The sequence below is a fragment of the Zeugodacus cucurbitae genome, chromosome 6 (genome assembly GCF_028554725.1).
Source record: "Zeugodacus cucurbitae isolate PBARC_wt_2022May chromosome 6, idZeuCucr1.2, whole genome shotgun sequence".
NCBI classification, from domain to species: domain Eukaryota; kingdom Metazoa; phylum Arthropoda; class Insecta; order Diptera; family Tephritidae; genus Zeugodacus; species Zeugodacus cucurbitae.
Window position 1 is genome coordinate 60042576 of NC_071671.1, and position 288358 is coordinate 60330933.

At 34.0% G+C, this 288358-nt stretch overlaps 22 protein-coding genes across 44 annotated transcripts in view; 8 read left to right on the top strand and 14 right to left on the bottom strand.

The window, feature by feature from the left end:
• Window positions 1–14119, top strand: part of LOC114804749 (uncharacterized) — a 16362-nt gene extending 2243 nt beyond the window's left edge. Inside the window, exons 1-4 of one of the 2 annotated variants that reach the window (XM_029044422.2) lie at window positions 795–1101; window positions 2637–3273; window positions 6945–7092; window positions 12382–14119. In XM_029044422.2, coding sequence (XP_028900255.2) covers window positions 2780–3273; window positions 6945–7092; window positions 12382–13962 — 2223 coding nt within the window. In that variant the 5' untranslated portion in view covers window positions 795–1101; window positions 2637–2779 and the 3' untranslated portion in view covers window positions 13963–14119. Of the gene's footprint in view, window positions 1–794; window positions 1102–2636; window positions 3274–6944; window positions 7093–12381 lie in introns of those variants that run through there. The other variant, XM_054234906.1, reaches the window with a different exon arrangement.
• LOC105218594 (probable beta-hexosaminidase fdl) overlaps window positions 1–24300 on the bottom strand; it is a 41042-nt gene extending 16742 nt beyond the window's left edge. Inside the window, exon 1 of one of the 4 annotated variants that reach the window (XM_011194291.3) lies at window positions 23706–24300. Coding sequence is in view for 3 of the 4 variants with exons in the window: in XM_054234905.1 (XP_054090880.1) it covers window positions 22687–22736 (50 nt within the window). In the remaining variant the exon portion in view is untranslated. Of the gene's footprint in view, window positions 1–3360; window positions 3583–19363; window positions 19749–22686; window positions 22892–23705 lie in introns of those variants that run through there. The other 3 variants (XM_054234905.1, XM_011194289.3, XM_011194290.3) reach the window with 3 other exon arrangements.
• Window positions 24301–25253: 953 nt separating this feature from the next.
• On the top strand, window positions 25254–37120 carry LOC105218595 (uncharacterized). The gene is made up of 20 exons (XM_011194294.3): window positions 25254–25621; window positions 25689–25889; window positions 26037–26118; window positions 26586–26686; window positions 26834–27098; window positions 27169–27392; window positions 27455–27933; window positions 29582–29813; window positions 30000–30197; window positions 30717–30793; window positions 30885–30979; window positions 31040–31208; window positions 34026–34332; window positions 34807–35004; window positions 35070–35151; window positions 35246–35346; window positions 35467–35731; window positions 35791–36008; window positions 36387–36701; window positions 36770–37120. The coding sequence occupies exons 1-20, from the start codon at window positions 25423–25425 to the stop codon at window positions 36928–36930; spliced, it is 3969 nt and encodes a 1322-aa protein (XP_011192596.2). The 5' UTR covers window positions 25254–25422; the 3' UTR covers window positions 36931–37120.
• LOC105218596 (cytochrome P450 4p1-like) lies at window positions 29495–34137 on the top strand. The gene is given in 12 exon segments (XM_054233448.1): window positions 29495–29813; window positions 30000–30197; window positions 30275–30356; window positions 30450–30550; window positions 30717–30900; window positions 30902–30979; window positions 31040–31194; window positions 31197–31241; window positions 31301–31399; window positions 31402–31605; window positions 31715–33905; window positions 34001–34137. Coding segments are annotated over 11 exon segments (1353 nt in total). The 5' UTR covers window positions 29495–29614; the 3' UTR covers window positions 31723–33905; window positions 34001–34137.
• Window positions 37121–37205: 85 nt separating the features above from the next.
• On the bottom strand, window positions 37206–38430 carry LOC105218592 (uncharacterized). Its single transcript, XM_011194288.3, has 4 exons — window positions 38183–38430; window positions 37809–38071; window positions 37543–37653; window positions 37206–37451 (listed from the first exon to the last, which is right to left on the bottom strand). Exons 1-4 carry the CDS (start codon window positions 38318–38320, stop codon window positions 37307–37309), a joined length of 657 nt encoding a protein of 218 aa, XP_011192590.1. The 5' UTR covers window positions 38321–38430; the 3' UTR covers window positions 37206–37306.
• A 191-nt stretch (window positions 38431–38621) lies between these two features.
• On the bottom strand, window positions 38622–39559 carry LOC105218590 (uncharacterized). The gene has a single exon (XM_011194286.3). The coding sequence runs from the start codon at window positions 39395–39397 to the stop codon at window positions 38969–38971; it is 429 nt and encodes a 142-aa protein (XP_011192588.2). The 5' UTR covers window positions 39398–39559; the 3' UTR covers window positions 38622–38968.
• Window positions 39560–40996: 1437 nt separating this feature from the next.
• LOC105218589 (zinc finger protein ubi-d4 B) lies at window positions 40997–43376 on the bottom strand. Of its 3 annotated transcripts, none has more exons than XM_011194284.2 (4): window positions 43295–43376; window positions 42633–43220; window positions 42146–42415; window positions 40997–42078 (listed from the first exon to the last, which is right to left on the bottom strand). In XM_011194284.2, the coding sequence occupies exons 2-4, from the start codon at window positions 43021–43023 to the stop codon at window positions 41234–41236; spliced, it is 1506 nt and encodes a 501-aa protein (XP_011192586.1). In that variant the 5' UTR covers window positions 43024–43220; window positions 43295–43376; the 3' UTR covers window positions 40997–41233. The 3 variants fall into 3 exon arrangements, with proteins under 3 accessions (XP_011192586.1, XP_011192587.1, XP_028900270.1); XM_011194285.3 differs by having other exon boundaries at window positions 42633–43216; window positions 43295–43361; XM_029044437.2 differs by having other exon boundaries at window positions 42633–43352.
• A 141-nt stretch (window positions 43377–43517) lies between these two features.
• LOC105218587 (uncharacterized) lies at window positions 43518–45204 on the top strand. The gene is made up of 2 exons (XM_011194282.3): window positions 43518–43671; window positions 43734–45204. Exon 2 carries the CDS (start codon window positions 43753–43755, stop codon window positions 44539–44541), a length of 789 nt encoding a protein of 262 aa, XP_011192584.1. The 5' UTR covers window positions 43518–43671; window positions 43734–43752; the 3' UTR covers window positions 44542–45204.
• On the bottom strand, window positions 44838–46286 carry LOC105218588 (josephin-like protein). The gene is made up of 3 exons (XM_011194283.3): window positions 45911–46286; window positions 45683–45854; window positions 44838–45609 (listed from the first exon to the last, which is right to left on the bottom strand). The coding sequence occupies exons 1-3, from the start codon at window positions 45984–45986 to the stop codon at window positions 45255–45257; spliced, it is 603 nt and encodes a 200-aa protein (XP_011192585.2). The 5' UTR covers window positions 45987–46286; the 3' UTR covers window positions 44838–45254.
• Window positions 46287–46503: 217 nt separating this feature from the next.
• Window positions 46504–48723, top strand: LOC105218586 (ribonuclease kappa-B). The gene is made up of 3 exons (XM_011194281.3): window positions 46504–46762; window positions 46972–47091; window positions 47287–48723. Exons 1-3 carry the CDS (start codon window positions 46694–46696, stop codon window positions 47383–47385), a joined length of 288 nt encoding a protein of 95 aa, XP_011192583.1. The 5' UTR covers window positions 46504–46693; the 3' UTR covers window positions 47386–48723.
• Window positions 48724–50641: 1918 nt separating this feature from the next.
• Mcf2l_1 (uncharacterized) lies at window positions 50642–84967 on the bottom strand. 5 transcript variants are annotated; one of them, XM_011194273.3, is made up of 9 exons: window positions 78433–84965; window positions 64985–65110; window positions 64011–64106; window positions 61049–61234; window positions 60600–60917; window positions 60313–60510; window positions 59682–60191; window positions 53755–53881; window positions 50642–52083 (listed from the first exon to the last, which is right to left on the bottom strand). In XM_011194273.3, exons 1-9 carry the CDS (start codon window positions 82279–82281, stop codon window positions 51968–51970), a joined length of 5526 nt encoding a protein of 1841 aa, XP_011192575.1. In that variant the 5' UTR covers window positions 82282–84965; the 3' UTR covers window positions 50642–51967. The 5 variants fall into 5 exon arrangements, 3 of the variants coding, with proteins under 3 accessions (XP_011192575.1, XP_011192576.1, XP_054091224.1); XR_008472072.1 differs by lacking the exon at window positions 53755–53881 and adding an exon at window positions 57779–57989 and having other exon boundaries at window positions 51947–52083; window positions 78433–84967; XR_008472071.1 differs by lacking the exon at window positions 50642–52083 and adding an exon at window positions 57779–57989 and having other exon boundaries at window positions 78433–84967.
• A 7069-nt stretch (window positions 84968–92036) lies between these two features.
• Window positions 92037–97287, top strand: LOC114804748 (uncharacterized). The gene is made up of 10 exons (XM_029044418.2): window positions 92037–92128; window positions 92185–92592; window positions 92653–92900; window positions 92979–93114; window positions 93245–93353; window positions 93415–93492; window positions 93552–93905; window positions 93967–94069; window positions 94122–94230; window positions 94287–97287. The coding sequence occupies exons 1-10, from the start codon at window positions 92071–92073 to the stop codon at window positions 94703–94705; spliced, it is 2022 nt and encodes a 673-aa protein (XP_028900251.2). The 5' UTR covers window positions 92037–92070; the 3' UTR covers window positions 94706–97287.
• Window positions 97288–112933: 15646 nt separating this feature from the next.
• LOC128919753 (guanine nucleotide exchange factor DBS-like) lies at window positions 112934–149176 on the bottom strand. Its single transcript, XM_054233497.1, has 12 exons — window positions 149146–149176; window positions 140952–141488; window positions 140771–140885; window positions 140620–140710; window positions 139607–139837; window positions 139390–139539; window positions 139216–139328; window positions 134821–135052; window positions 134457–134765; window positions 134147–134356; window positions 115155–115322; window positions 112934–112963 (listed from the first exon to the last, which is right to left on the bottom strand). The coding sequence occupies exons 1-12, from the start codon at window positions 149174–149176 to the stop codon at window positions 112934–112936; spliced, it is 2217 nt and encodes a 738-aa protein (XP_054089472.1).
• An 8308-nt stretch (window positions 149177–157484) lies between these two features.
• On the bottom strand, window positions 157485–158371 carry LOC105218585 (MICOS complex subunit MIC10). The gene has a single exon (XM_011194279.3). It carries the CDS (start codon window positions 157869–157871, stop codon window positions 157542–157544), a length of 330 nt encoding a protein of 109 aa, XP_011192581.2. The 5' UTR covers window positions 157872–158371; the 3' UTR covers window positions 157485–157541.
• A 22022-nt stretch (window positions 158372–180393) lies between these two features.
• On the top strand, window positions 180394–210729 carry LOC105218582 (glycogenin-1). 6 transcript variants are annotated; one of them, XM_011194270.3, is made up of 7 exons: window positions 180394–180595; window positions 194597–194907; window positions 194979–195268; window positions 195340–195520; window positions 195929–195976; window positions 205254–205467; window positions 209121–210729. In XM_011194270.3, the coding sequence occupies exons 1-7, from the start codon at window positions 180589–180591 to the stop codon at window positions 210218–210220; spliced, it is 2151 nt and encodes a 716-aa protein (XP_011192572.3). In that variant the 5' UTR covers window positions 180394–180588; the 3' UTR covers window positions 210221–210729. The 6 variants fall into 6 exon arrangements, with proteins under 6 accessions (XP_011192572.3, XP_011192571.3, XP_028900268.2 ...); XM_011194269.3 differs by lacking the exon at window positions 195929–195976 and adding an exon at window positions 201288–202178; XM_029044435.2 differs by lacking the exon at window positions 195929–195976 and adding an exon at window positions 201288–202178 and having other exon boundaries at window positions 209181–210729.
• LOC105218600 (uncharacterized) lies at window positions 180453–212772 on the top strand. The gene is made up of 3 exons (XM_011194297.3): window positions 180453–180595; window positions 210809–212029; window positions 212098–212772. The coding sequence occupies exons 1-3, from the start codon at window positions 180589–180591 to the stop codon at window positions 212163–212165; spliced, it is 1296 nt and encodes a 431-aa protein (XP_011192599.2). The 5' UTR covers window positions 180453–180588; the 3' UTR covers window positions 212166–212772.
• Window positions 212773–214719: 1947 nt separating this feature from the next.
• Window positions 214720–222342, bottom strand: LOC105218578 (UDP-glycosyltransferase UGT5). Its single transcript, XM_011194264.3, has 7 exons — window positions 222146–222342; window positions 217936–218097; window positions 217770–217866; window positions 215850–216311; window positions 215580–215783; window positions 215243–215517; window positions 214720–215173 (listed from the first exon to the last, which is right to left on the bottom strand). Exons 1-7 carry the CDS (start codon window positions 222146–222148, stop codon window positions 214778–214780), a joined length of 1599 nt encoding a protein of 532 aa, XP_011192566.2. The 5' UTR covers window positions 222149–222342; the 3' UTR covers window positions 214720–214777.
• Window positions 222343–223668: 1326 nt separating this feature from the next.
• LOC105218579 (UDP-glucosyltransferase 2) lies at window positions 223669–229455 on the bottom strand. The gene is made up of 6 exons (XM_011194265.3): window positions 229299–229455; window positions 225911–226075; window positions 225656–225752; window positions 225129–225590; window positions 224567–225045; window positions 223669–224508 (listed from the first exon to the last, which is right to left on the bottom strand). The coding sequence occupies exons 1-6, from the start codon at window positions 229299–229301 to the stop codon at window positions 224116–224118; spliced, it is 1599 nt and encodes a 532-aa protein (XP_011192567.1). The 5' UTR covers window positions 229302–229455; the 3' UTR covers window positions 223669–224115.
• Window positions 229456–232081: 2626 nt separating this feature from the next.
• On the bottom strand, window positions 232082–235797 carry LOC105218580 (UDP-glycosyltransferase UGT5). Of its 2 annotated transcripts, none has more exons than XM_029044427.2 (6): window positions 235656–235797; window positions 233878–234030; window positions 233719–233815; window positions 233199–233657; window positions 232658–233136; window positions 232082–232584 (listed from the first exon to the last, which is right to left on the bottom strand). In XM_029044427.2, the coding sequence occupies exons 2-6, from the start codon at window positions 234028–234030 to the stop codon at window positions 232192–232194; spliced, it is 1581 nt and encodes a 526-aa protein (XP_028900260.2). In that variant the 5' UTR covers window positions 235656–235797; the 3' UTR covers window positions 232082–232191. The 2 variants fall into 2 exon arrangements, with proteins under 2 accessions (XP_028900260.2, XP_011192568.2); XM_011194266.3 differs by having other exon boundaries at window positions 235566–235726.
• Window positions 235798–237129: 1332 nt separating this feature from the next.
• On the bottom strand, window positions 237130–240881 carry LOC105218581 (UDP-glucosyltransferase 2). Its single transcript, XM_011194268.3, has 6 exons — window positions 240711–240881; window positions 238920–239081; window positions 238742–238838; window positions 238227–238685; window positions 237689–238167; window positions 237130–237619 (listed from the first exon to the last, which is right to left on the bottom strand). The coding sequence occupies exons 1-6, from the start codon at window positions 240711–240713 to the stop codon at window positions 237227–237229; spliced, it is 1593 nt and encodes a 530-aa protein (XP_011192570.2). The 5' UTR covers window positions 240714–240881; the 3' UTR covers window positions 237130–237226.
• A 1114-nt stretch (window positions 240882–241995) lies between these two features.
• Window positions 241996–244140, bottom strand: LOC105218599 (UDP-glycosyltransferase UGT5). The gene is given in 9 exon segments (XM_054233500.1): window positions 241996–242504; window positions 242583–242643; window positions 242645–242969; window positions 242972–243055; window positions 243143–243241; window positions 243244–243432; window positions 243511–243607; window positions 243677–243801; window positions 244128–244140. Coding segments are annotated over 9 exon segments (1383 nt in total). The 3' UTR covers window positions 241996–242114.
• A 4469-nt stretch (window positions 244141–248609) lies between these two features.
• The window catches only part of LOC105218576 (apoptosis-stimulating of p53 protein 2), a 224699-nt gene continuing 184950 nt past the window's right edge, over window positions 248610–288358 (bottom strand). For 6 of the 7 annotated variants that reach the window (XM_054233753.1, XM_054233758.1, XM_054233752.1 and 3 more), the window contains 6 exons: window positions 257816–258083; window positions 252556–252776; window positions 250104–252487; window positions 249820–250037; window positions 249536–249738; window positions 248611–249328 (listed from right to left, as the gene is read on the bottom strand). In XM_054233753.1, coding sequence (XP_054089728.1) covers window positions 249284–249328; window positions 249536–249738; window positions 249820–250037; window positions 250104–252487; window positions 252556–252776; window positions 257816–258083 — 3339 coding nt within the window. In that variant the 3' untranslated portion in view covers window positions 248611–249283. Of the gene's footprint in view, window positions 249329–249535; window positions 249739–249819; window positions 250038–250103; window positions 252488–252555; window positions 252777–257815; window positions 258084–261631; window positions 262955–288358 lie in introns of those variants that run through there. The other variant, XM_054233751.1, reaches the window with a different exon arrangement.

A 288358-nucleotide genomic window follows, 5' to 3' on the forward strand; every position in this document is an offset into this window, starting at 1 on the left:
TTAAAATAGTAGCTTCTAAGGAATATCCAATAAGCATCAATTTAGCTTTTCATTTATCTATTTTGAAGCGCACTCAAAGTTAAAACGTTGCCTACATTTAGGCTGAATTTGAAAATAAAGAGGAACAGCTGTTCTTTTCCAATATTCTATATTATTATGTGTTTAAAGTAAATAATTTCCTCAAAAGTTATGTAATACGTTATATAACAGTAAAGTAATTTTAGAAGAATCATACAATTTACATACTTAATGGACTACGTGACGGGATAAAATAAAATTCAATTTAAAAAAAGTTAAATTTAGAACATTACACATATGACAAATTAAATTACGCTACGCTGACGTTGTGCACTTTATTAAATATTAAGCATTTTACATTTGTATGCTTCCCCAAATAGATTCCGTTAACACGAAATAATATGTCGAACATCGAAAAGTTTCCATACAAAATAGACACCAACTTCTGAAATTATGGTGCAATTAACTGATGCATAGTATTATTATTTGTAATATTGGACCGTTATTTAGTACAGCAAACGCTTCGGTCAAAGGGAAAGTAGGTGTATAAACGGAGCACGAACACACGGCAGGTGGCAGGAGCTATACGAGTATGTAAACACATCGATTCGCCATGCAATGTGTTGGTATTTGTTGTTCGTAACTACCAATCGTGCTAGACTAGACTAGACTCGCTAGCACGTACTCTTTATCCTGTCCAACTAGTTTGTTAGATGTGAGCGAGCTGCGTAGTCGTGATGGACGATAGAAGCAAAGCAAGAAAATCGTTATTTGAAAAGTGTTTAACACAATATAACTGTCAGTGAGCAAACCAAGTGATTTCTGATTAACAGTGAAGTAATCACAGTTGCAATCACAGTTAAAGTGCCTTCATTAAGTTAAAAGGTTTATAATTGTAGATAAAAGAAAAAATTACAAATATTACCTGCTCATTTGTGTCAAATTAAATTGAAACTAATCACCGTGAGTGTGTGTGCTCTTCTTTTGTAAATCTGTGAACTAATCGATGACTCTGACTTTTGTGTGCGTGATTTAATCACCTAAAAGGGTTTTGTAATAATTTACCGTAAGGATTTGTGCCATGTAAGGGATTTAGTTTGAATATGTTGAATGTTATTAATTATATTTATATGAACACAAAATTTATGGATATACTTGAATTAAATTTTATTTAAATAATTAAATAATTGTAGACATGAAGTGATAGACAAAATTTAAAATAAAAATTGTTACATAATTTTGAAGCAATACTAAGAGCTGAAGTGAAATTATTATAAAATTGATTTAAATATTAAGCTATTATAAATAATTAAACTATACTAAATAATACTAGAAATTTTAAACTATTATTTTCTCCTAAATATTTAGTTTTTTTACCACGACCTTTTATATACATATTTTTAATTTTCTTTGAAAATTACATTATCTGAAGTGTACATTATATACGCACAACATAACCTAATAATCTCGCTAATTGCCATTTATATGTTTAATTTAATTTATAACGATCGGGGTAGTAGGTTTACGACTTCAGGAATATTTATTCTTGTTATGAAAATGTGTGATAAAATGTAGGAAACAATATGTTGCCTACAATTAGGCGCATTGCAATTTTTTTTATATTGAATAGGTAGATTACTTAGAAATTCGGTATTTATAATAATAAGAAAGAAGTGTTACAAAAATTGCCTCCTACGTCTTTTAAGACTTGAATTGAATTGAAATTTAAAATAGACACAAAACCATGGTATCTAAAACTAAACTAAAACCAAAAGTAACACGGAATAATCTCCCTATTTAAACTGAGTTCTTCATAAAGCTACGAAAACTCAAAATAAATATACACACAAGAATGAAAAAGCACCCATGGAATTTACTGAAGTGGCACAACAGGTCGTATGAGTAACATTTATTAAGTTTTACTACGATCTCCAGCCCTTGAGATAAGTTTCAAACAATATCAGGCATTGTAGCAATGACGAGAAAATATCCTTGTTTTTGTAGCGACATAAAACATTATAAATATTACTTCCTTGGTCAGATTTAAGTCCAGATCCCTCCCTTATACTTTAAACTGACTACAGTAGGAACTTGATTTTGCTTAAATAATACAATGGGAGTATATTCTTGAATACAAAAAACAACAATTTAATAAATCACGTATAAATAATTCAGGATAAAAGAAGTGATTTTAAGTTAATATATCGGCATTTTGGAGGTTCTGAAAATATGTTCTCAAAACACTGCTAATCTAGTTGAAGTAATTAATTGGGCATTTTGGAGCTCTAAACTGATCACTGTACAATGTACTTCTATCTCAATTTGGGTGAATATAAGTTAGGTTAGGTTCAAAGTTTGATGGATCCCACTTAGACAGCTGAAGTTGGCAGTCCATCCATAACATCAAATAAAAAAAATCCAAGTTTTAGCAATCTACTTTTTAGGTTATGTTGTGGATATCTTTAAATTGTAATATTTAATTAAATGTTGAGAGATTTGACGTTCTTAATTATTGAATTTTATATAGTAGAAACAACAGTACATAAAATAATAATTTTATTTTTTGTCAATATTTTATATCTATGATTATAACCATCGTATACCACTCCCTCCCATAGGCATACTTAAGAAAGCAAATGTAAATAACAACGCGCAAATAATCCAGATTTACGTCAGAAAATTATAATCACTTCTTGGAACACAATCGTTTACTAACTCTCGCAACTAATACAGCGTTAAATCGTATAACAAAAGAGTCTCGATGATGTCCTTAAGACGTTTAGCTGTAATTGCACCGTTAACGTTAATGCACAATAAGCACAACAACAACACAGCAAATGTGGTTAATATGACCACCAGCACAACAACAACAGCAGCAACTGCAACAACAAATGTTGACGTAAAGCAAACACAAATAGTTGGAGCAGCAGCAAAAACAACAACCACAACAACAACTGATAATAACAAACACAACAATAATAAACATGCAATTATCGACGATGATAGTTACACCGATGATAGCGCCGCCACGGACAGTAGCAGCAATGATGACAGCAATGAGACATACACGAATCTAATGACAAACACATACGCGGACGGCGGCGGCAGCGGCATGCAAACGATACGCGCCAGTTTCGGCATAAGTGGTCTCATCGGTCACAGTCCAGGCGGCATTAGTAGCGGTGGCAATATCGGCGGCGGTCATCAGACATATCCACATACAATTAATGGAAATGCCAATTTACTGTTATGCGGGTGAGTACAGTTATTATTTATGCACTTATGTGCGTAATGCACAATAAATTTGATTAAAAACAGAAAATAATATTACATAAACCATACCCCGGTACGTTCATTTAACGTAGCTCCAAATATTCACCATCAATTTAAGCGATCGCTTGTTAATTTTTAGAAATATGCAATTAATTTGTTTTTAAATAATTATACGATTTCTGTACATTTGCTTTTGTGTTTTTGACAATATATATTTTGGTAACTGCTGATTTGTTTCTGCCATTTGAAATTTACGAAGACAATGTCAATGTAAAATATAAAACAGAGACATTCAAGTTTTCATAGAAATCTGTAGTATGTTCAGCTATTTGTCAAAAAAATCGATAAAATATTTTTAGTGCATATCGACTCTTTCTTGAATGTTTCTGTTTTAATTTATTGTCTGATAAGTTCTGTTTTTTTTATTTATTTTTAATTAAGTAATATCTCTTTTGTTATGGTTTGATAGTTTTTTTATTATTGATCTCATTCTGTTAATTAGAAAAACTTTGGATTATCAGATGTAATCGATATTTTCTTAATATATTAGTACGCATATTTTACCGTTATCAACCATTTATATTTTTTAATTTTTTTTAATATTTCAACTGGTTGGACATACTTATTTTGATGCAAACCGGGGATACAGCATTCCAAACTTCTTAAGTTCGGTCCCACAACTCATATACCCACTTAGAGAATTAATGTACTTCGCCGGCTTCATCTTGGCATGAACCCACAAATTTTGAATTGGATTCATATGCGGTGTTTGGTACTCATGTAAGGGTCGAAAACTTTGGACATTTTAACCCATTTTGTACAAGGCGAGCCATGTGCTTCGGGTCATTAAATGAAATTAAATTGTCTCGTTGAAAGATAACTTTTTCAGCAGCAAGAGCAGCAAATTTTGTTGTAAAATTTTCAAATAAAGTTCCTTACGTATGATTCCATCAATGCGTACCAGACGACATACCCTACACAATTTTTGGTGATACACCCCCAAACTATGATTGACCCGCTACCATGATTTTCTGTTTGGTGAAACATGGTTTGGTGTAATCGTGTTTGGGTCTCGTGTATAGTACTGGGAACGACGATCAGACTGATAACGATTTATTTTCGTCTCATCAGACCATTTTACTTTTAAAATAAAAAAAAAATTTTGTTTTAAACTTCCAGTATTCTTAAGTCCAATACTCATGTGTTGCAACAAAATGCGCCGCATCTGCACATGTATTTTTATCAACTTTGGTTTTTTTTCTTTTCAGATGATTTAGGAAGAAGCTTTTTTTAAATTGACGCGCTGTTCATTCCATTATTTTTATTGTTATTTTAAGCTTTACTTTATTTTATTTTTATTCTAATTCAACGTCTACATTTTTTCGATAAAATTATTATTTTTGTTTTTCTATTTCACATTATAATTTACCGCTGTCTTCAGTTAATTTTTGAATATGAAATTCATTGCTGTTTTAAGTTTTGTAATCAGGATGTTGTTGTGAATAATTAATCAACAACCCTTCGATAAATTTAATCGATTTATTATAATATATCGCATTAAAACACTATTATTATATAAATCGTCATATTTTATTTTTTTTATTTATGAAAAAGAAATTCTGACATTTCGCGGCTAGTAAAGTCGTTTTTTATTTGATTCTTGGTAAGACAAAAACTTTAATTACCAACTACTGCTTTTTATTATATATATATATATATATATATATATATATATATATATATATATGGCGTAGGAACCGCTTTAAGCGATTATAGCCGAATCCACCAGAACGCGCCACTTTTCACCAAGTGAAACCAGGTCACTTTGCACTTGATCTTTCCATCGGAGTGGAGGTCGTCCTCTTCCGCGGCTTCCTCCAGCGGGTACTGCATCAAATACTTTCAGAGCTGGAGTGTTTTCTTCTATCCGTACAACATGACCTAGCCAGCGTAGCCGCTGTCTTTTTATTCGCTGAACTATGTCAATGTCGTCGTATAAATCGTACAGCTCATCGTTCCATCGTCTGGGGTATTCGCCGTTGCCAATGTTTAGAGGACCATAAATCTTGCGCAAAACCTTTCTCTCGAAAACCCCAAGAGTCGTCTCATCGGATGTTGTCATCGTCCACGCTTCAGCGCCATACATCAGGACGGGAATAATGAGCGACTTATAGAGTTTGATTTTGGTTCGTCGAGAGAGGACTTTACTTTTCAATTGCCTACTCAGTCCAAAGTAGCACCTGTTGGCAAGAGTGATTCTGCGTTGGATTTCAAGGCTGACATTGTTGGTGTTGTTAATGCTGGTTCCCAGATAAACGAAATTATCTACAACTTCAAAGTTATGACTGTCAACAGTGACTGCTTTTTATTACAAAATAAATTATTTCATTTTGTTTGGTTTTGACTGTCTGATATAAATTCTAACCACCATTATAACAAAAATGTAAAGAAATAGTAGTTTTCGCTTAATTGATAATTATGAAGAGATTCGATAAGTGAAACATTTATAAATCGATAAGATTTAATTATCGAATTTTTCGATGAAAGGTCAAAAGCGTTATTATTGAAATAATGAAACCTGAGGGAGGTTGGACGGAGAAGCTCGAAAATAACTTGCATTTTCATATTATTTATAGTTTAATATTTAAGTAAAAAAAATTGATTAAAAAATATTAATTTTTCCAGTAAATAATTGATGTATTTGAGTATGCAATATTCAATTTTGTACGCTATTCGCTAAATTACACATTTTTACGACCACAATAATGGTCTGCTGAACAATCAACGTCAGTGTGACAAAAAAAGAACTGTTTCAATTACAACAAATTACACCAGTACACATACATACAAATAATGACGTGTCTACAAAGCAAACTCAACTGCCATTCCATTAACAGTAGCAAACGCTTTCATTTTCGGCATGTATTCCATTTAAATGAAAAATGTTTGCAATATCTTTCCACCAAATTACAATTAATCCACGTGCTATTGAAGTTGAGCACTTGCAACTGTTATACTGCAGGTATTAGCTCCACATTATGGCCATTGTCAAGAATATTGACCGATTAATGACTGTCCATTTGGATCATAAATATAAATGTAATTGTTTGCAGTATACAATGTCTTTATTTGTATTTACCGAATTAGAAATATAGAATATACACAAACATATGTACATACAGATATATATGTATATATTTGTATATAAAAAAGTAACTTGCATGTTAAATGCGATTGACCTAAAGTAAAACAAAAGTCACGCGAACACGCGCGCCACTTTTACGCCGGTCACTCTATTGATTTCATTTATATTTGTTAAAAACAATAAAAGCGCATAAGTGGGAAACAATGAGTTTCGGGAAATTTGAATTTGGGGCCCTTTTCAAATGACACCCACATTTTGGTTATTTATAGCGAACGAAAACCCTCATAAACGCCCCAAATTTCGTCTAGAGAAAATATACGTCACTGCACGTCATATCCAGTCAATGACGTCACTACTTGCACACTTATTACATTAACAGCTTTAACCCGAAATAAATAGAATTACCGTATTTCTTACTTTAATATTAATGTATTCTTCTAATTTTTTCCTTTTTCACCATTTTATATAAGTATAATATATTTATTTGTATTTGACCTTTTGCTTGCAGCGCCATGCTCTCCGTGGTTACCACCATTTTATGCGTTGTTTGTTATTGTTGCCATCGCAACATAAAGAAGCGCACCGAAGCCGCATATCGCCAACAACACCAATGGCTTGAAAGTGATCCCAATATGGAAATATATAGTGTGGAGCAGGTAAGTTGCCAGTTAATCACCTTAATGAGGGCGAGTGCCTTTTTCAATGCAGTTCACATTTTTCTTAATTGGGTATTAGGGGTATTTGCAGTGTGAAATAGATAGTTTAACAAGAGGTGCATATTTGAAATGCAAAAATAATTAAATCAACAAAAGCCCAGAGTAATATTGTGTAATCATTAGCAGCTGCTTTCATTTAGTGATTAGAGATGGGTGCAATAGAAGAAAGAAACGAGACAATATTGTCAGAGTATAATGCGCAGCACATATGGGAACAATATAACCTTAACTCGGATTCAGTCATAAATAAGTTAAGTGGATACTCTTTCCCAGCTAAATACAAGGTAACCATGAAATTCAGTGATCTGGAAGCTAACCAAAAAATCAAAAATGTTATTTATACCCGAAAGCACTATTTATAAAGCCAATAATATTAAATTTGGTGTAATTGAGGTTATCGCCGATTCCCCGAAGAGTCTTGTTTTGTTAGCTGCTCAGGTGGGTTTCAATATCACCATCCAGCCTCGTCTTGCTACCTCTCAGCGTCTATAAAATATTTCCAAATTTGAAAAAAAAAACCTTGAGTAGATAATTTTCCACCGTTGAAGAAGTAAACTGCTCAGACATAATAAATATAAATCGGTACAAAAGGTTCAGTAAGGTCAATATTTTTGGGAGAGATATAGAATGGGTTATGGCGGATCTCTGAGTTGTGAAACATACTTGTACAGCTTGTGGAGAAAAGTACAAAGATTGTATGTCCTGCACTGACAAAGGGTCTGGAATCCATTACAGATATGCTTAGGTGATTTATTCCGGCTAGTTTAAATGGATAGCTGAAGTTGTGACATCTCAGATGTTTCAGCTTCAATCTGCTTTGAGACCACAAATGGTGTCTGGTAAGATATTTAACATTACTGACGTCAATTTATAGTTTAAAGCAGGAAAAGGAAAGGCTTGCCGTGGACGAGAAGACCTCTTCCGCATAACAGAAGCAATTGCGACTTCGGAAGGGCTGTTAGTTAGCCAGCGCTAGTCAAATCCAGCTATTCAGTAGTAAATTGCATATTTTTTGCCAGCTCATCAGCTTTACACCTTCTTCCAATTGGCCATATGGCCAAGTCTCCATCTCAGTTTCAAAAGAAAGTAGCTTTTCAATTTCAATAGAGAGTAGCACGTTGTGAAATTTAGGTACACCCGAATAGTAATTATTTATTACGTGTAAACATACGCGTGAAACTATTATCGATCGTATACACATGTGCATATTTTCGGTTTTATGGATATATGTATATTTCATAAGAAGACAACTAAATAGTTTATTTTTATTACAAAGGTAAACTAATCAATATTAGAATTTGGGATATCAGACTAACCGTGAATATGAGTAAATGTAGATATGTAAATTCGACTAGTGTTCAGTAGAATGGAAAAGGAGATTACTTAAAATAGTACAAAATACAAGGAAAGTTGGATAAGTCACTGCATCTTCAACTATACCGAGTATTTTATGCATGATTTTTACCAAACAAAAATAATCAAGAATGTACTCTAAATTAATTCAAGTTCAAAGTTCAAAAACACAATTTGAATACCCAAATATTTAGTTGGTATCAAGGAATGGAAGATACGAGGCAGTAATAATAATTTTTGTTTAAGCGATTTACTGACTTATCAAACCTTCTTCATAGTTAGGCCTAAACTAGCCTGTAACCTCCAAAACAGATATACACACATTAGTTGCACCCATGTGTGTGGCCCATTTAATAATAGCCTTAATCATCAATATTAACCACATACATACGTGAAAAAATATAAGTATTAGGTACGTGCATTATGAGATAATGTGAAGTAATTAGGTGCAACTGATAGTAAAACAAAGCGATGATAGTAAAGTAAAGCGATGTCTGCGGCTAATTGATATTTTAAATAAATGAAAAATGGAAAAAAAACTATATAGTAGTTGCAATTAGTTGTAGTAAAATATGTTTGAACTGAACTAAATGTTCCGATTCAGAAGAAATAGACTCTTTCATACAATACATATATATATATATATATATATTGCAGTACTTTTCTTTCACCTTAATCTGATTTTACGACTATCCACTACAAGCGCGCGTGTGTCACCATTTTTCACTATTTCACTTTGCCCACCCAAAACAGTTGAAATAGTAGCGTTTCCTCCAGGCCACCACATTAAATCAAGCGCATTTCTTATAAGTTGACCTGTCTTTCTTCGACTTTATTGATACTACATTTCTACTAAAGTAAATATAATTAAGTTTTATGTGACACTTGTGTTTGTCTTTGCCTTTGCCCTTTAAAGACGGCGTCAACACCAGTTGCTGTGATAAGTTTTTGGGTTAAATCGGACATTTGCCATCATTAAATCAGTAAATTAATAGGACAAGCAAGTAAAGTGTATTATAGGACACTTGCTTTTTTTGTTTTGTTCTTTACTTAGCACATAGATACGTAACTGTAGTATATATAAGTATATGTGTACTTATAGTATATGTATATAGTATATTGTACGTAAACATAGTAAGTGTGATATGTTGGTAGTAGATTGTAATCGTTTGAAGTATGAGCCTCGTATCTTTATTGAATAAAACTAAAAAGTAAGTGGGGATTCTAAGTTGTGGGTTTGGAAAATTAATTGAACTGCTTACATTTTGTTTAGTGTAAGTTATAGTAAGAAAGCAACATGTTCGGTGCCACAAGGGCTTACAAACTGACTTCTTAAAAAAAAAAATACATATTTTAGCATAGATATTCTTGACAATTCATACGCATTAGTTAAATTAAGTTAGTTAGTTAAAATAAATTGAAAGAAATTGTTTGAAATAATCAAAACAATATTTCTAAACTAGTGCTGAACGGCTTCCAGGGCGTATGGGTAACGAAATTTATGTGAAAGTTCATACATCCATAGATATAACGGGTGTTTTTTAGATATTTCATTTTCATCAAAGCAATTCGTTTTTCGGAATTGGTTGTTTTAGCAGCTTGTTTTTACTCAGTTTGGTTTGTCATTTCATAATAAACAAAATGTATTGTTGCAAAAAGTGCTCGAAATCAGGCACTTCAGCTGGAATTTATAATATTTGAGTCAGCACCGGCATTTTTTCGATGTACGAGGGTGTTCAAAAAAGAATTAAATATAAATAAATACTTGAGGGGCATGTATGTAAAGGGATTCTCAATAAGAGCACCCAAAAGAAAAACGGTTTGGCATATCAATGAAATTCTTTATTCTCCTGTGGTCAGCTCAGGCACGCTTGCAGAAGTCCAGACGCTGAACCCAATTTTAGAGGGTTTTCAAGCATAAATCAGCCGATACTGCTGCAATTTCATGTTCGATATTCTTACGAAATTCGTCAATCGTCGCTGGCTTGTTGACATAGATCATAGTCATAATTTTGACGGGGCTAGGAAATAGTCTAACTGCGTCAAATCGGACGACTGCGGCGGGCCATTTCGTGCGATAACATCTTCACCAAATTTTGGTTATCAATAAATCGATTTTGACATTCGCTGTGTGGCTTGTGGAACCACATATTGTCCAAGTCCATATCATCCAATTCGAGCCAAAAATATTCGGTTATCATTGAGTCTTGATAACGTAACGTGTCGGTCTTGATAATCACGGAAGAAAACGTCGCCGGCCCATAAACCAAACCGTAACTTTTTCGGGATGCAATAGCGACTCTTGGAGTACGTGTGCATTGCTGCATGACCTATTTTGCTTATTGACGAAGCCATTCCGCCAGAAATGACTCCGAATTTCGGTAGTAAATTTTAATAATTTCGACCTAATAATTGGATCCTATATCTTTCCATTATGAAATGGCCTTACTGAAGAGAAATGTCAAAATAGCGGAGAAAATGTGGCGTCGTTTGTTGTCCTTATAAGGAAATTTGTATGAAATTTGATTGCTAAAAGCTATTGGCAATACAAAAGTTTGAGTTATGGAGATCTTCGAGTTATAGAAGTTCGAGTTATGAAATTTCCACTATATATATATATATATATAGTAACAATTATACAACAACAATATTCGGTTTAATAAAATTCATTTTTTAGTTGATGATATCCAAAGTTAAGCAAGCTTTCAATATTAAATGCCACGCATTTAACATTTATAACATATCAGTATATTTATACATATCAATAATACAAAGTTGTCTGTAAAATCAAGAAGTTATTAATATTTACATAATTGTAAGTCAAGCAATCAAGCATTGGAACCATAAATAAGTAAAAATTAGTGCAGAAAAATAGAAAAATAAACAATAACGTTAAACATCGCCTCAAATAAGTGTAAGCACCTTTTGAATATTTGCCAAACCAGCGCAACGCAAGTAATATTTACTCATTTACAAGCTATGAAGGTGTAGAGTTAGGTTTTTGTTTGCCAAATAATAACACACACTAACGTACAAAGACAATACTTGTCTAATTCTTAAACAATCAAAGACTTTACAGTGTGCTACAACACTGTGTGTTTGTTCAATGAGTGTGTTTGGATGAGTCAAAGCTAATGTTTGGAGAGTTATAACAAAATTTACGATATACATATTTTTTACACGAATAATATTTAAAAAAGAATTTAATAATATTAAAAAACAATGCGTTATATTATAACTAGTTACGAACTAGTCTTCAACAGACTGGTTACATTTGGTTCATAATAAAAGTATTAGGTTTACAACTTTGCTTCCGCCGTTTTTTTGTAAATTTAAGGCTTTTTTTAATTTAGGACAGCCTCACCATACGTATCCGAAAGCATTCGATGAGCCTCAGCCGCACTTTTCTTGGAATTAAAAAAGAAAAGCAAAATTTCCCGCAAATGTCGAGAATTCGGCTCAAAAATTGACATTTTCAGTTGAGAACAAGTTTGAGATGCAAACAGATCTCTACAAATATTTTGTTGGGTTAATGTTGACACAAATGTCCAAGATCGATATAAAACGATTTAAACGATTTAATCGACCAGTGCTTGATCCTAGAGACCATCTCGCAAATGTCGAGAATTCGGCTCAAAAATTGACATTTTCAGTTGAGAACAAGTTTGAGATGCAAACAGATCTCTATAAATATATTGCGCTTGACTCTAGAGACATGTATTGGAAAACGGCGGAAGTAAAGTTGTAGACCTAATAGTTGTAAAACCAGTTTCAGAAATATGTGCCTTCAACTTAGATAAATTAACGTCATTATTTTATTGATTAACAATTTGATGATGCTCTTCAAATTCAATCGCTTCATTTATCTCTCCACAGAGCTATGAAACGTCCGGCCTATTTTTGGGTGAGTCCAGCGATGGTTTCACCACCTTGGCGACACTGCATCACGAACCGCCACCTTCGTATGATGCCGTCGTGGCCATGCAAGAGCAACAATTGCTACAACATCAACTCTATCAACAGCAATGCCATCTACAACAACAGCAGCAACAACATCAACAGCAAATGCATTTACAACATAGCTCTCCGCCGCCCGGCTATCGTTCCACATTGACCGTCAACGACATGCCAACACCAACAATGTCCGCGTCGGCAGCCACGAGCAACATGGCAATGGATACGCTGACAAACGACAGCAACGGCAATTTGAGCGGCAGTTGCAACATCAGCATCAGCGGCAACAGCATTGGTGGCAATAGCTGTAGCAATTTCTTTGCCTGCGGCAAGCCGAATACGTCGAATAATAGATACAGCAACAACAACAGCAATACTGTGGCATTTTACAACATGAAGAAAGCGCTGAACGCACAGTCATGCTGCTCGCTGCAACGCGCCGAGGTCGAGAATATGTGGAACGCCGCCGCTGCCGCAGTGGCAGTGCGCGCTTCACACGCCACCTCCTCACCCTGCGGCGCCGCCAGTCTGGCAGTTGGCAATGCCGCCGCCGGCAGCAGCAACGGCACCAACAATAACAACAGCAGCCGTAGTCACATATCACCGATGTTGTTGGCGCGCAAATCATTGCCGCTGCCATTAACGTTGCCCGCGAAATTCACAGCGAAATCGGGCGCACGTCGTTACCTCTCGCATCACAGCACCTATTATCGTCGCGGTTGCCCACTTTGCGGTAAATTTCGTTACGACGTCGATGACGCACTCACACAGTCTGTGGAGAGTGGACTGGACGTGCCCGCAAGCACTTCAACATCAACAGGAGCAGCGGCAGTGACCGCAGGGCGTGCGGTGGCGCCAGTAGCTGCTGGTGCAAATGTAGGTGAAGTCAGCAGCAGCGCTGATTTGCGGGTCAGTGACAGCTGTCAACAACTGACTGCGTTAGACGATGTGGTTTCAGAAGGCAGAATGACCGCAGAAGCGCTCAGCCACAGGCAATTGGACAAATGTGCGTGTGTCGTCAATATTTTGGAGTCCCCAACCACTGTAATTATTGATAACGACAGTAATGGCAACAATAACAACAACAGTTTGGCAGCAATTAATGCCGCTAACAACCTGAATGCGCAGTCTAGCGAGCTGTGCAACGATACAGCTGTTGAAAGCACCGCCGAAATGATTGATCAGAATGCCAATGCAAATGGCAAGGCAGTAATAGAGCGCGAGAGCTTGGAGGAAGCTGAGAGCATCGAGTTAACCGAAAATGCGAATTTGGATGTTGTAGCTTCAACAAACGCAGCGAGCTCGTCGAATTTTGACACCGAGGCAGCAGCAAGCATGGTTTCAGTTGAAGCTCCTTCGCCGAATTCATCCGAGGATAATACTTTGGATGTTCTAAATGCGAATAGCGGCATTATAAGAGTCGACATGAGCAAAATCATCGATCAGACGGGCCTACCCACCTATGCGGCAGCCGCCAAGCTGGAATCAAGCGGGTATGTGTGAACTTAAGGAAGCTGCTTAATTACAAAACAGATGTGCTTTACTAGTTTTAATGGAAAAAAAAAGTCAAAACATATGTATATTTTATAGTCACTAAAAGTGCATGCGATTTATTAAATACACCGTACATATTTGACAAAAAATTAAAATAAAAATAAAGAAAAAAAATTACTGCAAAAAAAAACAAAAAAAAATTGTAGCGTTTAATTTTTTATCTATATCGATAACATAAACACGATACAAGTAATCGATATTTCGAAAATTATCGATAAAAAGTATCGATAAGTTTTAAAAACTATTACAATCGATACAAGGTAGATCAAATCTTGTTATCGATTATATGAAATCGATAAAAATATCGATAACTTATGAAATATAGAAACGAGTTATAGTTAAATATCAGAGATAGCGTCAACTAAATTATCGATGGACACAAATTAATCGATAGAAGAGGAATACATATGTATATAAATATAGAGTTCCCAAAATTAACTTTTTAAAAATATGGCAGTTAAAGAGCTTCGGACATTTTGGAAATCTCAATTTAACGTCAATCAGATTCTTTGAACAGAAACAGAACTTATTCGACACCTTGAATAGCCAACTCGGCAGTGTTCCACAAATTTGAGGAAAATTTTTTATCGCTACAACAACAAAAATAAATTGTAAATGTGTTATCAGCATTGCTGAAGCTTCATTATAGAAATAATGAAACACAACCCGCCTCTAAACTGTTGAACTAAAATTTATCTATGTATTTTGAAATAAATTTTTGCTTGTCTGTATGTTTGTAGACATGTACGCTGTCATATCGATTTTGCCTAATGACCAAGTTTGAATGGCAGACAATCGATAAAGGCCGCTATCCGCCACACTTTTAAAAATGGTAGAGTGCAACCCATAATTACCGTTCGCCTTTGATGTGCGAGTATTTGTTCACATGCAAATCAGTAAGAGTGCAGCGCACAAGCGTTTATTTGTCAAGTGTGGCGTGTGTTGAAGATTAGCGCCGGCGTATGAAGACTGTCAACTAATGATATTGAATAAACAAATGGGAATATATTTACTAGAATATATCTAGACATCTACATATATGAATCTGCATGTATTTGTGTGTGCAATTGTGTCACTTATAACACGTGTTTGTTGTTGTTGTTGGTCAGTTTGCGTGGCAGCTGTCACACTGTGCAGCACAGTGGGTGGCATCGCCTGAAAGTGGTGGGTACTCGAGTAGTTCGAAAAGTACACATGTGGTTATATACTGGGTGGTGCAACTGAACTTAAATTTCAGGAAAGCACGAGAAAGAAATTTATTTTTGTTAGTTTGCGGAAAAGAGATTGAAAAATATTATTAGATTACTACATTGCCTTCATAGATATTGCCTTCAAGAAATTAATAATATCTTTGTGGAGAGATTTGCTTGCTACATTCATACTGTAAATGATCATACTCTTTATACGCTTTTTAGTTCAAAATATTAAAAAAATCCCAATAAACTCACAACACCCTGTATTCACCATATACCATTTTAAGTTGGTCAAGGCGTGTGAAACAGCGCCTTGCGTGTTTATTGCTTTGCCGGACACAATGCGACCATGGCGTTTATATTTACATATGTACTACTGTAAAAGAGACCGCAAATCTAATTCGCTTCATTTGCATGTCATCTGCATATACATTTGCATATTTCTGCGAGAGGTTGGGCGGCGCTGTCTAGTGGTTAATGGCAGAAAATCTGAAAAAATAAAAAAAATTATAAACAGCAAACACAAGGGTCATATGAACACTTTGTGCCAACACACAACACACATTATCCAGTTACTAATGAAACTGTTTAGGCACCTCGCAAAGCAAATCAAGTAAGTGTGCCAAGTGCAGGCAACGAGCGGTCCAATAGGCTGCCAAGCCAAGTCAAGCGCCAAGCGAAGGGACGGACCTGGCTTAGCGGGTGATGGCGGGTTTGCAGACAATTAAATCGACGTTGCAGCGACGCTGACTGACACAGGTGTATGGTAACCTTGAAATGTAGGCCGTGTGCGCATGATTGCATGCCACCAAGTGCATTATACATATACATATACATATGGCTGTGATAAGCTGCAGCTGCAACTAAGCGCACAGCAAATGTGGCAAAAATGGAAAAAAGAATAATAAAACACAATGCACATGCCAGCAATTTTAGTAGCTATCCTTTCAAGGATAATAAGCCAATGTATAATGTGGCAAACAATGCCGTCAACACATGTAGTAGTACCGTTAGTATGATGGGGGTTTAATGCATGCAACATGCTTAAGCATTTTTTCATTGTATTCTTTGTTTCTGCTTATTATTTTATTACGGTTTTTTTGTTTGTGTTGTAGTGGCTATGGAAAGGTGCAACGTCGCGTATGCATAACCTGCAGCAGCACACTTCTGTGTAATATTTCAGTACAATGACACAGCCAATCACTCATACCACGCGTACACCGCACTGAGTGTGGACCAGCAGCAACAACAACAACAACAACAATATATACTATGCAGTATTGTATTGTGGCAGCAGACGCGTTGCATGCGATATCTTGCTGCAGTCTGCATAATGCGGCTTAATGAAATATGCATGTTGGGTCATTTGACTTACTTATAGTACATATAAAAATACATACATATGTATGTATGTGTGTGGAAACGTTAGATTGGTTCATGACATTTACTTTTTGAAGATAATTTCATTTAAATGTTGACCGCGGCTGCGTCTTAGGTGGTCCATTCGGAAAGTCCAATTTTGGGCAACTTTTTCGAGCATTTCGGCCGGAATAGCCCGAATTTCTTCGGAAATGTTGTCTTCCAAAGCTGGAATAGTTGCTGGCTTATTTCTGTAGACTTTAGACTTGACGTAGCCCCACAAAAAATAGTCTAAAGGCGTTAAATCGCATGATCTTGGTGGCCAACTTACGGGTCCATTTCTTGAGATGAATTGTTCTCCGAAGTTTTCCCTCAAAATGGCCATAGAATCGCGAGCTGTGTGGCATGTAGCGCCATCTTGTTGAAACCACATGTCAACCAAGTTCAGTTCTTCCATTTTTGGCAACAAAAAGTTTGTTAGCATCGAACGACAGCGATCGCCATTCACCGTAACGTTGCGTCCAACAGCATCTTTGAAAAAATACGGTCCAATGATTCCACCAGCGTACAAACCACACCAAACAGTGCATTTTTCGGGATGCATGGGCAGTTCTTGAACGGCTTCTGGTTGCTCTTCACCCCAAATGCGGCAATTTTGCTTATTTACGTAGCCATTCAACCAGAAATGAGCCTCATCGCTGAACAAAATTTGTCGATAAAAAAGCGGATTTTCTGCCACTGATTTTGGTAATAAAATTCAATGATTTGCAAGCGTTGCTCGTTAGTAAGTCTATTCATGATGAAATGTCAAAGCATACTGAGCATCTTTCTCTTTGACACCATGTCTGAAATCCCACGTGATCTGTCAAATACTAATGCATGAAAATCCTAACCTCAAAAAAATCACCCGTTATTTATAAATACTTTTGTAGCACATTCGGGAATGCAAGTTTAAATCTCAAAATTTTCAATGTAATTTCTTTATAATAAATTTGAACCAAATAAATTATTTAGTTGAAATGCCAATAAAATTGAGATTTATTTAACATAATTGTATGCTTCAATTATATTCAGTAAACAATATAAACATATTTTATTTATTATAAGTCATAAAAATTAAATTTTTGTAGCAGGGTTGCCAACCAACTGAACAGATATTATAACTAATATATATACACCACAGCTTTTTCGGTAAATTCTGCAAACTGATATATTACTTGAAAGATTTTTTGATACCCTTCAAATTGTCAAACATTTGAAAATACGAAAATACTAAAATATACGATATATGTATTCCCATTAATTAATAACACAAAAATTTAAAAATTAAAATTAAAAAAAAATTAATACACTTTATTATTAATTTATTGATTCATTAATTTATTTATTTTATATTATTCATTTTCCGTTGTGTTCAAAATTTTTACAGTTGTGTTCAAAATAATAATAGTGCTACGAAGTCAATATTTGAATTTCTTATAAAAAGTTTATTAATTTTTTTCCGTGTTGAAATTGCGTACGGACATAACAGAAACATTAATTTTACATATTATATGGCTTTTATTAATATAAAACCGAAAAATTTTTCATTAACAATAATAAAACTAAAACAACTCGAAAATTCGTGTTTCAACAAATAGTAGTATTTCACATCTTGGTTTAAAAAAGTATCTGAAACATAGGTAAATCTAAAAATTATGTATAGATTCAAAGAATGGGGGGAGATTGACTAGGCCTTCATAACAGATTTTAGGTATTTCTTCCCAAGAATCCTTCAATATTACCCAAAGTTCGCGATTATTACTTTTCAGAATATCACCCCATAGGTTATCTACGGAATTGAGGCCGTACTATTGCGGTATGACCTTAATCCGTTTGATACGAAACCACTCCTTGGCTAGCCGACTTGTATGTTTAGGGTCATTATCCTGCTGGAAGACCCATTTCAGAGGCATTTAGTTTTCAGTATAAGGTAACATTGTTCTATTCAAAATAGCAACGTAGACATGTTGATCTATGGAAGTGTAGATATCATTGTATTGGGTCTACAACTTTGCATCCGCCGTTTTCCAATAGTTTTCTCTAGGGGCAAGCACTGATCGATTAAATCGGTTTTTTTTATATCGATCTTGGACATTTGTGTCAACATTAAGCCAACAAAATATTTGTAGAGATCTGTTTGCATCCCACACTTATTCTCAACTGAAAATGTCACTTTTTGAATCGAATTCTCGACATTAGCGGAAAATTTTGCTTTTCTTTTTTAATTCCAAGAAAAGTGCGGCTGAGGCTCATCGACATTTGTAACCGTTTTTATATAAAAAAAAAACCGCGGCACCAAAGTTGTAGACCTAATACATATTCTCGTGAACCTGTGCCTCCAAAAAGAACGAATTTACTTTCATGTTTCCATAATATATTTCGTCTCTTTTTCCAATTTCAATGATACGACTCTAACACACGCACTATTATTATTTGGAACACAACTGTATATATTATATTTTTAATTGTATATATTTAGTAATAGTTCAGTTGGTTCATCACTAATTAGTCAATTAATTTAATCGTATTTCAATATTTTGATTTTTTAATATTATTTATATTTTAAATGAGTAGTTGTCACTTTTATTTATAATTTCAAATGTTTTTATTATTTCCTCTTTAATTTGTTTTCCAAAAAAATATATTTTCATTCATATTTCCACATTTCAATTTATTTCATTTAGATTATCCACCTTATGCATCGCACAGCAACACAACAAAAACAAACATTTGAAAATTGCATATTTTCCGCCTACCTGCGCGCCAACAGCATTTTTCTCATTACACTCGCTAGTAATACGCCCGAAAATTTCGGAAGAGCTCCGCTTCCAAAAAAACAGCGAACACACACAACAAATTAAGCAACTAGCAGCCGAACCCGATTTAGCTGCTATTTAGCGACGTCATCCAGCAGCGCAATAACAAAAACACAACGCAAGATGATGAATACGTGCGACCGGCTCAATAGTGAGCTAACAATACGCCAGCAAATCTTCGTCGAACTGCCATTGTTGGGGAAGTAGTTACAACGACAATCACTACCAATTGGATTCGCACGTTAATTACAACTGAAACGTTGGCAAAATGATGCGGCGCTAAAGCTACGGACTATATTAGTGCCACCAATGGCCGCAACACCCAACACCTCAGTGGTGCAAAGTGAATGGACACAGCCGGGGCGCTGCCACAGACACCAACATCGACGCGGCCGACGATGTTGCAGCAACCGCCACCGCCGCCACACATTGTCTGTGGGGAGGAGGTGGATGGGCGAATACACGCTCGAATAAGGTGAGCGGACGCGCACAATGTTGGTCACAACGGCAACAGCTGTTGTTAGCGTTAATAAATCCCCGAACGTACGGCTGCCGGCATGTTTTAACACATTGCCACATACATATATATACAAATATACATAAACATATGTATATACGTCAAATATCAAGTGCGGACAAGTGGGCTTAAATGTTGCAATCCATACACACCTCTACATATACATATATATAAGTGTGTACATTTGTATGGGCGACAAAGTGGCACAATTTAAAAATAGCTGAACTAGGAAAAAAATGGATTAATAAATTTGCAATTGAAAAGTAAAAGATATATTGTGTAGGAAAAATGAGAAAATCAACTGAAATGTGAAACAAAAGCACAAAGTATACGAAGCAAAAGATCAATTAGTACATAATTATGTATGTATGCCGGTATGTGTGTGTGTGTGTGGGGAGCGAAAGTGGGTAGGTGATGAAAATAGATTAGCATGAAAGCGTATAAATAAACTGTTGGCCATCTATACCATACACGCGGCAAAGTGAAAGGAAATATTGTGATGACATACTTTGAACCGCAATTAACTGTTTTTGGAAAATATGTAGTCAATTAATATTTACAATATTTTTTATTTATTTTTTTTATACAAAAATTATTTTTTTTTTTTAACAAAAATTATTATTTTTTAACTGTTAAAGTAATTATATTTTCAAAACTAAATTAGTACAAATTAGTTAACCTTAAGTGATCATTAACAAAACAACTGTGAGTGACCAAACTCAGCAAATAATGTATTGGCTTTACTGCCTTAAGCTTAAATGAGCTACATATAAAAAAATTTTAAATTCTATAGTATTTGTGAAACCTCATTTGCTGCTGCTGATAACTGTTTGCACTTGAATTGTGTACATTTTCAATTTTTAAACACATACAGCATTCAGATTGCAAGCAAATAGCAGCTTATCGGAAATAACGGAAATACTATACATGAATAAAATGTATTAATTTTTAATTTCTTGCTAATATTAATAATATTTCGTTTATAAATATTTATAACTTTAATAAAATAAGTAAAAAAAAACGGATGTTGCTTGCCATACTTTCTCTTGTCGTGTAGGATATAAATGCAAAAAAATTATCAATAACAAAGTATGCAGTTGTACATAAATATTTCAATTTTTCCTGTGCGAGCAATAATGGCACGTGTACATGCATTTTCTCAAAAACAACACAACTGAACCAATGACCTAGTAATCCACACACACACACAGACAATAGCCAATACAATACGCATTTACTGTTTTTGTTATTAAAATAACCAATTAAATTGTATACTGCATACCACTTTATATTAACAAAACAATAAACAAATTGAGCAAATCAAAAAATTCAACACTTCACCACACAAACAACAAATAGAACGTTTAAACAAATCATGTGTAATTAAATCAGAAGTAATGATTAATCAAATACAAACAATTGCGATAAATAAACAAAAGTGCCTACAAACGGTAGACCACCAAAAAATTTGTTGTTACCTGCGACTTTTTTTTATGTGCGATTAGATACTATAAAGGCGCAAAGTTATTATCCAAGCGGTCAACTTTATTAGCATTCCTTTGCGGTTGGGTTGAATGAACTAAACGTAAAAAGTAGAAGAAGTAAACAAAGGCAAAGACAAAACCAAAAACTCAGTAAATATTTGTTTTTGTTTTGCTGGTTTGTTGATACAGGGTTGTTCATATTAACCGCAGCGGTAAGAATGCTAATAAAATAAATATAATTGATAATGACGACGGAAAAAAATAATTATTTCAAGTTTAATCAGTATTCAACGGATTTCAATAAGTTTCTTTTTATGAATTGTGCACTTGTATAAATATATGTACATACATACATACATATATACTATAGATTTGCTTTTATTTAATTATTTTACTTATTCTCTCTTTCCTACTTTTTCGCTTATTAGCTGTTTGTGTGTGTTATATATTTACTCAAGTGTATTTTATATAAGGAATATATCCGAATTGCTGGTCAATGACGAAATTTCCAAACATGCGACATGAGTAAAATGCAAAATAAATGATAATTGTTAAGTTCACGCGTATGCAAAATATATTTGGGATCGAATTTTGAATATTTGTGTTTAATTTTATATAACATATGGATGCTTTAACATATTATAGCATTCAAAGCAGGAAAAGAATTTGTATAAAGAAATAGTAGAGGGAAGAGTTAATAGCCTATTGTAGGCTTTAAATAACTTAGCCACAAAAATTCTTTCGCAAAAACACTTAAATCAGATATGTACTTGCACCGAAATAATCTTAACCCTTAAAAGCCTGATAACTCCGATTGATTTCCTATAGCCACTGGACTGTCGTCATTGTCAGTACACATCTGTAAAATATTGTCAACACATTCCGGGTCTTCTTGATTATAATATTCACTATCTGATCCCAAATTACGTCGAATCGCGAAATAGTGACATATGGATCAGCGATGCTTTCGTCGTTAGAAAAATTAGTTTCACAGTCACTATACGATCAATCAAAATCATTAACGAACTTTTCGGGATCATCCCGATGAATAAAACGATGTACCCCTCTCTGACATTCAACATTATTAAATACAAATTATGCGATTTTTTACACTTTTATTAATCACTTTATTATAATTTTCCATATTGAAGTAAGAAAATCTACTTCTCTATTGAGCACCTGATGGTCCCTTGAGGAGGACTATTTAAGTTTTATTTCGTAAAATTTAAATTTAAATATTTAAAATTTTTATCAACACTTACATCAAATTAAATAGTAATAATGACAAAGATTCCAAATATTCGCTTCTCATTAATTACTATTACTTTCGCACTAGTCACTTGAAAGTACAAAATTTTTCTTGAAATTATTTTTTCGATGCACTCTTACTCAAGTCAAAACGTAAATGAGTACAAAGCTCACATATAAGTGACGATTGAACTAGAAGTTAACGAATATATCAAAGCAACACGTTACGCGATGTATTATTTCAAAATGCATATTTATACATGAAAATTTAAAAAAAAAAAAATTTCGTAGAACAGCCGGCGTTTAAGTGTTAAGAAATAACAAATGAACTGAATAATTTTGAGAAGTCCTTATTTTTATTTTTTTTATTTAGACAAAATATATTTTTGGTAGGTATCACTGAAAGCAAATAGTGTGTTAATATATTCTTAAGAGTAAGACATTTGGACTAATAGACAATTGAAGTAACAGCCTTTCAAATATTATCACAATTCAGTTGTTGAAAATATCTTTTTTTAAGAGAATTATACTAAAAATTGAGTTCGTTTATATGCATAAAAACATGCACAATGAGGTAAAAACTTACAAATTCAAAAGACATAATTCATATATTATTCAAAATTTTAAAAGTAATTTTAAATAACGTTTAAGTTCATTAAATATCTAATGAAGTGGGGAAGATGCTTGTAACAGCATATGTACATATGTATGTACTTATAGGATTTCCCAATTTTATACATATGTATGTTACTTATTTATTGTTATTTGTTGCTAAGTTGAACATCAAGCACTACAAATTTGAGTATGTATTTAACGCCATCTAGTGCTTCACTTATGTGAATCCCATTCGACTGTAAAATTAATAGTGACTTTTCTTTTGGTTCAACATTAAATTTTACATTTCTACTATCGCATACATCTTTTTAATGACATGGCTTCTTCACAAAATTTTCCATGCCCCACACTTCAGCAAATGGTTTTGGTTGCGCATATGATACATACATATGTACACATATACAATTTGAATATTTACCTTAGTGGAGTCAATTTGAGGCAGGCAATCAGAAGACGTTTCTCATATCCTAAAATCTCACACTTAAAGGCACTCTCCGCTGCTGATCCTCCCGTTTATATTGCAATTGTATCCTTTTGCTTTACTTTATATTATGCTGTCTGGGCAAAAACAAAAATGCAGTAATTGGCACGAGATGAAATCTTCGTCACAGCGTTAAACTGAACGTTTACATTCGTTTTACAAATAATTGATGGGAAATTTTTCTATTTCGATTTCGTGTTATGTTATGTTTAAATTATATACATTACAAATTCATAAATTGCTGAATATGCAATTATTTCACACTAATTACAAAAAACCGCATAGGAACGCCAACAATTAACAACTCGGAACACCGGAGTAGATACTCGCTACGCACGTAGAATACACACTACACAGCAGAAAAAAACACTTTCAAATTCAATACGAATTCACATATTTATGCAGCATACATTTTCTGGTTTATATAAATTAAACCATTTCTTTCACTTTTGTCACAATTTGCTTAAACTCTAAAGTATTACAAAATTCCAACAGACACCACAAATCAGTTTTGCATTAATGCAACTATTTATGAATCTACGGTCGGAAGGTAAATTGGGTGATTTTCGACACTTTGACAGTTTACTTTGTGTTCGCAATTCTTGTTATTGTTTTGCAGAGAACTGACAGCTGCATTGCCGCTGTGTGGAGTGATGCCACTTTTTTATAAAGCGAAACCGTACACATTCAATTGAGGGTGGTTGAAAAATAGTGGGAACGTAAAATATAGTGGTGAAATGTTTGCCAATTGGAAGGTACTGAAATAATTTGTAAAATATTATAATTATTAAATTAAATATTAAATTTAATATACATTATTTTATGTATATATTATATCGATTTTTGAAGATTTTGACTAATTTCAAAATTAAACAAAAGATTAATAGTTCGAATACTTTCAAATGGGTTTTAAAACTTAGACGTATGTTACGTATTAAATAAATAATAAAATAAATTAACCATAAAGCAACACAACTAGATAGGTGTTTGTTCGTGTGTATTTAAGTACTTAAAAATTAATTCATTGTTTTCGCGCTCAGCTTTGCATACCCAGTAGTGAACTGAACTAGTTATAAACTACTTCACAACTTGTATGAATTTCAACCAAACTGGCACAGGAAATTTCCTTTTTTCCATAGCAGCAACTGTACGTTTTCATTAAAAAAATAAAAAAAAAACAAGAAAATCTCTCACAAATAACAACAATTACATAAACCCGTGTATATGTACGTATATATGGGTATGTACTATATATTAATACTAGTAATATGTACATCCATGTCTTCATAGCCATCTGTCATTTATACCTCATCTAATATTCTAATAGCGCATTTGCACCCCAAACCGCCCTCAGTGGCTCATGGTATACACACGGCAGCTTTTGTACCTGTTATACACAAGTGCATGCACATACATACGGATGTATATACTGTTACGAATTATCTCAAAATCCATGCAATTCCAACAAGCTTCTAAAACTAAGCGCTCAGTAATGTTTTGATCGCTCTGACGAATAGTTAAACAAATTTGATACGCTCCTTAAAACAAAACGAGATTTAATTCAAACCAAACTTCGAAGTTGTTTTTGCAAAACGTTCCCACACACAAACAAACATACATATGTACAGTGTAAGATAATTGCGGAGTTTGTGCTATGTTGCTGTACGTTTTCATCAGCTCGTTGGCTTTTCTTGCCGCCTGGTTGTACAAGCTAAATCGGGATTATTGTGTAATGGCATTTTTTGCCAAACGCTTGAAGACCGTTGATGGCACACCGCTGGAGCTGATTGTGCCACAGGCGAAGCCAGAGACAATATTCGCGAATGTATTCGATTGTTTTGGCGCTGATAATGGTTGGCATACTATGTTATTGTATATGTAAATGTGTGTATTGATTAATAAATAATAATTAATTTGCAGTTGTACTCTTCGATAGCTGTCGCATCTCAGCGGCCATGCTGCGCAAAAGCTATGTGGAATATGGTTTATTTACGACATTTTATAATGTAATTACCGCCGAAGATGCCGAATTATTGCTGAATGATAAGAATCTAATTACGAAAGGAATTGCATACTATTTCCTAGAACCCTTTCTACACACGGGACTGCTGACGTCAACAGGTAGGTATTTGGAAGTGCATTACTTGAAAAAATAATGTTTGTAATTGAAAAGCTTTATAATTAATTTGTAAAGCTATTTAATTATCCATTACATGTAATCTAATTCATTAAATATTAAAATCTTTCTTATAAACCTCTCTACTTTAGATAAAAAATGGCATACGCGCAGAAAAATGTTAACGCCCGCCTTTCACTTCAATATACTCGGACAGTTCGAGGAGGTTTTCAAGTGAGTGTTTACTAATAGGTCTATAAAACAATAATGATTACCATTAATTACTTCTGAGATAAAGTAAATTAAAAAAAAGTTTTTTCTAATGCTAAACTTAGGCTGATTTATTATTTATGGACATCGAATACAGACAGAACTAATGAGTCATTACATATACCCATTGCAACAATTATGTGCGATGTGTGTACTAGAAATTTTAAAATTCCAACTTTTTCGATAATCCTAATGACGCTTGCTGTTATATATATTATTTTAGAATAGTTTTGCGGAATTCTATGTTTTATTTATTAATACAACACGTACAGCATATTAGATATTTATTCTTAGAACACCATAGTCGTGATTTTGTGTAAGTTATTCATCAATGGTGTTCGATTTTTTTCCTAAAAACTAACGCAGCATAATTTTTATACCTAATTAATAGTAGATTGTGTACATAATATGATAATATTTATATCTTCTAGAGAGGAAAGCCAAAAATTTGTGGAACAACTGGAAGCCATAGATACCGATACAGTTACTGTTAATGAAATTATACCGAAATTTACATTAAATAGCGTTTGTGGTTAGTGAGTATTTAATAATTTGTATAACCGATGTGAGATACAATTTAATTATTAAATATTTTACTATTCGACGATGTTCATATAACAAACCTTTTTTTTGATCCCATCACTTTTTTATGTTCCTGTTTTATGTTCTCAAAACACAGAGGCCGCACTGGGCGTCAAACTAGATGAACAACTCGATGATCAGGAATATCGTGCGAGTTTTAAAATGATCGAAGAAGCCTTTATAGCACGTATTAGTAATCCTTTCTACATGATCGATACCATATATAATATATTTATGGCGCCTAAAATGGAGAAACATCTAAGAACCGTGCATGGCTTCTCCAGCAATATCATACACAAGCGTCGACAGTTATTCGCCGCAAAGTTGGAGCAAAGTCCAGTTAAGGAGGCAAACGAAGAAGAGTAAGTTTAGACATACACACTCTTTTTTCAATTCTCTTATTATTCTTAATTCATTACTTGCACGCTACAGCTTCGTTTTTACAAAGAAGAAACGCTACGCCATGTTGGATACACTTTTACACGCCGAACGCGATGGCCTCATCGATCATGCGGGTATTTGTGAGGAAGTGGACACATTTATGTTCGAAGGTTTCGACACCACATCGATGGCGCTGATATTTACCCTGATGAACCTCTCATTGTTTCCGGAAATGCAGGAATTGTGCTATCAAGAGTTGCTCGAGCATATAGACGGTTTGTTAGAAGTTGCCTAGATTATATATCTTAATGTACTTTCTATTTACGCCCATTCACAGATGATTTGCATAAGCTGGATGTAAATGATCTTGGCAAACTGAAGTACCTGGAGTGTTTCATTAAAGAGACTCTGCGTCTGTATCCGTCAGTGCCGGGTATAATGCGCAAAGTAATACGCGATACCAGTCTTGCCAACAACGTCTTTTTGCCCGCCGACACACAAATTTCCATACATATTTTTGATATACAACGCGATCCCAAGTATTTCCCGGATCCGAATAAGTTCGATCCGACACGTTTTACACCGGAAAACTCTGAAGGCAGGCATCCTTACGCGTATATACCTTTTAGTGCTGGGCAGCGCAATTGCATTGGTCAAAAATTTGCCATGTTGGAGATAAAAACTTTGCTGGTCTACATGTTAAAGAAGTTCAAAATTTTACCTTTAATGGATCCGAAAGATTTGCGCTTTGAAACAGGCATTATTTTACGGACCCCTAACGCGATTAAAGTGAAACTACAGAAGAGACTTAGTACCTGAGAACTCGTGAAAGGAAAATGCATTGAAAGTCGAGAAAATTAAGCCATTTTGTATACTCAAATTTATGCCAAATATTGAAATTATTTAATAAAAAATCTATATTATATATTTAAAATGATGAAGTGATTATTTATGAAGAGAAAATTGTAGTTCACTTATATACTTATATAGACAAGAAAAGGAGTCGATAAAGGAGCCGTCAGGGATCGGGATCTAGATCAAAATACATGGTATCAATCTAGATAAAATAATTTGAAGTAATTTTTATATTCAAATCTATAGAACTACTGAAAACCGACCAGAGAGACAGAGAGAAAACAGATCATAGTGGATCAGTATCTTTCTAGTTTCAAAATGATTGAGGAAGCATTTTTGATACGACTCGCCAACCCCATTTACGTTTTCAGTCCCAAATATAATATGTATACTAAAAACCGAGCGCCATTAGATGTGGATTGAGATAACTAAATCGATGATAATCGATTTTCATACTCTTTCTAATACATACGACCAAGAAATCTCTGCTCGACAACATTCTCAAAGCCTTCCGGCAAATGTAGTTCTTCGTAATTTTCTTGCAAACATTTATATATCTTCGACCACCCAAGGGTTAAGGAAATGCATTCGAATTAAAAAGCTATTTAAATGAAACTCAACAGTAAAAATGTGATAATTGCCGGCATTCATAGACAAATAAATATGAACATGTAGTTTATATGCATAGAAAAGAAATTTTGCTCATTCTTATCACACACTTATATTGAGTACCCATCTCTTGTCAAACACTTGAACAACTATAAATAAATATTACAGCACTCTTATCAACCAATATTATGCATTTAAATCCATAAATATATGTATATGTATGAGTTAAGTATGACCCCGTCAACCAAATTAACGATTTTAGTATTTTCTTTAAAATACAGTTTTTAACAGCTATTGGAAAAATACATACCTTCAAATTTTATATGCTGAACATCTTAAAGAAAGAGCTGCTAAGGATTCTAGTTGTGGACCTAGCGAAGTTTGCTAGTTTCGAGTTTATGAAATTGAATATAAAGCAATAATTTATCTAATATCAGTGGGACAAATATATGGTCTAAAGGAACTAGTAAAACTCACATGAATCAACAGTGACCTATGTCCGTCAAATGCGGCGTAAGGAGGAAGGTAGGCATAGTCGATGTCGGACGACGAACCTAGGACTTTATGAGGTCCATAGTGATACCACCGGGTCTGGAATCACCTCACACTATACCGTGCTCTCTGAACCACTGATCACAACTTCCAAGACATCAAAGAACCCGTGACTGATACGACGGAATAAGTTGTAAAAAAGTTCTGAAATTAATAATTATAGCATGAAGATTGTGTTCCGCTAGCAGATATGCTATTATAATATTTTCCTGCCTTTGAAATCGCAATATTATATTCATTGGGTTAAACGAAGAAGTATCTAAATGTATTGAACAATTTAAAAAAGTGCATATTTCTCTCTTTTCAGTATATTGGCTGACCAAGAAGGCTTGATAATTATCTGTAAAATTACTATTCAATTCAATTTCAATTTTAGTTACTTACTTACACTGTGGCTAACAATTCATTTGTTAATATTTATTAAGTAATTTACTTTAATTTATTTTAGTTTTGCATTCATTCCAATTGTAACTCATACGTCATGGTGCTCTGGACACTGGTGATTGGTGCGATCATAACCGCTTGGCTGTACAAACTAAATAAGGATTACGTGGTGCTGACTTTATTTGCTAAGCGTGTACGAACAGCTGATGGCACACCGTTGCAGAATTCAGTGGCGCTCCCCAAGGGACGTACAATTTTCGGCAATGCTTTCGATTTTTTATTGTCCTCAGATAGTAGTGAGTTTTTTATATAAAGATTGTTTGTAACCCCTAGAACTAGTCAAAATAGATTTGAAATTATATACATATGCATATCGAAATGCTGTGAAACGATTTGATTTCCGTCTAACTCTCAGCTGATGATCGCCAGGTTGCTTAACAATAAACTCTTATAATATATACATATTTTTAATTTCCCTGCAGTATTCGATTTTTCACGCAAACTCGCCTCCGATATGAAACGCAGTTATCTCCAATATGGACTCTTTACACCATTTTATAATATAATCACCGCTGAGGATGCTAAGCTTGTGATGAGCGATCGAAAAAATCTAATCACTAAGGGTATTGTTTATAGTTTAATGGAGCCCTTCTTGAAAAAAGGACTTTTGACGTCAGCAGGTACAATATTTATTTGAGAATATATGTATTAATATGTGCACATGATTGATATTCGTTCAATGTTTCCAATGCTTTAGAGAAAAAATGGCACTCTCGTAGAAAAATGCTGACTCCCGCCTTTCATTTCAACATACTGGGACAATTCGAAGAGATTTTTAAGTGAGTTTTCATACAGAAGTACTTTCATAATTAATTTAAATATAATTAAAACTTAGCACATTTTTAATAAATATATATTAACATTTCTTTCAGAGAGGAGAGTAAACAATTTGTGGAGAGTTTAGATGCCAGTGATTTAAATTCTGTAAATTTAAATGAAGTTATTCCAAGATTTACAATCCACACTATATGCGGTAAACTATAAAAACCCCATTTGTTAGGAGTCTACCCAACTGCGCACAGATTCCCAGTCTCAAAGCTTTCAAGCATAACCATATGAAACATTGTTATCTCTAAAAAATGTCCTTTCTGATTTAAATTTTGCTTTTTATAGGAAAAACTATTTGTCTCTCTTTACAGAGACTGCTTTGGGTGTCAAATTGAATGACCCACAGAAAGTTGATCAATATCTTGCCAGTTTCAAAAAGATCGAAGAAGTATTTTTGATGCGACTCGCAAATCCATTTTACGTTTTCAATACTATATATAAAATATTCTTAGTGCCTAGAATTGTGAAACATCTTTCAGTTGTTGATAATTTCTCCTGAGATAATTGACAAACGTCGTCACCTATTCGCGGCAGAACTAGAGCAAAGTCAAGGGAGTGAAGAGGAAAATCAAGAGTAAGTGGCATGCATCTAAATCTAAAATTCTCAAATCAATTAATTGTATCGATAAATTAGTTCCAATACGAAGAAACGTTACGCCATGTTGGACACACTCTTACACGCCGAACGCGACGGCCTCATCGATCATGCGGGTATTTGTGAGGAAGTGAACACATTTATATTCGAGGGCTACGACACCACATCGATGGCACTCATATTTGCACTCATGCACACATGCAAGAACGTTGCTATCAAGAGATCGTTCAAAATTTAGGCGGTTTGTATCTTAACCTTTTGACTCATTAGTCTATATCTTTCTCACTCTTTTGCCAACAGATGATTTGAGCCGATTGGAAATCAAACATTTGAACAATCTGAAGTACCTGGAGTGTTTCATTAAGGAGACTCTTCGTCTGTACCCCTCCGTATCAGTTATTGGACGCGCGAGACGCCACTTGCCAACAACTTAATATTACCGAAAGGTACGCAGATTATTATACATATAATAGATATACATCGTAATCCAACTTACTATGAAAATCCAAACAAATTCGACCCGAAACGTTTCACGCCTGAAGCTTCAGCCGGGCGTCATCCATTCGCTTTTGTACCATTCAGAGCAGGGCAGAGAAATTGTATTGGTATGTACGCAATGCTTGACTCGAACTTTACCTAACTCAAACATATTTTTTGATAGGACAAAAATTCCTTATGCTGGAAATGAAAACTATTTTGGTACATATTTTAAAGAAGTTTAAAATATTACCTCTAATGAAGGACCGGGATATAAAGCTAAAATCTAGAATAATTTTAAGGTCATCAAATGATATCAAAGTTAAATTGGAAAGAAGAGTTTGAGGTTTAAAAAATGCTTTTTATGCTAAAGGGGGTATTTTAAATGGATTTCGAACAGCTGATGGAGGTTTGATCCAACTCCTGCATCGTTGAATTCACTTCTAACTACTGCTCTTGTATCCATTTGTTTTAAATTTAATCTATACTACTATTATAAAAAGGAAAGATTTGTATGTATGTTTATAATGAATAAACTCAAAAACTACTGTGCCGATTTCAAAAATTCTTTCACCATTTTAAAGCTACATTCACCCCGAGTAACATAGGCTATATTTATTGCTAAAATCTCAACTTTCTGGAAATAGTTCCCAGGTGAGCGTATCAAAAAGACTCGTTGATGGAGAATCTTAATCTGAAACTGAAAATCGTCTTGCAAGTCATTCTCTTCGCATCGTAATCGCGTGTCAGAGAGTCGAGTAAAGAGCCCTCGCAGCTGCTGGCTGAACAAAATTTCAAAACATCCCAAGTACGTGGTTGAAAGTCGAGTACGGGTCCTGAGCAGCGGCTTAAAAAACAAAATATTAGAAATATACAAGTTCGCACTAGCTATGATCTTCAGATCCGCAAGCATTTATGGTTTATCTTGAGATTAGAGTTCACTCCGTAAGTAAATTGCCAACTGTAATCCCTAAAGCTCTTATTTATTATCAATTCTCATTACAAATATTACTTTTTTAATAAATTCTTTGATAATTCAAGAGACTATCAAGTGGATTATAAATAAAATAACATTACATTCTGTCTGTAAAGCAAATAAGTGCTTAGTCATGTTTACTTATATAATACTTTTTTCGCTTGTGGTTATATTTTTATTACACATATTTCAAATTAACCCTTATATGGCGCAGACGTTTTTTCACTTTATTATTTTTATATAACTTGTGACTATTTTAGACGGACCTATTTTTAATTGGCTGACTTGATATCTACTATTTTAGTCCAGATTAATACATATCTCAATTTTATTTAGTTCTTGGTAAGATTTTTATACATTTTATTAGCATAACAAGGGTTAAATAAATTCAATTTATGAAACAAGCTACTTAAAAAACGATAAAAATGCAAAACCGGCATTCATACATATACTTACATATGTATATATAATTATAGATGTAATTGAAATGTGAACACTAGTAAATCGTTGCTCATGTTATCACAATTTCATATTGAGTTCGAAACTGTCGTCACGCTCTTCGGCACCCATTGATTAACTAAATTGCCAAGCGTTATTATCAACAAAACTACATACATACTCACATAGTAAAAAAACAATTGTTCACCCATTAATTCCGTTAGTATTCATAGGTATTAGTCACTGACTAATATGTATGAATGACATATAAACCCCACAAGAATCAAGTCAACAGATATGATAGGAATTTAAATTTCAAAATGATTCAAACTATTAAGAACTATTATGGTAATGACCACGCCCACATTTAACTTAACATTAATGTACATAAATTCAGAAAATTTTCAGATTTTTGTAAATTTTGTTTTAACATTTGTGGGTGATTTGTATATGTTAATTTATAGAAATATGTTTTTTTCTCATATTTATATATTTTTGGGTTATTTTTATAATAATAATGTGTTGGGAAAAATCCTTAGATATTTATAAATACCATGAATTTTATGATTTCGTCTCAATATTACTAATATTTTGATAATAATTTTGAAAATTTGTTTTCTGCACTACACCAAGATCGATACAGACAATTTTCCTCTAACCGAAATTTCATCACAAGCACCAAGCATTTCAATAAGCAAAACTTAAAAAAATATATATTATTTTTTATTTAATCTTTCATAGATTATAGTCGACTTTGAACAAACCGAATTAAATAGTTTTATTTACAATATATAAGTAATAAACACATAAGTTGAAGAACTTTATAAAATTGCATATCTTCGCTGTACACTCAGTATATTTGTCGGTTAGGGAAGGGTGAAGACATTATGAAATATAATACTAACGATCTACACTTATATATAAACATACATATCTTATCTAGAATGTTATTAGTTGCAGATTAGTTGCACACACGCCTCAAACTACATACATACATGTATATAGTATTTGTCTGTAAGTATCCATCGCAAAGTGTGTATGTTCAGATAGCTGATAAACAATTGCTCTTGATTTTATTATTAGCGTTCACTACACTTTATTAATTCTAGACAATTTCAGTTGTGAACTTGACTTTGTGGCGTACGCGTTATACCGTTGCTTTTCATTTACAAATTTGTGTTTATTTGCATTTTGCTTAGTCATTGTAAATTCGCAATCAATTTGAATTGTAACTCATACGTCATGGTGTTCTGGACGTTGGTGATTGGTGCGATCATAATCGCATGGCTGTACAAACTAAATAAGGATTATGTGGTGCTGACTTTGTTTGCGAAGCGTGTGCGTACAGCTGATGGCACACCGTTGGAGAATTCAGTGGCGCTGCCCAAGGGACGTACAATATTCGGCAATGCTTTCGATTTGGCATTATCTCCCGATAATAGTAAGTTTGTGTGTTTATGCAATGTCTCTGAAATTGTTGATTGATTGAAAAGATTGTGTGTGTTCTGATTAGAGATTGAATTGTTTATTGACTATCATTACCAGTACTGAACAATTACTTATTAATTACCATTACCATTACTAAACAATTACTTATTAATTACCATTACCATTACCATTACTAAACAATTACTTATTAATTACTAGTAGTGTGGTTAAAGAAAGTAATCATGCAACTTTTTGAGCTGCTAGTAGTAGTGAATGGTATTAATCAATCTTCAGCAATGGGTTCAAAGTTCAATTATCTATGTTATTTATATATTTTATAATTGACTCTTACAAGTACTTATATTGTAATTTAATTAAATATTGAAAAAATCAAGTGAAAACTATGATTTATGATAAAATTCTGTGATTGCGAAAAATTCTAATATTTTTCGAAAATTTATAAATACATATTTTTATTTTCGAATAGTGTTCGAATTTTCGCGCAAACTTGCCGCCGAAATGAAACGTAGTTATCTACAATATGGACTGTTTACATCTTTTTATAACATAATCACCGCCGAGGATGCTGAACTGGTGATGAGCGATCAGAAAAATCTAATCTCCAAGGGTATTGTCTATGATTTTATGGTGCCATTCTTGAATAGAGGACTGCTGACGGCATCAGGTAAAGTATTACTTTGAGAATATACTTTTGGAAATAGAAATATCAAATTTTTAATACTATTTTAGGCAAGAAGTGGCACTCTCGTAGAAAAATGCTGACTCCCGCCTTTCATTTCAACATATTGGGACAATTCGAAGAGATTTTTAAGTGAGTTTTCATATTTAATTACAAAATTATTTTCACACTTAATAAAAGTAATTATATTTTTACTAATATGCATATGTTTGTAAATTTCTTTCAGAGAGGAAAGTAAAAAATTTGTGGAGAATTTGGAAGCTAGTGATTTAAGTTCGGTGACTTTGAACGACATTATACCAAAATTTACACTCAACACCGTTTGTGGTAAGCTATTTCGTCAATGTTTCAGCGTTTTATATAGTTCATAGTAATTTGGTTTGATATTGGTCCTTATATATATCCTTTATGACTTCTCATTATTAATAAATAATAAACTATTTTCAGAGACCGCATTGGGTGTCAAACTGGATGAGCAAATGAATGCGGATCAATATCGTGCGAGTTTCAAAATGATCGAGGAAGTATTTTTGATGCGACTCGCCAATCCTTTTTACATGATCGATCCCATATATAAAGTATTTTTAGCGCCTAAGATCGAGAAACACATCACAGTTGTGCATAACTTCTCCAGTGAGATAATTGATAAACGGCGCCAACTTTTCGCGGCGGAGGTAGAACATAATGAAGGCAATGAAGAGGACAATCAGGAGTAAATGCTATGGAACTTGAAGTATATATTGATATAATTCCAATTATTTGTTAATATAGATTCAATACGAAGAAACGCTACGCCATGTTGGACACGCTCTTACGCGCCGAACGCGATGGACTCATCGATCATGCGGGTATATGTGAGGAAGTGGACACGTTTATGTTCGAAGGTTTCGACACCACATCGATGGCGCTGTTATTTTCCCTCATGAATCTCTCACTATATCCCGAAATGCAAGAACGTTGCTATCACGAGATACTTGAATATGTTGACGGTTTGTAGTCTACTCTCTTTTAAAGCAGCCACACAGGAAAAAATGTTTGTCATGACCTGGGGATCTTACTATGTGTATGAACCTCCATTTTGAATATTGAAAAACCGATATCGGATTCGTAACCTGTGACCACGAAAACCGCCAAATAGCGAGTGTCAAGCGAATCCGATGAATCGCTATCCGCCATATTGGATTTCTGCGGTTATGTCGACACCCTGATCTGATGTGGTTAAATGGACCTCGAATTCGGATTCAACGACCCCAAAAACATATACTGCACATAGTAAGATCCTCGGTCATATTTTTTTTTTTGTGTAACTGTGTAACTGTCTTTAAGTTCATTTCATATCTCTCTCTCCCTCCCCCTTATCCCAACAGATGATTTGAGCCAATTGGAGATTGCACAGCTAGCCAAACTTAAGTACCTGGAGTGTTTCATTAAAGAGACTTTCCGTCTATATCCCTCAGTGCCAGTCATAGCGCGTGAGGCTGCAAATGAGACACGTCTTGCCAACAATTTAATATTGCCGAAGGGTGCACAAATTACTATACACATAATAGATATACATCGTAGTGACAAATACTACGAAAATCCAAACAAATTCGATCCGGAACGTTTCACGCCCGAAGCTTCAGCCGGGCGACATCCTTTCGCTTTTGTACCATTCAGCGCAGGACAAAGAAATTGTATCGGTATGTATTCAATGCTTTACTCTTCTTCTAATAAGAACAATTACTATATGTATAAATATATTTTGAAGGACAAAAATTCGCTGTGCTGGAAATTAAGACGCTTTTGGTCAACATTTTAAAGAAATTTAAAATTTTACCGCTAATGAAGAATCAGGATCTAGAGCTCGAAGCTGGTATGATTATAAGAACACCAAGTGCCATTAAAGTTAAGTTGGAGAAAAGAATTTGAATTTTAAAAAAGATGTGTGTTTTATTTTATAAATTTTAAAAACAAATTTTGTATGGCCAAGTTACATATATAAGTGAGTGTAGTAAAATTCACGCTTCTTTTTTATAAATTAATGTGTATAGTTTTCAATAAAAGTGTCAGTATTTGACAGCTGTCAACTGTTCAGCTGATCAGATTTTTAATAAAGTAACCTTCCAACTCTACTTAGTTGCACTATAAGTCGAAATTAATAAAAAGGATACACATATAATGAATTTTAAATAAAATATTCTGCATTACTGATTTCCTCTTTATTTAAGTACGTTTTGATAAAGACCGTATAATAAAAATATTATTTTTAAATTATTTGTCAAATTAAATTTTAAAACTTTCATGATTAGATTTTGAGTACACTCGATATCCAATCCAGTATACTAATTCGACAATTGTAAAAACTACAATCTCCGGTTTTTCTACCGAATTTCTCTGCTTCTATGTATTGCACACTTTCCGGCGTCGCTTTGTCAACGGAGCTACTGGGGCTAGTTATAGATTAAAATCATTATTTCCATATGTTCCTTTGGGAAATGTGCGCAATATATATTGTAAATAAATAAAACTAATAATAAATACCTCAATAAAATATGCACGATCTGTTCAAAAACGCCATTATATCGTTGGAAATTCAGCGCGCTTGCTTCACATATTGCTTTCAGCACACATTCAATGCCGCTATAACCATAGCTTTAATAAAAAATTATAATTTTCGATAAAAAATAATTAAGATTAATTAAATAATAATAATTTTAAAATAGTATTACTAAAATGTGCTATAGTTAATAGTTATATTTAGTTTAATTTTAGTTATATTTTCTTTAAATACATTTTTTGTCAATTACCCATTAAGTCGTTCCGCAATATATGTATACAAATTCCAACGCAGCTTAGATGCTCTCGAATGCAAACCATAATTACGCTTATAATTATGATGCTGATCATGATGATCATATGTGACATTGTGTTCACTTTTATACTCTGGATAAAATGGATTTTCACGGAAAACCGTTTCGTTAACGGGTACATAGAATTGTGCCCTCAAAATATAACCAACGGTAAGAGATTCATACTCGAGATCCGCTGGTATACCAATGCCAGCAATAAACTAAATACAAAATTTTGTTAAAAATAGTAACAAATAGAATACTAAATTTGATAACATCTACAATATAACTAATAAATAGTTTTATATTTCTAAAATTTCATTGTTACTTACACTAAAACGCGAAGGCATTTGTCGTGGAAATATCAGAAATCGCTTGCTCCTTTGTAATTTCTTGCAATCAAGGAGTATATTACCGTTATTGAGAATGGCGAACACTAGAAACCAAAAGCAACGCGTACCACAAACCATTTTGAACAACTAACTGCAACTGCCGCTACAATTAAGTCATACACTAATGTAGAGATTCTCTGCAGATTTGCTTGCTGCACAATGTTTATGTGTAAACATGCAGAAAATTCACGCTTAAATGTGTTAGAACATGACACTGCCTAGGTGAGAATGCTAATTGCATGAAAATGACTTCACACTTGCGTACTAAGCGACGCTTTTACTTCACTACCAACTGTGCCAACACCTAAAGTCAGCACCTCCCAAGTGTGTGTTGACTTAAAACTTAATCGTGTTTTTTTTTTTTGTTTTTGTTACATTCATGCCACATTTTATTTTCGCGAGCATTCAAACTAGTCGATTTTTACATATTTACGCCTTGACGGGATTAAAACAGAAAATAAGCTAGCTAAGTGGTCGGTGCGTATGTGCTTAGGTACAATTACACACCAACATTACAGACATTACATAGAGAAAACGTAAGATATCTATTAATCTAATAAAAAATATAGTACACTTGGAATTTGTCACACCCTCGTATAAAGAAATAACATTGATCATCGATTCACATAAAAGTTGTTGTTGCACCAGCATTTGCAAGCCAAGACAAATGGTATGATGAAGCACTTATATGTATGTATGTATGCATGTGTGTGTGTTTACGTCGATCTAATAGTTGCGCTGCAGTATGCGTCGCTTGGCCTGATCCTCTTCCGTTTTCAAACTGCTCTTCTTCACATGCAATTGCCATGCATCGCTCAATTGAAAGATGTCGACCAATGTCTTGAAGGAGACACTCTTCTTGGGATTATATTGACGATGTACATGATGTGCGTATTGTTGTTCATCCTCTGCTTCACATTCCAATTGTTGCAAGGCTTCCGCTTCGCTAGCAATATTTGCTGACTCATAGTCTGCTTCTTGTACACACATGCAGGTGGAGGAGTCTTCGTTCGTTACACAAGCATCACTTAAAATCTCTTCTGTTACAATTCCCATATCCTCCGTTTGCTCTGCTTGTGCTTCAACTGGCGCTTGCTGCAATAACTGTGCTTCATGCCGTTCCAATTGTGGTTGTGTTTGTGTTTCATTTTCCATAATTAAGCAGCTTAATATTTGTATTTCCGAATTTTTTGTTGATTTTATTTAAAAAAAAGTGTAGAATTAAACAACACAAATAATAATTGAGTTCATGAAAAGCAATTTTTTCCAATTAAAAAAAAATTGTGCGAGTTCAATTGTGAAAAGTATAAATAATACAACAAAAGTACAGATAATTTCATGCTTCTTTGTTTGTGTGTGTATTCTCAATAGCACAATGTACTCAAGCAATTTTAGTGATTTACGAATTGAAATTGCTCGGCGCAAGTTTTTGTTGAGAAACATCAGACGAATATTTTAAAAATATTGTTATTAAATCTTAGCTTCATACCAAACACAATACCGTCGGTTCTACGTAACCGGAACGGACCCGCATTTTTATACGGCAAAGGACTGCCAAATCGGTAACATTCCTCAAAATTATTTAGTGAATGTTTTATGCCGCTGAAACAACAACAATAACCGTACACTAAAAATACAACAACTGTTTAAAAAATTGGTGAAAAGTAACCAAACTCATTGCATTGAAAGTCGTGTTTTATTCTTATTAAGCTCAATAAATAATAATGAGTTACATTATATTTTCCCATTTAGGCGTACTTTCAAGTGTTTATACTGGTATATGGTTGTACAGTTGATTATTATTTAACATAATTTAACTAATGTAATTATCAAATTATTGCCCAAAACTTGGAAGAGATTTTGAATATAAGCAAATTACATTGATGAACTTATAAAATTTATATTTATTTATAATTTCGCATATTTCACACACATTTCGCTTAAAAGTTTACGGAACTAAACAGAAATTGAGATTATTCAAAAATACCATTTTCTTAGCTACTATTACTGTTCATATAAAGATGTAGATTTTATCAGACAATTTCATTACAATGATTTTAACACATATGCACATAGAAACATATATAAAAGCAAAATACTTGTATCGCATCTGTGTGGTTTCCAGCTACAATACTATTATATACTTCACGGTTAAATGTTTGCTTACATTAGCGGCGGCATAGTGGGCTCGTATAAGACTAATTTTATAACTAAAACACAAAAAGTTGCTATTGTATGAATCTTTTCAACTTAAACTAAGATAAATTAAAACGAAATTACAACAAAATGTTCTTAAAAATGTTGTGAACTTAGTTAGCGGCGTTAAGTTATTACCTGATGCACATCAAAAATTAAAAAAAAAAATAAATAAATAAATAAAGTTAAAAAAAAAATAAATAAAAAAAAATAAATAAATAAAATAAAAAAATATATAAAAAAATATATAAAAAAATAAATAGAATAAAATAAAAAAAAATAAATAAAATAAAAAAAAAATAAATAAAATTAAAAAAATAAATAAAATTAAAAAAAAAATAAATAAAATTAAATAAAAATAAATAAAATAAAAAATAAAAAAAAAAATAAATAAAATTAAATAAAAATAAATAAAATAAAATAAAAATAAATAAATAAAATAAAAAATAAATAAATAAAATTTCAAAAAATAAATAGAATTAAAAAATAATAAATAAAAAAAAAATTAATTTACAAAAATATTTAAAAAATAAATTAAAAATTTAAACAATGCAATATGACGTTACTTTAAGTATTAATATGCGACAATACTGCACTGTAACTTAAATCAAAAACATAAATGAGGAAAGTGTAGGTGTATATATATATTTATATATTTATATAAGACCAAGTCGCAGTGCTTTGCTTTTTTATCAATTTCGTGCTCTTAATTCAACTCAGTCTATTCCCATTGTTGCTATGTACTGGAAGTGGTATTCAATATTATGTTTCGTTGGCCATATTACTTAAGATTTATTATTTTTCATCCTTATGAAACTCATCCATGCAAAGTTTGCAGCTCCACGAGCCCTCCGGTGGCGTTATTAGCGGTGGCGACAAACAATACATGTGATAGCCACGATCACAATCGTCACAGAACAACAATTGATCGTCATTGTCTGAAGTGCCACAGATGGAACAATACTTGCATTCGATGCATTGCCAGCGATAACGTTTCACCGATATAATCATATTCGGTGTAAATTGTAGGCAAGATGGATGACCGGAACGACCACAATCCGAACAGGAAACTAATTCTTCCGGTAAATTTGTCTTTTTATTTTCACGTTGATCACCCAAACAGAAATCGCAATAAGTTGATGGCGTTGCTACCTCACGATCGGCGCGCAATTTATTTTTAAGATCTTTCTTCACGGCACCAGCCGTTACAACGGGCGTAACAATGCTAGCAGCAGCTGTCACTGGCGGTGTGACAGTTGGCACTGCGGCGACACTTGTAACACCACTAACCGCACTTGTACTGGGTAGCACAGGTGCAGCGACATCATTAGTAACAGCAGCGGCAGCAGCCACTACATTAGTTTCGCTTAATGTCTTGTCGAAAGTTGTGCCTGCAACCGGTGCAACAGTTGGCATAACAATTGCCGATTGTGAAGTTTCATCATTCGTACCAATTGGTGAAGCTGAATTCGAATTGCTAATCTCCATACTGGAAGCTACAGCACTAGCTGCCGCCGCCACTGCAGCAGCCGCGGCAGCTGCTGCCGCTGCAGTATTGGCATTATTGTTGTTTGCATTGTTAGCGCCACCACGTCGACGACCGCCACCTTCACCATCTGCATTGTTACGACGGCGACTGCCTGTGGTAGAAAATAAATAAATATTAAATTTTAAAGTTTTCGTTCACTTGAAAGTAAGTTTACATACCGCCACCTTTACGTCCACGTTTTGGTGTGCCATCAGCAGTTGCTGTACTCTTGCGTGAAGAGCGCGAACCACGCTTACGTTTACCGCGGCTGCTGTACGACTCATCGTAGTCATTATCTGATTCAAATTCATCCTCAAAATCATCGACATGGTGATAGTGAGACATGTCAATGTCCTCATGGAACCAATCTTTTTCTGGATTGGCATGCGAATCTTTGCTGTCATTATCACCCGAAGCACTCATGGAATTGCCATCTGCTGCGACGATTGCTAGCAAGAATAAATGAGATAACATAAATAAAATGTAAAATACAAATAATTTAACTCAAATCAGTGAAAATTATAGCTCATATCTATAAAATAAATATTACAATCGCTTTATTGGCTGGTTTTATTGATTTTGCTTTTTATTACAATATCAACGTGTCATTGCAATCGCAATAATGTAAATAACACAGCATTTCAAAAGTTATATGTACATATTTACCTGCACTTTCAGTTTGATAATGATCGCGCACCGAGGCATTACCAGTGGATTGATGGTAATGAGGTTCACGATACTGGTAGGCTCGGTAGCTATGGTGATGATTAAGCAAATACTGGCGTTTCGGTTTGCGCCAACGTGCTGATGGATAGGTGTATATTTGGCCATCGCGAAAACCTGGCATACGTTGACGTTGTTTCATGAATAAAGCACAATGTGTCTGCGCAACACCAGTTTGTGGGTCCAAAAATGGCATACGTAGACGACGTTCGATACACAAACGTGTATTAAAGTTTTCACTATTTTCGAGTATTTCCTTGTACGCTGAGTCATTTAGAAAATTCTGTATTTTCTCAAAGTTGTTAAGATTTACAATTTCAATTTCGGAAGCCATTATCCCTTCAGCACTGCTTTTGAATTAATTTCTTGACAAAGTTGAATGGACTACTTTTACGTATATTTGTATGTGTGTGAATCTGTGTGTTTGCACAAAACAGTCTGGCAGATATCGAAGGTTGTTTTAGAGCACCTTCGAAATTATTAATCCATCCGTAACGATACCACTAATTTGGTTTCGTTCTTTAAAACTTCCTTAGTTACAATATAAAAAAAAGCACAATGTTTTGTTATTAAAAATACATTTTTCACTTCTAATAAAAGTATACCTTAAATGAAAGCAAAAAACTTCAGGTGCGTCTCTAACAAAGTGAGTACACAAAGAAAACACTGAGGCAAGCTGCCATATGTTTGACAGATTTATACATTGTTTTGCGGGATTATTGAGTTCACTCATTTGGTTTTTGGTAAGTGGGCAATACACACTTTCAGAACATATTTATTAATGGTATATATTTAATAAAACTTAATAATATTATCAAACTTATATCTTTGTAATATTGCTGTAATAGGGCGATATTCACATCAAATAAAGTTTTTTTTTTAACATAAAAATCATCATATAAATGTGGCAACTTCAACACCAGTGTGTCATTCAATTTGTGATTTGGGCGTGGAAAAGGAACGAAAACAATTTTGTTTTCTAGTGAGATTTATATTTTCGTTAGTAAATTTATTGAAATATTTTTAATTGGAATTTGTTTTAAGTTTGTGAAATATAACCATCATGGGGGCCAGTAATCGCACAACACGTATAGCGGTTGGAATTTCCGTTGTATCCTTCTTATTGTTTCTGATTGCGTTCGTCACACCCTACTGGCTAATCACAGACGGTCGTATTGACAATCCACGCTTTACAAATCTTGGACTATGGGAGGTGTGTTTCAATAATTTCCAGGATATACATCGGTTTTACGATACCGTCTTTGATGGATGCATGTGGGTATTCGAAGAAGAATATTACATTATACACGATTTTCTTCTACCAAGTTTCTATATCGCTGTGCAAGTATTTGCTACGCTCTGTTTCGTATTGTGCCTTATTGCATTGCCGTTGACATTATCATTTTTGCGTACCTCTCGTGACGACGACCGTTATGTGTTCCTATTGTTAACTATTGGATCCTGCCAAGTGCTGGCTTCTATATTTGGCTTTATGGCTGTTGTAATATTCGGTGCGAAAGGAGATTCCCGTGACTGGATGCCAGGATGGCAAAACAATGATATGGGTTGGTCATTTGCCTTAGCTGTGGTGGGTGGTGTTATGTTATTACCAGCGGGTATATTATATATAGTAGAAGCAAGACGTGAACGTTATCGTCATTTAAATGAAATTAGTAATCGTGATATAAGTGAATATGGTGGTCCTACAGATGACTTTTATCAACAACAAGCACAACAATATTTTGCACCAGAACCCACTAGACCAAGACGTCCCCCACCCGGCCAGAGTACGTCTGCCGCTGCTGCAGCAGCTGCTGCACTTCCCCAAGGAGGGCTACAAACTGACATCTAAGTGGTATTGCAGAAAATAATAAATACAAACTATTTAAAACTTCGAAAGGGAATCTCGAAAATCCGTCCATTTTTTGTGAAAGCGCCAAAAATAAGCAGCTTGAAATCATTCCATGTTATGTCTAGTTTTTAGTCAATTAGTATTTCTACTCCAGTACAAGTGTCTACAAAGTTTATATAACAGTATCTAAAAAGTGTTTATAATTTTTACAAACATAAGTCCGTCGAATAAATATGTAACTGAACATACATATCATTTAATGAAAAAATCTAAGAAAATATGCGAATCATTCGATATACACGATATACTTTTGTCTTTTATAGATTGTTATATTCGTAAATTATGTCTTTTATATATAATTTTTACAGAACTCGAATAAAGATTTTTACATACAAATTTATATATACAGTTAGAGTTTTACTTCAGTTGATTGAATGATACTTTACTCAATTCTATGTTACGAAATATTTGTATAGTTGACATTGCGCATTTGTTCCGTACTTGTACATTATTGGTTTCAGGGGTTCCGCAAAAGTTTGTTCGAGATTAATTATATTATCCTTAAGAATTACACGTAGAAAATAGTGTCCAAGCAGTAAGTGAAAACATTTAAATGGCACGAAAGCCAATTACATTTGAAGCTGTCGCATTTTTCTTAACCTTTTATAAGCGGAAAACGACTAGAGAACTCACTAAATTGTCTCGTTTTTCCTTTACGCTATATGGCTGGAGCCATTGCCGTCGCTTGGCGGTTTCGCTATTGTTCCAGTTTTCAACCAAATTGAATTTTGTTGTTCGCTTTCAGCTGACGACTTCTCAACTATGACGAACAATTCTCGCTTGTTGGTTTCCAGTTGTGCTCGCAGATACGTTATTAACTCAGTCTCGCCGCCAATGCATTCGGGTTCACGCAATTTCGAGTCTAAATTGTAGTATTTACCTTCGATACGACGTATGGCTATCCAATGTCGTTTCTGCAGTGGCAATGTGACGAATGCGAATTTGTAGTCCGAAGGCACGTTCAGAATGAAACCGACAATTGCATTCAAATCGATGCAGGACGGGTCTCTAAACAATTGTAAATAAAATTAAATAAGTATAATAAAATAACAAGTTTGTCAAACTATTGTTTTGCATTTACTTGCGTTTGTCAAACCAAACTGCTTCGCAGTTTCGCAATTGTAGTGCCGTCATAATAACATTAATGTCATAATTGCCTAAACCCAATGGAGATCGATGTGGATTGATCCAAACATTTGGACTTAGATCGTTGCATATTTGATCCAATTGTTCTTTCGTATAAGACTGTTCACCTTTAATAGATGTTTTTAGTATGTTTATAGAACGTTGCAATAACAGTATATATTACCTTGGAAAAGATTATTAAGTGTATGAAGTGCGCATAGCTGACGCGTCTGTCTTTCATGGTAAATATTTGTTGGCATTATTGGGCACTAACTCTCAGCTTAGTGATACTTATTTGTCAATATCTCATTGAATAATTTGCTTTTATTTACAGTGCGTCGATTTTAGATGGACTTTGTTGTCCTAAACTCTTTTATTTATATTTTTATTTATTTTCTTCGTTGTATTAGACCTAAAAAGTCATTCATGATTTGCTGTACCACTAATTGTGACTTCAATACAATTAAAAAGAAGAAGCTACTACAACTACTATTGTGAATGGCAGTTTACGGAAGTGATGGATAACGCGCTGTTCTGGAAATTTTAATAATTTCGTTTATACCAAATTGAGTTTCAAAATTTTTATATAAAATACGTATTGCAATTTGTTGTTAAATAATTTTTAGTTCTTTGATTTTTATACATTTCATATTCACATTTTATTGTTTCAATTTATTTGTGCTCACAATTTATTTTTTCAACGCAAAAAATCCTCAATTTCGCCAGAAAATCCATTAAAAATATTTAATGTCAATCGTTAAAGTCTGACAGCACTTCATCGTACTGGTCGAAGCTGTCATGTGATTATATTTTTCACCTGACTGACATTTTTCTTCGCGAATTTCTTCAACTTCAATTCGACGACGGCAGAAAATTTGTAAGTTTTCCTTGTGGAAAATTGTACGAGGTTCAAGAAGAAAAGTCACCGTTTACCTTTCAGTGCAACACAAATAAATAAAGCAACAAAATGAAAATTTGTGGTCCAAAATTGTCACTCTGCGGTTTGATCATCTCCGTTTGGGGAATCATACAATTGGTGAGTAACCAGTATTTTGTGTAATATTATATATTGGTGATTGGCGACTTCCTCTGGAATAGATAAGCCATACCAGATAAAAATGTGAAGATTAATGTAAAATATACGCTTACGTGATATTTACAAAGCGTATACGTTTAAGCATGTGCATTTAGCGTACTTTTATTCATCACCAAATATTTTCTAATACTTTTGCTTCTTTGTTTCAGGTGTTGATGGGAGTGTTCTTCTTTATACACAGCGTTGCGCTTATTGAAGATTTGCCTATCGGTGAGGAATTCCATACTGTAGATGATTTCTACAATGCAGCCAACGCCGCGTATAGCCAGGTATAATGAAATTATTAATTTAATATATACGTACATACAATATATACTCGTGATATGTGTTCATGACCTTGATCAAATTAATAATACAGTGAAACTAGCTTACATTCCTTGTTGCACATACATATGTATATTAAAATTACTACTTTCAAAAATTTCGATTATTTTTCACTAACTTTTAATGTTTTTTTTTTTCAGAATGCCTACAATTGCTGGATTGCTGCCTGCATCTACGTGATTACACTATTGTTCTCCGCCCAGCAATTCTATGTAAACAGCAGAGCAACTGCCAATTAATTTAAGCGACCGAGTAACATGAAACCACATGTCAAAATAAACAAACAAGTACATACCTAAACCATCTACAACCAACCAACCAACCACTTGTTATGTTCGTTGACGTATTATGTTCTAAATTCCGCCATCATCATCTTATATTGTTGAAGTTGTAGCTTGCAGCCATTTCTAAATTTAAAAAAGAACACCGCTCAGGATGTGTCGGGCATTACGAAGACTTTTAAGTGAGAGCAAATGAGGAAGCATGCAGCTGCCGCAACAACAGAGTAAAACATCAAGATCATCAGCGTCGTCGTTATTGTTGATTTTTTTCATTTAAGTAAGCGGTGTCTGCAGTTATCAATGCAAGAATATAGTTTTACCAAAAACATTGAATAACTCTTAACATTATTTGACTACTTACAGTTGAAGTAAAAGACGGTGCATATTTTTGTTTTTAGTGAAAACCACCTTGCAATTGGCTTAACAAAAATTTAACAAAAATAAGTGTACTTCCTACTTTCATTTCAAGTCTTCAATGCCTGTGTTTTTCAGCCAACATTAATTGAAATTTTGAAACTAAAACTATAAACACATTCCATGTTCGTCCGTATGCCTTATTATGTTTTTTTTTTTGTTAAATATATTGATTTCTGCTATAATTCGCTGTCTGGTATTGTTTCCACTTTGCTTTAGCACTGTGCGTAAAAGTATTTTTTTTATTTATTTGTATGCTGCGTTGAGTGTATAACGCTGCACGTCATGTATGTTGCACTTTACTTCAACACTTCAGCACAAGCTAGCGCCACTTGTATAATAAACAAACATAAATATGCAACAATTTGCAAATTTCGTTTGATTACTCTTTGAAAAAATGCACAAATTTTTGCATGGCAGGAAGCGTTTTAACTTTCACGTGTCTGCATTTATTTTATTTTTGGCAATATTGGAATGTGACTAACATAATTACGAGTCTTACTACTTTCCATTGCTGTCTAAAGTCTCCTCGATGTGTGTGTTTGTGTGTATATGCAGTCACGTGACGTTTTATATTGCGATTTCTGTGTAAAATTTTGTGCATTATTTACTCTTGGTATTTTTCTTTTTATTCGTTTTCTTGTAAATTTGAACAACAACGTGTAAATTAAGTAAAAAATATAAAACTATATAGCAAATACTTAAAAAAAACTTATTTATAAGCAGTTTTGAAAGATCCATACATACATATATAATCCGTTTGAGAAGCCCACCACAAATGCTGGTGAAAGTGTTGTATATCTTGAAAATTTAAACTTCTATAAATAAAGTGTATATTAAATAAATATTATTTACATAATAAACGAAACTTAGAAACAAAAACGGTGTGACAATCTGTGCTTTTATTGGTGGGAGTTGAGATTGGAATTTAAGCAGAGTAGTGCAATGGAGTGTCTCAAAAACAGAAATTAAATTTATTCAGTGCGTTTTGTTTATGGTTTTCAGTATTTGCTGCAACTGACTGAAGTTTTACTAATTTAATAAAATTAAAATAATAAAGAAAAATAATTTTTAAAAAATTAAGTTTTAATTTTACTAAATAAAGCTTTAATTGTAATAAAATTTCGTAATTTTTTTTTCAAAAACAAAATTTAAATTATATTTGCTAATTTTCATAAAAAAAATATTTTTTTAAAATTAAAATTTTATTTTTGCTCAATTTTTACAATAATAATATATTTTTTCAAATATAAAACTTTACTTTAATTTTAGTAATTTTTAGTGAAATAAAATATTTTTTTAAGAATTAAATTCTAATTCTTAGTAAAATAAAGAATTTTTTTCAGAAATAAAATTTTAATTTAATTTTGCTAATTTTTAATAAAAAAAATATTTTTTCCAAAATAAAAGTTTAATTTTACTAATTTTTATTAAAATTAATATTTCTTTCAAAAATAAAATTTTTGTTTTACTAATTTTTAGTAAAAAAAACAGTTTTTTAAAATAAAGTTTTAATTTACTTTTACTAATTTTCAGTAAAAAAAAATATTTCTTCAAAAATAAAATTTTATTAATTGAAAAACAAGTAATTTTTAGTAATTATCAAAATTTTTAATAAAAAAATATATTTTTTCAAAAAAAAACTTTTATTTTACGAATTTTTAGTAAAAAAAGAATTTTTTTAAAAAATAAAATTTTAAATTTATTAAATTTTAACAAAATAATTTTTCAAACAAATTTTAATTTTAATACATTTTAAGAATAATAATTTTTTTTTTCAAATCTAAAATTTACTAAAAAAACTAAACTAATATTTTTAAAAAAAATAAACTTTTAAATTTACTAACTAATCAAATAAAATAAAATATTTTTTCAAACAAAAAAATAATTTTTAAAAAAAATTTCAATTTTAATACATTTGAAGTATAATATTTTTTTTTTCAAATGTAAAATTTTAATTTACTTGTACTAATTTTATGTAAAATAAGATTAAAAAAATTTAAATTTTTTAACTTTTAATAAAATAAAATATTTTTTCAAGAAAAAAATAATAAATTTTCAAACAAATTTTAATTTTAATAGATTTTTAGTATAATAGTTTTTTTTCAAATATAAAATTTTAATTTATTTTTACTAATTTTAAGTAAAATAAGAATTAAAAAAATAATAATATTTTAAATTTACTAACTTTTAATAAAATAATTTTTTTTTTCAAAATAAATATAATTTTTCAAAAAAATTTTAATATATTTTTAGTATAATTTTTTTTCCAAATATACAATTTTAATTTACTTTTACTAATTTTTAATAAAAAAAATATATTTTCCAAAATAAAATAATATTTTTTAAAATAAAATTTTAATTTTACTAATTTTTAGTAAAAAAATATGTTTTCAAAAATAAAATTCTAATTTTATAAATTTGTTTTTGTAGTTTTTATTTTTAGTAAACCAAAAAATATTTTTTAGTGCTCTCTAATTCGAAATGAAACAGCAACCGTATTTGGATTTCGAACATATTTTATTTTAGACGCTCTTCGTTTTTGATATTTTATTTATAATATTATTTAATAGATAATATTAACTTTAGAAATATTTATATTTAAGCAGGTATTTTTGCATACTCATTGCGTTCAATTTTTCGCAATTTTTACAATAAGTTAATTATAGTTATTTATATATGCAGTTTAGCTACATACTGTATACATATATGTTTGCCTGTCGAGACGTTTACTAGCACTTATATACCTATTTATTGACTATAATTTATAATTTATTTGTTTTATTTTTTAATTCATCAATTTAATTTATTTAATTCATCAATTATTGTTTGTGTAATAAAACACCAACACTTTTTGCCATTTATTTACTACTTATAAAGAAGAAAATTATACTTTAAACCAAGCACACCGCTGTTAAGTTTATTTTTGAATACAGTAAGCCCTCCTATGCATGCTTACATATATACATGTAATTATTGATTTTTTTCGTGTATTAATTACAAGTAAGTACGTTAATAAAAATTATAAATATCCATATCAATATGTATGTACATACAACTAAAAATTCGAAAAAAAGATATGATTTCATATACAATATTTTTTTTTTGCTTTTCAACAATTGTACAAAAATACTTAGCAATTTGAACTAATCTGCATGAATATGTATATATTTTATTTAGATTATATTTGTTTTTATATTTTATTTTTATTTAAATTTTTTTAATTTTAATTAAATTAATTTTTTATATTTTCTTGGTGTTGTTTTCAGTTTTATTTGCGAGTAGCTATGTTTATATATATTATTTAAGATTATTTTTATTTTGTGAATAAATACTCCTATTATTTTGCATTTTTTATTTTTTATTTTTATAAATATTTTGATTAGTAATTTATTGGGCCTCCTAAGAAATTGTAGCGAATTGTATATACATTGGTTTAATTTTTTAATTTTTTATTAATGATTTTTATTTAATTTTTTACTTCACTTTCGTGTACATATTTGTTTTAAATTCATATATATTACTTAGTAAATAGTTTCCAATGATATGTTAATTAAAATGAATAAAATATTTTTTAAAACAAATTATAAATAAATTTTCAGTTTTTTAAAAACAAACAAAAATTAAATATAAATAAATAAAAGTTATTATTAAAAAATTAAAAATATTTTTTTAACATATTTTTGATTTCAAGTTCACCTTTTTAACATTTTCAAGCTAAATATTGTTAGAATGTAAGTTTTTGTTCATTCATATATGTAAATGTCCAGCTTTAATATTGTATATATGCTATATATTTTTGACTTCAAGACATTGGTATGCACTAGCTTGGTATTTATGTACATAAATTGAAAAGATTTTTATTTTTTTCAATAGTGAAATTTGGTTGTAAATTGTTTTGAATTGTTTCGTTAATTTCATTAATATCAATTGGATTCCTGTTTAGGTTTGCTTTGTTAAATGTTAAATGTTAAATACTTATTTATGTATGCTTGTATATGTATGTATAAATCTGTAAGTGACTTTAATTGTAAGATTCTGCAAAAATTTCCAAAAGGCCCACTTGTTTCCGCTTCGCACTTTCATTTCCTTCCGCTTAATATTAATTTTTTTGTTGTTTGTAAATTTATTCAGCGCGATTGCTTAAATTTATTCGCTCCTGATTGCGGCTCGAGCTTCGAGAAGATTTTCGATTGAGCGGTTCCAAATATGCCGCTGGTGTCCAACCCTCTGCATTGGCTTCTGTCGAATGTGAAAGGTGTTGAAGAGAAAAGAAAAGTGTTGAAAAATATGATTTATATAAAAAATATTTTATTTTTTTAATTGTTATTAGCAAATTAAATTTGATTTTAAATAAATTCGTACAATATAATATTAAATTTCAGCATGCAAAATAATATTTTTTTACTTTGTAGTATTTTTAGTAAAATATCCAAAAATTAAAAAAAAAAAATATTTCTATAAGAATTTTATCATTAATATCTGGCAACACTCCTGATACAGCAAGTCGCAAACTATCATTAAAAATCCTAATCTTTAGTTTTGCTATCAGTTCATAAGCCAATATATTTATATCAATAATTAAGTCATATCGATACTTCGGGTTTTTTTGATTACCAAACGCACATAAATACTTATTAGGGTGTGTCTAAATATAAATGATGATGTAGTAAATTAGTTGCTGGCAACAAAACTGTTGTGCGCTGAGATGAAATACATTTAGTTTTAATTAAATCACAGTTAAAATATTGCTGATTTTGAAATATGTTGCTAGGGACATTGTTGCGCAACATTTAAATTACAACGTGTTTGCCACAAATTTATAGTGATTAGTTCGAAAATTTATTTACAATAAAAAAATTTCAGCAACATTGCTTAGCAACATTTTCATTTGCTATGTTGCTAGAAAGCCATGTCGCTATTAGAGACCCTAAAACAAGCAATACTTCGGGATTTTTAAATTTATAACTGTGGAGTAGCTGATATGAATTTACATTTTCTGAAAAATCCTCCCTTTTAGGCACTTGTCCAATAGCTTGGATGACATGTGGTAGACTCTTGTATATATGATCCTTGGCAACATTGTTTAAAAACTTTGTTGCAAATTTATAAAAACCATTTATTTCGTATAAAAATTATGTTTATCAACATTTTGTAACGCATGTGGCATCTAGCAACATTTTTATAGTAACAATGTTGCAGTACATTTTATAAATGTATCTGGTTAAATTCTTTTGCAACATTTTTTAAGCAACATGTTTGTAGCAACAATGTTGCAGGACATTTTATAAATGTATCTGGTTAAATTCTTTTGCAACATTTTTTAAGCAACATGTTTGTAGCAGCAATGTTGCAGTACATTTTACAAATGTATCTGGTTAAATTCTTTTGCAACATTTTTTAAGCGAATGTACCGTTTAAAATGGCAATAGAAAGGTATGCTTTTATTTTATGGTTTACTAGCAACATTTTTGACTCAAATTTGATGGAGCAACATTACGGTGCAACAAATGCTAATACAACACAACTACTTTTTGATTTAAAAATTTTGCGGGGGAGTTATACGATTGTAGAACACAATAAAACATATTCTAACGGTAATTAAACCTGTTTGAAAAGTCACAACGCAACATTTGTTGCTAGAACGTAAGTCTCTCGTGCTATTTGCAGACATTCGATAAATATATTGCGAAATGAATTTAAAATCACTGACTACTAATAAAAAAGCGTCGAAGCAGTAACACCAACACCACAAAAAATATATAACCAGATACCTATAAAGCTAGTGCTTTGATATAGCGTATTTACATACATACATATATATTGAACATATTTCATATATTACATATAATAATAATCGATAACCATTTACATATATACATATGCAATTTAAATGTAATGTAATGCAATTACCTAAAACACGCACAAACCACCAGCCAGCACAGCCCACTTTCAACAATTCAATCGCATCACCTTCACGCATTGAGACCTCCGAGTGTCCCATAGCCGCATAATCGGCCAGGGCAACAAATTTACTGCCCTAAAATTATACGATTAGCTATTTTAAAAAATCGAACGCAACTTTTTAGGTGTAATTTTATCAATAACTGTACTTAAACGCTACTTAAACTAAGCAACGTTGCAGTTTTTCGAATTTAAAGTTCGAAAGTTCGAAATTTAGATTTTTTTTGTGTTTTCTGTGAAATTTAGCATACGATTGCTGATTAATGTTTTTAAAAGCGTTTCTGCAATAAGGCTGCTATATATATAAATATATATTACAAATATCGGTGAAACACTATGTAAATCAAAAACAAGAACCGAAAAATGGCGTAGTGTTCACAAGGCAAACGCGTTATGCAAAAACTATGAAGAACTAGATAAAATGCGCAACGAATGCCGACTGTGGCAAATACAGTTATATATGTAATTAATTATAGTTTATTGTTACAATAAGCATTATTTATAAGCGCACAAATTAAACTTCAACACAACTGATTCAACATTTTGAGCATTTTTATTTATTATTATTAAGTAAATTCTTATAATTTGCAATATTTTATATTTCAATGTTAACTAAATTAACTGAAAATCAATCAAACTCAATTGAAATGAAACAAAATCTATAAGCAAAAATTGATGCACTCGAGGATTTGCTGGTTCATGTGTGTATGTGTGTTTGTATGCGGCGGTGAAAGCTTGACTCTGGTGCATTTTGGCTGCGAGGGTTTGTGCTACTATATTTATATGTAGGTATGAGGGTGAGTGCGAATGTTCAAAATCAATTAATTGTTTGGGTTGGTGATTGGTAAATGATTTATGGTTAAGTATATTATATTTCATTTTGTTGTTGGTGCATTTATAGCAGTGCTTCTTTTCGCTAAAAAACTGTTCTAAATTGTGGATTTTTTAATAATTTATACATACATACATAAAATATGAATTATCATGTTCATGTATATCAAACATATTTATTTTTATTTTTAGATAATTGTTAAAAAATATTTCTTTTAAAAATTTTTTCTAAATAATAATAAACAAAAATAGTACAAACCACTGAAAAAATTAAAAAAAAACATTTAGTAAAATTCTTCAACAGCAGAGGTCAATTATAACGGTCTAAACTATTATATTTTTTAATATTAAATATGTTTTTCGAACAATTTTTTTTTAAATATTAACCTTTTTTCACCACTATTTTTAATTAGTATTTTTTTCGGACATTTTTATATTATTTTTATGTATAAATATGGTTATCAAAATTAAAATATTAATAAAAATTCGAAAATTATATTCATTATTATTCAAATGATAACTATTTAAATTCGAAACTTTTTATCAAAAATCATTTAAAATTTTTTTATCTAAAACCATCCAAAAAGATATTTATCAAAATTATATTAAAAAAATTAAAAAAAAAATTTAAAAAAAATGTTGATAATATGTATCTTATTTTCTTAAAACCATTTGTGTCAACTTATTTAAAAAAAAGTCTCTTGGCAACATTTTCAAAAATTATCAGCATTTAGCAACATTTGTGTAGCAACATTGTTGCTGGAAATTTAGTAGAGTGTCTGGCAAACTACTTGTGGAATATTTGTGTCAACTTATTGCAGATAATTTAGTAGGATGTCTGTAAAACTACTTGCGCAACATTTGTGTCAACTTATTTATAAAAAAAGTCTCTTGGCAACATTTTGAAAAGTTATTGGCATTTAGCAACATTTTTGTAGCAACATTGTTGCTGGAAATTTAGTAGAGTGCCTGGAAAACTACTTGTGCAATATTTGTGTAAACTTATTGACCAAAAAAAATCGCTCGGCAAATTTTGAAAAGTTATTGGTATCTAGCAACATTTTTGTAGCAACATTGTTGCAGAAAATTTGGTAAAATATCTGACAAACTACTTGTGCAACATTTTTGTATGAGATTTGATACATTAAAATGGCAATAAAAAGATTTTTGTTTATTATTTTTAGCAAGATTTTTGACTAAAATTTAGTCTGGCAACATTATTCTGCACATACGCATTTACATTGTTCCATTACAAATGCTTTTGAATACTAACGTGTTTATGAACTCATTCGATGGAATATCGAACAAATATTTCTTTTAACCGATTTAATTCTGATTTCTATTAATTTTGTAAAGGTTTACCAAAAGTTGATAAATGTTACTCATACGCCCTGTCTACTCATCTAAACAGAGTTACGCCAAATATATAGACAAGACTGAAGTTCTGTAGTTTCGAACAATATTTCTGTATATTATTGCTGCAGAGTTTGCTCGTATATATGTAAATCCTGCTTTATTTCTGAAGACGCGATTGACTGTTGGAAGGGTTACATATTATCTAACCTTATCATGACTCGCCACCTTTCAAAATGTAGTAGGAATTAAATTTTTCTAGATCAAGCATTTAGATAATTTATATTTTATGTATGTAGTTTGTATAAATACTCTCCAGTTATTTTGCATTATATATGTACATTAATATGTTTCTTGTTTAGATTCGTGCATTTATATGTAAATATATGTTTCAGTGAAGTTTAACCTTTGAACTTCGAAAACTCTACAAAAACGCCTAAAAACGCACAACTGCAGCCGATCTTAAAATCAAAAGAATTTAGGATGTGAAAAGCTTGTGGCATTCTCTCTAGAAATATTTCTCATTTGCGAAAGTTTTCATTACTTTTCATTAAGTGTTTGAGCAGTGTGAGAGTGCGCAATACTCTGCGAGCTAATTTTGTTTTTGCTGTAAGGTGATGAAAATGCCAAAATATGGCAACACTTGTTAGTGGCATTCCTTTAAGTACTATTTTATTTAGTTTGTGTAATATTAATTATTTTTTGAACATTTAATATTTTCTGCCAAATTGCAACAAGCAATAACTGTGTTGTTGTTTTTTATCAACAATATCGCTACTATTTAACTTAAACATACAAATTATTTAAATATTTGATTTAAAAAACCCCAAAAAACTTACGCAGAATTTAACTGACAGACTGCTTCCATTTTGATTTTAGATTTTTATTTTTGTAAACGTAGATTATAATATATTTGTTGATGATTTATAATGCATAATGAAATAACGGTTGATGACGACACGAAGCCATGATGAACGATTACAAATGCGAATACGAATACGGATTACGAGCACGATCATTGGGTTGTTGACGTGGAAGCAATAGAAAGAGAGCGATAGCGATATTGAGAGTGAGACAGAAGACGGGCAGGCATTCATTGGAGACGCTTGTACAACGAACAGTTCTATATGAAACAACACACATACATACATACACATGTACATATATGGTAGATATGAAACGAATACAGAGACAAGCGTGAAAGAGAGGAATTATGTAGACACGCATGAGTTTCGGGATTTGTACAAGCAGTGAGTATGAGTGAAAATGAAGAGCGCAAATAGTGAAAGAGAGTGAAAGATATTATGTGTGAGTGAGAGAGAGATGTTGTTGTATTGAATTGAATTTTCAATTTTTGTAAGCAGTGAAACTGTGTCTATGTGGAGCTCTCAGAAATGTGGAGAAATTTAAGTTCGAAGGCAATTTTAGTTAATTCTAACGGGATTTTGCGATTTATCTTTTTTTAATGCGTGCACGACTATATATTTTGCAGGTGATTTTTTGTAAATAAAGAAGTCACTTTTATTTAATGAATTTCTATTTTTTACACTATGCAACAACACTATGCTTTTTTTGGATAAAATGTTTGCATTAGGTTTACTTGAGCCACTAAATTATTTTGCTTTTGCGCTTGAATTCTCGACATTAATTTGTATGCCTTTTCTTATGGCGTTTACCTTATAGAACTAACTATTATTTTGTACTATAAATTGAGCGACTTTAATTTACAATTTTTACGTTATTTTTAGCAAATTATTTGTTTTACTTTAGCGTTTTTGGTATTTCATACTTTTTTTCGTTTTGGTTTTGGTAATTTGTTGTATCTCCATCCATTTTGTTGTTTTATGCTAATTTTTTTCTTCTTTTGACCTTGCTTGCTCAGCTGCTCAATGCTCAACGGAGACGTAGAATTTCGAATTTGACTTACTGTTACGCGGATAAGAGCCACCACCATTACCATCGGCATTGTAGGTCCACTGAGCCAGAAAATTCATAAAACGCTGTGAGGTTTACAGTTCGGAATTTTTATGATTTACAGGCACGGTTTTTTTCGTATTATATTTTTGATTAATTTTAAATTTATTAAATTTTGAATTGAATGGAATTTTGTAAAAATAATTATTATTTATTTTTAATTTTTAATTTTCAGTTTAAATTTAATTTTATATATTTGTTATATTTTTTTTTTAATTTAGTGAAATTTTGTTATAATTTTTTATGTTTATATTTATAGTATTAACAATATTTTTATTTCATATTTTATAATTTTTTCATAAATATAAAAATAAATATTTTTTTAATATTTAACAAATATGGATACCATATTTTGTGTATAAACATTTTAAAATAAAAATAAAAATTTAAATATTTTCAATATATTTTTATTATTTTGTGAATTTTATTTTTATATTTATTATAATTTTTTATTTAATTTTTGATTTGAATATAATTTTTTTTTAAATATTATAATATTGTTTGTTTTTTATATTATTTACAGGAAAGATCGCATTATAAGTTTATATTATTTAAAATATAGCAAACCAGATATTCATATTATAATAAAATAGATTTCAATAAGCAATATTAATTTTAATAAATAAAAATAATAATTTTAATAAATAAAAAAAATAATTTTAAATAATAAAATAAATAAAAATAAATAGAAATTAATAATATAAATTTTAATAGTTTAAGTTTTCATCAATAATTAAATTTATAAATATTAAAGTTTATTTAATTTAAGAAAAAATTCAATATTTATTATTAATATTTAATTGAAAAAATTATTTGTATTAAAATATATATATATTTTTAGATTTTATTTTTTTTAATTATATTTTTTTTTAATAAATATTTTTTATTAATTTTATTTTAATTAAATTAAATTGAAAATATGTATTTTTATATATTTATTTACACACAAAGTGTTTGATTTTTTAATTATTATTATTTTTTAATAATTGTATTATTTTATTATTAATTTTATTTCAACATAAATATTTTTTTCATATAAAGTGCATTAAATATTTCATTAATTAATTTTTTTTTTATTTTATTTTTTTATATACAAACATTTTGTATAGACATTTTTTACAAATTACACGACACCATTTTTTTTTTATATTCATTTGTACAGGGTTGCATTTTGCAATTGCAGTTGTGGGAATTATTGGAATATTTTAAGACAAAGTGTTTTGTGCATGAAAGTAAAAAAGAGAACCCAAAAAAATTAAATAAGACAAATAATATAAAACATATAGTAGAAGAAACTATGCGCACATGATGGATGAATATGCGAACAAAACAACAATAAAAACAAACAGAAAGCGAGAAGAAAAAATTAAAAAAAATAGAAACAAATTACAAACTACAAGATAATAAAGCAGATAAATAATACAAAAACAAAACAAAAAATTAAAATAATAAATTTGAATAAAAATAAATTAAATTACAAATTTTACAACGAAACCAAAACCAGAAATTTACCAATAAATAAATAAGATAATAAAAAGAGCTTAACAATATTTTTTTTTAAGTAGAATAAATAAAAAAAAAATTAATCAAAAAAATAACTTCGCTTCTTCCAAAAATGTATTTGCAAGTTTTCAAATAGTCTTCAATAGTATGTATTCAAATAGTAAAATGTAAAAATATTTTGACCTTCGACCCATTACGGAACTTCAATAACTTACCGGCGCGCTGTTATCTTCGATTATCGACATCTCATCCTCACTATTCGAGTAGTCCGAGCTCCAGCCGCATGCCTCCTGCTGCTCCTTATCCGCGCCGCTACAACCGTTGCCATGCACATGCGCGTGGCCATTGCCCGTTGTCGTCGACAGTTGTGGCATGCCGTGCGGGTAGGCATCATCACCGCTGCTGCTGCAGTTAGAATTGCGATTCGAAGATTCTGAAGAGGCATCACAGCTCACGGCGCGCTGTGGCATGCCTAGCAGTATGTTGGGCGTGTCCCATGATGTGGTCTGTCTGAGACCATGATGATTCATGCTGTACTGTTTGATTTTTTCACCCTTCAGCTCTTCCAGCTGATTGAGTAGCAGACGTTTGATTTCTGTGACCCATTTATTTTTCACTTCCTCGCTTGGCGCCTGTATCGTGTGCACTTCTTGGCGTCCCTGTAGCCAGACTTCGAAGCGAGTTGAGTCGCCGCGCACCGATTCGGTGAGACCAATTTGTGACATCTGTGGGTGATGGAAAGAGAGGAAATGAAGCAAATTTGAAAAGAGAAATAGCGAGAGAGCGAGGCAGTTGGAGTGACCCTCAAGCAAAGTTTTCAAACTAGTATTAGGACCTCTTGCTTACCTTTAATTGATGCTTGAACTGATAAGTGCTCTTATTGTGTCCAGGCTTTGAGGTCTTCTTGCAGAAAATCATCGATTTTTGGTAGAGGAATATGTGTCGTTGTTGTGGTTTCTTGCGTAATCGCAAATCCTTTTTCGACTCGGTCCACACTTGGAAGGGATCCTGTAGCAGCAGTTCGCCTTGTTGCGAAAGATTGCTCTGTAAGGTGGGGGGAAAAAATAACAGTTGTAGATCCATCTTTAAATTAGTTTAATGAACAGATAATTATTATTTTGGTATTTATTTACCGGAAATCCCGTTATAGCCACTTGATGCATTGAGTCGTTCACACAACGCAACACAATCAACATACAATCTAAAGCTTTTTGCAATTCTTTGGTACAGCTACCGCTATCGCTGGAGCTGAGCAAATTCTCGAGCAGTAATTTGTACTTGGTAATACGCTGTACGGGCTTCAGCAGATACGCGCCCAATGGTAGTTTGTGTCCCAAACGCTTTTGACATTCCTGCAGGAAGAGATGTGTATCGACTAGCGTTTCACGCAATCTATCGGAGCGCGGTATATTTTGGCAGTAGAAAGAGTACAAACGATAGAAGGTGTCGCGCTGAAAATATAGAGAAAATATGACAATAAGAAATATGTAGAAGAACCAAAGACTTTACAAAGTTGTGCAAAGAATAAATGATGATCCTCTAGGTGGCTCAGGTTGGAAGGTTTATAGTCCTATTAACTTACCCTCTGAACGAAACACAGCGCCACCAACTCCGTTGTAGATATACAATTTTCCAGATCCTTCAGGAAGATCTCATTATGAAACGTATACAATTCGTGTAAATTGCCGAACAATATATCCTCTTTGCCTTGCAGGCTGGCGGGTACAAGATGCATCATTTCTTCAGATAGCATTTGATCACGATAGCCCTGAAATAGCAGGATAATATATGTTATATATAACAGATGTTTCAAACATTTTATGAACCAAAATTATTTTCTAGATCTACTTAACTAAATCTCTAAGATTTATTTTTATTTTTAAATTTTTTCTTCCGAATTTTACCATATTTCTATTCGCTTCCGAATCGCAACCTATGTCCCCAACTATACGGTCGAATTCGGCGCTAAAGCAATGCCCGAATTTCGCCTCAACATATTCGTCAACATTCGTATATCCCTGCGCACTGACAAATTCACCCAACACACGCTCGTAATTCGCCTGATTGAACTTTGTGTTCAACTTGAATTTTGGCAATTTGAAGCCCGACTTTCCTTGCAAGCTGTCTGCGAAGAATTCTTGGCAAAACTTTAAAATCTCGCTGTAAGAATTGGCGAAAAAGTTCGGTTCGCCAAATTGCGCATCAACTTTCTTCGGACAATGCTGCTTGTCAGCATTTTCGGCCGTCAAATTATTCGAAGTGGTCGTGTTGTTGTTCGCAGCACGCGACGTTGACTTAAGCTTCTCATTGAAGTCCACACTTGTGCGACAGGACTGACAAAGTTGTCCCTTGAATTTCCATGTATCGCTGCCGGTAAAGTGCAAAGACTTGGGTGTGGCCAGCATTTTAGCGCGGCTCAATGTGTTTTTGCTCAACGCCGACTGTGCGCGTGCTACCGACGATGAGATCGACGTGAGACTCCGCGACTGTGCCTCATCCAGGTAATCCAGTATGTCGTTGTAGTTTTTACGCTGTAAATATTCCTTGAACTCCGTGTCGTTCTCGATTTCCGAGTATGTGTTGTACTCCAAATAGTCCTTGACCAAACGATATTCGAGCGATTCGTCGCAACTGGAAAGCTCGATGAGCTCTTTAAATATTGTCTTACGATCGTTCTTCAAGCGCTGCAAACTATTCGAGATGATTGCGCTATCGCTTAAGCTCTGCTGTGCTTCGAGTTCTTTGAAGGTGTTTATGATTTTTATTGTAGATTTACCGTTAAGCAGATTGTGTGTTGAGAAATTACATAAATTCGTGCCGAAAATATAATTCTGCGGCGATTTATTGCCAGCCAAATGACTCTCGTCTGTAGTTGAGGGTTCGTAACGATTCGTACGCGGCTCAGTGGGTTTATATCTATAACTAATGCTGTAGGTGCTAGTAGTGGGCGTGGCACGATAACTGCCCGCACTGCCGTGTTGTTCGAAGAGTGAACCGCGAAAGGATACAGGCGACTCGCAAAAATTCGAATGTGTGCGTTGGCGTTGTAAGGCCTTCAGGGAATCGCTGATTTTCAAATTGAAGCGGCCAACTATATTGCAGGCGGTGTTCTGCACTTTCTTCAGCCGCAACGAACCGTGCGATGAGGGCGATTTCGATTTGGATGCCTTACGTAGATCGTAACCGCCGTAACGCATATTTTTGCAAGGCGCAGTTGGTGTTATTAAAGGAATTATACAAATTTTGTTTGCTAAAGTTCTACACAGTAATTCTATAAATTATTAAACTCTCGTAGCTTCCGTATAGTTTGACTGTTTTGCGCGATAGTTCGATGCGAAATAAAATACTTATGTTCACCAGAAGTCTTAGATCTCAGTCTAAATTAATTCTACTTTTGCAAATTGCCTGCCGTTGGCAAGTGGAAAATTATGCTCATATTTAATGCACTAATTGCCGTCGAAGGCATTCAACTGTTGCAGAAACGGTTAACTGCAGGCGAAACCAAGAGGGGAAAACCCCCATATTGACTTAATTATTTTTTAAAGTGCTTTGGCTTGCGTTTTAAGTTGGTATTTACCGCTATATTTTTGTTCTTTTTTCCACACGTCTACTCGTAAACACTTACAGCCGCCTACAGTTATATTTGGCCGACCGGTTGCTGACCAACTTGCATTATGACTACAAATATTGGCTAATTTATTGCATGCAATATGGTCATGGTCATGATCATGGCTGCCTTTAGTTGGTTATGCCAATCGCCACATAATCGGTTATGAGCCTCGTCAAGTCCGTTTTCTTATATAAAAAATAGATACGAGGTGTAGCTTTTAAGTAATATTGCTGATGTTGCTACAGCATAACTAATGTTGAGTTCGACTTTATAGAATTCTTTGGTTTAGGATATGCTATCCATCATAACTGATTGTCAAGATCTAAATGATCTTCAATTTGCTTTAGAAGATCGAAAAGATCGATCGAAAGGGGGATCAAAAATACCTTGTACCTTCATCTAGTGCATAGATTTTACCGCACGATGGAGAGCTTCTAATATAATATTTTCCAATTGCTGGATTAAGCGAAGGATACACTTTTCTTCTTTGGCGCTTATCTTCAAGATTATTATTTCTGCAAGATTTGAGCATAGAACGACCCTGTTTTTATAAACAATATATGAAGGATACGAGGATTAATCTACTGTAAAATCGAGACCCTTATTTTAAATTTTCCATAATTGGTTATGCTTCTGATCAATGACCGAGTGATCTTTTCAAAATGTAATTTGATATGTTTAAAATCAGGCAAATAGGTTAGTTAGATGGTATAAGCGTATTTTCTCGCATACGGAACGAGCAGAGTGGAAACTTTCAGTATCTTTGCATGTTTTGTTGTCCATATAGATTAGATAATATAAAATAATTTTCCAACGCCGATCTCAGTATTTGATTACCATACCTCGTATTGCGAGTATTCTTTTCAACTACTACTTTGTAATAACGTAATAAAACCGTAATTATAATACCACTGAAAAATAACTAGGTACATACCTTTAGAATAGAGGCCATTTCATTTACATAAATCCGTTCTGTTTCTAATAGTTCGGTGAGTACATGGCCCCGATGTATGCGTCGCGCTTCGGCATCCTGTAAAATTAATAAACAAAAACAAATATTTAATAATGAGGCAAATAAAGATTATTTTTAATTAAATGCTAATTTAATAAGTTGAGTTTCTAATGCTGCCGCATCGAAAGAAAGGGGTGTTAAAACTAAAGAATCAGTGGAAACTGCGAGTGACTTTCTAGAAGGTATTCAAACTGACGAATATAGATACTTAGTTTTAGTTAACTTAGAAAACTCTCTGCAGAGCTAATTTTAGGAAAATCGGTTGAGAGAGAGTAGATCACAAACTTATCTATAGAGATTACCAAAATATTTGTTTGGATGGTGTTCTGAGATTTGAAAGAGGGCTGTTGATCAGTGTTGATATTGTAGTGTTAAGACAAGTTATGAGTCTTCAAATATTAAGGTTATCTTATATTAATTTGTTGGAACGAGATTTGAGGAACGAATGAGAAGTTAGAGTTCAAAATACGATTTTTATAGAAATTTCTCGTTGATTTTAGAGGTTATGATTTGTAGACATCAATACAACTAACTCTACGTGAAATTCATTGTATTTTATGTTCCATCTATTGATATTATTATATGTTATGAGTTTTAGAGTATAAATATATAAAATCATGGTTTTAGTTTTCCTAATAAATTTCTTCTAGCTTGATTTATGGCGCCATCTACTATATGTATTTCATCAGCATAATAAATCGATTTATAGTATAGATCTTGAGAATTATTTTTTTTATGAATATTAAAGATAAAATAAAATAAAGAAATATTTTAGGATTTTGAATAGTTTTAGGATTTTAGGATTTAGGATATATTTAGGATTTTGGCAATAACTTTACATTCTTCTTACAATATTTGTATTTCACATTTGGTGGCCTTATACTGTTTGTATTTACCTGCTGATTTTGTAAATGACTCGCGCTATCTGGACTTGAACCGTTGTTATCACCATTTAATGATCCCGAAGATGAGTCGATGACACCATCCATCGATCTTGGTCGAAATTCATGTATTAAATCAGCCTGGAAAAATAAGAAAAAATTCACAAAATTAGTGAATTAATTTTTAATTAGCAATATTAATAAAATTTGAATGGAGTTACGGAGAAAATATTATAAAACAAATCGAAATATCAATTTTCGTTAAAATAGTTTGGTTAATAAACCACTGCAACTGTCATGGATTATCAAAGATTACTATTAATATTTCGCATCAATAGAGTGAAATATTTACTGTTGGCAAATGAAAGCCTCCGCTTTCGAATCGCAATAGAATAAAGATTTTGGCACGCCGAAAGTCTTTCTAAAAATATTTTTTATAAAAACTACAAAAGCAAAGTATGCAACATAATATTTAAAAAAATCTAAAAGTTTAGTTTCTTTGCTTTGTAATAGCGACTAAATACTGCATTTATGAAAAGAAAAAAATCACAGCAGATCCCACAGAAATCTGAAACACAAAAAGAAATAACGGCTGACATAGATTCTTGGATTCTTCGCGCTGTACATTTGTAAAGAAGAAACCGACGGCTGCCATACTCTTGTTGAATGAGTAGCCAGTGAACTGTTGAGTTTATGGCTGACCGACGACTGCGCGTTTTGTTGCTATTAAGCTTTCAAACAACAACAAAAACAACATTTAGCAACTGATAGTGTTGACTAAGGGACGCGTTAGTTGTTTCTTGGATTTTCAGTTAATAAGAAATCACGTTTCCTACACACTGCTCTCGCGGCTTTAATGGCAAAATGTGAGTTAAGTCTAATGCACAAACATACCTACTAACACATGCTAGCATATTCTTTATAATGTTCAAGAAATCATATTTAAATTTTTATGTGAAAAACGGTTATAATGTTGTTGTTGTTGTTTTCTTGTTTGTTTTTTGTTATGCATATCGTACCATTATTATTATTGTTATTATTATGTTTATATCTGTATTTTAGTGTTTGTTGTTGTTTTTGTTATTTTCATTGGACTCGTATTTTATTATTATTGCGTATTGCTGCAGCTGTTTTACCAAAGCGAAGGAAAATAAAATACATTTTTTGTATTTATTTTTTGTTGTTGTTTGTTGGCAGTTTTGTTTATACACTTATATATTTATGTTTGTACAACAACAACAATTTACTTGTAGCTAACAGCCAAGTTGCGATGGCACCACTTTCGCTTAATGACAGCCGTATAGAAAAGTCAAAACAAGCGAGTTGCCGGCCTAAACGCACCTCTACAACAACATTGCTACACAGATTCACTCACACACAAAAACACAAAAAATTTTATTTCTTAGAAATATTAGCGAAGTTAGTTATGCTATTCGGTTGTTGTTGCTTAAGAAGCGCACATTTTTGTTTTTGTAAAATGCGTTTTTTACTTTTTTATTATTGTTGTTGAATTTTTTTTTTTTACTTTTTGTTGTTGCTGTTGAAGTTTTTTTACTTTGTTGTTGTTTTTGTTAATATGCGCATAAGCAAATCAGTAGGTGAGTAAGTCAGTCATTCACAAGCCATACACTTTTTTCCATACTACCCGGTACCACAGCGGGCAATACTAGAAATATTTTCGTTTGGATGGATGGATGTTTGTGTGGAGGCACAGCTGCTAACAGCGGCGTCATTAACTTCGTTGCCGATGGCGTTGATGACTACTGACACCTCATGCTGCTCATGGCTATGGATATCAGCAATGTGGTGGCCGGCATTATAGCAGTGAGATTATATGTGATTATATATACATATATTTTTTACTCATATACATATGTATGTATGTATATATTTACATATGCGAGTAAATATGTATGTATTTTTGTATGTTAACACTTTCCTCAGCGTGTTAATGTGTTGTTGTGTAGAGGTATAGCTTTAAAGTAGTATGTAACTGCTGTTGTTGTTATTTTTATTGTTGTATGTCTTAAAATCAGCTAAACAAAATAGCAATAACAACAACATTAACAAGGAAATGAAAACAAAAGCATCGTCAAATCATTAAACTAGTTGCTTACTGGCTCGTTGTGGTGAACGGCTTACAAAGCAATAAGAAATACTAAGAATGAAAGGAATATGTAGCAATTAAAGAGGAGTTGGGAACGGAAGGTAAATTGAAAAAAAAACAATATACAAATTCACAAGCCACAGAGTTCTAGATGCTCTACTATAAGTATACATATGTAAGAAACCACAACTTAGTTCTGTTATAAGACTGGAATGTATAAATATTTATAAAGTAAGAAAAAATTGATGAAATTCAGTTTTTTTCGGCACAAAAAATATAAAAAAAGTCTCTCCTAACCTAAAATATAATTTTTAGCTTTTGAAAAATAATTCAAAATTTTGGGGAAAAATTAATTAATTGAGTGATAAAATTGTAAATACAACACTTTTTTACCATTACTTTATTTTTTGTGCATTTCTTTCCTAAAAAGCAAGCTTCGTTCAATAATTATTGTTTTAATTTAATGGCTATTTTTGTGAAACTGAATTTTTAGTATGAAATTGAGTGCAAAGAAAGTGAAGTAAGCGAATAATGAACAGTTTTCTTAGTCTAAAGTGAAAAAGAAACTGAAATATACTTGGAAATTTTCATAAAGTCATTTCATACTGAATTTGCTGATTATTTTGAAAAATTCTTTTTTTAGTTACTCAATTGCTTAACTGATTATATTGAATATTGATAAAATTTTTGTTAAAATTCTTGAAAATTGGTATTGTTATTTTCTCGTTATTGCGGTTATACTGTAGTGGAATAAAAATAAAACACTTGGCTTATATATTCACACAAATAAAATAAAAAATAAAAGATATCGATTCCATAGCAGCCTTGCGAGAAATTTCGAGAGTTAAAAAATTTTTTTTAAAAAATAGTTTATATCAGATTTAATTGTTTTTGGTTGTATTCGGAAGGTGTATTAACATTTTTTATTTTTTATTTTTATATTTATACCCTGAACAGGGTATATTAAGTTTGTCACGAAGTTTGTAACACCCAGCAGGAAGTGTCGGAGGCCATATAAAGTATATATATAAATGATCAGTATGTTGAACTGAGTCGATTTAGCCATGTCTGTCTGTCTGTCTATCTGTCTGTATATATACGAACTAGTCCTTCAGTTTTTAAGATATCGTTTTGAAATTTTGCAGATGTTATTTTCTCTCCAAGAAGCTGCACATTTGTCGGAACTGCCGATATCGGACCACTATATCATATAGCTGCCATGCAAACTGAACGATCGGAATCAAGGGCTTGTATGGAAAACTTCCGCATTTTACTGCATTTCTTCACGAAATTTGGTGTGAGTTATTGTTCATTGAAATAATTTAATCTCCGAAAAAATTGTACAGATCGGTTCACTATATAACATATAGCTGCCATACAAACCAAACGATCGGAATCAAGGGCTTGTATGGAAAATTTTCGCATTTGACGTGATAACTTCACGAAATTTGACATGGATTACTGCTTAAGGTAATAATATATTCTCCGAAGAAATTGTTCAGATCGTTTAACAATATAACCTTAATGTTTCTAGCAAACAACCCGACCAAAAAGAATTAGTAAAAGGTTTTCTTTTTTTTACTTACTTTTTCTTACGTCTTTAGATTTGCTTAAACACATAGTTACTAAAAGAAATGCACCTTTGAAGGGTATATTAGCTTCGGTACCGCCGAAGTTAACGTTTTTTCTCGTTTTTAAATTTTTATATATATATGTACTATATTTTTTACTATATTTCCTTTAATTCTCAGTGGGTGGTGGGTAGAGGGGTATATTTATATACATATATGTACATGTGTATATTTAAATATTTTAATATATGCATATAACATATTTTTGTATTTTTTGCTTGTAAAATTCTTTATCAGAAAGTATTTTTTTTATTTTATGGTAAAACCCGCAAATAATAAATAAATATATATACATACATATATACTTACATATACTCACTATATTTGTATGAAGCTAAGCTTTCATTACTTTTATTTTTCATACCACCAAATAACAAATGTGAATCAACTTTTGAAAGAGCATATATGTATATATACATATGTATGTATGTCTCTTCATATATACACTGCTGAGCTAATTTAGTTGCGCTGCTAATGTTTTTGTTGACAGCCAATGCGTTAGTGAAAATTTTCAACTAGATGGGCGTACAATTAAAAGTAGATAAAGTGAAGAAGTGTTTATTGCTGCGCTAAGATCTTGAGTTGTAAGCTGAATGCCCAGCAGAGTGTAACATAATTGGCTTACAACTATAATCCAACATATGTATATACATATGTAGGTAGAAGGTATAAATAGAGGTAAGAATGTTTGTTTGTATTTATCTTTTTTTTTAACAATTAGTGTGACAATTGAATTAGCAACTTAGAATTAACACGCTTAGAGTGAACGGTAGGTGAAATGAAAAAACATATAAGTGATTAGAAAGTTGGAGTAGCAAAGATTCAACTGTGACTTCAAAGAAGATAAGGAATGTGGAGAATGTGTTAAGCATGTCGTAGAAAAGATATTTCGTTAAGATGAGAGTGCGTCAAATTTTATTAAATATTCTTTTGAATATGTATTTTTTTTTTTGGAACCATATTGTTATTAAAATTTTAAGAAATACGTTTTGGATAAAATGTCACGAAAGGGGATAAATATTAGTTTTCTTCGAATCAAATTTCGATATAATAAATCCATGTTTTGCCGAATCGAACAAACAACTCGCTTAAATTACATATTGCCAGTTTAATATTTAAATAAGAAATATAGTTAGAATAGCAAGTGTTTATACCACTTTAATGAGGTATTTCCATACTCTCTTATATTGTGTTTAACTAGATAATATAACCAATTGGCGCCAAACTGCCAGAAGGAGGGATACGTGGCGCGCTGTTTTGGACTCGGCTATAACCGCGTAAGCGGTGTCTACGCCAGTCAAGAAGAAGAAGATAATATTGTTGTTCTTATCACAAGTAAATATTTTAACAAGAGAGCAGAGCTCTTGCCAATCGTGGAAAGCTTTAGGGAGTATCATATATGAGTAGTTTGGGTTCCCTAAATTATAGGTATTTTAATGAAGAAAGGTTTGCTAGACTCCATTTTCTAAACCCGACTATTTTGAATCATCCTACAGTCCTGTTCTGTTCTCTTCTGTTCTGTTTCTCCCTATTTTCTCTTTATTTTTAGTTAAAAAATGCTATTTCCACACAATAAATATGTTCACACGATTAGTTAATTACCAAACAAAAAAAGAAATCAACACAAAACACCTGTACTTTTTGAAAGCAAAAGTCTTATACAAGTATATTCAAAATTATTACGAAATATCATTCATGCTCAGCAATTGCGTACAAACGAAAAAAAACGACACATTCACCATGGTGCACTATGCCGTCCAGTTGTCCAGTGAACAGTGAACAGCGCGATGTGTAGTGACTTGACACTTTTGAATTTCATTTTCTTTCCATACAATTGAGATGTCAAGTACGTCACCATGGCCAGGGGGCATACTGCACCACAGGGTTCACCACTGTAGTGTGTGTAATTAATTTCCATTACTTTGACATTTAAAGGCGGCGAATGACAAAAATAAAAAATAAAATAAGAAAACATAAAATAAAACAATAATAATAATTTTTGCCTTACGCCACTATGACAACAACAATAATAACAAAATAAATAATGAAAGTTAGCAATGTCACCCGCACCCGGTCACGCGCGCCTTCACACTCGCTTGTAATGGTCAGTAGAGCAGACGCACACGCACACAATGACAAAGACGGGTGAAAAGACGGACTTGAAGTCAGTCAAATCTCATTCAGTCGCTTATTTTACATACCAAAAACAAAAAAAAAAATATTTCACTTGCATTTTTTTGTGCGATTTCATTTTCGTTTGCGATTCGACAGTAATTGCGCAGGCGCCCAGTGTGCGCGACTCTAAATGTATGTATATCTTTATAGATTTAGGTAACAATAAATTATGCTAGTGTCACTCGGTGCATAATTGTGAGGGCAGGGCCCAACAGTGCCAGCACAGCATGGCGGTGTCAAGTACTCACACAGTGAGGTATGTAAATATACATAGATACCTGAAAGCTACTACTGTGCAATCACAATTTTAATGTAATTTTGCTGTGTTACTGTTTTGTCAATGGGTGGCAATATTTTTTTTTTCAATTTTCGCAATATATCTGTACATTTTTGGTATGACTTGCGACAGACAATATACTAAATGCATGAATGATATTTATATTTACATGCAACTTTAAACGTGTGTTTCTCGAAACGAAATTTCTCAAAATTGCTGAAACTGAGTATTCTTGAATATATTTACTAGGCAATGACCTACGATCTTTATATTGGTTGGCTTAAAAAATCGACCATTCTTTTACATAAAAACGACGCTCTTTTTCAGCACCATGCCATTCTGTCAATTTTTGATATTTTTTTTTTTTCAAGAATAGAAGGTCTTTATATTTCGAATTTATTATTTTTTGTTTCACCTTCTTATTTGGCCCGTCTCGTGTCAGTAGTTGGGGAACTTTTTTTTGGCATCACCGAAGACAGCACATAATGCCGTAATTTTCCAATATTTTTGTAAAAAAAAGATACTTAAAATATAGCCGAAAATATACCTTATTATGTCGAAAAAACTTCGAAAGATTCGCTAGAGTTTTTCTTTAAAAAAAAAATCACGAAAATCGACCAATTTTTCAAGGGTTACACTGGTATAGCCCCTTAACAAAAATGAGTACTATTCGTAGTTCTAGACGAAATTAAAGTCCTGACGATCGTTAAAGCTAACAATTTGGCGTGCATATTCACTTCGTCTTACATAAGACTCTATCAATGTTTTTCGGTCTTGTACCTCTGGATGACTATGAAGCATAACAACCGATTTGGAATGAAGCTGTTGCTAAAACAATTTCAAGCGCGGCTAACTATAGATATTGCTAGTAGAACCAGGAACCAACCTTAGCGGAATCCGTAATATTATATTCGAATGTAGAGCTATCAGCCAGTACATTTCATTTCAATTATGCTTTAGTCATCTTAAATACTAGTGTGATTTCCAAAGAATAGTAACAAAGCTATAGTTTTTATAGACGTAAGATATGAGCTTGCTGGACGAGATCGTATCTTAAAGTAAGCAACTTTTTGCGGCACGAATGCGCTGCTCTTAGACATATGGGGAAATTCAAACAAACACAAATTTATTGGTTTCATTCCTACGACATTTAAGTCTACATAACTGTAACGGATCCCTATTTTTAGACGATCTAATACAGCCAAGTCAACAGCATTACTAAAAATTAGTTGAGAAATTTTTTCTGCCGCCGACTTCAGTATATGGCCAGACTTATCGATTTGTCAATGTATTGACAGTATATATAGGCTGTTGAAAACATAGCTTTGATGAAAGTGTGGATAATTATTAATCAGTGCCTCAGTGGAATACTTTCTGTACAGCTTTTCGTTAGCCAACTTTAATATTTTAATGGAGGAGTGTACTGTTCTAGGAAAGTAGCAACATTTAACTCTTAGAAGCCTGAGTGCGCTACGCCTAGGACAGCAGTTTCAAAGTAGTCCTAACCTTACCCAACCTAACCACACTTAATCTTGTTTGCAGACGACAGATATTGATCTTGATACATTCAAATAATGATATTACTTCAATAGCTGTAAATTTCTACTAAAATTTTGACAAAAAAATGTTATCTCATCTAAGGAAAATAAAAAAGTCAGCATTATATTTTTGAAAGCATCACAAATATGTTTACCATTGTCAATCGGTAAATGCTTTTAACGAAAAAAACCGTAAAATTAGTAGATACACCTAATAGCAATATTACAAAAAAAAAACAACATTTTATGTAAACAGGTGTATGAGTATATGTGCATGTGTAAAGACCCATCCGAAGCTACAATATATAATTTGAGCAATCAACCATATGATAAACTATTGTCAACAGCGACAACAATTGATCAACTTTGTATTGCTTTTGGTTTACGTTTTTTCCAGTATAATTCATATTTTCATAGCGACAAATTGCAACACCGATAAAAAAATTACAAAAATAAAATAATATTTATACACACACACACATGTGAGTGAATTGGAATTCGAACGACGCCAATTGATGAGTGTGCTGATTTAGTTTTGTTGACCGTTCAATCAAATAAAAAAAAAGTATATATATGTATATAAATATACATATACACATATATACATACATATCGACATAAATGTTGTCCATGCTGCTTTTTTAGCTTAACACAACCAAAAACGCATGGAAAAAAAGAAACCAATTTGCTGACTCAATGGGCCAAGCACAAAGTGGGCTTTCTGTCGATGAACCGCTATTTATGTAAATATGTATGTTTGTTTGTTTGCTTGCTCGAGTAGTAGTGTGTACGATAAATGGCAGCGACGTTGGCTGATATTGCATATTTGTAAAGTGTAGTAATCGGCATATGCAACAAACGGTTTTTAATGCGGTCAGTTTTCTTCATGCTTGGATGTGCATATGGCTTTAGAAAAGGCGAAACGATTTTTCGTAATATGTGTGTGACAATTTTTACCGCTTTTCGCTAGAGTTTTTTGGTGGTTGATGTGCTAGAAATGAGTGTTGTAATAGATGGGACAATGAAAAAAATAAAAATAATAATAATAGTAGTAAATTATAGAGAGCGAAGAATAAATATTAAAAATATGCGTTCGATAAAATAAACACTTGAAATTTTCCATATAACAGAGCTAAACGAATAGCAATAGTTGCCTACATTGAGGCGCTGTGATAAAAATTGTAAACTCAATATCAACTCGTATCAGTTTAATCTTTCAGGGTAATTTTGAAATATAGAAGTTTCAATAAGCACTAGAAATATCAATATTAAACAATTCGTATTCTTTTTTCGTATTCGTATTCTATTTGGTATAAAAAGTGTTGAATAGCAAATGTTGCCTACATTTCAGCGCGATGATAAAAATTAAAAGTTCAATTTAATTTCACATAGGTCTAATTTTTGTCTTACATTTGAAAGTTAGAAGCAGAAACTTTTATAAACAATCAACCTCTTATATATGATAGAAAAAAGTGAATAAAAACTGTTGCCTACATTTCGGCGTTGCGATAAAAGAATTAGATTTAATTTCATTGTAAATAAAATGACCCATGAAAAATTAGGCTTTTTTAGTGAATTTTTTTTTAAAGAAAGTACTCGATCAAATTATTTGAACTTGCTTGGACATTATAAGGTATATTTTCAGCTATATTTAAGATTTTTTTCTACAAAAATATAGAAAAATAACGGAGTTATGTGCTTCATTCGAAAGTGCAAAAAAAGTTCCCCAACTGCTGACATGATTCCGGCCGAGAGAGTAGCTGAAGCAACCAAATTGAAAAGGATATTAAAGTTGAAGGTATTTCCTATACAAAGACCTACGATTTTTGAAGAATATTAGGTATATATTTATATATTTTTAGGTAATAAAAATTTTCGTTTTTTTTCCAATGTCACACTTTCAATTTTCAACCAATTCAAAAGATCGTAAGTAATTGTATAGTAAATATATTCAAGAGTACTCAGTTTCAATTTGAAGTCGATCGTTCAATGTATCGTTGAGTTATGATGTCAGGAGTTTTTAAAAATGAAGTTTCGAGAAAAACGCGTTTAAAATTTCAAATATAGAGATTTAAACCAGCGAGCGGTCGCTCTTGAGAACGCTGACATTCAAAAACTTTATATATTTTTTTTTTATTTTTGAAAGTATAAACTATCGAATCGACAAATTAAAAAAGAAATTGAATTTCTGAAAGTTTCACATTGGTATAGCCCCTTAATTAATTTCAAAACAACTTAGTTAGCTTTATTAAAGAATAATTGTGTAATTAACTTTAGTTGGAAAATAAAATTCTACATCTTCTGCTATAGAATCAATTAATTTACAAATTTTCTTTATGGATTATAAGCGTTTGCCGGCTTTAAGCTCTAATAATATAAACTGCTGTAAAAAATATGATAGAAAATCAATAATTAAGGGATTAAAACATAATTATATAAACATATTTTATATAATAAGTCAATATTTTTTTATTAATTCAAGCATCTAAGAAGTTAATTTACAGTTCAACAGTCTCTCTATGACTTCCCAACTAATCAGGCAGTTGTGTTTTGAACGCTCTTGCTGCGAAAAAGGTTTAGCAGTTGATGATTTATGATTATTTTTGATTTTTTTATTACTTTTTAATTTCTTTTTTTCTACCAAGTAAGTAAATATAATGAAATTATTTGAAAAAAATCTAATGTCCGCCTTTCCTTAGAGATTTCACAGACTTCATAAGACAAGCGCGTCATCCTCTTTTTCAAGCATGGCACAGCAACAACCCTGCGGCTTAACTTATTTGTCAGGCCAAGGGGCGACGTTGATGCGCTTGAAATTCGTGAAAGCAACATAGTCGTAAACTAGTTAAGCATAAAAATACACAAATAATTATAAAACACATAACCGACTAGTATGCACTGGCAATAATTTATTAGCACGCGATTAGCATTTTTGTTTTGGCAGACTTCCCCATAAGAGGAAGGTAGGAAGGTAGCGTAATGCGAGCGAATGTTTTTTTTTTCTTTATTTATATTTGGCATTTTTTTAAATTGTATTTTTAGCTGCGTTGTGTTGCTTATGCGTTATGTGTTCATATAAATACATATATTTGTTTGTTTTTGTTTGTGTAAGCGTTGTTAATTTTGCACACTCTTCACATTCGCTTTCGTTATACTTTAAATTTGGCAGTTTTTATTCAACGCATACTAAATTTAAATTTTGCTGATTTCCGGTTCAACTTTTTTCTTCTGCTGTTTACTTGAAAACACATCCGAAGCATTGTTGCTGTGCTTCATTTGCTTTATTGCAGTAATTGAACTGATGTACTTTTACTTCTTTACTTTGATGTTGTTTCATATTTTATAAGTACACTTTCCACTATTTCGAATTGAAAGTGTTGTTTATCTGCTGAATACAAATTTCTACTTTTCATCTTATATAATTATTCGCAAATATTTACTGTTTTTTATTATCTTCCTGTTCGAAAAATGTTTAAAATTGTAATCACTATCTGCACCAGATATTGTCGTTGATATGTATCATGTAATTGTTTATAACTGTTTTGCTTCATTTAATTTAATTTTAGTGCAATTATTTAAGTCACAGAGTGTACATTTTTGTGCCAGTGGAATTTGTTTAAAATTTATTACATGTGAAAGTATTTATTATATAAATATCTATAGATCCGGTAGATATGGTATTCTAAACACTTAATCTCATACTTTTGCATTACTTTTTTCGTGACAAGTGGCAACTCTATATATGTGAATTGAAAACTCATGAATATTTACTGTAAGTCTTTCTTAAAAAATTTTACTTCGACGAAAATGACATATTTTTTCAGGTGGCAACTCTATATTAAAACATATGTGTATAAATGTAAACTTCTAAAATATTTTGTCTAACAGCTCGCTATTCCATATCTAATTATGCCAATTTATCTAATTTATACCAGTTGTTTATTCTTTTCCCACTTTTAAATGCTCATTATATACGAATCTTGACACTGAATTAGGATATGAAGACAATAGAAGGATATGATTTAATAGAAGAGAATATGTAAGTTGGATGTGTCAAACTTATACCAGTTTTTTATTCTTATCCCACTCTCAAAGGCTCAGTATATACGAATCTTGACACTGAATTAGGATATGAAGACAAAAGCAATATTATTTAATAGAGGAGAATATGTAAGTTGGATATGTCAAATTTATACCAGTTGTTTGTTCGTTTCCCACTCTAACAATATTACATATAAAAGCAACAATAATACTATTCAATGGGAGATAGTAAATAGGCTGAATGAATTGGTATAACTACTATCTCTAGTTATACCAGTTGTTTGTTCGTTGCCTATTCTCAACAACTTGTTAAGCTAGATAAGAAATTTGACACTGAATTCGCGTATACAAATAAAAATAAAAATATTGAAAAGAAGAGAGCATCTTATTGCCTCATTAAATTATAATTAGGCCAATTTATTTAAATTTAGAAGTTATACCAGTTATTTGTTCGTTTTCCTCTTCAAAAAGTTTATTAGTTTAAAATGGTTAAAACTTTATAATGAAATTTGCATATCAAAACAACAACAATAATATTCTTCAATAGAAGAAAGTCTTTGATTATGCCTCTTTCTGCAACTTATACCATTTTTTTGTTTGTACTACTATCTCCCAGGTTCAATAAAGTAGCTTATGACGTTGAAATCAATTTATTGTACAAGTACTACACTTATGACGCCAGACGTCTAGATAAGAATTTTGACACAAAACTATATTATACAATATAAGAGAATACAATGTTTCATATCATATTGGTATAACTACTTGATAGTCTATCTCTGCTTATGTCAGTTTATCTAATTTAAACCACTTGTTTGTTCGTTTCCCACTCACCAAATGTTGCATATGAAAGCTAGAACAATATTTTACAATAGAGGATAGTACGTTGTTATCTGACTAAGTTGGTATAACTATTCGCTATTGTATCTCTGACTATACCAGTTTAGTTACTTTATACCAGTTAAGGTAGAAACGACTTTTTTTTTAAATATTTTTTTTTATATTTCAAAATAGAGTCATTTGAAGAATTATTTTTTAATAACAAAACATAAAAAAGATTTCTCATGACGCCATCAACTGCCTGCATACAACAATATGTATATCGCCAATTGACACACCCTGTGCGTAGGTAAGCATCCACAGTTGAAGACATTTCAATAAAGTTATGCATACCTGTTGGTGAATATTATCTAACCGACGCGTGGTGCAGCATCCAAAACTCATTCAAACATGAATTTTGTTGTACAAAAAACACGCACTATATACAATTGATTGAGTGAAAAAAAACAAGATTGACATTTAGTAAAAGTAGTAAAACTGGCTCAAATGTGCAGGTTGATTTGCATATTTGAAGGTGATAAACAGCTCTTTGAGTCTGCACGTTGTATACCCGTTGGCTTGAAGTTACGACTAATTATTAGTGGCTTTGCGGCAAGCAGCAGGTGTGCTAATGCAAATTGTTGTTGGTGTTAATTGCAATAAAGAATTTATGGTAATAACGGAGTGCCAAAGTGTAGGTAGACGTACAAATGAAGATATGTAAAATATGAAAAAAGTCAACTGGTTCGCAACTAGTGACCAAAAGGATTGATTGACTTCGAAGCAATAAATTCAAAATATATTTTTAGATATTTAACCAATCGAAAGTGCTCGCAAGCAAAGAATTATTAGGCATTTCCCCCCCAAACACTTACCTTTTTCAATAACTTTTTATTGCGTATTAAAATCTCCTCAGCGCTACTGTTTCGTATGAAGTGCATTTGGCGCTCGCGTTCGCGCATGCGTTGCCGCAGCCACTGCTGCTCCTGCTGTTGCTGTTGGCGGGCGGCACAGCGCTCACGCTCGCGCACCCGCTGTCGCTCCACCTCGAGCGCATATTTATCTTTAGCGCTTGTGTTTTCAACACAGCAATGCCGCGCGTCACAACTACACACAGCATTAGAGTCCACACTGATTTTACTTTTATTGCCCGCTGCCGCTTTATAGTCATCATTATTACTTTCACTGCCGCCGCCACTCGGCGTATGTACGCTGGCGTGCACTTCGATGCGCGATATGCAATGATCATCGTCTGTCTGCGCATCGCCACCGCACTCGTAGTAAGAACAATTGTCATCATCGCAGCTTGTTAGACTGCAATAGCAGTGCTCATTGTCATCGCTACTCGGTTCGCTGTGTTCAAGTGTTGTTGGCATGGCGGGCTTTTTATGTGCCGCTTTGCCAGCGCTTTCCAATGTTAAATCAGCGTCTTGCTGGAAGTATGAGTTATTCCAAAAGATGCCGTCAATCGGACCAGTGCTGCCAATGCTTTGACGACTCTGCGCTTGCTGCTCGCGCTCATCGCCACATGCCACGCAGCTAACCTCACTGAAGGTGCCCATCGAAGGTGTTGGTGAGGCGGCGCATGCGCGCAATGTATCGCTCTGCGTTGCAAGACTGCTTTTAGCATCGCCCGAAATGTGATTATAGAAGACACCCGCTTTGCTCATGTGTTCCAAACTGCAATAGTAGTCGGTGTCCTCGGATTCAACTGTGCTTTCATCTACCTCTTTCGGTGCGCCAGCGTTGTTGCTGCGGTTCACTCGTCGACAATTGCATTTTCCTTCAATACTCGAAGCGCTACTCGAAATCGTTGTGTAGGAGCTGCCCGAGGTCGACGCTTTGCTGGCGTTAGTGAGCGCTGACGCCTCGGAATTTGTCGAGCAGCCCGAGGTCTGCGAAGTGTATGAGCACATGGAGACAGATGAGGCGCGCGATGGATTGACGCCCACGCCACCACTGCTTGTTGAGCTGCGTACGAAAATCTTAACGCTATGTTTATCTTGGTCATTGCTGTGACTATGTTTGTTGTTGTTACTTGCGTAATGTTGACGCGCACTCGCCACTTTGGAGGAAACGCGCAGAGGTGGCGCTGGTGGCATCAACAACGAGCCCGCGTCAACGACATTTTGTTGATCTTGCAGCCAATTATCATCGACGATTTTTATTGTTGTGGCACATAACGGTTTGCGTTCACTACCGTTGATTTTGTTGCCAGCACAACTGTTGTTGTTATTGTGACTGTTGTTGCAACAACTGGTGTTATTGTAAATGCGCTGCTCGTTGTTTTTGAGGTCATTTTCGATGTTGCACTGTTTGGTGTGGTTGGTGGCATTGCTGCTGGCGCTTACGGCCACAGTCCGGTTAGACAACTTATCAACAGCGCCTACTTTGTTGCTCATGTTGTTTTTCGCCACTGCCGCAGTCAGCAGTTCATCCGTAGTGGCCTTCGTGAGATTCTTTTTTGCGAAATTCTGCAAATCATTCGGATCGCCCACGGGCGCCTTGCCGACACGTATCTTTATTTGCCCCTCCTTCTGCAATTCACCATCCAACTCCTTCAGCTTTGGCGCTGGCGCAGTGGTGGAGAGCTTCAGCTTGTGCTGCATTACGGCGCTCGTGTCAGTGCTTGTTTGGTGTAGCATTATCTTCACACAATCGGCACATTTCTCAATATTCTTCATGTTGTTCTCCTTAGTCTTGCGCTCCTTCATATCGGTGGAGGATGAAACCCCCGAGTCAGAGCAGCAGCTCTCGAGTGATAGACGCTTGTTCGTATTCAATTCCTCATCGGATTGATGTGGTGTGCTTGCGCTGCTACTGCTGCCACCGGTGTTACTCGTCGCCGACATTGGGCAGTTGGTGAAGGTGCAGTTCTTGTAGCCGCATGTGCGTCGACTGGCGTCGTGTGTAGACTTCGCTGGTGCCTCTTTCGATGGCTTGTGCAACGCGTTGCATATCGGCTCTTTCACTTCCGGAGCTCCCTCTTCCACTGTTCTAACATTATTATCGGGCTTTGACTCATTGAGTTGATTGATTATCAGCAACGGCTGGCGTTTTTTACGTATATGCACGCGCTCCATTTTGAGCTTTTGAAAATTGGTAACAGCATGCTGGCGTGTCTGCTTTGATAAATGCTTATCGAGCTCATCGCAGCTGTCTGACTTATCGGTGCTACCACGCTCAGGTTTATCTGCCGTTTCAAAAGCGGTCGATTTGGTGGCGCGTAGTTTCATTTTCTCACCCGCGCACTGCATGCGAAATTCATCGTTAACCTGTCGCTGCAGCTGGTGTGCACGCTCCTGCTCATGATCGAACATTTGTCTTATGCGCCGTTGTAATTGCTCATTAGCTTCATTGTAGAGCTGCGCGGAGCTGGTGGAGTGTCTTTGCGGTGGTTGTTGTTGCTGTTGCGCTTCACTTATGGGTTTCGGTATGCGCGACACTTGCTGCCGTTGTTCAGGTGACGTGCGCGGCAAGCAGCGCAGTACATCAGCGTTAACGCGCACATTTTGCTCTTCACACGCGTTGGCATTACTTTCCAAAACACAATCATAGCAGTCACCAGGCGCGCTTGAGTTACTCAAACGTTTCACACGCTCTTCAATGCTCGGTAACATTTCACGTGTGCGCATGCGCATATTCGGTTCTTTTTTGGGGGTTGGCGCGGCACGTAATGGTTGCGTTGTCACTGCGGTTTGTGCAGGCAAAACATTACTCGCTTGCGGCGGTGCTGGTGCGCGATGCAGTTTTGTTGAACGCCGTTGTTCCGGTCGTTTAGCTTGCTCGAAGAGGCGATTAATTTGTGTTACTGCTGCCGGAATTTGCTTGCTGCCACACTGTTGTGAGGCAGACGGTGCTGAAGCACGCTTATCAGCAACAACTGCATCAACCACTGCGCTTTGCTGTTGTTGCTGCTGATGATCGCAACAATCGGTTTGTTCAATACGCGCTATACGATCGGCGCGCGACTTAATGCCAGCGCGCGCAATATCGCGTCGTATATCACAAGTCGAGATGCGCGCACGATAATTCCAACTGTGTGATTTCTCGCAATCGGGATATATCGTGGAGGTGCCATCATCCACATCGTCATCCGAGGAAGCGGAAGAGTGTGTCGCAGATTCGCAGGAGGAGTTGCAACACGAGTGTACATCAACATAATCTTGATCATCGTCAGAGTGTGGCGCCGCGTTGTTGGCGCTTGTGGCATGTGTGGGCGCTTGCTGCGCCTGTAATTTGGGGGGTGTGGTAGTGCACGGCGACTTTTGTTGTTGCGTATGTTGAGTTTTAACTTGCGGCAATTGATGTTGCAAAAACTTCCACGACTCAATTGTGGGTGGCGGCAGCGGTTGCTTTGCGCGTTGTGGCATATTACACTTCGGTGCTGCGGGGCGTTGTTGTGCTGCGCCGACATTAACTTTACTTTGATTACTTATATTTGCTTTAGCGCCAGCAAACTGACTGTGACTACTGTTGACTGCGTCCTTGTAGGCCGAATATTTGCCGCCCACAGCCATAAGCGAGTGGCGTTTTTGTTGCGCCGCCGTTGTTGCAGTTGGCCGCGGCATGCGCACTTCCTTGCACTGTTGCACATAGTTCACCTGCAGCAATTCCATTTGTGGTATTTCAGCGCTAGACATGCGCGAGTCCAGCGTGCTGTCCAATGCCATGCTGGCGAGCGTCTCGCTGGACGGCTTGCGTTGCAATTTATTGTGTGGCATTGCGATTGCTTTGCACTAGTTTTTTTGCACTTTTATATTTCTCAAATACACAGAAATGAGATTTACATATTCACTTTTTCTTGTTGCACTACAATTTTGCAATTAAAAATTGATTTCATCGCATAGCAATTACACTTTGCACTTTGGTGTGCGCCTGCGCGGCGCCGCATATAAACACACTTGGCACACTATTTCGATTTTGTATTTTTTATTTTTGATTTTTATCGATTTCGTTTTCGTATTGGCTGGCTGATTTATTATCGTACACGTAAAATTTTTGTTTATCACTTTGCACACAATAAACAAATAATACGGTTATTTTATTATATTATTATTTGCACAATTATATAAAATTCAATGAGTCGGTTGGAAATTTGGTTCGACTTAAAGCGTATTAATAATAAAAACCAGACTTCATTAAACAACAATATCCACCACAAATAATTTATTTCACTTTTTTCGTTTTGTTTTGCTGTGATTGATTTATTTCCTTTTATTATTATTATTTCTCTTCGAACACTGAGTAGCCACTATTGCCCGTTGGCATTGTCGTTGGCGCAAGCGCATTCATCACTTATATAGTTTACAATTTATTTGCTTTCGTTTCTGCATATCATTGTTGTTGTTATTGTTGGTATACAACATTTTTTTAGTTTCAATATTAACGAACACTTTTTCAACCGCTCATCGTTGTTAACTCGTCAAAGTTTCGGCTTAAACTGTTCGCTGCTTTGAGCCGAGTTTGTGATTACCAGCAGCTTTGGGTCTAAAGCTGTGTTGCTAATGAACATTTTTTGTTGCAAGCTGTTTGTTGGAAACTGTTGTCAACATGTTCGCTCGAACATGTTTCAAGTATGATGGAGTTCAAGTTTGAATGGTTGTTGGGAGTAGATAATGTAGAGTTTGCGGGGGATGCTTTAATAAAAAATATATTACAGATATATTCTGAATATATGTATATATATTTCCGTTATTCATTTGATTTTCTTCTTTTGTGATTCATAGCAAAATATTATGCCTTACTCATTTCTGCTCAACATTGTCTGGAACAAATCTTAGCCGAGAACTATCTTCTGAGTCTCGTAAAATCGACTCAACAATTGCAGTCAAATTACTATCCTCTTCATAATCGTTTTAACATGGATAGCATGCTTCGGGAAACATGATATCCGTCATTGGTGACCTCATGTAGTCAGAGAAATATGAAAATGAACTTTAATAGAATCAGGGTTCGTTGCGTCACAACTGTTACAGGCCGTATAGATTAGGTTAAGTGACCTCGTGATTTAAATCTGTAAGATTGTTTCGATTCGCGAAGGGCCGATATTAATGATGATAACAGAATAAGAAAGAAAAAGACTGAAATTGTGGTAGAAGTCCACTAAGACATCATAAGAATGTTCCGAAGAATTCGGACTATAAAAAAGTTATCAGATGGTCTCAAAGTATATCGGAACTAAAGTCATCGTATGCATCTGTTTGTAGTAATATATACTATATACGAATACATATGTTTTTAAAAATACCAGACAAATGCCAAGCAAAAAAAAACGTAAAGTTTGAATTCTTTACACTCTGGAATTTCTGAACTGTCTAACCACCTCATATAAAGGTTTGTGTCACAGACAACTGTTTAACTGTTTTCCTCAGTTATTTCTTTGAATCATGCCACTTACCTACTCTGACTCTTTAAAATGCATATAAAAGAATTTGCCTGTTTTACTAAACAAAGAATTTATTGAGAGGAAAGTTAACAGCTGACACAAGTGTTATCTACTATTGACAAGTGACTATGGTGACGAGGTATTTTTAGAAACCATATTAAACTTTTGGACGGATGATATAACTAATATCTTTGTAGAACGGTTCCGATTTCACAAGCAACTTAAAACAGTTGGACTATATGGATTAAAATCTTAGTCGGATTAAGCTTTAATAAGAGTTCTCTTCGGAATATGGAAACATTGGCCAGCATATTCATAGTTTATGGACTTTGATAGAAATTATAACGCATCAGAGTTAGACCCATACATATGTTTACAATAAGCTCTAACACATAGTAACTAACTAACATCAAAACTGAAAAAATATAATAACGATTCGTTTATTAGTTTCACAATCAGGAAATTTTCCTAACCAACCAACACTGCAACTGCTTAATCTCATCAAGTCGCTTGACTGACACCTATTAAACAATAAGTAAGAAGAGAAATAAATGACAATTGCGTAGCTTCTTAGCGACTTTGTTGAAACTGCAAGCCATAAAAGTATTAAGAAATGACAAATGACTGCTTGTAACTAATGAAAATATATGTATGTTCATTCCGCTAACTACTAGTAAAAACAAAAGAAGGTGAAGAAAAACTTTCATTTTCGATTAGAAAACTTGTGTATTTACTGCAATTGCTACTTGCAGCACAATAACAACACATTTCCTACACTTCACCCTGCCTGTGACAGTGATTCACGTCACGCTTGACACCTCAACTGTCAACTGTGTTTAATTAAATAAACAATGACATGCGTGCGGTTACCCAATAGGACATTTTTTTTGCTATTACTGGGGCAATATGAAAAATTAGTAGTGGAAAACGGTTAAACAGAGATTTTGTAAGAGTTTTATGAAACTCGATTGAAATATCATGAGTTCTTTCATATTTTAAAGATAGATGGTGCTCTTTTCAAAGCAAATATATAATAATAATATAAGAAATATATATAATATGGAACTTGGGTAGCTAAAATCGAGTTTTTTCAGAAATTCTATTTCAATTCGTTGTAAAAAATATCCTTTTAATTGTTTGAAGGTGTTTCATTTTCATTTTGAAGTTTGGAGTCCTCGAACGACTTATAAATCTCCAAAAAAAAAATCTTTTTTGAACACTTATGAAGCGTTTTATAATGCTTACTAGGGATCCCCCCACAAAAACTTACTGTATGAAATATATGATATGACTATGATCTATTGAGTTCAATAATAATATTTTATGCTAACATTTCCCAAATGGTAGCTATGCTGGTACAAACAGCTTATAGTCTCACTAACTAAATTAAAATTGCTACTGCACATTGCGATTGTAGAATTATACAATTAATATTGTAGACAAGCAAATAAGTAGACTTGAGCATCGATCATAGATATACTATATATGAATATATATGTATAAGTTTTACGAACAGTCAAAGCACAAATGAAAGTAATTCGATGTGACTGCGGCTAACTAACCACGCCAAGATAAGTAAACTCAGCCACACAGATAGCAGTAGTAACCACTTTGGTTTGTGGCAACCAACAAACCAAACCAACTGTTGATCAACTATCGGCTAACTTTTATGAACTTGTGTGCGAGCATTTTGTGATTCACTGCGGCAGCATAATAATTTTGTAGCCAAAAATTAGATATATCATACATATATGTGGCCATTGAAGCGAGTATATACATATACTAATAAAAAAAATAAATATTATGTTACACTGTTCGGCTGTTGTTTTATATTTAATTTTATATATTTTCACGTAAAGATCCATCTGTCGATAGGCTGCGCTTTTGCATTGTGGGCCGCGCAAGTAATTGAAAACCGTAGCAGCCACGCAGCTACGCAGTTATGCTGTTATTACCTTTATATATTCCGTATTTACCTGCTGCAGTTGAGTGGCACTGCAGCTGTGGCTTTTGCTCCGACTTTTATAATTATAATTCCTTAGTTGATATGTGATGAAAATCTTTTAATTTTGCTATCTTGCTTTGATCGCGTTCATGCCTATCAGACAGACTTACATATATGAGTCTATTTGAAAATGTATGTAGGTGCATATGTATGTATATTTATATATGCATCTGAACAACTATATGTATATGTATATTTGAGAGAAAAAATCTGAAAATTTTTATTAATGATTTCATGGAAAAGCCCTCACTTCGGCGCCATCTATGTAACATACAAATTTTGTTTGGGCGTGATGTGTGATAATGTATAGGTGTGTAAGATAATGACTAGTTTTAATTAATAGACTGAGTGTATGCAGCTCTTTTGATATATTATTTTATATATATTGAAGAAAGAATGAGAGTTGAAGTAGCATTTTTATTCAAAATTATTTATTGCCATATTTCAAAGATATTTAGCAAGCTATATTTTGAGTGGAGGCTTTTGCTTTACTTTAGTAGACATTTCAATGACTTAGAGTGTTAAAAAGTAAAGTGTTAAGGAACGCATCTGCATTCCAAACTCTCTGTAACAGATTTTTTTGCTACTTAGAGAAACTTGGTTATGAATGACTTAGATATCATTGCTGTTCTCAAATTTGGTAAATTCTTCTTTGGCGTTAAATAATGACAAAAAAATTAAGCAAATATATTCATAATTTTCGAGTGTGTTAGCCTTATTCATAAAATTGACAATTTTTTGTGAGTGGCGAAACGAACAAACAACTGGTATAAATCATTAAACTGGTATAAACAAATGCCTAGAGTTATCACTTATGTTTGTAAAACCCCAATTAATGTTTTCGAATTCAAAATTTAGCCAAGAAATAATAATTTATATAAATAGTAGCGCACGGCGAAGTGGCGAATCGAAGATGACTACTATAGTTTATGAGATTTTTAGGGAATAAATAGAAGAATAATATTTTTCAAACTGGCATTGGAAGGAAAAACAAAAACAAATAAAAGAAGAATAAAATATATACAAAAATAAAATATAAGAGACAAAAATTCTTTTAAATTTTCTTTCCATGGAAAAATTATGCTCCAAAATTGGAAAAAAAAAATTAAATTGTTTTAAAAAATATACAATCCATAAAAGTGTGGATACAACAATTTTTTTTTGTAATGAATCAGTAAAAGCTAAACTATTATTTTGGTAATTACTCAAAGATATAGCCAATAAAAATACACAGTAAAATGCATTTTTCCCAAAAAAAAAAAATTTGTCAAGCGAAATTTCGCTCAGCTCCATAACACTAATAGGCTCGGTGAAATTGCGGCAAGTGTGCATAATTGTTGTAGTTTCAAATTATTTTTTCACTCCTAAATTCATATTTTCGATTTTTCTTAAGCGCAAATGTAGTTAATAATAAAAATAATTGTTCGAAAACCGAAAGCCGAAAACGGCAGTAAATCTCACAATTTTAGTGTTGTATTTACGGCTAAGCTGCTGTTAGCCAAGCATTGACCCTTTCCCTTTCTTTCGCTTTATACAAACAACAACTCTATAGCTTATTTTGGCAGTTTCTAGTATTTAAAAATTAATTATTATGTCGATTTCGAAGATATGCACGAAGATATGGAAGATATTAAAGAAAGAAATCAACAAAAAAGATAACAAGCAACAACAACAAGTAATTTTAAACAATTGCAATAAAATTGTATTGGTTTACTGTTGTTGTTGTTGCATTTTGTTACTCACAACTACCTTGGACTACACTTGGCCGTAACTCATTTTAATGCTACAATGAATGGCGCATACATTTGTTATAGCCGCGTGACGCACCAGCCGCCGCAGCGTGTAAGTAGCTGCTCATAAATACATATATTTTATATATTCATTTATGACTTAAGCAAACATTTGCGCTACAACGTGTTAAATGCATACAAATCGGAAGTCCACTACCACGTTGACTGCCAACCCTTTTTAAGTGGCCCGCAACTTGTGCGCATGCGCAGCTGCGTTGAGTACGCACACTGCGCGTTTTTTGCGTTCGAGCCAATTGAGCGAAAGTGCTCGTAAATTTGTAGTACGAAAACAAAGTAAGCTCTGAGCACATGTAAACAATTTGAAGCTGTGTAGCCAGAGATTTTTGCTTTTTTCGATTTCCTTCATCAACATTATGCGTTTTGAAAATCAATTAAAGCTGTTCGCCTAAAATGCAGACAAATTTGTACAAATCGGTGTCTGCGAAAAAAAAAAAATTCAACAAGCTTTAGCTGATTTTTTGCTGTTTTTGTTTAAAACACTTTTACTACGCGCTTGTTTGCGGCAATTGCTACTTAAGCCTGACAACTGTCTGTTTTAATGACGAATTTATAATTGCTGGCAATTAGGTATTTTAATGTTGGGTTTACTGATTGCAAATAGCTGATTTCTTTTGTAGTAAATATATTTATATTTATTTTTTAGTTGCCCGATTAGTTAATTACGGCTTTCATAAACAAATTTCAGTTGCAACTAAAATAAATAATATATAAATATTATTTGCTTGGAATTAACAATTGCATACAGTTTGGTTTGAAATATTTTTTGTTAGTTTAAAATATTTTAAAAATTTCTGAAAAAAGTGAGGAGATACATATACTAGTATTAACACCATTAGCATTAATGGAGAGAAGTTAAGACTTCTAAAAAGAGGAAACGAAAATTTTAAAATGCACAACTGTGGCTTGGTATAGAATAAAGACCCGATATTGACATTGTCATCACCAATTGTTCCTTGGGAATATATGTATATAGTACCATTAAGTATTGACCTTGAAGTAATATACTTTTTGTACTGGCTAACTGGACCGTTTGTCGTACGTACTGTAATTGTCTACAACAGTTTGATCCAAACACAAATCTCTTTTATAAAAGCCTAATCAGAAGAAAAAGTGATGAATGCTTCATTCTTAAAATCCAGTACCATGGTGATCCAAAATACCTCTCAAGTATTGTCGATGTTAGGACAATGCCGAATATTGATTAGCAATCCCGACGAAGTATCAGAAAAATTGGTTAAAAATATTTTCCATCATAACACTTATTCCCTAGAACCTCCAAGCATCAATATTTGGTTGAAGATATTCTCTGGGTAGAGTAAAATGCGGAAGATACAAGGAGAATGGTTTACGCTTAGAGAATTATCTCTGTAAGAGGTTTTTATTTCATCCGATGGAGGCAGATTAACTTTCTTCAATTCATATTAGATTCCAAATACACAGAAGATGGGAAATTAATCAATTGACCGAGTAATTGAACTACCCAAGGAGGCCGCCAATTCTTATAACATTATATTATAAATAATTTCCAGTAGATGTCTCTAGGGTCAAGCACTGATCGATTAAATCTTTGTATATCGATCTTGGACATTTGTGCCAACATTAACCCAACAAAATATTTTTAGAGATCTGTTTGATTCCCAAACTTATTCTCAACTGAAAAAATTTCACTATTTGAGCCGAATTCTCGACATTTGCACGAAATACGCATGCTGCCAGAAAGATGGTCAAAAGTAGTAGCGGTAATATTTTGAATAACATTTTTGTAATCGTTTTTATACAAAAAAGTCTTATATTTACATAAAAAAAAACGGCGGAAGAAAAGTTGTAGACCTATATATTTCAACTAACCAGAAAGCCATGACATATTGCTCATCCAAAGAAACTGAATTATTTTACACACTTGTTAAGGAGCTATTATTCCAATATTATATTTACTCTAATATTATATGAAATACAACTCAAATGTATAATACAGATCTCAAATAGTAAACCATCACTTAATATCCACATTTTCTTAGGAAAACTGTCAGAAATTAGCAAAGAATTTTGATTGTTTTTTAATTGAACGGTTGTTTTCGATAAAAAGCTCTCCAACCAACTCTTCAACCCAAGTATTATTCTTGTTATATGTACGTTTAATAGGTGTCCTATATATGTGCACATATGTATATGTATTTGTATGCCACTAGGTCTTCTAATTCTCTAGAAATTTTTGAAATATTTGTGAAATTCGACTAAATACCCAATTATAATATGAAAGCATAAGTAAATTACTTTTCCTCACCAAAAACTAATACATCACTTTAAATATCGAAATTACACCACTTAGCAGCTTGTGCTTTGGACACAAAAGTATAATGAATGAACACAGCAATTATTGATTTTCTAATTTGCGTAATTTCTGCCTATGACTATAGTCGACTAATTTTGCGGAAGAGACACCAAAGTAGTGAAAATATAATTAAAATTATGCTACAGCGCTCTGTTTAATTAGCCTTACATATAAATACTTATGTTTGTATAAATACCAGGGTAGTTTGAGAAGTTTGTGAATTTTTGAGTGAAAGAAATATTTTTATACAGTCAGGCTTAACTTATTAACTCATGGAGACGTCTTTTAATCAACGTATGTTTCAAACATTGATCTCTACTAAACAATGACTACTCTGAAGCTTAAAATAAAATAACAAATAGGTCAAAATGGAGCCTTTATCATTATAGAACTTTTTCCATGCAAATTTATAATGAGTCCGCGATGTGGACCCATAAACTTAAATCATCATGGTCTCCATATAAATTACTATCGTTACCATAATTTTGGGATTATTTTTAAGGAAAACCACTTTTTTATTAGTACATCTGAGAGCTTTCTAATTTCTGAATCCATATCCAAAAAATCGTTGACTTATCAAGCCACTCACGTAAGTGATATAAACATAAGATACATATGCAATTACGTATATTTTTCTTTGCTCGTGGTCAATTAGAAAATTAGCCAAAAATAACACTAATTTAAGCAACAACCGCAAGAAATTCTCGTAGAAAGGCTTTGAGATGCCGCAATCATGTAGATAACTTTCAACGCAGAGATAATAACGTTACGTGAGCTGCGGCGAATATTATCGGTTGTTTACCAATTTGGAAGATTTTAGCGCACACACAATTTTCTTACGGAATAGAAGTGTTCAGCTTAGAAAGCTCGTAAAACAACTGTTAATGTTCAAAGCCAGCTGACGGCGGAGGAGTTCAACATAAAAACCAAAACACGAATTTATTTTTTTTATAAATATTGTTGCTTTTTGCTCAATTTTGTAAATAATATTTTTCTTTTTGCTTTCAATAAAATATATTTTTCCAATTTTCACAAAAATTTCACTCACTTTTCCATGCGTTTTCTGTGTGTCGGTAATTGTTTTTACATAAACCATTAATATAGAAGCCTGATACATGACTAACTTATCAGCGAGAGAATGTTAGATAATCAGAGTAGTCCAAAAGTTTCTCCAACAATCTTCGTTTATCTAAGGCAAAATCTAAAGATCGTCTTATGCAAATACATACAGAAACAAACTAAAGTGTTTCATTGTTTTCATTGTTGTATGTGTGCTTTTTTAAGTAATTTTTATCTACCTAAACATATTGCGACTACTGATAAAAAATCCATGATTATGACGTCACAAAGTGGTGTTTTTGGCATAGTATACGAGGGTAGCTCAAAGGGTGGTGAAAATGAGTTGATTAATGCATGGATAGTTGTAGGTATATGATTCCACCATAGAAGGGATATGTATTACTAAAATATTATTTTCAAAATACATATCTTGGAAGAAAGATATTTTCAAGCAGTTCGTCTTTTTCAAAGACTTATGGTTCAATAGTGAGAAGTCTTCTAAATGGTTGCAAATTTTAGCTTTTATAATCAGTTGCTCTATTTTATACTATATATATTCATTTATTTGTTTTGTCTTTTGGTATTGAGAGCCTGAAACCCCAATACCGTTTCATTGTACTGCTTGGATTTCACATTCTAAAGAGAATATTATTAAATGCTAACAGTTTATTTGTCCAGCAATTTGGCTATCATCAAAATTGCAAATTACTTTATTAGCAATAAAAATTAAAGGACAGTCAACCAAATAGTAATTATTCAGCAAATAAAGGGTATTATTCTTGGCTCATATAAAATCATAAATTTGAGGAACTCAAGTCAAGTATAAGTTTATATAAAAAGAGGATATTGCCTTTCGTACATGAGTTCTTTTTGTATCAGTGAAGGAGTAGTGAGTTCTTGAACAATTTTACTTTAAAAATGTTACCAACTAATTTGTTGTACAGCTTTTATTGGTCACGAATGTTCAATGTGATAAGTAAAGACTTAATTTCCTCGGTATTTGATTCAAAATTAAATTTACTTTCTTGACAGTGCAAAACTATCTCCTGTCCACCACTACTTGCATCATTTGGCCAGAGAATGAGGATTTCTCCATCAGCTGGCAGCAGGACAAACCGCCAGATGCCGCAATCATAAGTATACGACTGCATGATTTGGCGCAATCTTTCTCCAAAGACGTTGTGGATTTTGCCGCCAAGCGTGAGGAGCTGCTTAATGATTATGTGGTTTTGAATCCTTTCGTGGAGAAGTTGACTTTATCAATAGAGAAATCACATTGTCAAAACTTTATAGCCTTTCAAATGGATATACCAATTTTCATTGATGCCGTCATAAATGCGAGTCGTTTCTCAATTTGGCGTTCGTCAAATAATAAATTTCTATTTGTCTACAATAAAGACGATTTGCAGCAGCAACTTTTCGAAAATCGTTTCTTCGAAGGTGAGTTCGAATGACTTTTTCACTCACTAATCAAGTGTTAATAAAACTATATATATGCAGACCAATCTGCCATACTTCTAATTGAAAGATCCATTACCAATCCGGCAGTTTTCGATTTGAAAACCAATAAGTTTGTCGGTCCACGTGCTGATAACCCGAAACAGTTGTATCTGCTCGACACTTTTAATGCTGAAACGAATACGTTTCTTCATGGCAATGATCTCTTTCCGGGTAAACTCTCCGATTTACAGGGACGTGAAGTGATTTTGGCAGCTTTCGACTATAGACCGGATGTGGTTTTGAAATATGTGAGTGAAAGTTTTTTAATGCGCAAAATCATATATTAAAGGTTCTTAAATATGTTTTAATCTATTCTTTGTCTTTAGTATCCTGGCGCTCCATCACGTGACAGAGCTTTTGCAGCCAATGATACTAGCGGCGATGTTGAACTTGACGGTACCGAAGAGCGGATTCTAAAAACATTTTGCGAAAAGCATAACTGTTCAGTAGATATTGATACTTGTAAGTAGAAAGATTAGAGGTTTAATTAGGGAAGATAGATCATATTATTAAGATCCATAACTGATGAAAGAAATAACACGACTTCGAAAATATCGCTATTAATATGACTATATTACTCTTTTAATGATAGCTGAGGCCGATGATTGGGGCATTGCTTACAGAAATATGACCGGAGAGGCCGCTTTGGGTATGATAGCCCGGGGCAAGGCAGAGGTGGGCATGAGTGCCATGTACACTTGGTTGGTACTATTAGAATAAAACTTATAAAAGTAATTAATAAAATCAAAAACAAATTCCTAGGTACGCGGATTACGTAGCACTGGATATGTCGATGTATATTGGTCGTTCGGGTATAACCTGTGTGGTGCCGGCACCAAAGTAAATCAATATTTTTGTTAGAAGTATTTCGAATAATACCTTCCATTAACTCTTCACAGACGCTTGGCCAGCTGGTTGCTACCAATTGAACCCTTTCAACCCGCACTTTGGGCTTTCGTATTCGTTTGCTTATGCGTGGAAATCATAGCCTTGCTCTTTATAGATCACGCTCGTCCGATAATTATAGCGCTGAGTGAGAGGATGCATGCTTCAGAGGAGCAGCAAAATAGCTGGGTTCGCAATTTTCAATATGCATTCACGACAACTATGTTGTTGTTCGTTTCACAATCGAATAAGGGCACAATGGTGAATTTCACGCCACTGAGGGTAATGCTTTTCGCCAGCTTCTTGAATGACATCGTTATCACGAGTATTTATGGCGGTGGACTGTCAAGCATACTCACTGTGCCGAGGTAAATTCCAGCGATATATTTCATGATTTCATATAAGAAATATATATTTTTATGTTTATAGCTTCGGACAAGCCGCCGATTCGGTGGAACGACTGTATGCTTTCCAACTCAAATGGGGCGCAGATTCCGAGGCTTGGGTGGCCGCCATACGTGATGATGAGAGTGTAAATTTTTAAACAGTTTATTTTGGATTTATTTCAATTTATATTTTTGTAGGAAATCATGAAGGGTTTGCTGCGCAATTTCGATATCTACAGCGCCGAACAGTTGATGGAGTTGGCGCAGACAGAAGAGATGGGTTTCACTATTGAACGTCTGCCATTCGGTGAATTTAAATAAGAGATCACAAATGTTCTAGGGACTATATAAGTACTCTTACAGGTCATTTTGCCGTGCAGGAACACTTGACGCGCAGCGTTCTAGGCAAAATGAAAATCATGGTAGAGGATATTTATTTCCAATACACTGTCGCATTTACAGCGCGCATGTGGCCCATGTTGGAGGGTTTCAATGAGATGGTCGTCATGTGGCATTCGTCGGGTTTGGACAAATTTTGGGAGTGGCGAATTGTGGCCGACAATTTGGATGGCGCTATACAGAAGGAGTTGATGGCTTCGCAGTATTCGAATTTGGATGATATCGGACCGGTTAAATTGGGCATGTCGAATTTTGTGGGCATGTTGTTGCTGTGGTTGTTGGGTATAACTTGCGCTTTTTTGGCTTTCTTGGCTGAATTGCTAATGGATCACATGAAGCGTTCCAAGAAAATGGAAGAATTTGAGGTGATCGAAATAGGCTAGGGAAGTGTTTGAGAAACTGTTTCTACATTTCAAGGAACAGAAAAAACTGTTAACTAGCCACATTTTCCCTCAGAAAAAGCTTAGAAAATCTTTTAATTTTCAACACACGCCTTCCTTCATATTTTCCTTCCTCTATTTTGTTTATAGTTTCATTCACAAATTTACACTGCGGTCATTTAGCGTGCACCAAATTAAGCAACGGTTCATTATACCATGACTATAATTAAATTAAGACCGAAGAGTAAAGCCAAATGGTTCACTAAGCTACAAGCCAGAAATGAACTACGTGTGCGGCTATAAATCATGTTGAAATTTTTGTCAACCGCTGTTTTGTAGGCTATGACGGACAGAGCGCAGTTTTGAGGCGTTTGTGGTACATTTGAAGACACTCTTGCTATTGTTTTTGTCTTGGGATGTTATAAGTATAAATGGAAAGAAAGTTCTTCATACTTTTAGTTGCAAATTGATTTATGAATTCACAAAGCGAAAGTTAAAAGAGATGATGGTTAAGTATTCAAGATATGATATTATGCGCCGACGGCCTAGAAGAAGTTAAAGTAATTAAATTTGGCGTTGTTGTTTTGTTTGGATCCAATCTTCACACTTTTGTTTTAATAATAAAAGTGGAATTAGTCCAAAGGGTTGTTAATATAATTTCGTGTACTGATTCTTCGTATATTTCGTTACTGATGACTTAAAATATCTGTAAGGTTCTGTCTTTGGGCTTCATATACCTGGTTTTCTAGATCATAATTCTAATACAGAGTTATGTAGAAACAACCGAATTCGGATGTTTTGTTTATAAATCTTTGGAGCATCTTTAGTAAGAACACAACTTGAGATTATTTATTGAACAAACCATGAAGCGAACCATGGTGTGTGTCCTCATTAGGCTTTTGGTTTGATTCTATGTTGGATCAAGAACGTCTCAGCCCTTTAAAGATACTGTGACTTCTGTTTGTACCCCATGAAAAAACAAGGATTATTCAAACTAATATGAAAATGATTTGTATACGACAATTTCGCTAATAAAGTCCTCATTAACTACAAACGATCCTTGTAGTATGTAGTCCAAGACAATTTATACTTTTCTTCAGACAATTAAGGCTGGTTACTAAGGTACCAAATGTGGAGTTTTCACAGAAGAAAGGTTTTGCATTGCGAATATTTTGAAATTTGAAACAAACTATAGTTGTATATATGGAAGTAGAGAGGGGAAATGTGGAAGTTCTTAGAGACTCGAAAAGTGAGATCGAAGAATTGACGAGAATTGACAAAAGAGAGACGCCGAAATTCAAGAAAAAAGTTTCTGGAACTGCTTGGCAAAGTTACAAGCTTTAAGACTCAGTTATTTTTGGCAGGACAATTCAGTTTATCGTGAAAAGGATGAAGAATGTTTTAAGATCGAACCTAGATGCTTTATATATTATCGTCAAGTAAGTTTTTTGCACTTTCTCTGCTATAAGTATCTTTAAGAGACGACAAGCGACACTCACCAAATATGAATCTTTATATTTATTGTTATTGTTGTAATACCTATACATATATCTACGATGTTGTAATATTTACAAAATATGTTCATACATGTAGTAATACCATGTTATGTACAAATCAGCGATTACGTACGAAAAGTATTTAATTAAAATTCATAATCACAAAAAAAAATAATTATAATAAGCAATGCAGAATTGAAAGTGAAATTCAAGTATTCAACTCTCGAAAACGTCAACAGCCACAAATGTTTTCGTAATACACATAAACAATTTGGCGCTTGTTGTTATTTTTGTTGTTATGTATGTACATATCAAATAAGAAGCGCATGAGTGGCGGCACTTGCTTTGCTATCAAAGCCATGTACGAGTACAATAACAACATCTCAAAGTTTTTTTTTTCTTTTGCTCACAAAATAATTTCATATTATTATTAGAAATAACGTCAGATGGCATTTGCTGTTGCCTTTTCATTACAAACTAAATTATTAAAATAATTTTAATTCGAATGTTAAACACACACAAACATACATACATACATATGCATGCTGATATGGAGTACATATGCGCTTGACGCAGTCAAAAGTCACTCAAGCGACTAACTAAGCAACCGACTAAGTGCTTGTGGCTAATTAAAAATTCAATGAGTAGTGGTGCATAATTGGCGCGCAAAAGCGACAGTTGTGACGGCGTGACGAAAGTGCCATTGCACAGGGGCAGGCATACATTCGTATATATGTAAGTACTTATGTGTAAATTTTTCTTTTAGAAAAAATATTTTTTTTTTGTAATAATATTATCCACATGTGTGTCTGTATGCATGTGTTTGTTTGTTTTCATTTTTGTGCGCAAACTTTGTATGGACGTGTGACGCTCGTTTTTGCAGAAGCTTTTAAAGAAAAGCATGCGACGTGCTGGGCATAATAACAACACTTACTTACACATGTACGAACATATTTTAGACAGTTATTATAAATATTATGCAAAAGTACATGCGTGTTTATAATAACTCATATGAAATGTGCATACAAACATAACTAGTACTCGTGGAGTTACTGATATGCATATACGAGGGCATTCGGATAAATCGGTAGTCAGGCATTTACCTTACCCGCGCGTCGATTTGAAATGAAACACTGTGGATGTCATGTGTGGATGGAAAAGATAACTGCCACATTTTGAGCAGGTTATGACAGTTTGACAGCCACTGACACTACCACCCCTCAATTTTTGGACAATTAAGGTAAACAACTTTGCGTTCGTATTTTCATCAAAGAGCTGTTTTATATATCATATACCTTATAAAAATTATTATTAGATTTCTATAAAGAATGACAAGCCCTGAGGTCCCCCAAAAATTAGTTTTCTACAGATGAGTCTTCAATAATTAAATTCTGGTCATTCAAAAGTAGTTATTAGACCCGGTATTCACACTAACATCCAAGATTTAGAAGAACTGATTGAGTATGCAAGAGACACTTGAGATTTAAGGCATTTTAACTGGATTGTAGATCAAATAGTAAGCAATTAGAACACGAAAAGCTTTACTTCCATAAATATAACCGTGTAGTAACTTCAAAAGACTTTGACTACAATCCGGATGTATAATCGTGAACGAAGCACATAGCTTTCAAAACACTCTAGAAGCCAAGAAGTGTGCTTTGAGAGAATTAGGACCGAATATGCTGTTACAAGAATGTAAGGTATGCACGAAAACGTATTCAATTTCTAGTGATGTTTTGAGAAGATCTAATACAATCGTCATTCTAATATTTCAAATGTTCAAATGTTTCATTGGTAAAAGATTTCGTTTATGTAAAAATATGAATACTCCAAAAAAAAAAAATCGAAAAAGTTCGAACACCCATTGTACGACTGACTGAAAAAAGGTCTCATCATGCCATTCCATTCACATTCACACATTCCATTAGAAAAAGAAATAATATACTTTTTGTCAAAAGCAATTCACTGGCATATCCGACCACTCTCGTACAAAGTAAATCGTGCGCATATGACTCCTAAGGAATTCCAAAGACCAAAGACACTAACAAACAGCGACACTTTTCAGCAACACTGTTTTGCTGTATTTCTTTGGGGCGTTGCAGAAAATTGCCACCGAAACGCAATGAAAGTGTTACCTTTTCTGTAGAAAACAGTAAAAAAAAGTTTGAGCACCACATAGACTAGACGACGTGCCGTCTATGCATGTGTATATATTTGTGGGTATGTGTGTACATTAACCTTTCAATCAAGTGCCAACTGTTGGTCATCAGCTCAACAGCCGGCGGCCTGCCTGTTGGACATGCGGCTAATCGTTAGGCACTTTCTTATGCAAAAATTTCACCATAATTACATTTTGAAGAGCGTTTAAGCTTCTTAATTTGTAGCTTACGCTCATATTGTTTTTGTCTCTAAATTTTCTCCTTACTAACTTACTTAATTTATTTGCGCCTTTTTGCGCTTTGTCGCAACACTCACAAATGGCCATGACCCACTAAAAGAAAGTTGTAGACACTTGGGTGATAATTACTATTTGTTGGCGAATTTTAATATTCCATAGCATACCGAAGAGTAACTTATTGTTTGGGGTTGATCACAAAATAAAACTGATGAGAAATTAAAAATTTATTATAGTATAAATAATATTATACCAGATTCATTATATATTTTTCGTTGATATCTCTCGTTATATTCTGATTTGTAAATATTAAGCTGCTAGTGGACTGATAGTGTGGCGAATCGGAAAAAGAACTGATCTAAACTAAAAGTACTAATATAATAAATTAGAGACAGAATAGAATGCAATTATACCACTTTAGTGATTTTTTTCAACTGTTATAAAACTGGTATAATGAATTTGGGATGGAGAAATAAAATAAAATAAAATAAATCTATACTAAATTAGAGATAGAATAGAAACTTTAGTGAGATTTTTCAACTGGTAAAAAACTGGTATAATGAATTTGAGATAGAAAATAAAGCAATTATACCACTTTAATAACTTTTCTTCAATATTCTTTACTATATACATATATGCTAAAGAGTATATAGCATTCAGTTTGACTGTTTAACTTTATTGCTGCTTTCTTATATGAATTGATTGATAAGAAATCAGAGTTCAGATCTAACAGATAGAGAAGTGACGAAAATCTATATATTCTCTCCAAAAAAGATAAAACATTGACATAAATATAGGCTTAACAACTCAACTTCCGACAACAAAGAATGTTCATTTTCACTTTCTTGTAAACCCACATTTGTCAGCGCATAAGTACTACGCTGATCTTTATTTTAAGTTTTATTCCCTGAAAAAATATCACTTTCTGTATAACAACAACAATGTTATTATACCCTTATCTGCTGTGTAAATGCAAATGCTTAGGTTAATTACCGCAGAACTGCTGCAAGCCCAATGCCCTCTTGCCCAACAGGGCGCATGGAGTGGGAACAAAAAGCATAAAAATATGCAGGGCTAGTTGTGGAGGGAAAATTAAAAACAAAAGCGAAAAATAAAAGCCTGAGGGGCCTAACAAACTTTTGTTTGCGAAAATTTCGCAATGCAAAGGGCATTGAATGTTGGCGAAACTCAACAAAATAGAAAAAAAATATTAAAATAAAGAAAAAAGAAATACATTAAAACAATTGTGAGTGCAATAAATTCAAAACAACAGCGATTGAAGGTAGCGATGAGCCGACCAACGATGAGCGACAACGGTGAACTCGTAAAGTGGATTATAAGTATGCATAACTGTATGTGGGTATCTGCATAGAAATACAGTGAATGAGCATAAATCTGAATTTATGAGCCGTTATTTTTTTTATAGCCGCACGCGGTGCACTGGACCAGCATGTCAAGAGTGCAACAAGTGCGAATTTCTGCGGTGCAAGTGCAATTGCGACTGCCAAAAACCGCCATCGCAAATGCATTATGAAAGTGTGAAATGCAAATAGAAACAAAAAGTGATGAAAAAAGTTATCAACAGCATTATTATGCCGGCATTCAATTACAAATTTACTCCGACTATTATGCTTGAGCGCTGAGAAAATTTTGCATTGTCACGCCGCTGTCGGTGAGACTGTGTGTGTGTTGGTTTGGAAAATCATGTCAACCCGCAGACGAGCAGACGAGCACTGCAAAACAAAACAAAATCAACAACAACAACAAAAAATTAAACAAGTAAGGAAGGGCTAAGTTCGGGTGCAACCGAACATTTTATACTCTCGCAATTTATATATTTAACTTTATTTATATTATATAATACACAATTTGACCCACATATTCGTATAAAATCCATTGAAAGTTGGAAACCATAATATTAGGTTAGAAGCACCGAGGTCCTCGTGTTCGATATATGGGGCCTTAAAAACCTATGGTCCGATTTCGGCGATTTTTAGAATGGGGCTGCCACACTATTAACATAGTATTTGTGCAAAGTTCTGCACCGATATCTTCACTAGTACTTACTTTATATATTGTAAAGTAAACGATTCAGATTATCTTCAAAGTTCTGGTATATAGGAAGTAGGCGTGGTTGCGTGCGATTTGGCCTATTTTCACAACATAGCATTGGGATGCAAGGAAACTATTACAAACCAAGTTTCATTGAAATCGGTTGAGTAGTTCCTGAGATATGGTTTTTGACCCATAAGTGGGCGACACCACGCCCATTTTCCATTTTGTAAAAAAAAATCTGAGTGCAGCTTTCATCTGCCATTTCTTATGTGAAATTTAGTGTTTCTGACGTTTTTCGTTAGTGAGTTAACCCACTTTTAGTAATTTTCAACCTAACTTTTGTATGGGAGGTGGGCGTGGTTATGATCTGATTTCTTTCGTTTTTGGACTGTATTAGGAAGTGGCTAAAAAAACGACTGCAGAAAGTTTGGTTTATATAGCTCTATTGGTTTGCGAGATATGTACAAAAATCTTAGTAGGGGGCGGGGCCACGCCCACTTCCCCAAAAAAATTACATCCAAATATGCCCCTTCATAGTGCGATCCTTCATACCAAATTTTATTTCCATAGCTTTATTTATGGCTTAGTTATGGCACTTTATGTGTTTTCGGTTTTCGCCATTTTGTGGGCGTGGCAGTGGTCCGATTTTGCTCATTTTCGAAAGCAACCTTCCTATGGTGCCAAGAAATAAGTGTGCCAAGTTTCATTAAGATATCTCAATTTTTACTCAAGTTACAGCTTGCACAGACGGACGGACGGACGGACAGACAGACATTCGGATTTGAACTCCACTCTTCACCCTGATCACTTTGGTATATATAACCCTATATCTAACTCGTTTAGTTTTGGGTGTTACAAACAACCGTTATGTGAACAAAACTATAATACTCTCTTTAGCAACATTTGTTGCGAGAGTATAACAAAAAGTAAGTGAACGCAATGCAGCGCTGCTCGCTCCTCCCTACCGCCAATGCAAACAATGTTGCATGCAATTTGAAAGTAGCCAACAACAAGAATTGTAGCAGGCTGACAGCAAACAACTGTAACAATCGACGCTGCAGCAACACGGTGACAATGTGTGAATTTGCTGTGCGCATGCGCGCGCACAATACGTCAAATGCCATACCTCTCTCTATTACTCATATATATACATACAAACAAATACTTTTTGTTTTGCTAAATTAGCTTTGATTGTTTGTTGATGTTGTTTCGAGTGTTGACTGCTGATTTTCTGCTGCACTATCCTCAGCGCATCAATTTGTCAATGGAGCATACTCGATTGCGTTGCGCATGCGTGGCTGCGCTTTCGCATACTCGTCGCCGTGCATTGGCTTCAGCGTTGCATTTCATTCGTGTGTCGATAAATTGAATTGTTTGTCATGTAAACAACGCAGGTGCTGCGACAACATAATGATTGCGACAAGAAAAACAGCAAACAAATGGCAACACTCATAACAACAATAATAGCAACAGTTATATTTCAGTATTAGTGACAGTAAATAGTGACAGCTAATGGCTATCGTAAACATTTTACACACCACAACAAAAGCAATAAATGATATTTACATTTTATTATGTCTTTGAATAGAATATAGAGCTGAGGGTTCATTGTATGACAATCTCGAAAATTCGGGATCTAAATTGCTCAATTCGAGATTTTAGAGTGAAATTTGTGGTTTTAATAAAAAAAATTATCATTACAGAGTATACCTTTGATTAAAAGTCGACTCATTTTTTCCAAAAAATATCTCTTCAAAAATATTCAACTTGCAGAAACCGTTTCTTGTTCGAAAAAAATGTTTAGATCATGTTCAGTATGATCCTGGACTAGATTTGATCTTACTTTATTAGATTAAGTTGAAATCTAATAATAACTGTCAATAACTGACCCTCTTTTATGATTTCAGTATTATTGAAGTATCACAAAATCGCCGGTTACATATTGATTCTCTCCGAGTTCATGCACTTCTCCGATGAGATTGAGATGATTTGAGATATAAAATATTGTAATATTTTTATTGAATGTAGGATAAAACAAACAGTGAACCAACAAAAGTCTTAATCACTTTGATTTGCTAGAAGGCTCCCTACTGTTTTAAGGTTTTCTGAATAAGTAATAGAACCCCAATCAAGTCTTATAGATTAACTTATTTATTTTATTTATCTGAACCAAGTCCATCCAAAAAACCTCGGGGAAGACGTTTTCTTTTAATTTTTCGAAAATTAGGGGCTGAGTATCTTTATATATCACATTTTCAATTCTAGGTGAGATGCAGGAGATTAGTCAGGGTCAGGGAGAGCTTGCGCACTGCACTGTTAGAGAATTTTCGGTTATGAGCATCATAGGATTCAATATCGAAAAAAATTTGAATAACGAAAGTCAAATTTCAAGGTCTCTAATTACACAAGGGATCAATACTTGCCATAAAGTTACCTTGTCATCATACTTTTTCTTCACAACTTTGATTTCTGGATCGTTTAGATGGCAGAGAGTGCTAATAAAATGGAACCACGGTTGTATGTAATCGGTTTTGCAAAGATCTCTATATAGGACTATATATAGAAGAGCAGAGCAACTATGTTTCCTTCCTAATTTCCTAAGATCTCATCTATGTGAAACCTGGACTAACTTTTGAAACATTTTGGACTTCAATATAAATTTTGTGGCTTAATTTTGTATTAACTAAAATATGAAGACGAGAGTTTAAGTTAGGTTATGATTTGAATTTTACCGACCAGAGTCAAAATGTATATATAATTCTGTAAAGTCATATCATCAATGATATAATAGTACATATATGTATATGTAAGTAAGTAAGCCCGTACCCACAATTCAAATTTAGGTCAGTAAATTTTGTGTTTGGCATTATGCACAATGTTTAAAACCGCCTCCTCTAACACTTCACACTTATTCACACTAAAATGCGCATTATTTTTACCGTTCAAATGCAAAATAATACAAATTGCACAAAACTTACAACAAATGACAATTATTTTGAGTTTTTTTTCGCTGCGAAATTACATGACATTAGGCTTAAGTGTCATCCGTTAGACAACAGCAGAAACAAACAGCGGTGATTAGTGACCAGAAACAACCAAGCAATCACAACAAACACAAGCACAGCAGTCCAGCAAATAACACCCCAACTAAGCAACGGCGTCTGCAGCAGCGACAATTTTGTTATCTTTACAGCTACCAGCAGCAAAAGCCCGATCAATGTAAACACAATACACAACGCACAACGGTGACAATAACAACAACAACGCAGGTAATAATGCCATAATTGTCATTATGTTGAGGGCTATAAAGCTGCTGGTGGTTATGGTGGTGATATGGTGTGGTCATGCGAATGCGAATGCCATTTCACACGCTTACCCACTAAACGAATTACACAATTTCCGTTGGCAATTACATGCATACATATGTACATACCGTTGGACATCCTCCAAAATGACAACAAAATGCTATTGTAAATATGTGTGTGTGTATGCCATGAAGGTGTTTTGTTTTGAGTCGCTGCCACTAAATTGTGGGGAGTCCGCGGTCAACAAATTGCTTTATTAACTTCAGTTGCAACCTATTGAATTTGTTGTTTTTTTTTTTGCTTTATCATATTTTTCGATTTTTGCGTAGTTGAGAAATGTTGCTGCGTATTAAAAATGACAAATTAAATTTTAATAGCTTCCCAACAAGAGCCGAGGGCGCTTTGTGGCATTGTCTTCAATGCAAAATCATAAAAATTGTTTGATAAATTTTGCCATATTTTTTACTCATAATTTAAAATGTATTTTAATATATGCTCCACAGGCTACTAATACAGTATAAAATATTAGAAGAAAATACGAGAAACTTCGAAACTCCCCTAAGCTCTAGACCCCTAGTAAAAGAAATACATTGTTTTTGCAATAGATATCTGTATCACGTGTTGTATAAGTCTAATCGAGGTGGGATGCGGTAATTTTTATTCCAAAGATCCCCAAGCTCTGGATGTCATTTATCAAAAATTTCTATAAAATAATGGAAATCGTCGAGTCCGACCGTCATGTTAATATTGTTTGGATTGCCCACGAGTTACACATTGAAAAAGAAAAAAAAAACGATTGGAACCATTTAAATAAGGCTGGCCACGAAAAGAAGCCCGATGTATGGGAGTCACAAGCGGTAAAGCAAATAAACCTCAAGGACTGAATTTCCATCTGCGAATTATTAAAGAATAGCTACAAAACCGATTCATTTCTGAAACGGATGGTTACTGGTGATGAGAAGTGTGTCACTTATGACAATATCAAGCAAAAACAGATGCGGTCGAATAGTGGTGAGCCGTCGCAACGGTGATCTAGACAGGATTGATGATCAGGAAGGTTTTCCTGTGTAATTATTTGGTGGAATTGGTTGCTCCCTACGGCCAAACTCTTAATTCAAATCTGTACTGTCAAAAATTGCAAAAATGGGATCATCTGAAGGAAACAGTTATAATGTATTTCATTTATGTAAGAGGGCCACTAAGGATAAAGACATTGAGATTTCAAATATATCTAAATCTCCAAATACGATGCGACTTCAGTTATTTTGAAGACCGTAAAAGTTGGATATATTTAAATCAAAGAAATATGTAAGATCCAAGCTTAGTTCATAAAAAACCACTCGATCATAAAATGGTATAAAAAGCGGGCAGAGCAACACTCTCAAACTCTACTCCTAAAAGGAACGTAATTGAGCAATCAAGACAGTAATGTCTCTACAGACTTATAGACTTTTTACACAGGAACTAATTGATCAATTATCTGGCCTCTGATCGATTAAAAAATTAAGATCGATTTACCATGCAAAATAAAAATCTACATTGATTTTTAATTGAACTTTAATCGACATGAAAATGAAATGCAATTATGCGACAAAGACGTCCGATATACGTACTTTATCTGCGATAGGCTGAATTATACTTCTGCTCGAATAAAAATATACCGTTAATAACGTTAATTGAAAACAATTTTCGATAGACGTAAATATTGCCACAAAAATTTAGTAAAAAATTTATTCCAATAAAAATAGTCGAATATTTATGCCCCACATTGTAGCCAAAACCGCTGATTGATTAATGAAAACCACACAAACAGTTAAATTGTGCGTACTTTAGTGGTAATATATCAATTAGCGTTATGTAAAGGTAAAAATATATCCGCTTGTTGCACATGCGCAACAGTTGTGCGCACTTTGCGGTAAAGAATTTTCTTCCTGCTTGCAACCACGAGCCACACTTGATTGGCCTTTGGGGGGCCGACACAGCAGTACTTAGTAGTTGCACTTCACTAGTGGTATGCACTGTATGAATGCCTTATGCCACTTATAATGGCATTTAAAACTGTACACCGCTGCACATGCAACACGTTCTGCTAATCGGTTCCGGTAGCTTGCAACAACAGCGCAATAACAGTACTGTTGCCGACCGTCAATAAGCCACCACACACAGTTAAGGGCGACCAATAGTGGAACCAATGCCAAGGCGGTGCAGTCAATAATAGTTGATGAACATTTGTTTGTATGCTAGAATAGTTGCGGTCCAAAGACCACTTCTACTGTGTTAGCGTAACGGCGTAGCAGGAAATGCAAGCAAAACTGTGTTATGTGTGTAAATTGCTGCATAAGTAATGTTAGGTGCTTGCCACAATTGGTTAGTGTGTAACTAAGTATTTACTAACTGTATATTCACCACTGCGGAAATTAATTTTTAATTTTTTTTTATTCGAAACCAATTGCCGCGGGCGCACAAAGCAAGGAAGAGGTGTGAAAATTGAACAAACTATATGCACTTACATACAAACATACATACATACATGTTGCACATGCAATAAAAGAGTCGAAGTTGTGTATTAATTAACAAACATATGTGGGGATGTGTGCCAACAGCACTTTCTTGTACATATATATTTTTTAATAATCACAGCCATACATACATATGTATATGTATATACAATGTTATTATTACCTTCTTGCAGCATTACATAACGGCTTGTTAGTGTTATGATTAACAACGGTGCCGCATCTGCCATTCAGCACATTTCCTAGACATGCAACACAACTAAAACTGCTAAGCAAACGCGAAATGTTGCCGCCATATGCATATCTACATATTTACATATCTACACCTTCACCTAACCATGTGCGCCCTAGTCAACGGTTTTCATAGTGCTTTGCCTCTTCCGGTTTCCCTTTTCGCTTGTTTTAATTGTGCCGCGCATTGTGTCATTATGATTTAAGGCGAACCTTTTTCCTTTCACTAACAAAGACTAACTCGATATATAAAGACCAAGCTCGATATATATTTGTATGTTTGTAGACCTCATAAATATGCATACAGTTCGTTGTGGGCGTAGAAGTAAGTCAGTGGTGTGTCTTTCTCTCTATTAGTGTGACTGTCAATCGCTGTTGCAATTAACTTAATCTTCATTTATCTTGCAACATTTATGCATTTTTAAAGCCTTAAGTAACCTTACATGGCATTGTCATACGTTGACGAGTGGAAGTCTCCCATATTTCATATTAATAAGGAAATGAAAGGCGTTATCAGCAACATTTTTGGACTATCCTTCCGTCAACGGGTGGAAAAGTCACAAATATTTCACTTTGCGTTGTTATTACGAAAGATCTTTGACAGGTTTTATGTGCGATTATGACAGCTGATAGGCTGAACATTTTTGTCTGAGTTGTGGATGGTGTCCACTTTAATTTTTACAATAGAGAGCTATCCTTTTGAGTGAGTTTTTTTGGAAAGCACAAGCTTTAGCGACTCTAAAAGTGAGGGTAGAGGACTGTACAAGCTGAGGGTCAGGACTACAAATTGAACGAACGAATTGTTTGATTTTGTTCAAAGAAATTGTAAAGCCTTTATATGTTCTTAAAATCACGGTAATCCAATCTCATTCCGTGGATCAATTATTGTAATTTGAACATACGAGACTATAAGAGATTATCCTAATAAACAAATATTAATACCTTGACCTAAGTTCTCTTTAAAGTTTGGATCATTTCATTATATGACTGGTCTTATTGAAAAACGCTTTCCCATATTGATTCTATTCTCAGGCAATTTACATCTGAAGTGGACATACATCGCATTTCTACAATCTCTAGCTCATCTGAAGAGTTTGAGCGAAATTGGCTGCGGTTGTTTCCATATGCATGAGATATCTTAAATATTGTTTAAGATCCCACTCACAAATCACAAATCTCAGTTGAAAATATTCAGTGTGTGGATATTTGTGGTGGGAAAAAATATGAAACTTTCTCTCGGTAGGCTATGTCGAACTTCCCTGTATGTCTCGATATGAGCAAGACTATAATTAAATTGATCAATGATTCCTCTCACTAATTTACATCGAACTTCCCTGTATGCCTCAACATGAGGAAGACTATCGTTAAATTGATCAGGACTTCGAAAAGATCGAAATCAAGCTGGAACTATTCAAAGAAGGTGGAATAAAAGATTGGAAACTCCCACCAACATTTAATTGATTTTTGTATTGACTGAGTTTCATTTTGACGCTAATGACTTAAGTATTTGTGGTCAAATATTGATTTTATAAATAAAGTTGGACACCCCGTGAAGTGTATGTAACCGGAAAGAGCTTGATGGATTAATAGTGTTAACATGGTTTTCTCACTAAACATGTTTATACTACATGTGTTTATATCCCAAGCTATGTTTGATTGAATTTGTCAGCGTGAAAGTGAGAGTGGTGCAGTGGGAAATTATGCAGCATTATGTGTGTCTTTCTGAAGACGTCTTCGCGTTCAAACAAGTAGGCATAAGATAACATGCGGGCTCGAATAAAAAAATGAAAACAACGTTTGTTAAAGATGGCCGTATATAATATTACCAACATACATAGATATATGTATGTATTTGTATAATACACACAACATAATATCCACTTCGAGAGCGAGGTAGTTAATCGTAAATTTTAAATTAAATAAATTAAATAAATGTTTGTTTAAATTTATATGCGAATGCGTATTTGCATGCAACAATAAAGGGCGAACGGCGACGTTGCAGTTGCGTGGTAACCCTACAGTTGAACTACGCTTACTTTATCTCAGACCGAAATCATTTTTTTATTATTTGTCACCTCCAGGTTTTCGCATCGCTTGTTGTTGTTTGTTGTTTAGCTAACATTGAGATATACTTTAGCACCGTAAAGGGCTTAAGGTGTACATACTTAACGGTGAAATGTTGCCGCAGTTAAAAGTGAAATTTATTTGTGAGAAGGTAAGGTTGGGTATAAAGCAATTTGTTATCTTGCTGAAGAAAGGCAATTTTGCTAATATTTTGCTAACTATTTGTATATATGTATGTATATTTATATAGCCTATTTACTACTGCCAGACAAATGGCTCATGCGAATTTTCATTAACACTTTTAAAAGCGTAAGTTTGACATTGTATTTGCAATTAGCACGAGACTGAGAAGGTACACATACATATTTACAAATAGTAGTCTATATAAAATCAACAGTAATTTGAGAAAAGATATGATGCAAAAGTCCATTGTTGACTATATTAAAACTATTTTTTTGTTAAAAAATGCCTCAATAGTTTTATGTAATGTAAAGAAGTACTAATCTCTAATTTTGAACTTGAAAGTTTAGATTAAGAAGCTTTCTCAAACCACAAATACAAATTCTCAATAGTTTCTCAACAGTATCTCAACAGTCAGAGAGAAGCAAAGCCACATAAATACCTTTTTTGTTACAAAAGTTTCACTGATAGAGATGAAGCTTAAAATATTATATTTTTTATACTTGTGAATTGAACCATAAAAGGTTTTACAAAAATTCTCAATAGTTTCTCAATAGTATCTCAACAATCGGAATATTTTTCTTTATTTCTTTAAGCCACCATTTTTTTTCATTCCATGAGTGAAATGTCATCTGAGTTGAGTGTTCGTTTGCCATTCGTTTACAACAAAATAGGTCTAGAATAAAATTGAGAATACTTTTCGAGAGCACTTGATTGAAACCGCTAGTTTTTATGGGTGTATTTTGTTGATTTTAATGACTTTATTTAGAACACATAATTGTGATTACTTTTGAAGAGATCTTCGTTATCAACGCTCTAGTTTTAGTTAGTATTTTCGATATAGGACAGCAAGAGTTATAAGCCGAAAAACTTCTCTCAAACAAAATGGTGCGCATAAGTACTACCATATGCATTCAAGTACTTATCATTGATCTACCGTAATTGCCAGATTTTCACACATGTCTTTGAGGCGAGAAATTTTCCAGCTCTGGTTAGAAAGCCGGAAAATACCCACGCACGACTGGTGACAACGCTTATTTTACAAATTGTCGTATATGTATGTATGCATGATACTTGAAAGTTCAAGTTAACAATTAACTGTTTCAATTGCAGTGACTGGCAAAATGCGAGTAAATAAAATGGAAAATAATAAAGCCACTAAAGTGGCAATGATGTTAATGTTGACATGATATACGAAATCAGCGGAGTCATAAACACACGCGTACAAAGAGATATATTAATGCAGTATGTGGGTAAATTATGAAAAATGAAAATCGTATACGCTATGTGTAACTAACGAGTAGTGAAATGGCAAATATATGTACACATATACAACAGAAGTAAGTTGATGTTGCAGAGGAGGCATGTTGAAAGCAGTAATAATTGGTCAGTTATGACTGAAAAATAATAAACCAACTAAGCGAAGTGATGGTTAATAATGTGGGTATGTGTTAGTAAGCTCAGCTTAGATAAAAACAGACATATATGTAAGCATGAAAATCAACTTCAAGCACTTTATTCATCAACAGCAAGCATTTATTGGTCAAATGACCGTCTTAGAGGAAAATATACAGTATGACAGACAGTCTCAGCATCTTCTAAGCTTAAGTGCGGAAGTGTGGAATGTGGTAGAATAGTTGCCGCATTACTCTTCACAGCTTTATATTAACTCTATGATATTTTTTTGTATTAAAACATCACTAAGTAAGAGCAAAAGCTGCTAACAAAGCGAAGAACATTGAAATTGGGCTGTCATATTGTGCACAAAATAAAAAAAACGCGAAAAAAGGTTTTTTGAAAGAAAAGTAAAAATAAAGCAGTAGAAATATACAATGTCACTGACCGCAACGTACGTACCAGCTAGCATTATTGGCCTGGTCATTTTGTTTAAGAGGCATGATTGTTGTAACTACTATAAATTTCTCAAATCATATATGAGACTACAAGCTACTATTATTATTAACTGGGTCAAAACAGCGCACACAGCATAAGTCACTCTAACCGTAAAAAATGCCTGAAATGACCGCTGCAATGCCATAAGTAAGAGTCTGTTTGACTTACAGTGACATATTGCAGAAAGAGGAAAGTAGATGTCTGTAACAAGTAAGCACTTTTATCGCTCGTTCACACGCATATTTACTTAAGTGAGTATGTAGAAGTATATAGAATGAACATCGAAATATAATTTGTAATTATAACAACAATTGTAGAATTTGTATTACTCATAAGCCCTGACAAGAAGCAGCAATAACATAATGAAATTTGAAAAAAAAATCTGAATTATTACTCTTATAAATACATTTGTATGTATACCCTTTATATAGATATTTTTACAATCTGCCTTATAAAATGTTTTTACGTTCTTTGCAAAAGAGGAAATAATATAAAAAAAATATGTCCTCCTACTTATTTCTATTGACTTCGTTGGAAATGTGTCTCACATGCCTTATTTTGCACAGAAATATCCAATTGAGAGCCTTTGAAATATAAATCAAGGTTAGGTGTCATAACCTAAATAAAACCCTGCAATTCAACCAGTTTGGTCTATGAAAAGGATTTATGGATTTAGCTCAGAGATTTACTTTCTTAGAGAGTGACGAATCGAACAAAAAAGAATAAATACAACTGAAACATAACGAGTGGAAAAGTGATGAATATTTTCATTTTGAAATAAACAACAAAATCTAATCATCTACATATATAATTTTATGATATTATTTCGAATTCTCTGAAGAATACGGGGATTCTGATTGTTATTAATCGGTTGTAAATCTATTGTACTTCTAACGGGTGATTTTTTTGAGGTTAGGATTTTCATGCATTAGTATTTGACAGATCACGTGGGATTTCAGACATGGTGTCAAAGAGAAAGATGCTCAGTATGCTTTGACATTTCATCATGAATAGACTTACTAACGAGCAACGCTTGCAAATCATTGAATTTTATTACCAAAATCAGTGTTCGGTTCGAAATGTGTTTCGCGCTTTTTTATCGACAAATTTTGTTCAGCGATGAGGCTCATTTCTGGTTGAATGGCTACGTAAATAAGCAAAATTGCCGCATTTGGGGTGAAGAGCAACCAGAAGCCGTTCAAGAACTGCCCATGCATCCCGAAAAATGCACTGTTTGGTGTGGTTTGTACGCTGGTGGAATCATTGGACCGTATTTTTTCAAAGATGCTGTTGGACGCAACGTTACGGTGAATGGCGATCGCTATCGTTCGATGCTAACAAACTTTTTGTTGCCAAAAATGGAAGAACTGAACTTGGTTGACATGTGGTTTCAACAAGATGGCGCTACATGCCACACAGCTCGCGATTCTATGGCCATTTTGAGGGAAAACTTCGGAGAACAATTCATCTCAAGAAATGGACCCGTAAGTTGGCCACCAAGATCATGCGATTTAACGCCTTTAGACTATTTTTTGTGGGGCTACGTCAAGTCTAAAGTCTACAGAAATAAGCCAGCAACTATTCCAGCTTTGGAAGACAACATTTCCGAAGAAATTCGGGCTATTCCGGCCGAAATGCTCGAAAAAGTTGCCCAAAATTGGACTTTCCGAATGGACCACCTAAGACGCAGCCGCGGTCAACATTTAAATGAAATTATCTTCAAAAAGTAAATGTCATGAACCAATCTAACGTTTCAAATAAAGAACCGATGAGAATTTTATGCGTTTTTTTTTTAAAAAAAGTTATCAAGCTCTTAAAAAATCGCCCTTTACATGACTAAAATAATATTTATACTCTTCAAATACTTAATTTGAGTAGCTGACATATAATGAAGATAGCTTTTCTCCAGAAAATCGACCCACATAGCTTGGGCAACATCAACAGAACAAACTTTCCCTATGATTAAAACCCTCTAGTATTAAAATTATGCGATCTTCTCTATATATTATATTGTATATGTATTAGGTTGGCAAATATCTCCTTTCCGCCTTTTTGTCTTTTGAATTTCGCGGCGCTACAGATCTTATCTGGCAATACTATAGATCTTTGAAAGGTCTTGACATAACCTGCAAAACGACGTTTAGTTTGAATATTGTGTTCAACAATTATAGATGTGTAAACATGGAGTTCACTAACGCCGAAATTCATGCTATTTTAAAGTTTTCCTTCGTTAAAGGCAAATCCGCAAGAGAAACGTTCCGTGAGAACGTTGGGGATGGTACTCTATCACTTCGAACTGCGGAGGAATGGTTTCGACGATTCGGAGCAGGTGAAAACGACATCATGGATAAGCCAGCCGGCGGAAGATCTGTGAAATCCTGACGAATACCGATGAAATCATGGAAAACATCGGGTTAGACCGGCATGTGGCATCTCGTGACATCGCTCAGGGGATGGGAGTTAGTCTCCAAATCATAAACCAGAAGGCAGAAGGCTGGATATACAAAAGAGCTTGATGTTTGGGTGCCGCATGATTTGACGCAAAAAACCTTCTGGACCGAATCAACGCCGACGATATGCTGCTGAAACGGAATAGGAACTCGACCCATTTTTGAAGCGGATGGTGTCTGGCGACGAAAGATGGATCACATACGACAATATCAAGCGAAAACGGTCGTGGTCGAAGGCTGGTGAATCGTCCCAAACATTGGCCAAGCCGGGATTGACGACCAGGAAGGTTTTGCTCCACCCCACTATGAGCTGCTTCCATATGGTCAGACGCTTAATTCTACCATATTCTGCGAACAACTGGACCACTTGAAGCAGGCGATCGACCAGAAGCGTCCAGAATTGGCCAACAGGAAGGGTGTAGTGTTCCACCAGGACAACGCCAGACCACCCACTTCGTTGATGACTCGTCAGAAGCTCCGGGTGCTCGGATGAGAGATTTTATCGCATCCACCACATAGCCCGGAAATAGCGCCAACTATTTGAACTTAATCCGATCACTGTAACACTTTTTATAAAACATTGAATAAAGAGCAAAAAAGCGGAAGGTGGAAATTTGCCGACCAAATTTATCAAATAGCTTTCGAGATAAACTGATCAAAGTTCAATAAAGGATATCTAAAGTTTTTCTCGGTATCTAGAAAAATAAGCTCATGAATAATCTGATGTGGAGACCGAGAATTTCCTAAGAACAATTAGTTTTTCTAAAATTTCAGGAAATTGAATTACAAGATGGTTGAATTTCTTTATTTTGGATTCGCTGAAAGTTTAAATACGCCAACTTTGCTAAAGGCGGTGGCCCCCTGATCTACTAGATACAGCAAAAAAACTGAAAGACAAATATATATATATATATATTTATATAGGACAGGTATGTGTAGGTAGTCAGGCGCACGTGGAACTGACTTGGTCTATGTTCGACTAAGAACTTCATAACAAAGCATATAGGGTATAGAAATCTTGAATAACAATTTACTTCCGTTATGTTTTATATATGAAAGTTTTTTTTTATCAAATGTGAGTACATAATTCTGTATACATACATATGTATGCGTTTGTGTAAATACAATTTTTTCTGTTCAAATGAAGCATACGCTCTAGTTTTCTTGCTTGCACTGGGTCAGAATCTTAAATGTTTTTTATTACACACAAAAATTTTCATAACCAAGTTATAGTAAATACATACATACATAGTAAATAAATACATATGTACATTACATTAGCTTGAAACGGAAATATAGAACAACAATTTTTATAGCCTATCAAGTACTAGTCACTGCAGAGCCATATCATCTTGTACGCATCTCAATTAAAAATGTACCGAGTGCTTACGATTTTACAAAATTTTAATTTGACCAGTGCATAAATTTTACTAAGCCACTTGAATGCACACAAAAAATATGTATTTTATAAGAGAAGAGGGGAAGAACGCTCTCTGGCCACCAGCGGCGAGCAGTGATCGCAACGAAGCGTGGAAAGAGCACTTTCGGGTACAAAGTATGTAAATGTATGTATGTGGTCTATATAGGGTCCATAATGAACATTAGAGTACGTAATTTCAACATGTAACACGTGCGTTTTATATGCTTTTTTGTCGTGATACACTTACACACTTACATATGTTTCTAAAACTGTACATACTAATTTATTATGTTCTTGACGTTGCTCTACATAATTTTTAAATCAAATAAACAACTGTTTTTTTTCACATTAGAAAGTCATATCTGGACAATACCATTACTCATTGTTTTTCTGTTGTTTTTTGTTGTTGTTTTCATATTTGTAAGAATTTCCATAATTTGTACTTACCTTATGTTTCCGCCGCAACAGATGCGGTGCGCCGCCTTGTGGTTGTAAGGGCACTGCCGGTTCTGGTGTAACGGTTTGTACCGGCCTTTGCGGTTTAACGGCCAACTTCTTGAGACTCGCAATGCGTTTGTCGCACATTAATGACACATCATCGATACGTTGGAGAACCTGGGTGGTGAAGGAAAGAGATGGAAATGAAAATTAATGAAAATTTTAAAAAGAATTACTTCAAAGTATGATATTTCTAAGAAAGTTATAGACGGATATCTTAAGAAGTTCCCAGATTTAAATAGAATGTTTCGACTATAATCGATATAAAGTATGGGATTAAGTTCTGATCTCGTTAAATATCGTATTTAGTCAAGTCAAGAGAGGTCTTAATCTAATATTGAGCATTATTTATGACTTAATTGCCTTGTCATCTCATCAATTAAGGCAGTTCCAATTTCATGTTTTTTTGGCATTTGTTTTCTCGACATTCTGACATACTCATTCAGAACATAGAGGTTCTCAAAATTCTCAGTTATTGTATTGCTAAAGCACTCTAATTTATATAAATTTATTTCCGTTTTTGAAAAAGAGAAAGTTCCTTTAAAGCAAGAAGAACAACAATATCTACTTCAGCACTCAAAATATGAGTACCGTTAGCACTTAGTTTTGTATACTACTATTATCTATAAATACCACTAAAAGAACACAATATCAAACATAATATTGACAGCTTGTAATAGCGAGTGATCGATATAGGAATAAAAGAATATAGAACTTACAGATAATAGTAAAGCACAAGACCAAGAAAGTGACCTCTATATTTGACAACAATTTAGACGAAGATTTATTTGGCATTTCTAAAGCGCTTTGCCACACTTTGTTTACATTTGAAGTCGCAGACAAAGGAGCTATAGAATTTCAGAGTTTTTTTATTTATAAAGACAGAATTTCTTCCTCTTCTCATTCATACTTTTCTACAAACAGTGATCAATTTAGAATTTTTCAACTTGATAGCTATTGTTTGTAGGGCTTATGAAAAAATTGAAAAGCTTTTCATTTTCATTATATATTCTTATGCTGCCGATAAAAATTCTTTATCACAACAATATAATAGAGACAAGTATAGCATTCTACTAAGAACAGCTTAAGTCGCACTGTGGCTGCGCGCGTTGCGGAGAAAGCGCGTGAAAAGTTCAGCGCTTCACCTCTCCACCTCGACGCTTAGAGTTGTGAGTGTTGTTTGGCGCATGCGCGGAGTGCAAAGAGTTCAAAGTGTGTTGGAATCAAAACAACAATAAAATGTTGCCTGAATATAAAAGTATGAAATAAAATGTTCTACTTTCATTGCTTTTGTAAAGCATTCAATGGGTTGGACATACATATGTGTAGCATTCTACGAGTAGTTGGTCAGTTTGTCTGTTAAGTGGAAAATGTGTAAATTATGCCATGAAAAGAGTAGCAATTTGGTAGAGAATAATGCTTGGCATTGACAAGAACAAATTTTCTTTTTTTTTAAATGATTGGAGTTGCAGACATGCAAGGTTAAATTATGGCAGTGGCTTTGGGGGGTTTAAATTGTAGAAGGGGTTGACTGGAAAATTTTAGAAATTATTTTTTTTAAGAAAAACATGTATCATAAAAATATTATTCTTGTATTGTTTTACTATTTATACAGAAGCTGTAGACTTTATGGGAAGCCAAGTCCAGTTCACGGTGTCGGTGACTGCCTACTACTTCTACTCAACTTGAAGTAGCTTCAGAACATTAAAAAATTATTATGATTGTTCACCGTAGTAATAAAATTTTCGCATTTCCGTTCATGTTAAACCCCAATCTAAATTAAAGACAAGCAAGCTGATGATCCCCACCAATATTTTAAATATCGAGGGTGCACTTATTGATTGAATTCTGGGTACTTGATAGGGAACTATTTTCGCGTCCCGTATAGTTGATGTCCGCGAGTTTATTCGTGTTGAATTTTTGTTAGAATAGAGTTCGCCGCCAGTAAAGCATTTCCGAATTATGATATCCCAGTACAATCATTTTATTGATAAGCTAAGGTATGATTTTTCTTCAACTATCTAATTTTAACTCCTTCTACGAAATAAGAGAGTGGCAAACTATTCATATCATCTGCCGCTTTTAAAAGCTTTTTAGACCATTCCTGATGTTTACGGTGATCACAAAAGGGGGTTATCAACCCCAAAGTCCCCTCTAACCAAAATTAACCCCACCACTGCCCACCATATTATAGTTTAGAAAAGCAAAAGTACGCATGCGTCGAAAGTGGATTGCAACTATTAACGATATCTTTATTGAAATCTCAATTGTATGCGCACATCCGTTAGAGTAAAAGTGACTGCCAATCAGGAGAGAATGAGAATGAAAACTTTGAATGGTTTTAAAATTTGAAAAGTCCTCCTCTCAACTTTGGTAATAAAAAAGAATTAGCTATCAATTTATTAAAAATGAACAAACGTGCTACCAACGACTGTTGCAGTGTTGCAAGTCATTCATGTGGCATGCAACATGCGTGCGTCGTAAACAAAACTATCAAAAGACACTTACCAAGATTAGAAAATAAGAAACTGCGAACAATGAAATCTGCGTGTTCATTTGATTTTGATTGAATACATGAAAAAGGTGACAAGAGAGAGAGAAAAAAGAAACTACAAATAAAGAAAAATACATAAAAAATGTTGCGGCAACAATTTGCTTGTCGAAGCGTGTTGCAAGCGTTGCAATGTGCGTTTGAAAGCAGAGATTTTTACGCCACATTTATTTTCACTTTTATTGGCAATTAGTTGCACGCGCACATGCATACATGTCGATAGATATAAGCTTTTGTTAGCCCCCTTCCCCTTGGCAGGCAATTAATCAAAACTTCATCCGACGTTTGACGGTTTTTTGACAATTCGCCGCAGTTGCAACTTAACATTTTTATTGCCACCGTTACGCCGCTGCAATCGGTTGCACATATTTCGCTGTTCGTCGCGCTGTAGCGCTGACAGCAGGCGTGCGATGTCAGCAATTAGCGATGCACACGAGTCTGCACGACTGACCACGGTTACTATATATTTAATATTGATGTGTTTACGAGTATGCATGTATCTAGACCTCGCGCATGCGTATTTGCGCCGCCTCGACAAGGTTGATTGTCACTTTCGTTGTTGCGATGTGGAGAAAAGGTGGCGGATGATGAAAAAATATTGCTGTGTTATAAAGGCATATATTGATTCATTGATGAGGCAGCTTCAGGTGAGCACTTTTCGAGAAATAATTGTGTAGCGCGCTGTCATCGATTCGGCTTTAACTGGCTAAACGGTTTCCACGCCAATCACATACATACATACATATTAGGGCCAGGAGTATTTTACTGAAAGAGTTCTGCTTAGTTTGTCGACAAGTCATTTTCCGGACCGACCTTAGTCACTTGACAAGTTTAGCTATACGATACCTGTTTGAGTTGAAAGAACATCAGAACAGATTCGTTTTCTGATCTATGGCCTTCACTTCTGCAAATATATGCCGAGCCGACATGGAATGATGTGCTGGCGAAGATATCTGTGATCTGGTATACTATTTTCATGGCTCGGTATTTTCAGAGAACGCAAAGTTAATGAAAAGTTGAATGATGTTTTGATATCATGTCGGCCAATATGACAACTTCACAAAGAAGCTTAGCAGGCCTCTAGTTGGACACAATTATTTCGACTTCCATTATGAAAGAATCACATGCATGAGTCGATTTTGTATTAGATGGAACAATTTCATGATATACGAACGGCTTTTATATACTTCGATACATGAAAGCTTCGTGGATAAGTGAAAGCTTCGTACTAGCTTAAAGTTAGTTAAACCAACAATGAATGAATGATATTTAACAGTGTGCCGAGCTCTTCGATCAGAATCACCATGAAACGTGGTTGAATAATTCCAATTCAAAGTACAATAGAGTTAAACGAGTGGTCTGATAGTGACGGTCCGAAACAGCTGCAATAGTTGTCTGGATAAATAGTGGCGTCTATGAATTTTGAGATTCGCATGGAATACATACTTTACATAAACTGTTTGTGAGGAGAATTTTAAAGAAAAAATCGAGAAAAACTAGTCCCATTGGAAGAATAAGAAAATGAATGAACTGAGGATTGCTTTCGTCAGAAACTGTCTTTCAACTCTTTTCGGTGCTTTCAGATCACAAGAAAATGCTCGTAGCAAAAAAAAAAATTAGAAAGTTGTTTTAACGAAAATGTAAAAATTTTGTATCGAGAAGATAATCTCAAAATATTGACTATATCATCAAACGACCTTCAGCCATAAAATATATTTAGTTACTGCCAACAAATTTCTTTAATTAAGCCTCCTCTTTAGCAAAAGCCTCCAAAATTTGATTGCCGCTAATGACACCGCATCACTTTAGTACCTCAACATTGAAAGCTCATAAAGAGTATGTAATTAAATTACAAATTCATCAACTGCGCGAAGTCATAAAGTCAAACATACAAACATACACCTCCGATACCGTAAATTGCAATAAAGTACTGGTAATTTATTTTGCTGTCAATGAGATGTGCTCGGAGATTAAACAAGCCAAAAATATGCGGAGGAAATGTTGAAGTGAGAGAAGAAAAATTTCACGTGGCGCTGACTATGGTTATGCAACATGTTGCTAACAAAGTGTTGATTAAGTACATATACGAAAAAACATTATTTACTTTCTTTATACATAGGTTACATAATCGTCGCTATTCCAATGCCAGCACATGCATATACTTATTTATTTAATTTCTCATTTTCTATTAAACATTTTGGGTATTTTTTTTTTTTTTGTGGAATTTCATGACACGTTTTGTTACTTTCTTTGCGCTGCAGTCCATCAGCTGTGATCACGAGTGTCCGTCCGCAATTGACATTACTTATGCAACATGTTGCCTTTGAACTTTCGCTGCTAGCCAGCCACCTAATGGTTGGCCGAAACAGCTGTGGTGGGTGCAGTGCAGCGTGCCAATGCCTGGTGTTTGCTTCGTGTCACGCAGCGCTTTCACTTTACCAATGCAGCGCACACACCAATTGCTGAGGATGTTATTTATTATGATTTCGCATTTGTTTATTATCTGTTTGCAGTTGTAACATTGTATTGTTATTGCTATTGTTGCATATTCATCCTTGCAATGTTGCTGCTGATTGCCAGTTATCATATGCTGCAAGCGTTTATTGTTGCTGCCTTTTGGCATATTATTCGGTTAATGACAGATTTTGTATCTAGTTTTTCTGCCAATGCGTCGTGTTGTTATGAAATTTCCAAGGTGCGCCTGCTGGTTCAGCGCCTGCTTAGATTTCCCAAACAAAAAACGCAATTTTCGTGATAACTGATTGCTTGTTGGTATTCGTTAGGATTGCCAACACTGATTTTGAATTAAAATTTATCAATACCGGTGACGAATCTATAGTTTCGTCCACCGAAGGATGAGTACATCTGAGAAAGATGGGGTCCTTGGACGGGAGTCTTGATGGTCGAGGTGCTCTTCATCAACTGAGAGCATTACGTATTTTGCAGCTCGGAAACTATTACCGTTATTTCTTTTGCCCTTAATTCCGCTCAACGTTTTTCAACCACCTTGAGAACTGAAATTGGCCATCCGGATTTTTAGTTGCTATTAAGTCATCATCATCATCATTTGGTTCCACGGTTCTTTGTGAGCTTTAGCGTGTTGTATTATACTCGTAAGCATCTATGATATTCTGCCTTTATCTCTCCAGTATTCCAGTTGAGTTTCTTCTGATCCTCACTTAATTCGTTAATCCATCTTGATATTGGTCTCCGTCTTACTTTGCTGTTGAAGTCTCTGGCTGCCATCCATTACTTTAAATTTTGTAACATCATCTAACGGTATTATGCTTTACTCGCATCACGCTTTCACAATAGCTGTAGTTGGTTTATTCTTAGGTTAGGTTGTAAGGCTGTTTCTCAAAGGGAAACACACGTAGTTTATTCTTAACTTTATGGAATTTCGTCGGATCATCAAATCAATCAACCATCGAAATTGTCAGATAATTGTTGTTTCATCTAAATATAGTCGATCAAACATGTTTGACTGACCTGAAAATTTAAGCATTAGGGCTTTTAAAAGTCGGACATGCCTGCTTAGGAACCTGTTATTTGTTCAGGAAGAGATTCTGGCCTACGATCCAAAGTGCTCTAGTATCTGACGTGGACGTTTTTATTGATAGGAATGCAGTTTTAGAAGTTCAGAATTTTATCCCGAGTCCTAATGGCCCTCTGATAGAAATATCATTTAAAAGGACACAACTGTCTATATAAGCAAAAAGGATTGTAATTTATATCTGAGCTTTCACTGAATAATAGCATTTTCTTCATTTGCTTTTTGTCAGTTAAGTAAAAACTTTAACCTTTATGTCCATGGGTCTAGAGTCCATGAAGTGTGCACCTTAGGGACAATATTTTGAGATAATAAAGTCAAAGATCGTTGAGATTCTATTAATATATGAAATATACAAAAATAAACGCATGGCAACTCTACCACACGAATTGTTTAACATTTCCCATGGCGAAAATAATTTTTCAATCGATCACCCAAGCACGATGTACATTGGTAATGTACAACATGCGACCGGAAATGCAACAGTGTCGCATGACCGGTTCGGCGCATCTTCAACTGCTGCAGCAACAAGTCGTTACATCGCCAACGACATTTTTTGCTAAGTGCAACAGCAGTTGAGTGGCGACAAAAAAACCTAAGCCTTACCAGTTGTAAGCGAAGAAAAATTTTCAATCATTAAAGTCATAAATTTCGGCGATGTCATTATTGTAGCCTTAGGTAGTATTTTGCGCCGTTGCGCCTCCGCCGTCCGTCCGCCATTCGTTGTTGACACATTGTCAATGTCAACAAGAGTTAAGTTTAAGCACTGGCAACAACAACAACAGCACAGCATTATTGACGCCGTAACGGTTCAACAAACGCAAACATTGTCGGCAGTGGCAGCTGATAGTGGGCGAGGCAAAGCACATGCGAGGGCGTGCAACAGCTGCTGGCAGTTGCCAAAAAGTGTTGTTGTTGCAGGCAGGAAATCAGCGATGAACTTTGTGGCATCACTTTGCCAGCGTCTGGCAACTGACGGCTCTACGCTGATGGCAGCTAACTGCTGGCGGACGTGTTGCATGCAAGTGGCCGCCACAGCTAACGTTGCAAGTTCGTAAGCGTTCGCATGCAATTGAAGATGCGCGCCACTTTGGCCTTTGCCACGACGTGTTGGCGTTTGAGTTAAGTGTTTTTCGTCTCTTTTCCATGGTGATTAATTTCGATTCAGACTGAGCTTTGGTTGCGCTTGGCGTGTGGTCGTTTTTTCACCGATTTTTCAATTGCTTAAAGCCTACTTGCTGGTTCTGTTGGTTTTATCGGTGGAATTAAGTGCCACACTCCGGCGCGAAGCGTGTGTAATATGTGGTTTCTGCAACAATTGAAGTTAGCGTCATTTGCATTTTACCTGTGGCAGGATGTGTGATGGGAAAATTGGCGTGTAATTCTTTTAGTGAAAACGAAAATGTGCCATTAGTGTCTGTGATTTTTGGACATGGAAAAGAGAAATTTACTTGCTTACAAAAAAAAAGTGTATTTTTTTAGACATGTCACACTTTCTGGTCGACATAGATGCCACATGAGTTCACATTCCTGCACTTAGGCAAGTTCTTTAAAAACTTGCGCCAACTACATATAAAGAATGGTCTATCGCACCTTAGTGGATTCGAGTTTATTTCTATTAAATACTAATTATTCAATTAGTTAATTTCCCTATTTAATATAGTTAATGGAGTTCAATTAAGGCATAAATTATCACACATGGTAGTGTTAAAAAAATTAAATTAGTTAATTGCACTATTAATTAATTGAGCTCAGAGCTTAGTGGATAAATCGTCATTAAAATTTGCGTAGGGAAATTAAGATTAATTTGTTGTTAATGTAATACTAATTGTTCAATTAGTTAATAGCTCAATTACATGATTAATTGAGTACAATTAGGCAATAAAATGTAAAAAATGTTTCGTAAGAAATTCTAGAAAATTTTAGAACTTGTCTATGAATTATATATAATTGTTCTATGGTTAATTGAGTTCAATTAAGGAGTTTATTGAAATTCTCTTCATTTGAAGTCTGTTTGAGCTACCTCAATTCGAGAAAGAACGATAGTCTTCACAAATCACTAATCATATCTGATTTAAGAACGTCGCTCTCCTTTCTACACTCTCCACAGTGGCATGAAAAACACTTACTCAGCTTCAAGGCAGTTAAATCAACATCAATTGCTGTTTAACGCGTTCACCGCGAGCAACCATTAAAATGCCGTAAATTTAGTTTGCACCTTTCGAGCAGACACTTCAGTGGCTGACAATGCATGATTTAGATTTTAGTAGCCCGCAATTTATTTATTTTCCGTTTAACGGTATTTGTTTTGTTGGTCAAAGGAAAAAAATCTCGCTGCTTGCCGAATGTAAGACAAGAAAGCTGCTGTAAAGCGCCGCCAGCGAACAGTTAAAAGTGAAACCGGCCATAAAACTACAATTGGCACGAGTGCCGACATTAGGTGTTGCAACAAAGCGGTAGTAAATTTTCATGGCTCTATTCGCACCAGCTGTAAGCTGTCGGTAATGTTGAGGTGCTGGTGATTTTGCGCACAGCTGCACGCAATGTGATTTACGGTGCATGTAAACGAGATGTCAGCGCGTGAATGTGTGTGGGTTGGTGCGTTTAAGTGGGATTTTTGGGAATTTAGTGGCAAGATTAACTTGATTGTGTTGGTATTAAGGAAGCGGCAGTGGCAATGATTTTTTGGAGATTAAAGAGATTATATTGAATAATGTGGTTACTGTGGCCATCATTTATATCTTTTTTTATAAATTATTGTGGAGTGAATTATTGAAGTGTAGATTTTCTAAGAGAATATACTGTAAATTGGTATCAAAGTCAGATTAAATTGAGTTAAAGACAGAGGGGGAGAAAATGTTAGACATCAATCATACCATAGAACCATCCTTCAACATTTCTTAGAATATATTCTTCTTCTAATCATTTCAAATAAAAAATAATTGGAATCGTCAAGTTAGTTGCGGTTTCTCAATATCCAAGTAAATGACATAGGACATAGTCCCCTTATGAAAAGAAATGTATACGTCTCAAGCTCTCAACATAACATTAGAAACTTTGAAGTATATACCACAGACTATATAGATTTTACCTAACCACCCCAAAAGGTTTATCCAAGAATTTCGAATAATACTACAACAAGTCGAAAGGTAATTAATACCGCGACCTACAGAGAAGGTAGGATTAGATATAGCATTCATTCGCTCATTAGATTCGGTTCATATTTTTTATATTTTCCAATCCTAGATTTCAACGACGATTTTCCTTCATATGGTGTTATATTCAATTTGAACTGAAGCCGATTTATTGATCGTAAGAATTTCTGGTGACAGTTACAAAAATGTTATGATTGCATAAGCGTTAAGAATTACATAAGCTTATTATTGTCTTCTGCTTATAATTTTTTTACGACTACTTCATCATAAAATGGCTAAAATTGAATAACTGGCTGCAACAAGTATACTTCTGACACAATGTAAACAATTGTTGACCTCACAAGCGATTGTTGACAGACCAGAAGAGTCATTTCGCAGAACAAACATTGACACTCATACATATGGTTGTGGTACATACATGCCATGCCAAATTGGACAAAATACATGTTTCATACATTAGCATATACCAGGTAAGAAACATAAATGCATGCATTCGGTCGATACGCTATAGAACCAGAAGCTTGTGCTCTCGCTCGAAGTGGGTCAACTGAGTTGTTTCATTAATCAAGTGGTTTGTATTGGCCAAATTATGACAAACAAATATTGCTTGCAACATCCAACAGGAGAATATATTACATATGTGCATGGAAGAGTCAGAGCATGCAGCACAATTGTTGGCGGTTTTAATAGTAGAGTCTTCTCTTTGCATTGGTAGAATGGCATGCACTATGGCAAATATATTTGCTGTTGTTGTTGTTGTTACAAGGAATTGCAACAAAATGTTTGCTTTATGAATAATTGTAGAAGTATATATATAAGCACATTTCGGTTAATGCAGCCGAGAGCAACAAACAATCCGTTTGGCGACCCACTTTAATCCAGTCAAATAGTTTAGCCAAATAAATGAGTGGTCAAAGAAGATGTGGAGGATTTTGAGGTGAAAAATTTTTACAAACGGTATATGAAGTGGAATGAGTCCAAAGAAAATCTAAAGCAACAAAATTTAGTTTAAGAAGACAACCATTACTTTTTGATTCAAAACTGAGGTCGAAACGTTTAGCACAATTTATTATCATTGAAAGACTAAATTTTCAATTAGTTAATTACACTATTAATTAATTGAGTTAAGTTAAAGTTAAGTTAATACAGTTCAATATATTGTTAATCAATTAGTCAATTAGTTTATTTATTAATCGAATTCAATTAGCGGATAAATCGTCATAAAAGCTTGCGCAGGGTAGTTAAGATCAATTTATTGTTAATTAAATACTAATTGGTCAATTAGATAATTGCTTTAGTATATGAATAATTGAGTTAAATTACATTGTACCATAACTTTGTCCTTTCGAACTTCGACCCCTTTTTTTTGCTACTTTCGGTAGTTCGACCAAAGCATCAGCAGTAGGGACGGATACATATATAAGAAAACCCAAAATAAGAAGCGTATCTGCTTATATTGAGGTTCGTCAAGTTCATTGGATCTGACAAGAATCAAAATTTAAATTCGAGAACTTTAAAATTGGCTAGTCTATTTAGGTTTCGAAAAGTGGATCATAGAAAATACATAGACTTCCGTTCAGATCACTTTGAGTGATGTTCCGGTATAGTAAACTCCGCGGAAGTGGAAGATTATAGAATGAAAAACTTTTCTTAATCTTAAAGTATTTATTATGTTTGGTACATAATTCTGTGAGACTATTAAAGATCTAGAAGTCATATTGAGCATATGGCTTATCTCAGTTTTCTGCTTCCAAATTTAGACGAAAGAAAACATTAAAACAAAACCCAATGAGTATATGAATGATCTTGAGAAAAAGAAACATAAATATTACCAGTATCTTTATCTGACTAAAGACAAAAAAAAAATCTAGCAAAATAAAAATGATCAAAAAATCATGATCAACCAATAGATAATGATCGCGAGATAATTACGATTCTTGCCATAATTCTATGTATACATGATATGCACCTAACTTCAAAGAATGTTCTCTTCAAAGTAAACAGTTTACAAATCGTAATTGTGTAATCCGACCGGTAATTTCAGGTTTTATGTATTTACTTAGAATTCTGCACGGCAACACGCCAGTCGCGCTGCAACTTCTTATGTTGCAATAAAATCCTGTTCTGCAACAAACTTTGCAACAGGCACGGTGCGCAGACGCAACAGGCAATGGAATGCAAGAGTCTTTCAAGTTTAACTTATAACTGATTTGCGCCGATACTGTCATGGTGCGAGGCCGGTTTCTTTGGTGGCTTGGCTTTGGTGCTTTGTGGTTTAGTGGTAATTGTAGTGTTGTTGGCTATTGATGGGTGGCTTAAATGCTGTGCGCAGACTGTTGGCGAGTTGGTGGCCGCCTGCGTGTTGTCCGTTGTCAGTGGCGAGGTCAGTTCAAGTGTGCTCGGCATGACAAAGTATTTAGAATTTATGCAATGAAATGTCACGTTCAAAAAGTTATGGCCACATATATTTAATGCTGTATGATAACGACTTGCAACATGTTCGGCATGCAACACTGTGTTATGCAACTGCAATGTTGCTGCAACATGTTGTTGTTGGAAGGAATGAATGTATTAGCAAAAGGAGTAGAGTTTTATATCATTTTTTTCGGATTGTTAGGGAGGCTTTGAAGTAAGTATAAGATTATGGGTGCTTCAGGAACTTTACTGAACTTGGTCCAAAACATTTTTTAAATTTTTTAAACGATAAATATTCAAGCAGACTTCTGGATTCAAATTGACTAAGAAAAAAATAATGGACTTCGTTTCTAAAGTATTTTTTATTTAATATATGAAAATGTGTGATCTCAAGATTGAGGTTATGGTCGAGTAAAGATGAGAATCTTTGTTTTACAGCTTTCTGAAGGTCTTCGAATATGTTTCTGCTATTTTTGTCTTATTTAACTCCTACTAAATCGTGAATAGTTGAGTCGAATTTCAGTGTTCTCAGAGAGCAAGGGTATTTTCGAAAATATGTGCCATCCCTAGCCCGCCTAAAATATTTATATTTATTATATTATCTTAATTTCAGTGGGGATTTCGGAACCGAAGTTGAGAGAATATTTAGAAAACTTGTGAAATATTTCCGAACACCCTCTACTCTTGAAGAATCTCGTATATTTATTATCTACAAACTATATTCATTCTAAATATGGCAATGACAACTAGTTTATTTTTCTCGAATTGTGGTCAACCAGGCGTCGCTTCAAGTGAACGTGATTACGTACAATCGTAGTTATTTGTTTTTTTGTTGTAAAATAATTGCGCTCACATATTTTCCTATGCCGATCAAGAGAACTTGTTTCTGTAATGCGATAGCAGTTATGTAACCGTTAGTCACACTGGCAACGCTTAATCAAAATGCAAAGAATTCCGTTACATATAGACATATGTATATACTTCTATATACAATAAACAATCGCTTAAAAAGGAAGTCGTTCATGGAATCAAGAAAATGTACTAGGAGCGTGGCGATTAATCAACAACACTTTTAGAATTATTGCTGGTATTCACGTATGCATTTTATACACAAGAGCCCATGGGTGACAAAGGGTAATGTAGATTTGTTGGTGATCTTGGACGAAACTTGGATCGATTATACAGCCACACAAAAAAATTTAACTATGACCTGGGGATCTTACTATGTGCATGCTATGTGTTTGGGGTCGCTGAATCCGAATGCGAGGTCCATCAGATCAGGGATTTGACATAACCCCAGAAAACCAATATGGCGGACAGCGTTTACAAAAATTCATAGGATTCGCTTGATACCCATTACTACGGGGTTTTCGCAGTCGCTGATTACGAATTCGGTGTCTATTTAACCATATCAGATCAGAAAACCAATATGGCGGACAGTTTTCTCAAAAATTCAAAGGATTCGCTTAATACTCATTACTACGGGGTTTCGGAGTCGCTGATTAGGAATCCGGTGTGGGTTTTTAAAAATTCACAATGGCGGATCCGATATGGCTAAAGCTATGATTCTCTGTATCAACTTATTCTACTTGATCATCATTTTAACGCAGTCCAAAAAAAAAAGATTGACATGGGGATCTTACTATATGAACCTGGATAATTTTTTGGAAATACATATGCGTCGTAGATTAACACAATTTTATATAATTTTCATATAATTTATAAATCTTCAATCCAAGTAACGTGCCCGATTTAGTATTCCATTCGAATTCAGTCTGTTCTTACTAGCTTCTTATAGCTCTTTTTGTTACTTTTTATAAAACTCAAGCAGACGCTGATACCGCTGAGCATATTAAATCAGTCAAGCTGTCAAGAAGTAGCAATTGAGGTATCTTATATACACACATATTTACAGACAGACATCTGTGGCAAGTTGAAATCCTTACAGGAAATCTCTGCATTATGAAAATGTGCAATCATAAGAAAATCACTGATTATGCGAAGTTCAGTAGCCGTTAAATGAAATGTACAAGTGTTGAAAGAAAACAAACAGCAACAAGTAGTTGCAACAACAACAAAAAACTAGTTGAAGCTCATGACGCTGCAACATGATGTGCAACATTTAACATTGCCATCGGAGACACGCGCCAATTATACGAACAACAACAATAATAACATTCAATAAAACAACACTAACAAACAATGCAACAACAATTCATAAAATAGCAACAACAATCAATCAAACTGCAATCATAAACAATGCAACAACAATAACAATCAATAAAAAACAGCAATAACAAGCAATACAACAACACCAACAACCAATATAACAACACCAACAACCACTATAACAACACTAACAATCACTACAACAACACCAACGACCACTACAACAACAGAAAACCAACTCCTTGAAATGATTTATGCTGAAGCTTCGCTATTTTGAGCTCTGCGATTGTGTTAATTGCAACTTGCGCGAATCGAGATTAACTGCCGCCACTTACACAAACAACAAGAACAACAAACATGAGCATTTTGTGGGCGCCAAACTGGACGAGCAAGTATTGCGCATGCGCACAATGCACAATTGACGGCCATTAAAGGCCAACCAAGGCAAGTGAATTGGCGTTGAAGGAAATAACCGTTTTTTCAGAGCAGCAAACACACAAACACACACACACACACCCTACATATAACAAATAAACTTGTATTTATGCAAACGCCTGCAATTACATGCAACACATGCTGCAACATGCCACATTTAGCGAGTAACGCCGCTGAGGCGTGCATTTTAGGCGCCAAATATGGGTTAACTGTTCGATTGCGACCGAATTTCGAACGCTCGTTGACTAAATGTAACGGCGCAAATGTTGTTGGCATGTTGTTGTTGTTGCAAGCACAGTTAACACTTTTGACAATTACGCGTAGCGTGTTTACTTGGAGCTAGTGAGAAATACTTGTTTCAGAGCGAAAAAATGCGTAATTTTTTGCAGCGTTCGAAAACACCTAAGGCAAAGATGACCAATTTCGTCCGATCAGCAACATGTTGCAGACAAAATGAGGAAAATAAATATGTAACATTAAATACAAATAAATTAAAACAAAAATGGCGCTGCTTTACTCACTGCCGGCGCGCTAACATAGCAGCTGTTGCTGTTGTTGTCGCCGCCTATGCTTTCCTGCATGCTTTCTTTGTGCGTCTCCTCCTCATTATTGCAATTGCTATTGCCAACACTATCACTGTCACATTTGTTAGTTTTGTTATTGCAATGCGCTATCACGGCAACATCATTGTTGGAATTATTTTTATCGAAACTCGTCGCACTGTTACACAATCGCGCTGTGCTGCAGGCCATTGCCATAGACGAACTGGACCAGTGCCGAAAAAAGCATATATCGCTCGCAATGACGGACATTGTGTGTTGTTGTTGTTATAGTCTTATGAATATTTTTGTTTTTTCTTTTTGTTATAATTTGACGTTTTAGTGTGACTTTTCGACGCGATTCTAACGAATTTTTTTTATGCAAATGAACTTCGGTTTGTTGGCATTTTGTTGTTGTAGCAATAATAATCAACGCTTCATTTCAGCGAAACGAAGAGCATTTAAAAACATAATACCAAAACCAAAAAAAAAAAAAAAAAACAAAAATATGCGAATCAAGAGCACAAGCTGAACCACTTCTACGCCCTTTGAATTGGCGTATGTGCGAAAACTAAGCATTTGCTTTGCTTTGTGTGCACGATGGAGCATTTGGAGCGCTTATAATCAGTCGAACATATTTACAAATGGATATACATATGTATGTTTGTATGTATTTAAAAGTATATCAGCAGCTTGTGTGACTGTGATTCACAATGCACAGCTAACGCACTGGGTAAATAGACGTTGTGCTACAGTGTTGTCACGATATACATATGTGGTGTCTGTAGTGAATAATGGTATGGGAGGATTCAAAACTGAGTGTAGCTTGATGCACAATACTATATTAACATGATTTAACTAACTGACATTTGAAATAAAGATATATCGAAGAATGAATGAGAAGAATACCAAAATGATAGCAGGAATTACCTTGAAGATCAAAGTTTTTAGATTTGTCAGATCCTTGTAGCCGTTGAATAGATTTTGTACCGATTTCTCAAATTTTCACTTATAACGGCATTTTCAAAAACATTAAAGACATGAAATTTGTGATAATTTGACCTTTCGAACTCATTGTAAACCATTAAAACACACATTACAAAGTAGAAGTATTTAATTTAATCTTCTTTCTCCTTTCTTTACTCCGCTCTACTATCGATTCATCCAAGTGATGTCATTACTTTCGAAAACATTTTGAAATCTCTTCAAACTAAGTTAAACCCTATTTATGTCAGAATTTTCAAAATATTGAAATTTCCTTATCATATTACAACAACCACATTTCCATAACAAATTTCGTCACCAACCGAACGTAGCGCTACCTTACTTGCCTCCAATTTATTTGTATTAGACAAAAGAAGCTTAGAAAAGGTAAATAAAAACGATTAAATTTTGTAAATATAAATGGAATACTTTAGTGAAATGCTAAAACAGCCTAAGGTAAATTAAAAAAAAAAATAAATTAATTAAAAAAAAATCAATAAGTTAAAAAAAAAATAAATAAATTAATTAATATTTTAATAATTTGTTAATTGAAAATTTATTAAGCGACATCGTCTGAATTTCAGTATTTTTTGCAATAAGAATACTTTAAACTCCTATGGTAAAGGGGCCTTTCGATTTGTACGACAGTTCGATATTATAATAATTTCAATTATATGTTGTATTTTTCTAATGAAATTAGAAGCCATTTTAAATAGATAAAAATACTAATTTTACTGAAAATACACGTACAAGTGGTTTACGCTTTTTAATTTTTCTAAATAAGTTGAGTTTATATCGGTGACAACGCTCAACTCTTGAATTTTCAACTCTATTAAATAAAATAAATATTGTATAATGATTTTTAACCCGCAGTTTCATTTAAGCAACCCACACTGTAGTTGCAGATTTATCATTGCATATTAGCTCTGATTATTTTTGAGCCCACAGCAAGTTTGAAAATAATAAATGCAAGTGCAAGGGAAACGCAATATATTAGCATTAGGGTGGGTGAAAAACATGAAAGATGTGTTATAGAACTAGAAGATACAATATATTTTTAGAATCTGACTGTTTACAGTTGAAAACTCTGATATTTTATAATTTCATATATGCAAATAAAGAACCATTTTTGTAATGCCTAATGTACAAAAATGAGTTGATCAGGAGTATTTATCCCGTTTTCATAAATGTATGTAAATATTCTCTTCAGTAAGGTTTGTCATTTCATCATGGAAAGATATACGATCCCACAAAGAATAGAAATTAATAAAATTTACTACCGAAATTCGGAGTCAGTGGCATTAACTTTAAGAGCGTTACGTCCAATTTATGGTCGTCATAATCGTTCGGTCAGATCAACAATTGAGCACCTAGTAGAAACATTTTAATCCGCAGGCACAGTACAAAATGTTTCCGTGCCAGTGAGATAAAGAAGTGCCCGTAGTATCGAGAATATTGCTTTCGCTAGCGCATCAATTGAGGAAGATCCAAATCAGTCTCACTCATGCCATTTTCAAGAGATGTGCATCTCTGTGACATCGCTATGGCGAACTTTGCGAAAAGATTTTGGCCTACATCCTTACAAGATCAAATTGACGCAAGAACTAAAGCCACGATCAACGATCAGACTCATTTCTGGGTGAATGGCTTAGTCAATAAGCAAAATATGCGTTATTGGTCAGGCAGCAATCTACGTGTATTCCATGACTCAGCATTCCATACCGAAAAAATTGCGATTTGGTGAGGTTTATGGGCCGGCGACTTTATTGGGCAGTACTTCTTGCATGATGATCAAGACGGGCACGTTACTGTGTATGGGATTCGCTACCGCTCAATGATAACCGGATATTTTTGGGCCGAATTGAATGATATGGACTTGGGCAATATGCTGTTCCAACAAGACGTCGCCACAGCCACACAACGAATGTCACAATCGATTTATTGAAAACCAAGTTTGGTGAACGTGTTATCTCCCGAAATGGCCCAGTCAATAGGCCGCCGTTAGACTATTTCATTGATGTCCCGTTTTTTTTTTTTAGCGCTCCCCCTTTATATTATCAAAAAAGTTATTGTGGTTTTTGCGAGTATTTCGCACGTAAATTCCACTTTGAACAGTATTTTGTTGTTGTTTCGAAAACTTTATAAGTCAATTGGAGTGTTTTAAATGCGACGTAGTTATTTTAGTTACCATTAAGGAGTTAGGTGTGTTTCAAAATTTGAAAGAATTTGTTTTTGTCTTATTAAATAGTACAATTTGTTTAAAATATTCTCCTTTTCAAATTCTAAGAGATATACCCTTTGGAACTTCGGAGATGATTTTAAATAAAAATTTCACAAAATAATATTTAAATACATCTTTCATATGCTGAATTATTTATTTGAAAAAGTTTCAAAAATTCCTTTGTTTCTAACCTCTGAAAACTACCTTACTTCTTAAGACATTTTATATGCCTCTTTGCCAATATAAAACATTATTTTACTAACGCAATTTATTATGGTGAACGAGTATGTATATTGAGTAATATGTCTACGTTAATAAATAACAGTTTTCGTTGACATACATATGTAAATACTAAAAGCATATATGTATATATACATATACATTTTGTGATTTGCGGTTGAACACCAGCTCAATTGCAAATTCTTCGATAAGGCTTATGTATATACTTGGTTAATATGTATTTACAGAAATATGTAAATAAGAACAACTTTTAAATGACGTATTATATTTTTTATCTAACGGCTCGCTTAATTTATTAGGTTGGTAAAAAATTTTTTCGAAATTTTAGTTTCCTAAAAAATTGTTTTAAATAATATAAAAAATATATAACAAATATTATGTTAGACATAAAATATTTAAAAGCTGTGCTGATGGATTCCTTGATTTTATTTGACCACCACAAGCTAATAGCTAAATCATGGATCGGCAAGAAATACTACCTTTGCACAGAAAACAAATTAGCGCCTAAATGTAGGCAAACATTTTTATAAACTTTTTAATTTAGGAATTATTCAACTCTTCATCGTTTAAACCAATATAACTGACCCTTGTTTGAGATGTAATAATTCTTTAGTTCTGATTCAAATCACCATATGATATACTTATATATTTTCGGTATAATTCTCTTATCACTAAAACTTACTTGTGATACGAGCGCTTTGGTTTCGGGTGTTGTACTCTCCAGGAAGATTTTCTTAAATTCACTTGGACTAGATAATTTAAATTCCGCCGCTGAGGCGATGAAAGCTTGTATTTCTTGTAAACTTTGTTCGGCAATTTCTGGCGATGCCGAACATTTCTCGATGCGTTGTGAAGCTAACAGCTCAACGCCATTGGCACACCATTGATTAGCCTGGAAAACAAATACAAAAATAATAAAAATTATAAAAAAAAAATATATTTTTATAATAATAAATTCCGGGACTTCGACATATTATTTTCAATCCGCCCACCTTTTCTACTCTCTCCATGAGTTCGCGATTCTTGCCGAGAATCTCCACACGCTTGCATAAACGCTCCGAGATTATATCGCACACACGCTGCAACTCGTCACACTTCGGCTGCACGATCTCCCACGGATAAACGCCGCGTACACCGAGCAACTGCTGCCCGGCGCTGATAACCTCACCGGCACGCTCGATATCCACACGACTGAGCTCTTGATAGTGCTGCGTGTCGGCCACTAGTGTGTCAACGCGCTCGACACTCTCACCGATCTCGGTCATCTCGGCGACACACTTCAGATGGGCGTCGAAAATTGTCTGCAAGGAAGAAGTGGTGAGACATTGTTGTTGTTTATGTGTAAGTAAAACTCACCTGCAGCTCACGGAAGTCTTGCTCGAAGCGCCGCAGCTCCAGGCACTGTTGCAGGCGATTTCGATGCGTGCGCCAGAATTCGTCGAACCGTCGCTCGGTCTCCTCCAGCTGCACCAGGAGTCTACGATAATCGCGACAATCATCAAAATGTTGTGGTTTTTTGAATTTATATTGTTGATGATAGATTATTTGATGAGGTGGTGGACGATTGCTAGCGTTCCCTGCACTGGCTCTGCATGTGAGACAAACAGCCAAACAGCCAAACAAGGCGTGGCATTGCAACGATTCGGCATGTAAACCGAATTTTTTTGTGTTTTTTAAAAGAAAATCATAATTTATTTTTTTTTGTTTTTGGTTTTTAAATGCAATGAAACACATTTGGTGTTATTGTCATAGCGGTAAGTTGTTCGTGAAGAATCGTTTGTTTTTGAGAAGACGCGTTAGAATGTGTTTTTGTGTGGCGAGTAAAGTGAAAAAGAGAGACAAGAGAATACAATATGCTCATGAGATCGATGACAGACTAATGAAGCGGTGCGTTGTGGCGCTGAAGTTGTTGTAGAATTCTTTAAATGTAAATTAACATGTTGTCTTTTGTGTTGGTTGGGTGCGGGTAAATGTCTTTTTTGCAGGGTATGCCGTGTGCGTGCTTGAAAATCTGATTGTGGGTGGTCAATTTTTGAAATTTTTGATTTAAAAAATATTTTTGAAACGAAAAAAGTAACGTTTTACTGTTGTTGGGTGTTGACGTGTATTTACAATGGTATTTGCTTCGAAGAAGGGTGTTCACAATGAAATTATGTAATTTAAATTGAATTATATAATTTTTTTTTTTATGTTTGAGGTGAATATAATTATTATTAATAAATGAAAAAAAAAAATAAAAAAATTAAAAAAAGAAATTTTGTATATAGAATTGTAGTGGGTGTTTCATGTACATATTCGTTTTCTTAATATTAATAAGCTGCCTTGCACCGTTTTACATGTATTCTATTACTTATCATTGTATTTCAAAATTAAAAAAAAATTAAAAAAAAATATATTAAACATTATTATTTTCCGAACAACAACTTTTAAGCGTACAATGTTATTGTAATATTTTCTTTTTCTTTTACTTTTGATTTAATTTTTACTTTTTTATAAACATGCAACATTTAAAATTACTAACGTACTTTGGAAAATAATTAAATTTAAGTTTAAATGTACTCAATAACCATAACGACAACAACAATATTAACAACTAAGCGTTTGATTTTTAACCGTTGGTAAATTCATAAAGCAGAAATAAATAATTTATTATTATTTTTATTTATTTAATGTTGGCAACCATAACCTGTAAATTTATAACTATAGACAATGTCTAAAGCTAAGCTCATGTGTTGGGACATGCGTTTATGAAAACTGAAAAATTAATTTAAAAAGGAAAGCAAATAAAAAATTGTGTATTTATGTATCTGAATTAACCAATTACACTGTCCAACAAATGAAGACTTTTTGAATGGAACAGAATAGCGACCCCATAATTCTGAAAGGGTATGTTGAGTAGATCATTTTTGTAGAACAAACTTATGGTCCAGCACGTCTGAGTTTTTTTTTACAGTGAGTAAAAGTTTTCATTTTTTGGTCGAAGGGAGCATTATACTATATGAAAAAAATGTTGTAAGTTAATGTCTGAGAGAATTCTTATGGTCAGAGTTGTATTGTGGAATTGTATGAGGATTATTTTTGTGGAAGATCTTACCCCTCTAACTGGTTTCTTTATGGGTCAATTTGACCCTTTTTTCGAGAAAATCAAAAAATATCCTTTAAAAAAGGACATTTAAGGATTAAAATATTCTACGAAAATGTTTGGCGGAAAATTTCAGTGGGGGTCCCCAAAGACACCATTGTTGTAAATAAATCTCTTTATAATTAATTGACAAAATTACACGCCAACATAACAAAGTAGGTGAAAACGTCGTCAAGTTCGTCCGGGCCAAACACTGAGTTCTCGCGTGTCAGCTTTGACTTACAAATCGGATGTGATAAAATTAAGCATAATTGACTTAGTAAACAGTACATATTGGGTGTGATTTTTACTAAAATTAATATAAAAAAAGAATAATAAGCAGGGCGGATTCTGTTTGCAAATTAAGAGATTGGTTTTGTTTTATTTGTGGACATTTTACGCACCTTCAAAGCAGAAGAAAGATATTCCCTACAATTGAAGAACCATATTTTCTTTTCTTTGGAACACGATTTTTATGTGAAGCTTGGATACCAAAAACTGTATGTACTACTTGCGAAAGTAGTCTTTTGACCTGGTACAAAGGCGGTACTAACCCACTGTAAAAAAAAACTCAGACGTGCTGGACCATAAGTTTGTTCTACAAAAATGATCTACTCAACATACCCTTTCAGAATTATAGGGTCGCTATTCTGTTCCAAAAATGCTGTTGGACAGTGTTATTAATGTGTTTCTAATTAACAAGTTTTTTGATACTAACAGCACTTGGAATTTCCAAATGGCTACAAATCGCAAAACGGAGAGATGAATGTCGCGGTCTTATGGCAAAATCGACTTTTTTCTGGGTATTGGGCCAAACTGAGTTGTCCCAGGAGAAGATAACCTTCAAAATCAAAATATTTGGATTCGAAGTTCGAAAAATGCGCTTAAAAAATATTATTAATTACAGGATATAGCTACTAAAAAATCTGAATTCAATGGTATTTAAAACTTTTTCGTTAAGCTTATAGGACAGATATTATAAGGGGTCAGTATTCGTCAGTATTTTTCGATATATAAAGTTGTATTTTTTTCGAAGACCTAAATTTAATCCTTCGTATCATTTGATATATAAGCTCGAGAAAAAAATTTTACATACCATTGAATTAAGAAGAAAATGTAGATCACATCTGTATTTTGGATTTTCATTAACTATATTTTGTAATTAATAATTATTATTTTACAAAATCCTTTTCTCGAACTTCGAAACATCGAGAATGAAATTTTTTTACTATGTATGTCTCAATCTCCCAGAAAAAACTAGTTTTGTGCAATACCCAGCTGAGTGTTGTGCAATGTGCGTTGTCTTTAGTAATTTCAAAATCTAAGATATCTCTTCTCTCGAAAAAATTTGATTTGCAGAAATAGGAATCTCGATCTATTTTAGAAAAGCTAGATCTTCTACCGAATTTAATTATATATATTTGTATTTCATTGCTAACCTGCTCTAAGTTCCTAAATAAATTAAAAAAATTAATGCAAAAGTGGTCCACAGTTATTCATATTACATCCCTAAAGCTGCAGGAAATAATATAGAGAATGGAGTATAATTTAGGCTACAGGAAAATTTAAAATTAAAAAGGCATTGACAATAGAGATCTTCCTCACAACAGTTGGGTCTATGCAACTGTATCGAACTCGGGTTTTTATCTGGCTAAGAACTGACAACTCGGCATAATTAATATATCGAAATATTTTATATAGACTCTTGCTGTTCCCACAAAAACAACAACCAAGGAATCTCACAAATGCCGTTTAAGCTCCTTGAAACCGTCACATACAATCTGAGTAAAATTTACATGGGGCCTATATATATTTTTTCTGAAGCGTAGATGTATACAGGAAAATCTTAGAGAAATTGATTTAATACACTTGAAATTCATTTAGATTGCTTTAAAAGAATAATTGAATTAATTAAAATTAAAAAGTATTTTTTTTCACAAATGTTGAAAAAAGTTTAAAAAGGTTATGATATTATTTTGCTAATTGAAATGGGTTCTTTCATTGTTAGAAATGGACAATCTTTGTGAATATTAAACATATTTTCAAACTTAAAAACATCAATATAATTTCTAACAGTGTATTCAAAGCCCAATGTTTTGTTTCATATTTAGAATACTATTTCAATAAATTTTCTTTAAGTTTTATAACGGTAAAAGTGTTTTAAAACTATATATTTTAATGAATTTCTACTCCGAACAAATAATTTATGATTTTCCTTTTAAACAAATTACCAACAACAATATAATCGCATAATCGTAGTCAATTTACAATTATTTATATATAAAATTGAAAATCACTTTACAAAACCAGTGCAGAGCTATAAATCTTACGCAAATTAATGAAGTACCATAGAAAAGAGTTAATAAAGTGAAGAAAAATATACAGTAACATATTTGAAATGTGACTACCAAAGTTTTTTTATGGAAGGAAGTACAGAGGAAACATTAAAGGAAAGGAAAGTTTTTGTGGAAGTAACTTTTTAGTAGAGAAAGAGATTTTAAAAACAAATTAAGGCGGCTGAAAAAATTGCTATGTACTGAATTGAAAGCAAATTAAAGCACGAAAGAGTTAATTAGAGAACAGACAGGCGTTAAGTGAGTAAAGAAAACGAGTGTGAGTAGAAAATTTACCGTTCGATTGCGCTAACATTGCCGGTGCGCTCGGAGAACTCTTTAATCTCTTCATTGCCTTTGATATTATTCAACAGAGTTTCGCCGTGTTTGGCAGCGGCCAAAATCTCCTCCTGCATGAGAAAATAAGGAAATTAATATTACTGAACTTCCAAAGATATTTATGAATGAAACCTTCAAACGCTCATAATCGCTGCCTTGCACATCAATCAACTTTTGTGTGGCCTCCACGGAGTTCGGAAATTCCGTATCGTGTATGGTTTGTATGAATATGTCCAATTCTGTTGAGACTTGATGTGTGAGACTAGAAAATTTCTCAAGTGACTGTGGAGAGAGTGTGGTAAATATTAAAAATAATGTTTTTGAAATAACAATTGAGGTTATGACTTACTATTCGCTGCTGTATCCACTCGTGATGCGAATATATTAATGTGCCACCCATATCCACTGTCAATTGGCTCTTATCTATGTACTCGTGCAGATCGGTGAGTGCCGAACATACTACGAGCCGAAAGCGATACTCATCTTTTGAGAATTTTGTACTCACTTCGGATATGGCCTTTTGAAACAGTCCCGATGGTCGTAGCACGTATACGACATGTATTATGCCGGGGAAGTAGATCTGTAGAGAATAATAAAATATCTATATAATCACAACTTTCTATATTATTTCAAAGCTTTTAATATTTTTAGTATCCCGAGCCAAAAAAGTGAGACCATATACAAAGGGTTTAATGAAGTCGTTGAGTCATGAAACTCTATATGTAAAATAGTTAGGCAATATTCGAGGCTTTTGGGTTCTGAGACTACTAGCTTTTATTGGGTATGGGGTTAAAAGAGTGTTGTTGACATAACTTCAAAACGATCCTTATTTATATGAGATCTACTATCATCAAAGCTATTGCCATGACAGTCGAGTCAACTTACCTAAATAAACTTAGGTTATATTCCTTAAGGACCTATATTCTTCCCTAACTCGGACAGGCGGCACTGCGTAACGGAAATAGTCTCAGGTTTATATCTGACCAAGATCTCACAACTAGTTGGGGGGGTTTTCTTTATCCCTACAAAAACAATTTCCCGACAGTATTGCTCAAAATGATTTGATGAATGTTCTATGATGTTCCAACAAACATAATGAGTTTCAAGAGGATCTTTCGATCATAAACGAATACGGTCAAGAATTTTCACCTCTCAATGGTTTCTTGACTAAAGAATTGAGCTTAAAAGCTTAACTCTATAAAACTAACCAATTTTTTGGGAATTTTAGGTGTCTTAATTCATCCTATATATGATTCAGAGAATACGTCTTGCTATACTTCTGATTTCAATACGTCAGAACCTTAAATTTGATTAATGTCTCATAAAAATTGTTTACTTATTTAGAAATCTCAAAATATTTACCGATATTCTCTGCAGCGCTGTCTTCACCGACGTCCATTTGTCTTTCCGTCGATCGATGATTAGCTGAAAGCCCAAATCGGTATCTTGCAGACTAGAAATTTCAAAAATCATTACTAAAAGTAATTAATAAATATTTCAAAGACTGGCTTACGATGGCACTGATGTGAGATATAAAATTAATTTCTGATAATCGGCCTCCTCCAATAAATTGAAATTATTATTATCTGGGAATATGATCAGCGGACAACCGCCCTGTGAGCGTCCACCTAAAAATTAGAAATACAAAACAATTAATTCACAGCGTACTGTTTACATTGTACACCGGAATATACCCGTTATGATCGCATGTTGCGGATGTAGCAGATCAGCAACATCGGCAATATTTAGCACACCTTCACCGCTCATAGCGGCTGCTGCCGCCGCTGGGCTAATGTGTTCCAACAACGAGTTGATGCACTCCGCCGCAGGCAGTTGTTGTTGTTGTGTTGGTGTTTGTTGCGTTTGTGGTCGCAATGTTACCAACGCCTCTGTGGCATATGAAACACTCTGTGCTGTTGCTTGATTGCTGTTAACGCCACCGTTAATTTGTTGTTGTTGTATTTTTGTTGGTGTACCAGCTCTATGTGCTGGTGTATTATTGCTTGATATGCTGCCGGTACGTTGTATTTGTTGTTGCTGTTGTTGTGTACTACTTGTACTCGTTGTGCTCGCAAGCATTGATTGATGCAACACCGTTTGTATGGAGGCGCCACTACTCACCGATGTTTGCGACTCCAACATATGCTGATTAATTAATTGTTGTTGGCGTTGTTGTGCGGCACTCAAAACAATTGCCTGCGATTCGGCGAGCACGCTCTCAACGTCATTATCTGTAAAGAGAGTGAGAGGGAGAGTGAGTGTTGAGACAAATAAATGCAAATGAGCATAATAAACAAATTTAAAGTTGTGATAAGAAAGCTTTCGGAGGTAAATAATTTAGCGGCGTGTTTAACAGAGCGTTGTTAGTTAAGTTCTATGAGCATTCTCAGTAACTTACATATGTATTTTGACTAAATGGAGAGTTACAAAGAATAATTAGTTCGAAAATATAACTTTCAAGTCTTGAGAATCACAAAACATATTAAAATCATTTTATTAATTATGTTTCAGTAAATAGTTGTGTTTATAATTATACCAGTTTTTATGATTTATACCAGCTTATATTAGTTTATAGGTTTTCATTAGTTATGTTTCAACAAGGCTAGGTGTATATCATTTTACCAGTTTCTACAATTTATACCAGTTTATACCAGTTTGTAAAATTTATACCAGTTGCTTGTTCGATTCGTTAATTTACAAGGTTATTTGCTGCGTATATAGTCAATCACATTACAGCGAATATGACTAGCAAACTGCGCAGTTAAGACATTTTTTGTTACGAAAAAAACGCATAAAAAAAATGCAAACAATTTCCAATTTCTCTTATAATTTTCGTCATTTGCTTTTACTGTATATCTACAATGGTTTGTTGGTTTTCATTGCCAATTTGGCAAATAAAAATAAAGCATTGTCGTCTGGCGAACTGCTGAAAGCTTAATGAAAATGCCAAAATAAATAAATATTGTAAACAAGTGGTTTTCTTTCTTTCGTTTTATTATTTTTTTTTTTGATTTTTTTTTTCGATGCACGCACTTTTATTGAGCTTAATTGACTGAAATTGCAAAGAATTATGGAGTGTCCCATATAACTTCATTTGTGGCTACAAAATTCTACAACTTTAAATGCTTACAATTGGCAAATGAACTGAAATTTATAAAAAAATATGCTTTATTTTACCAGAATTTTCAAGAAATTATAAAAAGAAAAAAAAAAGATTTTATAAGTGAGAACAAAGTGAGTATGAAGTCGAGAAGAAAGAAGCTGGCTCGCTCAGTTTATTTTGGTATTGAGAACGGTAATCAAGTAATGACAATTGTCTCACATTTAATTAAACTCTATTTAACAGCGTTTACAAATCACGGAAATATTACAGTTATACAACGACAGACGAGCAGAAGTAAAGCCCACTAAATTGCCTATGAGACTAAGTACAAGGTTGTAATTAAATTCATAAAATTATATGTAGCTAGCAGCTAGTTTTTAAATTTATTTTCTAACTCATCTAAAATCATTTCCAGCACTTTAATTAACAGCCCGTAACACACACATTTACATAAACAGTTTACACATATGTATTTATTAACCCACCACCGCCTACCACTGCCCTCAAGCGTCCTACACAAAGCGAATTTCGATCGAGAAAGGCAACAATTAACTGACCTTCGCTAGCTCTCACTATAATTTAGAATATTGTTGGGTTCACAATGGGGACCTCACATTTGTAACATTTGACAGTGACTTACACACACACAGATATACATATATAGACATATAGAGTAGTACCCACGATCATTTGTACTTTCAATTAGAAAGGTAATAACTAGCTAACATGATATAAAACATAGGCGAAAACAATAAAAGAAAAATAGAAAAACAACAAAAAAAAAGTAGGAAAATATAGGCGATATCATGAAACGTAGGTTAATTGCTTTTTTGCAAAAAAAAAAAAAAAAATAATGATAAAAGGTGAAATAAATAAAGAAATTTGCAAAGCAAAATTTAATGAAAAAGGAAAAGGCAAATTTGAATACTAAACTATTATACAAAAAGAAAAATATATAAAAATAGTATGAATAAAATTAGGAATAAAACAATTGAAATAAAAAAAAAAAATTGCAAATTTTCTAGTAAAGGTCGAAGTCGAATTGTAGCTTCACTACAATAATTCACTATGCAGCAAAAAACAATGAAGACCGTTGCGCTTGATGACACAACGATTTATATAGTGTGTATATATTTTTAGAATATTTGAAATTAATTTCTATTCATTTCCTTAATTTCCATTATTTTTCAATGCAATATTTGAAAATTCGAAAAAAGTGAGAGCACAGTGGTACAAAATTGCCATTTGTATACTCTCGCAACAAAAGTTGCTAAAGAGAGTATTATAGTTTTGTTCACATAACGGTTGTTTGTAACACCTAAAACTAAAAGAGTTAGATATAGGGTTATATATACCAAAGTGATCAGGGTGACGAGTAGATTTGAAATCCGGATGTCTGTCCGTCTGTCCGTCTGTGCAAGGTGTAACTTGAGTAAAAATTAAGATATCTTGTCGAAACTTGGCACAAATATTCCTTGGCACCATAAGGTTAAGTTCGAAAATGGGCGGAATCGGACCATTGCCACGCCCACAAAATGGCGAAAACCAAAAACACATAAAGTGTCATAACTAAGCCATAAATGAAGTTATAAAAGTAAAATTTGGAATAAGGGGCCATTCATAAATTACGTCACACGAATTTAAGGACTTTTTAACCCCTCCCCCCCTCCTTGTCACAAGTTGTCACATTTTGCACCCAGGAGCGCAGCAGAGCGGGAAATTGTCCTAAATTTTGAAATGTGATGTCACAAAGCTTTTGACCCCCCCTGCCCCTTGTCACACATTGTCACTTCTGAATGATACCCTCCCCCCCCCTTCAAGGTGTGACGTAATTTATGGATGGCCCCTAAAGGATCGTACTAGGAGGGGACATATTTGGATGTAATTTTTTTTGGGGAAGTGGGCGTGGCCCCGCCCACAAATCGGTTATTTCTATTTAACTCGCAAACCAATAAAGCTATATACTTTCAAACTTTCTGCAATCGGTTCTCTTACGTACCCCACCACACACCATGAAAATAGTTGAAATCGGATAATAACCACGTCCACCGCCCATACAAAGGTTAGGTCGAAAATTACTAAAATTGGGTTAACTAACTAAAGAAAAACGTCAGAAACACTAAATTTTGCAGAAGAAATAGCAGAAGGGAGCTGTACTCAGATTTTTTTACAAAATGGAAAATGGGCGTGGCATCGCCCACTTATGGGTCAAAAACCATATCTCAGGAACTACTCGACCGATTCGAATGAAATTCGGTATATAATATTTTCTTGACACCCTGATAACACGGACAAAAAATAGGCGAAATCGGTTCACAACCACGACTACTTTCCTTATAACTCAATTTTGAATTACATCTGATTCCTTCACTTTATAATGTAAACATAAGGAACCAATGAAGATAGCGGAATAAAACTTTACACAAATAGTGCATTCATCTCTGGCTTCACTTGTGAAAAAATTGTCGAAAACGGACTATAACTTTTCAAGGCCCCAGATATCGAACATGTTGAACTCAGCGCCTAAGGTTAAATTTTAACCGAAAATATGGGTAGATAATTTAATGTAATTCAGAGGAAATTGTTTTCTTCTAATAGTGTGTCTCTGTTCCAAAAATTATTAAAATCGGGTCATAACATCTCCATATATCTTCTCCTAGCTCCCATATACCTAATTATAGGTTTTTCAAAAATACGGTGAGCTTTATTCCGCATATATGTATTGGTTAATATGTGAGCTATCTTAGCAAAATTAAGTAAGCGTATAGTCTTGGATATAGTGTACCTTGCTGATGAAAATTAATGAAATCGGTTCAGGTATTACTTCAGCCCTTATATACTATATATGACGATTTTCGTTATTCTATTAAACTTTATGTCGAATTTATGGGTTAATTTGTATGTTATCTTAATAAAATTTCTTCAATAAATTGCGAGAGTATAAAATGTTCGGTTGCACCCGAACTTAGCCTTTCCTTACTTGTTTATTAATAAAAACAATATTCTTTTATTTCTTAATTATATAAGTATTTCTCAAAGAAATTAAAAAAATATAAATATATTTTAATCTAATGCCAGACCTTGCATTGTTAACGTCAATTTGACCAGTAGGGCGTTCTCTCAGCGTTTGTCACATAGAATATTTATGAATAGCTATTATTACCATAATCTCTATTGCAACTCACGCGATATCTATTTGCGTGTGTAAGTCTATATTTAAACAAGCAAAGAATACGTATTAATGAACAATGCTAATGACAATAAACTAATTTGTGCCCGGTAGGAAAAAATTTGGTTTAGTGGAATGAGTGGTGGAATTTTTATTATTAAATTCTCTGAAACTATGATAAAAAACTTATGATGGGTTATAGATTTTAATGGACAGTAGAATTTTGTAATTTTTCAAGAAATTCTAAAAGCTCTTTAGCTAAGTTCTAATGGTTATTTTAGTTAAAACTAAATAAGTTTTGTCAAAAACAAAATACAGATCAGAGATAATTTTAATACAAAAACTATTTGCTTTAATATCTTAAAAATCAGTGTTCTCATCCTCAAAATTAAAAAAAAAAATATTTCGTTATGAAAACTTTTAGTTTTTCCTACAGTGACACTAAGCACGCAATTCGTGTAAATCACTTATTGTGAGAAAATGAGTAAATACCAAATATTACGTGAAATAAGCCATACCAATTTAATAAAAAAAATGCTGTCACAAGCAAATATGATAATAAGGGTTTGGTGAATGTACATACATACTTATACATAAATAAATTCGTGTAAACAGAGAAATCTTTTAGTAGGGAAAAATGCTAAATATGCGCATGAGCTCATATATAATAAATGCCAGATATGTCGTGATTGTTTAATACATATTACTTACATAAAAATTTACCACAGGGAAGAAGAAGAGGGCTGCTAACAGAAAACAATAAATTTTGTTCATGAAGTGAAAATAGGATTGAAATTACAATTAATTTCTTTATGAAATTTGGAATATATGTAATGCATAGAATGCTGCATGAAACTTAGCAGCTGATCTTAGACTTCATATTATTTATTAAACAGTAAAAAAAAATTCTTAAAAAATACAGATTTAATTCTAGGTTAGAATTTCACGTTACCATTAAGAGTTTATAAAGAATTAATATGTATTATTTATGATTTTATAATATATTTGGATCAATACTCAGAAAATACCGCTAAAAAGTCAGTCAGTGCATTCTCACGTTGTCGCAAAACCCGGTCTGGTCTAAAAAAATTAAACTTGCCTACTGTTTTCTTTTCAAGTAAAAATCTTTAAAATTTACTTGACTCAAGAAATTTTGTTCTCTCTATCACTCGTTCAATGTGTTCTGAGCTTTATAAGCACTCGTGATTGAGGGAATACCGAGTACATTAAAAATGAGGAATGTTTAAATTATCGACTCGTGATATGTGTGTACTAATCGCTGCGCCTGTCAATTATTAAGTAAATAATCGGCTACTTACATCACTTTTCATTAAATTACATTTTTGTTTGCACTAAATTGATAGATTGATGAGTAAGTGACTAAATATTTGTAGAATATACTTTTATAACTACTTGTTAAGTGGTTCTAAGTAAAAACCCTCTCCAGATTCAGTAAAGAAATAAAATATCAAGAAAGAATAATTAAATATTTGTGTTAATCATTAAAATGTTGTTTCAGCACTTTTTACAGTAAATTTCTCATATTTAGAATGAAGGATCTCAGGATCGGAGAAGTTCCCAGATGATCTAAACGTAAACTATTGTGCAGTTTAGTTATAAAACTGGCGATATAGTAGAGATGTATGTTGTTTTTATATAGCATTGGAATAAATATTATATATACCCAATGTTTCCTAAAAATTTTTCCATACTTTGTCATCTTGAAACTTGTAGAAGTTTATAAATTCTTTGAAAGAAAAAAGTTCGTCTAAAGTAATTAGGATTTAGAAAAGGTCTTCATTTAAAGAAATTTTTAAAAGACTTCAAGCAATGTGGTCTACCAAATCTCATCTCATCTTTTATTTTTTTTTCAATTTTCTATAGTTTTCAATTTGAGATCTCCAATATTATAGAAATATCGATTGAAAGTCTATAGTATGGGTCTCTTAAACAATTTAGACTCTGGGAACCTATAGTTCGGAGACCGTTAAGATTTTTATACTCTCGCAACAAATGTTGCTAAAGAGAGTATTATAGTTTTGTTCACATAACGGTTGTTTGTAACACCCAAAACTAAACGAGTTAGATATAGGGTTATATATACCAAAGTGATCAGGGTGAAGAGTGGAGTTCAAATCCGAATGTCTGTCTGTCCGTCCGTCCGTCCGCCTGTGCAAGCTGTAACTTGAGTAAAAATTAAGATATCTTGATGAAACTTGGCACACTTATTTCTTGACACCATAGGAAGGTTGCTTTCGAAAATGTGCAAAATCGGACACTGCCACGCCACAAAATGGCGAAAACCGAAAACACATAAAGTGCCATAACTAAGCCGTAAATAAAGCTATGGAAATAAAATTTGGTATGGAGGATCGCACTATGAAGGGGCATATATGGATGTAATTTTTTTGGGAAAGTGGGCGTGGCCCCGCCCCCTACTAAGTTTTTTGTACATATCTCGCAAACCAATAAAGCTATATAAACCAAACTTTCTGCAGTCGTTTTTTTTAGCCACTTCCTAATACAGTCCAAAAATGAAAGAAATCGGATCATAACCCCGCCCACCTCCCATACAAAAGTTAGGTTGAAAATTACTAAAAGTTGGTTAACTCACTAAGGAAAAACGTCAGAAACACTAAATTTCACATAAGAAATGGCAGATGGAAGCTACACTCAGATTTTTTTACAAAATGGAAAATGGGCGTGGCGTCGCCCACTTATGGGTCAAAAACCATATCTCAGGAACTACTCGACCGATTTCAATGAAACTTGGTTTGTAATAGTTTCCTTATCTCCCAATAATATGTTGTGAAAATTGGCCAAATCGCTTCACAACCAGAACTTAGAAGATGATCTGAATCGTTTACTTTACGATATATATAGTAAGCACTAGTGAAGATAACGGTGCAAAACTTTGCACAAATACTGTATTTATAGTGTGGCAGCCCATTTCTAAAAATCGCCGAAATCGGACCATAGGTTTTCAAGGCCTCATGTATCGAACATGAGGACCTCCGTGCTTCTAAGCTAATATTATGGTTTCCAACTTTCAATGAACTTTATACAATATATATGACGAATATGTGGGTCAAATTGTGTATTATATAATATAAATAAAGTTAAATAAATAAATTGCGAGAGTATAAAATGTTCGGTTACACCCGAACTTAGCCCTTCCTTACTTGTTTTTTTTTAATTTTTCTCACAAATATTATAGATATACATATATATGTATACAAAATCAAAACCGAAATACAGCACGTAAGCTCAAATAATACATATCTATAACAGCAGACACCAAATTTAATAAAAAATAAATAAAAAAAGTATTCCGTCTTCAAAATGTGTCTGCGAAGTGTAATTTGTTCCTATTATTATTAAGCTTATAGACATTCAACACAACACAACACAAGTACTTACTACAGACTGTGTATTTCGAACAAAAAATCAAACAATTATACGAAAAACAAAACAACAACAAAAGCACTGCTACACAGAAACCAGACAAAAAGAAATGCAAAGTTAGCAAAAATATGATTTTATAAAGAATCGAAAAAAAAATTAAATATTTTTTGTTGTTGTTGTGGAAAAAAAGTAAAATTTTGGAATTTCATACCGCCAACGGGTGTGCTGGTGCCGATTCCCATGATGAATTAGTGTAGAATGCAATAAAATGGCTTTGTGGGAAGTTTATATTCATGTACTCGTAAGCCGGCCCGCGCGCACCTGGGCTGACAACAGCAATAATTCAACAATCTTTTCTTTTATAACTCTGCAATTTGTTGTTGTATATACATTGTTATTGGTGTAAGTAAATTTGTTTGTTGGTAAGCACGTTTTGTTTTTTGGTAACACTTTTATTTGGCTCTTTGCTGAGGGTCGCGCGCGTGTTTTATAGTTTCCAACATTATTCTGTTTCTGTTTTGGCACTTTCTGCTTTTTCGCTGAATTTTCGTTGATTTTTTGTTGATTTTGCAATTCTCACACAACAAAAAATATGCTTGGCACAGCACTGAAGATCACAAAACAGCTGTCGATTTGATAAATAATAAGAATTAACACACATACACACACACTCTCTTACACAGATCCACTAAATCAGCTGTTTTACCACTTAAACCAGAGTACAGCAACAAATTGCTGTTGATCACTTCAAATAGTACACCATAAATCACTAACAACCATACTAATGACAGTAGATAGTAGCAACAACCGCAAACAATAAATATTAATACAACAACAACAGTATGCAATGCGTCCACTGTAAACCAACAACCGACTCGCGCTGGGCGCAATTGAAACTGTTGAGCAAAATATAGACTTCGCCGGCTCTGACACTGCAAGTCTGGAATAAAATAAAATCAAACGCAGCTCGGAATCGTCAACGCCAAAGCAACTCCGTTGGTAAATGTGTCGCAACGAGTGGCGAGTGAAAAGGTAAACAAGCGCTACCTGGAAGAGTATCGGCAGCAAACAAGCGCCAAAATTGCATAAACTCGCTGGGCAACAATAACACACACACAATATACATATCAAAAATATACAACAACTGCATCGGTTGCAATGACTGCAGCGTCAACCCCGTCGCCGGCAACACCTTCAACTGTTGATCGTGGCGTTTTAGCATTGTCAACAGATCGTTGCAATAATGGCATATTAGCGAGCACACTACATACAACAATCGAGTACCGAGCACAACAATCAGCCGAGCTGATGACATTGCCGATTGTGTGGCCGTGGGGTTCGTGCTGTGCTCTGCGCTCTGGTGACGTTTGCTGCAGCAAAACGAGATTCTGACTCGTTGTGGCACAAAAAAATAATAATAAAAGCACAAAAAAGTGTTTAACAGAAATTAACAGTGCAATTAAATTTGCTGAGGGGAACGTTGCTGTTGCTTTGTTGTCTGTCTATATTAGCGCTTTAGTGGTTGGTTGACAAGATGTACTGAGATATAGCCGGCAATGATGTGAACTAGTTGCCAGCCGAACTAGTCAAACGACTGATTTCTTTCATATAAAGAACTGATCCTCTTTATATGAAGCTGTTCTAGGAGTTCTGTTACCAGATTTCGTCCAAAAATATAGCAGCTCATACCAGGCCAAATTTTTTTCTAAATTTTTATTGTTACAACTACTGACGCTCGATAGAAGGAAATACTCACTGGCTGATAGGTCGCGAAGACTGCAGGAAATGTCAAGAGCGAGGTACCAGAGAAACAATAGAGCATCTCTTGTGTGATTGTCCTGCATTATCATACCTAACCTAACATAACCTTTATTATTATATCAAAAACATATCAGATGGATTAGAACCTCAGTAGATACATTAAGATGCTGCAGGTCTACATTAAAGTTTCTTTTCCGAAGAAATTTTCATGTTATACCATTAGATCGCTTAATAGGCTACAGACTTATACATACATTGCTGTTGTCAAAACGTTGATCATATACATAAAAATCTCTCGAAGTACAACCTCGATTGTATTAACAACCTTCTTAAATAACCTAAATGATTTAGATTAACAAATTGTTTTTTCTTCTTCTTGTAGTTTTAAGATCCCGTTCTGTCAGAAAGTTTGGGTTCTCATTCGTGTTGGTTGAATTCTTAAGTCGGGACTCCTTGGTGAACAGACAACCATAACATCGTTGTGAGATGGAGGTTACAAAAAATTTCCTTGTTTTCTTTTCCTCAAAACTTGAGCTATATTTCAACTAAAAGAGTTAAAAGGTGGGACGAATTTCTTTGGATATTACCGTCTCATTTAAGAATTTATATCAATAAATGTACTGCTAACAAGAATTGTTTTAATAGAGCTTAGTAAAAGATGGTTGAAAAATATTTTTGAAAGATATATGTATATGTATGTATGCCAGGAAGACATTAGAGTAATAATTTGAAATACTCAATGATCTCACTTCGAATGCAATAAACTTTAAAGCTTCTATATTCTTCCTCTTAATTCATATGTGACTTCACTTCTTTATTTGTTTGAAAAGTGAAAGCGGAACTCCCAGTTATAATGGCCATAAAAATCTGCCGACTATTCTTTTCTCACCTTTGTCTTCTTAAGACAACAAGATACAATCTTCGACTTTTATTTGCTTTCTTTGTCTTTTTTATGAACTTCTTCTTCTTTTATATAATTTCACTTTGGTCCACACTTCATAACAAGACAAAGAAAAGACATACAAAAAGAATTGCTAAAGAATGCGCTAAAATATGCAAAAAATAACTATAAGAAGAGCAAATTAAAATAATGTAAAAGATGGTCATAACACAAACAACAAAAAGAGGCGCTAAAGTGTGAATGATTTGAAACAAAGAAAAACGAAATCTTGTAAAATTTGAAATAAAAAATAAATCTAAAGGAATAAAAATAAACAAAATTTTAAGAATGAGAAGACAAAGTGCTAAATGGAAAGCATGAAATTAAAAAAAGAAGTGTCTTCTTTGCGAACCCAACTCAGTTTGTAAGAACTCTTCATATAAACAAATTTCACACCGTTTCCTTTGTGGCCTCAAAGACAGTTAAGTTGTTAAACGATTGTAATATATACCGTTGCAAGCACAGACAAAGATCAATTAAATTAATGAACAACGGTCAGTACTCGCCAGAGCTGTCTCGCAGTGATGGATGATCGTAGCGTCGCTGGAGAAGCTTCTGCCAATGACTGACTGGTTTTAGTGCTTGCAGCGTGCTAGCGATCGCAGCTCCGAGTAACAAAGCGAAGCACAACGTTCAGCCTGCAGTTTTAATATCATTGCGTAGGGTTGTTGTTGTTGTTGTAAATTAGCGTTTTAAAAACTGCTTCGCTTTGCTCGTTAATAAATAAATATAATATTATTTTGCTTGTTGTTGTTTAGTATTTAATCCGTAGCTGCAACAATTCTTAACAGCAACTAACTGCATCGTTAATCGTTGGTGTGTTGGTTGTTTTTGTAAGTGGTTAACATATAGAAGCTGAAGCTAGTTGGTTCTCCACATTATTAAATGTGTATTGTTTATGGTTTTTCTGGTTTATGGCTGTCATTTAACATATCGTCAAAGTCACACACATGAATATATATTTTTATAGCGATTTCAAGTTCACTAACACTTTATCAGCTTTTTTTGTTTTAGTGTTTTTGACGATTTGCTTTGGCCTATCTTTATTGTGGGGGCGCATTTTTTCTGGTTATGAAAACATAAATACTAAATGCCTTATAAGTTAATGAAAGTTAAGCCTTATAAGAAAAGGTAATTTCAGGTCACATTTGAGATACAACCAAATTATTTGTGAGTACCGATATTGGCATACCAAGGAGTTAACTATGATTTAACTCTGCTGAAACATGGTCTCAGTTCTAGCAGCTATTCGAATGAGTACAGTGTATGATTGCAAACTGGCTGTTTCGACATTGAAATTAGAAACTGCAAAATCTTTCTTACTTAACATAAAAATATATATATAATATAATGCATAAGAGAACTCTTCATGTGATTCACTCTAATTTATGGTGACGAGATTTCATTACAAAAAACCACAATTAATAATGAAATGTGATATTTTGAAATAAAAGTAATTCATAATAAGAAACATCTGTGTTGAACGCACATTTAATCTTGGAAGCCGTCATCAAGTCGCCAGTTCTATACAAGTTCTCGTGGAAAGCGATTTAACTGTACAACAACTTAATACAAGTGAGTATTTAGAAACATAGTCAAAGTGATATGACCTATTTTTATAATACTTGTATTAGAATATGCCAAGATACCTGATTTTTGTCAGCTATTTTGTTCTATTGACCGCACTCAAAGCTCAATTTTGAATGGTAGCAGGGTCCCAAAGCTTGACATATTTTATATGATTGTAGCTTAAAGAAAAATGTAAGTAGCTTTCGGTTAGAAAAAAGTTTGAAATTATATAATTTATTTTCCGAAAGCCTAAGCTATAGCGGACTTATTGATAACGTTAAAGTAGTCTTAATCGTTTTAGTATTATACAAATGTAATTTTGCTAAATTTTTGCGATTTTTCACTTTAATAAACATTTCCAAACACAACAAAAAATATTGACGACTTTATATTTCTGTGAAATTGTCTGTCTTATCATCAACTTCATAAAATAACGATCAGCAAATTGTATTGCTCTTCAATTAGTGCAGGTCTCCTTCAGTAAACGCTAGCAATGAAGAAGACCAGCGCAAATTGAAATCAAATAACGTCAATTTGCATAATAAATTGAATTTAATTAGTCATAAAATTTGCAAGCTCAATTAGTTTGCTCAGCACCTGCAGGTTTTTGTTGATAAAAGTGAAATAGAAGAAGCGTTTTATAGAACCTTGCATTGGAACTCAGACATTTTTGAATTTTAATAAATAATAATTAAAATTGTTGTTGTAAAAAAAATATAAAAAAAATTTACTAGTCAAGGATAACTGCATTATCATTTATTAATATGTAAATTATGAAATTGCAAGTGAAATAATTTACGGTTACTTTTGGATGAAAAATTTTCGTTTCTTATATTTGTACGAGTACTCGTATAAACTAGTGTGAAAATCGAATACCAATAGTCAACCTCAGTAATTTCACTTTCAGTCGATTTGGCAGACATTTTATGTATGAAAATCATGTGGCAGAAAAATAGAGAAAGATGCAAGTATTAGAAGAATCTAACTTCTAAAAAATTATCGAAACCTAAAATTTGTGGTTTTGGTTTGGATTTAGTTTTAATACACTAACTATAATCAGAAATTTGAAAAAGTGAAATTACTAGAAAAAACTCTTTCATACATGAAAATAAAAATAAATATTAAGCCAAAAATGAAAAATCAGAAAGCTAACTTCTTTTCTTTTTAACACATCTTAAATCTTTTAAATCAATGAGTCTCACAATTTCTTTTTCATTCACTTGATTTTCACTATTTTCGTATTTTCACCACAAACGTAAGCGGCTTAACAACAATTGCCGCCAAAAAACAAAGCTATGAGGTAGAAATTTTCAATCTTTAAAAATTTGTTGTTGTTATTTTCGGATTTTTTCCTTATTTTTTATTTCTTGTTTTTTTATTTTTTTTTTAATTTTATTTCGAAGTTGCAATGCGTTGTCGTTGTCACTAGTTTATCTTTGTTGTTATTGTTTTTGTTGTTTGCTGTCAGTGTTTGTTATTTCCCATCGCTGTACGTCGCACTGTCAGTTTGTTGATTTATTTTTGGACACCAATACGCTCAACATGCACAGAAAGCAAAAATACAAAAACAAACACACGGAAAAATAACAAAACCAACAAAAGCACGGAAAAATAATAAAAACACAAAAAAGTAAAAAAGAGTTAAAGCAAAGAATAAAAGCCAAGTTAGCAGCGAGGAGGCAATGCAGAGCGATAAAAATAATAGAATTTCGCAAATACGTAGTATATTGACAAATTTCGCTCGGTACATCTGCAGATATGTTCATACATCGCATTGGGAAGCACATGGTGCATATTGTGGAAAAATAAAATTTTTGAAGATTAATATTTTTTTTTATTTTGTTATAAATTTTAATTTAATAATTTTGTAATTTTCATAATAATTTTTTAACCCTATTTTATAACAATTCCAAGTTTATTCCCATGCGATTAATTCAGTTTTTTGTGAAAAGTATTTTTCATGATTTTTTTTTTGTTTATTGATTGTATTTGATAAAATATGTTAAAAAATTTCAACAGACTTGTTTCCTATAATTTGTATAAAAGACATAGTAAAACTATCACTGAAGCTTAAAAGACTAATAAAATGACTTCTGTGAGATCTATAACCCAGTAAATACAGCCGACTGTCTCCTAAACCAAAGAGATAGATAGGCCTTCAGCTCTGTAGAATGTTCCATGGGGGTTCTAAAATACCTCATTCTACTCGAGATAATGTCTTGCATTCCATATGGGACATTAATAATGTGTGATTGTGTTCTATAGGTTAAAGCAAAACTACAACACATAGTGCTGATACTAAGGGAAGATTTTATTACGGCTGAATAAGACGAACCAATCAAATCAAAGAGAATGAGAAGAGATCATCAAAGCTCCAAAGAGCTGATAATATTATGTAAACTTTCTACAAAAAATATTCACTTTCCAAAAAACTTTCGGAAAATTAAAACCTGTCACTTAGTATGACACTAAGGTAAATTTATTACGAATGATATTTTCCGGTTCTAATCGAAACTTTCGTAATAAATATCCATAATAGGCACATTCCACTTAAAAATTGAGGTTTTAACTAAAATTATATTTTTTATTCAATGCGCCAAAATGTAGGCAACATTTTTTAGTTTATGTGACCGGTACATAGCACAGAACTCAGTGAAAATTGATCAATTGTTAACTTTAGTTAATTGTGATTTAATTATATGTATGTGAAACTTAAGCAATCAATCATAGCGAAATTTGATTAGTACTCAACTATTTAATTTGCACTTTAATGACACAGTCGGACATAAATATTTGTATATATTTACTATATCTACACTATGTTTTCACGCACTCTCACATGTTGAACTGTATTGGCACATATATATGTATGTGATTAAGACATAGCTAAATATAAGCGTAAAGCATGTCAGCTACACAACACCGCTAATGCAATTAGAAGTCAACGCTCGTGTACGTCATTAACCTGCGATAGATATTCTTAAAAACAAAAAAAGCGAAAAGCAAACGCATGACAAAAACACGCACAGAAATGTGACAGACTAACACCAAGCGCAGCAATACATACTAATGGCAGCAGCTAAGTAACTTTATTTGTAAGCATTTTCAAGCGATTTTGCTTAACAATTGACACATGCACTGTTACATACATTATTTACTAGCTGAATGAGACGCGCACTTTTTCCAATATTTTTTTTAGGTGATTTCGCTCGGGATGCTTTGGTTACACACACTTATAACAATTCGCGATCACTGTGAGATCGTACAGGTGGTAAGAAATATTAAAATCGACCTTTTCAATATGCACTTTCGTTCGAAAAAATTTCTTCCGCGAGAATCGGCGTTTTACAAAACTGCTTTCAGCCTTCGCATTTAGCACTGAACTCACACGCTCTGACTTTAGCCACAACTGACAAGCGCGAGCGCGTTGGATGCTTTCTAAGTGGCATTTCTCTCATTTAAGTTGGGAGCTGTGTGGCGCGTTCGGTGGAGATCGCACCAAAAATGGCTCACCAACTGTGTGGAGAGATGGGAGCCGCTTTCATTTGTTGTATTTGACTTTGGCGCTCGCGATTAGAATGCTCAATGAGAGATGTACTTGTTGGCAGGGTTGCTGAAAGAGTTTATATTATACCAAATTCTTATACGTTTTATATAAAGTTTTTAGTATAAAAAAGAGGTTTATTTATCTGACTTTAGTGAAAAATATATGTATTTTGTAAAAATAATGCAGAGAATATATAAAATACTACACGCAGTTAGAGGAAAGCTCAGCAAATAATGAAGAACAGATCAAAGCTACCTATTGCATTGAGAATTTTCCATAATATTACATCGAAAAAATAGAAACCGTGGAAAATCTAAAATTTTAAAGAAATCTAAAATCTCCCAAAAATCAGAAAAAATCTCCACAAATGCAGAGTTTCTCATAGGATGAGAACCCTGTTTGCTGCTAAAATTTTAATTGTGCACACTTCGACACTCAGAGAGAATGGGGCTCTCTCCAAAATCGTCCAATAATATGCTACGAGCGAGCGCAAATAAATTAAAGCTTTATCGCTGAGTTGCTTATCAAACGCATGCCTTTCTGGTTTGCTTACAACAATATTTAATGTTGCTGATATTGATAAGATACGTAAACAAAATAGGGAGTCCAATGTTAAAGAGATGAAGACGAATATGTTTACATACGTATATTTCAGGTAAATATTATACAAGGTTTAGGTATTCGAACTGGGAAGATCGATTTTAATAGGTAAATATGTTCAATTAAATTATTATATTTATTCGTATCTATTTTATTAACATTCTGAACAATAAGAACACAAATACCAACGCTACAGTTTATTTGCATTTACTTTATCAATCGGCTCGCACTTTGTCTGCTGTTGAAGATAATGCTCACAGTGCTTGTATGACACGCCCAAACCGAAGCTGCCGCCCAAAAGTGGTGGCCACATGCGTCGAATAAACAAAAGTGTCACCAGAAATCCGATGCCAAAGCCGGCGCCACCTTTCATTAAAGCGTCCGTCCAGCACTTACTCACGAGCCTGTCGAGCTTCTCTTCCGGGTAAGTGTCAAGTGATTCATTTGGGCTTAAAGTGGTAGAAGATTGCGACTTTGATGGAGCGCTGGGTTCCTGGCTGTTGCTTTTATTCTGCGACATTTTACAAAATTTCGTTGAATTTAATTAATGCTTGACAAATTATGCTTTCTGACAGTTTGATTTGTCAAATAATTTTTAAATTTTGAGTCAGGGTTTTGAGTTGATTAAAAAATCCAAGAGTCAGTTAAAGAAATGCCAAAATTATTATTTATTGTTTTATATTATCTAACACAGCATATGAAATGGAAACCCATTGTAGGTGTCTACTTCACATAGTACATATTTTGCAGAGATAACGCATGGTTGCATGTTGCGATTCAACGATGCTGTGACGCCGTAAGCCCTGTGGCGTGTTGAGCCGGCGTGACGGTTTCATGTTGGCATGCATTAATTGAATGAACACGCTGGCGTCTGGAAGTGGGGGGCGCCAAACCGGTGCGAATAAAAGTGAGAATCTATAATTAATGTATTTCTTTTCTTATAATATACCATTGTGTATACAGTCCGCAACACCTTTTTGCTGGTGCAATAACTTCAGAATGTTGTTATCTTCTATCTCCAAAATATGTGGAATTATGAATTAAATAGTTAAATGCCAACGTTTGTTTAACTTTTACCAAGAGATAGTCATTGGCGCCATAGGGGCATACACATTTGCCGAGCTGAATTTACATGTCTACTAAATCTCGATTGTTTAGCAAAATATTCTGTAATCAACAGGCTCACATATGCCGATCCGCCATAATAGCAAAGTATATACATTGATGGCACGCTGAATTTAAAAATATTTAGCAGAGAGCTTTGAATGTTTTGAAAATCATAAAATACTCTTAATTGGTCTCTTTAATGCTAAGCTTTCTGTGCTTGCTTTAAAGTTGACTAGATATGACAATCCCGGAATGTCTCAGTTACAGAACTCGATGGGTATGGAAAATCACGAGCCCTCTATCGGCCATATTTTACATTATTTTAAAACATTAATGAATAACATGGACAAAATCTTCTATTATATTCAAACCGGTGGACACTTTAGTCGAGTTCTTTAGTATATCGATGTTCGTGAGTCAAAGCTCCGAAAAAACGAAATTCTATGCGTAACACTGTGACCTAGAGATCCTAGCTTCCGATCTTTATAAAAAAATAATAATAATATGAAATCACCGACAAAATTTCTTAAAAAAAAATCTTTTCGGAATTTCCAACAGCCGAAATATTTCTGACTCGTGAGACCTTAATTTTGTGAATATTGCTTTTGATTATAATATGATGTCTTAAGGCAATCTCGATAGGGTTTCGAAAATCTAAAAACAGTACTAACAGTTGTGTTAAAACACATGTTATTACAAAAAAGCAAAGACTTGGCTTTACTTAAGACCGGGCACTGGTATCAACTTGAGATAAGAAAACATGAGGGTATGCGAAGTTGGACCCGGTTTTCATTACTAAAGCGACTATATACATATATTGTAGAATAAGAGTATTAAACAACACTGCAGAAGGCAGAAGCTACATATGTACGATTGTATGGAAATTTGCTGCTCAGCTTATAACTCTTCTATTACACATTATTCCATGATTATGTCAGTGGATTTATGATATGCACATTGTCTATTCTTCGTCTAATGACAGTGAGCAAACGGATTTGATTACAACTTTTCTACTACATTGTTTGCTGTAAAGCTTCTGCTTTTCATATCAAAACTATTAAGGTTTATGTGCGTCTGAACTCATAAACAGTATTATTTTATACAGAGAATAACGCCGCTTCAAATGACATTTACAAATACAACAAAAACTTACAAGTTTTATAGTCCAGCAAACAAACTGGCTCCACTGTGGCCACATCTTTTCATATTTACTACAGCTGCCAGTTACTGTTATCGACGCATAAAGCGTTGTACTAAGGTATTCACATTTTCGTTCATGTTGAGGGAAATTGCAACTTACACGTATTCTATATATATCAACACGGTGTATTGTAGCACTTGACAACAGTCAAGCTTGAAGTGCTCCAACAGCAGTGGATGCGACGATAGACAGCCTGGATAGGCTTTCATTCGGTTATTCATTCATTCATTGCTGTATTCATTCACTTGTGGGCAATCACTGCAACAATGCTGTCACCCACTTCCCGATTACATAGCTCCCTTACATATCGTGCCACCAGCCAACATGGCTCCCTTACCAAGTTACTGGCATGTCAACGCTGGTGTCATGTACCGTTATTCGTGGTAATCATAACTGACTTATGCCATATTCACTCGCACACACACAGTTGCAAAGGTGTATATTCAAAATTGAGTGTGTAACGTGACAGTTTCTGATGCATCTCGTTGACATTTCGAGGATTGGGTGAGTGGGTAACACGCAATGTGTATGGGAGACAGGAGTATGCATGTCTATAAGTATGTATTTTATGCTTCGAAGCGTGTAAAAATGTTTGAAAATATCTGTTCTGAATGCACATTAAAACGAAATGGCTTGTAAAAGCTATTAACATAAAGGCTCATAAAGACTTGCATTCAGTATACAAAAATAAAGTGAGTTTGTGTTGAAAAATGTGCGTAAATCTGCATTTTGATGACTTTATAGAACAATTCTATTTTTTGTGCAAAGATTTTACGCTGCAACGACCAAGTTTATGTTACATAAAATGCTAAAAATCAGACTAAAAATAAACGGGTTGGCTTCTTGAAGTTTATGCACAATAAATATGCTTCGATACTCTTTTAATATTGTTCGACTCTGAAAAGTAGACAAAATGTAAGGGAAGACCTACAAAAATTTAAATCAGAAAGATTTATAGTATACATTTGGGCGCATGTCTAATTGAAGATTTCGGTTTCTTTTGGATTGGTTCATAAGTTTCTTGTATATCCTATGGATACTTTTTTATTTAAAGAAAAACTGAATATCAATCAGATAACTATGAGGAAAATACTTTGGTTTTCAAGAAAAGTTTAGTACCACAAAAAATCAGTTTTTTGCAACAGAACATTCACTATATGATTCAGGATGAGTTTTTAATTAATTTGATTTTAATGAACACTTTTACACTCATTCTATATATCATGGCAACTGATTTCTGTTTAGGTTCTGAAATATATGAAATTTTCTGGACTTACTTTTGCCGTCATTCTTTCGTTTGCCGCTGAACGGGTTAAAGCATTTAATATTTTTCATTAACAAGCGTTTATTTCTGCCCATATTTGCTATATATTATATACGATTACACTCAAAAGCTCAAAACTATGCGCTTAGCACTTCAAATTTATAAGTTTCCAATATTTAAATTCCTTTAAATCACTGTTTTGAGGTCCCCAAGTACTAAAAAATAACTTTTTGCACCAAAAATGTATTCAATTGGAGAGATGCACTCAATTTCGTTAAGAATTATGCACTAAAATATTATATCAATCTCCGTTTATAACTGTAAACGTATTTGCTTGACACTTCTCGAACTCAACCTTGCAAGCCGTTTCAAATCGGAAATGCGACTGTTTGGGCTGCGTTGAAAAATTGCGGCAAATGTGCCAGTTAAATGTGCAATTGTTTTATAATCGTCAAATCGAAAGAAAAGGAAATTATAAAGAAATTGAAAAAAAAAAAATTATAAAACACCTGCAAAATATGGCAAAGCCAACGACTTCGTTGAAAAACAAAAATACAATTAAATAATATACCTTTGAGATAGTATAGGCTATAATAATAAGAAAAAAACTAAAAATTTACTATTTCACTGCATGCGTTGAAAGCCAGCGAAGAAAACATTTATATGCGCGTCACATAAATTGCACATTTGGCGTTCGAACACTTGAGTCATTTCGACGTCACTTAACGTAGGCGCGCACATACAAACACACTTTCGTGCGTAAGTACGTATGTATGTTTCTTAGGTGTTTAAATAAATTATTATGTTTATTTGTTATATCTTTCCAGATTAGAGAGTATGTATACATATTATTCACTGTTATTTGTAAAAACGTTTAGTTTAATTGTTTATAAAATTTTTTATGTTAACGAGATTTTTAATTTTCTTATCAAATTATATTCAGTTAAGGGGCCATATCAGTGTAATCAATGAAAAATTAGGCGATTTTCGTGAATTTTTTTTAACAGAAAGTACTCGATCGATAGTTTCGAAGTTCTTTGCACCTAATAAGGTATATTTTCATCAACATTTCAATTTTTTTTTTTTTTCAAAAATATTGAAAAAAATATTGGAGTTATATGTCGGAGGTGCCAAAAAAAAGTACCCCAACTGCTGACATGATTCCTGCCGAAAGAGTGGCTCAAACCAAAAAATTCAGAAAGGATATTAAAGTTAAATATATTTCCTATATAATGATCTACGATTTTTGAAAATATCAAAAATTGGTAAAGTGGCGAAGTTCTGAAAAACAAAAAATCGTTTTTTAGGTAAACAAATTGTCTTTTAAATGCCAAATTGACAATTTTCAAACAATCAAAAAATCGTAAGTAAATATACTCAGTTTAAATTTGAAGTCAATCGGTCAATGTATCGTTGAGTTATGATGCCAGCAATTTTGAAAAAATGTCGTTTCGAGAAAAACGCGTTTTAAGTTTCGACTATAGCTGCTTATACCTGCGGGCAGTCGCTCTTTAGAACGCTACCATTCAAAAACTATTCAAGATACGATCTTACCACTTTCACACGATGTTTTTGAAAGTATAGTATAAACTATCACAGGAGCAAAATGTATGTACCAGCTGTATGTACGATGTACAGATGTACATAGTTAGTCCTCTGGTGCTAGATATTGATTTAATCGGATCGGATATCATTCTTGTATTAAATATTATAGTTTGTTGCCAGCATGATTTGGTCTACACATTTTCAATACATTCAAAATCAATGAACTATTTTACTAACACCTAGGCTATACTGTACAATTGGTTGGTGATATGATTATAATTGATATATTGGTTCTAGGTTGGTTCTTTCACATTCGATAGATATTTGAGAGAATTTGACAGTTCGCGGGTGTTTAGTGCTATTTTTTTCGACACAAAAAAGACATCTAAGTATATAATTATATAGTATTCAGTGATGATGGTCAAGAGAACGGATGATGGTTGGGAGATTTTGCATTTGAGAGCATCGAAAACGCGAGATAAATTATTCATACAAAGCGTTAGCGTAAGTGTCACTTTTGTATGGCGTAAACTTGCTGAATCCAGTAGATTAGTGAGAAGATCTACCCAACAGCCTAAATCTTGTATTAGGGCCAGACAAGTGTCATGTATTTTAATAAAAAAGAATAAAAGAATTTTAATAAAAATGAAGAAAATAGAAAAAATTGAGTAAAGGACTCAAAAATAAAACTTTATCTCTTTTACTTACAATTGAAATCCTGAATCCCTTAGGTGAAGATAACTGTTCAGATCAGTGTACCTAAACCACAAGGAATCCTATCTTCAAGACAATAATCCATTTTTATTAGATATTTTTTCCGACCTTGGGACATATTTAACATAATAATTACTAGTAAATAGATACTATTTTGCATTATCCCAACAGGTTATGTTACATGTAACGGGTGATTTTTTTGAGGTTAGGATTTTCATGCATTAGTATTTGACAGATCACGTGGGATTTCAGACATGGTGTCAAAGAGAAAGATGCTCAGTATGCTTTGACATTTCATCATGAATAGACTTACTAACGAGCAACGCTTGCAAATCATTGAATTTTATTACCAAAAGTAAAAAAAAAAAAGTTGGCAGAAAATCCGCTTTTTTATCGACAAATTTTGTTCAGCGATGAGGCTCATTTCTGGTTGAATGGCTACGTAAATAAGCAAAATTGCCGCATTTGGGGTGAAGAGCAACCAGAAGCCGTTCAAGAACTGCCCATGCATCCCGAAAAATGCACTGTTTGGTGTGGTTTGTACGCTGGTGGAATCATTGGACCGTATTTTTTCAAAGATGCTGTTGGACGCAACGTTACGGTGAATGGCGATCGCTATCGTTCGATGCTAACAAACTTTTTGTTGCCAAAAATGGAAGAACTGAACTTGGTTGACATGTGGTTTCAACAAGATGGCGCTACATGCCACACAGCTCGCGATTCTATGGCCATTTTGAGGGAAAACTTCGGAGAACAATTCATCTCAAGAAATGGACCCGTAAGTTGGCCACCAAGATCATGCGATTTAACGCCTTTAGACTATTTTTTGTGGGGCTACGTCAAGTCTAAAGTCTACAGAAATAAGCCAGCAACTATTCCAGCTTTGGAAGACAACATTTCCGAAGAAATTCGGGCTATTCCGGCCGAAATGCTCGAAAAAGTTGCCCAAAATTGGACTTTCCGAATGGACCACCTAAGACGCAGCCGCGGTCAACATTTAAATGAAATTATCTTCAAAAAGTAAATGTCATGAACCAATCTAACGTTTCAAATAAAGAACCGATGAGATTTTGCAAATTTTATGCGTTTTTTTTTTTTTAAAAAGTTATCAAGCTCTTAAAAAATCACCCTTTACATAGATTCTTAAAACTCCACTCAGTACTTTAAACTCTGACTATTGCCAGTCTACCGTTTCATGCCTAAATTTGATCCCATTACATGCCATTGTGCTATAGTAGTTATAGGTGATAATACGACAGCACAAACCTAAATTCGATCTTCGTTTCCGAACAAAACCGAAGATATTTCCTCTAATTTCTATCCTTTGGCAGATCATGTCAAACATTCGAGTGTACCCCTTCTTCGAAAAATTTCCAAAACCCACCAATCATTCACAAATGGCTAACAAGTTGATAAATAATCCTGTTTGTAGACTTACAGCAAGGTACATGTCATTAATAGAAGGGGAGGCTGATCAGTTAAATTTTGAAAATATAAAGAATTGGGAAATTTCAATAAATATCTGTAATCTATTAAGCTGTTTCTTCACTTTTTAACTTTTGAAAATATTTTATGTAACAGACAGAGCAATTAATATGCAGTTGAACTTCCATATCTCGAACTGCTCTAACTCGAAGTTCTCCATAATTCGAACTATTGAATTGGCAATAGAAGTCAAAATTCATACAAATTACATTCTGTAACTCGGAAGTCTCTCTAACTCGATGTTTTTTTAGTGGATTATGGTGATTCGAGTTAGAGAAGTTCCACTGCATGATATTATAAATAGGAAAAGTTTCATTTTAAACCCACTTGTAACCGTTGTCAGTAATTACAAACATATTTAATCAGAAATTTTCATGAACTTGAACTTCAACACTCACTCAAATTGGACTTTCGTTAGTTTGAAAACTCCACACACAAAATGTTAGTTTAGTAATCAATATTATTTCTTTGTATGTAGGGAAGTACAACTTCTATTATTATTATTGCTTTCCATTATTGGCGATGAGGTTATTGCCTGCTGCTAAAGATAAACACAAGCAACTAAACAGCGGGGTTGCTGCCGCCCGGCTGATGCTGCACCCTGATGGATGGATGCCCACATATATTTATGCATGTATGTATGATTGTAAGAATGTTACAACGAGCAGCCAGACAAAATCAATAACGAGATAAACACTCGCAAGCGGAACTATTATAAATACAACACCAACAACAACCACTTTTATTACAAGTGATAGCTGCGAGTGTACAACTTATGGCCACCGAACCGGCAGTTGCCTTCTCAGCAGTGCTTCCATATGAACTGCACTAATGAGATTACAGTTCACACAATATATTTATGAAATGTCACAAAACAACCAAAAATCACTGATAAAACATACAGCAAATGCACAAATGAAGTTTCCATATAATTTTGGTTTAATAAAGGCAACTTACTCGTACCAAATCCAAAATTATATGTATTTGTTGGTATGTTTGTACTCGTATGTATGCAATTCGTTTCAATCACTGAAGCTGCGACTTGCTGAGGAAGAATCTTTGGTCTACACTTATTTATTATAGGAACTTCCGTTTTCAATTAAATTTTCATTTATTTACACAGGCACATTCACACCCACTTAATTGGCACAATAATTTCACTTGAATATAATGTTTAAATAGCAAATAAAGAATGAAATTTAATTCGGTGAAAATTTGGGAAAATTCTAGTTGTCACAGCCGCAAAATTCACTTCACTTATGGCGGTGAAGCGGTCAGCCGGAGCATCTCGCTTTTGACATTTAGCACACGCTCTCTCTCAGTTGCTGTCTATGTATGCTCTCGCTTTCAGTTGCTTGCGCTCTCTTCCGCTGCGGTAGAATGCAGTGTGCGCTCTCATCATGCTGGCATTGAAAAGGCAATTGCATGCAGCCCCTAGCTGTTGTTGTTGTGTGGATGAGTGTGTGTGAAGATAAATGTTTATATTTTTGATTTTTATAAGCAATTAATTCTGCTGCTGTTGATGGGGCTGTGTTAAGAGTTAGAGATTATGTTAATAGCATAGTGTTAAGGTTAACATATTGTAATAGATTTTATGGAAATGCTATGTTAACTGTTATTAAACTAGTGTTTCGTTAGAATTTATGTTGGAGTTTACATGGAAATATGTTGTATGCATTAAATAATTTATATATTCTTTACATTAGGGTCAACCTTAATTACAAAAATGTTTAATGGCATTACAAAAAGCAAATTTGATTGTTAAATATTAATATTAAATTTAAAAAATAAATATTTTTTTTAAATTTATTTTTTATTTAAAAACATATAGATGAGGTACATATATAGTAAAGAAATATAGTTGAGACAGTCGCTATACTTAAAAATTTTGGACAAAATTTGACTTCTATTGCCAATTCAAGAGTTCGAGCTATGGAGAACTTCGAGTTATATGAGTACGAGTTATATAATTTCAACTCTATGTGGTTATGTTTTTAAGTATTAGTCCTTTCTGAGAGAATTTCCCAGATACATATTTAAATTAATTTTTCTATAAAAAAAATAATTTTTTTCTAAAGACAGAAGCATATATTATATATCTAGTAGAATTGTCATTTCTTTTTTAAGTACTTTCTTTTTAGATTACTATATTTATAACTCCGTTTATATTGTTAATTGATAACATCGCAACAAAATATAACAATATAACATAACAATATACATATGTACATATGTAGGTGCCCAAAAAAATTGTAAAAGAGACTTACCACCTTTTTTTAGATACATCAAATGATTGATGATGAATGATTGATGAATGATTTCTTTTGTATACTCTTTTTAATTGTTTTCCGACATGCCTAGTTTTCCTTGAAGAGATATATTACACTATGAAGTACTTCGTCCAAATATTGTTGATATTGAGACTGAGTCATAAGAGAAGATTATATCCATATTTTAGATTTTTTATTAAATTTTTTAAGTCCTTTTTTCGAACTTCGAACCCAAATACATATTTCGAGCTCGGAGGCTAATTTCGAAAACAAAAAAAAGTTTGGTTCAATACCCAGAAAAAAGTTGTTTTTGCAGTATAGTTTTATGAATAATTCGTTTAAATACCTTGTCTGTTTTTAAAGTGGAAATTTTATGGGAAACGTGATAAGTTTAATATATCAGAAATCTAGAAATTCAGAATATAAACTAAGGGTGAATAATTCGATTTTAAAAAATTTTAATGTTAAGATACATAAACACAGAGAGGTAAAATTTTCCCGAAATTAGCCTTAATTTATTGTTGAATATTGAAACATTTTAATTTCGACAAAATTTTAAATGGCTCGTTCTATTATTTTTTGCTGATACCGAAATAACTGGATAGACCTAATGCTCTCTTTATCTTCAAACTCTTTAGGCATATTTTAGTATCGTGCTTTGTCGGCCTTAGACAATTTATTGACTGACGATGGCATGCAAAATTGTTGCCAAATTTGATAATAAAAAATTGGCATATATATATACATATATATACTAGTGTATACTATAATATTTTATACACAAGAAATACACATTTTATTAGTGGGTGCAGTTTTTATATATCATACAGTTAATTTGTCGATAAATTAATTATTTAAAAATCTTCTGAGCAGCTGACAAACTACATATATAAATAATTATCGCATATATACATATATTTAATGAACTAGATATGTATATATGTATGTACTTAAGTAAATAAAGATAAAATATCTTCACACACACTCTGTTCTATTCACATTCGTTTCTATATACAAAAAGGAGAACAAAAGGTCACTTATGACGATAAGGAACTTCAAAGTTGGAGCAAACAATATTCACATTATTTTCACAACAGTACTGACAATCGGGGAAAATGTGCGATTGCAGCCATTGTGGCACCACTTGTGGCGTAAAACAGTAAATACGGCATATGTGTAATTGTTGTTGTGGCCTAGTTAGCTAAAAATTTTTATCGGCATTGCATTTCGTTTGTTCGCCGTTAGAGCGATCCTAGAAAAAATAATAACAAAAATAGAGTAAATAAAAAAATAAAAGATATGAGTTGGAATCAAATGAAACGCGCATATTTACAATTGGCACACACACACATATATAGAGACTCTGAAGCTCCAGCTTATAAGCTTACATGTATAAGTTTGTTTGTACATGTATGAGTACACATTCCTTTTAGTTGCATTGAGTTGCAATGACACATTTCTTCTGTTAGATTTTCTACATTCTCCTTTTTCCTTCTCCTTCCTTTCTTTGTTGCCGCTTAGACTGAGTGGCGTCGCTGAAAAGGGCAAAGCACTATGTAGCACATCGTTTGTGGGAGAGCGGTGCGCGGGCGTATGCGTTGCATGTTTACCATTCACGAGTGGGTGGCGGCGTCGCTTAGCCGCCAAGGAGTAAACTTACTTTGCATATTTCTATGTTTGTTTTTGTTTGTTGCAAAAATGCAAATGATTCATGCTTTCTTCCTCTCCGGCTATGCGCTCGACCCACCTGTGCTCACTGACTTTGAAAGTCATTCATGAATGAGACCACTTATGTTTTTATGCTGCCACCCACATGAGTCGGAGGAGGGGCTAGACTCTACTTATGACTCATTCGGGGAAGCATCATTGCAACATAATTCTGTGTGTATAAATGTCTGCTTGTGTTTGTTTGCATGAGTAATTGCGTGCTAGATTACCATCGTCCATCTCATACACATCAGATTTGGCTCGCAAGACTTTATTAGGCATCTAAGTGGGCACCGCTAAGTGGGCTTCTGCTGATTATGCGGCATTCAAATTTGCTAAGCGCTAAATTCAAGTGTTGTTCATTCCCAAAGATTACAGCACATGAATAATGCTTTGATAGTACTTAGTCTAAGGACCGAAGAGGGAGACCGATATGAAGGAGCAATAATGGGAAGTTACTTTTCAAATGTAAGACGGTTTGACTATCCTAAAAATGAGAAGCCAAAGACTGGATTGGATTTTGAAAACAATATTTTTATATATTGTGCGAGACCGTTCAGTTCCTTCAAAGATTGCCAAATCAAAGTATGTTATAGGAACAGCTTTGGTCCTGGAACACCACTAGTACAGCGCGGACCAAAAAATTACTATGGAGTAGTGAGGACAGAAGGGAAGTCTTCCACTTTAATGATAGCGAAAGTTGGGTTAAGGGTCATCACAAGGCGTTTACCAATGAGATTAGAGGTTTGGCTAAGAGAAATCAAGAACCCAGATTAAATGTTAGAACATTACCTTTGCAAATATGCATCATACATTGTGTCGGGACATCTTCCACGGATAATAAAATTTTGACAAATTAGCCTACAATGAACTCAAGAAGGCATCTGTCCAAATCGTGCGATATATACAACTATTTGGTTCAGCTGATGTTCTATATCTGGTGCCAAAAGTAGGTATCACGCTTGTTCCACTAAAGATATAGTTCGATTCCGGGTAACAATAGAGTTAGTTAGTTAGATAGTCATAAAACTGCTATGGTATTTCGTATATATTACACTTGGACGTTAGTTTCTGCTGAGATAATGAAAGTCTAAGTTTATCCAAGATTAATAGATGCTTTGTTTCGGGACTCTACTTGCCGAAAATATTGTAATACTTTTCGAGGAAGAGAGAAAACTTACTGCTAACAATTAACAAAAGCTTTCCGCTTCGCTTATATCAACAGTGACATATTTATTTCTCGACACCTGAAAACCAAAAATAAAATTTCATTGAAGTGCCATTCCCAACGTCAACGAATGAATTTTCCGTTTGCAGGCACGAAAAGTTCAAGCAGAACACCTGCATTGCCCAAACTGCAGGCCAACTAAACTTTATGGAACTATTAATATTTGCGCAACGCTTCTAATTAAGTGTGTACATAATTTGCCAAGCGTTGCGTCAATGATGACTTCACTTCCAAGAATACTACGGCCAAACAAAACAAAAATTTACTTCGATAACTTAGGAGCTGCTCAAAGCAGGCTGGTGGGCTGAAAAAATACGCTGCTTCGAAGAACTTTTTACACCTGAGTAGCCTGAGAAATGGGCGTGCAGTAAACAGCGCGTGGCCAAAGAGAAGATACTTAGAATGAAGTTTCGGGAACAGACAATTCATAAAAATTGGGTAAACAACAACATGCGATTGCTGCTACTAAAAATATATGTATGCCGCTACACCAGCGCGCGGCGACTTGCGGCTATTTGCAGTTGCGGAAATGCGCATCGCGCACGCAATATTCTCGGGTAAACAAAGTCAGGGCGGCGCTGTGGCGCGTCTCGCTGTACTGCCGAGCAGCCGAAATGCAGGCAGGCGGAAAATATTTGGCAGCAACTGGCAACTTTATGAGCTCAAAGCGATGAGAAATGTGCTGCCTCGCAGTGTGTTTATAAGTGAGGCAAGTGAAAGATAGCGAGAGATATGGGGCGGAAGATTTTTAAGTAAGTAGTAAGGCAGCAGCGTAAGGGCGGCGGATTTATGCTTGCTTCATTTCGTAAATGTTTTTTGGCCCATAAATGTCAGAAAACACGAACTGGTTTTTGCCATATTGCTGCTGATAATTCCGAAACTACTACATAAATATTACGAAAAATGCATTAGAATATCACAAGTAGAGCGCAAAATAAAGACCAGAAAAGTACAATACAGAAATTAATTGGGGCTAATGTGCAATGACATGAAGTCATTTCAGTGAGTACTTAGAAGGTATTAAGCAAGAAGTGTCGAAATGACAAGATTATTATTCATAATTATTATTTTTTCAAATATATAAGAAAATAAAGGAGTTTGCAAAGAATTTGACACAATTTTCTATTTTCAGGACGGTTGATTAGTCCAATGATTTTATTAACTCAAGATACTGTCTAAAGAAAATTCTTAAAACTACGGTCACTTAACCAAACCCAGACGGGTGCTACAACGAACACAGAAATGAGATACTTACATATATTATCTATAACTAAGAGACCTCATACCGACCGATCCTTGGAACTGCGAGATCACTTGTGTTCACTTTGGTAACACAAACTACTACTATTTTGAGGGAAGTCTGGTAGTGTTATGACATCAAAGGTTCAATAAGATCCCAGGTCATTGTGGCCTGTTAAGTAAAGGCTTTACCTTTTACAACCTGAGATTTTTAAGATTATGATGAGAGACTTGTTGAGTTTCATAACTCAGGGAAAGCTATGTAAGTGGATGGCTAGATACATAAGATGAGAATAGGTTTGATTATGATTTATAGTTCATTTCCAATGGGGAGATTACACGAGATCTTGTTCTTTGAATGAAGTAAAGTGATTTAATGTAGAAAGACGATAAGTTATGACTCCATCACCTCCTCTAAGCCGATTAATTTTGATACCAGTTGGACTAGTTCCCTTGAATGGGTAAACTATTGCCAGTATAGGTCTTTATTTTTTGTGGTGCTGAAGCGAGACGGCTGAGCAGAGATGATTCTATCTCATCTTCTTCCAAATAACTTCAGTGTGGGATAGAATCATTACCTCAGAGCTAGATAGAGACGTATTATTAGAAATGTAAGGACAACTGACACTAGTGAGATAAGATTAGCATCAAATAGTAGGTGGGGATTTATTTGTGTGTGTGAGTGTGCTTTGCAGCGCTTTAAAGATTCCTCTTTAGCAAACGAGTTTTTGCTGGGAAAACTCAAGGTCGTTTTGTAAATTACTGTACAAACAAAAACTTTGAAAGCGCTGCACTTCAAAGACAGCAAAAATGTGAAAATTGCTGAACGAAGTAGAAAGGAAAGGAAAAATTATATGGGCGTAAAAGATAGAGGTTGTAAAAAAATAAAGAAAAGCCCGCTGGGCAGCAAACCGAAACGGAAACATTTGGTGAATTGTTGTAAAAAGCCAGCGCAGCATACCACAACCGCAACACAGAGAGCACAACAAGTGGTAGGTGGGGGAAGAGGGAGATAAACGCCAGCTATGTGCTACACTACTATGAAGGCACGTCAATTAAGGACAGCGGGGTGTGACGGCAAAAGAAAAATGCAAGACTAAGCCGAATGACGGGCAAAAGTAGATGGTGAGTGGAAAAGTGAAGAAAAAATGATGGAAACCTGCATGTGGACAGACAGAAAAAAAAATATCGGAGACACTAAAACCAAGTGCTTACATTGCTATATATGGCATGTTTGTATGTGTGTGTGTTTGTGACAGCCAGTGCGCCCATTGAAGTGCAACTGCGACGCTTCGACACACACAGAGACAAACACAGAAAGGCACAAACAAGCGCACACTTTAATTGCACATTTCCACAAGCGCATATAACGGTTTTGAAGACTATAAAAAGTATGCTTTGTTGCACTCGCACACATACACACATACACACACACCTATACGAACATAAGCAAAAAAGTAGCTCTCGAGAAATTATGCTGGCATTCTTGTTTTTTGTTGTCATATGATTTGCATTTAGTACCGAAAAGCGTGCGGCAGCAGCAATTGCAGTCATAAAACAAATACAAAAACAATAAAAAATGTGCATCTAACAAACTGAGAATGCAGTTAAAAGCACTAAAGCGCACAATGAATGAAAATGAGCAAAGTGTAGCACAAATGCGTGTGCCTGATTTTCTGAATTGCTTTTGCAACTGGCATACGCACTCATACGCCATGGCGTCCCAAATAATGTGGTATATGGATATATAAGTGTACGTATGCGAGTGGTTTGACAAGTCAGTCTTTTTGGATTTTTTTTTTGTTCGGCGGAAGTGAATTTTTACCGTGGTCTAAAAGCATATACACCCACTTTATCCTTCTTTGATGGAATTGCTCCTTGTTGTCTCTTGTACTGTTATTAGTCTCCAAAAAACTTGTAATCGAAATTATCAGACAATCTTGATTCTAGGTCCATACATCGATGCCTGGATGAATTATTAACATCTCGGAAGTTTTTATGTCTCAAAGCGCCATCTAACGTCTAACGCTGGGTCACTAGAGCAGTTGCGAGCTTGGTAAGCTCTGGTTTACAACTAAAATCTGCTCGGTTGAGAGATTCTTTAGGCCCCTAGTGGTCGGTGGAACTACATGCACTTCGCATGGTATTAGTACTCACCAGACACTGCGGAATAGGCGTACATGCCACGAGGCTAGGAAGCCAGCCGGATGCAAACTGCTATAGCTGTATTAGACGAGCCATGCGAATTTACCGGATGATACATTAACCGCCTCATAAAATTTGTGATACACTCAAAGCGCTTCGGCGATACGTAAAGATCTTGTTTTCGATCCCTATTTAGGAGCCTTCTGATACAAAAACGGACTGACACCTTTAGCTGTCCAAGTGGGATCGAACGAACCGATGTTTTCCTAAAGTATGTATGTATGTGATTGGCGTTGCAACCGTTTAGCCGGTTATAGCCGAATCGACGATAGTGCGCCACCTCTCTCTCTCCTTCGCAGTTCGGCGCCAGTTGGAGATCCCAAGTGTAACCAGGTGGCTCTCCACCTGGTCCCTCCAACGGAGTGGAGGCCTTCCCCTTCCTCGGCTTCCTCCGGCGGGTACTGCATCAAACACTTTCAGGGCTGGAGCGTTTTCGGCCATTCGGACAACATGACCTAGCCAGCGTAGCCGCTGTCTTTTTATTCGCTGAACTATGTCAATGTCGTCGTATAACTTGTACAGCTCATCGTTCGATCGTTCCAATGTTCTGAGGACCATAAATCTTGCGCAAAATTTTCCTCTCGAAAACTCCTAGTGTCGTCTCATCTGATGTTGACATCGTCCAAGCTTCTGCACCATAAAGCAGGACGGGAATGATAAGCGACTTATAGAGTTTGATTTTGGTTCGTCGAGAGAGGACTTTACTGTTCAATTGCCTACTCAGTCCAAAGTAGCACCTGTTGGCAAGAGTTATTCTGCGCTGGATTTCGAGGCTGACATTGTTCGTGTTGTTGATGCTGGTTCCCAGGTATACGAAATTAGCTACGACCTCGAAGTTATGACTGTCAACAGTGACGTGGGACGTGACCTGAAGAAGTTATATAATAATAACAAGGGGTGTATGTATACATGAATGTAAGAGACATTCGAATAATCGCACCCAACTTAAGGTTTAATCATTCTATTTGAGCTTACTTGTTCTTTACATTTGTTTTTGGAGTAAGAAAGCATTTTCAGATAGAATTTGTATAATATGATTTATGGGTTTGAAAATTATGTTCGTGATCTCCGTTCATATCTTAATTTTTTTAGTTGATCCGCCATATATGTATCTCAATCGCACCTCGAGAAAAGGATCCCTTTAAAGCGTTTTCTTTATTGTTTGCCATATTTTGAAGATGATTCGGAGCTTTAAACGCCCAAAAGACCAATAGTTATTCAGAAACAAGTAAGGCATATAGCTGAGTATTGACTATTAAGTGACCAAACGTTAAATACAACATCCCGCCTGATATACCAAACTCACCTCGTAGTCCACTACATATACAACCACCCACATTGTGAGCAAATAAAACCATGTCAACCAAAAAAACTGGAAAAGTAGCACATCTTTTTTATGACATTTTCTTCTTCTACTCGTAGAGCGTACACACACATATGTATCTCAACATATGTAATATGTATATGTATATTACATTTCACCCTTTCAGCAAAAGTCAAACACCTTTGAGTGTGTACAAGCAAACCACTGCTAAATGTGCTTAATTACAGCCACTAAAGGCCAATAACTCGTTGTCAATGCCTCAGCTCAGCACGCTGTCTTCAAGCGGCTGCACCCAACGGCACATTGATAATTATGCTCCTTAAGCATTTTGGCGCTCCTTCAGGGAGTTGCTTTCTTGCTCCGCACACGTATAAATTCCTTCGTTTGTATGACTTCAAGTCCTGCACGCTCCATGACAACTGTAGGGAAAATAAAATCAATACAAAAGGCCACCCACTAACTTGTAACGGTGGCAAATACGCCCTTTATGGCAGTCATTGTCGCTCGCTGAGCGTTTGGCGTCTTGCCGGCGGTCTCAAATGGCATATAAAAAGAAAGCGGAGTAAATATGTGACATGGAATACACAAATAAAAAAGGCAAAATGAAACAAAGAACCGCTGACAGTGCGACTTCAGCGTTTAAGCAGACAATCGTCTTCAACTTGTTTCCGGTATCCTTTAAGCTTATTATGCGTCCTTAACTGTGGTTATGCGGGTGCGACTTGATACCCAGCGGGGAAAAGCGATCACGAAATTTACTTTATTTAATGTAGAATCAATGATTTTGGTAATCAGATGTAAACCTAAACGATTTCGAGGTCATCTACAGTAATTTCTTGTGCACTTATTCAACATCAGCCTAAATGTAGGCAACGATAATGAATTTTGGCTTTATTGCAGACAATAGTTCATATTGTGGTCATATATTCAGCAAATTCTTTGGAGGAACTCGTCAACTGTGGCAAAGAATACAAGAGAGAAGCTAAAATCTTAATATTTTTACTATTAATGTTCCTACAGGTAACATTCTTACAAGTAGCTTCTGTAGCTGTCTGTTTAAAAGGGTTAAGATGCTTCTGTGCTGTGACAAGACGTCTTTCTTTGTGAATGTCACTTAGTCACTTATACTAAGAAAAGTACATACAAACATACATATATTTGGAAATGCATAATTATTTAGCAAGGAAGTAACTGAATGGTGAAGTCAGTGGCCATCTTCATGAAGCCATTGACTTTTAATGATTCACTTCACTTTGGCACTGCTGTTGTTTTTGTGAATTTAAAGAAAGTAAGGGATTTAAGGGTAAAGGTTTTAAAGGATAAAAAAAATATAAAAATATTAAACAGTGAAGTTATGGAACCACATCTCGGATTATTGGAGAAATTTTCGGAATCTCAAATAGCTGAATTATTTATAATTAATAAAAATAATTCCAATTGAACTCCTGGTCATATTTTATGGAACCTATAGTGATCTTCCGTTGCTCAAACTTTCGACCTTCGTTAATTAATAAAGTTCAAGATCTTTTCAGTTTAAAATAAATATGGATCTTGATTTTAAGAAATTTGGCATTCTTCCGATTATTATATATAATATATATCATGATCATATGTACTTCAAGTTTGAGTTTCTTGCCAATTGAGACTAATCTAGCCTAGACTAGATCTTTCCAATTTTAACCACATTCAGAGTCATTCTTAAAACACTTACATTCGATTTTGTTTCGAAAATTTTTTAGCCGTTTTTATGGATTTCGGATGACAGATCTGTCTTTATAAAACTAATTTAAGCCCTAATCTGGAATTTTTAACTCCGATTTGATTGTAAAGCGATTTGGAACCTCCTTTTTTCCAAGAAAAAGTAATTTTTCAGAGCATTTTTCACAGAAAGAGCTCATAAATCATTATATTTAAATAAAATTATAAATATATATATGTATAGACTATGTACCGTTAATCATATTTCACTTAATATACATATGTATGTGTATATATATACAATATACAAGTCAATAAATGTCTTAGCCACAAAAGAAAATTTCCAACTACCAAATGTAATTAACGATACCCCAGAATATTAAGCGTAATAACGCACACTAACTCAGTAAGTAATACACACATACAGGAGCACTCATACTAACCTGATAAATCGGATATATCCAAACAACTCGAACGACTTTTCGTGCGTTGTAAGAGTGGATGTTGTAATGGCTGTTGTTGTTGTTGTGGTTGATTTATTGGCGACTGATTGACAGCGCTGCCATTTGCGGTGATGCCACTGAAAATATTATTACACAGGCTATCAGTGGCGCCCGCACTCAAAGGCGCACCGCCACTGCTGGAACCCGAACCGCTGCTGCACCAATCCGCCTCCATGGCTTTGGATGCACTGCGCTTGAAGTGTTCCAGGAAATTATCAATTTGCTTTTCAATCGAGTTCGATGGTGAATTCTCCATAATTACGCTTGTGCATTATTGGTAGGGAATCAGAAATAAATTACTTCACTTGATTTGGATTTTTTTCTGTATATTAATTTTTTTGGATTATTTATATTACGTATATCCAGCTCGCTGGCATTTGAGGGCAGTTAACGCGGTATAACGTGTAACTATGTCACAAATGCTGCTTCTTCTACAGTTGAAGGTCAATTAACTTCCACTGCGTGAACTTTTCGCATGCGAACGACGCATAATAGACGCCCTCTTGGCGGTGCCATTAGCGATAGAGGAGTGGTTTAAGGGTGTTAGAGAGCGCCACAGATTTAACTGGGTAGTTGTTGGTTCACTTTGCTACTTGGGCACTTTCGGGAAGACCTTGAGGTGAGTATTTATACTAAAATATAAATTTTTTCATAACTTTTTGTAATTTGCACTGATTTGATTAATATTTTATGAACTTGTGAAACACCCAATATTTGCACTCACTTCGATTTGATTTATTTTTCTTTGTGACTTATCTTTTCCTGGTACACTTTTTAGATAACTGCAAAACAATTTTACACGCTCTTACACTCAAGTAATTGCTTTTAAATATATTACTTAACTCGGGACTTCTTCATTCATCTAACAACACTTTTCTTTAAATTCTATATAAAATTTTTACAATTTCTTTATTTAATTCTCCAACGAAATACCTCCAATTGCGACACTTTGATTCGTTTGATGAACTTAACCCTCGTACCACACACGTCTATTTACATATACCGAATACACACTCGCGTCACACAGCACTTCAGTTAGGCCTTGTCGCGTCGGCTTCTACATATATCCTTCATATCCACTTTTAGGCGCGAGCACTCGTTTCACTATTTTCCTAGCGCGAATTCCATGAATCTATTTATTTCCCCAAGGCTCAACCGTTTGTGAGCGTAGCCAGCGTTGAACTGAAGCCACGGAGCGGCGAATTTGTAACGCTGAGTGGCGACGTAGCATGCAACGGCGCACTGCACACGACGTCGGGAACTTTTCGCACACCCCACAACCCCTTTCTTTTGGTTTTCCAAATATTCTACACACTTTATTGTTGCGCTGGAAATTTATGCCGCGCTGCCTCGCCTGCTGCGGCGGCTGCATCGCTGGGTAAATACGGAACCGGCGTTAAAATGCCAGCGCCACACGTGACTCTAACGCCGTTGGTTGGCAGCAAAGCGAATGCAGCAGCAGCGTCGACGCCGACGTCAGAGCGAATCGCATTTCTTCGTCGATTTGCGGTTTGTTGTCTCTGTTGCTTCGGTTATCTTATTTTCTTTTATTTTTAATTTCTTTTCTCAAGACGCCTAGCGAGAGTAGTTGTTGCTATTGTTGTTGTCATTGTTGTGGGTGGCTGTAGCGTAGTCATGCGCATTGCTTGCATTTGGCGGGCGAAAATAATCAGCTGTGCGGCGATTTCAAATCAAAATATTGTAATAGATTGTTAATGTGCAAGGAAAATCTCGATGGTGTCGACAGAAGTTGACTTATTTTCATTTACGATGATTTAGAATCTGATTATTTAAAAATTGGTGGTTTAATAAGATCATGGATTGAGCCTTACTTGAGGCAATGAGTTCTTAAATCAAGTATTAAAAAAATAAAACCGGAAAGATATTCTATAATTCCTTCACATTCAATGATCTCTGCTTAGTACTGCTAACTTCTCAAAAAAGGATTTAATAGATTTAAGATATAAAATATTGAAAAAAGTCTTTAGCTAGGAGAAGAGTCTACTATTTTGTCTATTTAATTTCTTATATAAATTCTACCGACAAACTTTTGAAAGACTTAATTTCCATCTAATGGAAGGTTACGACGCTATGTTCCAAATTCCTATGGAGTGAAAGTATTGGGATCCTACGAACTGAGACTTTTTTAGTATCTCATTGTAATATATTCCACAGCACTATCGGAACTGTATTTCGAAGCCAGTCTGGTCGACCCGTGAGTAAGACAGATGGTTTGAAGACATAATGTGATTCGATCGTAATTAGAATCACGGGACATATGTTCTCATGGGATATTATTCATGTTCGTTCTTATCTCATAACTCCTAGGGTTCTCATATTTTGGGTTCTTAAGTCAAAATGGTGTCGTTTCGAACCCGTTGAAGACTGATAGAAAATTATCACTTCTCATGAGGAAATTGATAAAGACTTGGATGAGATATTTCGATGTTTTTCAAAATTTGAGCTCGAGGTACTGCGACAACCGTTAGCGTTACAGTAGTAACTACTATGTAGTATAATTTGAGCCTCCTCATCTGGTTTCGGTAGTCAGGCGCTCCAAGAGTTCGTCCTTATAGTAAAATTTTGCAAATATTTCAAAAAAAATTCTTATATCTTTGTATTGAGTTGAAATTATAAAAATATATTTTAAGAATTTTATATATATTTTTAAATATCTTTTTTTATAAAAACAAATATTATTTTAAAGTTCTCCAATATCCTAATAATATTACAATTGCTTCATATTTCACTATTATTTTGCACAAATCTCGAGAGTATAACTTTTAAGTATTTTATAGCACTCTCTTTCCTTGGTTCTCTTAAACTCAGCTCTTCACATTAGCCACTGCAATGGGGGCCTTCGCTCAATACAAATAAAATAACTGATTGAGTGCATTAGCAGGCGCTCACACGCCGCTAGAAAGTCAGCAGCAACAGCATCCATCAAATATCTCCAACAACACTCATCTCTTGGGGATATGCAGCATAGGCAGTGGCGGCTAATGAGTGACTGAACTGTGTGCAAAACACGCTGCTGCTTAGACTCCAAAAATAGCAACAACAACAACAATAGACAGAGTAACGCACAAGTAGAAGCGCTAGCGATAGCAATAACAAAAAATGCAAAAACAACAATAAAATAACCAAATAAGCAGCAACAAATAAATGTACACTTTTAGAATTCGAGTCACTTTCGACGGCAAGCGAGAAGATACGGCGCGCGCTCACAGCGCTGAAGTCCCAATACATGCATGTATTGTGGATTTAGTATATATGTATTTGTAGTAAAAGCATGCAAAATGACTATAAAAATATAACAAGAAGAGTTGCTCGCTGCCTCTATACACCAACAAAAACCAAAGGGGAGGTCGATTCGCTGACTGCCGGCTGGCTGTACGCGCTTTGCTGCAATCGAACGGCACAACGAGCCATCAGTTTCTCGCCGCTCGTGTACGGAACAACAACGTAGCTAAAGTTAAGAAATTAAAAAGCGCCAAGGCAAAAAACGCTGGGTAGAAGACTGAGTAGAACGGGTCATAAAGACAGGCAGACCGAATAGTCAGTCAGTCAGTTGGGCACACGCCAGCCACCCTAAAACACGTCGAGTGAATTTTCGAGAGAAAATAGTGCTGAAGAAAAAAGTGAAAAATTTGTTCATAAGCAAATCAAAAAAAAAAAAATCATAAAAAAATAAATAAAATTTATTTTCTATACAATTTGAAAACAACGACAACAAATTAAAACAAAATGAGCAGTAAGTTCGAGTCAAAGTTGTTGAAGAACTAAAAATATTTGAAAAAAAAAAAAATATTTTAATAAAAAAGCTAATAAGAAACGCTAGCACGTTGCAAGCTTCATATTTTTTTAAATTTAATTTAAGCGAGTAAAATGCAAAAAAATAAAAAAAAAAATTTTGCAAAATTTTCTCCCCAACAGCAATAAAAGCGCAAAGAAAATTAACAGTTAATAAATAAATAAAAAATTTCGCTGAGTAGCAATTGAGTTGTATAGTAGTTAGCAATAATGAAATATGAGTAAAACAAAAAATATACAGCAGTTAGCGTAAAACAATAACAAATACGAGATCTGGTTGTCAGCTGTGTGCCGTGGTTGGCGCGGCGAAGGCCACACACCTAGAGCTGCATACGCGCAGTTTTGCTTGCCTAACAAATTCCGAGTTAAAGCTGTGCCTTATCAGCCATTCAACACGCCCGTGTTCCCCTCACCACCCTAGCGCCACATTATATTTTATTAGTGACAATTATATCATCATCAATATTTTGCACACACTTTTAGACACGCTTCAATGCGAAATATTTTTGGTAAAAAAATTTTATGAAAAAAATTAAAAAAAAAATTAAAAAAAAAAATTAAAAAAAAAAAATTTGAAAAAAATTTAAAAAAATGTATAAAAAATTTTCAAAAAATTTGAAAATAATAAAAAAGCTATGCTGTGAAATTTGAAAGTGTGTAACCCTTTTGCACACCCTCCAACCCCTCCTATACACCTTCTCCTCGCCTTGCGGCATCGCTTAATGCCAAAGCAGCTAAAAACCGCCAAACCACAAGCGAATCACTTAAAAACTTCATTTTGTTGCATTTGCTTTTGTTGTAATTCATATTTAACTTCAGAAGCAACTCCAAAGTCAGTAGTTAGTAATGTTGTTATCAGCGTGTTGTCTGCATTTTTCGCTGAAATTCAACGCATATTCAACTTAGCAGCGGTTAGTTGGTACTAGTATATAGTCGAAGTGTAGCGGCGACCTTAAGTGACCTTCAGCGTTTTTGCCGCCTGCAAGTCGCAGCGCTAAGCAACTACAATTTCCTGTCTCTTCGACTGCTCTCCATACATATTGTTATTGTTGGCTTGCGCTCGCTCTTAACAAGCTATAACAACTACAAACACACACACAGTATAAAACAACAACTACACACTAACTATTAGTTTTCTAATTTTATACGAAACAATTTTCTAAATTCACATGCGGTTGTATTTTTCGCGAGTGTGCAGTCGCGCATATTTTCATTTTTGTTTTTGTTGTTGTTCTTCATGTGTGCGAAAACTACTTGTACATTTGGACGTCATTGACATGATTTATATTTATGTTTTTGCAAATATTTCTTACACAGAGAGACACATATATATTTTTGAAATGAGTGGCCACTGCGTGCGCGCTGTTGTTGTTTGTATTGTAACTATTTATAATTTGTGAATTTCATTATTAGCTGTGATTTCGTGGCTGCTTACTGGTTGACACCCTTCAAATCTGACACTCACGCCATGTCGGCTTAACTTTTGACAATCAATTTTTTACCCGTCTGTCAATGGGGTCAAGTGTCAAATGTGTCATCTACGACACATACAGGGTTTGTGCAACGCTCTCTCGCGCATTTACGCTCTCTTTCTCTCTCTTGCTATTGCGCGTTCCATGCATTCATATTCGGAGCGCACCATGTGGCTTGCATGGAGCGCGCGCCTTTGCATATCACGTTTCATATTTTGCCTTTTAGCTCTTCATTCCATTGATGTTTTTGAATTGTTTAAACGTCGGATTTCATGTGCTTTAAATAAGCATTCCGGCAACAGCAGTGTCTGTCGTCCGCCGCATATTTTAATCAAGTGCCGGCAATGTACTATAGTATATAAATATATAAATGTGAAGGTCTTTCGTATATTTTCACTGATAAGCAGAGATACGCACGTCAAGGGCGCTACATTCCCAACTGATGGGTGTTTTAGAGTGTGGAAGAATGCTTTAAAATTTATTTGTATTTTATACAAATACCAAGCAGTACTGAAAGATGCCAATGAACTTTCCGTGTTTTAAAGGTTAGCTTATAGGTTCCAGAAATAATCGTAATTTAAAAATTTTTTCGAAAAAATCATAAATTTAATCGAAATTTATGATCTTTAGATGAGATCGGGTGGAAATACCCGATGTTGTTAGAGTTCCACGAAATTTTTTCTTCTTATGCATCGAAAAACTTTTCTGGATCTATTTTAAAAGTCATCAAAAAAAGTATTTTCAAATAAGTATCGGCTATAATTGAGTATTATATTGTTTAGTTTTGTAAATTTTATTTGAGAAGATAAAGATCTTATTTTTGTGGATTTTGGTATACTACTATAATATATATTTCGAAATATTTTGGAAAACAGTCAAAAATAATGAACTTTCAAAGAATCCAACGATGGATTGTGTTAAAGTATGTTTCTAAAATGAATATTTTCTATCTGAAAATCATATAAAGCGATGATGAAAATTATTAATCCACGAAAATTTATATTTTTACGATTCTGTGAGAAACCTATATATTAATATATACAAACCTTTATGGTGAGTACCGTGAGAAACCAATATATTAATATATTATCGAATCGTAAAAAAATTCATTATCGTCGATGAATTTAATTGTAAACTATCAAATCGGAGTTCGAAAAATATTGTTTTTTTTTCGAGTTTCCTTTTTTTGAAATACCCATTTCCGGTGGCCAAAAGCATTACCTTATAACATTCGATTTCATTTCTATATATTATCGCTATCGATCCTGATCGACTGCATAATCAAATAAAGGTGTCCAGAGCAGTACAAGTTATCAAGGAAATAATAATAATTGGAGTACTTCGATCAATTCATTCGAATTTTATCATCCCGATCCCTTGTAAAATAAGAAGCCGTTACTCAGATATGATAAAATACTTCTAATAACTAGTGATCTATAAAAATAAATATTTTATATAAATGTTACAAAAAATTGGTTTTAAGCAACACTGAGTGCTTTTAATTATAGTTCTATAATTAATTCCATATTATCTGATTTAGAAAACAAGTAATAAATATAAATAATTCTTTGTGAAGTCAATATTAAGCGATTGAAAAGCATATTGAGTGTTTTATATTAGTATAAAGTACTTTCAAATCTTGAAACAAATATATAGAATAAAGAGTACTTTATATTAATACTAGACACTACTGTGCTACTTCAAGCTAATGCTCTATACTTTGAGTCATTTAAAAAAATCGAAGTTTCCAAAAAGTACAATTTAAGACAATATTTTTTTCGAAAATGATTTCATAAGTTAAAAATAAATTTCTGAATCATCAAAAAAAAAATTAAAAAAAAGTATTAATACGTAAAAACAAAATCACCTGCCACGAGTATTAAGTGGCAATTTATATGCGCTCAGCCATTTTCCATGCTAATGCCAAACACATCTGTTCGTAGTTAATTTCACAATTTGGAAAATCTGCGCTTTGTTTTCAAAAAAACTGATGCGCCACGCTCGCATTTTGTGGTATTAAAGGTGATTTTCAACGGTTTATGTGTAACTATATTTAGCAATGAAAATGAATTGTGCCTTCTTTCACTGCTTCTTCTCGTGCGAGTATATAATATAGATATAATATACATATATATATTATATCTTCTCATATTAAAATAATCTTTCGACAATTATAAATGTGAAGAAAATTAAGCACCGGCTTTCTTAAACATGAGAAAATTCTGTATTTTCATTTAATTACTCATGATTTAAATTAAAACAACAGTTGAAGGAAATTTTTTTTTTTATAAAAAGAAAGTACCTTAAAATATATGTATATATTTTAACCAAATGCATATGACGCTTGTAAAATTCAAAAGAAAATCTATATTTGTTGCAATATTTTTCGTGGCGAGCAGCTGAGTTATGAGCGTTTATTTTCGGGATTTTTTTTAAATTTATTTTCACTTTGTTTGAAATACGCCCACTGTCAGCGTTTTGTGGCGCAGCATGTGATAAATCTACGCACGGATTTATATAGAAATATATATGCAAGATGTGGAGAATTATATAGATTTGCATATATGTTTGTATATATATTTATATATGTATGTATGCATTTGATACCTATAGAAATCCGTGCACGAATGTCGGTGCGATTTCACAGCTGTTGGCTTCAGTTTTTTTAAATTTTATAGGCATTAAATGTGCCCAAATTTCAAGTTTTTGAATCATTTTTAATTACAAAGTAAAGTCTCATGTACGTACATACCGTTATTGAGTACTTAAGTATTATTAATTTTTTATTTTAATCCAACGATAACGCCTGAGTGAAATATTCAACATTATTCTCTTTAGAAATATGATTCACATAGCATTATTTAAAAAAAAAAAAATATTTTTTTTACAATTATTTGTGCATTGTGCTCAATATTGAGTGAAAAATGCTCAAAGTTGGCTCAAAATAGTAATTATTTGCTTAAATTACTTAGTACTTGTTTCAAGTAATCAGTTATAATTAATAAACCTTCCTACATTACTGCTTTCACTACATACAGTATATATTTATAGTGTTGAGAAATGGTTTCATAAGCTCAAAATCAATTTTGTGCAATAAATATGGTTACTAAGCACTCAGTTATGAATTAATATCCAAAAGTATTTAAAGTTACTCAAAATTACAGAAAAAATTACTTGAAACTATTCGAACTACAAATTTTCTATAAAACAAAAGCCTGACTGAAACGTCATTTGATATTACTCAAAAGCTCAAAAAAGTACCGCCTACTCAATGGTACTTTAAACTATTAAAATTTTTGGATATAATAAAAATCTTTATAGAAAAAATCCAAAAGTTTACCCAAGCACAAAAAATTTAAAAATTCCGTACTATACTACCTATCAAACATTAGTTGCTTGTAAATGGTGTCTACTGTACTTGCAACTGGAAATGACACAAATTGACTAAAGAGTTGCAGCCGCCGTTGAAGTGCATACATATATATATAAGAGGCATGCATTAGCATGCACTGACGCGCTGATTCACATTGTCTCCAACACATATGTATGTATGTACTCACTTGCCACTGTTGCCACACCACACGGACCGCAGCGCAACGCCTCACCTCGATTGCACTCGAACTGGTGAAATGTGGCGCAGTGCCTAAGTGCCTACAACGTAGTACAGCAGACAAATATTTCTGTGTATTTTTAGCGATCACCTCGCCGGCACCCTCGCCTGCGCCCGCTCACGCCGCGCTAATCGAATAGCGACAAACTGCAAAGATCGAAGACCGCCGCATCGTGCGCAACAATGCAAGCGTGGCGAGTCAGTGAAGCGCGGAAGATCGCCAGCAAGGCAGACACATAAAGTGAAGAAAACAAAAGAGAAGCAGAAAAGCAAAAAATGCAGGAGGATGCAACGACGACATTCCACCACATGCAGTTAATGGGAACCCGTTTGGTCCCTAGCAGCCTTTTGTGTGCGCACTACACACCGAATGAGGCACATAAATCTCAGCGTGTGTGTGTTGCTATGTAGTTGTATGTAGGTGTTGTTGTGCTGCCGGCGAAATTGCTCACGCAAGCAAATGTCAGCAAAATGGAACAACAACAGCAGCGGCATTCGAAGTCGGTTGCAGCAGTTGCCACTGCCACATTGCAATGCCGGTTTCGCATTGCCGGCAATGACGCACATTTTTACTGTCTTGCTGGCTGAACGCACGGTCGTGGTGGCGGTTCATTGAAATTTTTGCGAAGCCACTTCCACATGCGGGGCCAGCTAAATTTATTTTCACATACTCTGAGTGTGTGTGTGTGTGGAAGCAGGCATTTTCTGCACGCTGCCTTAATTAGTGGCAGCCATTTTTGTTGTATTTTTCATTGTAAAAATTAAAAACAAAAAATTTCCTTAATTTCTTTCTGCGTTCATCGATCATTGCACACATGGGTTGCATACGTAGTGGGGAGGGCGTTGGCGTTGTCGTGTGTATTTTCTTTTCGACAAATCAAGTTTGCCCACATGCAATGCATTTGAAATGGCCAACTGACAGTTCTGGTGTAAGCATAAAAATATTTCATTTTTCGCATTAAGTGCATACATACAATAGTATATAGAAAACCATCTCCATATATATATGAAACTTTTTTCTAAAGTAAATCGCCTAATTGCCTTCGCTGGCGCATGGAAAACATTTAACACTTTTATTTGAAAATTCTGTAGAATGTTCTTTAAATGTTTCTCGACACGAAATTTGACATGAAAAATGCGCGAGCAAATTATAGCGCAGCGCCATTTACATTGGTATGCCGCAGATCGCAAGATTTTTCATATGAAATTAAAAATAAATAGTTTTTTTGTTTTATAATTTGCTTCAATGTTGTTGTCTTGTTGACATACTAACGAGCCGCAAAATTATAAAATTCAAGGATAAAACCATTTCGGCGAATTATGCACACTTGGAGACAGTAAAAATATTTTTGGTTGGGTATTTTTGCGATTCTTCGTGTGAAATTTTAGTGTGATTTCATTAATTAAGAAAAAATTTCAGCATTTAGAAAAGCGTTAATATTTTTCACGTTCTTAGACAAGAAAATATTATTAAATAATATATTAAGAAAGCTATAAATGATTTATTACTTATTTGTCCTGATCTTCTCGAGCAAATTTTCGAAATGAAAGTTCGAAAATATGACTAAAATAATTTGACAAATTTCTGCCATCTATTTATTGTATTACAGCGACTAAAATTTACTAAGCATGGACTATTGCGTCAATTGTGAGACGAGGCTAGTTGCTTAAATATGTACTAATTTCGATGATTTCTCTTACTACATGCTACGAACTTTTCAAACTTTCAATTATATTGAAGTGTTCCTTGGTATCATTTCTCTACTTCAAATTAACCGCAGAAACGCATTTGTTTCAAATTATGTAAATATCAGTCTCAATTTCAAATATCAAAGTATCCCGGACTTAATTCAATATAACCTAACTTAATATACGATTTTATAAAAACAACTTTCAATTTTTTTATTTTTCGTAATCGAGACTCTGTTAAAATAAATATATTCGTCGAATTGTCAAATTCATTGCATTGCATTGTAGTTGTGTTCCGAAAATTGAATATTTTTTTTTTAAGAGATCATGTCTGTACTAATCTCTAGATCTTCGCTGTAAATACTTTCATAAATATGCTTAAATTACTGGTCAGTTGTTGAGTAGCGCCTATTGGAAGATATCTCTGTATACCTTTCTCCATTTCTCTAATATCATAACTGATTCCATGGTTCAACTCAATATGAGAATTTCTATACTCAATACTATTTATAATTCTCACTGTTGTCTGGAAGAAGTTGAAGTAGAGTCAACTCGGATTCTTCATTACTATCCAGTTTTATGAAGACTGAAATTGAAAAATATGTTATATCTTCAGTCAATTGAACGAATTAGTTGTTTCAATGGATTGTTGATAGGGTTTTGTCGGTACATTAGGATCTCTCGAAACATATTTACTAGGTTCTGCCATGACAGAGAACTTACGTTTCAGCTATAGAGTGTTTTATATTTCTTGGAAGTGATCTGGTATCAGTTCTCGAACCAAACAGAATCTGTCCTATGTTTTAATCTAGTAAACTTTTCTCCTTAAAATCTCCAGACGACAATGCTAAATCACTCGCGAGCCACACAAATCTTATGCATACTTGATAATCCATTGCATTTATGAATTCCGAACGAAAGTGAGCGTTTATTTACTTAGTATAATTTATCACTTCACTCCTATTCATATTTATATTTTCTCTTGTTTTTTCTCTCCACCCCGTTCAATTGCGTCAATTTCACTACAGCTACTTATAGCTCAATTTCGTTTAAATAGATAAATAGCTTGCTGCTGATAATGATAATGCATTTTCATTCCATCAAGCATCGTGCTTGCCTACAACTGAGTCAATAAACAGTTATGTGGGCGCACTTTGGAACCTTAAACGCTCCAGTTTTAGGCGCTTGACGTTATCATGTTGACGCTGCAGTGGGTCAAGTGTGGCGTATATTTAAATTACAATATTATATAATATATTATTGCTGTGTATATAAGATTAACGTTGTAATCACAAACTTCACGCTTGAAGTGTACCTTAAACGCAAGTACTTACTGTGGCTTGCATTGAACTTGAAAGACTTGTTCACATTACAAATGCCATTATTTTGTGCCTACAATTGTTGTTATCTTCGTTTATGACCATACATAGTATTTTAGCAATAGTTGTAGATGTATATATATATACAGATATCAGTAGTTATAAATGCCGCTGAGTTAAACAATTTATGCTCTTTTATGGTTTTCTCTTACTAAAAACTCGTTTAAAAATACTCTTTATGAGCGCGCTTTCGGTACGCTCTGCGCAAACGCCGGTAGAAAGGGTGTTTTATACTATTTAGCTGTCTCACGTCAGAGCCGTCAGACATATCAGCTGTTTGTGCTTAATTCAAGCACAAATTGCGCATAAAAATGTCACATTATTTCATATCGCGATTTTATTTGCGTAATTTGATATTTATTGCGAAGGTTGTGGAGAGAAAACCTTTGGGAAGTGTTTAGTGTTTCTCATTTTGTGTGCTCAAATTTCAATAGCGGCGTTTCTAACGAAATGTGAGAGTATTTGGGTGTGCACTGGGAAAATTTTGTGGGTTGAAAATTTTCAGATTAAATTTTTTTTAAATATTTTTACCACAAAAAATATTATTATGTACATTCTTAGTCACACTCTTCGCATTTAAAAACCAAAAATTAAAATTTTGTAAATATTTTATTTTTTTGTAATTTATTTAATTATTTTTCGTAAACAAATTCGTCATACGACCTTCGCCTCAGATAAACATACATTAGCCGGCTGAGCCAATTTATTAGCCGAGTAGGCGAAAATTATTTTAAAATATAATTTCAAAGCAAACATTTACTGTTAGTAATATTTTATGGACAATTGACATTTGCAAGTGGTCATATGGCAACGCTACAAGCAGCTGACTACGAAATGTTGTGTTATTTTATAGATTATTCTAATTTTTGGGGCACAAACGAACAGATACTAGATATGAAGTACATATAGGCGGCTGTTGTTATGTTTCTACTGACGAAATATGATTTTATTGTAGAAAATTTTATGAAAAAAAATTATTTTGAAGAAAAGTTTATGAAAAAAAAATCATTGATAATTTAATATTTAAATAGGTATTATTTGATATTTTAATATCAAAAAAATATAATGAAAGTTTAAAAAAAAATTATGCCAAATATTTTTATAAAAAAAAAAATTCAAAAAAATAATTCCAGTTAAAAATTATGTATGAAAAAATATTTAAAAAATTTATTTTTAAGAATATGAAAAAAAAAAATAATATTAAAAAAATATTTAAAAAATTTATTTTTATGAAAATTAAAAAAAAAAATATTTTTTTTTTAATATTCAAAAACATTTTAAAACTATTTTTTTTTTTAAATTTTGCCTTCGGTTCCCAAATTTCTACCACATATTTATCATCCAAAATTTTTGTTTCACCCCTACGTAAGCATGATTGTCTATTTATTTTTACATTTTCAAGTTCAATGTTAAAAGTGAAATAAATATATATATACATTCATATACATATGTGTAAATAAATATATATGTATATAAATATATAACAAACAAAGTGTACGAACGCGGTAAGTCAGCTAAGTTTTTCCACTAAACAAAACGAAGTAAATTATCTCATTTTTATTTTAGGCCATTGTGATAATCATTTGCGCGAACTCACAATACCAGACACATTAATAACGAACACACCAACACATACACATATTTATATACACATAAACGATTAACAAGCCCACACACCTTTCCCGAAAATACAAAAATATAGAAAATTCCCAAGAAATAGCAAAATGCCGCAAACGCCTAGAATATTTGCGAAAAACCACACACACACATACATAAATATGTAAACAAGCCACACACACACATTCAACATACAGTATATGAAAGCGAAGAAGCACAAAAATCATTAAAACGCTGAAAATGATGAAGAGAAGATGTGCAATGCGCTTCATATGAGCAGAAACATAAAAAACAAAGCCTAGTTTAAGGCGCTTTACGGAGTTATGATTATCACCAACACCACCACTGCACGCACACACAACAACAAGAGTAAAAGTAGCAGTAGCGCAAGGTTGATTTGAATTTCATTTGATTGATTGATTGGTGCATTCGTTGACTTATTGCGCACACACCCACACAACCACACACCACTCCACTTAGTAAACATATGTACATGATGTAGTGGCAGCGTTTGATGCTCGCGGATTGTGAATTGAATGCATTTTGTAAACATACAAAGGTAGATCGATGTCTTATTTCTATTAATTTCCTTCATTTATCTTAATTTTTTCTTGAAATAACTTTCCATTTATTTTTTCTTTAATTGAATATTAATTTTTATATATTTTTTCTTTAATTAGTAATTATTTTTTATAATTTAACTTTCTTCATTAATATTTAATAATTTTGCTGATTGCCTTGTATGTATGCATTTAATACTAAATAGTTTGAATCACATTTAATTTTAAATGTCTCGTTTAACTTTCAACTGTTGTGTAAAACTTAATTAACATTCATACATTCAGACACTAATCACAGCTCAAATATCTACTTATGTATGTATTGATGTTGTTGGAGTTTGCCGTATGCAGTCATGAAATTAATGAAATTAATCACTGTTTATATTATTAAACTATTTTTGTAAATATCGAAATTGAACGTAAATAAATTTGCACAGAATTTATTAATGATCATTTAATAAATGTTTGTTTTAATTTGGCTAAATGTTAGTGTGTAGTTTTAGATATTAATTTTTTTAATAAACATAATAATGATGGTTAATTTTTGTAAAAAAAAAAATATAGATACTAATTTTGATTTTTGAAAAGTGCACTAGGAAGCTCTTTTAATATTATATTAGTGATAACTTGAACCCTTTTTAAACAAAAATTTACAATATTTTAATTTTTTACGATTAAAATCTCATATTTTTTAATTTTCAAATTAATAGTGAAGTATTCGAGGGTTATGAGTTTAAAAAATATATTTTATGACGCATAAAACTTTTATTGTATGCTTTCTGAGATTGTATGTTCTTTATAACACTGAGGTATAAAAAAGTAAATTAGTAATTTCTGGAAGTGCCCATGGGAGTAGATATTCTATGAGTATGACGATTGATTAATTTATCGAGTATTCGACATAATTAAAAATAAAATTTTTGTAAGTTTACTTCAATCTCCTTTATGAAGAAAAAAATATTTTTTTTTTGGGTTAAATACAACGATTAGATCAGGATTTGAGACATTGTTGACTATAATATTATTTTCAATTAAAATGTGAACGAATTTTAAATAAGATTCAGAATTATAGAAAAAATATTTTCCACTTCATTCCTTCCTTCCTCGCATTTAAATATGTCAAGTTTTGTTTTTGTTAAATATAAATATATACACAGTTTGAAAAATTGTTGATAATCATATAATTCTCAATAGCATGATTCTCAATGAGAAGAGTGTTTAAATAATTGAATTATGCGCTGAATAGTTTCTTCTTGAAATAATTAAGAATTTCATTGAGTAATCAATATCTAATATTTCATTTGAATATTCTTAAAGTATGCTTTAAACACTTTCTTAATAAAATGATTCAACAAATCTTGACTAGAGTAAAAAATTATTTATAAATAAATTTTATATAGAACAACTTTTTCTTATAGCCTTTTTACACAGCAGCTAATTGATCAATTAACCGGTCTCTGCTCGATTAAAACGCTTATTAAGATCGATTTACCATACAAAATAAAAATCTACATTAATTTTTAATTGAATTTTAATCGACTTGAACAAACTCTGCGACAAAGACGTACGATGTACGTTCTTTGTCTGCGATTGGCTGATTTTTAATTTAAAAAAACTACGGTAGATGTCGCTGCAAAAAATATCAATCAGCTAATGAAACTTACCCATTTTTTTATGAAAAGCAAAAACCAAAATGTATAACTGCTGATCGGTTATCGCGTAGCCGGCAGTGTAAAAGGCAAAAAAAGGGTTTCTCAATCAAAATTTTGATTGATCACTTAATTTGGCTGTCTAAAAACGCTATTAGACTTCTTTTTATTTAACAATTCCCTTGGAAAATAATTTTTCTACAACATGGCCTCCATAGAATGCGTTTGAAGACGAATATTTGATTTGTGACGTCATAAACGAAAGAAATAGTACGATTTTTTACATTTACTATGAAAAATTTACAGTCTTTTAATGAAGTCAATAGCTTAGAGATGTAGTACTTTTAATTAATTTATTTATCAAAAGGTGGTGAAAATATATTTCAAAATATTAATTCCTTCATACAATTCACTCGTAAACATACTCATTATTTGTACATTTAATTATACATCTCAGAAAATGTTTACTTTGTTATAAGCTGGTACAAATTTAATTTTGAAAGTTATTTCTGACAATTCTAAATTAAATTACCAACAACAAAGTTTACAAAATGCCATATGTAAATATATATGAATATTACTCGTTTAAGTGTGGTTATGAAGGAAAATGAGCAAATTTCACCTACAAATAAATGGCACTAATTAATGTGCTGAAATAAAATTATGTGACTTTGCTGTCAGCTGCTTAGCCAACAAAGAAATTCTACAAATATTTGAATTAAATTAAAAACACAAATACATGATTTAATAAATTATATAATAGATGGTGTTAAATTTCTGAGTTTAAATAAAATATAGGACTTTATTACTTTGTAAAACGAAATAAATTAAACTTAATTCGACTTTTTTTGAGAATTTTTTTCTTTATTTCGTTCTAATAAAAAATATTTTCAATATATTTATTTATTTTAATTTTCGAAAATAAAAATTTCTAAAAATTTCAATTTCAATTGATTTGAATTAATTATTTATAAATTATTTTCTAATCTATTCTGTCTGTTTCAACAGTTATTATTATTGTATATATTTAATTATAAAAATAATTATAAAATTATAAAAATTATTGCATATTAATTTAATATATAAAATACAAACAATTATCAGAACTGAAATGAGAAAAAATTTAATACAATTTGATTTAATCTTTCACTAAAAATTTGAAAATAATTTTTTGAAATTGCTAAATACATTTTTACTACAATATTTGCCGAAAAAATAGATTCAGATTTTGACTAACTTTCTGATAGGTTAATAGAGAACCAAATTGTTTTATGAATAGTGCTATTAATAAAAATATATCTATAGGTACACTGCTCTGCTTGAAACTACTAAAACAAACAGCAAAAAAAAAGAATAAATTCTCTAAAAATTTATATTCAAATGAAAAAAATATCTAACAAAGCACTAAAAATGCATTTAAAGCAAATATTCGTGAAGCTAATGGCGTTACGCCCACATGCTCGAATAATTTCACACAATAATATTAATAAAAATAAAAGAAAAACTGAAAACTTCTAACAAAAATTAAAAATAAAATATAATAAATTGCGCTTGAAGCACGCAGCTGTCGCTTATGCTGTGTGCGCCCGCTGCTGCTCCCCACGCCACGCCGCGCCAAACGCCTACCACTACTACCACACTACCAACACACATACCAAAGCCGTACGCCGACGCCGCTAGACAGCAGAAATGAGCCGCCAAATGAAAAACATACCTTACTCTTGTACATATTTTTATATATTTAATGCACTAAAGCGATCATAATTTCTTTTATGAGCAAATGAAATGGCCGAAAATTAAATTTCACTGAAGCTTGAAAGAACTATGAAAATTTTATTGGTATTTTATTTAAAAATATTTTATTAATTTGTTTTTTTGTTTTTCCTATTTAACACAATTTTATAATCTGAATATTGGCTAATGGTATTCTTGTTGTTGTTTCTTCCACTTTTGTGATTTCTTATAGAATTTGCGTGGGTGACGCTAACAACGAATGACACGTACTCGCTGGGCGCTTTGGTGTTGGCGCATTCGCTACGCCGCACCGGCACCGCCCATCAGTTGGCCGTCTTGGTGACGCCTGCCGTGACGGCAGCCATGCGCCAGCGCCTACAAGACGTCTACAATGTCGTGCAGGAGGTGAATGTTTTGGACTCACAGGACGCCGCCAATTTGGCGTTGCTCGCACGTCCCGAACTCGGTGTCACATTCACAAAACTGCACTGCTGGCGTTTGGTGCAGTTCGAGAAGTGCGTCTTCCTCGATGCTGACACACTGGTGCGTATGAGTGATCATGCAGGCGGCGAGTGATCTCATTTTTAATTTGTTGTTTTTATTCGCTCTGTTAGGTGCTGCAAAACTGCGATGAGCTCTTCGAGCGCGAGGAACTGTCGGCCGCTCCCGATGTAAGCTGGCCCGACTGCTTCAACTCCGGTGTGTTCGTCTATCGTCCCAGCTTGGAGACGTTCGCCAAAATCACACAGTTTGCCATTGAGAATGGTAGCTTCGATGGTGGCGATCAGGGCTTGTTGAATTTGTACTTCGGCGATTGGGCGCAAAGCGATATTAAGAAGCACTTGCCATTCATCTATAATGTGGCCGCATTCGCTTCGTACTGCTACTTGCCCGCATTCAAACAGTGGGTGGCGTGTTCTTTTTGCACTTTTTCAAAGTTTTTAATACTCAAGCTTTACTCTCTTGTTTTTGTAGGTTCAGAGATAAGATTAAGATTTTGCATTTTGCGGGCAAATTGAAGCCATGGCTCATACAATTCAATTCCGAGAATCGCACAGCACTCACACCCACAGAGTATGCGCATGCCGCCGATTTGATACAGCTCTGGTGGAACATCTTCTGCGACAATGTGCACCAACAATTGTCCGATGATATGGTGAGTGTTATTAAATTTTAAAAACAAAATAGTTTTAAATTATTTAGTGATTTTTTAATTTTCGAACTTTAATTTCGAATTCTAATTTCGAATTTAAATTTCGAATTTAAATTTCGATTTTTAATTTCGAATTTTAATTTCGATTTTTTTTTCGAAATTTATTTTAGAATTTTAATTTCGAAATTAATTTTCGAATATTATTTTTTTATTTTATTTTTATTTAATTTATTTTCGAATTTCTTTTTTGCTAAGCGCAAAGCATAATTTCAATTGTTTTTTGCTAGTTATCTACCGTTTTATCATACTAATTACTTAATAATATTAATTTCTTGAATTTTCGTTTGTTCGAATTTGTTCGATGAAACTAAATTGTTGCAAAATGCATTTTTTTCCAAATTCCTTTCCAAGTCTGCGCAAGGATTTAGTAGTGAATGTGAAGCTGTGGTGGTAAGATATGTAAGTCGATGCGATCTCTTTTCAAATAAATCAATTATAATCTGCCTACATACATACCTATTTAGATAATTAGCGCAATTTCACTGTTTTCGCTATGTAACTGAATGTTGTACAGCATAAATCTATACACTTACATACATATACATATACTATATGTATAGACACATACAAATATATTCGTATGCTTAGTTAGTTTAGAAAGCAAAAGGTAGCGGGTATGCATTTTTTCGTTGTAAATAATTGATTTCGAAGTCACCTCTCATAAGCGTGTGTAAATATTGAATTTTGTGAGATGAAGTGATTAGATATCAATAAAAAACTTACATGTTCACACAATTTACTGTATATAAAATCTGGCGTCGGATGTTAACAGGTGTTAGGTTAGGTTATATAAGGAAAGCTTTATACAATTTTATAATTTCACATTTTTTTTCCGCTTCGACACTACCGTAACCTGAAATTTATTTTCTAATTTCTGAACATTTTTTTTTTCAAAACAATTTTTCTTTTTTATTTTTATTTCTTTCTTTATATTTCAAAACTTTTATTCTGATAAAATTTATCGAAAATTGTAAAATTCGATTTTCAATATTCGAATTGCTTGAATTTTGAATAATAGGTCAGGAAATTTTGTTAATTTTATTTATTTAAAAAAATATTCCGAAAAACTTTCGAATAATGAAATTTTCGAAAAACCGATTTACTCCAATGAAGTGCTTTAGGAAAGGCATTAATTTTTCTTAATATAAGAAACTTAAATATACATAATTCTTTTATTTTTAATAGGAGTAAATTGAAATATTTCCGAAAATTCGAATTTTCGAAGAAAGAAAACAATTTGAATTCGAGAAATTGCGATTTTCGAATGAACAGGTATATCGTAAATGTTTGATTTCTTTATGACCTGAGGAGAATAAATAGATATAATTTTATATCGAATTTTCGAAGATTGGACATTTTTTTTATTTGAAAAAGAAGGTAAAGCAGGTGTTTCAGAGCCTTTTAAAATGTATAAAATCCAGAGGGCGCAATTCTAAACCTGCCTGAATTTTGAATTTTCGCTAATCTTGTAAATCTAAATAAACACTTTTTTTAATAATTTGATTTCAAAAAATATTTCGAAAAAGTTTCGAATAATGAAAAACTTATTTACTCCAATTAAGTGCTTTATGAAAGAGCATTCATTTTAAAAAACTTACATATATTTTTAAATTAGAGTAAATTGCAATTTTTCGAAAAATTCGAATTTTCGAACAAAGAAAAAAATCTGAATTTGAGAAATCGCAATTTTCGAATGGGGAAAGATATTGGAAATGTTAATTTTTTTTATAAATTATATAGCATTTTTTTATATTTTTATGGGAATTTTACATAGAATTTTATATCGAATTTTCGAAGATTGAAAAAATCGTATTACTTGAATGAGTATGCAAAGATCGTTTAATATGTATAATTGCCAGATGGTGCAATATCTATGATCTCCATATCGAATTTTCGAATATAGGAAAAATCGAATATTTTGACAGGGGACAATTGGAGGAAAGGTTTAATTCTTGTCAGATAATTTTAATTATTACGCATATTCTTATTTTCCACAAAATAGTAAAGTTTCCAAATATTGCCTACTTCTAAGCTAGGCAAATATTTTGAAACAGCCACTTATTAAATAAATAAAAATTTGGAGAAACTTAAAAGGACGCATTCAACTATGTAGCTATTTAAATTTAGCAAATAAATAAACGACAATCGAAGCAAACATTTAAAATACGCATTTCGTGTAAATAGTTTTCAACACCTAATGCATCATTAGACTCGGCGTTGTTAATGAAACTCACACATACAAAGACACTCACACTCATGTAAATATTTGTGTTTTCGCTGTAAGCGTGTCACTCTAAAAATACACACACACAGACAATGAGGTCAAAAGCTTTTTGTACTTCTTCAATTAAAATATTTGTTTATTTACATTTTTTCCACTTCATCTGCGAACTATTTAATGCGCTGCCTATGTTGTTTGGTGAAGAGGCGAGTAATTACAAATATTGTGAACTCATTATTTTGTGTATTTAAGCCTTATTTATTGTCACTACTTAAACTAGTTGGGCTATTTTTGGCAGCCACTATATAAACTGCCGCTGTTTGTTGGATTAATGGATAAATAGTGTGAATTGCTGTGGCCAAAGTGTTTTGATACAATATTTGATTTCGAAATTACAAAAATTTTTTTGACACAAGCGCAGCACTAAATGTGTCAATAAGCCAAAATAGTGCTTAAATATTGGATGAAGCAAAATATTTTTGTGTATTTATTCAATAAGAAATGCCAATATTTTTTCAATATTTACAAATATATTTCAATTTTGAATTTTTAATCCATTTGATTGCACTCAATTGATCAGCTGTATATTATACATACATATGTATATATGAATTTATATATACTACATATAAGTGTGTGAGCAATTTCGCGCATCTGCAACTGACAATTCGTTGCCAACAGCCTCAAATCAAGTCATGGTCGCCACACCCAAATCACTTTCCACGCATAATTGGCGCAATCGCCTTCAGTTTCATTTCAAAATTTTCGTTGAATTTTTCGCAATTATTCTCTCTTTTTGAAATGTCTGTGTGATTGTGTACATGTTTCATTGCTGTACTGAAGTGTGATTAGCGTAGCGCGAATTTGGCAATTGGCCAACAAGTGTGGAATAAACAAATTGTTCATAGTTTATTTATACAATCACAAGGAAAATAGATTAAGGAGATCTAGTAGAAATAGACATACATATATATATTTTTAAAGTATATCGCATACAAGAATATTGTGTATTGAAAAATGGTTTTCAGGTTTTCAAATAAATTTGGATTAAAAATAACATATTTTTCCGTTGGACAGCCTTGATGGGATCTATATTGGTTTTTTCTTCTTTCTAACCATCAAATAATAATTTGTGTTTTTTTGAGTAGAATCCTAGGTGTTACTAGAGAACGTACTTATCTATACATAACCTCCAAAAAAGATTGGAAATCATCAAGCCATCGACCTACAAAGGGTACACTCAGTTTCGTAGCGATTGTAACTTTCCTTGATTAGTTCTTTTCAGCGAAGTTATGAAGTTCAATTGAAATGTGTAGGCATTTTTGAACAAAAATTTATGATAACACAAGTATACACGGTTTTGGATCTGGGCAACCAAAAGTGGTTTCTACGACAATTGATGACACTGAATCCGAATCTTCATTTCGTTTTTTAAGATTGATTCTAGTTTTTGAAATAATCAAGAACTTAATTTTTTATGATTTTTGTCAAATAATATTCATTTTATTAACTGAAAAGTAACACATCAGAAATGAAGATTGGTGAAACTTTGCCTTTTGTATTGTTTTGTATCTGTTTCACGTATTAGAGTCCAACAGTAGTCGCTCATCATGCCTTCATCCCAAAATCCTTGGTATCTTCTTTCAATGTTGGCTAGATCTTGGTGTAGCCGTTCTCCTTGTTCGTCGCTCGTATCACCCAAGTTTTCGGGAAAAAAATCGAGATGGGAATGCAGAAAATGGATCTTTAGAGATATTCTAGCTCTAATCTTTCGATAATTTTGCAACATATCGCCAATAATTTCCTTAAAATTAGGGGATTTGTCATTACCAAGAAAGTGGTAAACGATATTTTGAAAAGATGTCCTTAATTTTCATCAAACAAAAATAGCAATCATCTACATGGTTTTTAGGTTCTCTCGAGAGCGCTGGCATTGAAAGGAAAAGTACTCATGTTCTCTCAATGACCACTTATACAGCTTTGTTTTGCATGCGTTACAAATAAATTTCGGTATCCATGACTTATGAGTGTCTGCTACTTTGAAACCAAAGTAGTGCAGATACGCATCTTTGAGCGCATTTGTTATTATTTTTTTTTAATCATATAACTACCACAAACGTAACAAAAACACTTTGAATCAACTTTGCAACACTGTCTGTGCATTTTAATTGCTCTAATCACTTATTTATAGCACAATGGTGCTATCATGCGAGAACTCGGAAACTAGAATCAATCTTAAGAAACTAAATGCATATTCGAATTCAGCATATCAAATATAGTTAAGAATCGTTCTTATCTGCTCAGATCCAAAAGTTGACCTGAATTTGTAAACTTGTGTAATCTATTGTTCTAAAGATATTCGAAAGGGAATCCCATCTTTATATTAATTTTACGATTCGACCAATACCTTGTACGGATATTTGAAAAATATTTTAAAATCAAAAAACGTAGATTTTTATATAGATTTACTACAACGTTTCTTATAAATACTTTCCCAATTAGTTCTAAAGATAATTCCGAAAATCTATCGTATTCAGGGAGAAAAAAAAACATTTGGTTGATTTTAAATAGGTACTCCATCCCAATATATCCAAGTATATCTATTTTAAAACTTCACAAGTGAACTGAGTGTTGATATTAAGGCCCGATTCTGACAGTTGGATCTACACAACCAGAACAGTACCCAATTTAGACTTGACCAAAGAAGTTGAAAAATATTTGGGAAGTGTTTACTGTCGCTATGACAGCAATATATTCTGAAGATTGTCGATATTGTGGGAACCTAAAACTCTTTCCAAGTCTTAAAGCCTGCAGAGCCGCCACTGTAGATAAGTTGAAGTAATTTAATAATAATCTCTCAAGCGAGACTATGATTTTTCCGAGACAAAGCATCTGTTTTGGAAAGCTGATCTTTCATGGACTGGTATAGGTATAAATATATCAATCAAGGGCTATGTTAGACTACAAAATAAACATTTTATTTCCTTTCAAAGATTTTATACAACTTAATACAGCTTCAAATTCAGGTGATTTGTGTTCCTTAGCGCAAAAAAAAATTTTACGAATTGAAATAAATTTTATAAATAATTACGCTTTTAAGGCATTTATGCATGCTGTTACTAGTTATATTATTAGTTATATATAACTACTCTTATGCATATATGATTTACTTATACTACACAATAATTATTACTAACAACTGCTAAAAGTTATATATTTTTATATTTTTCTAATACTTAACATGCCAAATAAAATATTAAAATCCAACTAAATTTATCACAAAATATAAATTGAAATCGAAAATCAAAAATCAAAAATTCTATTTGAAACGCATTTACGCTTTGACTCATATGAATGTGCTAATATGCAATATATTAAAAAAAAAATTCGATAAAACACTATTGGCCTGCTTTGCGGTTGAAATAAAATGGAATCCAACAACAATTCGCAAATATCGTACGAAACAAAACAAATGTCCCTGCTACACAGTGTGGCGCCATCGTTCATTATTACTATCATTATCGACCTGAGCCACAACAACAACACGATCATTATTATCAACATTATGAACATGAGCAACATCATCATCAACACCATGAAGAACACCAACAACACCACGAACATTCACCGTCGCCGAACTATTACGAATTCGAAAATATTAAAGAGTTTCGTGATCCTTGGGAAGATTACTATGAGAATTTAGCCAGAGAGCGTAGTAATAGCATTAAAGCGAGGGAAGAGCATGTGTCACAGGAACAACATCATGAACATCATCAAAAGCACGAACATCACCAGGAGCACGCACAACATCACGAGCACGAACAGCATCACGTGCACGAACACCATCAGGAGCACGAACAACATCAAGCACACGAATGGCAACAACCCGAGCCAACACACGAGTGGCAAAACAGAGCGGAAAATCAATCAAGACAACCACATAGTGAGGCTAATTACGAGCGAGAACAACCAGAGCCACAGCAACAACAACAACAAGAGTACCATGAACAACCACAAAAGCCAATAGAACAATATCAGGAACATGTCTCCCATGAAATTCATGAAACGCATGATAGTCCTGCTAGCCATGAATCCCATGAGCAAAGTACAAAACATTCAACAAGCGAAAATGTTGAAACCACTGCCATTGAGCAACAAATTTATGAAGCTGATATTCATAAAGAGAACACTGCCCAAAAAGAACAACAACAACAACAACAACAAGACTACTCATCTGTAACGCAAAAAGCACAAAGTTCAGATGAGACTAATACAAATACCATTAGCACTAGGTCTAGTACAGATAAGCAAGCATTCCGTAGTGAAGATGTGAATGAAAGAGAAACAGAAAACAAAGACAAAACTAATGAAAAGAATGAGGTAAAGTGACATGCCACGATCATATGACATACAAGTACTCAAGTGCTGAATATTGTTAAAATCCATCTATCTATTATATATTTATCAAGCACTACATACCAAATTCGGGTTTAGATGTGTATTTTAGTACTGGCTTAGATGGTGTTGCATAAAGGGATATTGTTTCAAAATAGAGCATATCTGAAGTGCAATTGTCTGTAAATATGTATATGGGGAGTTGTCAGATTGGTTGAAACGTCCCATTTTGGTATCATTATATACTAGCTGCATTCGATGTAATCGCTAGAGCATGTCATTATCTTTGGCGTAGGCGGGCTTTTACTATACAATTGGAGGTGCATACCCTATGCTTTCTAATGGTCTAATTTTCAAAATTGTTTAAGCATTTACAAATTTACTGATTTATCAAACGCTTTTCATTATTTCATGCGATTTTCATTACCAAACTACTCTAACACTTTCAAAATCATTTTGACCATTAATACGCCCTGTCAAAGATCATGTCATGCTTTCACTAGTTTTGTCAGCCATCTTGTGTCAAAATAAATTTAAATTTTCAAGTATTTTCATGTCATTATGATCGTGTGGTTCGCATCATTTATCAGTTGTATTGTCATCAGTCAAATTTAGTTAGCATTACAACAAATGTCATGTCATATGTACACATGTCATGAGTTTTGTCACTTGTCAGGTCATAAATTATACCACTCTTATCATTAGTTCAATCAATAATCATGCTTCGAGTCTTGTCATCTATTCATGATTCAATAGCTTTGTCAATTGTCTGCAGTAATGTGTCACGAGTCATGTCAATTGTCACATTATTAATAGTAGTCTTATAATATAGAAAATATATTGTGGAATTGTCTACTAGAAAATCTGTATAAATCTGTATAAAGTCAATTGTCATCATATAATTTATACTGCATATTGTCTCTTGTCATATTTTTGCTGTCAGTTCGTGTGCTTGTCATTTTACTCATTCATTTGTTTATGTTTTCTAATACGATATTCATTCATTCACCATCAACGCACACGAATTGCTATAATCATCTAGACTTTAGTGCACTACGATTCTACTTTTGGAGTATTTAAAATCTGCTGAAACTTCTTATAATTTAGGATGTGATCCCAGGAACATTTAATAGTAAAATCTCTTATCACCTTAGTGTCAGTGTCTTCTTGAAAATATTGAAATCAAATCATTTTCAGAGATGCGCCTACTGTGGAGAGCAATAGCTCTTGAATGCTAGGAATGAAAGCTGAAAACGAAAACTAACTAGATAGATAGATCTGATCTTATTTCGAAACACAAAAGCATTCTCACTCTGATTATTTCTCCGTGAAAATTTACGATCGTCCTAACTACTATAAAGCAATTTTGAATGATTGTCGCCAATACACATTGTTTGCTTAACCGAAAAGCAATTTTGGTAGAAAACATGACTATTCAATTTGAGAAAGATTAATTTCAGTATATGCGTTCAACAGAGCCACGAATACTTATAAAAGAGATGTGTGCTAAAGCAATGAGTAAAATGGTGAGATAACCTCAATTAAGAGAGAAAAACTAGGGATTATACTTAAACCGTATGAATCATTTTTTTCAAAGTGTCAGTCAAAATTTTGTATTTAAAGATGCATATCTTCTTAATACATATTTAAGAAACTCATATCTTGTGGACTACTTGGAAGATATTGCTCAAGGATGACCATGTATTGATTAAGACTGACTAATTTTTTTCTTGCACTTATAAAAACGACGAGTTGAATCTTTACATATATCATAACTAAAATCTCATAAGCATTCATTTTCATTATGTAATTGTTTTTATTGTAAAATTCAAAGCGTCTCATTGGAAATCATACTACAGTTGTGTGCAAAATAATGAAACACAATCTCATTATCATTTCTTTTTATAAAAATATGCATAGACCTCACAAGTTCCTAATATTGGCACAAACTATTATTATTAAGATATACGCAAAAGAAACGTGCACTTTGGTAACCCTAGTAATCTTCTCCAAGGTGAATGAACGAATATTTTGGCGTCTGGATGCTACTTCATACTAACAACTCTGGTCTAATACAAAATTAATAATGAAAAATGTTTAAATAATAAATATTTAAATACATTTGCATGTGTGATGTAAATATGTATACGCTTGTCTTTTAGTTATAAGCTTAAAATTATTATTAATTTAATGTTCTGTGTTACATAGTAACAACTAATCCAGCTTAAATAAATGCTTTGGTATGCACAATGTTTTATGTTATTTTACATATACACATATATATTATTATAAATTTTGGGTTTGGTTAAAAAATATTTGCTGATTAAATCTATTTCTGATCTGATCTATTTCTAAAAAAAAAATTAAGATTTATCATGCTCATTTTATAATCATGGGTGTATTTATTATAGTAAGGAAATATATAATTTATAAAGTTAAAATTTAAATTTATTTATAATATATATATATATATTTATATTTTATTTTTATTATATTATATTTTCAATAAAATTTTTATAATTTTTTGAGAAATTTTTTTTAATATTTTATTGGTATTCCCAAGCTTCATTCAAAAAAAATGTTTGATGAATTCTGAGATAAATCTTCATAACTTTTTTGGTAAATAAGTCCTTTAATAATGACTAAATGTCGTTTGAACAAAATCAGACTTCAGAATTAAACTCAAATCGAATTATTTTAATAAAATTTTTAAAATTTTTAGGGAACTTTTTATTTTTTTTTATTTTAGGGGTATTCCCAAGCTTTATTGCAAAAATTTTTAATGAATTCTGAGATAAATCTTAATAATTTTTTTAAAATAAGTATTATAATAATAATGATAATGAATTAAGTCGCTTGAACAAAATCAGACCTCAGACTTAACCTCAAATCGGCAAATATTTTTTACACCAATTTAAATGCACAAAAATGTATTTACGCACATTTCATGTAATTTCTATGTGGCTTTTTATAAAAAAAGAATATTTTCAACAAAAATCTCATAAAGCTAATAAATAACTCTTTTTTACTCTCTTCCACCCCTCAACCCAATCATTATAGGCTGGTTTGGCTGGCGCTTTATCCCAGCTGCGTCTCGGTGAGCAACGCACACCCGAACAGGAGGCCTACGAACAGCTGATGCGTCGTCAATGCTGGGAGGCCGGGCAAATCGATTACACAGGCAGAGATGCCTTCGAGAATATTTGGAAGAAAATAACGCAAACTTTGGAATCGAAGCCCGGCGCAACGCCGCCACAGGAGGAGGATAAGTCTGGTACTTCATAAATACAAAAACAAAACAAAAAAATGTTTAAATAAGCGCTCATAAAAAACTTCTTATTCAATATGAAGTGAAACATTTTCAAGCACTTGAAAACAAAACAGACGTCCTCCACAATTATACTACCTACATACATACAATACTAAAAAAAAAATATATATAAAAAAATAATGAAAAATTAATTCAAAATTGCACAAAAACAGCGTAAAAACAAATTACTACTATTACAACAAGTTACATTTACAATAAAGCAATAATTGTTTGCTAACAAAAAAAAACAAACAAACAAAAAGCACAAAAAACAAAAACTTTTTATATTACGCACACACACGCACATATTTGAGTACACACACAGACATACACCAAGGCAGGCACAGTATGCGAAAATAATATGCGTACGAGTTGTTTATTTTTCAATTAAATGTTATTGGTCGATAATTTTTTTTTATTTAAAAAAATATTTCAAAAATTTCTACAAAATTTTCCAGCAGTACTAGTGCCTGATTCTTACACTTTTATTTTCGTAAAATCGAAAATCACTTTCTTTCACAGAAATACTCATACTTGCCATATTCATTCAGCACCAACATCATTGCAATTGTTAATTATTTACACAATTTAATTAACTTTCAATCAAACAATTCATTATTTAAGTAAGTCAGTTGCTTCAATTTCTAGCAGACATACTTTTTTGTAGTCATTTCAATATTTTTTTGTAAATTGTTGTTCACAAAAATCTCGTTTTAAATTACAAAAAAAAAAAACACATAATTAACTATTTTGTAAGGCTCATTTTGTATTTAATAAACTTTTGCAAATTTCGTTCAATTCGTTTGTTTCGCATTCGTTGGATTTTGTGTGTGTATTTTCGGCGTAAATATATTTGCCCCTCCTTACATTAAATATGAAAAAATAAAAAAAATAATAACAAACATATCTTCAACTTACATGCTTGCGTATTTTGAAAGCGTAAATTGTTGAAAACTTTTGCAGCAAAAAAAAAATAAAAATAAAAATTAAAAATAAAACTAAAAAAAAATTAAAAAAAAAAATAGAAAAACATAATTCAAAGAAGACAATTTTGCATTATTCGTAAACATATATGTAACATCGCAGTGCAAAAAAAAGCGTTATATCAACAATAATATTTCATTAATAACAAATGTTATATATTTTTCGAGTGAAACTTATTTGTACTACACAATAAAAACAAAAATAATTATTAAACATATTTGTATTTTTATTTCATTACGTATTTTTAATAATGTTTTCATTACAGTATTTTATATGTATGTATGTATATATAAAATATATATATTTATTATTGAATTTATATGTTACTAATAATTTACATTTTTATTTGCAGCACATTTAAATGTTCCGGCGTTTTGTGATTAATATTATATACAGTCTGAAACGAATATTTCATTTTGTTGGTAATCCCATTTCTTATGATAATTTGTGTGGACCCAAATTTTATGTGTCGGTGGTGATTTGGTATCTGAAAATACTTGCGATTTTACAAGTGATATCGATACTTTTCATTAAAAATCGAACTCTTTTCATTGGAAAATATTTTACATACATGAGTGAATAACTGTCAAACTACAAGTTTAAAAAGTATTTCTCATATTGTGTATCACATTTCTAGAAACGATAAGTTGAAAAATGTAAAAGATCGAAAAATTCTGGAAACGATAAGTTGAAAAATGTAAAAGATCGAAAAATTCTGGAAACGATAAGTTGAAAAATTAAAAGATCGAAAATTCTTTTTTTGAAATTTAAACATTAATGGATATGTTTTAATAGTCGATTAAATATCGATTATTTATCGATAACTGTGAAAATCTGCAATTTGCAATCTGCACAGTGGAGACTTTACTCACAATCACACTCTCGAATAATATAATGAGAAAGCAAATCTGCCATATTTTGAAAAAGTCGGTTCGAATAAGTTCGAACTTTCTGTGTACATAACAATTTTCCATAAACTATACAAAACTTTTTATAACCACCGAACTAAAATAACAAAATTCACATTTTATTCTGGTTGTGTTAATACAATTTTGAAAACTAAAATATCAGAAATTATCTGAAAATCTTTTTGTTCCATATTATGGCTCAACTGCTCCAAATGGGATTACTGTTTAACAAAATAATTGTATTTTTTTTTAATTTTACGAATTTCTTTTATATTTTCTTGTTCTACAAGAATTAAAATATTAACAAAAAAATTAAGCGCAGCCATAAACAATATACATATTTCCAAATGATTCTTCGAATATCCTTGTTGTCGATTCATAAGAAGTGATACGTCTAAAGTAAAAGGTACTCTTTACTCTTACTTCATAAATTTATATCACTAAGAGAAGTATTTAAAAAAAAAAGCATTTTCAAAATTCTAAAACACTATAATCATAGACATATCCCAATTGGTAATATCAAATTTGTCAAAATTATGCTGGTTAAGCATCTGATTTTCACTTCAGATATAATATTTCATGGACATTTTTTCTTCTTAAGTTTCGGAACAAAATTGGAAAATCTTGTCAAAATTCTTATTAATTTATTTTTTGCTATAAAAATTTGACAAAATTGTGTTGAATTTACGAATTGTTGATTTCCCAATTAAACATATAATCAAACTTAATATTTCCAAGCAGACCCATAATTCGTGCAACTTGAAATGTGTTCAAATATGACCTATTTCTTACATTTCACTGCAATATTTTCGAAGGTTGCATCGATCACCGGATCTCTCTTATGATGATCTGATCTCACATATGTAATCTCACTTTATTCTCAATCGGTTAAAAAAAAAAATACTTTATAAAGCACAAAAGGAAAAAACTACACCAAAAATAAATTCTCATTTATTTTAACCTTACTTCACAATAATTTCACGAAAAGTCCTTCCGAAAACGTTTCTAGTATACTTTAGTATCTTTAATTAATTTGCGCGTGGAATGAGTTGCACACGAAAATTTGTTCCACAATTTTTTTTTGTCACACAACTTTTCAAGTTCTCAGTATATACACAGGAAACCATTGACCATTCGAAATAGTTGACTCGATCTAACATTGAATGACCTTTCTTTGGATTAAGTTCAGTGTTTAGACTGTTCCTCGGTCTTTTGTGGTGGAATTGAATTATATAGTACACTTGTGTTATATAGTACTTGATCGAACGGCTAGCAGATCTCTGGCTAGATCAAAATCTATTTAATTGGCTGTTTTTTTATAATTTACAGTTATTTTTAATATACATGTATTGGCTATAAACTTGTATGGATTTAAAATTTTCTTGTTTTCTGTTTCATTGGCTCAAATTGGTTCACTTTATGTTATAAATGTTATGTTATGTTGGTTACAGTGTTAACCTTATACAACTAACATACAATTTACCTGTGTTGGTTCATCGAAAATGTGTTTACATATAAGTTCTTTCTTTAAGTTGTTGAGTTGTTTAAGGAAAATTATTTCAATTTGATTTCATCATCGTCATCTCATCAATCATCAGCTAAGTCCAATGAACATCAATCGACAAGTCAATCGAAACGAAAAAATTATCTTTTGCATCATTGAAAATAGAAAATGGCACTTATCTGTTTTAATACCGTTAGTTGTCATTTGCTTCTTATTTGCAGCAGAACAACATTACATAGAAAATCCAATGCCTCCTAACAACTTTATCCCTTTACCAATAGGTGGCAATGTGCCAGAGGATAGCGGAGAGAATGCTGATGATTCGGAACGCTTAGAACGCATTAATCGCATGTTGCAAGAGAGCGCTGAGAAAGTGGCAGAGCCGAGTGTGGCCGATGAATTCACACGCCCGCTATTGGCAGCGCCGACTAACAACGCTTCGACGCGCAGTCGTTCGCCAGCAAAGCCAAGCACTAACAATATTAATACTAATATAAGCAATAACAATAACAACAACAACGCTACTAATACAACGATACAAAAGAGCTTGAAACGAACGGCTTCACCGAGACCGATACAACAATCACAAGTACAGCAACAACAACCAAGACTATTACAGACCGAACTACAGTTGCAAGAGCAACAGCAACAACAGCAAGCCATACAAAGACAACTACAGCAACAACAAGAGTTGCAACGACAACTATTACAACAACAGCAACAAGAGCTGAAGAGGCAATTACAAAAACAAGAACAGCAACAAGCAACACAAAGACAACTGCAGCAACAAGAACAACAGAAGACAATACAAAGACAATTACAACCACAGCAACAACAACCAACAATACAAAGACAATTGCAACCACAACAGCTGGGTGCCGTACAAAAACAAGTACCACAGCTACAGCAGGTGACAGTACAAAGACAAATATTACAACAACAGGTAACAGTACAAAGTCAGTTGCAGCAACAGCAGTTGACAGTAACACAACAACATGTGACAATACAAAAACAAGCGCCACAACCAGTGCCACGCAGTCCTAAACTAACTCCACAACCGCTATCGCCACCACCCATACAACAACAACCGCTATTGCAGACACAACAACTACTACAACAGCAACAACAACAACCACGTAAACAAGTCCCCTTACAACCACAACTACAACAACAACCGACTACACAACAACCACAACGCCCACCCAGACAGAATCAACATCATCAACTACAACAACAACTACCGCAAACTTCCCAACAAGCGCAAGCACAAAGTTCGGCCGCCAAGCAAATTTCCACCAAATCGAATCGCAAATCCAAATAACAATTACTCAAATTGGTGGCACGTTACGGTTGTCTGTTGCCCACGTGCATCCTTGAGGAGCTCGCGGGCGTACGGCTGCCGAACCCAGTACATGTATGAGAGCAAAAGATGGTTGAACCCACGAATCCGAAGTTGTAGCTGTAGTTGTAGTTGTTTTTTGTAAAAGACCCTTGACATTGTACATACTTACATACACACACACATACATACTAACATTACTAAAAATATTTACTCGCGAGAGACCTGATTCTCAAAGTGATAACTCGTTGAAGGAGAGAGGGAAAGCTGCGCGCAGGCGCAGCGGTTAAGTGCTTTATTGATTGAGACTCAAGTCAAAGTTGTTAGAAATTAAAAAAAGTTATTAGAAATTAGCTGCGTAAGAAGCTTAAAAAACTAAAACGCAAAAATCTACACTAAAACCCACAAACTAACACAAACACTAACGATCCACCGAATATTATTTATTTACACACACAACTCTTTTCTTTATACAACAACAACAACAACAACCAAAAACATCACTAAACGCAACGCACTACACCATAAAACCGACGGCAACCCTACTACGCACACACACTGAAACAACAGAACTCTTAACATCCGCTGACATTGAAGACGGCAAAGTCGAGGTTGACCCCGTCACCAAGGCACGCACCGAATACAAAGTTATCGATGGCGGTTATGAGGTACGTACCACCACCCCGCAGCCAAATGGCACCTTGAAGACCTCCGTGCGCACCTTCTGGGATCCCAAACCCGTGAGCGAGGACGATATGAAGCGTGAGGCGCAAAATAAGCTGGAAATCCGTAAGCGTTTCGGCAAGGAAGTGCGTATTGACAAGAATACAACCATGTTGACACGCGAGATCGAAGGTGGTTACGAAGAAGTCTACACCACCATCAATGAGGATGGCACACGCAGCACACGCACTAAGACCTTCTTCGATTCGATACCCACTGAGTTGCCTGAAGACTATAAGGTACCCGCTGTCGATAAGAACAAGAAGAAGGCTTTGGTAAAGAAATCTTCAGTTGATTCGACCGACTCCACTGAATCGCGCCGTATTGTACAACGTACCGACCAACAACAGGGTAACTTCAAGCAACACACCACTGTTGAGGAGTCACGTCGTGTCACACAGAGCACTGAGATCACCGAAAACAATCGCACTGTACGCAAGAACTCCGTACAAGAGCAGAATATCAAACAAATTACCTCATCCGGTGTTAGCGCTGTCGATAGTAAGGACAAGAAGAAGACCAAGAAGCCTAAGTCGAACATACCACCACCACCACCAGATTTCATTGAGAACGATACCACCACCGTGAGCTCCAAGCGTGTGCCACATGGCGTTGAGTACACTTACTCCACCAAATTGGAATCGGGCAAAACTATTACCACCTCGAAGACCGTGTACGAAGAAGAGGAGGCTGAATTGACTGAAGAAGAGATTATTGCTTATAAGAAGACCTTGAAGGATGCTGAGAAGCACAAGAATGTTACCACCACAAAGAAACTCCGTTCCGAATCGGGCACCAAGAAAGTCGTACCATCCGAGAATCCCGGTGATGTCACTACCGTCGAAACTATTAAGATCGAAGGTGGCACCGAATATCACTACACCACCGTCACCGCTGAGGGTATTGTCAAGAAGGCCGTCAAGACTGTGTACGATCCAGTGCCCAGCAACGGTGGTGAAGAGAGCGAAGAAGAGATCGTAGAGGAGTATGAGGAAGAGATCATTGAGCCTGGTGAGAAGAATGTACGCACCGTTGAGACCATAAAGCAATTGCCAAAGAAGTTCGAAGGTTTGTATTACTTTGCTTTAGCGAAATTCTTATGTGAAAAATCTAATATATTTTTCTCTCACCCACAGAGGAGGTCACCGTCACCCATCAAAGGACCGAGAAAAAGGTAAAGAAGTCCATGATGATCAGCCACTAAACTGCTAAATGCTGTAAAGCTTCGCTGCAAGAGCGTACGAATGTGTGGAGCGCAAATTTGTAACATCATCAATTAAAATATACAGGGTGCCCATAAAATTTTTTTATAATGCAACTCATTTTCAAATTACACCAAAAACACATACAAACACACGCTCGCATATCGACACCATACTCATGCACTTGTTTGTAACGGCACAATAATACAATTGCAATGCAAAAAAAAAGAAGAAAATTATGAAAAAAAAATTAAATTTAGATAATATTTAAAATTAAGCAATTTTTCTGAAATTTTATTTGGTTCGATACAAAATTACAAGTCTACAAATCTTTCGCCTCACTTTTCCATTTCACATTTCAGAGTCCAGTTGTATCAATTGTTGCCGGTTTTTTACCAATTTTCGTAAGCCTTGTTCTAAATTATTTCACTAGTTATCTCGTTCCTTGATCAAATTTGCTGAAACATGCACAAAATCATATATTTTGTACTTAATTATTGTAAAATAAAATACTATTGTAATCTTACTTTTGTGAAACGCAGTTAAATTTATTTGTATTAATAAAGAGTTATTGAATTTGAAGAAAAAAAGTTAGAGAATTGTATGAAATATTGTTTCTTTGGAGTTCTGTATACAGGGTGAGTGACATGTTGCGTGGGTGCATTATAATGAAGAAGTAAATTTGGAACACACGTTGAATGACAGCTGTCAAAATATATAACACTGAATATTAAACGGGTGTTTCGTAGAAATAAATACAACTTATCTTTCTGCGTGGATCGTGTATTAATTTATTCAAATGTCATTGAGATTAATATGTGAGTATAAGAGTGACTATTTGGTTTAAGTATGTATGTAAGTATCTTATCAGCAGACTTAAGAGGAGGCATTCAGAAATATTCACAACATCTGGTTGAGAGAAATAAACAAGAATTTAGTCATCGACGATCCTAAATCAATACTTTTGATTCAATTTGAAAGATATTAACGGAGCTGCTCGTCGTATTCGAATACTTATGAAATAGAGGGATACTATAATATTATGTCTACAGACCCGACAGACGTTGTACTTCAAGCTATTAGGAACAAAGTATGAAATGAAACACATATATAATTGGATTGAAGATTTGGTACACCGATAGTAGTGACAGCCAATTATAAAACATTTCCCAAACAAAAACAAATTTATATGCCTTTATTTTTAGCGAAAAAAAAAAATGAATTTAAATTACCTTTTCGCACAGGATCTTATTAATCAATTAACCGGCCTTTGCTCGATTAAAGCACTGATTTAGATCGATTTGCCATGCAAAATAAAAATCTTATTTTTCTACATTAATTTTTGATCGAATTTTAATCGAGTGGAAAATGAAATTCAACTCTGCATTTCTTTCTCTGCGAGCTGTTGTCCACGCTGTCCACAGCTGTTGGCTGCATTTCTTGATAAAATAGCAGTAATGCAATACAACGGTAGATGCCGCTACTGGAACAATGGTTGTGGTTATTGATAAACAGATTATCAGCTATTGAAACTTACCAACTTCTTATGAAAAGCAAATACAGAAACGTATAACAACTGATCGTTTATCGAGTATCTGGGAGTGCGAAGGGCAAAAACTGTTTTCTCAATTAAAATTTTAAAACATCAATTAATTTGGCTGTGCGAAAAGGCTATTAAATTGAATTGAATAGTGACTATAATCCATTCTCGAATCCACCTGAAAATCCTATATATTGAAATTTCGCAACGAATCCAGTGCCCATATTAAATGAAAAGCACAAATGCGATGCAAATAAAAGTCAGCACTCAGTCATGTGCGTGTCTGCTGTTATTTATGGAAATGCATGGCGAGGTCAACACCACACACTGATTTACCTTTGACCCATTTCAGTCTTAATTTTTTTTGAAGCGTAGCGGCAGTGAACTCCCAACTGAGCATACATGAGCAAGTATATTCTGTTGAACCTCAGCAGCTTATGTTTGTATGTGCAGCGCGGTGAAATGAATTTATTGCATTTGCAGCGGCAATTTACTTCGGCAACACTTTTGTGCTGCTTGTGCCTTGTAGCAGGGACCATAACGCCGCGCAAAAATGAGGTACAACCTGGAGTTCATGGTGTAAAAAAAGAGGATACTCAATCCTCATGCATGCAATTGCTGTAAATTAAAACAGGCACATGTATGTAAATTTATTTATGCTAGTGAATAAAATATGAAATACTTTATGACAGTGCAGTTCGTTACAAACAGAAATGCAAACAAAAGAGATGTGCGTTTGACATTGCTCATACGTCATGTAGCACCGAAATGCAATAAAACGATATAATGCTAATGGCGTCGATACTTAATTTCTGCCAAACAAATGTGTTTAGTCTGCTGATGGAAATTAAGATTTTTATATCAAATAAAGCACCATAAATGGAATATTATGAATACTCTAATTTCAATACAAGATTTTAGAATCATCAAAACTTGTATACCTAATCACATAAAAGCGATAACGTTCTTAATACCACATAAGAGCAGAAATAATATCAGTATTTATAAAAGTTACATTAAAAAATAGAATTCTCATTTATTTTTTGTCTACTAAATTATTAAAAAAAATCACATTTATTGCCTTTTCTGTTTCTGCTTACTTCCATTGCGGAAGCGACGCAAAATGAAACGCACCAATCCCACGAACACCAGCACAGCCAACACAATGCCACCAACAACAAAAGCAATAACATCCAACAAATAGAATTGATACCACTTCAAGTCGAGGCCGGCGGCACGTAAATGTGGCGCACCCTTATGACGTATCACATACTCAATCCAATAGACTGCGGTGTCTCGCGCATTCAACGGACGATCATGGAAAATGCTGGAGATACGTTTGATATTTTCACGGTAGCTGGGGTTCTCCAACAATTCGGTGAGCGCATTTTTCAGTATGTCAAAGGTGATGGATTGAAAGTGCAAGCTGATGGCATAACCGTAGAGTTCGGCTTTCTTCAAGTTCAAGTGCTGAATGGAAAGATTATGAAAAACGTTATAGTAGACTATAAGATAATTGGTACTTAAGATTCTACGCACTTGATCACAGTAGAAGGGCATGCCCAACATGGGCACTGCGTGGTGTACACCCTCCTGTGTGCCCAGTAAACCGCCGTGCGTGATGAACACGCGCACATTGGGGTGTGCCAGTATATCGCTCTGTGGCATCCACTTCTTCACCATAACATTCGGTGGCAAATTGATGATGCTCTCATTTTCGAACTTCCACAGCACACGCTGCTTCATGCTGCGGAAGACGTCGAGAAAGATCTTCAAGTAAGCCGGCGGCATGTCTTTGCTCTCCACATTGCTACCTGTAAAGCAGTAAAAAATGGATTACTTAGCGACTACAGATATCTAGTTAGAAGTAACTTACCCAAACTGAAGTAAATGGCGCCGTGCTCCGCCTCATCCAAGAACTTCTGTATATCCGCAGGTAAAGCTTTGGGTGGATAAATATGCATGCCACCAACAGGCACCATGGCGTCTATGGTGGGACGTGCGCTAGTCAAAGGTGCAAAACTATTCAACAAAATGGCCGAGAGATTCTTCTCCATGGCGGTTACTTTCGGAAAGTTAACTGCAAAGACAAAATTACCATGTTTTAAAGAACTCGAAAGTAATATGTGACCGAAAATGTACTCACTTGGCAGATGTCCGAAGTACTTCGCCACCAAATCGTCCATTATGGGGAAATAAACATACTCACGATGCAAGTCCTCATAGAGTGAGTTATAGGTGTTTTGCACACGCTCCCAGAAACTCATGCGATCGGAATAGGGTAGAAAACCATGCGGCACATAGGACCAAGGCGATATTACTCCAAACATCTGACTCATGTGATTCTCATAGCCCAATGTGCTGGTGCTCACCACTGGGATGTTGTAAATATGACTAAGCGCCAAGAAGGCTTCTTGATAGAACTGCTCAACCAACAGTAGATCGTAAACATTCTCAGTTTGCTTGGCGTTGATGATGGCTTGTACTTTGGGTTGCTTAAGCGCGTGTTCGGTGGTGGCCACGCCCAAAACTTGCAACATCTGCAGGAAGCCCGCAACATCCATAGTGGTGAACTCGAAGATATCGCGTGCACCGGCATCTTCTTTGACTGAAATCAGAATAGATAATGGTGTAAATGTCTTTCAATTCCATAAACGCTACTAATATAACGATTTCGCTTCGGAATGATGGACTATAATTGAGGATAATATTTCTGTCAGAAGTGTAGGGAGAAGAGAAAGTGGGAATAGTTTATCCTCCACTGGAATGTGTGAAAAGACGTGAGTGTGGATCGTGTATTTCATGTCTCTCTTTCTCTCTGCATTCGCCTAAGCAACGAAGCGATAATCTTACGTATAGAGATAATAACTGGGAACAAACGAGGGTTTCAGTGTCCAGATTTGCGGTAAGTTTTGTATAGTGAAATTATTCTCTCTTTTGAGTTGAATACTTCAGGGTTATAGCGGTGAAATTTTCCTTTCATATGACACAAAGACCATTAGGGCGGTTTAGATTTACCGGAGTTATGATCATTCGAAGTGTATTACTCCATACTAATTTCCTCTGCTCAACTGGACAGCGGAAATTATGATAGTGAATGCTAACCGGTAACAACTCAAACCGGATATTGATCAAATGGAACAGAAGTCCAAAACAGAAAGCAGATATGAGACCAACGGAAGTTGTACATAGACAGGAAATAACTAAGTTAAGCATTGTATGTGGCTGTTTCCGTCAATTTGGTACGAGTATTACAAGAACTTTTTGTTGAATATACTATATATATACCGGCTCGATATTTACTTCCGCCATTTCAACTTCCGGGCATATTGTGCATCCGCTTCATGTATCCGGTGATGTCCACACGGTTTAAGTTGGTGACAGTTGCATTTTCGGTTCTGGTTGTTTCATATCCGCCATGTCCATTTCCTTTCTTCACGGTACATCCGTTGGTCCACATATATGGGCATTTTTTCTGCATACTCCTGCTGCACATTAATGGCGATTTCTCAAGCGATTTTAAATGTTTAAAGTTCTGTGAAATCAAATTTATGTACTAATCTAATTATTTTCATTATTCCGGATATCTTTTTTCCGAATATATCGGTTATTGCCTGAGTTATCATTATAAAATTGAGTAAAATATTTCCGCATATTGTTTTTTAGTACAATCCATTTTTGTTATAATCTTATCTTTTTGATTCGTTGCCCACATGCGTACCGAAAATTTTGTTTACTTTTTCTGATCAACAAAATGTTTGGACTCTCGATAACACGAGTATTTAGACAATAAGGTGGGCGATAAGAGTGTGCCAAATATGTCAAAATAAATATAACAACCAGATGGTGACACAAGCGGATCTTATAGTTGTTCAATTGTTACTAGGAGTCTGAAGATTAAATTTAGCAATCGGTAAGATAATTGTAATCATGAGACGCAAGTTCTAAATTCACTTAGTAAGCATACTGATAATGAGTTAGTTTAAAACAATCAAATCCAAATTTAGAATTGAATAAAATTATGATTTTAAGCTATAATATTAAATATTTATCCTTTTTTACTCACCATCCTTCCAGAAATCATAGACCGGCTCAATAAGTATCTCAGTATAGTTGGCGCCCAATTTGTGTGACGCCAGTGAAAAGGCTGTTATTAAAGTCACCTGTGTCGGAAAAAGCAAAACATAAATTAATTGAGTCGCTGCAATAATTTTTCACGCAAGTGCACTTACCTGATGTCCATTCCTAACCAACTCTTTAATCACAGCTGTCTGCATCATGAAATGACTTTTGCCAGGAAATGAGTAGACCGAGAGTATTCTAGCGCCATTTGAGGTAGGTGTGATAGCTGCGAGGACAGCTAGTGACAGTAGGCCTAATACAATTTTGGAATTCTAGAAATAAATAATACAAAATAATTTTAAGGAAATTATAATATGAAGTAAGATAGCATTTAAGGAATAAAAAATATAATAAAAGCAGTTTGTCGTTCTCTTGTTATTTGTTAAACACAACCTCTGTTGCCTACATTTCGGCGCGCAGAAAAATAAAAAAAATATATATATACAGTTAAGATTTTCCAAAAAATTGTTTTTTTTTTGCGTTTTCTTAATATATATATATCTGAGTATACACACACAAAATTTCAAGTCGATCCGACGAATATTTTCGAAGTTATAGACACATTAGTGAAGGCGCGCCGGGGGATCTCGCAGTAGGGTACAAAACTTTAAACTCGTTTTTCTCGAAACGGTGTTTTCAAGGTCGGTGAGCAAAATTTCTCAGAAACGGCTGAACCGATCGGTCTGAAATTTTTACACATGCTTCTTAACTATATTTTTTTTAGTAATTAATCGAAGGATTTCCCCATCTGATGAAAATTTATTATTTTTAAAAACAATTAAAGACACGAATTTTGGTCGAAAATCGAACATTTTGCTTTGAGTAGCCGACATTTTGTCAAAATTTTTTTTTTGCTAATTCCTTCGATTAATCACTAGATTAGTTATTATATCTTATGGATAATGAAAATTTTCGGGTTCATTTCTTTGTTAATGTTTATTAAAAACTTCAAAAACTTATAAGAATCTAATTTTCTATAGAAATAACTAAAATATATATTGAACTTTACTTTTTTTTCAATGTGTAGCCCTATGCAATTCATAATTGCATTTTTTATTATGTAAATATGTAAGTAAAATTTTCCATTTCACTGCATCTGTCATATTTAACACCTACTACTTCGTTTTGTTAGTAATAATCTCGCGTGTATATGACATATAATTAACGGTTTGTGATTAATTATTTTATTTCCATTCGGTTCAAAGTATAAATAAAACTTGTTTACCGGTTGTTGTTTGTGTAATTGTATATATATTAATAACATATTATCTTAGAGTTCAGCTACTTTGTGGACAACTACTTTGTAGAATACAACACATGGAGACAGAATAGAAAAAATTTTAAAAACAAATAATAAATTTTGTAGTGAGTAGCCACGCGAATGCTGAACATACATACATATATCCAAGCGTACATGAGTGAAATAAATTGTATAAAAAAGTAAACTATCGAACATTAAGGTGTGCTGGAATTCTTCAAAATTTTTTAATTTTGAAAAAAATCTTAATTGATAACATGTATGCTTGCCATTAATAGCACTTAGAGTTCTAAAACTTTATAGAAATATCGTGCAATTATATTTTAGAACCACCCTAACTCGCAGTTCTATTTCGGTTGACAGCAACATCTTACCTCAAAGTGTTTTGTATTAATTTAAATTAGAAACTGCTTCGTAATGGTTTGGCCCCCTTCGCCACCTAATCGGCACGAGCGTGTGTGCCGGGCAGATGGGTTGTTATCAAGTTTTAAGTTATGGTAAACAAAATGGACAGCTCAAAACAAAAAAATAAATTTAATAAACAAACTTAAGTAAAAAAAAATCAAATTTATTTCAAAATGTGCTTTGAAGTATATACATATTAATATTTTGCAAGTCATGTTCAAGCCTTTTTTTACAGCTTAAACTGGAATTGATTACGAATGACAAAAATGCATATGAGTGATTTAGAAGCTATATTGTGAATAGGCAAATCAGCAAATCGTTTGATATATGTATAGAATTGTAAAATAATTTATTTTTTCTTTTTAATAATAATTTATTTTTTATAATATTTTTTTTATTAAATGTGCTACTGAAGAAAGCGAGTTTTTATAATTTTTATTTATTTTTTTTTTATTTATGACTTCAATATTTTTAAATAAAATATATATTATTTGTTACAATTTGTTACAATTAAGAATTTTTTAACAGCATTTAACGGTATTTTCATATGGTTATTGTATTATTCGATTAATTTCATTAAACTAATTGAATAAATTGCACCAAATCGGTGGGAAGCTTGTTAAAAAATATTGAAAAATTTTAAATCTATTTATTTTCGTATATTTATTATAATATTTAATTTTTTTTTCGCAATCTAAATTTGCCACTCTGTGCAGGTGGAAAGTTTTCTTTTTAAAAAAATATAGTTAAATAGCTAAAACGCTCTATTTTTAGACATGTTTTGTAATATTTAATTTTTTTCCACGATTTAATGAAATAAAACTGTTACCACCAGTTTTAGATTAAATAAAATTAAAAAAAAAATAAAAAAGTAAGGAAAGGCTAAGTTCGGGTGTAACCGAACATTTTATACGCTCGCAATTTATTGAAGAAATTTTATTAAGATAATACACAAATTTACCCATAAATTCGGCATAAAGTTTAATAGAATAACGAAAATTGTCATATATAGATATGAGGACTAAGGTAATTCCTGAACCGATTTCATTCAATTTCAACAGCAAGGTACATTATGTCCAATACTATACGCTCTCTTAATTTTGCTAAGATATATCACATATTAACCAATACATATATGCGTAATAAAGTCAAACGAATTTTTAAAAAACCTATAATTAGGTATATGGGAGCTAGGAGATGTTGTGACCCGATTTTAATAATTTTTGGAACAGAGAAACACTATTGGAAGCAAACAATTTCCTCTGAATTACATTAAATTATCTGTGAGATTTACCCATATTTACGGTTAAAATTTAACCTAAGGCCCTGAGTTCAACATGTTCGATATCTGGAGCCTTGAAAAGTTATAGACCGTTTTTGACAATTTTTTCACAGGTTTGCCACCAATCATATATAGTATTTGTGTAAAGTTTTATTTCGCTATCTTCATTGGTTGCTAATGTATATATTATAAAGTGAAGGATTTGGATGGAATTCAAAATTGAGTTATAAGGGATGTAGTCGTGGTTGTGAACCGATTTCGCTATTTTTTTAACCGTGTTGTCAGGGTGTCAAGAAAATATTGTATACCAATTCTCATTAAAATCTGTCGAGTAGTTCCTGAGATATGGTTTTTGACCCATAAGTGGGCGATGCCACGCCCATTTTTAATTTTGTAAAAAAAAATTGAGTGAAGCTTCCTTCTGCTATTTCTTCTGTAAAATTTAGTGTATCTGACGTTTTTCATTAATGAGTTAACCCACTTTTTGTAATTTTCAACCTAATTTTCGTATGGGAGGTGGGCGTGGTTATTATCTGATTCTGGACTGTAAAAGAAACGACTGCAGAAAGTTTGGTTTATATAGCTTTATTGGTTTGCGAGTTATATACAAAAAACCTATTTGGGGGCGGGGTCACGCCCACTTTTAAAAAACAATCACATCCAAATGTGCCCCTCCCTAATGTGATCCCATGTTCAAAATTTTATTTTCATAACTTTATTTATGGCTTAGTTATGACACTATATAGGTTTTCGGTTTCCGCCATTTTGCGGGCGTGGCAGTGAACCGATTTTGCCCATTTTCAAATATGTGTTCCAAGTTTCATTATGATATCTTAATTTTTACTCAAGTTATCGCTTGCACGGACAGACGAACAGACATCCGGATTTCAAATCCACTCGTCATCCTGATCATTTATATATATATAACCCCATATCTAGCTCTCTTATTTCTTGGTGACAAACAACCGTTATGTGAACAAAACTATTATACTCTGTGCAACATGTTGCGAGAGTGTAATAAATTAAAATTAAAATAATACCGTCAACTGTTAGTCTCAAAAAATGTCTGTATTTTGAGAGGCGTTTGTTAGTAATTATTTTTTCAAAATTTCAATTAGATTAAATTATTTGAATAGGTAGAGTTACCCAATCCAATATATTTTTAGCTGCAAGCTCTTTAAATTCATAGCAGTTATAATGTACACTTATTTACACAAAATTTTTATTAAACCATTTTTTTCTCGAAAACTTCCGGAAAACACTGAACGATCGAAAAAAATTGGTTAGTAGTTTCGAATTTGAAATTTTCGTATTAATATTATTTGTTAAAATAATAAAAAAAAATCGTTTTAATTAATTTTAATTTTTTATTTACCATTTTACTGCCTTGTCTTCATTTAACACTTCACTTAAATATTCTAATTATTTTTAATTTAATTCAATTTTGTTTAAGTAACTCTCCACAGTCGTTTGTTAGCATCGGACACCACACGGTTAATGCTGTTGCTTTGCCGACTGAATCGCTCGCACTGATCCGCAGAGCAAATTTCAAGCGCGCACTAGTCCGAAGCGTTCAATTTCAGTGCTATCCGTTATGTCGTCATGGTTCTCTCCGATCTTCGTACTAGTTGAGATCAATTGCTATACAAATAGCTAAATTACTTGTCCAGCAAATGAAATTAAGTGTCTCCTATGCGTCGTGCAATTTCTTCCTTTGTAAAAAAAGTGAAAAGAATATATATACAAATTGTTGTGAGAAAGATATTTACTACTTCTAAGTTCTGCAATTTAATAATAATAATAAAAATTCTACCTCTTTGGTAGACATTTATCTACTTGAAGAGCAAAATAAAACTTGAGAAACCTTAGGAGCTTCAAAAGCAAAAATTTGAAAATTGGTTGATGACCCCCAAACATGTTACTCAATTACATATTTCTTGCAAAAATAATATAAAAAATTCGTAGTTTGTTCAGCCTCCATACTAGTACCTCAAAGTAATTTTCTATATAGTTATATATCATTACGATCACTTAGTTATTTAAAATATTTGTTTTTGTTAATTTTCGATTGTTTGCTAGAACTTCATGTACTCGTTATTGCCTAGTGCATAGTGGATACATTCCCATTGCGTGTCCAGTAGACTTACTCAAAGCAATTTATCTAAATACATAACACTTATCAGATCACACAACGGGTGCTCTTGTACTAGTATTACTAAACTTTATCAAATTTCACTCAGAAATTATTAGCATTTATTATGCCAAAACCGAACAACACGAGGGTAATCAACTCAAACGAATTTGCTTGATGTATGAATCAAGTGTTGTGATTTATTACGAATGACATTATAGGAACTAAAAATTATTTTTTTATTTATATGTGACCTGTTCTACGAAAAGGGAAAAGGGAGCTAACGTGCGAAAACTAGTTTTCTGGGAAAAATCTCTGTTAAAAATAAAAAAATAAAAATAAAAAATAAAGAAAAATTTGATTTTTTGACACCTAAGCCCCCTTTCCGTAGATCACGTCACATATATTTTAATGAACAATTTTAATCATATTAATGACTCGTTTTACGATATTGACTTCTAACCTACTACGCTTAGAGAAAATCGTTTTCGTCAGATCGACTCTGATTTGCCCTCGTTCTCCGAAATTTTATTGTCATTGTTGTGGTTGTTACTCTTGACTTGCTTTTAAAATTTTGTCAGTTACTAGGCCAAGGGAAGGGTATCATATGTCCTTCTAAAGAATTAACTTCAGAATATCAAACAAATTAAACAAATTTTCGATAAAGTTTTGTTCACAACAAGTAGAAATGCAATTTTTTAATCGCAGGTTATTTTTATTTTTTTTTATATTACATTTAAAAATCTCATACTGAACATAGTGTTTATAATGATCATGTGACTAAGATTCCTTTTTTAAGACAAAAATATTTGCACAAATTGTGAATACCCTCATCCAAGTCCAACATTCTTAGTATGCTTACCACTACATACTCACAACTCACATTCTAACTAAGATCACTAAAAATGTATTGCATACTTTTAGGCTAACGATCTAACAAATAAAATGGGCGCTTGTTGATGTGCGTATTAAACTAAGTAGCATACAAATACAAAATTAAAAAAATATACAATATTATATAAAAAAATTTAATTTATTTTATAAAAAAATATTCTAACTTATTTTAATAGTTATTTACGCAATTTTCTTAATTTAATTTCAATACAAAATACTTATTGCTTACAAGAAATATATCTAAATATTTTTACTATTTTTTTGTCTTAAATTATAAATATTTATTATACTTAAACACGAATTCTTACTACAAATAAATTTTAAAGAAGCTTTTGTTTTTGTGGCTTACTATCAAGACTCCTTAGAAGCCAACGCACCAACAAAAAAGCAATGCCCAGCGTTGATAATATAGCAGTCAAACACAGTGCCACCACATCCACTAAATAGAATTGGTACCACTTCAAGTCAAGACCAGCAGCGCGCAAGTGACGTGCGCCCTTGTGACGTATGACATAATCGATCCAGTAGAGCGCCGTCTCACGTGCGCCCATCGGACGATCGTGGAAGATGTTTGATATGCTTCTAATATTATCACGGTATGTATTGTTGTAGAGCAGTTGTTGCAGCCCTTCCTTCAGAGATTCACGTGTGAGCTTGTAGAAGTCCAGCGTTACAGCGTAGCCACCGAGCTCCGCTTTCTTCAAATTGAGGTGCTGCGTATGAGTTGGATATTTAGTTGAGAAATTCTTCAGATTATTAATAAACAATTACCTGATCACAGTAGAAAGGCATGCCCAGCATGGGCACCGCGTAGTGCACACCCTCCTGTGTGCCCAGTTGACCGCCATGTGTGATGAATACGCGCACATTAGGGTGTGCCAGTATATCACTTTGTGGCATCCACTTTTTCACCATAACATTCGGTGGCAGGTTGATGATGCTTTCATTTTCGAACTTCCACAGCACACGCTGTTTTAGATTGCAAAATACATCGAGGAAGAGCCGCAACTTCTCTGCTGGCATATCCTTGCTCTCCACTTGACTGCCCAAGCTGAAGTAGATGGCGCCGTGCTCAGCGCCGTCTAAAAAGTTTTGCAGCTCTGAGGGAAGTGCTTTCGGTGGATAGATGTGCATGCCACCAACATTGACCATATTATCCATGGTTGGACCCGCGGTTGATAACGGTGTATAGTTGTTGATCAGTATGGCGGAGAGATTCTTATCCATCGCGGAAGCGCTCGGGAATTTAACTGAGAGAAATAAAAAAACAAAATTTTCAATTTAATGCTGGATTAAGATAGAGAGAGTATATACATATCAAATACCAACTCACTTGGCAAGTGTCCAAAATACTTCGCAATCAACGCATCCACCATCGGAAAGTATTGAAACTCTCGACTGTAATCCGTTTGTAGTATATTGTATGCATTCTGCACGCGCTGCCAAAAGCTCATGCGATCCGTGAGTGGCAGTGAACCGTGCGGCACATGAGACCACGGCGTCACAACACCAAACATTTGGCTCATATAATGCTCCTTGGCGAAAGTGGCAGTACTCACCACCGGCACATTATAAATATGCGCCAAAGCGAGGAAGGCATCCTGATAGAATTGCTCGACCAACAGCAGATCGTAGACACCCTGTGTTCGTTCCGCATTAATGATGGCTTGCACTTTCGGCTGTTTGAGCGCATGTTCGGTGCTGCCCATGCAAATCGCCTTCATCATATTCATAAAGTCCGTTATGTCATTATTTGACATATCGAATATTGTATTGCTGCCGGTGTCAACAGTCGCTGTAGATAAGAGAGTTTATTTTAGTATTGAATAATGAATGAAAAATATAATCCAATCAACTCACCATCCTTTCGATAATCGTACACCGGTTCAATGAGTATCTCTGTATAATTGCTGCCCAGACTGAGTGGCGCTAGCGTGTAAGCCGTTATCATGGTTACCTGCAAATGTAGAGTAGAAGAGTATACTATACAACCATACATAATATATATTATATTCTATAGACATATACATATATATTTTTTATAGCGTCCAAACGTGAAACTTTTGTGTTTAAAAATAGAAAAAAATCTTTATTCACTCTCCGCAGCCACTTTACCTCATGTCCGTGCTTCACCAACTCGCTTATCAGCACGCGATGCATCATAAAGTGACTTTTGCCCGGATATACATAAACCGCTAGTATCTTGGCGGCATCAATGACGGGCGCCAAAACAGCTATTAGTGTTGTTAGTACTAATAAGCTTTTGAGAACTTTGAACTCCTGAAATAATATAAAAATAGTAATTAATTCTAAAGATACTGGTAAGGAATTTTTTAAAATCTATATTTATATAGATTAAAATTTATATTTATTTTAATTGTATAGAATTTGTATAAAAGTGAAAGCTTTTTCAAACAGACTTGGTTCGTGTTCGCTGAAAATCCGTAATTTTTTTTTAATCAGCATACCATAAACTGTAATATAACATCTTAAAATATACTCTAATCGCATAAAATTTCTCTAACGGTATTAAAAAACTACGTAATTCTTCAGCTGCCATTTTAAGAATTTCTGGTCAGTCTTTGTAATTGTTTCTCAATAAACTGCTACGACCACTGTCGTGGAAATTCATCTTATGATGAATAGACAGAAAGATTCGGGTTGTTCTGTTATTATTGATAGACTCTACTCAGATTGCATAATATTGACTTGAGGTTTTTCTTTTCTAGTGGTAACAATATGATTTGATTCTTAAAGAAAATTCCAGCTAGGAACCACATTGCAGTCCATGCTAGCAATATCGATATACGATATATATTAATTCAGTTCGAGGTCTAATTCTGAAGTCTCGACAAATTTTTCATTCCTTGGGAATTATTTATTGAATAACCTTAATTAGTTGAGAAATTGTCTCTAAAATCGTTGAGTAAAATATGAAATTATTCGAAATATCGAGCTGTATATCCACGTGATCACTCTATAGAGTTTTTCAAAGATGTTCCTTCATAGTTCTGCAGACATTTATTAGCATTTTCTTACAGTGTTTGAAAATTCCATTATCTTCAGGAGAGTTCAGGTAAAAATATCCAGTGATATATGATCGAGAAAGAGATTGTTAGCTGGAATAATACAGTAAGCAAGCAAACCTACGGGAGTCAATTGATAAGTAGCACGTTCACTGAAAAGAGCATGTGGAGGTTGATTGAAACTAGTTCCTATTTTTAAAACTTTTTGGATTTGATCTATTTGAAAGTATTGATTGCAAGTAAAGATTGTGATTGCAGAATCGAATACTTGTAAATGTTGGCGTACATTTTCCAGGAGATAAAAAAAATATAGAATTTATATATGCAAGTACATCGACCCCTTTAAATCCTGAAGTGTTATTTTGATGAAAAATTGTACTAAATATCCTTTTTCAATAAGAGAGTGAAAAAAGAACATCCGTCTAGAGATTATGCTGTTTATGAACATAAGAAATAACTCAAATATCAAGTACATACAATTACAAAATTTTATAGCTAGTATGAAGGAAAACTAGAGTTTTAAGTATTTGCATATTTCTAATTGCAATTAATAAAGCAAAAACTAATAAAACTCCCCTTGCGTATGCTATACTTAAATATTTATTCGTATATATTTATGTTTTATATTCAAACCAGTTTCAACAATCTAACATTGCCATCGTCTAAGGTCAGTTACGCTGACAAATGTTTCAAACACGTACAGTTGATAATAAAAATATGACACCAAAGCCATAATTAAATTCAAAAATATTATATTTTAATGGCATTTTCGTATGTGCTAGTGTGCAATTATTGATTATTTCTTCAATTTTATAACGATGCAAAGCGAGTGTATGTTTGAAGGCTTGTATTTGCACTCGTGTGCCTCATTACTTGGTCGTGCTGCATACACACATTGCATAGTCGACACACAAATCAGCGAGTGCGCATTAATAGCTGGTACTCGCTTGTGTTTGTATGTGTGTTACACATGGCGAAAATTGGCACATTTATTTAATCTTCGAATTTCAAGGACAAAACCTTGGCTATGAAACAATGAACGCAATGGCAAAGTAGTTGTATGTATGTTAGAGTGCACAATTGTCTTTGTTTCATTTTGAAATTGCGTAGAAATGTTTGACTAAATGTTAGATAAGACGGCAAATATAGAGTGCCGACCGTGCATATATGTATTTAGTTGCGATCGTTTTGGTGAACTAGTGTGCTTCACTCGATCAATTGGGTGCTCGATATGCCCAAGGTAAAGGTTCTACTTCTTTAGTAGAGTTCTTCCTGATATATATACTATATATATATATTTAAGTCGAGTATATATTTTAGTATAACAATTGGAATCTGTTATCTGGTACAGTTGGATCTTAGTCATTTACGTCTTCTACTGGTCATACTCAAGCCGATCTAGGAATTTTTAGGTCCGCTAGGATCATTTATTTAGACCAGTCTGTTTGTTTTCAACTGATAGGAAGTCTAGTCACTAGTTATAGACCAAATCTTGCGAATAGTTCCATCAAAATACTGTTGAATATAACCCAATGGGCTCCTCATGCATGCAGTTATTATGTATTAGGTTGGCAAATATTTCCCTTCCATCTTTTTGTCTTTTGGATTTTGCGGCTAAGTATATCTGGCAATACTATACATCTTTTAATTTTGCCACCAACAACTGGACCGCTGGAAGCAGGCGCGTTGACCAGAAGCGTACAGAATTGAGCAACAAGAAGGGTGTACTGTTCCACCAGGACAACGCCAGATCATACACTTCGTTGATGACTCGTCAGAAGCTATGGGAGCTCGGATGGAAGGTTTCATCGCATCCACCATATAGTCCGGACATAGCGCCAAGTGATTACCACCTGTTCCTGCCCATGGCGAACGCCCTTGGTGGTGTAAAGTTGAACTCGAAAGAGGCTTGTGAAAAGTGGTTGTCCGAGTTCGTCGCAAATAAGAAGGGGGGCTTCTATGAGGGTGTTATTATGAAGTTGCCGTTTAGATGGAAACAGATTAACGAACGAAACGACGCATAGTTGAATTAAATCCGATCACTCTAAAAGTAGTTCGGTAGGTCTACTCTCTCCTCATATGCATGCTACTAATCTCTTACGTTCATTCTTTAATCCGCTGAGTAGTTGCTGTCTGGTGAATGACGCTTAAAATGACCGAAAATACTACAATCAACCGGTCGGATTTCTGGCACTATTTTGAAGGATTCAAATTAAACCATTTTCATTAACTGACTAACTATACTAAGATTATATATGGACTAATCTTAATCTTTTAACATAAAGGCAAAGTTCTTGCAATAATTATAAGAAATATTTCATTAAAATCCCAACAAATTTTTCACTGTTATTTTCTAGTCAATTAAATTATAGAAAATTTTTCTTTGAATTATTTTGAAATTATCTTTGTTTGACTTTAAATTTATTCTAATAATTTAATAAATTTTATTTTTAATAAACACTTTTTACACAATTTACCATTTTCTTTCAATCAAATGCACTTTTTTCAAAATTTTTGTGTTTTCACAAAATTTTAAAGAATATTTTTTCTGTTATTTTTGTTAATTTTTCGTTTTCCCGCTTTTATACACCGCAACAGGATGCTGCTTAACGCTTTTGGTGTAGATTCTGTACTGAAATGTCAGCACAAAGCATTGCAATTTTTAATTGAATTTCAACGATTTCATTTCATTGATAATTACAAACGAGCTTACATATTTAAACATATATGTAGTATTAGTGTGTATGTGCATTTTCTAACATACAACTTTTGCTTTTTATATGAATATATACACGAATTTAGAATTTGTATGTTCGAAGTGCATTTAATGAGCAAGTCGTGCTATCAGCGCTCACACACACATACGAATGTCTATTTATGTTTAAATATTTGCATTAAACATTCTTTTTTACCATTAAACATGCTATTTTTTTCAAATAATCAAGGTGAATGCACAGCATTTTGCAACACACACACACACGGCGATATATGTAGATTCCGAGTCGCTGAACTCATCTCGAGCTTAGAACATAGTACAGACATACATATTAAGAAATCACACGCGGATTTAATGATTTGAAAAATGTCACATTGGTCACAAGTATGCATAATTACAGAATAGCTAATATACGTACATATGTTTATATTACAGTAATCACAAGTTTTTGAAGCTTCTTTAAATAGTTTTTGGACTTTGATTTGCTCAAACGAAATTAATTAATTTCTTTTGTTACTTCCAATTTCATGTTTAATTCTTTTAATTGCTTATTTTGCCTGCTTTGCGATGCAACTCTTTCACTGTATGAGTTTTCCTTCATTTGTTATTGTTAATTAAGTGACAAATGCGAGAAAGATTGATGTCGGAAACGAAAATGAAAGCGACAGGGAAGCGGCAGAATTCATTTAATAATCAGAACGGAACGGGTAAGGAGAGAATGTTTAAAGCCCTTGCATCAATCAGCACATACATACAGTCTTTAATATCATTTTAGTCTACCAAATGCAGTAGCGATGAATTAATAAACGTTATATATTCTTTCCAAACTATGCTAGAATATGGAAGTTTTTAAACGATATTTAAAACAATTTGTTTTCCACGAGCAATTAGAAGCAAAATATTTTATGTTATGTTTTGAATTTCGTATTTTTCTTGTCGGAAACAATATTTATTAATATCCGTTTAACATTTTACTGCGATTTCTTCATTGACCACTATGCTCGAATATTTTGATATTAAATAATACAATTTCTTTAGAGTCAGCTGAATTAAGCATCGGTTAACTATCTCACACTGCTCCGCACAGTAGTTTCGAGCTCCCAATACTTCAATATTGTTTTTTTTTTGGGCTGAGATTTCACTTCCGTTATCCTATTAGAAACACTCAAGGTCATGAAAGCAGTAGTACTCATATTAATAAATGCAAGTATATATTGTTGTGGCATCAGTTTAATTTGTTTATAAGAATTATAACTAAAATCAAACACCATTGCCTATTTCTAGGCTTATGGTGTGAAACTAAAATGGGTGCTGATGTGTATGTGAAATAAATTAAGTAGCATTGCAACTATAAATTTTTAAAGCAAATAAATACTAATATTTATAATATTTTATAAAAATATGTATATTCAAACTTAATTTTATTTTCACAATTTTCACAATTAATTTTCTATACAAAGTACTTATTGCTAACAAAACTTATACTATAAAGTTTATTTACAATTTTTCTTTCCCAAATAATAAATATTTACTCACCTTAAATATTGAGCCTGATTTAAGTCCTAAACAAAACTAAGTCCACTAAACAAAAATAGTACTGGCACCCATTTTTTATTTACAGTGGAACTTGTCTAACTCGAATCACCATAAATCACAAAAGAAACTTCGAGTTAGAGAGACTTCCGAGTTACAGAATGTAATTTGTATGAATTTTTACTTCTATTGCCAATTTAATAGTTAAAATTATGAAGAACTTCGAGTTAGAGCAGTTCGGGTTATGGAAGTTCAATTGTATTTATATGCTATACTTATTTCAAAGTCTCGTTGCGGTTTTTAATGGAAATTAAAGTTATTTTTGTATATTTATTAATGGAATAAAAGAACAAAAACTACCCTAGTATTTTTTGTCAAAAATTATTGAAACCCGTTTCGACAATCTAATATTGCCATCGTCTAAGGTCAGTTACGCTGACAAATGTTTCAAACACGTACAGTTGATAATAAAAGTATGACACCAAAGCCATAATTAAATTCAAAAATATTATATTTTAATGGCATTTTCGTATGTGCTAGTGTGCAATTATTGATTATTTCTTCAATTTCATAACGATGCAAAGCGAGTGTATGTTTGTAGGCTTGCATTTGCACTCGTGTGCCTCATTACTTGATCGTGCGCATTTATTGATGGAAATCGCTTCTGTTCGTATGTGTATGTGTAAATAGCGAAAATTGGCACATTTATTTAATCCTGAACGCAAAAGTACATAACCTTGACTAAGAAAAAAATAGACGTAGCCTAAAAATAGATATATGTTTGTCAGCGTGCAAAATTGTCTTTGTTTGATTTTCAAATTTTAGCGTGCTCTTTCCAGTGCTTCTCTGGACCTGCTTAGACCACATACCCTCAACTGATACTTTCAGAAATATAGCTTATGCCTCCTTGACCTATCCAGCTCATGTTTCGGCGTTAATCGTAACTGATTATTATAAAGGTATTTCCTTCTTTCGCTTATTTCATCACTTTTTTTCAAAACATATTTTAAATATGCAAATTTTAACACATACTTTATTTTACGTTATACACTCACATATACAATAACCAATTACATATAAATATATTATTTCTTAATTCAAAAACTTTTCATACGAATACACTAATTCGTTTTTTGTTTGATCTGTTCACCGCTGATTCGACGCCACATACATCGTAACAACAAAACAAGAGCTCCTAGTGCAACTGTAACAGCGGCAACAAGCAGAGCCACCACATCCACTAAATAGAATTGGTACCACTTCAAGTCGAGACCAGTAGCGCGCAAGTGCCGCGCGCCCTTGTGACGTATGACATAATCGATCCAGTAGAGCGCCGTCTCACGTGCGCCCAATGGACGATCGTGGAATATGCTCGAGATGCGTCTGACATTATCGCGAAATGTTCTGTTCTGAAGCAATTCCTGTAGACCATGCTGTAGTTGCTCACTTGTAAGCGTATGAAAGTCCAGCATGACGGCGTAACCATTGGCCTCGGCTCTCTTTAAATTTAGATGCTGTGGTGAAGAGAAAATCGTTAGCTTGAATATTTATTTATTTATTTTAACACTTCAGCTAAGTCGGATTTACCTGATCACAGTAGAAGGGCATGCCGAGTATAGGCACGGCATGGTAGATAGCTTCCTGCATGCCAAAGAGACCGCCGTGCGCAATGAAAACACGTATATTAGGGTGTGCCAGTATATCATTTTGTGGCAACCACTTTTTGACCATAATATTCGAAGGTAAATTCGCAATGCTATCGTTTTCGAACTTCCACAAGATACGCTGTTTCAGCTGACCGAATACTTTGAGAAAGATTTGTAACTTCTTCAGCGGCATATCTTTACTTTGCACTTGACTGCCCAAACTGAAATAAATGGCGCCATGTTCGGCACCATCGAGGAACTGCTGTATGTCCGCGGGCAATTGTTTCGGTGGGTAGATGTGCATACCACCAACATTGATCATGCTATCGATCGTAGGACCCGCTGACGACAATGGTGTATAATTGTTAATTAATATGGCCGAGAGATTCCTATTCATATCGGAGACACTGGGGAAGTTTACTGCAAAAAGAAGTAAAAGTTTATGAAATATGGCTCACTTCAAGTCTTAACTATCAACTAACTTGATAGATGTCCAAAGTATTTCTGCACTAGCGCATCCATTTTCGGATAATACGAAAATTCACGGTCCAAATCCGTGCGCAATGTGGTGTAGGCATTCCGTACGCGTTCCAAAAAGCTCATACGTTCCGTTAACGGCAGGTAGCCGTGTGGCACGTAGGACCAAGGCGTTACAATGCCGAACATTTGACTCATATATTGTTGTTGTGCAAAAGTTGCGGTGCTTATAACGGGTATATTATAGACATGTGCCAGGGCCAAAAATGCATCCTGATAGAATTGTTCGACCAACAATAGATCATAGACACCGTGTGTTTGTTCGGCATTGATGATAGCTTGTATTTTCGGCTGCTTCAGTGCATGCTCTGTGGTTGAGAGCCCCAGAACTTCGCTCATTTTCATGAATATGGATAGCTCATTGTGCATTTCATAGATCGTTTTGCCGCCGAATGCGCTGTGTACTGCAATGATGAATATTAAATTAATATTTCTATGGCTAATATGTGAGTGATTTTCGCCTACTTTCCGACCAAAAATCATAGACTGGCTCAATGAGTATCTCCGTGTAATTACCGCCTAACTTTTGTGGTTCTAACGTGATTGCTGTTATCATGGTGATCTGATGATTAAGAATTAAGATGAAAATATTTAAATTTTACAAATTAACTTAATATATTTTACCTCATGTTCATGCTTCAACAACTCACTAATCAGCACACGATGCATCATATAGTGACTCTTGCCCGGGAATGCGTAGACCGCAAGTATTTTGGCGCCATCGATTATGGGCGTTTGTGCCGCAAACATTGCCAATGCCAGTAGAGCCAACAGCATCTTAAACGAATATTCCAGAAATATTGCGGATTTGTTTTAAATATTTAGATAAATAAATTCTCGTTTTGAAAATAATGCAAACACAACGTTTGCTTGTCAGCAAGTAACTGAAGTAATTTATCCTAAAACCTAACATAAATAGTCCCGTAATGTGACATAATACCTGTGCACTTGAGGTGTTTTAACTAAATATCCTTTGCGAGAAGGTCACAAAGATAATGAACATAGCAAACAGTCATGATTAGTTCGTTTTCGAGGAATAATAAATAAAGAACATTTTCTTAAGATATCTCTTTGTAAGTACGCAAAGAATTGCGTAACAGCGCATAACGCACTCCGAAAATTGCCTGCACTATCTCAGTCTTTCGTTCGTTGTAAAGCAGGTAGCGTCTACAGAATAGCACAACTGCTGTGCAAATCCCTTGTTGTTGCTCGCGAGTGCAAAGTGGTCATGCAAGCAGCGCAAAAATTTGCAAGACATATTTATACCAAAAATGGAAATATGATACCTTTGAATATTAAGAAGATTATTTTATCTATAAGTGCAAATATATTATATTGTGCTACAGTTCGAGTACTTATGGCGATTATTCTAAATATGTACACTGAGAAAAAATACTTTATTTGTAAGTGCAAAACTATTTGGAGAGATATCTAGAACTCTACGTCACCTATGAGAGCAATGCTGGTAGGTATGTTCTTGTTGGCTCTCTGATTACATATCAATAATGCAATTTCTGGATATCTCTCGACATGTACTTCATCTGCTAATTCATATTTGAGATCAAATGTTTATTTTATCCAGAATACTAGCTACTACTCCAGTCCATTGCTTACTTATAAATAAACAAGAATATTATCCGTATTATCATACATAAGATTGATAATTTTTATACATACGAAAGTCGTTGAATAAGTCAGTTGATCTCGTTTTTTTTTTTTCAAAAAAATATTGATCCCCTTTTCTTCCAGATTTAAATCATTTATTCAAAATACTTGGAAAATAAAAGATTGAAACTGAGATTTAAAAAAAAAATATGACACTGAGTGTCTACTTTTCTATCAACTTGAAGTCTTTCAGTAAATTAAAAGCACTTATTCTAGATTCCTTTAAATAGAAATCCGCTGAATTTATTATTATCTATACTACTATTATAAAGAGAAAAGATTTGTATGCATGTTTGTAATGAATAAACTCAAAAACTACTGTGCTGATTTGAAAAATTATTTCACCATTGGAAACCCCGAGTAACATAGGCTATATTTATAGAATCTAGAAACTTTACTTTCTAGATCCCATGATGGATAATCTTAATCTGAAACTGAAACTGAAAATTGCCTTGCAAGTCATCTTCTTCTCATTTTACTTTTTTAAATGAACCCACGCAAGAAACGGGAAAGTACATATGTACATGGGAAGTATGGGAGAGTGTGTATAAGTCGAACCCGTGCGAAGCCGGAGCGTTCTGCTAGTTTTTTATATAATACAAATCATATTTCTGTAACAACACATCATTTTTGCTCCCACTGTTTACCATTTTTTAGCTTTCGCGAACTAGTAACGATTATCCTTTGTTGTAATAATTTATATCTATGAGATAGTTTTACTTTCTTCTACGATTTACCGTTGCTCAAGCGCAAGGCCACCGAACTCCAACAATGCACACTTGTTACTGAACTGATAACATCACGTATATTTGCGCTGAGCTCATAAGCTTCTTGATTAATATTTGCAACATTGTTACAATAAACTACATTTTATTTAAATATCTACATATATTACATAGCGCTGCAAGTAAGTTTTCTGCTAGTAAGTGTCGTCATTTATTTCTCTATAGGATTGCCAGATTACGTTCTAGTAATTGGCACTGCTTTTGTAATTTTTTGTAATAAAGAAGAGATTACTAGAAATACCTTCCAACTATAAGAAAACTGTATTTTTGTTGATTGTTTTTTAAACAAATTATTTATAGAAATTATGGTAAACATTTGTGATACAATTTTTGTGGTAAGAAGCTGATATCAATAACTTTTTTGGTTGATATTGAAATAAATGAACGAAAATATATTTAAGTGAAATTAATTTCGTTATGCTTGTTATCGTGTGTTTTTAAGCGATTTTTAAACAAAGTTGTTTGAGCATCTTATTTGTCACTCTGAGGAAGTTAAGATTATATATTATTATTCCAAAGGATATAATTTCCTACAGTCAACAATTTCAATATCCACGATTTTCATAACAGCTGTTTTCACTCAGCATTTCCGTAATATCTCGAAAGCTCACAATGCTTCGAGCAATATAAATCTCAATAAGATCAACTTTTATATTTCAACAATGCAGTTGTTTTTGTGAAGGCGAAATAATGAACTTTTCAGTCATCATAGTTTATAATATCATATAGATTATTCCTAAATTTCTGCCCAATAATATAAACCCGATGAGAATTATGACCAAACAAGCACAATTTATGGCAACACTGTTTCCTCTTCGTTACAAAACAAAAACAATTAAATGAAATTTTAGCGAAATAAATGAAAAACTCTCACGTACGTGACGATAATGTAATAAACTTAATCGTAAACTAAACAATTCGCTGCCAAATAGTCGCCAATTAGCAAAAAATTTTACATACCTAAGCTTATATGAGGGGTGTAATTTCTAGCGTCAGGTATTTGCGTTTTGTTTTATTTTCAGTCGTTCACATACAGACGCATCAGTTATAGACTATAGAATGCAGAGTTTAGAATTCCTTAGATTATCCGCAGGAAATGCAGAAAACTGAGGAAGAATGATCAGGAAACAAAAATGATTTCGTCGTTGCTCATTCTAACTTTGTTATCTTTAAATTAATCCTACTAAATTTTGATCAATTTGTGCCCCTCTCTAAAAATGCTTGACAGACTTCCCTGTCAATAGAAAATTTCGACCCAATCTGTTAACGCATACTAAATTTTTGTGAGGACGGACTTACTTTTGATAACGCTGAGCAATTTCTATATGTATTTATCGAAGCATATCAGTAAACTCCAACGAGGTCTTCAATTTTAGCTCTCTAAGATACAATGTTTTTAGAAATTATTCAAATTACAACAAAACTGTTACTCTTTTCTACTCTTTATTTGAAACTATTAGCTCGAAAACAATTTAACATACATATAAAGAAACTAATTAATTTTCTAAAACAACAACATTACACTAATTCACTTTTTGTTTGATCTGTTCACCGCTGATTCGACGCAAGATCCAGCGTACCAACAAAACAAGAACTCCAAACGCAACTGCAACCGCAGCAAACACCAAAGCGATCACATCCAACAAATAGAATTGATACCACTTCAAGTCGAGACCAGCAGCGCGTAAGTGCCGCGCGCCCTTGTGACGTATGACATAATCGATCCAGTAGAGCGCCGTCTCACGTGCGCCCAATGGACGATCGTGGAAAATGTTTGAGAAGCGTTTGATATTGTCACGATATGTACGGTTGTAGATCAATTCTTGTAGGCCATTCTTTAATTGTTCGCTTGTGAGCGTATGGAAGTCCAACATGATGGCGTAACCATAGGCCTCGGCTTTCCTCAAATTTAGGTGCTGCGTGGAAGAGAGTATGCAACCCGTTAGTTTGAATATTTTTTAAGACTTCAGTTTAATCGGATTTACCTGATCGCAGTAGAAGGGCATGCCGAGAATGGGTACTGCATGGTAGATAGCCTCCTGTGTACCGAAGAGACCGCCGTGCGCAATGAAAACACGTACATTAGGGTGTGCCAGTATATCGTTTTGTGGCATCCACTTCTTTACCATAACATTCGAAGGTAAATTCGCAATGCTATCGTTTTCAAACTTCCACAACACACGCTGATTCAGCTGACCGAATACTTTGAGGAAGATTTGTAATTTCTCCAGCGGCATATCTTTACTCTGCACTTGACTGCCCAAACTGAAATAAATGGCGCCATGTTCGGCATCATCGAGGAACTGCTGTATGTCTGCGGGCAATTGTTTCGGTGGATAGATGTGCATACCACCAACATTGATCATGCTATCGATCGTAGGACCCGCTGACGATAACGGTGTATAGTTGTTGATCAATACAGCCGAGAGATTCTTATTCATTTCGGAGATACTGGGGAAGTTGACTGCAAGCAGAAGAAGATTTAGTCAAAATTATTATATCTAGTCTTAGTTATATTCTTACTTGGCAAGTGTCCGAAGTATTTCTGCACCAGCACATCCATTTTCGGAAAATAAGAAAACTCACGTTCCAAATCCGTGCGCAATGAGTAGTACGAGTTCTGTACGCGCTCTATAAAGTTCATATGTTCTGTTAATGGGAGAAAGCCATGCGGTACGTATGACCAGGGCGTTACAATGCCGAACATTTGACTCATAAACTGTTGTTGTGCAAATGTTGCTGAGCTTACAACGGGTATATTGTAGACATGCGCTAAGGCCAAGAATGCATCTTGATAGAACTGTTCGACCAACAATAGATCATAAACACCGTGTGTTTGCTTTGCGTTGATTATAGCTTGTATCTTCGGTTGCTTTAGCGCATGCTCTGTGGTTGAGAGTCCCAGAAGTTCACACATTTTTATGAATACGGATATATCATTGCCCATATCGTAAATCGATTTGCCTCCGAATGTGCTGTGTACTGAAAAAAAGTAAAGTCATATTAATATTTACTAATATCATATGATATTTACTTACTCTCCGCCCAAAAATCGTAAACCGGTTCAATAAGTATCTCCGTGTAGTTGCTGCCCAACTTTTGTGGCTCCAGTGTGAATGCCGTTATCATGGTGATCTGATGAAAAGGAATTAAAAAATATAAATTAATTTTTAACGTGATTCAAATTGTATATATTATTTTTAATACAAATGTTACCTCATGTCCGTGCTTTATCAGCTCGTTAATCAACACACGATGCATCATATAGTGACTCTTGCCCGGAAACGCGTAGACCGCAAGTATTTTGGCGCCATCAGTTGCGGGCGCTTGTGCCGCAAGCACTGCTAATGCCAACAGACCGAACAGAATTTTCGAGTGCTAGATTGAGTTTTAAATAATATATATTAAAAGTAGTCTATATACAATATCTTATACACGCAAATTCCTTTTTTATAATGCAGGAAAGAGATAATTTCTGTTCCTGTTTTCTTACTCCCATAATAGATTTTGAAACAGAAACAGAAACAAACCTTTTTGAGTGACTTAACTGTTCTAACACCTTAAAGCCCATTTCATTATATATACATATCTTCCTAAAGTTTCTACGAATATTACGTTTATCAATCCCTCACTCTTCAATACACACCCTTTAATGCCTTTGATATTTTGATTTAGATATTATTAGCAATTTGCATGCTCTCATTCAGTTTGTAGGTCATGCGCGTGGCAGTTTATCTATGATAGGCTGAGACCTCTTGATATCACTCGTTTAAAACAAAGTATGTCTCTTAGTCGAGTTATGTTAAATGCTTTGAAAGCTCTTAAGATCCCTTCAAGTAGCAAGCAAACATGCGCACAATTTAATAAAACTAAAATTGTTATCAGAAATATTTCTACTCGTTGTCTAACTCGTAAGAGCGACGGGTAGCATTTTTGAATGGACTAATCAAAGAAAGCTAAGTGCATATCAAAAATAAGTTATGTTATCATTTACAAACGCTAAATAATTGAACCAAAAACGTAACTAATTACTCAATTAGTTCCAAATTCACTATAAATCAATTAAAAAATATTCGTATTTCACAATTGCACTGCAGTCATTATCTCCAGGATGGTTGATAACAAAGTAGGTTGCCCAAAAATTCAAAATTAAATTTCCATGTGTCTGCCAGAGACAGAGTGTTAGTAATCAGTAGACATGCTAGCAACGTTTCAAATTATTTTTAGCAATTTCAATAACTAACAAATATACAACTGAATCAATATATATTCGCTATAAGCAAGTGGTATTAATTATCATAAATCAGATAAGATCAGATAAGACTCTTCAAAAATTACTTTGCAATCCTCAAGGGCGGCATTAGTGAGCAGAAATATTATCAACAAGAAGTTGTTAGGTGGCATTAAGTCTAAAGTAGTTGGAAAAAAGATAGTCAAGGATTCAAATTGCATTCATAACTAAATTGATTTATGAGTGAGAATTAGTACAAACCGCATCTGATTATTAAGTAATCTCTAACAATATCTACCGAAGAGCGCCGAAAGTGTTGTTATTTCTTCTCAGACCGAAAACTTGCATGAGTACCATGTCTGGGAAAATTTATCTATCCTACCTTTTGCGTATCTTCGGTCAATTAAATGTTTGACCTTGACGCAAGTGTCAACTTAATTTGATCACGCATTGCAAACATGCCTTGAGGTGATTAGAAGAGTGAGGCATTAGACGGTAAAATGTATTGAAGAGCACTGTTAATTTGGCTTAAGTGTTTTTTAGATTTTCGTTCAATATAAACTCAATGCTGGTTTATTATAATAATTGCACTATTTTTAAACTAATTAACTGCACCATTTATTAACTGACACTCATTTAATAATATATTGCATACAATTAGCAAGATAACTCTTAATTAAACAACTTAATCAATTTTATAGACACAATTCTTAATATTATTTATTACACCTATCATTTTTCTATAAAAACACAGATTTTTTGCACACGCTGTTTACCATTTTAAGCTTTCACGATATCCTTCATACAAATTCTTTTCATCTAAATTGTAATTCAACTTTCTTCCACGATTTACTATTTCTTGATCTTGGCACTAGGTCTTGGTCAAGCACAGGGCCTCGGCACACTAACAGAGCATACTTGGTACTGAATTGATAACACCTCGTTTATGAGCGCTCAACTTAGAAGCTAATTAATTAATTTCTAACATTGTTATTGATAAACTACAACGGATTTGAATGTCTATACTTATAGTGCTGTCGGCTAGTAAATGTCGTCACTTATCTCTGAATAAATATAATTGCCAGATTACGTTTTAATAATAGCCACTGCTTTGGCCATTACAACTAGAAATATATTCACTTCTTAGAAATATGTTATTTAGGTGATTGCTTCGATGTTTATAGAAATTATGGCTAACTAGAAGAAGTAATATGGGAAAGAACAAGAAATCGGTAACTTGTCTGCTTAATATTAGAGTTATTATTTATTATATATTATTATTAAATGAAAAGAAGAGAAATAAATTTCTTGTAAAAGGGAAATCAAGTTCAATATTTTATATTATTTTTGTAGTTTCAATCTGAAAACTTATATCATTTTATTTTTCACTCTGTCAAAGCTAAATCTCTATTTCAATATTAATTTAACGGAAACAATTTCTTACAGGGTCTCAAAACTGACCAATCTCAATATCTGCGATTTTCATAACAGCTGTTTTCACTTCGCATTCTTGAGATAACTCAAACGCTCACAGCGCTTTGATTGTGTGACAAACCATGAGCAACTTGCAATATAATCTTCTATGATATCAGTAATGATACATAATATATAATTGGCATTCGCAGCTGTTATTGCGAAAGCAAGGAAATGAAAATCTCAGAGAGAGCGCAAAATAATGAAATTCTCTCTGATTGATGTACTTTTCTATATTTTAATTAAAAAGAACGCACACATTGGGATTTTTTTTGAAAACAATCAATGAATGGAACTTAAGAATATTGTATTTGAAAGTAATATACCATTATCACTGGAGCATTTGTAGAAAAAATATTACTATAAATACTACAATTCTGCTGATTGATCAAAGCAGTAAACCAGAAAGGTCAGATCAGAACTCTTGTCAGACAATTAACAGATTTAAAATTTGAAATTAAAGTTGGAGGGACAGGATGAGTAACACCTATTTGTATATTTTCGTAGTTGAAGCAGCCAGCTAAGTTAACTACCATACTAGTTTTACATAAATGCAGAATACAAATTCCGAAATATGACAAAAATAGATTTTTAATAATTTCTTATGTATTTTATTTTAAGCTATCAGCAAGAAATGAGTATTACATACATACATTTGAAGGCACTAATTACATATAATCCTCTTCTACAACAGCATACCAAATATATTAATTCACTTTTTGTTTGATCTGTTCACCGCTGATTCGTCGCAAGATCCAGCGTACCAACAAAAAAGGAACTCCAAACGCAACATCAACGGCGGCTACCGCCAAAGCGATCACATCCAGCAAATAGAACTGATACCACTTCAAGTCGAGACCAGCAGCGCGTAAGTGCCGCGCGCCTTTGTGACGTATGACATAATCGATCCAGTAGAGCGCCGTCTCACGTGCGCCCAATGGCCGATCGTGAAAAATGTTTGAGAAGCGTTTGATATTGTCACGATATGTGCAGTTTTGGAGCAATTCCTGTAGACCATTCTTTAATTGTTCGCCTGTGAGTGTATGGAAGTCCAACATGATGGCGTAACCATAGGCCTCGGCTTACCTCAAATTTAGGTGCTGTGTGGAAGAGAGTGGAAAACCCGTTACTTTCAGTTTCATTATTTCCTTTTTAGTTTGTACATTGATCTAAATTAACTGATCGCAATAGAAGGGCATACCGATCATAGGCATGGCATGGTAAATAGCTTCTTGTGAGACCGCCGTGCGCTATAAAAGAAAGCACATTAGGGTGCGCCAATATATCCCTTTGTATCAGCCACTTTTTCACCATAACATTCGATGGTAAATTCGCAATGCTATCGTTTTCGAACTTCCACAAGATACGCTGCTTTAACTGACCGAATACTTTGAGAAAGATTTTTAACTTCTCCAGCGGCATATCTTTACTCTGCACTTGAGTGCCTAAACTGAAATAAATGGCGCCATGTTCGGCACCATCGAGGAACTGCTGTATGTCTGCGGGCAATTGTTTCGGTGGGTAAATGTGCATACCGTCAACGTTGATCATGCCGCCGTTCGTGGACCCGCTGACAATAATGGTGTGTAGTTGTTGATCAATATTGCTGAGAGATTTTTGTTCATATCAGAAATGCTTGGAAATTTACCACAAGAAGAATTCTTCTATAGTACGTATGTATATTTTTCAGTAAAGATTATATATGTGTTATTTGGAGTTTCAGTTATCAACTTACTTGGCAAGTGTCCGAAGTATTTCTGCACCAGCACATCCATTTTCGGATAATACGAAAACTCGCGGTCCAAATCCGTGCGCAATGTGGTGTAGGCATTCATTGATAGAACTGTTCGACCAACAATAGATCATAAACACCCTGTGTTTGCTTTGCGTTAATTATGGCTGATATCTTCGGTTGCTTTAGCGTATGCTCTGTGGTGGAGAGTCCCAATACTTCATACATTTTTAAGAATATGTATAATTCATTTCGAATATCGTAGATCGATTTGCCACCGATTTTGGTATGTACTGCAATAAAAGTAAGATTATAGTTTTGAGAATAAATATACTTTTAATATATATTAATATCATATAATATTCATTTACTTTCTGGCCAAAAATCGTACACCGGTTCAATGAGTATCTCCGTGTAATTTTTGCCTAACTTTTGTGGCTCCAGTGTGAATGCCGTTATCATGGTGATCTGATGAATAGGAATTAAAAAGTTAAATGTGATTCGAATTGTATATATTATTTTTAATACAAATGTTACCTCATGTTCGTGCTTTATCAGCTCGTTAATCAGCACACGATGCATTATATAGTGACTCTTGCCCGGAAACGCGTAGACCGCAAGTATTTTGGCGCCATCGTTTGCGGGCGCTTGTGCGGCAAGCACTGCTCATCCTCCCACGGATGTATAGTTAAATAATTTATTTTTTAATTAAAGTAATTTTCAATAAATGTTTAATTTTTTTTTATAAAATTGATCTCAGCATTGAAAAAGTATAAAAAAAAAATAAAATAATGTTTAAAAAATATTTATTGCAGTTCAATATATTATGAACTCAAACAAAGTTATTTAACTTGAATATTTTGTACCATTCAGTCTATTTATTTATTCTATGCAAATTTATTTAAAATTACTCTCCTGTAAACAATTCTTCCTGTTTTTTACTGCACACAGGATATTTATGATGAAAAAAACCAAGACTTTTTGCAACCTCTGTTTACCATTTTCCAGCTTTGACGATCTAGTATTGTGTATTCTTTGTTGAAATTCTTTTCTCAATGTTTCTTCGGCGAATATTGGCCCACCGCACGCTAACAGAACACGCTTGTTACTGAAATGATAGCACCTAGTTAATTCGCGCTCAACTTATAAGGTAATTAATTGATTTGGAATATTTTTTATTGATAAAATACAGTTTAGTTATATGCCTATAGTTGTAGTACTTTCTATGAGGAAGTTTCGTCGCTTATCTCCCAGTAGGATTGCCAAACTACATTTTAATAATAGCCACTGATTTGATCTTTTCAATCCTAGGAGAAATATATAAGTATAGTCAGAACTTCATCTTTGTGAAAAAAACCGAAATCAATAACTTAACTACGTGAAAAATTTGGCAATGAAGTGATCATAAAGTGAAATTACCTTCTGGTCTGAAATTCAGACTTTAAAAGTGAAATTAAGTTCATTATTATTATAAAAAAAATACTTTTTTCTGGTTTTAATCTAAAAATTTTTTAACATATTCTTTCACTCCGCGAAAGCTAGAGCTCTATATTATTATTCTAAACGATTTCTTACAGGATCTCAAAACTGACCAATCTCAATATCTGTGATTTCACTTCGTATTCCCAATAAGAACAGTGTTTATATAGCCATTTACGAATGACCAGATATTTTTCTATAGATATTGTATTATCTTTTTTAGTGAAAACGAGGAAATGAAATTCTCAGCGAGAGTGTAAAATATTCAAATTATCTATAAAAAAAAATTGGAAAAATATATTATTAAATTTAAATGAGTGACAATATCCTTATATCGATTTGAAAACCATTTACCGTTAATAATGGTACAATTTTAGAATAAATTCAGAATAACATAACTCCAGTTACCACAATTCTATGCTTGATGTTACAATTACCAAAAAAGGTCAAATCTACCGTAAATTGCTTGCGAATACTACTCTGCAGTGCACTCTTATGTTTAGAATACCATTAGTTGTGATAATGAAACATTTGAGATATGGATGTAGAAGTAGGTGTCACATGCCGATGATGCTGACCCAAATGTATGAAATTGTGAAATTGATTAAATTAGAATTAGCTTTATTATCAATTAGCTTGGACACAGAGCTCTTTCTTTTTATATTTTTTGCATGTTATTGTTATGATTTTGTTACATAGATTGTACAGAAGAAAATATAAGTAAATGTGATCAACCATGTGACAATGACATTGCGTTGGTTATTTTTGGCACAGATGGCGATTACGGCATGGAAAAATTAGCAATTGATTAAGTTAATCGGATGTTAGAAGCGCCAATGAAGTGCACTTGAGTTAATATTTATTTAATATATACTTTATATGCTATAGTAAAATGGTAATGTATTTGATTTTTTTTAATAGTTTAAAATTTATAAGCACACAAAACAACTTTAGATTAGTTGCGGTTCGTTTACGGTTATATATGGTATATAAAGTTAGGGGACGTAATATCTATATCTATCATCAAAATGGTTCGAGTTCAATCAGCATTATTGTGCCTTAGTTTTCATCGAAATAGCTAGACTGGCAGTAAGTTGTGATTCAAATTAGTTTCTTGTGAAAGTTCTTCGCCCGATTCGGGTCACTGAAACCGTTCCCTTTTTCCAAAATCACTAGTTTGACATATTTTTTCCTTTTCTGGATATTTCATGATCGTATTATATTGGTTGGCAAATATCCCCCTTCCGCCTTTTTGTCTCGTGAATTTCGCGGCTATGTATAAAGTACTACAGAGCTCGTTTCTGGCAATACTATACATCTTTGAAAGGTCTTAACATAACCTACAAAACGCTTTGCACGATTAGTTTAGATATTTTTATAGACGTGTACACATGGAGTTCACTAACGCCGAAATTCGCGCCACTTCAAAGTTTTCCTTCGTTAAAGCCAAATCCGCTAGAGAGACGTTCCGTGAGATTAATGGTGTTTTGGTGGATGGTACTCTATCACTACGAACTGCGGAGGAATGGTTTCCACGATTCAGAGCGAAAACAACATCATGTATAAGCCAGCCGCCGGAAGTCCTGTGACGACGAATACCGATCAAATCATGGAAAACATCGAGTTAGACCGGCATGTGGCATCTCGTGACATCGCCCAGGAGATAGGAGTTAGTCACTAAACCATTTTAAACCACCTGCAGAAGGCTGGATACACAAAAAAGCTTGATATTTGGGTGCCGTATGATTTGACGAAAAAAAATCTTCTGGTCCGAATCAATACCAGCGGTATGCTGCTGAAACGGAACGAACTCGACCCATTTTTGAAGCGGATGATGACTGGCGATGAAAAATGGTTCTTATAAGACAATATCAAGCGACAACGATCGTGGTTGAAGGTCGGTGAATCGTCCCAAACAGTGGCCATGCCGGGATTGACGGTCAGGAAAGTTTTGCTGTGTTTTTGGTGGTATTGGAAGCGTCAAGAATTGGACAATAGGAAGGGTGGTGTGTTCCACCAGGACAACGCTAGACCACACACTTCGTTGATGACTCGCCAGAAGCTACGGGTACTCGGATGGGAGATTTTATCCATCCACCATATAGCCCGGACATAGCGCCAAATGATTACCACCTGTTCCTGTCCATGGCGAACGCCCTTGGTGGTGTAAAGTTGAGCTCAAAAGAGACTTGTGAAAAGTGGCTGTCCGAGTTCTTCACAAATAAGGCGGGGGGCTTCTACGAGGGGTATTATGAAGTTGCCGTCTAGATGGAAACAGATTATCGAACGAAACGGCGCATATTTGAACTGAATCCGATCACTGTAACACTTTTCATTAAGCATTGAATAAAGAGCAAAATATTTGCCAACCTAATAATATATTATATAATGGAGGCGCTCTAGGACCATGGATATATTTCAGATCATTGGTACAGTGTACAAAAATGGTTTTAGGAAGAATCTGTTTTTATTTTGGGAAAGTTAGTGTTATTTTTTAGTCTTTATAATTCTTATAGAATTATATGGAGATTCTATAAAACTAAATATTGTTGAATATAAGCTTATATACTCACTTATTACTGTATTCCACCCAATGTATTCATATACACACCATTTCTTCGTGTTACGTGACTTTATTCAAATTTCATTTTAGATTTTGTTGTTGTTGTTGTTGGTTTGTTATTTGCCTTATACTATTTTGTCCGCATTTTACTTATATGTGTTGGGTGAAAAACAAACATTTATAATAAATTTTCAGCGTATTGTTGCTTTAATTTTCAAACATTTATACTATTTACTATATATTATATACACGCGTGTTGCTGAGTTGTAAGTAAGCTTTTAAGCATCTAGGTAGTTACAGTAGATAGGAATATTCAAAGTCTTTAGATATTAATTTTACAAGTTCTTGAGATTTATGCTAATGTGTATCGTATACATTTATATACAAATGTTGCTCATTAAACATAGCCTAATGTTGCGCAACATTGTTGATAAGCGAAATATGTTGCAATGGCAACAAGTTGTACGGCATTTGGAGTATTTTTGGAAGTGAGCTGAACTCAATTTATGTTAAAAAAAAGTAAAATTAATAAAACAGGAAGTAAACATTTTCTGCAGTAAAAAATCCCTTCTGCACATACAGTGCGCTTACGATTTTTTTCTCACTATGTTAATATTGAATTAGTATGAAGAAAACAACCGACTTTTATCCTTTCGACTTTACCTTTACCATTTATTCTGATTGATTTTTATTACAACAAAAATGAATTTGTGGATTTTATTGATCACATCAAAATATATTCTTTAGCATACTTTTAGGGGCATTTCGTATGGTATGGCGATGGTTCTAGTATGGATAATTGTCTGAAACACGTCAATGTTTCGAAAACAATTCTCGTATACTTCTTTTTTTAAAGACAAAAGAAAGAAGTGAGTGGAAGGCAAATCTGAAGTTCGAAGTGTGCAGTCGAACGCTTCTTCTTATCGAATATGTAGAGCATTTTTGTTGCGAAAAATTCTAAATTCGATATCAATTTTCGTCGACTATTTCATTTTTTTTTGTAAAATGTGGACCAATGATAACTTTACTTAAATCATTGTTTCGGTGTGAAGCGATTTATACAGAATTTGAGTTTCCATAATATACGTCAGGTAACTTAATGATATACCGATATAAATTATGGGTGGTATTATTAAAAAAAATCAAATTGAACGAACATTTTTATGGAAAGAACCTGGATTGTGACAGTCAAACTATTGCGCCTAAATGTAGGCAACTGTATGATTTTTTGTTATTTTATTTTTAAGTCAGCAACTTTACTTTTTAAATAAAATGCAATGCACAAGGGAAATCTCCCTCCTATAATTTTTTGTTAAGAAAATCACCTGAAAATTACTTCTATGAAATTAGGAAATTCGAAAAATACCTACGAGTATACTTTACTTGCTGAAGCTTGTGGTATTTAGTAAATAAATAGTGATTGTGTGTGCTTTTATTTATTACATAATAGTTTTTTATTGTAAGCTTTAACATTTTATTATTTAGAAGTAGCTTATTGAATAGCATTAGTCAAATATATGTATATGAATTTGTTGTGTTTTATTTATGCTTTTGTTTTTGCTTTAATTTTATTTTATGTGCTTATGCATACATAGTATAACATATCATGTATATACAAATTTATATATATATTTATATATATATATATATCCAGTATGTATGTTTGCATATACCCTATATACATAGTACTTATTGTAGAAAACCTTCGAAAACGCTTAAATATCAATGTTGCACATTCTATGGACACTTTCAGGCGACAGCAAACAAAATGCTGTCATAAATTTTAATAAGAAACATAGCTTATGATAAATGCATAAAATTAGACAAAGTTAATATATATAGGTAATATATAGGTAACCTAACCCAACCTATCAAATAATAAGTAATCGTATTAAAATAGTTTTTAAGCTACTGTCGAGCATTAAGCGGCATGGCTTCCATTATTTCGATTGTTGCATACCACACCAGTGCGTATTAATGTTTGTAGTCTTCTAACTTCAATCTCCGTTATGTCTTGCCAAGTATTACAAGTATTTGGAAATGTAGTGTTTTTGTATCAGACGACCCGATTTCTTTTTACATATATAAAATCGTATTAACTGCTAATCATTGAAGTTGGATGTCTGCGGCGGAACTCTGGGATAGAGCTGCAATTGAGAGAGAGGGGAAGAGAGAGAGAAGAAGAGAGAAATAATTAATATATATTAAAAATTAAAATGTCTTTTATGAACATTTGGAACATGAACATGATGGATCTCGGAACATAGAGCTTTTGAAAAGAAATATATGATAAGATATTTTTTCTTGCGATATTATATTTCTCATATTATTAATATAAAATAAATTCTACTTACCCCCAACAGATTTCTGGGCACATAACCTTCTTCATCGCTCGCATTCTTGGCCCACCACCACTCACTCTCCGCATCGTCGCCTTTACGCAAGATAATGAGACGATCGTTGACTTGGAATGTTAGTTCGTCGCTATTTTGAGCATCATACGAGAATACCGCATACACTTCGCCATTATGAAGTATACCGAGTTTCTCTTGAATACCTATAAGAGAGAGATAGAGATTTTATAGAATAATGTTACGTGAAGAACGGGACTCATATGAGTGAAATCAGTGTTACTTACTGTATAAATACTCAGAGCAACCATCGAAACCCTCCTCATCTTCTTCGCATTTCTCCGCCGGCGTTTCATGATCCGAGAGCGTTGAAGCGAATAAACAAGCGCCATTTTCGACCAAGAATTTCACCATAGATAAGTTATTGCAGCTAGCGGCGCAATGTAATGGTGTCCAGCCATCGGAATCCTGTGCGTTGACATCGCAGCCAAATTCCACGAGAAATCTACAGAAGAAGAAACAAATAAATAAGCAAAGAAGTCTTCACACTTTTTGTGTTGTTTGAACTCACTTGACTATGTCGAAGTGACCGGCGCAGATGGCATTGTGCAGCGCGGTGATGCCTTCATCGTTGGCGGCACTGGGATTCGCCACTTGCATGGCGGTCTTCTTCACGAGTTCCAACTCACCCTCGAGACTGGCGTCCAGTAGTAAAGCGAGCGGATCGAAGCTCACACGGCGCGCCAATTTCGGTTTACCATTGCCGGTGATCGCTGATGAAAGTGAAGAAGAAGTGGGTGCGCTGCCAGTGGAGATGGCGCGCCGCTTCTGACCATTTCCATCGCTGTTGGTTTCAATGCCATCGCAGTGGTGCTCAATCTTATCCAGCTCATCGAGGCTGGAGCTCGTTTGAGAGTTGCTATTTGGCGAGTGTTGAGACTGTGACGCTGGCGCATTGGTTGTTGGCGGCACTTGTGGTGGCGAATACTGCGGCAGCTGTTCCGGCGATGAGGAGGCCGATGATGTGACGCTGCCAGAGCCAGTTGAGCGATTAACATTGTTGTTGTTGTTGCCATTATCCTGCGCTTCTTTGCGTTGACCGCCATCCGCGGGATAAAGGAGCGATGCTGCGGCTGGCATATCCATTTTACGCGCGGTTTGCAGCGGCGGTTTGGGCACATTACTGCTCAGTTTGAGACGCGGTTGTTCGCACATGGGTTGTTTCCTTATGGTTAGTGGTTTCGCCTTGATCGGTAGATTATCATTTATATTGAGCGTTTGCAAGCCCTGCGTGGCTTGCTGCAATTCATTTGACGCGGCTGCTGCTATGGACGCGGCGTGTACCGCGGGCTTTTTCAGCATCGATGGTGTTGTTGTTGCTTGTGTGTTTGCAGCGGCGCCGGTGTTGTGTTCACTCACGTGCTCTGTGGGCGACATTTTGCTTGGTTTCGGCGGCAGCGCGGGCCGATCTGGGTAAACGGCATTCGCAGTCGCCACCGCTGACGCTGTTATTGGAGCAGTCGAAGTGGCTGTCACAACATTGGGCGCCACACGATTCACCTTAGGACTGATAGGTACCATCTTCGGTATGGAGCTTGTCACTGATGTGGGCGCCACGCTGCTAATTGGCTTACGCGGCGGTATTGCCAAACCGCTAGATGAGTGCGCCTGCAGCGGTTTCGGTTTTTGTGTGTGTGCGCCATCGGCGCTTGTCGTGTTCGTTGTTGTTGTAGAAGTTGATGCGCACGTGTGCGCCACAGCTGTGGCAAGCGACTTATTGGCAGCGCCCAATGGCATGCTATGAACAGTCAGCTGTTGCTGTTGTTGACTGTGTTTCTCGGTAAGCGCTTCACTCGCCGCTCCCTCACATCGTCGCTCCAAATCAGTGCGCGCATCCCTCGAGGCAGCGGTGGCGCTGTTCAGTTTGCTAATCAAAACGGTCGCTGAGGTGGAGGAACTGATGCTTTTCGGTATTTTGCTGCCGGTGGTTGTGGTGGCAGTGTTGGTAGTTGCCATATTTCCACTTGTCGTGGCGTTCGCTGCCGCCTCAGCAGCGCGTGCAGCTGCTTCCGCCGCTTTGGCTGCCTCGGCTGCTTTTTGCAGGTCTCGCTTCTTCGGTCCCACCTCAGCGTAGATGTGCATCGACGTGTCTACTTCGACAGGTTTCGTTGGTTCCATAGCTTTGGCAGCAGCCAAGGACGCTGTCAGCATTTTCTTTGCCAACTTTGATTCATCGCTCTCGCCGCTGAAAAACGTTTGTGCGTTGGCGGCATTTGTGCCACTGTGCGGCGTGCCGCCCTGTGGACTATGAGTAGCGGCAGTTATATTGTGCTTCATGTGTGTCAAATCCTGTATCAGTTGATTTTGCTGATTCGTATTAGCCGTGGCGGCCGCGTGCTTCAGTATGTTACCTGCACCCAAGTAAGCGCCACCAGGTTTGTGCGGCGTGTGTATGTATGGCTCCACCGCGGCGACATTGCCGCGCGGTATGTTGCGATTCTGCTCGCGATTGATGATATTCGGGAATTTCGAGCCGCCTTGCTGTTGTTGCGCTGTGGTTAGCAGATTATTTGCCTGCTTCTGCAACAGTTGCTGCTTGAGCGCCGCTACACCGCTCGGCTTGTGATGATGGCCGCTCTGTGGTTGATTGTAGGCAACATTGGTGTGTGGTTTGGTGTAGGCCTGCGTCGGCGATGGATGTGACTGTTGCTGTGACGCGGCGGTTTGTTGATGCATTTGATGTTGTTGCTGATGCTGTTGTTGTTGGTGCAAATCATGCATTTGATTCTGATTCTGCGCATTGTTCTGTATATTGGCGGCCTTCTTGCGCTGCAAGCGCGTCTGCAGTTCGTAGATGCGCTGGTCGACGGAGCGTAGTTCAGCCTGTCGCTGTTGCAGCGCCTCGCGTTGCAGGTGCAGGCGCGCATCCTGCTGCAGCGACAACTGATTGCGGTACTGAAAGTGAATTTATAATTTAGTTTTATAGATTTTGTTCTGTGATTGTCGCTTGCTTTGCTACTCACCACCAACTCGCGTCGCAGCTTTTCGAGTTCTCGTGATGCTTGTGGTGGCAGCGGTTGCGCGTTGCCATTATTATTGCCTGTTGATAGTAGGTTGATGGGGCAGCGACGATCGCGTCGTAAATCCTCGAGTTGTCGTGTGAGCGCTTCCACTTTTGCCACTGCTAAACTAAGCTCTTTCTCCTTCTCGCTAAAGAGCGCACGAATCGAGTCCAGATCGTTGCCTGAGGATAGGAAAGAGTAGAAAATGTTAATGTAATTGTCAAAAATATTACAGAATTACAAAAAGATTAAGAAAGATCGTTGTAAAAATATTTTAATTTTTTTTTTTAATAAAAGAGTATACATTTTTTGCAATTAACATTTTTGGAAAAAATGGAAAAACGCTTGTAAATAATCCTCTTTGGGCCAAATATCTCATAAAATAATATGGATTTGGTTGTCGAGTTTGGTAGCAAGAACTTCTTTTGAGCCGTCAGCTGGTGTATTCATACTAGCAATATGAAAAGAGACCTTAATGCGTATTCTTGCTGACTCGACCCTTGAACCGTATTCTTTGTTGTTGGAATTCACTGGAGGCTTTGTAAACCGGCATTATTATAGTGTCAATAGACTTGGCTGAGTATTGGGATTTTTTTTTCGATGGAATAATTATTTATAAATAAAAAAGTGACTTTCTCGTTTGTCTTAATTTCGAAATTGGTCAAAATTTTACTAAAAATTTAAAAATATACATAGACATAATCCACATGTGGTCTCATTTGAATGGTTTATAATTTTTTTGTTGAGCTTCTAACTAGAGCGCAACTAAAATTGAATTTCACTGGAAGCTTCGTAAATCAGCATTAACTACGTAGCAATGCGCTCGGGCCAATTTTTTCCAAGAACTGATGATTCATATATAAAAATGTGGATTAATACTTTTTCGAACTTGTCTTCGAAATTCGAAATAAAGTTGCTCGATTTTCGAAATTGGTATAATTGTATTGAAAAAGGACTGATGATTCATATATACAAATGTGAATTAATAGTTTTTCGAACTTATCTTCGAAAATCGAAATAAAGTTCCTCGAATTTCGAAATGGGTATAATTGTACTGAAAAAGTGCATAATATGGGCATAATCCAGTTTTGCTCTTATTTTAATAAAGTATAAAATGTTTTATTTTTTAAGCTCATATTACCATTGGACCATGTTGGATGTTCGAAAAAAAAAATCAAAAATTTATTTTTCCAAAAAGTACTATCCTGAGTTGAATGGATATTTGACTAAAGCGGTTAAAACCGGTAATTGGAATTCTCATATTTTTTTTAATTTTTTCAATTAAAGTAATTATATTTTGGGTCACTCTGTACTTACAAATATCAAATCAACATTATTAAATATTTTTATAATAACGCAAACTTTGCAAATAAACGGTCTAAACTTTCATCATGTTAATTAAATGTTTATCGTGAATGGATTTTTAAAATCTAACGGTAAATACAGTGTGTGTGTGTGTGTGTTTATAGCCAAATAGGTCAGTGAAACACTGCAACTTTTCAGAATATCATTTAGTTTCATAAAAACAAAATCAACACATAGATACAGATATAATATATATATTCACCTAGATATATATACCTAGATATAATATGGGTATATCGTATACCCTTGCAATTACAACTTAATGGCACGTATAATTTAATACTTTCAATTTCAACGCTTTCAAGTCACGAACCACAAAATCTAATCACTTTTCACATGCTCCAACAACAACAAAAACAACAACAACTGAAAAAACTCGGCATATTTACATGCGAAAACACGCAGATTTGCATATGTGTGAGTTATCTAGCGCTAGCTGTGGGCACTAGAGCTTAGACCCTGGCGCCTACACTTTGTACACACACTTTATAGCCACACTTTCAGATGTGTGTGTTTGAGTGTATGCCTCGAGTATTATTAATACTACAATATATTAGAAAAGTTTTAACCGTTATTCACTTTGAGCGTCGAACACTCGTCAACCGCCATTAACATTTTAATTAGTTAACAGCTTTAAAGGTATTACGAGTCGGCGCGGAGGGGGTATGCCCGTAGTAGGGATGAATGCTGCCCAATTTGTGGCCGAGGCGAAACACCATAATCCACTAGCAACTGAAACCCTCCGCTTCGTGCCACTAATAGCCAGCTGGATGTATGGCGGCACGGCCGGGTGCCAGCTGTACGGGCAGGACTATCATTGGCAGGATAAAGCTCTACTTAAAATATGTACTCGCATATTCATGCAAATGTCTTTCACTAATTTCGCTCAAAGTGAACACGAACACACACTTACATACTTATACATATTTAACTATATATATATATGTATTTTTTTGCTAAGGCAAGCGAAAAGCAGCTTCGAGAGCTTGTGAGCTGGCGAGCTTTGTCGCTGCAGAGCTGTAAATGCCGTGCCGGCTATAATCCGCTTAGCAGGGATTTCGTGTACCTAAGGATCTCGTTGCTTACCGGTGATGAGGCTGCTGGCGAGGTTGACGTGTCAGGGCACATGCCACATGCCACACACGGGACATTACATACATACACTCGCCATACTCTGTTGCATGCAAACACGACGGTCGATGTGGCATGAGAAAATGTAAAATTTGACGAGTGGCGTGTTGTTGAGCGCCGACTGCCGACTGCCGAGTTGTGAGTGTGATTGCGTGTGTTTAGTAATAAGGCAGGCGCGAGGTTAAAGTTGAAATCTGAGTGTGTGTTTGAGTGGCAGGAAACAGCGCGCCACACTAACAAATCCAATTAGAGTCGAAGAACATGTTGTAAGTAGAACAATGCTTAAGAGTCAGCCAGTCTAATCCTGTGTAGCAATAATAAAAAAAATTGTGCCAAAGAAGCGTGTAACCATGGAGGTTGGGGGAGAGGATGAGGTGGTAGAAGTGGATTGTTTAAGATGCAAAGTAAAAATAAAAGGAGTAAGGAAGTGTAATTTCGGTTGGAAAAGAATTAAGAAGCTTCAACGCTGCATGTACCTCAATTAAACTCAGTGTCTAATCCATTCAAGAGTTATATAATTTTCAACAAAATATTGGTTTTAATGTAAACAATCTATATCCGGTTAAGAGCCGAACAGAACTTCTCAATTTTTTATGATTGTACAACAATAAGAGCAATGGACCTCATGGCTGTAAAATTGATTCATGAAATTGAAATCCTTCGAAATTGACTCATGAGTGACATGATTGTTATTACTGTTTCCTAGACAGTCGGAACTATATAAACGGATTAGATTCAATTCTGGGGAATCACTGAAGAGATTCTAAATTTAGTCAAAGTGGTTTTTCGAATAAATCATCGTTTACATTGTTATCGTTATTAAGGGGGTCATTTCATGTGATGAGCTCAATTTTTTTAACCATAAATTGCTTTCTTAACATGTAGAGAATACGATAGTTAAGTGATTTTAAAAATCGAAGTCGTTTCGAAGACATAGCAGTTAGAAGAAGGAGCTCTTCGAAGCGCTGAGTCGGCTGCTGGAGACTTTGAACGCTTTTCTTTTCAAAATTGTGTTTTTCAAACTTTCAACCAGCGTATCTCAAAAAAAGGCTTGAAATTTGGGTGCACTAAATACATGTAAAAGCACGAAAACACACCTATTACCACAACTATACGGCAAAATCGACTTTTTTGTGGGTATTAGACAAAACTATATTTTCCAGTAGATTGAGTCATATGTAAAAAAATTGTATTCATCGATTTTCGAAATTGGCCTCAAAAATCGAAATATTTGGAAGTTCGAAAAAAGGACTTAAAAAAACTTATTATTAATTACAGGACATGGCTACTATTGAATATAGATAAAATCTAAATATTCTTCATAATTCAATGGTATATACCACTTTTTCATCAAGCTTATTTGACGTTATAGGTAGGTAGGTAGGAGTGCTGCCCTGTTTTAGTTCGGGCTCAATTAGCACTATCTGTGCCATTTTGATGCACTAGTCGTTGACCTTTTATTTTATTTTTTTTTTTTATTTGCTGTCTTCTTTAAGCTTCTCGTTGAAACCACTTTGTGGTTTCGATGAAGCTACTTATATCCATTATGCTTTTTGTAGACATCCATTCGAGGTTTGATGCTTGATGGATTCCCAGTGTTCTGTGACGGATCTGCGATAGGGCTGGGCATTCACAGAGGAAGTGGAAAATTGTTTCTTTATTCCCTGTTAGTTCGCAGCTTCGGCATATGTTATTGTAGGGCATACCCATTTTCGACGCATGTTCTCCAAATGGCCAAAGCCCTGTAATGGTAGCAGTTAGTCTGAAAATATTGTTTCTTGACTTATTGACGTTATAAGGAGTACACTATTTTTTGATGTATTATTTGTTTTTATTTTTTTCGATGATCAAACATTGAGCCTTCACCCCCCTCAAGGGTCCTTGATACAAAATTTTGTGAAATATATTGTCCAATTTTATATCCATCTTTTGGAACAATATAAGCCTTATTCGAAAAAATCTAAAAATATCTATATGCTCCATAAAAGGTTAAAATTTTCCAGAAAACTTGAATAATTCTATTCTTAGAAGAAATTAGTGTCATCAAACAAAAAAAAGTTAGAAATGTATTCTTCCTCTCGCAAAAATTTCACCACGGGTACAAAAATAATTAAATTCAAAACAATGAAATGGCTGCGGATAAAATTTTCATAACTTTGCAACAACATGCAAATTACGAATAACTCACATTGCTTAATATTTATATGCGCGCTCCATTTCGCCAAAGCACCGCCAGGCAACCAAAAACTGACCGAAGCACTTCACTGCTTGTCCGTCCGAATTTGCCCAAAAGCTGTTTAACGGAGATTTTCGTAGAGACTGTGACTGGCATGACGGCTCGTTGACGCTTTTTAGCCGCTGGTGTTCAACGAAAATTGCTGGCTGCTCACAGCGGCGGCATATGGTAGCATGCCACACACACACACCCACACTTAAACTTAAACTATAGTTTCATGTTGGTATTGTAGTTGTCAGGGTGAAGTGGGCGAGCGTGTGTGGCGCGCACTTAACACACAAATGCCAGCCAACAAAAAGAGGCAGCGTAAAACAAAACAAAGCTACTTACAGCATGTAAATATGTTTTTTACAGCGCAAAATAGCAGCTATTACACACACATGCGTGCGCTTATAACTGTAATTTCATATTTCATACATTTCATACACACATACACTATATAAATGGTTGGCTTTGGCTTTGCCTTTTTTTGCCTGCTTTAGTACTTACTCAGCGTAACATTGTAAGTCTTCTGTAAGTCTACTTGACCTCGCAGCGCTCTCAGTCGCCGCAATTTGGATTCCTGCGCCTCGACGCGCTCCCGCAGCCGGCGCAACCGTTCACCTTCAGCGCTGGCAACAGCATTCCGCACCTCCTGCGATTTGAGGAAACGCAAACGCTGCTCCTTGGTGGCCAACAGCTGGTGTTGTGAGTCGATTTGCTGTTGTTGTCGCAATGCCATCGCCCGTAATTCGGCTGATGTCAGCCTGCCAGGCACCTGAATGCGCACCAGCACAACAACAAATGAACATAGGTGGAGTGAGGCGAGGTGGGGTTTGGGTTGTTAATTTCATCAGCAGCGGCACAGGTATGAGGTGGCATGGGGTGGCGTTGACGAAGCGCGAATGCGTGAATTCAATTTGAATTTTATTGATGTTGATAGTGCGATAGTAATGGTGGCATCGTTGGTGGTGGTAAAGTTGACGTTGATGTTGATGTTGTTAAGCCCAGATTGTTGGTTGCACATACGCACATCAGTGTGTGTGTGTGTGTTTGTTGTTGTAGGTACGAATCATATTCCATCCATAAAGCCAGCGATGCGTTGAGGTAATGAAAAGAGAAAAGAGAAGAGAAGAAAACAAAATCTGATGAGTATATGTATGTATGTGGTAAAATCAAGTCAGTCAGCCTGCCGTCTGACACACAATAAGCTGTAATAATAAGCATAAACAGCGGCGAATAAGCTGCAAGTTAATCAATCACAAGCAATATATCATAAAAGTAATAAACAGCGAACTCAAATGAAGGGCAATAAAAGTTTCTCCGGTTTGGTTTGATGCGCGCACAAAGTGCTGACAACTGGGACAGGTTAACTTAAGTGCGTTGTGAAATTATGCTTAGGAAGACAGTGCGTACAGTATGTGGACAAAATATTGGGAACGTACGAAAATATAACATAAATAGAAAATTGTAATAAAAGTTATGTTTATCAGGCAGGTTCTGAAATCCGAGAGAAAGTGTAAATTAAAAAAATTTGGAAATTGAAAAGTAAAATCGATATTCAGTACTCCAAATATCGGATTGAAAGTGCATTTGCTTAAATTTCACTCGGAAGTGAATTACGGAACCTGTCTGAATATTTTATTTTTGAAAACATGCAATAACACAATATGACAGTGTACAGACAATATATTAGAATCATATATTAAATATTTTAATATTGTTATTTTCATATAAAAAATATTTTATTACAATGAAGAAACAAAAAAAAATTTATCAGTAGATACAAAACGGGTTGGGATAACAATGAAATTATTAATTCCTGTTTAAGTACATTCGATGTCATTATGTATGGAACTCCATATTTCATGCCCACCACGGGCATGCTTGCAGAAGTCCAAAGGCTGAATCCAATTTTCGACGGTTTTCAAGCCTCAGTCGACTAATACTGCTGCAATTTCACGTTCGGTATTCGTACGAAGTTCATCAAACGTCACTGGCTTATTGACATAGACCATAGACTTGACGTAGCGCCACAGAAAATAGTCTAACGACGTCAAATCGCACGACCAAGGCGGTCAATTGACTGTGCCATTTCGTGAGATAACAAGTTAACCAAACTTGGTTTTCAATAAATCGATGGTGGCATTCACAGTGTGGTCCAAGTTCATATCATCCAATTGGGGCCAAAAATATTCGATTATTATTGAGTGGTAGCGATTTCCATTCACGGTATCGAGCCGGTCTTGATCAACAAGAAAGAAGTACGGACCAGTGCAGCCGGCGGCCCATAACTACGCAACAAACCGTAATTTTTTCGGGATTCAATGTTGACTCAATGTTGAGCACTAACGCATAGTTTGCTTATTGACGAAGCCATTCAGCCAGAAATGAGCCTCATCGCTGAAGATGATTTTTCAATGAAAATCCGGATTATTTTCAAGAGACTGATTTGGGTCTTCCTTTATTGATGCGCTAGCGGCAGCAATATTCTCGACACTACGGATACTTCTTTGTTCAATTGTTAATATGACAGGACGATTATGATGGCCATAAATTGGACGTTGCGCTTTTAAATAACTCCAATTTCGTTAGCAAATTTGAATAATTTCGGCTCGTTGTAGGATCGTATATCTTTTCATGATGAAATGGCAAATCTTACTGAAGAGAAATCTCAAAAGGGCTGGAAAAAAATATGACCTCCTTTGCTATCCCTAACGGTCTACTTTTGTAACGTCCCTTAAGAGAAACTCTTTACTAGGGACATAAAAAACTATTATGAAGCAAACGAGGCTTGTCCGCCTGTATGCATGCTTCCAAATAAATTTCGAATATTTTTGGAGTCAAATTGTATCGCATAAATTACTATACTGAACACTGCAGCTTAAAATATTTGGCACTCAATAAAATATATTTACTTTGTATGTACTCATATTATAGCAAAAACCAATATAATACACTCATATGTGAAAATACTCGAATTGTGCGACATGGCGTATGCGTAATTTCATTTCAATGCAAAATACATTTTGTTAAATGTTCGATTTATTAAAGAATTACTTTAAATTGAACAGCTAACTACTCAAAAGATTACAATAAGCCTTGAAATGATTTGTTAGCGTGTATAAATATCTTTAAATATTATCTATATTTACTGGTAAGCGTTTGTAGGCGATATATACTTTAAGAATTTTGTTGTAATATTGAGAAAATTACGGTAAATATTATACAAAATTTCCTCATTTTAAACATTTTGATTGATGATTCAATTTAATCCGATTAAGAAATTTCGGAACAGAAATTTTGTTATTTAAATAAAATTCAGAGTATTTCTACTTAAATTAATTCAGAGAATCTCTATTTAAATAGTATGAATGAAGGTTACATAAATGAAATATTGCAAAATTATAAAATATAAACGAAATATTTACTTGATTTAAACAATACTTGCCCAATAAATTATCAAGGGTTATATACATATATATGATTTTTTAAATTTAATTTTTTTAATTCTGTGTGTTTCTGACTTAAGCTTCGCATATATTTCAGGAAAAAATGGTATTTTTTTAAATTAATTTTTTATTATTATTTTGAATCCTTGGATTCCATATTTCACAATTAAATTTTGAATTTTCGACATTTTTCAGTCAATAATCATATGAAATTTATTAATTTTTTTCCCTAAAATATTGACATATTATTTTCAGTTTTAATTTCGCTCCACCCCACTACACTCATGAATATTTCGCGTGACAGTTTCTCATTAATACAACACCGTTAAACTAATGCTGACATTTATAAATAATGATTACCGTTGATTTGCTTTTAACATTCGAAGGGATATTTACACAGATGCGGATCGTAAAATAAACCACAACAATAAAGTAGAATAAAGAAAAGAAAGTGAATGCTAGAGACAAAAAAAAAATCACTTGCACATGCATAATAAATAAGGATCAACCGAAGAATTGCGGCAAAGCAGCGTAAGCTTACAAACTACTTATGACTATTATCACTTTTTATTAAGCCAACCGAGTGGAAGCGGCAGCGACGCGACGCAGACGGAAGTTGCAAGTTGAGTTGGTGCAAATGGAAAAAAAGTAGCTCACACACACCCACACATATGTGAGCGCTACAGTATACACTTAATGGCTACTTTTTCACACAACTCAAATAACAACTTGCCGAGGTTGCGCTGCAAATTAGCAACGCGGTCACTACTGACGCGCACCGCTGGTGCGCTCACTGTCAGGGGCGTCAAGTCACGTTTCACAGCTTACTGTAGATATATCAATGTGTATGTGTGTGTTATACTTCGAAACTTACATTCATTTTCGGTTCCGCTGTCACCACCACAGTGGGCGTCACACCCAGACCGGTAATGGCGATGGCGCTGCGTGGCGCCTTCGGTGCGGGCATCATTGTCGGTGGCATTTTCGGCAAATTACCGGAGACGGGACGACACACACAGGTTAGCATTGTTTTGAGCACTTGATGAGCACTGCGGCGGCGGCGGCACCTACACCGACTCTAGAAATCTGATTTTGTCCGCGTGTGAGGCTTGCGGTAATGCGTTGCGGTTGCCGTTGACGCACACGCGGTACTCTAATGCCGAACGTTGCGGCTGCAAATGACTGACGCACGCATGCACGCGCGCACTCACATACAGCTGACACACACGCGATGGCGGTGGACACGTTGCGGTTGTGGCGCGCGCGACGGAATAATGTGAAATTATACGAAATTGTTGTTAAAGGCAGGACAGCGCAGTGGTTACGGTGACACGCACGGTGACAAAGACTGACGGGCGCTTCGCTGCAATCGATGCGCGCAACGCACACACACTTAGAAAAGTACAATACAAGCGCGCTTGTTGTTGTTGTGATTTTTTATTTTTGTAAATATGTAAATATATGACTGTGTGATCCCACGCGTGCTGTGCTGATGTGCTTATAATGATGTGTCAGGCGTTGACCGCCACAAGCTGTGCGCCATTGCCGTCAACTCTTTGTAGTTATTGTTGCTGTGACGCGCACAAATCACTTAACCAACTTGGTGTGTGCGTGCACTACTACTTGATGTGGCAACACCTTTTTTCACACCACTCTTTAATATTTTCGGCACTTTTTTCGACACTTTTTTTGCGCCACTGTATCTCTATTGAATAATGCTGCCGATTTTTTCGCTTGTTAGCAACTGTTTATTGTTGTTGTTTGTTTGTTTTATTTATCTTCTCGGCTAATGTACACGCTCACTACTCGACGCATGTATGCGTCTAATGGGCTTTTAGGCGCACTGCTATTCACTTAATATGCTGCTGCCACTGACGCTGCTAGTCTTCTACGTTTCGATAATAATTTTTATTTTTTCTTTGCCTCGAACACTTTTACAGTTAGCTGCTGCTACGGCTGCTGCTCTTGACTTGCACTTCAATATAATTCACTCCGTTAACTGTTTTGTCGTTCGACGTTCACTTGTCTGCTTTTGTCGCACTTGAAATTCCACTGGAAGATATGTGAAGCCATTTTCATGGTTATTGCCATACATTTATATATATATGTGTGAGTGTGTGTTTGTATTTGAAGTGTACTTGTAGTTATGTGTAAGCGTGTGTGTAGTTGTTGTTTGCTGCTTTTTTGTAGGTAATTGTTTTGGTTACTTGCACTAGCCTATTGTTGCCTGTGGCAACTGCCATATATACTATAGCCTGCAAACTTGTTGTGCCAGACACTGCCAGTAAAGCACAATGGCTGTAGCAACAGCAACAACGACAACAACAACAACAACAATAATAATAATGAAAATAATCAGTTTGATGTAAGTAGTGAGCATGCCAGCAATAGCAGCAACAACAATAGCAGCTCAGTAGAGCAGCAACAACAGTGGCAACTATAATTGCAACAACAACAAGAATTGTATATTGTATCCAGTGAACAAATTATGGGGTTTTAGACAAAAAAATTGTTTTTTTTTAATTCTTTGAAAAAAAATTTAAATTTTTTCAAAAATTTCACTTTTATATTTTTTTTTAATTTTTGTTTTAAATTTCAATTTTATATATTTTTAAAAATTTAATAAAATTGTGTTTGCTGAAAAACTTTTAGTAGTGATCTAATTTTTTAATAATAATTTTTCAAAAATTATTTCAATCGAATTTTCTTTTCTGTATATAATACATAACATTTTCAAACTTTTTACCACACTTGCAGAGTAACTAAAAAAAAAATCCCCAACATTTTCCTAAAATTCTCAAAAATTTTGTTTGCTGGGTAAACAAGCGGAAAAGGTTATAAAAATTTATATAAAAATACCAAGCAATTTCACAAAAGCTCCTATATACATATTTCCATACATATATACACATACATAAATACAAAGTTACATACAAACATTTGCCCTCCCAACTATTTAAGGGCGAATTCCGCTAACCATGACAACACCATTTTCGGCCCAATATAACCGCCCACAACCGCTTTCACTTCCCTAAAAGGGCGGTATCTCTTCGCAGGCGATACTAAGTGTCAAGCCAGACGCATATCAGTGGCACAAGCATATGCTAGCTGACGTGAAAGAAAATTTGTACTACATTGTGTTGTTGTAAATTGTATAAAATAAAGAAGAATATCCATATACATATGTCAGTCTCTTTAATATAAAAGGCTTTAAAAATTATTTTTGTGAGAAATAATTTGCAAATATATTGAAAATAATATTTCTTCACTGCAAATAATGACAATATTTAAGATATTGTTTCTAGCAAGTGAACTTTAAACCAAAAATTTCATACTCACACTGAGACAACTCACTCACACACAACTCAACTAAATTAACTCAATTTAAATGTAGTCTATTATCTATTCAATTATTCTCATGAAAAACACGTACAAATTAGTTATGTTCGCTTATTGTTATCTATTATACTCAAATACCAGAAATTACAACTTTAGCTGAAGGCGATAATTATGTGTTTTAGTAAATAGAGGTTAACCTCCTACAACTCAGCGTTGTGGTATAGATTTACAAATATTTATTAGTTATATTGTTACTCAATAATATTGTATTGTAAACATATTAATTTGTTTCAAATTTAAATGGACTCCTAATTCTTGGAAATATCAAGCAATTTGCTTGTAATAATATTTCAAATGAAATTATTGCGTATACAGTTAATTATAGAATACTCGGAAAAGAGATTATGCAGGTTTCAAGTTATTGATTTGATAATTAGAACTCGAATATATGATTTTCAATTTGAAAAATTAAAATACTCATTGTAAAATGCAATAGCGTTCAGAGTTTTATAATATTAATTATTTGGCGAGCTGTTTTGTGGAAGCAATAATAAATAAAACTAATGGCAAAGCAGTACTTGGATGCCAGATTTTTTATAGACATACAAATGTATTTAAGTTTATCTGAATTGAATCAGAACCACCAATATAGAGAGAGTACTATCAAATAGCTGGTGAAACATTAATATTGAAGTACATTGACATCTCTTAATATTTTATAGAATTTTTTATAATTCTTTTAAGGGGTTAGGGGTTGTCAGGATTTTCAAAAAATCAGTTTTTTTTTGCATTTTTGTTAAGAGTAAAATCTTAAAAATATTCTCTGAAATTTGTAGTTGATCCGATAATTTCTTTTCGAGTTATTCGACAAATAACAAAGAGCGCTTAGGCACTCTAACACACCAGTGTCAAACTTTAAATGTGTTCTTTCTCAAAACTATGTTTTTTGAACTGGAGACAACTGTAACTCGATAACCGCTCAGTAGATTTTAATGAAATTCATACAGCTTTTAGAATACATAATAAACTCAGGCCTGATCTGAAGGATTTTTTTTCAAGAATTTTTAAGACCAATTAACTGTTGATTTTTTCCCAAAAATCTAAAAACAATTCCTGAGGCCGCCATTTTGTTATTTTTTTAAAAAAAGCTTCGGATCCAGGATTATCTAATTATAAAACTGATTTTTTTATCTGATTGATTTTAGGTGAATCTCCAGGGTCAACACAGCCAGCTATAACTTTGGGTATTATATTTTTTTTTCAAATTTCGTGACTTTAACTCAAAACATTGTATAATAATGTCATATTATAACTTTTGTAAAATAGCATGATTTAATAGCAAAAAAAAAATTACTGAAAATTCTCATTTTTTCGTGTCTCTGACTACCCCTAATCCCTTAATCACGTTCAAAGTTGCTCTATTTTATGCTATATGTCACTAACTTATTTAAAAAATGTTTCCTAATAAAATTCTAAATATACTCGCTTTGGATTTTACAGTATCAGGCTGAGCAAGTCTTATTACCGAATTGAATAATATTTATAGTCAGTACGGCAGAGTCTAAAGGAAGAGGCGTTTGAGTTCTAGCAGTGAACTAGTCTCACTATAGTCAAAAAATTCCAATTTCTTCCTGCATTTTTGGTCTTTTTAAATGATAAAAAGCTGAAATGTGAATTTTTTTTTAGTTTTTACACCAGAGCGCATTCTGGCGGTCATCAAAAACAGAAATTTCTGTTTTCAAAAATATATATTTCATTTTATAATAATTTTAACTTTTAAAGAACACGTCACTATCATCAAATTGAAACGAATATTTAAATGTGAAAATTCACCAACTTGTGCCTTGAAGAGAAATGTTCTTTCATGCGATTCCTAGAAAATATCTAAGAGTGTAGTAAATTTATAATTAAATTGAAATATCATATTAATATGAATAGACAATTGAATCACACAACAACATCAAAGTGACACAGTTGCTCTCTGTTACAATAAACAACAGATTTTCGAAGAAATGACAATCAAAATTGTTACAGAAAGTTCATGTATGCTTTTGATAGCATATATACGCAAATTTTTCGTGCGAAAATGGCGGTAGTTAAATTGATATGCGGTTATACACTACCGATTCTCATTCACTTGAATTCGCTGAGCAGTGCTAACATTACTTTGTTGTTATTCTGACAGATATAATATTTTAGTTCAGAATATTTTTTGTCCTCTCGCAATGGAGGAAAAATGTTGTTGAACATCGAAAGGCTCCGTAAGTTGTATATATTGCGAGTCCATGACCCCATATGTGTCTAATACTAGATAATTCGATCGAATTAGTCTACAAATAAGCTCAAGAACTTATTTATGAAGATTGAAATTAATAGTTTTTAATTGGCTGAAACTAATTCGATCGATTTAAATACTGCAACATAACCTTTCAGCAGTCAAACATACGGATATTTAGCTCAGTTAAAGTAGGCGGAAAAGCAACGCTTTAAAAAAGACAAATAAATATTTTAAGAAATCTACAAATAATATATTTTCGCTTATTTATCGCCTGCATAATTCTTACAGCGACCTAAATATCCTTTATCTAATAAAAAGAAAACATCCAAGCCACCCACGCTTTGTCTCGATTTTTCTGCGCAACTGCATTAGAAAGGTAAATTGGTTGAAAACCACACATAACTTCCTTTGATGCTGGCATTTCTCTTAGCGCACCACCACACACAAAAAGAAAACCAGAAATTATGAAGATTATGGAAAAATGTGAACTAGCCTTAGTGGCCATGAAGTTTATTTTGCTTTCGTCATAACACAAATTACAAAGTTAGTTGGCATGAAATTGAATTAAAAATTTTCTTTTATGATTAGCCCTATTTCATTGTGGCAAATTATGCACATAAATTTTCTGCTGACTTGCATGCTTTAGAAAAATGCTGGAAAAATTCATATTTATGCTGTCGTGTTTATAAGAAGCGTAAGAGAGAGCGGCAGTGCTGAAAGAATTGCTGATGCTTGCGACGAACTTTACCTGCAGGCAACGAGGCACACAAACACAAGGAGCGCAAGGACACATTTATGTGTGAGCCATAACACAAATCAAAAATGGCTGCAACTTCAGTTGAGGGCAAAGTAAGACTTTGCGTGCAAATTGAAAGTCGGTAATGAACTAGTGGAACACCCGCACCGCAGTCACACACGCACATACCCATGTATATAGGCAGAGTCACCACTACCAAATATTGCTAACAAATGTTGGAAAAACCACACAATGCTGCCAGCAATATAACAGTTTATTTACATATACATACAGACAAACATACAAACCGCCATATATGTGAAAGTAGAAAGCCAACGGCAATGACTTTAACATGCAGTCGACCGACACCAACGACACTTCCTGTCATTGATGTCAACCGGTGTTTTTGCTTATTGTTCCTCAAACTCTCGCTTACATACAATCAGTGTATACATATGTATATATGTATGTGTGCTGCGTTGCGTACATGCGGTTGCTCGGTTATTGTTTGCTGTTGTTGCTGTTACTGCTGCCTTTCCTTCCCGTTATTGTAGTGGAAAATGTGTTTTGTTGTTTTTACGATTATTATTATTATTATTGTAGTCGTAGTGATTCATTATATTTGTTTTGTTGTTGTTGTTGTTGCTACTTTTTTGTTATTGTTGTTGTGTTGCGCAACAAGCTTTTTATTGATTTTACCCTTTTAAATGTCGTTTGGGCCAAGTCAAAGTCAAAACACGCACACGTATAACAGCAACAACAATAGCAATGGTAACAACAACAACAATATGCGTAATATAGCGAAAAAGTGTCGTGTAAAACAACAAAAAATACAAAAAATGGTAGCCTGACACATATCCACATACACTGCTATATTTTATTTACTCGGGCGTATACGTATCCTGTAGGGATATGCAATGAAAAAAAATATGGACATTTTTTTCAAGTCTAATTTTGTTTATTAAGCTCTGGGTATTTAATGGAAGACACATTGAATTTTTGGTTTCTTGAAATTATTTTATATATTCTCAGCAAAAATTTAACTATAACTGTTTTGATTATGTTTACATTCAAGCATTTGTGTCACCGCGCCGAAATGTAGGCAACATTTTTGAAATAAAATTTTTTTTGACTTCAATAATCCAGAAATAATCTGGAATACCAAAAAAATTATCATAAATTCTTTAAAATTAGAGAAAATCTATGTATATATAACAAACGAGTAACAAAATTTAATCTCGCTCTGATCTCCGATCTCAAAAGATACTTCATTTCATTCAGAATTATTTTCCAAAGTTATGATGGGAATATCTACGGTAGTGCTCTATGAGCGGAACTATAGATAATGATGTATAATAGATGATGGATTTAAAGTTATATTCCCATAAGTCCTTTATATAACTCACATAGAGGTAAGAGCCAAATAAAGAAGAGATATGAATAGTAGGACCTAAAGGATCTCTCATATTCATACATTTAAACAATGAAAAAGGAATTTCATTATGACAAAGAAAAAATGCTAATGAAGACTGCCGGTGTTTTCGCAGTTTTCACAGAAGATATGAATTGTAGAAAATCCTAAAAATATACATATACATATAGAATATGGTGTCCTACGATGCCTAGTCGATTAACACAAAAAGTCCCTAAAGTCGGAGACACGAATACAGGCAACGGTTGTAATTTGTATTCCACGAAATGACCAAGACACTTAACATGGCAGCCTTTAGAAAAAATTGGGGCATATTTTCTGTCACCACAACAACATCATCTGAGAGGAATTTGATATTTAAGATCTAAGAAATCTAGTAGATTTTCTCATCATCTCAATCATAATATTAGGTCTACAACTTTACTTTCGCCTTGTCGATGAGTCTCAAAAAGTGACATTTTCAGTTGAGAATAAGTTTGGGATGCAAACAGATCTCTAGAAATATTTTGTTGGGTTAATGTTGACACAAATGTCCAAGATCGATATAAAACGATTTAATCGATTTAATCGACCAGTGCTTTACCCTAGAGACATCTATTGGAAAACGGCGGAAGCAAAGTTGTAGACGTAATAATTTATAGCGAAGAGGACCAAATTGTTCAACAAAACGTTGCGGAATCTTAGAAAGCTTATGAATGGCTTATCTAATATCTCTGGCGCCTTGGTTTCTTTAATGACCTAACAGTGTGCTTTTTAAAAGTTTTTTTGTTAAGAATTCAAGTTTGTCAAAGAAGCTTCAGTGAACTTGAGGTTGGAAATCATGTTAAAGAATGCAGGAATTTCCGATTCTCTGTACGAGAGGATAGATATCGCTTATTTCTTTGCACATATTGATTCTAGTAACTATCTTGAGGACTTTGTTTTAAAACCGGTAGGCTAATTCATTATTATTTAAAGAGCTTGTTTTATCATGATTTTTGAAAATTACCAGGAATGATTGAACATTCTTTTGTTGTAATTTTTTTTGTTGTTAATATACATATTTAGAGACATTTGTAGATTTGTAGATTCTTTGGGACTAAAAACACAATATATCTCCGCATCATTTGAAATAAATGTAAGAAAATTCAACTTCATTAAGCGATCTCCAAACATTTTCCCAAGTGGGCACAATCGCTTTCATGCGTGTGTACGCCCAGTCTCACATACATCCTGTCATACAAATGAAGGGTCACACATCCGTTAAACTACTGTACATGCGATGATATAATAGCTGTGCAATTTATTTATTTGTGTGAATTTGTGAGCACGCAACGCCGGATATGTGATGTCTGCGTATGCCGAAGCCGTATCAAGTTCAACGCTGATCCTGGGAGACTACTTTGTTTTCCATTATCATGAAAAGTTGCACGCAACGAACGCAACAAATACAAATACACATGCGCCTCAATGCTAAAAGGGAGCTGTGACGGCGGACGGGTGAGAAAGGGACTGGTGTGTGTGTGTGTGATGAGAACGCTCATGCGTACATAACTGATGGATGGCCTTTTGCTTGACTCGCGCCAAGGCAAGGCAGCCTGTGGAGTTGGACGCACACGCAACCTTTTACGCATTTAACGCACCATAGCAAGTAACAACTAGTACAACAACAACAACTGCTAGATTGTATAGTACAAGCATGTCGGTGACACTTTCGACTCGTTGCGCTGAACTCACACAGCGCACAGCGCACAGGCGACACGCAGCGCGGCAAATGGCAAAAGTACACAGATACATTGTTGCATATACACATGTTTATATACATTGTTGTATATACATTTGTGCATGTTTGCGTTCTGGCTGTGCAAAATTTGTGGGTGGATGCCTTGCCAATGATGAAAATGAGGCATTAGCCGAGCAAAGTAACAGTTAAGTGGCTGAGGTGGTGTGGCAGCCAAGCAGAAGCGTGCCACATGTAACGGTTCGTTTGTTTGCTCTGCAGCCAGAATCAGGCAGCGCAGTATTTGCCATATACAGGACAGTACAGAAAGCAAGTAGCAATGGAAGTAGCAACAGCAACAACAACAATAAAAAGAGCAACAACAGTAAGTATAAAAACAACAACAACATTGCGCATTAAAACCATCTACAGTTACAGCTAGGAGTACAGTGCGAGTCATATTAAGCCATTTATTTATTTACTTTTCTGGTTGTTTGTTTGTTTGGATTTGAGTTTAGTTGCTTTGCGGGTTTGCACTGCACGCCTGATTGGCTGTGACTGTTGGTCGCCCAGCTGGTTGAGTGAGTGACGTCTGCCAGCCGTTGCCATCGCTTGGTCGTGGCTCTTATCATTGCTACTTCGCTTCTGCTTGCTTGCCTGCTGTCGTTTCGCATTCAAACAAATGGAGCTTGAGCTGCTGATGGCTCTTTGCTATTACACTGATTAGCTAAACTAGCCGTTGTGCAAGCAGCAGTCAAACTAAAAAAAAATACTAATAAGAGATAAGCAAACAGCATTAAATTGGGTTTTCTTTTCATTTATATGTATTTTTCTTGTGTATGTTTTGCTGAAACACTCAGCTGATCAAAATCAAATTGGAAAAGTTTGTAAATAATGTTTTAAGGGTAAGAATTTTTTGATTGTATAAATACAAATATATAACAACAGTAACAATAAACTAAGTTTTTAAAAATCCTTTAGATGTGGGTGCTTTACAAACTAAGCGTAAGTTTTCTTTTTTATTGGATTATCTTTAGATTCTAAATGATTAAATAGTGATTCTAAAAATTGAGTTTAAATTTTTCACATAAGAAAAAAATGTTGTTACATTGTAAGGTCTTCTAAAGCCCTTTGGTGTCATTACACATATATTAACACCGATGATCTATTACGAAGTGACATATATACTGTATATGAATAAGTTAGTGAGGCCAAAAGTAAAGCAGCAAATTTATATTTCAATTTAGATATAAAAAGTTCCAACAACTAATGCGAAGTTCCCAGTGGTGTCTTAAGTTTGCAATAGTGCGTATTTTAAGACCAATGAGGTAGTAATAAAATCAGCATACCACATTGTTGTTGAATATTGCTTTAACACAAATGTATTTTTATTAAATAAAAAAGCTAAGTTGAGCTGCAGATGTTGCAGTGAGCCAACTAGGCTACTAGCTAAGCAACTGTCTTATCAATCATAACCTAAAAACCTGCTGAACTATACGTAAGTTGACTTAGACTTACCTCTAATACGTTTGTAACCGTATAGGATCCTATGGGTTTTGTCAACACTATTTTGCTAATTAAATTCAAAGCACTTTCTTGACAGCTTATCATTGATAGCATAAACATAATAGGTCATCAAAATCACAAAATCTTTAACTCCAATTTATGGTGCGACGTGTACGTGCCCGACTGACAAAATAGCGGTGTAAACGGTTACAGAAAGTAACACAATCGTAAATTAAAAAAAAAAAAATAAGAAATTTTTAATCTTATGTTTTTTTATTAATGAAAGCAGCTAAAGGCAAATACATGAGATGGGTTGTTGCAAACTATGCTCCAATTTTGTAACAATCAAACTTTTTACTATCAAAAACCTGAAATCTTCAGCAAAAAAGAAATTTATTTAACTGTAATTATATATGAAATTCTACAAATTTGTCGGTACTCTATACAAAGCAGATTCGAACAATTTTTCGGGAATTTTAAATTTTTGAAGAAAATATTTGGAATTATGTTTTTTCCAATGGTCGAAACAGTTCTCAAACTCGATTTTTTGTATAGCGTTTGGCTCTTTCAGCAATTTTTTCGTATGCTTGTAAAATGACGACCCTTTAAAGATCTCTTTTTATTTTTATAGGAAAAAGTCGCACCGTGTCATGTCTACACCGTCCAAACCCGAGCATTTTTAAAATTACCGTTATCTTTTGAACACAAGGTAGCTCGGATGATGAACGTATTTATATCGAACGAGTAAGTAAGGGCTAAGTTCGGGTGTCACCGAACATTTTATACTCTCACAATTTATTTATTTAACTTTATTTATATTATATAATACACAATTTGACCCACATATTCGTCATATATATTGTATAAAGTTCATTGAAAATTTGAAACCCCTAGTATTAAGTATATGGGAGGTAGATGAAGTTATGACCCAATTTCACTCATTGTTGGTACGTAGACATATTATTAGAAGAAACATATTCCCTTAAAATTTCTTCAAAATATCTGAGAGATTTAACTATAATTTCGGTAAAAAAATTTGTTAGAAGCACCGAGGTCCTCATATTCGATATATAGGGCCGTGAAAACTTATGAACCGATTTCGATGATTTTTAGAAGGGCGATGCCACTCTTTAAATGCAGCATTTATGCAAAGTTCTGTTCCGATATCTTCACTAGTGCTTACTTTATATATTGTAAAGTACACGATTCAGATCGACTTCAAAGTTCTGGTATATGGGAAGTAGGCGTGGTTGTGATCCGATTTTGACTAATTTCACAACATATCATTGGAAAGCTAGGGAGATATCATAAACCGAATTTCATTGGTGGGCGGAACCTCGCCTATTTAAAATTTTGTATACCATTTTGAGTGCAGCTCTTCTGTACCATTTTTTTAATGAAATTTATGGTTTCTGGTGGTTTTCCTCATTGAATTAAAGTATTTTTAGTAGTTTTCAACATAACCTTTGTATGGGAGGTGGTGTATAATCCGATTTTCTCCATTTTTGGAGTGTACAAGGTAGTACCTAAAAGAAATGACTCTAGAAAGTTTCCTTGATATAGCTTCAGTAGTTTGCGATATATGTACAAAAAACTTAGCAGGGAGCGTGACCACGCCCACTTCCCCCAAAAATATACATCCAAATATGCCCCTTCATAATGTGATCCTTCATACCTAATTTGATTTTAATAGCTTAATTTATGGCTTAGTTATAGCTCTTTATATGTTGTGGTCCAATTACGCCCATCTTCGAACTTAACCTTCCCATGGTGCCAAGAAATACGTAGTCCAAGTTTCATCAAGATATCTCAATTTTTACTCAAGTCACAGCTTGCACGGACGGACGGACAGACAGACATCCGGATTTGAACTTGACTCGTCACCCTGATCATTTTGAAATTTGATCAATTGAATATTGAATTCTCAGCCTAAGTTGACAAATTGTAGGATATTTGTTCTTAGGAAAAAGTTAATGAAATAAAAAAAAAAATATTGAAAATTTACACATAATAATATTTTAATATTTTATTTTCTGTAATATTTTTATTTTTTTTTTTATATTCAGGTATTATTCAGTCTTAGCACAAATAGTGGAAAGGGTTCATATTTATTTTCTGAATATTTTTTTTAATAAAATAACTTCGATTTACGATAAAATCGTATTTATAATTTCAATTAATAATAACTGCGAAAATTATTTTGTTCAAAAAGTTTTATTTTTTTTGTTTTAATTTTGGATCAACCTAATATGCCTCACAGTTGAACTAAACACGGAAATAACAAAAATTGGCACTCGTCCATAAAAGAAGCTGCATACAGATACATATATACAATGCTGTGTCTTCAAAAACTCGTTTAATGGCTATTTGTGGCCAACACACACGATCCAAGTACAAATGAGAGTAAATTGCATGGCCACACACATACATATACAGACATATGAGCTGCGTTTGCGTGTTGCCAGAAATAATATTTGCATTTGACTTGGAGCATTTGTGGTATTTGATATGTTAATTAATTTGCACTTTCACTACAATGCTGCACAATACACAGAGCTATTTATAATAACACATACACACATACGCTACATGTATGTTTGTATATATACCCCTCAAGCGTTCAGTATGTAGACCACACTGCGCTTTATCATTGCCAACACCATGCAACCAACCAGCTGATGGGGCCAAATGAAAATTATTTGCACGAGTAAAACAAAAATTTACTAAAGTACAACAAGAATAACAACAACAAGCACAACAAATAATAAAAGTTTTTAGTTGTCGCATTGCATACATTGCGAGAGTGAGTAAGTCAAGTGGCAGCCGAGGCTGCTGAGGCAGGCAGGCAATGAAAAGTTGCTGTTGTTGTTGATCAGCCGTTCAACTTTTGAAAAGTTCGTAAACAAATACTGCGGCTTTCATGAGTTCTGCATACACGACCGCTGTACCGTTATGCTACTACCTAGGCACCCTGCACACACATACACTTATGAGTTATATATATATGAATGTATGTGTGTGTGTATGTGCGCCAGCCAGTGTTAGTTGCTGGCAATTGGATAAACACCATTTTTACCAGCTGCCGTCTCTAATGCCGCTCTGCAACTAATGCTGCAACTGCTGCTGCCAGCCAGTTCCTCAACTCACGCTTGAAATTGGAAATGGAAAAGTAATTTCCCATTTACATGCTAAATGGCAAGAAAATACAATAAAGTTACTCCGGCAAAACTCTTTCGTTGCCAATGTAGCCCTGGTTGCTGTTACTGTTGTTGCCACTGCTGCTGTATTGCGCTGTTGTTGTTGTTGTCATTACAGTTTTTATTGCTTTTCATTGCCAAGTTGTAGCTGTTGTTATGATTGCTTTGTTGTCGTTGTTGCAGCAGCGCAGCACAGCAAACAATTGCAAGCAAGCAAAGTGTATGTTGTTGTTGTTGTTGTTGTAGTTGTTCGGTAATGGAAAAAAGCCGGAAGAAGCGTGCATGATTAGGTACAATATGTACGTACAAATGGTGGTTTTCGGTGTGCGTCAGCGTGCGCTGTAGGCCACAATTGCGGCGAAAGTGTGGAAGCAGGCCAAGTGCAAAATAGAAGTGAAGTGAAGTGAAGTGAAGAGATGATGTATGTGTATGTATGTATGTGTGAATGTGCACCCGATGCGGCAGGCTGTTTGCGAGTCCTTGCATTGTAGGACACACATACATACACACAGAGTCACATTTGCACTTTTTCAACTTTTCCACTTTTCCAATTGCGTCTTTTTTCTTCTGCTTCTTCTCGCTCGTGCCGCTCTTACAAATTACAATTCGCTGAAGAAGCAGCCAATTCAAGCAATTCGTTTGCGTATTATTTTGCGCGCCTAGCATGCATATGTGACCGTTAGATTGCGGTATATAAATATATGAAGTGCAGGGTGTTCCTCTATCTCGCTAAAATACACTTCAGGGGTGCACAGCTGCACTGACTCTAATGAGTAATGAATATCAATGAATTGAATGGAATGGCTTACTTAAAATCATTAGCACCCAGACATATTAATACATACATATAAATGTACATATATACATACAAACACATATTTATATTTACGTATTGGAAATTCTATAGAAGAAATGTAATTGCTTTTACGTCTTTCAATTGGCCATCAATTTGGCTTAGTGCTCGGAATTTAATTTATTTATGCTGATTTTAATGCTCTTTTTTGCTGGAGAATTACAATTATATGCTAAATGCAGAACAATTATTACAATGTGATGTATTTGTTGTAATTAATTAATATTTTTTATTAAATTTTTATTTTTTAATATTTTTTTATTATTATTATTTATTTTTATGTACACTATTACATTTCCATACAAGTTTTTCTGCTGATATAAAGTGAAAAAAAAAATTAAATGGAAATCCCTAGAATTTCAATTTATCATCATTAAAAAAAGGAAAATTGAAATTTGAAGTGGTAAATAAAAAGTAGCAACTTTTTTTGGTTACAACAACCAACCATGTAAAGTTCGAACGAGTTGCGGCAATTAGTATGTGTGTGCTTTACAGTTGTTTGCTTATGAAGCAGAGAGTTTACTTCACCATTTTTATTTTGAAAAAAAAAAACAAAAAAAACAATTACTGATTGAAAAAGTGTTTTAGTTGGTTCACCTCATCGAAATTGCAACTATTTTCAATGGCAAAGTAAACATTCAGCAAGGTGCACGAAATCAAATTTGCGTCAAAGCAAGGTAAGGCAGAGTAAGCTGCTCTGAAATTGTCGTAAAACTTTTAAAGAGTTTATGCATGCTCTCAGCAACTTTTACACATCGTTTGGTACCAAAGTTGAATTCTTTGTAAAATATCAATCCATTTTGTGGTCACAAATGAAAGCTTTGACTAACAAAAATCGCCACAAAAGTAATTTATATAATAAATGTGATTTCTGTATATTCTCTTGTTGCTGAAATATAATTACACACACCGAATATGAATACAGGTTGCAACATGAAAATCGTTAATGAAACTGAAAGCTTAAAAATATATGTATCTCTAATAAATATTTGAAGAAACACTAAAGTTTAGACAAAGTAGAAGCCAAAAGTGTTCTTTTATTGAAGAAAAAAATCGTTTCGAAACGCCTAGATGTTTTGCGAAAAATATTATATACAGTACTTGTCCAATAAATTACGAACGAGAGCGAATTCTGTTTACCAATTTTCTCACTTTGACGCGCGCTGAAGGGTCGGGTCGGGTCCGGGATGGCTCAAATACTTCGGATGACCAAGTATATTCTATTGGCTACCATTACCGATACTAGTTGCCATCATAGTGTCACCAGGAGTGCGACAATCCCAATAGTTCCATATTGCAATACGAACACATTTTTCTCTTCGTTCGCAATTTACAATAATTACAAATAAATAATATACTCTAAGCTATCAAAACTTTTGATAGCATTGAAGCTATAACAGCTATAAAAAGAAATCAAATATGAAAATTATGTCGGCTTTTTAAATGAAACTGAGGGTGTGCCACAAAAAACGTACTAATTCAGCTATGAAACAATATCAGAGTGTGATGTTGGGGAAATTTGTATATTTCATAAACTCTCAAACTGAATAAATACTTTTATTACAAATCCAAATTTATTAGATTAAAAATTCAAATAGTTTTTGTTAAAATTAGTAAGGCCGTGGCTGTTATGGTTATAATATAGTAAAGGTGATTTACTGCAACAGACAACCGTTATATGAAAGCATTATATTAGAAAATCAATAAAGTTTTAGAAGTCTGTTATATCCTTTTCACACAGAAGCTAATTCAACAATTAACCAGCCTCTGCTCGATTAATAGCCCTTTCACACAGGATCTAATTGATTACTTAACTGGCCTTTGTTCGATTAAAACGCTGAATAAAATCGATTTACCATACAAAATAAAAATCTACATTAATTTTTAATCGATTTGAAACTGAAATGCAACTCTGCGACAAAGACCGTATTTGTAAGTATATATATGTTCTTTTTCGGCGATTGGCTGTATTTTTTTAATAAAGATAGATAGATGCCGCTGTTAAAAATAGCAATAAACCAATGAAACTTATCAATTTCTTATGAAAAGCAAAAAAAACAAAGATTTATAACAACTGATCGTTAACGAGTAGCCGGCAGTGTGAATGGCAAAAACTGGTTTCTCAATCAAAATTTTAATTGATCCATTATTTTAGCTGTGTGAAAAGGCTATAAGAAATATAAAATTGATTTTGTTCACTCATTGCACTTTCAGTCCGATATGTCAATCACCTGAACGTTCTTGAATGACTTGAAAGAGGAGAAAATCAGTTTTAAAACAACAAATTGCTGAATATTTTTAGGGAATACGCCTCCAAATAGAAATCGAAATAAATTTTAGATTTAATTTTAGTCAAAATGGTACTTAACAAAATTTTTTTTAAATAATTGACGTTACTGAAAATTCTCCAACCTCTTTTTAAAGTGCAAATTTGTCTATTAGGTGAAAGGTTCTGACGTCGTTTGTGTTGTGAATTCTGAATTCTTCTGAAGTGATGCCACATAATAATTTAAAAAGATCTGAACTTAAACAAAATAATTATACTGTGACAGAAATTTCAGCAAAGTTGCCAGATGGATTAACATTTGTTAATGAAACTCAATTTTCGAAAGATAAATTTCTAAAGTGGTTCTAAAAAAGGGTTGCCATTCAAGAAATATAATTTATTTCTAAAATATTTTTAATGGTGTAACCAATTATTACCATATATATTATACAAATCAAGAATAATCAACGTTTCGCCTATATTCGGAAGTGCTTTATTTTTGAAGCCACAATTGTGTAAAATTTCGTGACCTAACCTAGAAAACTGGTAATAAATTCTGATTTCAGCATATTCACACCTGTTGTGCTGATTAGGTCGACGACTTTACTATAACTATTTTCCAAAAACATCGTGTATATGGTGAACTTTTTCGAATGCAAAAAGTTATCACGTTTTTCTTATGCTTTTTATATAAAACAAAATGTAAGTAAAAACGAATGTCATAAGCATGAAAAACTCCTGACGCATTCAACAAATAAAATGTAAGTACTTATTTATACAATGTGTGTACAATTCCCAATCAATTCCGCAAGTAAATAAGAGCAAAATAAACAGTTGAAATGAATTTAAACGTCAATACACAACAACAACTCTATTCATACATATGCATGTAGTTACATATGTGTGTTAAACACTTTAATGTGTGTGTGGCAAAGCAACAAAGCTGTTAGCAATTATTTATGCATTTAGCTTTTCTTGCCTTGCGAAGTACAAGGTTACACGAGAGCAATTACTCAAATTAAAATTTACAATGCTGTTAGTGTGGGCTTTCACTGTGCAAGTGTGAGACACACAATAAGTAACTTTTGACATATTGAATATAGCAAATAAAACCGTTCTCAGCGCTCCTTTGTGCATACACATTGACGCTTTTATCCTTTTTTCCAATGTCATTGGTAGAAGAAGCCAATTTGACTTATTGAGCAACTTAAATACAGAGACACGTGTGAATACAGGCGCAATACAAGCAACCCAGTTGTGTGCGAGTGAGGTGTGATTTTAGAGCGGTAAGTGCTTACCCTTGGTAGAATAAAAATTTACGGTATTTTACAGTATTTAAAAGAAAAGTCACTTTGAAGTCGAACATATGCCCTTTTTAATTAAAAGAACTTTTGATTTGTTACTTGCTGCTGATAATTTGATTTAAGAAGGCATTACAATATGCATTACCGGTAATCAAACCAGAAATGTAATGAAAACGTAATTTTAAACTAATAAAATATTAGTCAGAAAATTGTAGACAATTGATCTAATATTTATAATAATTTTAATTACTTGAAAAAAATATGCAATACAATTTACATTACCAGTAATGCTTGAAAGAATCAATACTGTATTTGAAAAACACATAACATTAAACTCCAATCAAAGACATTTTTAATTAAAAGAAGTTTTAATGCAATAATAATAAAATACAATCTGCATTACTGGTAATGAATAAAGTAATCAATACAGTATTTGAAAAAAAAAAATCAATTTAAAGTCGAAGCATGTTTGCTTTGCTATAAAAACCATTTTAATACAGATTTTTTGTTATTTATTTGCAATAATACCATAATTACCAGTAATTGATTAAGTAATCAATATAGTATTTGAATAAAAAAAAGTTGCTTTTAAGTACAAAACTAAATACTTTTGATTAAAAATAGCTCTAATTTGTAATCTACATACAGTAATAATGCATTACAACATGCATTACCAGTAATGCAAAAAGTAATCATTACAGAAATTGTAACTACTGTTATAAAACCATGTAATTTGCATTAACACAACCGGAATTTATGTTGGGCGCAACTCGAAGCCCTTCTTATATATAAATATATATGTATAAAGTACATATGTAAAAGTATTTGCCATATAAACAGCAGTTTTCACATGCAACGCTTTCTTGCCATGCACAGGGCACGTTCAAGTGGAACTTCTTACGATTGTTGTCAGCAAAGTGCTTGTTGCTGTTCAAGACATGTGTACGAGCACACAACTACTACATACATACATACATGTACATGTGTATGTGTATGCGTGAACATCCTTAGAAGCTGTGCGGCAGCGCTTTTGGCGACAGTGACAGGTGCAGTCAGCAATGAAGTACAACAACAACATTGTACTCAACTCACGTGTGTGATCATGTAAGGTCACAGGGAGTCTGAAAAAGTAGCAGCAACAATAAAGCGCAAGTGACACAACTATAGGCGTGCCTATGCAAACACACGCACACGTACATATACATAGAAATGTGTATGTGTGCAAACACCGGCATTGTGCGCGTACAAGCGAAGTCTTACCAAATGGATTTACGGCCTCTAAGCGAATTAATTTGAGTGCGTGATTTTCCTGCTTTACACACATGTACTCGTACCATGTTCAATGTGTTTGCTTGCTACTCTCGCTGTGTGGCTATATGTGTGAGTGTATGAGTTATTGTATGGCAGCGACATGAAATGTTGATCAATTTTAATTTAAAATTTATTGCAATTGTAATTTGTCAGACACTTATGTTAACTTTGGCACCCGCAGATATGCATATATATATAGATTTATAACTGTAAATATATATATAAATGATATAAGGTAGTTTACACGAACTATATTTGAGCTCACATAGCCATATATAAAAGCTCATTTTCATGCTTATACACTAGTAAAATTCCAAAACCACATACCCACCCCCTCGCACACATTTTAACCGAGCAACCGTAAACGTCCCACGGGTGCTGTCAACTGCTAAATTGTGCAAAACTTTGCACTTTTTTCGTACACTTTGGCCTCCAAGTACATATATACAGACATATGTACTTCTGTGTGTGTTGAATTGTACTTTCATGTGTTTGTCTGCGTAATGCGTGCGGTTGAACACACTTTAAAACTTGTTACGATTGTTAAATGAAATCTAGAGTGTGGCGTAATGCCAAACGCAGCCGCACATCATTTCCCGTGCAACCAACAAAACAAGCGAGTGAAAAAGTTCGCAAAGGCGAATAAAAAAATAAAAAAGGAAGCATATAATTCTACGGAAAAAATTAAAAAAACCTCACTCATTATGCCACACCAACACACTTGGCGGCCGCTTTGTCAGAGCGCAACAGTCGAGTAGCGGCAATTTGCCAGCTGCCAAAGTAGTGCAATCAAGCGTTGAGGCGACTCTGCTGCTGGCACTCAGTGGGTGAATTTAATAGATAAAGCGGCGGACTTTTTACAACTTTTGTGCAAAAATATATGTATATAAGAGAAGTGGGTGTAGGTGAAACTAGTATACATATAAGTCAATATAAAATTTTTCGCACAAAAATTAAATTCTAATTTAAGTTATTTTGTTTATAAAAAGTTTAATTTTTCAAATTAAAAGATACCTTACGTGAAACATAATACTTTTGTGTATGACAATAAAAAAAATGTTTCAATTTTCAATTGTGCTGAATGAGTCATAGGAAGCGTTTCAACTCTTAATTGAGTCCATGAACAAAATTATTATACTAGTAAGTAGACGGTTGGTCGTATATGATTTGAGGCTAAAAAAAATGTTTATAATTTCATATATTTTATAAAAATAAATTTTGATATGTTGCAAGGTTTTTAATTGAGTCAATTAACGTACTTGTAAATGTAACATTTGTTATATTATTCTCTATTAAAAGTTGAATTGTTTCCTTTGAAAACTAATTTTTTAATTGAGTAAATTAACTTAATGGTGTATTAAAATTTTCTAATTGACTCAATTAAGAATTTAAATTATTACTTTGTTATATCACTTTTAAATGTTACGCTTTCCACGAAACATATATTTTTATCAATTATCACCTAGTGTTTATAATATATTAATTAATTGAGTCAATTAGCTTAATTGTGTGTTACAATTTTCAAATTGAATCAATAAGATTTGAGCGGTGCCTCTGCTACATATTTATTAATTGATACGCTCTCCATGAAAATTATATTTTTGTCAATTAGCATACTTGACTCAATTAATAGTTGAAACGCTTCCTATAATTTTTAATTGAGTCAAGTAGTTTAATGTTGTATTAAATTTTTTAACTGATTTTATTAAGAAGTGAAACTCCTCCTATGTTACACATTTTTATTTGGTACGCTTCCATGAAACATATATTTTTAATTAAGTCAATTAGTATATTAGTGTGTACAATTTGCTAATGGACTAAATTAAAAAAAATTAGAAATTCTTTTTTGGATATATAATTTCTTATTTAAGCATCAGATATGTATTTTAGAATATATTTGATTTTGTTTTGTGTTTCAAAAACTCTCTCAACTCAGCTATTACTCCTCTATTTCCATTCCCATGACGCACGGTTATGATTTGTGTGCACACAGCCCAAAAGTGTGGAACAAGAGTATAGTTTGTATATAAAGAAACAACAACAAAATATGTATAATGTTTACACTGTGTGCGCCTAAAACCATTTAATACCCTTTTAAGTGTTCGAGCTAAATGGAACATTACGACAAGTAATTCCGATCAATTTATTTTTATACACACTGCTGGCATATCAAATGAAATGTGTGCGACTGTGGACCAAAGGTGGAGGACTATTTGCGATAAAAGGCTTAAACACTCGCAACTATTTAAGGCCGCATGACCACATGACCGTCGAGTGCGAGCAATAGTTTATTTTTGGCAAACTTATTGCCACAAGCGCGCTGCTAAACAAACACACATACAGACACATATAAATATATGGTAAAGTTTAGTTAGTTTTTGCTATTGTTGTTACATCCGGCATGCTCGAGTTGAGCAAAGTAGATTTTGTCACTTTATTGAACACGCAAAGATAAAAATGCACTTGACACTTGGCAAATTTCCGCACAAACGCACACAGCAACACTCGTACCAGGGCGCGGGCGGGCAGCCGCTTAAATTACATTAACACACATTCATTTGCACACCGACACTTGCAAAACGCAGCGCAAAATTCACATTCACCATCCTTTGTACGCGCGCTCGCCTGGCGATGCCATGAATATTCATTCACACTGGGTGACCGGGTACGACGCCATGGCGTATACGCAACCAACACATTCGGAGCGCACACAGCTGCCTGGCATTCTAAGCGAAATAATAGAAATTCACAAACGGCATTGTGGGCGGCAAAACGTTGCTTGGTCATTGCGAATGCAATGATCACATACATATGCATATATTTGAGGCGTGTTCAAAAAATAACGGGAATTTTTCAAAATTTCCAATTTTCAAACATTTCATTTGTAAAATTTTTTGGAAGAATGTAATGCTTAATAGCGATTTTGAAGGCGACAAAATTAATGTAGACGAATGAAAAAATATTTTTTTTTTGAACGAAAATTTCCGTTATTTTTTGAACACACATCTCAGCTTGTGCACGTAGCAACAATAGATTGGTTATTTGGTTTGGTGGCGAGTGTGGGCGCAATTTATTTTCGATTTCTCCAACTCTACACATTCTACTGTTTTTTTACGTTTGCCCATTCTTCTTGTTCTGCTTCTTCCACTGTTACTACCATTTCTTTTGCAATTGTCGAACACATTTGATATGTTGTAGATATGAGCTGAAGATAGCAACAAATGGGGAAATGGAATTTGTTAGACTCAATAAGTGGCCACGTCGCAGGCGAAATGCAGCGCGCTCGTTTCTTATTGTTGGTGTGGCGCATAGTGCATTGGTTGGCAGTGAGGCCAGAGTGCACAATGGGTTGCAAGTGCTTAGTGCAGGGCGCTGATAACGAAGCCACTGTCAGTGGACCAATTCTTCTTCTCTTTTTTGTTATTTCACATGTTTGTTCTTGCAACTGCTGATATGTGGCATGTGGCATTGACAAGACGCCACACAAAGTGCACACACATTTTATTTTATCTTTTATATTTGAGTTTCATTTCATTTATTTATACAGCGCACTGTACGCTTTTCTTATTATCTTTCCACGAACGAACATTTTACAGCGCTCTTTCGTCGTTTGTTCGTTGTTGTTAGTGTTGTCGTAATCATATATTATTGACATTTGTCATGTGACTTAGTTGTATTAAGTTATGACATGAAATGTCAGGGACTTACACAAATGGTGAATGCCAGCGACACACACAGACAAACACAGCTGCATTTGAGGCGAAGAAAAGGTTTATGATTGTGAGTGTGTGTGTGTTTGTATGGTAAGCGCTGCACGCTATGCTGGTTTGCCCTGTTTATACACTTTATATATTTTATGTGTGTGTGTGTATGTATATATAACTGTATATCATTAGTATTTGTGTGTCTTTGCTGCTTTCATCGTCCATCGTCCTTCAACTTTTATTTCTATTCGATTTCTCCCTCTCCATTCTCCTTTTTCCGTGCAGTAAGGTCATGAGAATGTGACAAGTGAGGCACGTAAGTGATTAGTGGTGAGATTTATGAAAATTTAATTACTCAAAGCATTTGTAGAGCATGCTAAGCCGACTCTTTCAAAATATGCCACGCAACAAGGACGCAATGGCTTTTGTTTCGAAAGTAAATATTGCAAGTATTATGCTCGTTTGAAGTTGTTTGCATGCATTTTATTTAAATAAAATTTTACTTTGATAATACAATTTTATGCAATAAAGGCTTTAAATATATACTGAATGAGAGATTTCAATATAAAGTGTGTTTCACTTTTATTTTCAATGCAAAATTGCAAAGAAAAGTATATAAAATAAATATTTAAAAAAAATTTTGTGGTTAGATGTTGTGGTCTTTTCATCGGCTGTTAGCGAAACAGCTTTGAAAATTCATAATTATGAAATCAGTTATATATCTAACTATCAGATAAATATATAGAATATTTATAGGTTTAAAGAAATATTTCTGAAATATTAATATAATTGAAAGAGAGAATATCATTTAACATTTTTCACTTCAGACTAGTTTACAATACCAAATCAATCGCTCAATCGCATATTTTTTTAATAATGAATTTTTTAAAATTCGTAAAGTTCATTTGTTCTCCCTAAATTACAGAAAAATTATTCGTTCCATTTTCATTGTAAATTGATCACTTTGATTGCGTGACACAGCACTGGCATGCGTGAAACTCAAATAGCCTTGACCTACTCATTTCTGAGAATGTCACAATGAACTGCATATGTCTTCAGTACATATCAAATGTATTGTATGTGTTCCGATGAAAAATAATTATATGAAATGGTAGTCATAGAAACCTTAAGGCCAAACAGTGTGAAATTTTCAAAAAACCGATTTTTTTATTTTTTGCTTATTCGTTACTTTATACTTTCAAAAATATCCGGTTAGAGCGGTAAGGTGGTATCTTGAATAGTTTTTGAATGACAGCGTGCTAAAGAGCGACCGGATCGCTATAGACGAATTTTTCAACTCGTTTTTCTCGAAGCGACAATTTTCAAAATTACTGATATCATAACTGACCAATCGACTTCAAATTGAAACTGAGTATTCTTGATTATATTTAGTATATAATGACCCACGATCTTATTGATTGGTTGAAAATTGTTACTTTGGCATTAAAAATAAAAACAAAATTTGTTTACCTAAAAAACCGAAAATTTTTTCAGAACTAAACCATTTTGTTATTTTTTGATATTTTTCAAAAATCGTAGGTCATAGTTACTCATTCGGCTGTAATCATGTCAGCAGTTGGGGAAACTTTTTTTTGCTCCTCCGAAGACAGCACATAACTTCGTTATTTTCCAATGTTTTTCTAAAAAAATCTGAAAATATGCCTTATTATATCAAAAAAATTCGAAACACTCGATCGAGAACTTAAAAAAAATATTACGAAAATCGCCTGATTTTTCATGTTTTACAGTGGTATAGCCCCTTAGATATATATAGAGTGGAAGACTTTCCAGCAATGTAATGTACAATACCATACGCAATTAACTACCAATCTACTTGACTTTAGAAAATGTCTGGCGGTCGCTGTGAAGAAGAGACTAAGGATTTGTTCTCTTTTCTGGTAGCTGTCCTCTTTGGAAGGCTCTGAAAAACTTCAAAGTATATTTCAGGAAACAGTTTTTCTCTAAATCCACCTGCCATTCACAGATATTTTAGAGTTTCCTCATATATCGATTTCTCAGATAATATCCGTAAACCTCAACAACAAAATTAAGGCAAATGAAGTTAAATATTAGTTAGAGCTTATTTATGAAATCCGTCCTGAGCTCCTAAATGAATGCCTTCATTTTACTTTTTATGTAGTAAACCCGTTTATGGTTTAATATAATAATTAAAAAAATTAAAATTATTGTCCACCACAAATGTTAGAACTTATTATCATAAATTAAAGAGAACGACTTTGTGTCCACAAAATTTTATTTTAAAAATATTTCTTAATTAAGTGGCAAGTTAGCGCATTTAGATGCAGCTATGATAACTGAGAATATTCCTTAAACTTAAACCCTTAACATAACTTTGCATAATCTGACTAATATCATAACTAAGATAATATTGCACCATGCCTTAGTTTACTTCTACGCTTTGCTTTATTCGAAAGGGAGTTAAGTACGAAACCTTTTCATTATTGTCCCGAATTTTTGGTTTTAGTTATGACAATTTGCGAAATACGAAAGTTTTCATAAATTACATGTATTACGGCCAAACTTGGGCAGAAAGTTAAACGAAGCAAGTTGCGAAATAAGTTTCGAAATGCAACTCGCCCCACAAAAGAGTTAAGCACAACACACAAAGTTTTAAGCAAATTCAACGAATTTGGTATTTCAATATTTCAGAGATAATTTCTGTGGTGGATAATTAAATGTTGAGCGCAAAGTTACTCGAAATTCCATAGCACTTCAAAAGTAAATCAACAACAACAATAATTAAAATGAATGAATCTACCTGCAGAGAGGCGGGCATCTCCACGCTGATGGAGGATTGGTTACGGAGATTCGGGACATTTATTGTCACCAACAATGTGGCGTCTTTGTCTTCAAATACAATGCGGCAATTGTGCGTTGAAGTTGGTGCGAAAATAATTATTCGCGAGATTATTATTTTTTATTTAAGGTAAGGGGCGCTTTTGGCGATTTGAGCGTAAAACTTTGTTGTGAGAAATTAAAAATAAACAAAATGTAAAAAATATCTGCAAAACGTTTAAAAATCACTAAAATATATATATTGTTCTATGAAGTAATGCCCTCCTTAATGTATGCTACAATTCACCTGATGGACTCCTAAATGTAGACAACAATATTCTGATAAAATCAATCTATCATTCTGAGGCAGTTTAAAACTTCGAAGGCTCGCTGAATAACGTGTTTCAACACGGCCTATAGCCAAAATGAAGGAAGTGAGTGGTTCAAGCAAATCGCTAATAATATTGACTCAATATTATGACAAAACCTATCTACCATTCTGTGGCGGTTTAAAATTTCTAAGCTTCACAATTTATCAAGTACCAACCAAAATGAGCGAAGGAAAGTCGAATTAATAAAGGAATATTACTACTTAAGAGTATTATGGACAGGATCCATCGTATTTATTTGTCTCTCTTTCACCTATAATCGCTTTAGAATTGCCTATACTAAATAATTTTTATACGAAGATGGTCATAACTATGGCTGCTCTATTTTATTCTATAATTTAAATTCTTCATTTAAAATTTTTACCCTCACTTAAAAATATTTCTTTGACACATACCGGCGCCTATATGTATGTTAAGCATTTTAAAATTGCCTTTCAATCACACAGCCGAGCACAAATTACGCCAGCATTTCAATTAACATTTAAAAATAGCTACAGCAACAGTGCTGCAGAGTCCAAAGGAAATCTGTTTAAAAAAAAAACAGTTTCCAGTAAAACAACTATTCAACGGCCATTGCTTTCTGCAGATTATGGACAGCAGTCGGTTGCACTAACACATACAAAGCATTCAAGTAATCAAGCAATTGTGATTTCGATTTAAATTCTTTTGCAATTTTCCGGGAATGGTATTTCTAATTTCCGGCGCTCGATAAATTGGCAGACCTTGAAATTACCAAAATGATAACTGTGCTCAATCGGCTATGCAGTTCTTTGCAAAAAAAAATCCTAAAT

What these genes read in the sequence shown, in the direction of transcription:
- LOC105218582 (XM_011194269.3), top strand. An exon ending in TACTTGCCCGCATTCAAACA is followed by an intron (nt 195,269 to 195,339) that starts GTGGGTGGCGTG and finishes TTGTTTTTGTAG; the next exon opens with GTTCAGAGATAAGATTAAGA. An exon ending in AAACTAATGAAAAGAATGAG is followed by an intron (nt 202,179 to 205,253) that starts GTAAAGTGACAT and finishes CAATCATTATAG; the next exon opens with GCTGGTTTGGCTGGCGCTTT.
- LOC105218600 (XM_011194297.3), top strand. An exon ending in ATTGCCAAAGAAGTTCGAAG is followed by an intron (nt 212,030 to 212,097) that starts GTTTGTATTACT and finishes TCTCACCCACAG; the next exon opens with AGGAGGTCACCGTCACCCAT.
- LOC105218580 (XM_011194266.3), bottom strand. An exon ending in CTATGATTTTTGGTCGGAAA is followed by an intron (nt 233,658 to 233,718) that starts GTAGGCGAAAAT and finishes TCATCATTGCAG; the next exon opens with TACACAGCGCATTCGGCGGC. An exon ending in ATACTTTGGACATCTATCAA is followed by an intron (nt 233,137 to 233,198) that starts GTTAGTTGATAG and finishes TTCTTTTTGCAG; the next exon opens with TAAACTTCCCCAGTGTCTCC.
- LOC114804748 (XM_029044418.2), top strand. Translation starts at nt 92,071, where the DNA reads ATGTTACCAACTAATTTGTTGTACAGCTTTTATTGGTCACGAATGTTC. An exon ending in ACGAATGTTCAATGTGATAA is followed by an intron (nt 92,129 to 92,184) that starts GTAAAGACTTAA and finishes CTTTCTTGACAG; the next exon opens with TGCAAAACTATCTCCTGTCC. An exon ending in AGCATACTCACTGTGCCGAG is followed by an intron (nt 93,906 to 93,966) that starts GTAAATTCCAGC and finishes TTATGTTTATAG; the next exon opens with CTTCGGACAAGCCGCCGATT.
- LOC105218585 (XM_011194279.3), bottom strand. Translation starts at nt 157,871, where the DNA reads ATGTCGCAGAATAAAAGCAACAGCCAGGAACCCAGCGCTCCATCAAAG.
- LOC105218588 (XM_011194283.3), bottom strand. Translation starts at nt 45,986, where the DNA reads ATGCCAACAAATATTTACCATGAAAGACAGACGCGTCAGCTATGCGCA. An exon ending in ACTTAATAATCTTTTCCAAG is followed by an intron (nt 45,855 to 45,910) that starts GTAATATATACT and finishes CATCTATTAAAG; the next exon opens with GTGAACAGTCTTATACGAAA. An exon ending in GTTTGGTTTGACAAACGCAA is followed by an intron (nt 45,610 to 45,682) that starts GTAAATGCAAAA and finishes ACAATTGTTTAG; the next exon opens with AGACCCGTCCTGCATCGATT.
- LOC105218587 (XM_011194282.3), top strand. Translation starts at nt 43,753, where the DNA reads ATGGGGGCCAGTAATCGCACAACACGTATAGCGGTTGGAATTTCCGTT.
- LOC105218586 (XM_011194281.3), top strand. Translation starts at nt 46,694, where the DNA reads ATGAAAATTTGTGGTCCAAAATTGTCACTCTGCGGTTTGATCATCTCC. An exon ending in TTTGGGGAATCATACAATTG is followed by an intron (nt 46,763 to 46,971) that starts GTGAGTAACCAG and finishes TCTTTGTTTCAG; the next exon opens with GTGTTGATGGGAGTGTTCTT. An exon ending in CCAACGCCGCGTATAGCCAG is followed by an intron (nt 47,092 to 47,286) that starts GTATAATGAAAT and finishes TTTTTTTTTCAG; the next exon opens with AATGCCTACAATTGCTGGAT.
- LOC105218590 (XM_011194286.3), bottom strand. Translation starts at nt 39,397, where the DNA reads ATGGAAAATGAAACACAAACACAACCACAATTGGAACGGCATGAAGCA.
- LOC105218589 (XM_011194284.2), bottom strand. Translation starts at nt 43,023, where the DNA reads ATGGCTTCCGAAATTGAAATTGTAAATCTTAACAACTTTGAGAAAATA. An exon ending in TTATCAAACTGAAAGTGCAG is followed by an intron (nt 42,416 to 42,632) that starts GTAAATATGTAC and finishes TATTCTTGCTAG; the next exon opens with CAATCGTCGCAGCAGATGGC. An exon ending in ACGTGGACGTAAAGGTGGCG is followed by an intron (nt 42,079 to 42,145) that starts GTATGTAAACTT and finishes TTTCTACCACAG; the next exon opens with GCAGTCGCCGTCGTAACAAT.
- Mcf2l_1 (XM_011194273.3), bottom strand. Translation starts at nt 82,281, where the DNA reads ATGCCACACAATAAATTGCAACGCAAGCCGTCCAGCGAGACGCTCGCC. An exon ending in GTCATTTACAAAATCAGCAG is followed by an intron (nt 64,107 to 64,984) that starts GTAAATACAAAC and finishes TTAATTTTACAG; the next exon opens with GATGCCGAAGCGCGACGCAT. An exon ending in GTGGTTTGTGCGTGTTTTAG is followed by an intron (nt 52,084 to 53,754) that starts GTAATTGCATTA and finishes CACATTCGACAG; the next exon opens with AAGCCAATGCAGAGGGTTGG.
- LOC105218595 (XM_011194294.3), top strand. Translation starts at nt 25,423, where the DNA reads ATGTTGCTGTACGTTTTCATCAGCTCGTTGGCTTTTCTTGCCGCCTGG. An exon ending in TACATTAAATAGCGTTTGTG is followed by an intron (nt 26,687 to 26,833) that starts GTTAGTGAGTAT and finishes CTCAAAACACAG; the next exon opens with AGGCCGCACTGGGCGTCAAA. An exon ending in AGGACAAAGAAATTGTATCG is followed by an intron (nt 36,702 to 36,769) that starts GTATGTATTCAA and finishes TATATTTTGAAG; the next exon opens with GACAAAAATTCGCTGTGCTG.
- LOC105218581 (XM_011194268.3), bottom strand. An exon ending in TGATAAAGCACGGACATGAG is followed by an intron (nt 238,839 to 238,919) that starts GTAACATTTGTA and finishes CCTTTTCATCAG; the next exon opens with ATCACCATGATAACGGCATT. An exon ending in ATACTTCGGACACTTGCCAA is followed by an intron (nt 238,168 to 238,226) that starts GTAAGAATATAA and finishes TTCTGCTTGCAG; the next exon opens with TCAACTTCCCCAGTATCTCC.
- LOC128919753 (XM_054233497.1), bottom strand. Translation starts at nt 149,176, where the DNA reads ATGGGAATCGGCACCAGCACACCCGTTGGCG. An exon ending in TATCTCACATCAGTGCCATC is followed by an intron (nt 140,711 to 140,770) that starts GTAAGCCAGTCT and finishes TGAAATTTCTAG; the next exon opens with TCTGCAAGATACCGATTTGG. An exon ending in AGTGGATACAGCAGCGAATA is followed by an intron (nt 139,540 to 139,606) that starts GTAAGTCATAAC and finishes CTCTCTCCACAG; the next exon opens with TCACTTGAGAAATTTTCTAG.
- LOC105218592 (XM_011194288.3), bottom strand. Translation starts at nt 38,320, where the DNA reads ATGGTTTGTGGTACGCGTTGCTTTTGGTTTCTAGTGTTCGCCATTCTC. An exon ending in AAATGCCTTCGCGTTTTAGT is followed by an intron (nt 38,072 to 38,182) that starts GTAAGTAACAAT and finishes TTTTGTATTTAG; the next exon opens with TTTATTGCTGGCATTGGTAT. An exon ending in ATCGTGCATATTTTATTGAG is followed by an intron (nt 37,452 to 37,542) that starts GTATTTATTATT and finishes ATCTATAACTAG; the next exon opens with CCCCAGTAGCTCCGTTGACA.
- LOC105218578 (XM_011194264.3), bottom strand. An exon ending in TGGTTAGGAATGGACATCAG is followed by an intron (nt 217,867 to 217,935) that starts GTAAGTGCACTT and finishes TTTCCGACACAG; the next exon opens with GTGACTTTAATAACAGCCTT. An exon ending in CGCCATTTACTTCAGTTTGG is followed by an intron (nt 215,518 to 215,579) that starts GTAAGTTACTTC and finishes ACTGCTTTACAG; the next exon opens with GTAGCAATGTGGAGAGCAAA.
- LOC105218579 (XM_011194265.3), bottom strand. An exon ending in TGGTGAAGCACGGACATGAG is followed by an intron (nt 225,753 to 225,910) that starts GTAAAGTGGCTG and finishes CTACATTTGCAG; the next exon opens with GTAACCATGATAACGGCTTA. An exon ending in GTATTTTGGACACTTGCCAA is followed by an intron (nt 225,046 to 225,128) that starts GTGAGTTGGTAT and finishes TATTTCTCTCAG; the next exon opens with TTAAATTCCCGAGCGCTTCC.